This window comes from Rhinatrema bivittatum, chromosome 4 (assembly GCF_901001135.1).
Source record: "Rhinatrema bivittatum chromosome 4, aRhiBiv1.1, whole genome shotgun sequence".
Lineage (NCBI taxonomy): Eukaryota > Metazoa > Chordata > Amphibia > Gymnophiona > Rhinatrematidae > Rhinatrema > Rhinatrema bivittatum.
Genome location: NC_042618.1, coordinates 103,270,988 through 103,539,974, shown reverse-complemented (window position 1 = coordinate 103,539,974; position 268,987 = coordinate 103,270,988). Strand labels below are relative to the sequence as shown.

Below are 268,987 nucleotides of genomic sequence, written 5' to 3'. Positions count from 1 at the left end.
AGCTGTTAGCTCCCATCATCCCTCCTGCACACAAAGTGGTGTTCTTGAGTTCTTGGAGCCCTCTACCAGAATCTATTTATTCCTTTTTGGAGCAGACGTAACATTCTGGGTCATGCTTCTTTGCTATGCAGTTATGATTATTTTCTATGGGAGGAAATGTGTCAATTTTAGGGGGGGGGGGGGGGGGTGTTTCCCTTCCAAGACAAATGGAAGCCAAGCTATGCTGCCATCTTTCATTCTCCTCTTTTTTGCAGTGCTGTTTTTTGTTTGTGGTGCATTGTTTTGGAACTGTCTTTTGTAATATGAATGTAATGATGTTATTACCCACCTAGAATCATAAGCAGTGCAAGCTACATATTTTTTAAATAAATACAAATATTGTATTCATTCATGTGACAGCAGGAGAAAGCTCTAAGAAGGGACCATTTCAAAGCTCTCTCACTACTTTTAAAGTGAGTACCATTTTTTTTCACACTGCACACTGTAGCCCCTATCTTGTCAGGCTATTGAGTGGATTGAGCCTTGTATCAACTACGTCAGTGCAAGCAGTCATGTTATAGACCATGCCAAGCGTGTCTGTGTGTCATTCAGTGCCAGATTGTCACCTTTTTTTTGTGCTAGATTTCACCTCCAGTTAAGAGGAGCCAGCGGGCTCTAAATCCTATTGCCCTGACTTTTAAGAGTTTTGGAGAAGACGCTGATGTAGACCTTCCTACAGGGCAATGTTCTGTGCTAAATGGAAATTCGTCATCTGAAAACATTTTGTTATGTGCTTTTGATTTGCAGATGAATCCAGGGTACCAGTGCTAGGTGTCTCAAAATATTCAGATACCCCCAAAAGCAATGGTGACTGTGCCTACCCACCCTTTTTTCTTAGGACCCCCCCCCCCCCCCCATTCATTACAACTGGTGTGTTCAACAAGTGCTGGAATTTCACCACCAGCAGAGGGTGATAGTTAAATTGGATCTCAAGATGGCAAGAAACCAATATTCAACAGAGATTTGAGCTTCTTAAGAAGAGGATTTACTGGTATGTGCCTCAGAACAACCAAGATAAATTTGCAGCCCCTTATGAACAAAGGAGAAAAGGACTGTGAAATGCACTTTATCCTTATTTTCTTGGCCTTTGATGTATTTAGAGCAACACCAAGAAACTGCCATGACTACTGATTACTGTAGGACAGCTTGGCTACAGCCATTTTCCTTCCACAAAGACATATAGAACAGGATTGCTATGGTGTTGTGTAAAGGAGAGAATAGATTCAGAAAGAAATTTGAAGGAAACCTTCAGTGCTGCCAAGCATAGGGTGATCATATAGCTCCAAATCCAAAAGAGGAAAGCTCAGCTAGTCTTGGTTGCACCCCACTGCAAGCACAGAAATGTACTGTGCCCTATAGAACTATTCACTCTCTTGTACATTTCTCACAGTCTGCTGTCTAAAATATGCAAATCAGAATGCATTAAAGTAGGAGTTTGTTTCACTGATCTACTCAACATACTCCTCACTTTCCTCATGAAAGAACAATTAAATAAATATTCCAAAGGTAGTTAAGATTCCAAAGGTAGTTAAGATTACAAAAACGTCTTCACACCTTTCTCATAGCAAACTTAAATTAGCTACAGTTCAAAAAATTGCCTCAGCAAGGTCCATAGCCTGCTAAATAGAACCCACCTGTGTCCAATCACAGGAGTTGAGCTGACTGAATACTCTCGGAGGAAGACTCAAGCTATTTTTTGTTATATGAAGTGATTTTGAAGCAAAGGTCAAACTATGCCTAACAAGGAACTGCAAAATAATATCCTTAACAGAGATATAGATTGGGGGGGGGGGGGGGGGGGGGGGGGGGGGAAGGCTTTAATAAAATTTCAACTGTGTCTGAATATCCTTTGGGGCACTCAGGCCATCTGCTACTAGTAGCACTGGGTTAAGGAAACTGTTGCAGTCACTGTGAAGACTAAAGTTACTTTAAAAAGAACTACAGTGGTCCCTGGCTGAGACTGGGTGAAATGCTTATTTGTAATACTTTTATTCTGCATATAACAAAAAGTTTGTGTTAGGCAAATTCATATAAAACAACATATACAATATAAAATGAACAAAACAAAACCTTGCATCACATTAACAAGGCAGAAATACAATAATCAACATCCATCAGAAAAGCCTCAAATTAAACAGCCTTAAGTTTCTTTCTAATAAGAACATAATCAATAGCCATTCAAAGATTCACAAACATGGCCTAGATGGGAGGGTGGCAAGAAGGAATGCCACTGCTGCAGAGCAGCCATATGATGCACCACATAGCATTTGCAAAGAAACATTTAGGGGACAGTGCACACATGTAGGAGAAATTTGTGTTCAGAAGAGAGCAAAGAACTTTTTGGTCCCAATGCTAAGCACTATGGTTGGTGGAAAACAACCACCCCATTAATCTGCTAACATCATCCCTACAGGAAAGCATGCTGGTGGCAGTAGCATTTTGTGGCAGTTATGCTTTGAATCAGGGGGGCGGGGAGGGTTTATCAAGATGGAGGGAAAAAATGATGGTGCAAAATGGAGGCAGATCCTGGAGGAAAACCTGGAACTGGAAGGAGGTTCGCCTTTCAGCAGGACAATGATCCTGAGCACAAAGCAAAAGCAAGTGGAGTGGCTCATCAAGAAAGTGAATGTCAGAGTGGCCCAGTCAAAACCCAGACCTGAATCCAATGGAAAATCTGTGGCAAGATGAAGTCTACAGCCCACAGACGATTCCCTGCCAACTTGAAAGAGCTTAAGCGCTTCTCCCAGGAAGATGATGCAATTTTTGCACAATCCTGCCATGCAAAGTTGGAAGACACAATTTAAGAGTTATCCATTTGGATAAATTAGAAGTACTGGAAAATCAAATCAGAATAACTTAAGGTTATTAAATTTTCCTAAAACAGTTTTGGCCACACCGCTGGATGTTTAAAAGTTATCTGATTAATATTCTAAAGTATACAAAAGAAACTATACCTGCTATATCTAGGTTATATTATATTCCTCAAAATTTGGGACCAGAAAATCAAAATGAAGGTCAAGATATTCAATCTGAAAACTTAAATTTATCAGAATTTTTTGAAAAGTCCTTTGAAACTAATATAACATCAAGAGCTACTTTGATTGTTCAATTTCCTTTTATGGTAGAAAGAAATACTGTATTGAGAACATATTTTCGCTTTCAAAATGTGAAGTTTTATGGTCATAATGTTAAGATCTTTCCAGACATAGTCCGTGAAACACAACTCAGGAGGAAGTCATTTTTGCAGATGAGAGGTGAAATTGTTCAAAGGGGTGCCAAATTCATATTGAGATACCCATGTCGATGTATTATTGTCAATCAGGATGTTAAATATGTCTTTGACCAACCGGAACAATTAAGATCATATCTTGATAACCAATCCTAGTAATCTTCATTGAACTGGTATTATAGGAAATAGTTGGGTGTTTTGACATAAATTTGGGAAAAAAATTTCTCTTACTGAGGATCTGCTCTTTTACATTTATTTTTTCCTCCAATTATCTCATTTTCTTATGACTATCATGGTTAAGATAAATACAGTGTGTTTTTTCTTTTTTATTTTTTTTTCTCTCCTTAAATATGTATGGAATGTATCTTACAGTATGGAAAACTTAATAAATATATAAAAGGGGAAAAAAAAAAAAAGTTATCTTAATCCAGGATCATTAAACCACTTTTCACACTCTGCCATCTCCATTCCATCTTACTTATGTAGAAATTCCCCTTGGAAGCATAGCTACTACACCTTGCAAGAGATATAAAGGGGCTCTAAGTCATTTACTGCCACTCGGTCAAAACAGAGTTGGGTTTCTTATCCAGACCACAGTGGACTTCCTTGTTGGGGGAAGGCTGAGGACTCTGGTAACTGGTTGGCCCCGGGTGATCTTAGATAGCTGGAATCTAGGGAAGGATACAGGTGGCTCCTTTCCCCCTCCCAAAAAAAGTGTGAAGACTTTAAGCTTATTCAAACCTATGTTTGGAAATATCCTCCCTCTCAAAAGGAAAAATGGGAGAGGTTTTACTTCAGGTACATCCTGATCCTCAAGAACATTGAAGGATTTCGATCTGAGGAACCTGGAACTCTGCCTGAAGAAAGAAACTTTCAGTAGGGATTCACTAAGCTCAAGGAAACCCTCACCCACACAGAGAAACTTCTTAAGCATGGGCAATAATTCCAGATTCACTGTAATGGGAAGTCGGGATAATGATGCATCGATGATTTAAATAAACGCAAGATATGTAGTAGTTTAAAAAAATAACTTTTTAAATTACATTGAAAAAAAACAAAGTATAAATATGAAACAGAATGAGGGCTTCTAAAAGGCTGGGATTATGGAAGTAACCTAGGCATGTTACAGATATGAATGCCCTACACTTAAAAAGTCTGTGGATCTCTATGGAAAACTGTCAAAAAGCGTTAAGATTAGGGTTTTGAATACTGAGACATTCCAAACAGTGTTTTTCTATGTACAGTCGAGTTAGGGGAAATACCTGCTTTTATTTCAGTTATTTGTGTCCAGGCTTTAGAGCATTAAAATCCCCAGGTACAAAGTAAAGCATCCAACTGTCTTTGCAAAGCCTTTATTCCTTTTCATCATTTCCAGCAGTGCACAGGGAAAAGTCATTACTACAGGTGCAGCCCAAAGAGCACAGAGGAGAAGTTTTAAGTTGAACACTGACAGAGGCGGTACTGGCTACTGTTTATACTCCGTTCTGGATCTCATCAGAGGTAAGAGTCCAATGAAAAGCCATGACGGTGCCAGAGGATGAGTCAAAGTACAACCTCATCAGGGCGCTAGGAAAGATCAGTGAATATTTAACCTGACCTTGGGGTTCATCCTGAACTGCAGTGGAACAGTAACGCTAGGGAGGATGGATCCGTACTTGACATTTGTTTACAAATGGGACACTGGCAGAGATAAAAATGGAACAAATGCTCTAGAAATAATACTTGCTACCTCATCCAGGTCAAGCCTGACAGGTCGATCCAGGTCTGGCTTTGCATCTGTGGATATGTTGTCCTGCCTTTCCTCAAGAAATTGGAGCTACAAATCCATAAATGTAATGGGGCAAATCCCAGACCTGGATCAGCCTGAGTTGTCCTGCATCAGGTGGCAACCCTAAAGGTTGCAGGTTGGATTTGTATGGTAATAGTGGGATAAGTATGACAATATTTCACCTAAGGCTTCCAGTAAATATTGTGCCTTGCACATTCATTATTGGATGAGCAATCCATTCGATAACTGCTTCTGTGGGACAAAAATACTATGCCACCAAAAGCCTTTCCCACTTTCTACAGCTTAGCATTTCATTACAATTAACACATTTGCCCAGCTCCCCACTGTTTCTTGTTTTAACAGGCCATAGGCTGTGCCATTGTAGTGCTGCAGGTCCCTAATGGTGCAGTAAAACCAATTCTTATACTGATCATCCCCTGTCCAGTCACTCCTCTGTCGCTGGCTGTAAACTGGAACAGAAAAAGGGAACACCCACAGCATGGAAGTCCGTCTGCAATCCGGGGATACAGCAGAAGCTGCAAAATCAGCTGTGTCCTGGTGGGGGAGCAGTCAGGTTGGAAAATCCTCTACTCTTTGTGAAGGCACCAAACCAGAGTCTGTCCAACCCCGGTCATGGTAAGCACCCGATACCCCAGCACCTCCAGTTTGTCCAGCACGCAGCGTGGTGGTTCATTAACGCAGTACTCGGAACTGAGGCCAAAACAAGAGAAAGACAAAAGTGAGTTTAAGGCTACAAATATTTAAAAAAAAAAGCATAAACACCTTAACATATGGCAGCAACAACATTTTTAATAGCCTCTGGCTCACTCTCTTGCTGGAAACATTTGCATCAATATTTATAATTATACAGAGTACATGGAAAGGGGGGGAAGGGCAGAGCAGTCTAATGACTTCATGGTCAAGGTTTTATTTAAAAATGTAAGACTGAAGTTTGGATACTGGCTCAGGCTTCTCCGGTGTGGTGTCCTCATGAAGCAGCACTGGAGAGGAGGAAGGACTGTGTGACGAGTCAAATACCACTCCTGCAACTCCTGTTTTTAATTGACAATACACAGAATTTACAGTACAAGAACCAAACATACTGGAGAAGCAGAAGAAAAGTCTGCGAATACCTGGCAGTTGTGTACCGCTTTGCTAAAATAAAATTTAGATAAAAAAGTTCCAATTTTAGAAAAATAAATGAGGTTGCAGTTGAATTGCCCTCCATCTCTTCCTTTTACACCTCAGACCATTAAGTGGGCATTTTGTAAGTAGCTCCTAGTTGGTGGCAAACAAAGGAGAACAGAAATGTCACCGGTCCTACTACAGATCCCTGAGGCGCTCCACTGTTTACCTTTCTCCACTGTGAAAACAGACCATTTACTCCTACTCTCCGTTTCCTGTCTTGTAACCAGCTTGCAATCCACAGAAGGTTATAGTCTCCTATCCCATGGTGCTGCCAGGCAAATCCTCCTGGGTGGAGACTAATCTGCACTTTCCCCAGGATGAGGCCTGTGCTCTAGCAGAGTGAGCCCTCAACCTTTCTGGCAGCTGCCTCCCATTTCCAGTGTAAGTCAAGGTGATCACCTCCCTAATCCACCGAGCAATCGATGCTTTAGATGCCGCTTCTCCTTTCCCATGGCCACTGAAAAGGATGAACAGCTGATCTGATCTCTAGAAGGCATTTCTGATCTTCAAATAATGCAGTAGTATCCCAAGCACATCCAGGAAATGTAAATCTCTCTTCACTCCAACAAACGAAACAAGGGAAGCAAGATAGCTTAGATCAGATGGAAATCCTAAACCACCTTTAGCAGAAAAGGACCACATGGCTGCTAGGAATACCACTTTCAGCATCAGATCCTTGAGAGATGCTGCCTTCGGTGGCTCAAAGGGGGCAGCTTTCATGGATGTTAGTACCCAGTTTAGATCCCACAATGGAATCAATGGACAGATTGAGAGCCGCACATGCTTCACCCACCTGAAGAAATGAACCACATCTGGGTGTGAGCCCAAAGAACGGCTTCTGACCTGCCTCCTCTAGCAGGTCAGGGCTCATCCTCAGTGAGCTCACGACTAATCCCTTGTTTAAGCCTTCCTGCAGAAAGCCAGGATTGATGAGATCTGTGATCTAAAAAGGGAAGAACCCTTAATTTCATCACCAAATACTCTCCAGACTCCATGACATGCTAGGGACATGGATCATCCTCTTGTCTTAAATGAAGTCTAAGTCACTGCCTCAGCATAACCTCACTTGTGCATCCTTGCCCTCTTAATAGCCAGGCCAGAAGACAAGATGGGGATGGGTCTTCCATCTCTACTCACCCTTGATGAAGTCGACCTTTGTCCAGAAAGAACCTGAGTGGCTCTTCCTTCTGGAGTCTGACCAAGTCTGCATATCACGCTGACCTGGCCCAACCTGCTGCCACTAGGACAACCCCACTGGAGTGATCCAAACTCCTTTGCAGTACTTGCCCTGCCAGAGATCATGGAGGGGAACACATACAACATATCGTCCCGTGGCCACAGCTGACCCAGCGCATCCAGCCCTCCCGCCTTTGACTGAAAATCCTTCTGGACTTGGTATTCTGGCACGCGATCATGACGTCCCAGTGAGGGATCTCATGGCAATGGACTTGGAAGCTGGGGATTTGCAACCTATCATTTTCAGTTTTTATTTTATTTTCCTGGAAATGTTTCAGTGTGTTATAACAAACAAAAATAGGAGAAATTCAGTGGGGGGAAAAAAAAGGAGTCATTTTCTTATTTTTCTTCAGTTTTGTTCACTATAACAAACACTGAAATTCCTGGTGAGAAATAAACTGAACACAAAAAGTCCCTACCTATCATTTAAAACAACTGCAATACCAGAAGCCTGGAGGGTGGCCAACGTGAATGCAATTTTTAAAAACTGCTCCAGGGCTGACCCAGGAAACTTTATAGACCGGTGAGCCTAATGTTGATGCTGGGTAAAATGTTAGAAGCCATTCTTAAAAACAAAATTACTGACCCAGTGGTGTAGCAAGGATCTCTGGTGCCTGGGGGCCAATACTTTTGTGTCGCCTCCCTCATGGCCCCCCCCCCCCCCCATCTTCCTTGCAGAAATGCTTCTGGTCACAAAAACAGCAGACATTTCAAACACTACCCCTCTTCTCGCCTTCTACCTGCGTGTGGCTGAAAAAATAGAGAGAGGCCCCTGGGCACCCCAAACAGCCCAGCAGCCAGGGGCTTTCATGCCCCCGCCCCTCCCACCTACACATCGATAGACATGGCTTAATGGGGTTATAGTCCAACATGGTTTTTGCAAAGGGACTTCTTGCCTTACCAATGTACTACATTTTTTTAAGAAGGTGTAAATAAGGTGAGTGGTATTTGGATTTTCAGAAGGCATCTGACAAAGTCCCTCATGAGAGGCTCCTCAGGAAATTGGAAGGTCAAGGGATTGGAGGCAGTGCCCTATTGTGGATTGGTGACAGGATAAGAGACAGGAACAGAGGGTAGGAGGAAATGGTCAGTATTCCAAATGGAGAAAGGTCGTTAGTGGAGTGCCCCAGGGATCTGCACCGGAACCTGTGCTATTTAGCATATTCATAAATGATCTGAAGAAAAAAGAACAACAAATGAGATGACCAAGTTTATAGAAGATCCAAAATTGTTTTAAGTCATGCATCAGATTGTGAGGAACTGCAGAAGAACTTTATGAGACTAGAAGACTGGGCATCAAAATGGCAAATGTAGTTTAATGTGCATAAGTGCAAAGTAATGCACATAGCGAAAAATCATCCCAAACACAGGTTCATGATACTAGGTTCCATGTTAGGAGTCTCCACCCAGGAAAAGGACCTCGGAGTCCTTGTTCACAATATCTTGAACTCTTTGGGTCAGTGTGCGGTGGCAGTCAAAAAGGCAAATAGAACGTTAGGAATTATCTGTATAAATAAATCCTGGTGCGATCGCACCTAGAGTATTATGGGCAGTTCTGGCCACCTCCATTTCAAAAACGACATAGCAAACATAGAAAAGGTTCAGAGAAGAGTGTAAAAAATGTTACAAGGGGATGGAAAAGCTCCATTATGGAGAAAGACTAAACAGATAAGGGCTCTTTAGCTTGGAAAAGACAAAAGAAGGAATATGACTGAGATTTATTAAATCAAAAGTGGGGTGGAATGGGTAAATAGGGAATGGTTAATCACCCTTTCAAGTAACACTAGCACTAGGAGACACACCATGAAAATAGCAACTGGCAGATTTAAAACAAATCATAGGAAGTATTTTTTTTTTACTCATTGAATTACAAAGCTGCTTAGTCATGGGGGAATTTTGTGCTACTGTGGTGTGCATAATTCCCCCTCCTGCTGAGCTGCACAGAAATTACATTTTATGTATTTATTTATTTAAACAGTTTTATATATCGTTGCACGGACAGGTCCATCTCAATGGTTCACAATTAATCATAGTAAAAACAGAAGGAAAAGTATATGCACAGATTTTGGCAAAGATCAAGCAGGCCCCAGCATGCCTTGAGTGGAGGCCGTCCTGCTTGCAGTGAAGGAGCAGGCCCCAGTATGTCACGAGCGGAGGCTACCCTGCTTGCAGTGAAGATAGAACAGGCCCCAGTGAAAGTGTATGTGTGTGAGACTGCAAGTCTGAGGGATGAGAGAGAGAGAGAGAGAGAGCATGTGTTAGGATGCATGGGTGTAGGTCCCAGAGAGAGGAAGCCTATGTGAGGAGATTATGAAGGCATGTGTATGTGTGTGAGAGATTGGGAGTTGGTGTGTGTGAAAAAGGGATTGAGTCTATATATGAGGGGGCTTGTTTGTTTGTGAGGGAGCCTGTGGGAGGGTGTGTATGTATGAAAGAGAGAGGGAGCCTATGAGTAGGGGGGGATGTGAGCAAGAGAAGGAACCAGTGTGCAGGGGTGTGTGAAAGAGAGACATAGGTAACCTGTATGAGGATGTATGCATGAAAGAGAAAGGGAGCCTGTATATGTGTGTGAGAGATTGAGAGAGGGAGCCTGTATGAAGGGATGTGTATGTGCACGAGAGAGGGAGAGAGAGAGGGAGCCTGTGTGAGGGGCAATACTGAGAGAAGGGTCAAACTCTGGGAGTGGAGGTAGAGTGGAAGGGTTTGAGCCTAGAGGAGGAGGGGAGAGAGAGTGGCAGGTGGAAGAGTTGGGGCCTGAGAGGGCAAAGTGAAAGGAGACTGGCTAGGGGAGTAGGGAGAGAGGGTGGAAAAGACACTTACAGTGAACTTCTAGGGAAATTCTGCTGAAAAAAAAAAAACAAACAAAAAAAAAACTCTGCAATTTTTTTTCTATATTACATTTTAAAGTAATTACTTAAAGACTGTTATGAATATTATGTTATTTTGACCAATATAAAGTTTGCAGAATTTTAAGTTTTTGTGCACAGAATTCCCCCAGAAGTAAAAGCTCTGGAATCTGTTGTCAGATGATGTGGTCAAAGCAACAAACATAGTTGGAGTTCAAAAGAGGATTAGACAAGTTCCTGAAGGCAAATCCATAAACAGTTATAGCCAGATAGATTTGGGAAAGCCAGCGCTTATCCCAGGGAGTGAGATACAAGAAATAGATCAACTATTGGGATTTTGCTGGGTACTTGTGCTCTGGACGGGCCTTTATTGGAGACAGGATGCTGGACTCCAAAGTCCTTAGTCGTATTGAGGGTCCATTTTCTCAGCCCGCACTGACAGCCACCTCTCCTGTGCGCCTGATGCTGAGGAGGCGCTAGAGATGCACAATTTTCCCTAGAGCCTCCTTTTTACCTCGATCCCTCATTTAAATAACGCACTGCACGCCCAGGAGAGGTGGCTGGGCGTGCGTTAGGAGAGCAGGTGCTCATAATTGAGCACACATTTTTGATTTACACGAGCCGATATTGCATTGGCCTGGCTGTTGGGAAAAGCTGATCAATGCCACAGACCCCGTGCCTTCTGTGTACTGCAGTGAACTCCCTAGCCCATCAGGCTTGCATCTGAAGTGTCCATGATGCCCTTAGGAGGCTCCAGATAGATTCCCTTCTGCAGATTGGTATTGGCCAGCCACCAGCGTAGCGCCTCCTGGCTTTTTCTTGGCACTTGGAGGATTGATTCACAGTCCTGTGGCCCTGAAGAGACCACCGGAACAGGAGAGTTCTCTGCAGAGAAAGACTGTGGGCTATCAGCCAGGGTACAAGATCTATGGCTGCTGCCACTGAGCCCAATATCTGAAGATATGACCTCGCCCCGTGTGACCTAAAAGCCAACAGATCCTTCACCTGTCTCTGTGGCTTGCAGATTCTCTTGGGCATCATGAACATTCTCCCTGCTCTGGAATTGAAATAAGCTCCCAGATATACTAGGGACTGAGATGGCTTTTGGACTGGTTCACTACCCAGCCCACGGACTCCAGCACCTACAGGACCCTGTGAGTGGACTGTTGACTCTCTCAAATGGACCTGGCCCTGATCGGCCAATCGTCCAGATAAGAGTGTATGAATTCACCTTCTCTGCAGAAAGCCACAAATCTTTACCAAAATAATGATAGCAGTTGTAGCCTTGCTCCTTGAAGCCCCCTCTAAACTTGTCTTCCAGGAATCTCTGGGGCTTGGACTCTGCCAAATACTTCACCAGTTTCTCTAACTCTTTCCCAAACAAAAAAGGTTCTAATGAGATCGTGCCGCATATCTGCCATGAAGGCTGTCCCCGACTCCAGCCTGGCCACCTCTCTAAAACGAGGAGTTGCTTCTCCTCCACCACCGCTTGCTACTGCTGAAGCCACCAGATAAGGGCTCTGGCCATATAACCTTCACAGATTGTTGCCCGCAGGGAAAGCCCAGCTATGACAAATGACCTTTTTAAGAGAGAGACTCAATCTTATGATCCCGTGGAGCCCTTCAGCACCAAGCCCCCCTCCATAGTTGTCCTATGAGTAAGTGCAAATACAGGGGCATGTGGAAGAGATGATCCTTTTCCACTTGCTGAATCAGGTAAAGCAAATTCATTGCCTTCCTGCTTCTTAAAGATGAGACTGGGGTCTCCTACTCTACTGTGATCAAATCCTAAATGACTGAGTACAATGGAAAAAACTTTAGAGGACTTCTTGATCTCCGTTAGAATTGGATCCCCTTGCACAATTGATTCTCCTGCCTGATTCTCTGACAGCTTCAAAGCTTGAGTCACCTTATCAATGAGAGTCTCCTTGCTAAACAGCCTTATCACAGAATGCACTTCCTTCGCTGAGGTCAGTCTCTTCTACAGGCTCCTGGGAGTCTTTCCCCACTTTTCAAGGTCAAAGACAGGTCCGGGGAAAGATTCCCTCTCCAGCTGTAAGCAAAGCTTCTCTGGGTCAGGATCCTGACCCAGAGAAGGGAACTCAGGGTGCCCATGCCAGGTATTACAGGCTTCTGAGCATCAGCCCTGGAAGCTGCAGATGAAGGTGGTGTGCAGGCCATGGCTCCCCTGTCAGAGGCAGGCCCATCCAAGTACCATGCCACTGCTACCACTCAGAGCTCTGCCAGCCTCAGCCAACCCTCTGCGCTTCTCCAGTGCATCCCCCCCCCCCCCTACCCAACTGGAGGCCTAATATCTCACAGGCTAAATGCTGCATCTGTGCTCCTGCCGGCTTCTCTGCCCCATCGTACTGACTGCTACGGCGGCAGTAAAGTCAGAGAATATTTCTTTATTCAGAACACAGCAGCTCAGAAAATACAGCTAAGCCTTGCTTAGCTGCTTGACTTTGCAAGCCTTCTCCGGCAAGTTGCCATATTTTCTGAGCTGCTTTGACCGCCTGGATTATTCTTTCAGATGTGTAATGCTTCCTGTTAATTGTTGCCTATAGGTTGCCCCCTTGAGACAGCATTTCCACGAAAACATGGCCCATGTCGGGGCTGGGACTTTTCCTCCCTTTGTTATCATCTGGCTACCTCTACTGATGTAAACGCTCCTCTTAAAAGCTGAAGAACCTACGCAGCCTTTTGAATAAAGAAATATTCTCTGACTTTACTGTATTTTGGTGAACAATTCCTTTACCTGCGACTCCTCTGCTGTGACCTTCGTTTGTATTCAGTGCGCAACCAGCTCCTATTGCTTTTTGCTCAATGTTTATTATAAACCAAGAAAAACAGGAGAAAATCACTGGAGAAGAAAAAGGAGTCTTCCCCCCCCCCCCCCCAATTGATTTTCTGCTGTTTGGTTGGTTTATAATACAGACTGATGTTTAGCCTTGGCAAAGGCTCCTTTTAGTTTGTGTCTCATTTCCTCGTTTTATCATAGTTCCCTATTTAAATTATATGCTACTACTCTAATTTTATTTAATGTCTTTCCTCCAGGAATTAAGTTGAAATTTGACCACATTGTGATTCCTATTGCTAAGCGGCTCCACCATATTAACCCCTTGCACTAGGTCCTGTGTTCCACATTGGGCTAAATCTAAAGCAGCTCCCAGTCTGTAAAGAGCCATTGCACAGGGCTCCTCCAGTCTGCAGATAGCACTGTGAGCCCTCCCAACTCGCTGCTCCTCACTTCCCCCAGTGGGAACGATGGGGTCATGTGGGAGAAGGGTGAAAGGCTCAGGAAATATTTCTTTTCAAAAAGGGTAGTGGATGCATGGAACAGCCTCCCCATAGAGGTGGTGGAGACAAGGACAGTATCTGAATACAAGAAGACATGGGATAAGTAGAAGATCTCAGAGAGTGGTAGGGATCAGAAAGCTGAGAAGTTAGGCCATAATGCTCTTTTTCTGCCATTGTCTCTTTTTTTAGTTTAGTTTGGGGAACTTGAGGTCCCTCGTTATTATTGTGTTGCCAGTTTAATTTGGTAAGCATTTCAGTACGTTTCTTCATCTTACCCAGGTGGAATAAAGCCATTGCTCTACTTTTACTTATCACAAATGGAATTTCTGTTCCTAAGGATTCCACAGTACATTTGGTTTCTTGTAGGACTTTCGTACTAATTTCAAAGCTCTTTAGCTCAATAGATATAGGGCAGCTCTTCCTGATTAAGTTTAGTCCTCTCATCATGAATCATTTATGTGTTTTTGTATCAGGAGTCTGTTCTAGTATAGGCCCCTTGTTAAAAAAAAAAAAAAAAAAATAGGATATACAATACCTTTTGTTAGTACAGCATGTCTTATCACACATGGGTGTCTGAAAAACCGCTACATCTAATGAACGATCATGCAGAGGTCAGAAAACTTATGCAGGAAAACTTATATTTTCTCATACATCCAATGATCAACACATTTATAAAATCTAAAAACAAGTAATGACATAAGAAAGTCATATCTTCTGCCTGCTGCTCTCTATATTGCACCATGGCCAATAGTTGGCCAATGGGTGCCCCTCTACTGAGCTAGCTGGAAGGTTTTTGCCACAGTGTATAGGATAATGAAAATCTGGGAGCTGCTAAGAAGACTCTTAGAGGAAATTGATCAAGTTCCCATTGGATCTGCCACACCTTGTAGACCTCTAAAATCCTTGCTCAGAGCCTCCTTTATCATTTCATTGACAAAAGAAATCAAAAGAATAGATACCAGTCAATGAACTTTCTTGGGAGCAGCACCTGCCCTCTGGATCTCTCTCTCCCCCAGAAGAGATCTTCCAAAAGGAAGGACTATTCCCATCTCAGGAAGCAAGCAAAAGCTTGGCTTTTCCATCAGACCTTTTACTATTTTAAACCCACAACTACCTCCACCCTGGAAAGCAGACAAAAACTGGCTTTCTTCCATGCCTTCAAATGGCCGACAAACTGTGCAACAACCATGTCTGAGCACCTTAAACTGACTACTATAAACTGCCGGGCACTTGCTGCTATAACCTCTTGTCTTGCTGCAATTTTTTTCCATGCCAGGCTTAGTCCTTACTGTCCAGCGTTTCAGACTGTTTATACCTACCAACTCTAGTGACTGTGATGAGGCTTTCTAATATGTTGCACCTTGCGCCTTGGGTGAATTCCTTATTCAAAAAGGTGGGAAAACTGGGCTGAAGCCCAATGTTTAGAGGCTCTGAGGGGGGGGTGGGGGAGGTTAAGCATTTACAAATGAAGGCTCATGGTGGCAGATGTCAGCTCTCCTCCCGATTGGAGCTGGAAGTTGTAGAAATCCATGCAGGTCTGAAAAGATTAACTGAAATTATAAGTGAACTATTCAAAGGAACAGGGGGGAAACTGCCCAGTGAAACATATTTACAGTAACAATGTTACTGTAAATATTCATTAAGTTATTTATCTTATCCCCATACAATTCTTTTTTACTCCCCAATGTTCCTCTTTTTTCTCTCTCCCAGTTATTCTACCCTTGGTTTTTTGTAACTGCTTCCCCTTTGCACCAGTTTAGTTCTACTGTTCTATGCACCCCTTGTTTCTATGTAAACCAGCATGATGTGACTTGTTCATGAATGCCGGTATATAAAAAACCTAAATAAAAATAAAAATAAAACAATTAACACAACTGTGCAGGCAAACTCTCTCTGCAATACGTATGCATTAATTTTAGAAGCTGGGACAATCAGTTTTAAAATAGTACACAGTTTTGTAATTCTAAAGAGATTTCAGAGAGATTGGAGCGTTTTAGGATTGTATAAGAGGTCCAAGCAACTGATTTCATTATAGACCTCTACACAATGGAAGAGATATCAGAGTTCCTTTATAACCATTAGTGAGATGACTCAACTGTTGTAATGCACTCGGTAATTTAATACAGGGGTTCTCAAACCAATCTAGCCTTTCAGGTTTTCAGGATAGTCACAATGAATATGTATGAGATAGATTTGCATACAGTGCAGGCACATCTATCTCATACATATTCATTGTGGATATCCTAAAAACCTGATTGGGATAAAGTGGCTGAATGCAGACTGACTCAATATTCAAATTTCTTTTATGAAAATAAGAATCAAATGTTGGAGTTATTAACCACATTTGAGGAAATTGTCTAGTTTTGTTGAAAAAAAACATTAAGGACATCTCACATCATGGCAAATATACTGTAGTGTTCTCTTGCACTATAATTTTCAATAGCATTATAATACCGTACAATATAGTTAGTTGTATGGTACCATTGCTTATAACAGAAGTTGTATATGGTTTTTTTTTAAGTTATAAAGATTGAAAGCAGTGCAAATTGTGAGAAATGCATGTTAAAAAACAACAACAAAACACCACAATACACAGATACCTTTAGAATCTCCACTCTGGTACAATACTTATTGTATTGTTTAGCCAGTCCAGCAATTCTGTGCGCTAAAAAAACCCAAAAACTTCTTGCTTTAAAATTCTGCATATATGTTGCTATATCATTTGCAGTGGAAAAGTTCCTCTGTGGGGATTACTTTTTTTAATCAGTACTGAATATATCTTAAACTACATTATAAAGCTATAAAGGGTTTGCTTATATTTTAAGCTCTGTGCTTCCCTGTAATTGAATTATACACCTATTTGGGTCCAGTCTGTTTCACTTCACATTCACTTCTACTACCCTCGCCCAAACAGCCCATCAGGTATCCTATAATTTAATGAATTCTTGTAAGACTGATGATCATTCACAAAAAGCAAGCCTTCCTGAGTATCATCTCCTAGGCAGGCTAGGAGAGGATGAAACTCTTGTGTACAGTGCCACAAACACAAATGGGAAGAGAGTAAAAAGAATAAGCCTCAGAATACTTACAAATTATTTCCCAGAACTTGTCTCTTCGAGGCTCCCAGGTGAGCCATCAATATTGGGTCAGAAAGCTCATCCCCCACCACTGTGGGCCCAGTCTCCTGAATAAGGACATTTGCAAGTTACAACAACAGAAGCTCTATCTTACCTTATATCTCCTAGTCCCTATTACTGACTTTCACAAAACTTTCTAGCCCTCAAATGACCTGCTGCAAGAGTTCACATTGCAACGTTTGTTGAAACTTTGCTTTCTCACTAGGGTTGCCTTGAAGAGGCAACCCTAGTGAGAAACCCTACTGCTGGAGCTTCTACTGGCACAATATGATGTTTCCAACAGCAGTAAAGCACCCACTTCAAGGGAAACAAGGGGTTCTCACAAATACACAGGATCTAAGACTAAGGCTAATTTGCATAGATGGCTACTCTAAAAACCAGAACTGTTTGCAGCCCTCAGGAACTGAAGTTGAGTATCCCTGAGCTAAATCATTCTCTGTAACTAGAATCTACAAAATGTATTGTTTGGGTGAACAATAAGCAGCCTAGAATTTTGTGAGGTGGGTACTCCTTGCAGAGCCAATACTATAGGTGGGTAGGATGGAGGCAAGCCGCACACTATCTGACCCCTTCCATATACACCCCCTACTCCTGGACATGCACTCCCCAGACTGGTCAACAGCAGCCAGTCTGCTCCAATGTGGCAGTGGCCACGGGACCTTCATAGCTAGCGTTGATGGGTAAGTGCCACAGGGGAAGAGGGGGCACCAATGGCAACCCTTACTTGGGGTGCCTTGTTCCTCTCTATGAATAAGTTTTAAGCAACAAGCTAGGAGCACAGTTTATTATTCAATTGAATCCAGCATACTACTACAGTTATTCCCTCCCCTACCTACCTGGTAACATTTAGGGTCTAGAAACTCGCATGCTGCTGCTGGGCTGGGCCTGCTGAAGAAGAGGTGCTAAGAGAGGACAATCCAATATCACTCTTCTAGTAATGCTTCCTAGTAAGTTGAGACCAGCAACAACTACAGCAAAATTATTTCCTGCCCTCATTATGGGAGGTTGCTAAACTGTGTCTAGTGCATATATAAAAAGGAGGCTGATTACAAAAAACAGAGAAAGCCAAACTAGGTGGCTCTGAAAGTCCTCCTCTGATCCAGATGGCTATAGCTGCAGAGATGACAGGATCATCAGGGCAAGGTATGCAACTGACATGCCAATTATTTCATCGAAAGCTGAGACGCTTCAGATTTGATTGCCTCATATTCAAGACTTTCTGAAATTTTACTGGACCAATGTCAGTAAATACCCACAATCGGGCCTTGCTGCAGGCGATTACGGTGGAATGTAGAACTTTATGTTGGTCAGAGAATGGCTCCTGCATGTAGAAACAGCAATGATATGGGAGGCAATTCAAAAACAAAAATCACCTCTCTAAAATATGTTCAATTTTGAGCAGGATGCCACCTAACCTTGTAGGGACACTAATTCCATCTTATAATAACGTATAATGGTTTTTCTTGAAATTCAGCTATATTCAGACACCAGGTTTTGAAAATTCGCTTATTGAGAGATAGAGACCTGCCCTTGGAGATGGAGATGTCTCTGGACTCCATCCAGGCCTGGGAGAAGGAGGACAAAAGACAGAGGAGCCAATGTAATAAGACCCGCGGCAAAACAGGCGCTAGTTATGAGTGCAGGTTTTGATCACCGTGCGCGGCTGAAGATGCTGCTTCCACGGGATGTAAAAAAACAAATTATGCAAATGATTTGTGCTCAGAAATCCTCGCACATATGGAGAAATGTGCGTACCTAAGCACAGTAAGGGCCTATGTAATAAGCGACCGCATCCGCGCTCAAAACCCATGCTGATAATCCACGCATAAAAGCGAGCGAGCGAACGGGTCTCCCTATTAAGTGAAAGTATGACCCTAGAAAGTATTTGTAATATTTCAAATAATTGTGCTGCAGTAAACATGGCAAATAATTTCATGGATGCTAATTCACACTGGCATAGCAGCAAGATTGGTGCGCAACTGAGCACCTATCTGGATGCCTGGGTGCCGACACAGGCACTCAGCCAGGAGCAAATATGGATGCTCTGGCACCCAGAAAGATTCCTAGCAAATGTTGCTGCTCAGGCGGTGAGCTAGGCGCCTAGTTGGTCGCAAATCTATATGATCGAACGCCCAGAAAGGCGCCTAGCTAATTACCAATCTTGCTGCTCAGGCACTGAGCTGGTTGCAAATCTGGCCACTCAGTCACCCAGAAAAGCATTTTGCTAAGCTGGCCACTCGGACACCAAGATAGGTACTCACCTAGGTGGTTTTCAAGATGCTCGGACACTGACAAAGACGCCCCCACCCCGAGTCAGCGCTGACACTTAACTTGTGCCCTGACCATGGCGATAAAAAACCAGCATTAAAAAACCCGCACTCAGCTCCCTGAATTGTCTACGATTAGCTAATCGCCTCCTTTGCATGCCGTTAGCGTGCTTTCGCGCAGGAAAAACTGCGGGTCTGTAAGCGCATTCATACACGCTTTTTTTCCCCGTGCACAAAATCCTTATTACATCCCCGTACAGGACTCTGCATGGGAAAACGCACATACAGGCGCACACAAACCCACGGCAGCTTCAGCGCGGCTTATTACATCGGCCCCCAGTGAGCTTGTGTGTGGGAAAGGAAATGGAAAAGGAGAATGGAGTGGAAGGGACTGTAACATGAAGAAGAGTGAGAGGGCTGCCCCAGGATGGGGTAGGCAGGGCACCTGAAGAACTAAACAATCACCTAGAGCAGCATTTCCCAGCTGGGTGTGCGGTGCCTGGACAAGTCTTCAGTTTCTTTCCCCTGCAACAGCTGGCCTGCAGGATATCCTCCCACCAGCAGAGGGAGCCAGAAAGCAGCAGTTATCTGCTGCTGCTTCTGTTTTGCCCTCTGCTGGCTCTCCTCCCCTGCAGTTGAAATGGCACGGGGAGGGGGGGGGGGGGCCCCTGTAGATTCACAAGTCCTGCTGGCCCCATGCAGTTCCGATTACAGAGGGAAACAGGCATAGAAGAAAGAAGCAGCACCGTGTGCTAGTGCTGCTAGAAGAGACAGCTGAATTTGCAAGGAAGATGGGGGTGTTGGGGGGGAGAGGGGGGAGAGGGGGGAGAGGGAAAGTACTGATGCCAAGGAGGGGAGAGGGTAGGAGAGAAGTTGAAGGAGATTATACTGGGGAGGGGTGAAAGGAAAAGTGATGAAAAGGTGATGATACCAGAGGTGATGGAAGGGAGAGGAAGGGGAAGAGAAGGTGATGTTGCCAAGGGTGGTGGAGAGAAGATAAGGGTTGCAGCGGAATGAAGAGAGAGGGAAGAGAGGGGAAAAGCTGGCGATGATTTGAGTGGGTGGGAAATGGGGGGAAGGGATGAGAAAAGGTGATGATGCGGGGGGGGGGGGGGGGCAGGGAAGAGTGAAGGGAAGGTGATGATGCCAGGGGTTGGGGAGGGAGAGGAATAAAAGAGAATGATGATACCAGGGAGGTGGGGGGATAGGGAAGGTGTTGGTGTGCCATGATGAAGTGAGCCCAATGCCAGGTGTGCCACGACACAACAAAGATTGGGAACTACTGAGTTAGAGCACCAAAAATTGGAGGGCAGCAAAAAAAAAAAAAAAAAAAAAAAAACCACCCAAAAAAGCTGCCATAGGAAGGAGCAGCAGAAGAGCAGGCGGGTCGAGCCCCGCGTGGAGAGGGAGGGGGGAAATGCTGATGCAGGTGAAGAGGAGGAGGTGGACTACAGCCAGGCTGGCTCCAGCAAAGAAAGCCTCTCTCTCTCTTCCACCCAACCCTTCTGTGCGGTCCTCCAGCTGACAGGGGCATGAAGAGGAGCCTGGAATAGCCTATTAGCAGAGATGGAGAGGCCAGCACTTGTAATGGAATCTGGACACGCTCGGGTAAGATATGGAAGGCAGTGGTAGAACAGGGCTGTGAGGATGAGTAAACCTAGTGGTACAATAGGTCGGGGATAGATGGATTGATAGCAGCAGGCCATAACCCCCAAAAAATGACTGGCTCAGTACCAGCAGGTTGGTGGTGGCCATATACTGTCCAGAAAGATGATATGAAGAAAACAAAGAGAGACAGATAATAAGAAAATATGAGCTAGCAATATCACAGTTTATGGGATATCCAGCTGGTATCACAGGCTACAGATCCCCAGATACCAACTGGGTTGTGCCATCAGACTTCTAGTGGCCAGTTATCGTCTTGCAAGAGCACAGAGTCCTAGGTGGCAGAATATTTGAACAGGCGCCTTGTTGGTTTTGTGGCTGCTTGGCTTGTCACATGGCTTGGAGGGGAGATGCCATGTGTTGGATTGGGAACTTGTATGCTCAACTGCCAGGGAACCAAAGAGAAAGACAACAAAAACTGATATGGATAAAGAGCAAATATCCTACAAGTGATCAAGCTTCAGTGGCTGGTTGCTAGGATATACATTATCTTTAGTAATGTGGTTCGGAATAACTGCAGACTGGATGAAGCAGCTGGTTTTCTCCAGTCTTCTGTGTTTCTAAGATGTTGCAATCAGTATTACATTCTTTTTTTCATGTAAAGTAAATCTGTTTTAACAAATGTAGAATGATTTTCTGTACTAATGCACAATATTAATTTGCACAAGTTCAGCAGGGACAAGGCAAAAGGTTTGCTTAGGGCACCTGATTCCTAGCCCCTGGGCTGATGCAAAGGTGAGTAGTGCACTCACTATTGACTTCTCCCAGCCCTCCCCCACAACAAAAATCGTGGGGGGAGAGTACACGGTAAGTGCATTTCATCCCCACAAAGTAAATCCTAGAGGAATTTTAGACTCCCTCTTCAGAATGTTCCTATGAGCATATAGTGCTAAACACCCAGATGTTAAACTAACTATGTTCAGTTACTTTTATTGTATTTACAGAATTTATACAATATTATAGAGCCCAAGTACTGGAAAGAAACCTACAGAGACATCACAAAAGGAGGGAGAGGCAGGTCAACTCCTGCAATACTTCCTTGCTCTGTCCTATGATAGCTAAACCCACAAGACAACCTAAGAAAGAACGATTTAACATAATATAAAGAAACAAGTCTTAAAACAAAAGCATAATATATACACACAAACCATCCAGCATGCATATGTATAGTAGGTATTATCCAGGGACTCTACATATACATAAAAGTAATATTACTAGATAGAAGTCTATATCAGAACTTGACAAATCCTGGGCACCAGGTCACCATGTCACTTAGAAATTCTGCCATGGTACCTTTTTTTTTTTTTTAAACTCTGAATGTCCTTCCTCATTGTCATTGCCACAACTCCCTAGAGCAGCTGTTCCTTTCTGGTCTGGCACTGCATGGCTCTTAGTGAGTTTGAGCTACACAGGGTCCAACGCCTGTGCTACTCTAATGAGATCAGCATAGGAGAAGGAGTTCCAGCAATTTCAGCTCTGCAGTGCCTGACCTGATGTTCTGGTGTGGCGGCAGCAGCCATCAAGGTAAGGGGAGGGATAACTGGCTCAGCAACCTTTTGGAGCTGGCTCCTAGATGCAAAGAAAATGTCACAACTTGTCACAAATGGGCTGTCAAACAAATAAATGCAAAAAATGTGCACCATGTCCAGCGAATGAGCACAACCACATGCCCAATCAAGCTAGCTAATGAGCCATCTTGCAAATACATGAATAAGAAAAACAAAATGCATGCACATGTACAATCCAGTGAATGTGAATACACAAATATACAATCATACAAAATCTAAATACAAATACTCCACACAAGGTATACAATAAATTCTGACTGGCTTGTATGTATGTATGTATTTAATACATACATACATACAAGCAGTGACAATATTTTATGTAATGAATGGTGAGCAAGAGAGAGTATGTATGTATGTGGGTGTAGGTGTGTGTATACACACACAGTTAGTAAAATTATTATACAGCATGGTGTATATTATAGTATGCATGGATGCAGCATTGAATGCATGAATGGTGAGCAAGAGAGTATGTATGTATGTATGTATGTGTGTGTGTATATACCTAGACACACACACAGTAAACAGTAAAAATATTATACAGCATGGTGTATATTATAGTATGTACGGATGCAGCATTGAATGGCATGGCTGTAAATAAACATGGCATGTAAATAAACATGGCTGTAAATAAACATGTATTCAGAGAGGTTAGTATATTCACTGAGTGTATGCATCCATGCAGTGGATGAATAGAAATAAAAGTTAATATTTAAGTGGACTAACAAGCAGTGACACTATTTTATGTAATGGATGGTGAGCAAGAGAGAGTATGTATGTATGTGGGTGTGTGGGAATAGTATGTATGTATGTATAAATACACAAAGAGATGGCAAGCCAGTCAGAATTTATCGTATACCTTGAGTGGAATATTTGTTATTAGATTTTGCATTATTGTATATTTGTGTGTGTGTGTGTGTGTATGTGTATATATATATATATATATATACACATACATACACACATGCACACACACACATACATACATACATACACACACACACAGGACTCAGAAATTGTTTTCTCTGATATGCATAGAGGAACACCCATTTCTCTATCCAATTAGAATCTTTGTATTTCCACATTTGGCTCATTTGTCAATTTGTTATTTTAAATCGAGACTGTACTCATGGATAGCCCATTCCATGCTTGTGCTATCCTGTACCTAATCTCTCTGCCTGTAAACCTATAAAGAGTATTCAGTAAACGCACAAAATAAAAATTACCAAGGCGACTTGCACAGAAAAATGAGACACCAGTCACAGACAGCATCTAGGGCACCTACTATATACCATATGCACAATCACTTCACAACAAGGCGGAGGGGAAAAAACCCTAAACTCACCATGCGGATCTGTGTGCTAATAAGGAGGTAGGGCATGCTGCTCTCAGCCGTAAGGATCGGTAACAAAAATTCAGGAGCAGAAGCTCGAACAGTCCACTATGCTACTAATACAAACCAACCCCTGAGCTTTCCGTTCCGATCAAACATGTGATGTCCTGATACCGTGGGGAACGCCCTCTCTGGGTAGCCAATCGGGGACTCACATGCCGATGATGCTAACGCTATGAGCCGCAAGGCAACGAAATGATTCGTACCCCGGTTGATGTTATGAACAGTCACTGCCCACGCGACCTGCTCTATCCGCAACGGGCAGGAACTTCTGGGGGGCGGGGCTTAGACCGCCACAGTTCTCTCTCTCATTCCGGCCTTTGGGAATCAGCAGGTAGCACAGGCTGCCTTCAGTTCCCACCTCCCACAGCTAATTGATTGGACTCTACTCAGGAGAACCAATCACAAATAGGAGGCGGGAGATAGACGCCATGTGCTCACTTTACTGCACACAGAATGGGAGGGGGAAGCTAGCTGAGAGAGGAAGAAAGCAGTGGGGAAGAGAGGAGGGAGTACAACAGGAAAAGTGAGTGAAGAAGGGAAGGAAGCAGGGTAGACAACCGGCTCCAGATTTTCAGGACAGGTTGAACCAGTCTTGGTTGTACTCCCCTGCAGGCAGGTATTTATAGTCTTGATTTCCTGAGGGAATGCAATAGGTAAATCAGAATAAGTCCCAGCGTGCAATGGGGTAAAACCAGGACTGAATCAACCTGTCTGGCTGGCAACCCTAGAGGGAACACATAAGAAAGTGTTGAAGAGAGGAGGGGAGAGTTGAAGAGAGAGAAGGAAAGGGGATAAGGATGAGAAGAGGGGAGGGGAGGGGAGGGGAGAGAAAGAAGCAAAGTGGATAATTTGGAAGAGAGGGGAGGAGTGGCAGAGCAGAGAGGAGAAAAGCAGGAGAAAGGGCCTCTTCTTCTATTAGGCAAACGTCGTACCCTAAAGCCAGAGCTGTAGCATGCCTATGGCCATTGCCATAGGTGCCGCTACCAAAAAGGCACCATAGCACCGCCATGAGAGGTCTCAGTAAGTGGAAAAGCAGTGCGGCCCGCAGGCCTCGATGATTCTGCCGGAGCCATGCTGCTTTTCGACTCATAGGCATTGGAATTGGGGTGCAGCCAGAAACAGAAGAAGCCTCATTGGTAGTAGTGGGACAACGCATGATTTCCTGAATGCTGCTCACTCCCGCAGGGTACTAGCTCGATCCCCTCATTCACCTCCCAGTCGGGCCGATACAGTAAAGTCCGCGGGAGAGTGAGCAAACGCCCGCTCTTCTGGCGCACGCAGAGGCCACTCTCCTGTGTGCGCGATTCACTATGCAAATTAGGCCCGGCGGTAAAAACAGGCAAAAGGAAGCGCTAGGGACACTAGCGCGTCATTAGCGTCTCCTTTTGGACCGGAGCGGCGGCTGTCAGCGGGTTTGACAGCTGACGCTCAATTTTGTCGGCATCAGTTCTCGAGCCCGCTGACAGCCATGGGTTCAGAAACCGGATGCCGGCAAAACTGAGCGTCTGGTTTTCGACCCGCAAGCCGCGGGCCATCTTCAAAATTTATTTTTTTTTTTAATACTTTTGGTAACTTTCGGGACCTCCGACTTAATATCGCCATGATATTAAGTTGGAGGGTGCACAGAAAAGCAGTTTTTACTGCTTTTCTGTGCACTTTCCTGATGTTCGAAGAAATTAGCGCCTACCTTTGGGTAGGAGCTAATTGGGTAGGCGCTAATTTTTGAAAGCAAAATATGTGGCTTGGCTGCACATTTTGTTTTCTGAATCGCGCAGGAATACCTAATAGGGCCATCAACATGCATTTGCATGTTGCTGGCGCTATCAGGTTTAGGGGGTTGGACGCGCGTTTTCGACCTCTTACTGAATAAGGGGTAATGCTAGCGCGTCGAAAACGCGCGTCCAATAGAGGGTTAACTGCGCTCCATCGGAGCGCACTGTACTGTATCGGCCCATGTGAATGGAAGGATCGAGGCCTTGCAGCGCGGGCTGCTTCCTCCATCTGATGATGTCATTCAGGCACCGGCAGACAAGAGGGAGGAAGCAGCCCGCGCTGCAAGGCTGCGATCCTTCCATTCTTCAGGAGCAAGAAAATGAATGAGGGGCTCATAGTACCCCGCGGGGCTCAGCAGCATTAAGGAAATCATGCACCTGCCTCCTGCAGTGAGTGAGGGGTGGGAGGGGGAGTAGGGTGGCTGGGGAGCACGACTGCTGGGAAGTGGAGTCTGGGAGGGGAGGGCCTGTTGAACAAGACTGCTGGGGAGAGGGGTTTCTGGGATGGGAGATGCATCTGGAAAGCAAGACTAATGAGGAGTGGAAGGTCTGGGTGGGGAGAGGAGGCTGGGGATTAAGATTCCTGGGGAGTGGGGTGTCTTGGAGAGGAGAGGGGACCAAGAGTGCTGGGTAGTGGGGGGAAAGGGAGCAAAACTGTGTGGGAGCATGTGTGTGGAAGAGTGAGAGAGCATGTGTGTATGTGTGTGAGAGAGAGAGCATGTGTGTGAGAGTGAGAGAAAGCATACATGTGTCTATTCATGTGGGAGAGAGAGAGAGAGCATGTGTGTGGGAGATTGACCGCACTTCCTCTCTGCCTGCTAATCCATGACAATTTTAGGGTTTCTGGAAATCAAAAGTTCTCAGATATGGATAACTGGCAATTTTTAAAAATCCTTATTAGTTCTAATTATTGGGTGTTATTCGATGTGTTATTTTAAATATTTTATTGATGTTTGGAAAATATGTGAGTTTTTAATTATTGAATGCTATTCTATTCATTAGTTTTGAATTATTCTTTTTATTGGAATGGTTTTACTAAGAAATGTTTTATGAGAAATGGTAATGCTTCTGGTTTTTCACTGTTGCAGTTCATATAGAATTTGGCATGTTGCGGTTTCCAGTTCAGTTTTTGTCTGTACATTTCTGTTTATATTTTATGGTCTGTTTATTCTGTATTTGAGAGTCTCTCTGTGTTTTGCATGTGTGACTGAGTAAGGTATTCCAATAGTGTGTAGTTTGTATGTAGAGATCTATAGCAGCTTGGCTTGCTCTGTTTTCCTAATAGGGGGTGTATTGGTGTTTTAGGCCTGGTGTAATATTTGCAGTGTTAACTTTCTTAGACAGAGTTGTTGCTGTTTGAGTGCTGGCAGTTAGTGTTCCTTTGATACAGAAAGTTTATTGCATTGTAATTCTGTTTTTTTGGGGCTGCCCATGCCCAAGATGTATTAAGTAGGCCTAATATCATATGAGTTCCAAGTATCTCTTGCTTTTTTGCAGGGTTTTCTGGTTGGCATCACAGCAGTGCATGTAAATATAATATACATATTGTGATATTTTTAACCTCAGAAGACTATGCTTTGAATGTCCCTTTTCATGTAAAATCTGTTATTATAAATGCATCATTTTTAATCATGTGTGAGGAGGGTGTGATGAGGTGGGGGTACAGGCTGTAAGGTTTTCCTAGGGTGCCTAATACCCTTGCATTGGCCATGGGCATTACTATACAAACATTTTCCAACTCATGGTGTTATGTGTTGTGTAATAGATGAGAGCGCAGTTTTTCACTTGGCCATAGGTGCCACATTGCCTGGCTACGGCTCTGCTTAGAGCAGTGGTTCTCAACCCAGTCCTCCGGACACATCTAGCCAGTCAGGTATTCCTGATATCTACAATAACTATACGTGAGATTAGGTTTTCATATCTCATGCATATTCGTTGTAGATGGGTGTTTCCTGAAGACCAGGTTGAGAACCAAATTTTGGAGGTGGCAAAATGCAGCCAGTACAAGGCCCAGAAGGGTACATAAGTACATAGGATTTGCCATACTGGGTCAGACCAAAGGTCCACCAAGCCCAACATTCTGTTTCCAACAATGCCCAGTCCAGGTCACAAGTACCTGGCAGGATCCCAAGAGGTAGATAGATTCCATGCTGCTTATCACAGGATAAGTGGATTTCTGCAACTCCTCCTTAATAATGGTTTATGGATTTTTCCTCCAGGAGCTTGTCCAAATTTTTTTTAAACACAGCTACACAAGCTTTCACCACATCCTCTGGCAACAAATTCCAGAGCTTATTTATGCACTGAGTAAAAAAATATTCTCTCTGACTAGTTTTAAATGTATCACTTAGTAACTTCTTTGCGTGTTCCCTAGTCTTTGTACTCTTTGAAAGAGTAAACAACCGATTTGTGTTTACCTGTTCCACTCCACACATTATCTTATAGACCTCTGTCATATCTCCCCTCAGCTATCTCTTCTCCAGGCTGAAGAGTCCTAACCTCTTTAGCCTTTCCTCATAGGGGAATCATTCCATCCCCTTTATCTTTTTGGTTGCCCTTCTCTGTACCTTTTCTAATTCTGCTTTATCTTTCTTGAGATGTGACCAGAACTGCACACATTACTCAAGGTGAGGTCACTCCATGGAGCGATACAGAGGCATTATGATATTCTCTGTTTTATTCTTCATTCCTTACCTAATCATTCCTAGCATTCTATTTGCTTTCTTGGCTGCTGCTGTACCCTGAGCAGAAGATTTCAACATATCAACGATGACGCCTAGATCCTTTTCCTGAGTAGTGACTCCTAATGTGGAATCTTGCATTGTGTAGCCATAATTTAGGTTACTCTTTCCTAAGTGCATCAATTTGCACTTGTCCACATTAAATTTAATTTGCCATTTGCATGCCCAGTCTCCCAGTCTCACAAGCCAGAGACAACGATCCTAGTGGCATCGTGCTGCAGCAAAGCCCGCTGGTCCCATGGTAAGTGCAGCTGCGAGTGGCAAACGTAACAAAAGGCACCCGTCCACTTTAGCATTTATAGCAATTTCTCTGCTGGGATGCCCTATGGGACATATATCCTTGGTGTGAAAGGATATTACATCACCTTGAGTGCAGGGGACCTGTTCTCTTAGAATATTTCAAAGATATATCATTCCGAACCGTGTACAATTGAGCCACTATTGGCTTTCCCTCCATCATCTATTTTAAAAGCTGCTCTATTTCCTTTTTAAAGGCTTGTGCCAGCAGCTTGGTTCCACTCTGGTTAAGGTGGAGCTCTTCCTTTCGGAAAAGATCCCCCCATCCCACTTTCCCCAAAATTATGCCCAATTCCTAACAACCGAAAATCCTCTTCCGTGCACTATCATCTCATCCATGCATTGACCCTTATTTTCTTTGCTCCCTTTTGATACAAGGGACATATTTTCTTAAGAGGCATCAACAAATACCTGTAAAGTATGCCTGCCTATCATGCATCCTATAAACTAATTTTAGATCTCGCTCTACTGAAATGTAGGGGGTGAGTGGGGGGGAAATGATGTTTGTCTGCTAGGTACACATAAAGACTACTTGGGAGGGGGGAAATTCTTGCAAGCTATACTGAAAAACAGTGACATATATATAATATCTGCTTGCTCATGCTTATTGCTGGTGTAACTGTCATCTTGTTTTTATTATTTGAGGATGTTATACTGTTATAAAGCTGTTAAGAGTACCGACTGGCTGACAGAGGTACTGGATCTGTTTGTCACCTTCTTGCGTTTGTTGATAAATGAAAACCTAATAAAAATGATAAATCTAAAACAAATGAAGATTTAATAAATCCTTCTCTCCATACTTGGGAAGTTTTGATTTCCAGCTGCCCTGAGATTGGATTAGTGGGGGCGAAAAGGGGAAGGCACAAACACAGCCCCCACCCCTCTCACACACACAAACAGACAAAGCCACTCTCTCACACACACACTTACACAAAGCCTCTCTCGCACATGCACACACAAACACAAAGCCTCTTTCTCTCTTTAGCACACACACACACGCACGCACGCACCTCTCTCACACATATATAAAGGCTCTCTCTCCCTCTACAATCACACACAAAGCCTCTCACACACACCCACCCATACCCTCCCTCTCACACAAAGCCTCTCTTATATACAAATACACACAAAGCCTCTCTCTTGCTCTACATTCACACAGTCTCCCTCTTTCTCTCACACAAACAGCCTCTCTCTCATACACATACACAAAGCTTCTCTTTTTCACACACATACACAAAGCTTTCTCTTTCAAACACACAAAACTCACACATACACACAAAGCTCCTTTCTCTTTCACACATACAAAACTTCTCTCACACACATACAAAGACTCTCTCTTTCACACAACAATGTCTCTCACACACATACCCACAAAACTTCTTTCTCACACTCACACTAAGCTTCTCTCAACACATACAAAGCCTGTCTCATACACACTCAGATTCACACACACACATAAAGCCTCTTTTTCACACATACATACACACAAAGCCTCTCTCTCACAACCTCTCTCTCACACATATAAAGCGTTTCTATCTTACACACACATACACATATGTACAAAGCCTCTTTCACATATAAACTCAAAAAGCCTCTCTCAAACACACATATACATAAAGCCTCTCTCTCACACACACCCAAACAAAAATCCTCCTGCTTTCTCTCTCACACACATACACAAAGCCTGTCTCACACACACACACACAAAACCTCTCTTTCACATGCACACTCAAAAAGCCTCTCTTAAACACAGACACATGCAAAGATTCTCTTACACACACCCACAAAGCCTCTCTCGCATGCACACCCACAAACAAATCCCAAATCCTCTCTCTTTTTCACACACACACAAAGCCTCTCTCTTTCACACATATACAAAGCCTCTCTCACACACACACACACGCGCATAAAGCCTCATTCTCTTTCACATATATGCTGTATCATTTGGCAAGCCACTTGATGGTCCTGTGACCCGCCGCACTCAGTTCCGACACCTCTCTAATACCGTGGTAAGGATGTCACCAACTTGCCTTGTCCTTGGGTCCCCTTAGATAGGTGCATATGGTGAGTATTTGTTGTGACTGTCACTTCCCGACGGCTTCACTCCGCCTACCTTTCTTTTTCTGCGGCGACTCCTGCTCCATGTGGACGTCTGGCTGCCGCGGCGTCTGCCTGCCGTCCTCTCCAGCGTCCCCAGACTGGCTTGGGCGCTGCCTCCCGCCATGCTCTTCAGGTACCTTAGGGCGCGCGCGCCGCACGGCCCTCATTCTTATTTCCTCATTGGCGCGTTCCTCAGGGGTGTCTCCCTGTGATGACGTCACGCTGCCCGGATATTTAAGCCTACACTTTATTGCTAGCCATTGAGTTAGCAAGGGTGTTCTTATGGCTGGGATTCGCTCTCCATACCCAGCTACTCTGCCTTCCAACTTCCATTGGACTCTTTCTGCTAACGGGGTACCTGCTCCTCGGGGGCTTCTTTACTTCAGGTCGCTATCCGGTAACCAGTATTCGCTCTTCGAGGGCCCATGTTCCCTGACTCGCTGCCTGCACCTATCTCCTCTTCTACTTGGAAGAATTCGCTACAGACACCATCAGTGAGTACTACTACCATCTACTCCTCAGAGCTGTCTCCCTGGAACCAGGTACTCGCTCCTTGAGGGCCTGCCCCCGTTCCAGCGCCAGTGCCATCTCCTACTTGGAACCGCTGTGTGAGTACTTTGCCTACGAGTCTCTCTACCTCCAGGGATCTGGTACTCGCTCCTCGAGGGCCAGCTCTCCCTATCTCGGGGCTTCTTCATATTTGGGACTCTGTGAATGTTCTATTGTACTCACTTTCTCAGTTCTCTCCACGACAGCACTGCTACTGGAGGAACCGCTGTTCCAGCACCCTGGGGAATAATAGCCCAGCCGGGCTACATCTTCTACTCACTACTGCCACCTCTGGTGGCTTCTCAAACTGTCTAAAGAACTATCTGTGTTTGTGAGTCCAGAGCTGAGCCTGACCTGTGGCCCCTCACGGGACTTCCCCCCGTGGGCGTGGTCAGCTGCCACAGTGTCCAAGGGTCCACCCAAACCTCACCAACTATAACAGTACTGGAGAATAAGGATCCCACAGCAGGAAACAGCAGTGGCACCAACGGATGGCATTTGGGCTGGGAATTTCAACTCCAGCTGAACTTCTAGCCAGCGTCTCAGCGACAGGTCCTCCTGCCCCTGCAATGCATGTTCTTTTGCTGTCTCTGTGCTTGCCTTGCTTCCTTGTTATTTTGCCGTGCCTTCCTACTATTGCCCTGCCCTACCTTGCTTGTCTGTTCCTGCCTTGTCTGGGTTCCCTTTCCTTATCTGTCTGCTTGTCTCTGCCTGACTTCTGGACTTGACCCTGGCCTTGGACCCCACCTACGCTTATGGACTGCTTTCTGCCCTGACCAAAGCTTGGACCTCAACACTGTGTGATCTCTGCCTGCCCTGACCTTGGCCTGATCCTTGACATCTCTTGCTGACTGTACGTCCTGACCTTGGCTCAATACTCGACTTTGTCTGACCACTCCTTACAGGACTCCCACCTAAGCCCTGCCAGCCTCTGGTACCCAAGGGCTAAATCTGCAGGGAACGAGTCTGGTCTAGATGAAGCTCCTGACCCAATTCTTGTAAGAGTGAGTCCACCTGCTGTTGGTGTGGGCCTAGTGGGTTTGCCTACTAGGCTGAGTCAACCACACCACAGTCCACGGGTTCACATCCGTGACACACACACACACACAAAGTCTCTTTCACACAATCATAGCCTCTCTGTCTTACACACATATACACACAAAGCCTCTTGCTTTTATTTATTTATTTATTTATTTAGGTAATCACAAAGTAAGAGAGTACAAGCTCCCTACTCATCACATCTCATCACAGGGGCCTCTCACACATACACACACATGCCGTGTGTGTGTGTGTGTATGTGTGAGAGGCCCCTGTTAAAATGTACGCCGTGCACTTTGAAAAGGATTGTTTGCTGTTAAGATGGTGGACGCTGTTATGCTTTCATTATTGAGAAATTCTCTCGGTGCCTGCTAAGCTGTTTGTGAGGCACACATAAAGTGGATTGTATGATAAGTGGAATGATTAGAATATACCAGGAATTGCTGAAGATGTATTTGAGGTGGTGATATAACCGAGAAGGTGTGCAACGGTGCCGGTGATTGAAATTGGAGGAAGTGTATTTTAGGTGCAATAATCTGGAGGGTGGAAGGCCGGTGGGTCTCGTCGTCTCCGGATGAAGTGGGAGTGATTTGTCCCCTGAGGAAGCTGCGGCGAAAAGGGGATCCCTGTTGGGACGTTGTGAACTGCTCCCATGGAAAGAATACATTTAGGATTTAAGAATTTGTGCTAAGCACTTTAAGTGAAATATGTATGGTGCATCTATTAAAAGGGAATAGATGGGGTTTTAATGGGTGGGGAGTGTATGTGGATGAGTGAATGTAGTGGGTATATGTGTTTTAGATGTTAATATACTGCTGCTAAATAAGTGTGTATATTTATGTACATTGGGTTGCACATGTTTTTGAATTATTGTAAACATCAGTGGATGTAATTAATAAAATAAAAAATTGATGTGTATGTATTATGTTAAGCACTGCTGATAAATGGTAATATTGATAACAAAATTGTTATGAGATTATAGTAAATTGTGAATGTTAATGCTATAAAAATGAACTCATAGGGTTCCCTATGTATGTTGTGATTTATTTATTTAGGAACTTTTATATACCGGTATTAGTGGGGACATCATTCCGGTTTACATTTGAACAAAAGACTTGAAAATACATTTTAACAGGGGAGAAGAACTTGGAGGGGGTAAACCAGAAGCAGTGAGGAAGAAAAGATTAAGATATAAACACGAGCTTTTACACACAAACTCACAATTTCTCTTTCACACATATATAAAGTCATTTTCACACACGCACACACACAAAGCTGCGAATGTTGCATCATCTAATACCTTTCTTAAAGGAAGCAGATCTTAAAACAGAACTGCATTCAGTTGTGACTTTGTCACTTGACTACTGTAACACATGGCATTTAGGCATTGCTCAGATGCTATGAGCTCTTCAACTCATGCAGAATGCTGCGACGAGGTTAGTTACTGGAATGCTCTTGAGGAATCGTATCACTCCTGCCTTGATGAGCCTACACTGGCTCCCGATAGCTGGGAAGATTAATTTTAAGATTCTTACATTGGTGTATAAGCGCAACAATGGAATAGCACCAGCTACAGTCCATTCATTCAAGACCCACAACTCTGGAATGCATTACCAAGAGAGGCTAAAGAGGAATGTTCTTATATGAAATTCAGGAAACAATTGAAGGCCTTCCTTTTCCAGCAAGCATTCTGTTTAATTGTCAGGCTACAAGGCGAGTATTCTAAAGCGTATGGTTAATTAATTGATAAACAATGAGGAGAGAGGTCAGTCTTTATTGTGCTGTGCTATTTACTTGTAATGTACTTTTATTATTTTTATTTTGTTTTTTAAATCTATTTTAACCTGTATGTTATTAATATTTATTAATTTGTATTATTATCTATTGATTATTAATGTTCCAATTGTAAACCGCTAAGAAACTATGATTGGTGGTATAAAAATCTTTTAAATAAATAAATAAATACACAAAGCCTCTCTCTTTCACACACACACACAAAGTCTCTCTCTCTCTCACACACACATACACAAAGCTTCTCTCACTCATATACACGAAGCCTCTCATACTCCCATACAAAACTTCTCTTTCTCTCTCTTTCTCACACACAAAGCCTCTCTCTCTCTCTCTCTCTCTCTGACACACAAATCCTCTATCTCTCTCACTCACACACACACACAAACACAAAGTCTTTTTCTGGGTGACGGGAAAGAAGAGGGTTCTGGGGTCCTGGGAGGCGAGGGAGAGCTTTGGGATTATGGGAGCACTGGGGTCAGGGGGGAGGAGAGCACTGGAGTTGGGGAGAGTTCCAGGTCAGGCCTTAGAAAGGAGGTGAGAGATAGAAAGTGAGAATGTGTGTGGGTGTGAGTTGGGGGAGGAGAGAAAATGTGTCTCCTCCCAGCTAATCTATGCAACCTCCTTTGCCTATATGACCTCAGTACCCCTTGCTCCCTCAGCCCCAAATGAAAGTCAAACTATGCCCATAATTGACTTTAAAATTCTATGCATCAGCTGCTAGGTGCATCCATTCTCTGCCCTGCTACAGGTGCAGTGATAATGGCTTGTTCACCCCCTTCAATAGAATGGAGGAACTGAACCAGAGATATCTACTGTTCCTGCACATGAGGGATGTGCCCAGAAGTTAAAAAGCAGGATTTTCATGCCAGTTTACTGGTAAACTGCATTTCTGTAACCAGGATTCAGCAAGGAAGACTCAACTGGCTCCACTCCAAGGCAGCCCAATGAAACGACAGCAATATTATCCCTGAATGAATCAGAAAAGGTTGTAACTATTGAGCCATGTTCCTCAGCCCATAAACTCGGACAAAGTTATCCTAACTTGGAAATGTTTCTCATTTAAATGGAAAGATTTACAATGAAGCAATATCTTATTTTTCTGGGACTAACTAGCATAGAAAAATGTAACTGAAGAATTTTTATTTCTTGGATGAATTCTTAATTTTCAAGGCAGTTTTTAAATTTATCATCAGTATAACAAATGCTTTGCTTTGGCCTTTCTGGTGTTTGAACTAATATCGCTTGCCAAAAGAAGCACTAGGTTTTGACTGATTGTGCAAGAGTCATTAGACTTCTTCTAAAGCTTACAATAAAACATTTTAAATGTTTTCTGGTGTGTATATTATATATGTATAGATCTATATCTGCCCATACACACAGATACAGACTAGCAGAAACAGCCATTCTCGGGGCTGACCTTAGGGAGTGCATCCCCACCCCCCGAACTATTTATTTTATTTTAACATTTTTCTATACCGATAGCCGTTTACACATCGTACCGGTTTACATGAAACATAATGGAAGGCCACAAAAGGGACATATCCTTTACATAGAACATAGAACAGTGAAACAGATAAACATCAAATGGTAGCGTTTGGTTAAACAATTAAACGAGGATAATAAATATATAATCAGCATTTTACATAAGTTAGACGAGTGTATTTACATAGGAAATAATCAGCAGTTTATGTAAAATTAGAAGAGAGTATTCACAAAGCAAATGATTAGCAGGGGGTTCATAGGGAGAGTGGTAATTTGATGAACGATTTAAGACAAAGGTATAAGTACTGGAAAAGGACAGAAAAATCATGGGTGAACAGCTGTAAACAAGTCAGACAGGGGCATTTGAGTAGGAGTTGAGAGTGTACAGGTGAAAGTCTATTGAGATAGCCAAGGCGTTAAGGAATTTAGGTGAAGGCCTGTTGAAACAGCCAGGTTTTTAGTTTCTTTTTGAACTTGGGTGGTTGAAAGCAGTGAGGAGAGGAGATCCTCCTCCCTCACCCCGAGAGATAGAAGAGAGGAGGGCCCTGCTGATAGCTGCAGTACCTGTTAGCTCACTAACAGGCTGATGAAATACCGTGCGCACAGGCTAGCGCACAGTTTGGTGTGCATCCAAAACCCCTTTATTTATTTATTTATTTATTTATAGATTTTTCTATACCGGGGTACGTAAATAACATCACCTCGGTTTACATACAAACAGTAATTCAGCATTGCGCTTTACAATATAACATGGTAACTTGAATACAATACAGTATATAACTTTGTATTAATAGAATATAAGCAATATATGAGAGATTGTGGAAGTTAGGAAGAGTAGTTGAGGATTCAGATTATTGATAGTAGGCTTTTTTAAATAGCCAGGTTTTAAGGTTTTGTTTAAATTTTTTGTGACAGAGTTCCTGGCGTAATTCAGAGGGCATGGTGTTCCATATTGTTGATCCAGCAATGATGAAAGATCGTTCTTTTCTATTAACGCTTCCAAAACTCGCCTCCAAACCAGCACATAACTGATAGCGCTCATCACGTGCAAACTGCCATGCTGATGAGGCTAATAGTTCATGTAAAAAATAAATGTGTGCCCGATGTGCACATTTTTATCCGCAAAAAATTAACACCAGCCCCGGAGCTGGTGTTAAGTCTTGAGAAGCCCCAAAAGTTAATAGAAAAGCAGAAAATACTGCTCTTCTGTAGTTCCTTTGACTTAATATCGTTGTGATACCAAAAAAAGGAGTAACCTGAAAACAAAAAGTCGTCAACAGAAACGGATGCGCAGTTAATGAGTTATTCTAACCCGTGCACAGCCACTTCTCCTGGGCGCCTGATGCCATGGACGCGCTAGGGACGCACAATTTATCCCTAGCACATCATTTTAGCATGGTGGCTCGTTTGCCTATTGCATCGAGTGCCCAGGAGAGGCGACTGTGTGCACGATAAAAAAGAAATGCACGTGCAAGTTGAGACTGTATTAGCCTGTAAAAGGGATGTCAGGAGTAGTTATAGAGATTCAATGGCTCCCCTCAGAAAAGGACATCTCCACCCCCACCACCCTTCCACATCCCTTCGTGCTACCTTTAAAGACTTCCTGGGACCTTTCCCTCATCTCCCTCCCTTCTCTAGGGTCCGGTCCGGTCAGCAGAGGAGCAGGGCCAGGGTCTGCTCGGGTATTCCATGGGAGAGCCACCGCTGCCCGATGCTCCGATCCAGACCAGCACTTGGGCTCTGATCTCAGCACCTCGCAACAACAAGAGACTCCAGTGGTGGCTCTCAAATGTGTAGGAGCTGCTGCCTGAGAACCCATGTAATCCTGCATGTCTCCTCTTCCTAACCACATCATGCGCCCTGGAGTGTGGTCATTTAATGGACAGCAGGCAGCCCCGCTTTGTGCAACGCTCAGACTTCGCATACCACCCCCTCTTCTTCCTGCTCCTGAGCCTCTTCCTTCGAGTCCTTCCAGCCTCTCTCTTCTGCCCCAAGCTGGGAGCAGCAGCAAGGAAGAAGCTCTGGCCGAGCTCGTGTGGCAGCCAAGGTAGCTGAGCCAGCTGCCCTCACCACACTGACCTCTCCCTTCTGCACTTGCATATAGATGGGTGATGGGCTCATATACGTCTCTGCCCCCCTTCTCTGTTTTAAAATTTGGAAGAAAATCTGGTAAGGCTTTCAGTGCTTCCCTAGCTCTCCTTTTGGCTATGTAAGTAGTCTTCAAGTCTGCCCTGCCTGCTTGGTGGAGGCTGGTGTGCCACACAACATTTTTGTTAATGCACGTTTGCCTTGGGCTTGACAAGGTTGGGAAGCACTGGACTAAGCACAAGTGCATTCAGGCCAATACAGCATGAAAGTACTTTAGAGCATTGGTCCTTACAGGTGAGAAAGTAAGTCACTTTGTTAAGTCTCGCCTTTTTGCTGCCAGCAAACGTACCAATTAGTGCCAAATGATGATGCCGATATTAAAAGTGATGTAACACCTATTAACTAGCAACTAGGCAGGCTACCAACTAATTTCTCAAAGGTCACCAAACAGCATTCAGATAGGTCATTACTGATCTAAACTTAGCTGGATTTTGAAATGGAAACAAGCTTAAGAGGCAATCAAATTAAAGCAGCAGAATGCAGGATGTGCCAAAGAAAAGACTAAATCAGATGTCACATAAGTTATAAAAAAAAAAAAAAATAGCAAATTGCTTACCTGTAACAGGTGGTCTCTGGGGACAGCAGAACACCAGCCCTCACAAATGGGAGGACTTCAGCCACTTGTCCTCAGAGAAAGAAACATATTTTTGAGTAATCTTGTTTTCAACATTACAAGACCTCCTTTCGCTACTTGGACAGTTAGCCTGGTAGCAGTTGTGTTTTTGTCTATTGTTTGATGCTATGCATGTTTTTATTGTATACCCGTACAATAAAAACATGCCATTTTTTCAAAATCTTTATTTCAACATTTTTTTGTAAACACATCAAATCTAGTTACTTTCAGGCTGGCAAAAATCTGGGGGGTAGCAGCCTGGCTAAAGATTTACTGCCTTCCAGCTGTGCTGAATTTCAGCCAGCAGAGAATAATAGCTCTCTGCTTCCTGATCCAGCCCCCTCCCTTCCCAGGCAGCATGCATGCAGGTCACAAAATGGGAAGGGGGAGAGCCAAGAGCACAGAGAGCAAAGGGGGACCATTTTGGTAAGATTAAAAGGGTTGAATGGGGATCATTGGGGGTGAGAAGAGAGGCTGAAGAATGAGAGTGGATCAGATGGGGGGGGGGGAAGGGGCAGTGTTTGTGTGTGTGAGAAAGACGGGATTAGTGCTGGTATGTGTGCATCAGATTGAGGGGTTATAAGGGGGAGCAGGACCCGAGCACAGTAGGGATACCTACCTCCTCTCCTTCTCCCACTCTCACCCACTGCAATTCAGGATCTATCTTCCTTGATCTCAGATTCTATCCCACAGATCTTGGAACCCACCCCCCAAAAGTCCTACTCTTTCCCTCTTTCTCAGTCCCAGAACCTCCAACCCTCTCCCTCTTTTCATCCCATCTCAGATTCCTGATTTCCCCCTTTCCTCTATCCCTTTCCTTCCTCCATCCTCAGTCCTCTTTCTTTATACTCCTCCCTCCTATCCAGTCCTCTCTCCTTCTCACACTCCTCCCCATCCCTAGCTCTCTTTCCTTCTCATATGCCTTCCTCCTATCCTCAGTCCTTTCACCTTCTCATCACCCCATTCCTAATCCTCCTTTCCTCTCCCCATCCCTGGTCCTCTCATCCTCCCCTTCTCTTTTGCCCATCCCTGAGATCTCATCCCTGTACCGATTCTTTAATTCCCTTTTCCTCCCCCAATTAAAAAAAAAAATTATACAGACACAAGCAAGGTTGGAAAATTACTTAAGTTTTATAATATAAAAGATGGAAACGTCTGCCAATGTGCTTCAGATTTTTCCAGGTTTTGCCACAGAATCTAAGCTTGAGCTGCTGCAGCAGCAAATTGTGGGACTGTACCTTACACCTCCTGCTCCTTATTGTCTGATCTTACCTGGGAGCTGGGGAGGGGAAAGAGGGGGCAGAACAGCAGCAACAGTGGCAAAGGGTGGCAAACTCCTAAATCCGTCTCCGGTTACTTTCAGAGGAATACGTCAGAAATCCTAGTTGGTAACAGGATATATACCGGATTAGCACCTAGGGTTTTAAATAGTGCACTTTACAACCACTTTAAAATAAAATAATTAAAGAAATCCTCCCCTCCCCTTATAACTGAGTAGGCTCCTAAACCTGAATTCTCTCTGGCTAAATTCATATCCTTCTCTGAGATTCGCTCACAGATATAAAATTCCATGTGAATGAGAGTGCCACTTTGTCCTCCAAAGCTAGAACGTAAAACAAATAAACCAAAACTTATAAATAAGCCGGGGTTATGTTAAATTGCCTGTGATGATAATCTTAAAACAAGAAACCAAAGAGAGAGAAAGGAATGAAAAGAAAAAACAAAGCCTTCATTTCACAACGTGGTCTGGGATTTTGCTTCATTTTCAGATCCTGGTTCTTCCAAAGACCCTAAGTGTGCCTGTACTGTAGTAGCGTGCAAGTGAGCTATGAAACCTAGCCAGTATATCTCAGAGGTGCAATTCATCACAGAAAACAACGTATTACCATTTGGCATTAGCTCCCATAAATCTACTTTGAGTGGATGTGAGACAAAGAACCACAGCTCCAACAGAAACACAGCCCAACATGGGTTATTTGTTTTGGGTTGTTTCACCTCATTCCTTTCTAAGAGGGACAAATGTTATTTGGCTTTCTCTTTGCCGTCTCTCCCACCACCATCAACCCCACACAATAACACAAGGACAAGTGGCATAGGATTCCACATTTGTTTTTCTTTCCTTACAGCAGCTTTTTCTAATTATTTTCCCTCCTCTGTTGTTTCCAAAGATCTCTGAGGGTTAGAAGGTTACTGATTAGCTATAGTACAATATCCGTGATTTCATTCAGTACCTTAAAGGGAGGGCTCCCCAAATTGTAATTTCCCCAGATATGGTCTGTAGAGAATCCAGTGAATGTGAAATTATAGGTCTAATTTTGTATGCTTTCTTATTTCTGTAATTTGATTTAAAATTCTATTTGGTACCAATTTCTTTCATCTCCCATTGTTTCTGTGGCCCCATGCTATTTTCATGCAGGTCGTTACAGTACAGTGCACTCCGGCGGAGCACACTGTTAACCCGTGTTTGGACGCGCGTTTTTGACGCGCTAGCTTTACGCCTTATTCAGTAATAGTGCACCGAAAACGTGCGTCTACCCCCCGAAACTAATAGCGCCCGCAACATGCAAATGCATGTTGATGGCCCTATTAGTTATTCCCGCGCGATTCACTAAGTAAAATGTGCAGCCAAGCCATACATTTTATTTTCAGAAATTAGCGCCTACCCAAAGGTAGGCGTTAATTTCTGCCGGCACCGGGAAAGTGTACAGAAAAGCAGTAAAAACTGCTTTTTTGTACACCCTCTGACTTACTATCATGGCGATATTAAGTCGGAGGTCTCAAAATAAAAAATAATTAAAAATTTAAAAAAAGAATGTAGAATCGGCCCGTGGCTTGAAAACCGGACGCTCAATTTTGCCGGCGTCCGGTTTCTGAACCCATGGCTATCAGCAGGTTTGAGAACTGATGCCGGCAAAATTGAGCGTCGGCTGTCAAACTCGCTGACAGCCGCCGCTCCTGTCAAAAAAGAGGCGCTAGGGACGCGCTAGTATCCCTAGAACCTCTTTTTACCACGGGCCCCCATTTAAATACTGACTTGCGCGCACAGGAGAGTGGCCTGTGTGCGTGCCGGGAGAGCGGGCACTCGTCCGCTCTCCCGCGACTTTTACTGAATCGGCCTGATGGTATTTTGGTGTGGACTGTAACCTCCTGAAAATTAACCTGGCAGGACTAAGTTACACTGTATTTTCCATGTCAAGCCTCTTTCTTTTCATAAAGGCTCTGCCTGCTGAAATTACAGCTACTTACTTTGGTGCAATGAATTTACAAGTCCTAATGCAAGCATCATCATTTTCTTTTGGTTATTTGTTATAATCACAGCCAAGTCTTTCCTAATTGGTGATCCTTCAATTTGAAGATGATTTCAAGCATGGTCTGTTGATTGGTGCTGAAGTGGACTGGGACTCTTTGTCGCAGTTTGTATACAACGAATATTATTGACTGGATAAAAACAAACTACAGTTAAAAATCTGAAAAGCACAAAAAAAGGAAAGAAAAGCACAACCACATCCTGATGTGATTTTATTTTTTTCTGTACTTTTTGGATTTTTAACCACAGTTTGCAAAGAATATTACTGCCTGGATAAAAACAATGTGGAAGGTTGATTTGTTGTATAAATATTTTTCCATCTGGTTATATTGCACCTGTTTATATTTTACGGAAGTATTTCAAAGTTCAGTGATATCTTCAGCTTTGGCAGAAATCTAATAAAAGTAAGTTTAAAAAAAAAAAAAAAAAAAAAGGAAACCAGGAGAAGAAGCAGACAGAATTAACAACTGAGTATGGGCCACATGTATGCGAAGACAACAGTTTGCTTTTATTGCTTTCATACAGATTATTGCATCTGACGCACTTCAAGATGATACAAAGCAAGATGTGCCAAATTTAGGATAAAATTATATTGATAAAGCTTCCAATAAAAATCAGACTATGGCACAGTCTCCAGATTTCATCTTTAATATCCGTAGAAATATGAATTCATCCTCATGCTGCTTAAGCTTTCCCTATTCTTTTGTGGACATCAATAAGATTGCAAGTGATACTGTCCCAAGATATGCAAAATCTATTATTTCCATTCCAGTTAATATTTTTTCAAGCAAAACCTCACAATTACTTTTACTAAAATGCTGTATGTTATCGCTGCAATATACCAAGCAAAGAAAAGTTACAGTAGCAGTAATGTACAACCTAGTAGGGATATGCAAAGGCCAAACTTTCATTTTGGTTTGTTCATTTGTTTCATAGGACACCTCCATTCATTAGTTTCAAACAACAACAAAAAAAATCTAGTTTGTTTTATTTCTTCATTTGTTTGCCATTATAGTCAATGGGGGAAGCAATGCAACCTATTTTGGGCTCCCAGGTTGGGATTTTATAATCATTTCTAATGAAACTGATGGCTAAACATCATCAAATGGGTGAAGGCATGTCAATGTATGAAGACATATCAATGTGGCACCAATGTGTTATGTTTATTATTGTAATTACAACATGTTATGATATCTCAAAACCTCTTTGTTAAAAATTTATTCACTTTGTAAACCGTTATGATGGCTTCCCGAATAATGGTATATAAAACTCTATAAATAAATAAATAAATAAATAAAAGTGGCAGGAAAAGCCCAAGGCTGTATGAAAGGGGCAAGTGGCATAATGTAGCATGTATAACTCAAGGCAACATGAATGGGGAACAAAGCACCAAGAGAGGCAAAATCACACACACACACACATCCCCAAGGCAGTGATGAAATTAAGTGAAAGTGGCATGAAGATCCCAAAGCATCATGAGAGGCACAAATCAGCCACCTAGTGTAGCAAGAATACCCCAAGGCTCCAAATGAAGGGCAAAGGGCACCAACCAAATTGGTAGAAAGCCCTAGGCAGGGAGAAGCCAGAGGAAATCCCTGGAAAGGGTCTGATGCCACTTCCATATGGTGTCATTAGGTAAAGGAGCTGGCTGTTTAGGCTTGGAGTTGGTCTTCACGTGAGGCTAAGATGCTACTGACTAGAGGCTCCAAATGCTCTTTAGCCACTAGCTGTTTAATATCCTGTGATTCAGGGAATCCGGGACATGGCTGCACGTTTGATTTTTGGTCTTTCATGTAGAATGAGTGTGACACCAGTATTAAGGCGCCTTCATTGGTTACCTATTGAAGCGAGGGCAGATTTCAAGTTAATGACTCTGATATTTAATGCAATAAATGGGGGGAGAGGGGGGTGCAGGGTATCTACAAGAAAAGATCAGATGTTTTGTCCCTACGTGTAATTTGCACTCTAAATCGGCGGCGTTAGTGTTGGTTCCATCTAGACAGGATATCTGTAAAGTGTCTAATAGGAAAAGGATGTTCTCAGTTAGCAGTCCCGAGTTGTGGAACTCGGCACCTTTGGAAGTGAGGGCAGAACAGAACTATCTCAGCTTCAGAAAAAAGGTAAAGGCCTGGCTTTTTCCATCATAGCTTGAGCAGATTTTATGTTGTGAGTGGTACAGACAGATTTGGGAGTTTTTAATGTTTGCCCAGTGAACATGTCTTTGGTTTTGTGGTTCCCTGTCTAGTCCCATCCAGTCCCTAGCATCCATTCCCTTTCCCAGTTCCTGCTCAATATCTTGCCCCAGCCTTATCTAATTCCTGTTCCTATCCAGTATCCAGCCTTGCTTGTGTCTCTCCCAGGCAGTGCTCACTGCCTTGCCTTGTTTCTAAGCGCAGCCCTAGTCCTTGTTCGTGTCCAGCTCCAGTCCAACCTTGCTCCAGCCTCTCTGTCCTCAGTACCAAGCCTTGCCTCGTCCAGCTCCAGTACCAAGCTTTGATTGTCCTACCTTGTTCCAGTTGCCCAGGACTTACCATGATACACTGCTACCACAGTAAAGACCTACTGGCCCCCAGAACCCAAGGACTCAACCAGAAAAGGAGTGGGAAAGCTATGCAGAAGACAGGCCCATGTCATGTCTTGCCATCCTGTACTACTCCTGGGGTAGTATACCCTGCATCCAGCCCAGAACCCTGTAACACATAGGGGCAGATTTTCAAAGGGATACACGCGTACCCCCCAAAAACTTGCCCCAAGCTCCCCCTGCGCATGCCGAGCCTATGTTGAATAGGCTCGGCAGCGAGCGCAAGCCCCGGGACGCTCGTAAGTCCCGGGGTTTTCCTGGGGGGGCATGTCGGGGGCCGTGTCATGGCTGGCGCGACATTGGGGGGCTTTCCAGGGGTGGGGCTGCAGGCATGGTTCCGCGTGGGGGCGTGGCCAAGGCCTCCGAAACGACTCCCGAGCCAGGGAATCACGCCCCGGCAGCCGGCCGGCACAGGTGTAACTTTTATAATAAAGGTGTGTGTGTGTGGGGGGGGGAGGGGGTGTTTAGATAGGGGAAGGGAGGGGAAGGTGGGGGGAGGCAGAAAGAAAGTTCCCTCCGAGGCCGCTCCGAAATCGGAGCGGCCTCAGAGGGAATGGAGGCAGGCTGTGCAGCTCGGTGCGCGCAGGCTGCCGATTTTGCACAGCCTTGCGTGTGCCGACCCCAGATTTTAAAAGATATACGCGGCTACGCGCTTATCTATTAAAATCCGGTGTACTCTTGTTTGCGCCAGGTGCGCGTACTTTTTAAAAATCTGCCCCATAGTCTTCAATGGGCAACATAAATGATGAGACATATTTTTTGTTTCAGTTGTGGGACCCCTCAATTTGTTTCGAGGGACCACAAATTAAACAAATATGGACTCATTTATCATGTTTTTCCCATTTATTTCAAACAAATACACATCCTTATAACCTAGTACATTATCTGTCTCCCTTTACCAATAACATAACATTCAGGCGTGAAATGTTTCCGTTAAAGAGTTTAGTACATGAAAAATTCAACTTCTTTAAACTTCACTTTCCAACCAACTAATTTAATAAATGGCTATGAGGTTTTTTTAGACAGTAAGATTTGTCATATAAGAACTAATTCATCTTAATAAAGGCTTACCTGGAAATGAGTGGAGTGATGGGAATCTACTTTGATAGAGATGTACTATTGTTGCTTCATTCAACATTAGTGATTGTTATGTGTATAATTATAGTGATCTGTCACTTCTAATGAAGCATTTTTAAATTATTTAAAAAAAGAACTGTTCTTAGTCCATTATTTTCCATAATAAATCTTATATTTATAGCTTTTTGATAGGTAGAGATTTTGAGATGTAATTAACTCACTTTGATCAGAATGCCTTTTGTGGAGATCCCAAAAACTCTCCCTGCTTCTAGCCTTTCTTTTCTTCTGCAGCTTAAGAACTCTAAAAACAATACTGTGACAGCAATATTGAAGAGCACATCTGGTTACTAAAAATGTAAAAAAACATATAGCCTTCAAAAAATATTCAGGGCCCGATTCTCTAAGCTTCCCCCCTGGTTGCAAGCAAAGACCCTTGGGCTGAAGTGGAGTTGGCCCTGCAGGTCCCAACCATCAGCAGGCAGACTCAAACGAGGCAGAGGACCAACTGGAGCTTCACCTTTACCAGCTCACATTCCCCTCGGGTTGAGCCTTTGGGTACCAGGGCCTGTAGTTCTTAGGTGAGGGCCTCTGTTTGTGACAAGATCTATGGACGCAGCAGGGTTGGAACAGGAGAAAGCAAGGTGTATCCGATGGCAGGCTATGGTCAAAGGCAGGCAGAGGTTGGGCAGGTCCAAGAGTCATGCAGAGGTCAATATCAAGTATGCATCCGAAAGGACCAGGAGGGATGCATAGGCTGACCAGGCAGGCGAGGTGCACACTGAAGAAGTAATGACAAGAGCTGATGAGCAGACAAGATCCATGGAAGCTGGAGGCAAAGACAGAAGATACAGGACACCGGGCTGAAGATACAGGATGCTGACTGGACCTGGGATCGAAGACAAGATGGAACTAGAGAGACAGGAATGCAGATACTGAAAGCTCGCACCACTGGAAGCAGGTAGACCTGTTGTTGAGGCAAGGACTAAGGCAGGTGAGGGCCTTGTGACTCACAGGTATTTTCTCGCCATGGTCCCTTTAAATCTTTGAGAGATGTGTGTGCGTGCACTTAGGGAGGCCTATGAGAAGAGAATGCTAAAGTGGTAGCATTTCACCACATTCACAGAAGCAGGCCTTGGTGGGGGCAGCGGCAGCGGTTTTCTCTGGCTCAGGGCTGGAGGTAAGAGCAATGGTCCCCGGAAGCAGTCTATGGCCTGCCGATTGCAACACCCCCATAATCAGAGAATGGGAGAAAAGCCTTAGTGAATCAGACCCTAAATGACAAGCAAATCTGGCTAACAGAACATATTCAAAATATTTTATATGCCTTCTATGCACACTAGCAACTGAAATTTGATAATCTCATCTTCTGGTACTTGTTTACTTGCTGAGACTGTTAGAAAGTAGATCAGTGCTTCTCAACCTTTTTTATTTTGTGGCACACTTCAAGTTTGCTCAATCCTTGTGGCACACCAAACCATATTTTGTACAGTTCTCACGTCTCCCCCCGGCAGGAGAAGAGTAACACATTTTACCTGTGTAACACATTCTGCCGGCTTCAATCTGACATCTGAGCATGCAAAACCAGCCGATCCTGTGAGATTACAGGGCCCTACCCATTCAAACATCAGACTGAAGCTGGCAGAAGAGGTGCACATAGGTGGGAAGGAGGGAGATGGGGAAAGATTACCAGAGTTCAGGTGGGGAATTTGGGACACTTGTTCCCCATAAGCAAGCAGTTCATTTTGATGAGAGGGAGAAAGTCTGGTGGACTGTCCCCATGGAAAATTGTAGTAACCTACTCTCAAAATATACCTAAAAGCACATTCTTTAAGTTTTGCTACTATAAAATATATTTAGTCCCAATATGATAGCTTCCATGCTGGTGGCTTATGTCCTACATACAACAGGATTAATTATACACCAGAAAATCAAAATTAGTCAAGATTCAACTCTTCCCAATATGTAAATTCTATGTGGAAGACATGTCCAGATCAAAGACTTTGATCTGTATCCTAGTATGTTTTATATTTATACATTAATATTCTTTATCAGGCAAAGTTTCCACACTCTGATATTTCAGTCCTCCTGTTCTGGCTGATTGTATCTCTTTTTTCCCTCAATCTCAGGTCTATTCTATATTCCTCACTTTCTCTAGTGTCCTCTTCCCTCTTCTTTGTCTCTTTTCATGAAAAGATATTTTGATGCTTTCTCTTCCATTGATGGTCTTCTTTCCTCATCCTTTTTCTCTTGCCCACTCTCTATTCCTCATTCCCTTTCTTCTCCATTATCTCCTACAATTCCCCTACCCCCAAATCCATGATCCTTTCTCATCCCCTTGCTCTCTCTCTATTCCTGAGTCTTTTCTCCATCTCTATGTTCCCAGTATCTGGTCCTCTTTCGTGCTCCATCACCCTGTCTCTTTATTCAGGGTCCTTTCTCTTTTCTTCCTCTCCCTCAGTCCCTGATCTCTCTCTTTCCCTTGTTCCCCCTCCTGGTTTTCCTCTCATCCCTCCCTCCCCTGGTATGGCCCAGCTTTTCCTTCCAATCAGTATCCTGTGCATCTTCCATTAAGCATTCACCCCTTATCACAAATCATTATCAGCTGGCTGCACCTCTGAGTGTCACTCTGCTCTGCTGTCATCTGAGCCCCAAGTCCCCACAGCACAGACATCTAAGGCCTGTGGCAGTGACTCTCCAAATAAATAGAAAAGAGTCATGCATGCCAAAAACCAGGTTGAGCACTGAGGCATAGGAAGAACTCTCCCACGACACAAGAGATTGAGAAGCTCTGCTGAAGATGATGAAGCAAAGACCTTACCATGAAAAATGTGAATCAAAATCCAAGTCGGAGTTCACCCATTATGCTGAAAGTGGAAAAGGTATGATCGATAATGGGTTTGTCACAATCAACAATTAAAAATGCAGAGGCTGTTAGTGAGAAAATGGTACATGCCGCACAGTTTTGAGGAGACTGTCTTCACAGTGGACATGGCACCAAACTCTGCCATCCAAAATATGGTATCTGCACATTCCTTCATAAAATTTATAAAAGCTGAACTGGAGAAGTCTTTGCAGGAAAAAATTAGAGTATTTGTAGATGAAAGATATGATTGGTGGAAAGTGATTTCTGAAGTCTCCTCGTATCCCAAAGAAAGTAAGTTAAGATGTCCCTATGTCAATGTGCCTTCACCAGCTGTTGCTGGAAACTTCTAGAATGGTGGAAAGCCTTTTGAAAGAAAATCACAACTTTGTGCAAAACTGAAAGCCTCATAGCACATTTTAATCTTATTGGGCATGCCAAGCAAATTATGAGACCATAGATAATTCATGTGCGACTAAATGTTGCTCCCTATAAGTCTGGCATGTGGATATTGCCCATTAAAAGACATGCCCTACTATAATCCACTTTCTTTCAGCCAGAGACAAGCAATAAAGTTAACATTAGTGTTTATTGTCAGAGGGATTTTATGAAAAAAATTCTTTCAGAAAATTGGACACTTTTAGCTTTGTCTAATTATTTAACTTTATTAAACCAAATATATTCAATGTTATTCATTAGACTGTAATAACATTTTGCAGATTACTTGATAATAATCGTATATGTTTTCAATTATTTGATTTTTATTTTTGCTACATTTTATTACTCTAAGATTTGAAACAATTACATTTGTAGAAATCTGTTTTAATGTTTCCTGATGTCAGACCAAAGTAACGTTTTAGTCCTCACCTGTGAATCCCGTCACTGCCAATGCTACTCTTTGAACTGCACAAGGTCAGTATTTGGCTCTTCCCTCACATCTGCTCAGTTGACTTTTTCATCTGGAAATGTGGTACATGCTAATGATCTACATTCATTTTGTGATGGCCTGGATACAATGCAGCAGATGTTCCACAGTTTTACTCCCATGCCAAAATTGCTCCAGCTTTTATCAATGAAAATATCCCAGTATTTTCAATGGGAAACCCGTTATAACATAGAAACCAGGGCTTAATTTGGGGAGGAACAGCCCAGAACACAGTTCCAGCACTTTGTTTTCAGGCTTAAGAGGCAGAGCAGCAGGCGTGTTCTTTTCCAGCCCCTTCCCTCCAGGCAGCCTGCAGGGAAGAGGAGAAGAAGGGGTGAGCCTGAAGCACACAGAGAACAGCCACTCCGCTCCCTAATCCAGCCCCTCCCCCTCTTGCTCCCCGCAACCCTTCCACTCCTCCTCCTCCTGTATTGCAGGGAACAGAAGAGGGAAAGGATAATATTGAAGCAGACACTACAAAGAACAGATACAAAAAAAAGGTAGCAGAACGCCATTCTGGGTTGCTCTGCTAGAAATTAAACCCTTGGTAATGGACACAAAAAAGGGATGAATTAGCACAGATTTGGAACTTGGAGCAGTAGTGCCAATTGTCAAAGCTTCAGCTCTGCTCACAAGAGGTGTATATCAATTCTAACTCCCCTGAGGAAACAAAACATAGCCAGTAGTTGCATGAATTGTTTATAGCCCCCGACCCAGCCCTTGGAGGAAGAAGAGAAGAACAGGGAGTGTTGGAACTGCTTGCCCTGAGACAAGAGCAACGTTAACACTATGGGAGCAGCCCTTCACTTGCTGGAGTCCTGGACTCCTGCTTTCTTCACAAAAAATAATTTATTATTTATACAACAAAATCAGAACGATCTGCTTACCTCATCAGCCTTAAAAAAAAATAAAAATTCACAGTAGTCAAACATAAGCAGTTCTGGCCAATTCTCTGCTTGCTTCTCCTGTCCAGGGCCTCCTTGTCCCCATCTGGGCCTGCTCTCTTATTCCCCTGCTAAGGGACATACCCTGGGACCAAGATTACCTTCTGGGCTATGCACTAAGGTAGACTGGGTCAGATAACTGCAGCCGCTCTTCTAAGGCATTCTAAGGGTCTCTCTTACATATTCCTTCACAGGAAGCGCATACTTTTGATTTTTGTGCAATTCCCAAGCATAATTTAGGAGACTGTGAGGGACAACAGCCAAGTTAAAAAAAAAAAAAAAAGACGCTGGGTAAACACCTGTCAGTTCCACTGCTTCTGCCATTCCTATTTGTATTGGCTTCCTGCTTATCACACTGTCATCCAGACCTGCTGCTGGTGACCACACTGGTGCGGGTGAAAGGGCCAAGAAAGTGAAGGGATTGGAAGAGAAGGAGAGTGGGTGATTGAAGGTGTGTGTGTGTGTGTGTGGGGGGGGGGGGGGGGGGTGGAGGGAAAGAGTGAGTGAAGGGATTGGAGAGGCTGTGGGTTATGTGGAGAAGGGGGGAAACAACGAGTTAGGGGATCAAAAGTGCCATGGGGTATGAAGTGATCAGATGGGGTGGAGAAAGGACTGGGTGTGGTGGGGGAAGGAGACAGAAGAGCATGAGTGAAGAGAACATGTGGCATTGCTCCCTTCCTTCCACCCCCAAGAAGGCAAAGAGCAGACCATGCTTTTGAATTACAGGCCCCTTACTGCTGGCCAAGGAGACTGAGGCCAGTGAACACCAGTCTGCTCCTCCTTCCACCCCCCTAAGGCAGTGATGAGCCAGCTGATTCTGGCTTGAAGAGGAGGCTTGCACTCTACTGGCTAAGGAGGGAGTGGAGGAAAGTTGCTAGAGAGCAGGGTTTTGAGTATCATTAGGGACAGGGGGTTAGACTTAGTAGCTTAAAGACCACTGGAGGAGAGGGAGAGAAGGACCACTAGGGAACTTATGGGGGGCTGGCAATGGAGGATCAGGATCACCAGGACAGAGAGGAAGAAGGGGTTAGAAAGAGAAAGAGCCCCATTCTCTTTATCTGCCTTTTTATTTAGGTTTTTTATATACCGGCATTCATGATACAATCACATCATGCTGGTTTACAGTTGAACAGGGTGCAAAATAAACTTCAAACTAGACTATGGTGCGGAGAAAGCAGTTACAAATAACAAGGAAGATAGAACTGGGAGGGGAGAGAAATAAAAGGACAGGATAGTGTCAGCTAAAGATAATTGTGCATCGTTGAGGCTAAAGTGCCTGTGTGGTATAGGTAGGAGAGAGAGATTAATTAGGGTCCGGGAATGCTTGCTTAAACAGCTTTGTCTTCCTTACTCCAGTGATCCTGCATCTCCAATCCCCAGCAGTCTTTCACCTACCAATGCTCATTGAGCATGTTATGAGGGTGAAGACGTGGTTGGGTATGCATGTGTATGTTAGAGAGTTCACACCTGGCTCTGCCCATCTCAATCCTCCTCCACAGTTCCTCTTCCTTTTTGTCTACAAATTAAGCCCCAATAGAAACAGAGAAAACGTTAGCAGAGAAAGACCACTTGGTCTGTCCATTTGTTCCCACCTACTGTGCTATCCCAGGTCTTACTTAATCTGTGATCATCTTCCTCCTTTTGTCTCTATGGGGGTTTTTTTTGTGTCTATCCCATGCATGCTTGAATACTTCTATTGTTTTAGCTTATGTAACCTCTGCTGGAAGTCTGTTCTGGATGTCCACCACCATCTTAGTGGAAAAGCATTTTTTTTTTTTACTTTTTAACAAAACAAGTGAAACACACAAGAATACCACCAGAACATGTACAGAATATGGCAGAGTTCTCATACAACAGAGCATCAAACAATTACCAAAGATCACATACACAGTATAATACAAAGTAACTGCTCCCCTAAATTGGGCCTTAAAGCATAGAAATGCAAATCTATCTGTTTCTGTATTCCCAAAATTTCCCTCAGATATGCTGGTATTTTGTTCAACTTCTCGCACAGTGAATACATGATTTTCCCTATTAGCGCTATATCAGTTAATTGTGATTGCTACTGCGTAATGTTTGGTGCAGTTTTCCATATCAATGATTATGGCTGCATGCAAACACTGGATAATAAGAATTTTATCTTCAGCTGAAATAGTGTCCTTCCAGTATCCCAGCAGTCCTAGACAGGGGCTTAATATCAGCTTAATCTCTCTTTCTATGCCCCCCCCCTCCAAAAGGAAACAACCAGAGGACAGGACCATCACATATGAAAATATATGCTGCTGTGACCGCATCCATACTAACATAATGGAGAGGCAGATCTAGAGAAGACAGCATGTGCTGGCTGCCAGATTTCATCCCAGTCCATGACATCTAGCATTCTGCAAGTCTTCATTCCATTTCTGTATCAGGGAATGTGTTCTATCTGGGAGACAGTCCAAATCTATTATATAATTATGAAGACAAGAAATGGCTTTCCTCTTACAGCGAGATCACTTAAGAACCATTGTAAAGGGCTTGGGTTACGAGGACCCCATCCTTTATCCTTCAATTTCTCTAGAGCTGTTTTCATTTGCAAATATATAGAATGGGGTGCTATTTACATAAGAGTCATAAACCCCCAGCCTGCCAACTCGACACATCAGGGAAGAAGGAACAGCCAGAGAGCTTTGGAGTTTTAGCCAAAAGCAAAAATGGTAAAAAAAAAAATCTGTGTGATTGGAAGCCCCAAATGCTTACACCAAACTTGAACTATGTGGGCTAATATGGGGCAGCTTTGCAGAATGTGCCTAGCAGTTGTGGATAGTATAGGTAAAGTCAAAAACAAAAAGGAAGCTCACTCCAACTGGAGCTATTCACAAGAAGATTCGGAAAAGTATTTTCTCACATTCCTTTCAAGTTTCCCTTCTTCATGTGATAACCCATTTTTCCAGACCTTTTTGTTCTATGAAAAATGCTTCCTTCTGGCATTTTTCTGAAGCCTGCCAAATGTAGTGCTATATAAAATGTTTAGTAGTAGTGGTAGATATTGGAGAAATTACTTACCTGATAATTTTGTTTTCCTTAGTGTAGACAGCTGGACTCAGGACCAGTGGGTTTATGTTTCCCTGCCAGCAGATGGAGACTGAGCAAGCTGACGTCACAGTATATATAATCCTGCAGTGATGCCAGCCTGCCAGTAATCTCTTCAAAAGCAACTGTGGGCAGACTAGCAAAAAATGATTAAAAACAGATAACCAGAACTGTATTCAACCAACCATAAACACTGACAGGGGCGGATTGGCCTATCGGGGGATCAGGCTTCCCCTGGTGGGCCGGTCTAGCTGGTCACGTGGTTTCGACCGCATGGCTCTTCCTCAGCCCAGTCTCAGCGCCTCCCAGCCAGCCCCCGCGGGAGAGGAAGCCGGCGGGGGCCGAAGAAATGAAGATGGGAGCCTTCCAGCCAGCCCCCATGGGAGACCAAGCTGGCGGGGGCCGAATAAATTAAAATAGAGGCCGGTGGCGGCAGCCGAAGAAAAGAAGATGGGCGCCTCCCAGCCAGCCTCAAGCGGGGGCTGGCTGGGCGGCGCCCATCTTCATTTTTTCGGCCCCCGCCGGCCTCGATTTTAATTTCTTTGGCCCCAGCTACCAGACCAAGGCACACCCCTAAGGGACCACAGAAATCGCCTCAGGAATTCTCTACTGGGAGAGGGACCTTTAGGTATAAATAAATATAAATTATTTTCCTTTCTTTAGAATTTCAAATTTCTCCTTTCAAAAAGCTCAAAGCAATCCCCATAGGGAGATGCACATCCCCCCATCTGCTGGAGATGGAGAATACTGGCAGGCTGGGGTCACTGCAGGGTTATATATACTGTGATGTCAGTTTGCTCTGTCTCCATCTGCTGGCAGGGGAGCATAAACCCACTGGTCCTGAGTCCATCTGTCTACACACTAGGAAATTTAATGTTTATCATAGCTCTCTTCCCCCTTCTTTCTTCTAGAATACATCTGCAGCTCCTTCAATCTCTCTGGGTGTGGTTTAGAACACAGTGCATGCATCATTTTGATGGCCTTTCTAGGAATTGCTTTTATTTTGTAAATTTTGTTGTAGATATGGTCTACAGAATTGAATACAGTACTCAATGTGGGTTCTTATTTAACAGTTTTATATACCGACCTTCATAGTAAATAACCATATCGGTTCTTGCCAGAGATGTGTAGAAAGGTAAACGCTAGATTAATTTTTGCATTGCACCAAACCCTTCATACATCTGCATCCTACGTCTATTGCTAAACAAGATTTTTCATTGGGATGTTTTTTTGGGTTGAGTTCTCAAAAGGGTAAGATGACCCACTCAGAGTAAATTACATATTCAAGACTGCTACAGACTATGCTTTGATTTGAAAATTAATGTCAAATCTTAGTTCAGAAGTTATGGCCTGGTTTAAGTCCTACCTCTCTCAGCGTAGACAACAAGTGCATGCAAAAGAAAAATCTGCATGGTTTCCTATTGTCACCAGTATGCCTCAAGGCTCGGCCCTCTCTTCTGCAATGTTCAATATTTACCTCACTCTCCTTTGTTGTTTATTATCTAATCTGGGAATACATTATAGGCTTTACGTGGATGATGTACAATTTTTTTCCCACTTAAATCAATATGGGATCTCACTACTCAATTTGCATCACTATGTCTATCTTCTATCCGTGCCTGGTTAAGACAGAACAGATTGTCCCTTAATGTGGACAAAACAGAGATCTTAATACTTTCACATCATCAGATTGATAACATCCCTTTACACCTCTTTTCTGATGGTGTTAATATCAAAATCTCAGACCAGGTAGGGAATCTCTGTGTCACTCTTGATCCCACCCTCTCCATGAGATTGCTCATCAAATTCTTTCATGAAACTTTGCATCTTATGCTATCTTCATCCCTTTCTTAATTCTGAAGACTTTCGAACAGTGCTTCAGTTATTGATCTTCTCTAACACGGATTACTGTAACACTCTTTACATTGATCTTCCTGCATGTGTTTTAAAGTCACCACAGATTATTCAAAATGCTGCTGCATGTCTCCTTACAACACAAAAATGAGAGAACATATCACGCCGGTGTTGCTATTCCTCCACTGGCTCCCTATCCACTGGAGGATATGCCATAAACTTGCTGTCACTATCCACACCTTATTAAATAATGTCAAATCACCTTGGATCCTCTCTGTACTAAATATACATACTTTCTCGCATACACTCCCTCAAAATTTACTAGATGTTCCTTCTCCTAAGTTTGCTTAAATGAAACATGCGTAAAGGAAACATGAGACCATGGATTGTCCATTGCTAGTCCGGTCCTTTGGAACTCTATCACTCACAATCAGGAATATCAGTGAACCAAAAATATTCAAGTGGACACTGGAAACATTTTTATTCAGCAAGCATTTAAGATTATAGATTAGACTCTTCAGTTTTCCATCTGTTAGAAGTATATAAACATTTGAGGCTTTCTACTTGTGATATCTTTTTTCACTTAGGTATCATTGATTGTTTGTCTGTTATGTTATTTTTATAATTTTTATACTGTGATTGTGTAGGTGGCCTTGTAATCCACCCCAAACATTCTGGAAGGCACAGGATATCAATAATTTTAAATAAATAAATGAAATAAATTGGTAAGAATGCTTAAAGTTGTTTGTTTTGTATCCCTAATTACAAGTATCAAAATTTAAAAAAAAAATGTAACCTGAACAATTAACCTGTACTGTGATGTGGTACTTGTGCATGTACAGTCTGATGGGAGAATAAACAGTGGAAGCAGAGAATAGTTTATAGAGCACTACATAGTCTTCTGTCATACTACATTTAGAAGTGTACTGGTTCTGAAAATGGTTTGTACCAATATTTCTTTTTCTCCTCTGGTTTCTTTTTCTGTTTATTTTCAGCACATATTTGATGCTTTATTTAGAACAAACAAACTTACGATTTGCAACTGACTTAAGCAAAAAGGGATAGAGTTTAATGTTCTTAAGAGTAATGCAAATTTTCACTGTCCACAGCTCTGTTTTCTTGTGATTAGCTTTATGATGAGTAATTAATCAATGGGGGAAGAAATATATCATAACAAAATGTAGAAAGCACATTTGTGGTCTCAAAGGTTATATATACTGCAGCTTGGGAACAGGATGGCTCAATGGAAAGGTCACAGCATTGCAAAGCTATTTACCTGGAGGACACCAGCTCAAATTCTGTTGCTCAAGACATGGAGAGAGAAAGAGAGGGGCATGCATTGTAGCATCTTTCGATTCTTCTTAAGCTGGTCCAATAAAAGTATCACAATTTACAAATAATCCAAAAGATAAAAGATATGTTTACAAAACAGTGTGGTAACACAGATTATAATATTCATGGCTACCTCATGATTTCTATTATAATTGCAACAGAACTGTTTTAAAACATCTGTTTGTTTGATCATCATGTTGGTCTAATTTTTTTGAAGAGATAAATCACATATATAACAAAAAATAATACAGTTTAACTTCAACAGAAACACAGTTTCACAAGAACAAATGCTCCATACACGGCCTTGAATTCTAAATGCAATTATAGAGTATGTTTGCATCATGTTACTATACCACTTTTCCAAACAAGGTTTAGTCAAAACAGTGTAGAAAAGATACAAATCATAAAAATAAAATAACATAATTAATAACATATTTAATATCCCCACATAAGATTTTCATTCATTTTTAAGCCCAGAAAAAGCCATGCTTCCAGAAGATCGAGTGTTTTTTAAATTTAAATTTCAGAGTTAACCCCAATAGATGTTAATTTCCATTCTATCCATCCATCAGAAGATGCCTTCATTTCTCAGCTTCTAGTCCTAATCTTCCTAGTCCCCTCACCATTTCCTTAGTACTCCAGTGCTTGGTCAGATCAGTAAGTTGTTTATTGTGCTGGAGACTCAGAGCCAACACTGGGAGGGGGGGCAACCAGGACAACTGCTCAGGGCCCTAATGCAATAGGGGGAATCCCGTAGACCCACTGCTGCCAGCTTGGAGCTGAAGGAAGCAGGAGTCTCTCTCCAGGGCCTGATTGAGGAATGGCACCGGCCCCAGGGTGAGAGAGTTCTTTGGGTGGTGGCAGCAGTGGGTGCAGCTGGAGAGAGTCAGCACAGGAGATAGAAGAGAGGGAGGAGGGGAGGCTTCTGAGCCAATGTGCTTACACAGGTCTCAACTAGGGCTGCCAATGTTTTAAAAGCAAAAAGCTGATAACCTGCCCCTTCAGCCTCTAAAACCAACAATTACCCTCCCCTAGTCGTCCCTCCCTCCAAGGTCTTTCTTCAAAGCTGGTACAAGGTTTTTTAGTGCCCTAAGCAAATTTTTGCCTTGCAACTCCCCCCATTACATTTTGCAAATTACTATTGTGCACTAGTATGAATTCTGCATTTACACTAACAGATTGACTTTACATATAGGAGAATAGGATACCAATTGTAACAATAGAAGTCTGCAGAAAAAGAACAACTGCCTCATCCAGTCTGTGCAGTTATTCCAGTAACCACTGCTAAAGGTATATCCAGTGCCCATCGTGACAAATATTCACGACTCTGTGGCAAGTGTTAAATACATTTTGTGGTAGATTGTTTTTTAATTTGTGGCAAATGTGCATAATTTTGTATAGGTTTGCACATTAATGCAATAAAATTCTTTTCTGACATTTCTGTGTCCAATTTATTTGGTTCTTTTTTTTTTTTTTTGGGGGGGGTGGGAGCTGAACTTAATGATGATAATGAGAAGGGAGAGGGGGTAGAGAAAAGGAGAATCTGGAGGATGGGAAGAGGAGAGATCTTGGAGAAGAATATGGAGCAGGAATCTCAGGGAGGAGCGGTAGAAAGATAGAGGATGGAAGGGGACAGAGGTGCAGATGTATGTGAGGATCAGAGGATCAGGGAATCAGGGATCAAAGGAAAGGAAATGAGAGGAGGAGAGGTAAGGGGACTCAAGGAGGGGGGAGGAGAAAGAGGGAACCCAGGATCAGGAGAGAAGATTCCCACATCCCTCCTCTCAACACTGATCCCTCATTTCACAACCCTATTTTCCTCATTCACAGCCCCTCCAATGTCCTTGCTCTCTGTACCCCCCCTCCTCTAATCTCCTCACAGCTTCTCTGACCTCCTCACTCATTCTCTTGCTCCCCAGTCCCTCCACTCAATTTTCATCCTTCCCCTACACCCCCTCTTGATCCCCTCACTCAATCTTGCCGCATCCCCTTGTTCCCCAAGTCTCTTGTTCACTCTCTCCCCTCCCACTCTCCCTCTGATCCTCTCATCCACTCTTGCCTCCCAGCCCCATTTCCTTACACCTGCCCCATCCCCCTCATTCACTCTCCCTCCTCACCCGGGTCCACTTCTGATCCCCCTCACTCTTTCCCCCTTACCACTCCAACCCCTCAATCTTGCTCCATCCCATTCATTCTCCTTCCTCCGATTCACTCCTACCCCCACCACCCATCCCCTTCCCTCGTCCCCCACTCCTTTACTCTATTCAGCCTAATCCCTCAGCCTTTCTATTCAAACCCTTTGCAAGTACTCCTCACTCCCTCCCCCTATTGATCAGTGGCAGAAAGAAGAGGAGAGCAGCAGCAGGAGCACATTGGACTGCATCCTCTTCTGTGCCTAAGCCCTACCGCAGCTTTCAACCTCGCTCAATGTGATTGAAAGCTGAAGTCAGGGCTGGTTGAAGAGAAGGATGCAGCCTGACGAGCTGCCACTGCTCGCCTCCTCTTCCTGCAGCCCAGGGAAGGGAAGGAGTTACACCATGCAGGAAGACAGCCTCCTCTCCACAACACGGTGTTTTTGGTCTGCATTTAATAGCCCCGTCTCCCACAGCAATTCTGCAGAGCCCAGCAAAATCCGTGGGAAGAGGTGGATTTTGTACTCCTTCCCGTGGCTGTGATATTGCAGAAGATCAGGGACTCTTGCTACAACACAGCCACAGAAGCTTGACTACTAGTAGGATAATGCTCTTTATCCACATTGATTTTTGTTGTTTCTCCGTCTCTGGTTCCCTGGCAGATGAACATGCAAGCTCTCACACCCAATCCAATATCCAACAGCACTGCACTCTCCCCTTATCTTCAAGACATGTATCAATCCAAGCAGCCACTAAAACAAGTGGGGCTATTGCCCAAATATTCTACTACCTAGGTCCCCATGGCTTTGCTGCATAGTAACTGGCCACTACCAACCTGCTAGCACTGATCCATTTGGTTTCTGGGGAGTTATAGCCTGTTGATACCAGCCTGACTATCCCATTACTTGTGATGTGGCTAGCTCATGTTTTCTTTATCTACCCCACGATGTCTCCAGATTATCTTTCTAGACAGTTCCTGACCACCACCAACCTGTTGTGGTTCTCTGAAAATAAGAATGCTTAAAGCCACTAGTGTAGAGAAAAGTTTTGGGTTTTTTTTTAATTAAATGCCATAAAAGAATTTATATCTTAGATATTAAATAATAAAGTATCTTATGGAGAGGCAGGCACCAGCATAAACTGCCTCTCAAATGATTTTACTGATAAAGCATTATTTCCAACTCCTAAACTAGATAACATAATTGTCAAAATTTCTCTGTGTCTTTCTATTAGAAACAAATAATCTGAATGGCCATATGGTAATTTAATTCTCATCTCACATGTAAATGTTTTTTGGGTTTGTTTTTTTTTAATTTGCTAACATTAGCAACCTTGTGTTTGTTCTAAAAATATTAGATGGAATGTCAATTGGCCTCGTCCTGTGCTATTTCTAGATATGTTTCTATAATCCTAGATGAAATGTAAACTGACCTCATCTCTGTTTTTAAATAGAATATCAATTAACCTCATATCAGTTCAAAATGTTCTACAACCTTGTGGCTCAGCATCTTTACCTAGCTTATGGCATCCGACTGTCTATAAAAACAACTATAAGGTTGTAACACAAATGTCATGTTACAATGTTGTACTTGTCAGCAATTATAAAGGCTGCTTATGAAATTAAAAACTTAGGCGAACAGGAATAATGACTTCTTGGCAACATGTCAAAAAGTGTTTCACTGAGACTAAGGGTCTATAAGCACCCACATCAATTCCCCCTTTTTGTCATTTTTATCATGACATATCATAATAATTTATATCTAAAATTCCACTAGGAAATATTATAATTAAAAATTATATGCAGTCTTATAATTCTGATTAGTTCTCTTAGAAAAAGGAGGCAGGAACTGGCCAATTGCTTTGTTCATTGTATTAAGGCAAATGTTTGTGAGAAGTGGATGGATTTCTGGAACTTAACCTTTTCTGAGGGCTACTATTGGTCAGAACAAATACAAGGTAGTAATGATATTTTAGCTAAGTAAATCCAAACTAAACTTTTCTTATGCATTACCATGCCACCACTCACTGTCATTACACTTATACATACCCTAACATACCTTACAATAAGTCCATATGCAATCAGACAAACAAACTCTTCATGAAAGGAGAGCTCTTTCAGTCCTTATTTTGGTTGTCCATAAACCATAACTAGGAGTGGATTGGCCTATGGCAGCTTTGGGCATACTCTGGTGAGCCAGTCATCCAATCACGAGGGTCGGTGTATGTTGGTCACTGAGGCTCTATGCTTGCAGAGCTGCTGCGACCAACACCATCCCTGCATAGCTGGAGCTTCCCCCGAGGTTCTCTGTGGTCTGCTGTGGAGATGACAGCTGTGGCAGTATTGCTGGCTCCCCACTCTCCTCCCCAAGCAGCACCACAACAGTATGGGCAGGCTTCCGGCTCTTCTCCCCAAGCAGCAACGTATCAGTATTGTCCTGTTCCCCTACGCACCTCCCCAAGCAGCACTGCAGCAGCATGGGCTGGCTCCCCGCATACCTCCCCAAGCAGCAGCCCGGCACCCTTCCCCCTGAAGCACTGCAGCAGCAGGAAGCATTCTTGTGGCTTCCTCTCCTCTCTCTGCCTCTATCGCCTCCTATGCTAGTGGGATGCAACTAGATTTCCCATGCTGTTGCCTCACTGCTGGTTGAAGACCTGCTGGCCCTAGCAAAAAATAATGATCCTTCTCCCCCCCAGCATCAGAGCCTTTCAGTCCTCCTCTTCCCACATCCTGGGGCACCTCCCAGATTATCAGCAAGGAGCCCTACTTGCTTTCCTGCAAACCCAGTGTGAGTAAAACAGCTTGTTTAAAAATATATCTTCAGATGCCAAGGGGGTGAAAAGTGAGAGAGAATGCTAGTGAATCTGTGTGCATGTATGTATTTGAGAGAGAGAAAGAGAAAGTGTGTGTGTGTGAGCGAGCATGCATATATGCGAGTGTGGGAGAAAGATTTGAGCTAGCAGGCATGTGTGAGTGAGCGTTCATGTGTGAGAGAGAATGTTTATGCGTGGGAGCGTGACAGAGAGCACGTGTGTGATTGAGAATGAGCACATGAGAGACAGGGGAAAGTTTGTGTGTATCCTCTCCCTCCCAACCCCTAACTAATCCACAACAATCTCATAAGTGGCACCTCCATTTGTGTGTGTGAGTGTGTATGTGTGAGAGGGATTGTGTGTGTATGAGAGAGCAATGGTGTTAGTGAGAGAGAGGAGGGTCCTATGTAAGGGTATGTGTGTGTGAATGAGACAAGGAAGCTAAGTGTAAGAGAGGGGGGGGGGGGGCCTGTCTGAGTGAATGAGATGGGGGTTGAAGCCGGGGCCTGGGCCAAGGCAGAAGGTTTGCAATACTCTTGCAAAGGCCCTGGGTAGGGGCAAAGCAGAAGGGGGATTCTTTCCTGATCTGGAAGCTGGTTTTCTGTCCTGCCAGCCTCTTGCCTCCCTTAATGAAAGCAGGTCAGCTGACAACCCTAGTCCCATCCCTCACATGGCTTTCTTTTAAAGCAGGAAACCTGTGTAGGAGGAAGATGCAGGGCCAATGCTGCCAGACTGTTATTGTAAACCAGAATAAGGCCTCCTGCTGCCTGGAAGCCACTATTGCTGCCACTGTACTGCTCCTGCACACTCGCTTTCTCATCTTCTACCATCTCAGGAAGAAAGCAAAGCCAAATCATGGTCACTACTCCATATGAACCAATATGCTATGGAGCAGTCACTATAAACTGGACCAAGCCAACGTCACTGAGCTGTGAAGGTGCAGAATAGAGGAACCAAAGGTTTTTTTTATTTTAGATTTAATAACTCACCTTTCCAAATCCGAGCTCCAGGTGTGTTACAATCAATACACTAGGTATTTCCCTTCTCCAGAAGGATTACAATCTAAAGGGAGACATTACTAAGCTTGCATTAACTGTTTACCATGCAGTAAATGGCCTAACATAGTGATAATGCCTGGTATTTGAAATACCATATGTTATTCTGTCCTCTGCACTGCAAGTATGGTAACAAGCTGATTTGCATTCAAAGGCATGCTAATCAGCCCATTACTAGTTAAAAATATGTAAATCAAATAACAGCGGCTTACCTCAAAAATCACAAGCCATGTTATTTGATTCAAAGTTAGCTGCTTTTCCCTGGAGCTTTGGTTGCTGAAGCACATCCCGAAGCTCCTGGGACAGTGCCTTAAAGAAGTTCAAAGATTCCTGAGGTCTCCGGTGACACCTTGTTCTCCCATCCTTTGAAGTGGTTAAAATCAAAAAATAAAATTATCACTAAGGAAAGTAGTGATGCAAATCCCACCCCAAAGACCCTTTCCTTTTATCTAAAATTCCCATTCCCCCTGGACCATATGAAAGTTATCCTGGTAGTACAGTGGAGGCCAGAGCAACCTCTAGGCTCTGGATCTGTTGTGTTCATTTTCCAAAATGGAATTGGCCAGCAGATATCTTACCTTTGCCCTTCATAATACAAACAAAAAACACACTTTGAAATATTTGCATGCTAATGCCAGAAGTCAAAAAAGTAAGATAGGAGAATTTGAGTGTATAGCAGTGAATGCCAGACTTAACTGGTATCTCAGAGACGTGGGGGAAAGAGGATAACCAATGGGATAGTGCTATATCAGGGAACAAATTATACCTCAATGACAGAGAGGAGCATTTTGGTGGCAGGGTGGTGCTTTATGTCTGGGATGGCATAGAGTTCAATAGGATAAAGTTCCTGCAAGAGACAATACACAATCGAATCTTTATGAAAAGAAATCCCTTGTGTGTTGGGGAAGACTATAGTGGGGGAAGACTATAGTGATAGGAGTATACTACTGTCCACCTGGTCAAAATGGTAAGACAGACAGTGAAATGCTAAGAGAAATTAGGGAAGCTAACCAAATTGGTAGTGCAGTAATAATGGGAGATTTCAATTACCCCAATATTGACTGGGTAAGTGAAACACCAACAACCACAGTCAGACATTCTTAATTCACCAACAACCACAGTCAAACATTCTTTGAACATTGTAAATAATTGCTCTTTCCGTTAAATTCCTCTAGCCTTTCCTTCTTCTCCCAGTTTTGAACATCCCTGTTTTATTGTAACTTCAGAGTTTCTCTTCACATGTTACAGTTTTAGTTTATTTGCATTTTACACCCCCTGTTAAATGTAAACCAGCATGATGTGATCCTTATCTTGAATGCCAGTATAGAAAAACACGAAATAAATAAACAAACAAACAAACAAACATCAGGGCATGCTAGAGAGAGAAAGTTCCTGGGTGGAATAAAATGACAGTTTTATGGAGCAACTGTTTCAGGAACCAATGAGAGAGGGAGCAATTTTTGATCTAATTCTCAGTAGAGCACAGGATTTGGTGAGAGAGGTAACAGTGGTGGGGCCACTTGGCAATAATGATCAAAATATGATCAAATCTGAATTAATGACTGGAAGGGGGACAGTAAGTAAATCCATGGCTCTAGCACTAAACTTTCAAAAGGGAAATTGATAAAATGAGAAAAACTGAAAAAAAAACCTGAAAGGTGCAGCTACAAAGGTAAAAAGTGTGCAACAGGCTTGGACGTTGCTAAAAAAATACCATCCTAGAAGCACAGTCCAGATGTATTCCACACATTAAGAAAGGTGGAAGGACGGCAAAACGATTACCAGCATGGTTAAAAGGTGAGGTGAAAGAGGCTATTTTTGCCAAAAGATCTTCATTCAAAAATTGGAAGAACCATCCATCAGAAGAAAATAGTAAAAAGCATAAGGATTGGCAAGTTAAATGTAAGACATTCATAACACAGGCTAAGAGAGAATTTGAAAAGAAGTTGGCCATAGAGGCAAAAACTCACAATAAAAACTTTCTAAAATATATCCCAAGCAGAAAGCCTGTGAGGGAGTCTGTTGGACCGTTGGGATGATCAAGGGGTTAAAGGGGCCCTTAAAGAAGATATGGCCATTGTGGAAAGATTAAACAATTTCTTTGCCTCGGTGTTTACTGAAGAGGATGTTGGAGAGATAGCAGTTCCGGAGAAGGTTTTCATGGGTGATGACTCAGATCAACAGAACTAAATCATGGTGAACCTGGAAGATGTGGTAGGCCTAATTGACAAACTAAAGAGTAGTAAAATCCCCTGGACTGGATGGTATATACCCCAGGGATCTGAAAGAACTGAAAAATTAAATTTCAGACCAATTTCAATTAATTTGTAACCTATCATTAAAATCATCTGATGTACCTGAAGAATGGAAGATGGCCAATGTAACCCCTATATTTAAAAAGGGATCCGGGGTGATCCAGGAAACTATAGACCAGTGAGCCTGACTTCAATGCCGGGGTAAATCATGGAAACTGTTATAAAGAATAAAATCACAGAACATTTACATAGACATGATTTGTTGGGACACAGCCAACATGGAATTACCCAAGGGAAGTCTTGCCTCACAAATCTCCTACATTTTTTTGAAGGGGGTGAGTAAAGATGTGGACAAAGGTGAACCGATAGATGTGGTGTATTTGGATTTTCAGAAGGCATTTGACAAAGTCCTTGCATGAGAGGCTTCTAAGACAACTAAAAAGTCATGTGATAGGAGGCGATGTCCTTTTGTGGATTGTAAACTGGTTAAAAGACAGGAAACAGAGTAGGATTAAATGGTCTGTTTTCACAGTGGATAAAGGTAAACAGTGATCTGGAAAGGGGTACGATGAGTGAGGTGATCAAATCTGCGGATGACACAAAATTATGCAGAGTAGTTAAATCTCAAACAGATTAAGATGAATTGCAGGAGGACCTTGCGAGACTGGAAGAGTGAGCTTCCAAATGGCAGATGAAATTTAACATGGACAAGTGCAAAGTGATGCATATAGGGAAAAATAATCCATGCTGTAGTTACACAATGTTAGGTTCTATTTTAGGTGTTACCACCTAGGAAAGAGATCTAGGCGTCATAGTGGATAATACATTGAAATCATCGGCTCAGTGTGCTGTGGTGATGAAAAAAGCAAACAGAATGTTAGGAATTATTAGAAAGGGAATGGTAAATAAACGGAGGATGTCATAATGCCTCTGTATCGCTCCATGGTGAGGCTGCACCTTGAATACTGTGTGCAATTCTGGTCACCGCATCTCAAAAAGGATATAGCTGGATTGGAGAAAGTGCAGAGAAGGGCGACCAAAATGATAACGGGCATGGAACAGCTGCCCTATAAGGAAAGGCTAAAGAAGTTAAGGCTGTTCAGTTTGGAGAAGAGACAACTGAGGGAGGATATGATAGAAGTCTACACAATCATGGAAGGACTTGAACAAGTTAATGTAAACCTGTTATTTACTCTCTCAGAGAATAAAAGGATCAGGGGCCACTCCATGATGTTAGCAAGTAGCTCATTTAAAACAAATCAAAGAAAATTCTCTCTCACTCAACACATACTTAAGCTCTGGAGTTCATTGCCAGAGGATGTGGTTACTGCAGTTAGTATAACTGGGTGTAAAAAAAGGTTTGGATAAGTCCATAGAGGAAAAAATCCATAAAATACTATTACGGTAATTAATAAGCAATAGTAGCTTGTGATTTATCTGTTTGGGTACTTGTGACTTGGATTTGCCATGTTGGCAACAGGATACTGGGCTTGATGGACCCTTGGTCTGACCTAGTATGGCATCTCTTATGTTCTAACTTGATATGTAGGCCCCTAAATTTGTACCTGAAGCAACAGAAGATTAATATCACAAGGAGTGTCAGCAGAATTTGAACTCTGGCTTCCCTATTTCCCAACCCGTTGCTCCAACAACTAGTCTACTCCTCCTCACCTAATATGCTTTTGCCTAGTATTCAGCTAATGTGCTTGAAACAAAAACTATTACAAGCTATTACTACTCCTTATCATTTCTATAGCACTGCTCAAGATACACAGAGCCATAACTTTAACATAGAGGATATTTGTTGTTGTGTAGAACTAAAAAGCAAATGTTGACACAAAATGTGATCATTAACCATGAATATGAATACTAATTTTGGAAACCATTGTGATCTTCTTTTGGAACAACGGTAAATAAATAAATAAATACTAATAATGATCTTCTGTGCTTGTCCCCTGCTTTCCTGTACTATTATTGTTTTTATATCTATCACATCCACTGGGAGGTTGTTCCATGTATCCACCGCCTTTTCTGTGAAGAAATATTTTCTGATGTTACTCCTAAGTCTACATTGTTGGAGCCTTAAGAACATGCCATACTGGGTCAGACCAAGGGTCCATCAAGCCCAGCATCCTGTTTCCAACAGTGGCCAATCCAGGCCATAAGAACCTGGCAAGTACCCAAAAACTAAGTCTATTCCATGTTACCGTTGCTAGTAATAGCAGTGGCTATTTTCTAAGTCGACTTAATTAATAGCAGGTAATGGACTTCTCCTCCAAGAATCTATCCAATCCTTTTTTAAACATACCTATACTAACTGAACTAACCACGTCCTCTGGCAACAAATTCCAGAGTTTAATTGTGCGTTGAGTGAAGAAGAACTTTCTCCGATTAGTTTTAAATGTGCCACATGCTAACTTCATGGAGTGCCCCCTAGTCTTTCTACTATCCGAAAGAGTAAATAACCGAGTCACATCTACTCGTTCAAGACCTCTCATGATCTTAAAGACCTCTATCATATCCCCCCTCAGCCATCTCTTCTCCAAGCTGAAAAGTCCTAACCTCTTTAGTTTTTCCTCATAGGGGAGCTTTTCCATCCCCTTTATCATTTTAGTCACCCTTCTCTGTACCTTCTCCATCGCAATTATATCTTTTTTGAGATGCGGTGGCCAGAATTGTACAGCAATATAGAGGCATTATAACATTTTCCGTTTTACTCACCATTCCCTTCCTAATAATTCCCAACATTCTGTTTGCTTTTTTGACTGCCGCAGCACACTGAACCGACGATTTCAATGTGTTATCCACTATGACGCCTAGATCTCTTTCTTGGGTGGTAGCACCTAATATGGAACCTAACATTCAGGTCAATACAGTAAAGTGCGGCCGCGGTTACCCCATTTCTAACCCGCCTTTTACTCACAATTTGGCCGCATTAGCCCAATCCGCGATCCATTATCCCCTTCAACCCATTCTTACCGCCTCTTTACATCAACAAGTAACCCTTTCCACCCGCGGCATGTATATGAGATGTAAACGATCGGATTAGCTATTCCCCCATTCAGTAACGCGTGCCCCGACTATCGCCTTTTTAACCTGCAGTTTAGCCGCACGTTTAACCTGCTAACTTACCGCCTACCCTTACCCCTGCGTTAGAGGCAGGGGTAAGGGTAGGCAGCAAACTTTCCCTCAGCCAGCGGCGAAAGCAGCCTCCAACAGCCTTGAGCGCCCAAATTGCACAGGCGTATACAGGCGTGCATTCATTCGCCGCCGGCAGGGGCTGTTGGAGGCCACTTTCGCCGCCGGCTCCCTCCGGCTCGATGAACGCGCGCCCGCCGGCTCCCGCCTCCCTCGCACGCCCGCCAGTAAGTTTACTTTTATTACTCTTTTTTCACTTTTGTTTTAACTTTTGCCCTGCGCCTTGCTTCGGGAGGGAGGGAGAGAGGACCATCCACTTCCTGGTACATGTCATTTCAAATGTCATTTGAAATGACATTTGAAATGACAGGTACCAGCGCACCCAGGATACTGTATAGGCACTGTATAAAGCGCCTATACAGTAAAATGGGTTGCGCGGGCCTAACGCGTCACGGACGCTTCTTAGACGCGGCTTGCATTTGCAAGCTATTTAAATACAGTATCGAGCGGTAGGCGAGCCGGACTGTGCTTGCGGCAAACTCGGGTGCGCCCGGCACTAACGCAGCTCTTCCTACCGCTCCTTTCTGTGTCGGCCCGATTGTGTAGCTATAGCATGGGTTATTTTTCCCTATATGCATCACCTTGCACTTATCCACATTAAATTTCATCTGCCATTTTGATGCCCAATTTTCCAGTCTCACAAGGTTTTCCTGCAATTTATCACAATCTGCTTGTGATTTAACTACTCTGAACAATTTTGTATCATCTGCAAATTTGATTACCTCACTCATCGTATTTCTTTCCAGATCATTTATAAATATATTGAAAAGTAAGGGTCCCAATACAGATCCCTGAGGCACTCCACTGCCCACTCCCTTCCACTGAGAAAATTGTCCATTTAATCCTACTCTCTGTTTCCTGTCTTTTAGCCAGTCTGTAATCCACGAAAGGCCATCGCCACCTATACCATGACATTTTACTTTTCTTAGAAGCCTCTCATGAGGAACTTTATCAAACGCCTTCTAAAAATCTAAGTACACTACATCTACGGGTTCACCTTTATCCACATGTTTATTAACTCTTTCAAAAAAGTGAAGCAGATTTGTGAGGCAAGACTTGCCTTGGGTAAAGCCATGCTGACTTTGTTCCATTAAACCATGTCTCTCTATATGTTCTATGATTTTGATGCTTAGAACAGTTTCCACTATTTTTCCTGGCACTGAAGTCAGGCTAACTGGTCTGTAGTTTCCCGGATCGCCCCTGGAGCCCTTTTTAAATATTGGGGTTACATTAGCCACCCTCCAGTCTTCAGGTACAATGGATGATTTCAATGTACCTTCAGAACCCTGGGGTGTTATATCATGATTCTCAAACTTTTTTACTTCTAGAAAGGTTTGCTTTTTCTAGCCCATTGGTAAAATTAGTGTTTTGTAAAACTTTTTAGGCCTCTGATTAAATTGTGGACTGAAGTCTATGTAAGTGACACAAAACAAATATATCCAACACATATTGAATATAGATAGGGTCCTTCATTTTCACTTTTTATTTTATTTTTCATTGGAATTTATCAGTGTTTATTATAGCAAGCAGAAAGAGAAGAAAATCAATAGAATCTTTTATTTTTCATTTGTTTTCTTCCATTTTTGTTCGTTATAATAAATATTGATAAATTCCCAGTAAAAATAAAATTTAACTGATCATATAGGTCACTAAATGCAGAGTGGCATGCACACTGTATTGCATAATTGCAGAGGAGGGTCAGATGCTACAAGCTGGACGTTTCCCCAACATTTTAGCCCTTCCTCTTTTTTTCTGGACAGTACCCCCCCAAAAGCTGTAAAGTCCAGAAAAAACCCGGACAGTTGGCAGCTCAGCAATCACAACATGGCCGGCTACTCGTACTTACGGAGGCGGGAGGTCTAGCGGTTGTGGTTCTCGTTTTGTGGGACCGTTGTTTCCTATGTCTTGTTTCCGCCGGGGAGAAAGTGAGTTACAACGAAGACGTGATAGTTGGGAGAACCGCAGCCTACTCGGTTGCTAGAGAAACGCGCTTACGACCGCTTCATCCTTCCCTCACTTTCAGTTTTGCAGCCCAACAGCCGTGAGCAGCGGCGCTTTAAGCGACAGCGCTCGCGCGAAAGGCCATTCCCCTGCCGTGTTAGACGGGAGCCGGCGGCTGCCTGCTGAGCTGTGCGGCCTTGGAAGAGACGGCGTCGCTGGCCCCTGCGTCAGTGACCGAGTAATAGACGAGCACGTGGGGGCCGCGCGAGTGCAGGTTGCTGACTGCGGCCCAGGGCGGCGCGAGACCGAGGGGTCCGTCGCCGCCGCGGCCAGGTCGGAGGAGCGCGAGCTGGGACAGCGTCGTGGGACGCTGAGCAGAAAGGACGAGTGGCGGTGGCATTCCAAGGACGACGCAGACGAGGAGCGGCCGCCCCGGCTGAGGGCATTCTCCTGAGATGCCGTAAGAGATTCGCGGCCTGTCTTGGAGCGCGCATGGTTTTTTTGGTTTTTTTTATTATTGTTATTGAGAGGGAGGGGATGCACGGCTCAAATCTGATTTTTTTGCCCCCAAGGACACGAAGCGAAACAAGGGCTCAGTGTACTCCTGCTTGCTACAATTGGTCTTCACCCATCATTTTATCTTAGTAACTAACGTACGGCTAAGCGTTTGGAATAGTATTCTGTTTTTAGCTTCTCAGGCATTCAACCTTTTGTCTCTAATAAGTTGCTTTGACACTGCTGAATCATAGTGACTTGGGTTATTTGTAAATTTTCAGGCTGATGCAATAAAGTGCGTCCAGCCCAGCACACAGGTTTACACGCGGTTGGAAGTGCGTGTTGGACGCGCTAGGATAGCACCCGATGCAATAAGAGGATTAGCGGTCGAAAATGCATGCCCAAACAACTGCTTAACTGATAACGCTCATCACATACGTGAGGCTATTAGCTATTATACCCTGATGCAAAAAATTTCCCACTGCCTAATGCACATTTGTTAACGAGGCAAACTTAACACCAGCCCTGGAGCTGACAAGTTATTCCGCGAGTCAAGGGCTCATGGCAACAGCAGGTTTACAAGCAGATATCAAATAAAAAACCAGGTTCCTCCCCATCCTGCTATTTTGACATTGCTTCCCATAACCTTATTAACAGCCTCGCTCCCATTCCCCACTACTGTGGCAGTATAATGTGCGACTAAGCTCTGTACACCTTCCACCTCATAAATAGCACAAATGCCTATTAGCAGACAGACAAACAGCATTGTTTCTTCCATAAGTCTGCTTTCCATTAACTCACGCCTGTCCATGATAAGTGTTCTTCCAGGTTTCAATCACCATCCCTGCCCATATAGATTGCTTAATTCAGACATGAACATTTTCAGATCAAGCTGTCCCCGTGTTCTGGTGCCAAAAAAAAGTATCTCTGTTGCTGCTGCATTTCTCCAGAGCAGAAACCAGAATTTCAGAAGGGAGCCAATGTAATTGTGGGAGCACAGCCACATCTCCTGGGCGCCCGATGCATTTGAGTGCTAGGGACGCACAAATCTTCCCTGGTGTGCCCTTTTTTTTAACACAACAGCTCATTTAAATATTGCATCGGGTGCCCAGGAGACGTGGCTGTGTGCACGTTAAAAAAAAACAGGTGCCCAGTCCAGACCTGGATTAGCACTTGACCCTAAAATCTAGATATGTCATCACACCCAGTAATATGTTTTCTTAAAAAAAAAATTGTCCAGTTTAGTTTTAATTAATCTTATCTACATTTCATTCTGTACTGTTGTACGTGATTCACCTGGAAGATTGGAAAGCTGTCTGTAAGGTTGAGTGAGCTATGGATATGGTTTGTTCAGTTAGCCATGGCATGCAAGGCAGACAGCCCTGCATCTCAGACTTTGACCACATATGATAGAAGGTGCTGCAGAAAGTGGTGTTGATGGAGTACCCAATTTTCTCATCCAGTTCTCAGTTGATTACCTGGAAATTATAGTTAGAGGCACTGTGGTGCTGAGGATGTCATCTTTCCTATGAGAAGCAGAACCCAAAATGGTGCACTTTCTCGTGACTGCAGTGAGTGGAGGCAGAGAATTTGCTGTGGCCTTCTAGCACTTATACCGCTCTTTTATAAAATTTTGAGAGGTCAGTATTCAAAAGAGTTTGTCCTGCTAAGTTCAGGACGTAGCCAGACAAAAGAGTTTAAATATGTCCTGCTGACTACTAAATAATTTGCTAGCTAAAACTTAGCTGGATAAAAGAGTTTGTATGATGGCATTCAGGGAGCAGGGCATCTATTTAGCTAAATCTGGTTGAGAGGAAACAGGCCTAAAGTTTTTTGGGTAACAATAATGATTCATTTTTTACACATTTTTTATTTATATTGCACTTTTTTGTAACACTTCAAAACAGAATATATTCAGGTACTGTAAGTCAGAGGCGTACTGGGGGGGGGGGGGGAGCGGCAAGGGGGCATTCCGCCCTGAGTGACATCAAGGGGGGGGGGTGCCAATGACGCCAGCAGGAAGGTTTTGTGGCGGTGCGGAGCAGTGACATGCTGGCGGGGTTTCCGCTCCCCGCCAGCAAAAGCAAGGTCCTGTGGAAGAGGCCAGCGGTGCTGCTGTCGTTTCCTGGAGCCAAGTGGCAGAAGAAGAGGCCCAGCAGTGCAGCCTGTGTCTCCCGGAGCCGGAGGTAGAAGAAGATGCCCAGCGGTGCCGCTGTCGTGTCCTGGAGCCAAGCGGCAGAAGAAGAGGCCCAGCGGTGCCGCTGTCGTGTCCTGGAGCCAAGCGGCAGAAGACGAGGCCCAGCAGTGCAGCCTGCGTCTCCCGGAGCCAGAGGTGGAAGAAGAGGCCCAGCGGTGCCGCTGTCGTGTCCTGGAGCCAAGCGGCAGAAGAAGAGGCCCAGCAGTGCCGCTGTCGTGTCCTGGAGCCAAGCGGCAGAAGAAGAGGCCCAGCGGTGCCGCTGTCGTGTCCTGGAGCCAAGCGGCAGAAGAAGAGGCCCAGCGGTGCCGCTGTCGTGTCCTGGAGCCAAGCGGCAGAAGAAGAGGCCCAGCGGTGCCGCTGTCGTGTCCTGGAGCCAAGCGGCAGAAGAAGAGGCCCAGCGGTGCCGCTGTCGTGTCCTGGAGCCAAGCGGCAGAAGAAGAGGCCCAGCGGTGCCGCTGTCGTGTCCTGGAGCCAAGCGGCAGAAGAAGAGGCCCAGCGGTGCCGCTGTCGTGTCCTGGAGCCAAGCGGCAGAAGAAGAGGCCCAGCGGTGCCGCTGTCGTGTCCTGGAGCCAAGCGGCAGAAGACGAGGCCCAGCGGTGCAGCCTGCGTCTCCCGGAGCCAGAGGTGGAAGAAGAGGCCCAGCGGTGCCGCTGACGTGTCCTGGAGCCAAGCGGCAGAAGAAGAGGCCCAGCGGTGCCGCTGTCGTGTCCTGGAGCCAAGCGGCAGAAGACGAGGCCCAGCAGTGCAGCCTGCGTCTCCCGGAGCCAGAGGTGGAAGAAGAGGCCCTGCTGTGCAGCCAGCGACCGAAGAAGCGAGACACTGGCCCTGTGAGAGTAATTGCCAGTGTATGAGAGGGAGGGGTGTGTGTGTGTGTGTTCGTGTACATATGAGGGTCATAATTAGCTAGTTGGTATGTTCTATTATGCTATTTTAGAATATCTGCCAAGTCTTTGCTACTGTACCAAATGGCTGTATTATACCTATTTGCATTGATATATGTGCATTGACTCTGGTTTCCCTGTGTTTTCCCCTTATAGAGCAAACCATAGTTCATACATCACTAAACCTTTGGGACATTTTGAAAATCATATTCATATCAGAGGTTATTCTGCTGTAGCTAAGCATCATAGTCACTTAAGTTGCTCTGTGCAACTCTGCATTGTCTGCAGTTGCATGCTGTGAACATTAGCATTTCATTAGTAAGCTTGGACTATCATAAGTAAATATTGTATGCTGGTGGGTCACACCTCTTTTTTTACTTTTCATATTTACAATTTTCCTCATGATAATTACTGACAACCCAGCTGTTAGTAAACTATACTTAAGCAAAATGGTTAATGCAACACTTGGCAGCATATAGTGCATGAAGCATGTTATGGTAGAATTATGTACCTTTCATCTCTTTCTACATCATCCCAAAGGAATTTAAAGAACTGTCACTCTACCAAGGTGATTTTATTATAAGGTAAAGGAGTGAGGCTGACACACTTACAGGATCAATCACATACTGTGGAGGATGGGACTCCAGTTTACTTAATAAACAGTACACCTCCATATACTGTACTAGCAAGGTTTTAACTCAGTCTTTTTTGTTCTACTTATAAGCACAGATTCCCTCCCTACCATTCCCCCCCCCCCCCCACACACACACAAATGACAAGAGGTGATATTGCCTCTTATTGGTCCTTCCATCTGTGTACAATAATTCTTCAGAAGAGTAATTCTACTGTTTGATATGGGCACGAGTGAAATAACAAGTAACAAATATTTTGTTTGTATCTCTGTGTGTGTACCCCCAGTTCACGACAATCTCAGGGTGACAGGTATGGAGAGTGGGGGATTTTTAAAATCTTTAGTTTTAATTACTGCGTGGTATTTGATGTCTACTGTTTTGAAGTATTTTATTGATGTTTAGGAAATTTTTAAAAATTTGTACAAGAGCTTCTAATTATTGAATATTATTATATTCATCAGCTGTTTTGAAATGTATATTTTTAATATGGTTTTACTATAATGATTGATTTTGTATTTCTTGATTGTATTATTTTGAGGAATAGCGATTTTCTGCTTCTCCATTGTTGCACTGCATACAGAATCTGGCTTGTGATTTCCAGTTCAGTTTTTGTCTGCATGTGTGCATGTGAGAGAGAGATATGGAGGAAGCGTGTGTGTGTTAGCATGTGAAGAGACGCAGAGGAAGCATGTATGTATGTGTGAGAGAGATGGGAGGCATGTCTGTGTGTAAGAGGAAGCGTTTTGTGTGTGTGTGTATTAGCGTGTGTGAGAATCACAGAGGAAGTGTGTGTGTGTGTGTGTGTGTGTGTGCGTGCGTGCGTGCCCCCAGTCTACAACAATCTTAGGATGACAAATATTGAGAGTGGGAGATTTTTAATATCCTGATTAATTTTAATCATTGGATGTTATTTGATTGTGTCTGCTGTTTTGAAATATTTTATCAATGTTTAGAAATTTTAAAATTATATATTGGGGGGGGGGGGGGGTGGGTGCCAAAGAAGTATCCGCCCTGGGTGCCAAATACTTTAGGAACGCATCTGCTATATTTCCCTATCCTGGAGTGAAGGAGTAGCCTAATGGTTAGAGCAGTGGCCTATGAACCAGGTAAGCCAGGGTTCAAATCCTGCTGCCACTCCTTGTGACCTTGGGCAAGTCACTTCACCCTCCATTGCTTCAGGCACAAACAGATTGTGAGCCCTCTGAGGACAAATACCTACAGTACCTGGAAGTAATTAGCTTTCAAGTGCCTGGAAAAGCAGAATATAAATAAAATAATCCCTCAGAAGGCTTACAAACTGTTTGTATCTGAGGCAATGTAGGGTGAAGTGACTTGCCCAAGGTCACAAGGAACAAAACAATTTTTTAAAACCTTTTGGGCCAGGAGGCTCTTTCTCCCACCCTGAAAAATTACTAAAAATGTTAGACATAGTGCCTGATTCCCTGCCCCCTCCCACCAAGGACAAAAAGTTGCTAAAATTGAAAGTCCTCTGGGTACGCATACCTGGATAACTTCAAACTTAACTGGTTATATTCAATATAGCTGGTTAGGTTTAAATGTTATCTGTTATATGTAACTGGATAACTTTAACTGAATATATTTAGCTTGAGACCCTGCTGAATATCCTCCTAATAATTAGTGCAGAGCTTTCCTGATACTTTCATTCTGCTGACAGTCATTGGCAGTACCCTTTATATAAATGTTACTATGAGTTAATGTGCATAATATAAAATAATTGTGCTAGAATTCAGTAGTAGTTATTTTGCAATATTTGTTTAACTTGTTGCGCAAGTATTAGAGATATCAGTAGAATACGGTTTGGCAAGTTAATGAATATGTTATTGTTGACCATTTTGATCTTTTCTTTTCTTAGAAAAGAATTGGGTTGGTACTGTGCTGGATATATCTGCATGATGTCTGATATGTTGCTGCAGAAATATATTGGGCAATGAAATGGGAATGTCATCGGAACTTTTTTTTCTTTTGGGCAGGATTTTTTTAGATTTGGAATATGTCCCAAGTCACTATCTTGTTTTGGTATAGTTTTAATTCCTGCACTTACCTAGATCAGTCCAGACAAGTGGGTTATGCATCCCTACCAGCAGATGGAGGCAGAGAACAAAAACTTTGAGGCACTGCTACATAAACGAGAGTGCCACCTGCAGTCCCTCAGTATTTCTCTGTCTCCAGCAGATGGTAGAGGTGCAAACCTGCAGTCCTGACTGATCTGGAGTTTGGAGATTTGGTTCTGCTCCCTGAGGTGCCAGGTTCCTTCGTGGGCCATCCCTCGGGTTGAGTCGGGCAAACTGGGGGTTGGATACCCCCAACTGTTGCAGCCCGCTAGCTCCAGGGCCCCTGATAGCCAGGGGACTGGCTCCCTCTTGTGCCTCGAGATTCTCTCCTGTCCGCTTTTGGCTCTCTCTCTCTTTTGGGGTTCTTGTTCTTTTTTCTGTTAAGTTAATCTTTGTTTAAAAAAAAAAAAAAAAAAAAGTAAAAGAGTCAGAGAGCTCTGAGAGATTCCAGCCAGGAGAATTGGCAGGTTGTTCCGTTTTTACGAGGAGTGGGTCAAGATCACCTGGGATTAGTGGGTTCTGGAGGTGGTAAGAGATAGCTACACCTTAGAATTTTCTTGGCCGCTCAGGGACACCTTTCTGGGGTCCCACTGCTCTTCTGGAAACAAACGAGAAGCTGTGGCGGGAACTCTGCAAAGGTTGAGAAGCTTGGAGGCAGTAGTTTCGGTGCCGCTGAGTGAGCAGAGGCAGGGAAGGTACGCCATCTATTTTGTGGTTCCAAAAAAGGAGGGTACCTTCCGTCCCATCTTGGATCTGCAAAAGCTGAATGTGAGCTTATGGGTGCTGCACTTTTGGATGGAGACGCTGAGCACGGTATTTGCTGCGGTCCGCAAAGGAGAGTTTCTGGTGTCTTTGGATCTCACTGAGGCTTATCCGCATATTCCCATTCGAAAGGACCATCAGATGTTCCTGTGGTTCAAGGTGTTGGGTCAGCATTTCCAGTTTCGGGCTCTTCCCTTTGGGATGGAAACAGCTCCTCGTACCTTCACAAAGGTGATGATGGTGGTAGCAGCAGCCTTAAGGAGACAAGGGATTTTGGTCCACCCATACTTGGACGATTGGCTCATCCAGGTGAAGACTGAAGAGGAGTGTGCTTGTTCGGTGTAGTGAGTGATGAATATCCTAAGCTCTTTGGGATGGGTTATCAATGTGGCAAAGAGCCACCTGATTCCATCGCAATCTCTGGAGTACCTAGGAGTCTGCTTTGATACCCTGAGGGGCAGGGTATTTCTGTCAGCAGACAGGTTGTCGAAGTTGCAGGAGCAAGTATGCCGGCTTCTATGCCTCTCAGTTCCCAGGGTCTGGGATTACTTACAGGTTCTGGGTTCCATGGCCTCGACGTTGGATCTGGTTCCGTGGGCCTTTGCTCACATTCGTCTGCTGCAGAGGACGTTGTCGTGGTGGGATCCAGTGTCTGAGCAGTATTTTAACCTGTTGCCTCTTCTGAAGGAATCCAGGTCCAGTCTGGCATGGTGGCTGATGAGGTAGAGGAGTGGACCTCGAAGTTCTGGATTGGGTGGTGGTGACCATGGACACCAGTCTCAAGGGCTGGGGAGCAGTGTGCCTGAGTTTGGCCCAGGGTCTCTGGTCAGTGTTGGAGAAGGCCTGGTCCATCAGTTATCTGGAGAAGAGAGCGGTGTGGAGGGCCCTAGAAGTGTTTCTGACCCTGGGCCAGGGTCAAATGGTTCGAGTATTTTCAGGCAATGTGACAACGGTGGCGTACATCAACTGCCAAGGAGGAACAAAGAGTCATGCGGTGGCTCGGGAAGCTCAGCTACTGTTTGTGTGGGTGGAGCGTCACCTTGAGGGAATTGCGGCCTCCCATGTAGAAGGAGTAGAAAACGTGCATGCGGTTATCCTAAGCTGACAACAGCTGGATCCCGGGGAGTGGGAGCTGTCCCCAGAAGCCTGGAATCACATTTGTGCCAGATGGAGTGTTCCTCAGCTGGATCTCATGGTGACATGAGCCAATGCAAGGACAAGATTCTTCAGTCACAGAAGGCAAGTTGGTGCGGTAGGACTAGATGCTCTAGTGTGCCCGTGGCCGACTGGGATCCTTTTGTATGTGTTTCCTCTGTGGCCGCTTATAGAGGGAGTACTAAGGTGCATAGAAGCACATCCAGGATTAGTGGTTCTGGTGGCACTGGAGTGGCTGCGTTGTCCGTGGTTTGTGGACCTGGTGCATATTGTGGTGGACGGACCTCTATGGCTGGTTCATCTGCAGGGTTTGCTGTGGCAAGGTCCCATATTTTTGGATTGGGAGGATCACTTTTATCTCGCAAATTGGCTTTTGAGAGGCAGTGATTGTGCATGAAGGGATATTCGGAGCCAATTATTTCTCTCTTCTCTAGGCTAGACACCCTTCTACTTCCATGGCTTATATCAGGGTTTGGAAGGTTTTTGAATCCTAGTGTGTTCAGCAGCGGCTGGATCTTCTGGTAGTGTCGGTTCCACGTATTTTGTCCTTTCTGCAGCAGGGCTTGTCCAAGGGTTTGACTAATAGTTCCTTTCGGGTTCAGGTTTCTGCCTTTGGTTGTCTCAGGGGCAAGGTGCGGGTCAAGCCATTGGCCTCTCATCCAGATGTCATCCGTTTTCTCAAGGGGGTAAAACATAAGAACATGCCATACTGGGTCAGACCAAGGGTCCATCAAGCCCAGTATCCTGTTTCCAACAGTGGCCAATCTAGGCTATAAGTACCTGGCAAGTAACCAAAAACCAAGTATATCCCATGCTACTGATACTAGTAATAGAGGTGGCTATTTTCTAAGTCAACTTGATTAATAGGTAATGAACTTCTCCACCAAGAACTTCTCCAAACCTTTTTTAAACCCAGCTACACTAACTGCACTAACCACATCCTATGGCAACAAACTCCAGAGTTTAATTGTGCGTTGAATGAAAAAGAACTTTCTCCAATTAGTTTTAAATGTGCCACATGCTAACTTCATGGAATGCCCCCTAGTCCTTCTATTATCCCATATTTACCCATTCTAGACCTCTCATGATTTTAAACACCTCTATCATATCCCCCCTCAGCCGTCTCTTTTCCAAGCTGAAAAGTCCTAACCTCTTTAGTGTTTCCTCATATGGGAGCTGTTCCATTCCCTTTATCATTTTGGTTGCCCTTCTCTGTACCTTCTCCAGTGCAGCTATTTCTTTTTTGAGATGGGGCGACCAGAATTGTACACAGTATTCAAGGTGCGGTCTCACCATGGAGCGATACAGAGGCATTATGTCATTTTCCGTTTTATTCACCATTCCCTTTCTAATAATTCCCAACATTCTGTTTGCTTTTTTGACTATCGCAGCACACTGAACTGATGATTTCAATGTGCTATCCACTATGACACCTAGATCTCTTTCTGGGGTGGTAGCTCCAAATATGGAGCCTAACATTGTGTAACTATAGCTTGGGTTATTTTTCCCTATATGCATCACCTTGCACTTAACCACATTAAATTTCATCTGCCAGTTTTAATGCCCAATTTTCCAGTCTCACAAAGTCTTCCTGCAATTTATCACAATCTGCTTGTGATTTAGCTACTCTGAACAATTTGTATCATCTGCAAATTTGATTACCTCACTCGTCGTATTTCTTTCCAGATCATGTATAAATATATTGAAAAGTATGAGTCCCAATACAGATCCCTGAAGCACTCCACTGCCCACTCCCTTCCACTGAGAAAATTGTCCATTTAATCCTACTCTGTTTCCTGTCTTTCAGCCAGTTTGTAATCCACGAAAGGACATCGCCACCTATCCCATGACTTTTTACTTTTCCTAGAAGCCTCTCTCATGAGGTCCCAAAAAGCAATACGGTAGACGGTCTATTGTTTCACCTGTGATCTCTGTAATAAATACTTTCTAAGAAAACTGAGACGACTGGTCTATGCCTTTTACTGGCCTCCTGGCTCTTATAGACCGTCTACCGTATTGCTTTTTGGGACCTGATCTGTGGTATTACAGGAACGAAAATTAGTAGGTATGAACCAATTTTCCTTTAGTAGGCTGGTGTAATGCATGGCCAACACTTATAAAAACTGACTGTATTTCATTAAGAGTGAAAAATGAAGGAAAGAGTGCAATAAATGGAAGAACTAACCAGGCTTTCTTTGTTTTACAGGTGAATAAACTGAAGTCTGGTTACTGGTAGAACTGACCTGTGTAATGAACTCTTTGAGCGGTTAAAGCTGCGTAAATGTTATAATATCTAGGTAACCTCCTCTTGACAAGTGAAACCTTGGTAGGTTTGCCATATGTCTGAAAAATTTTTTTACACTTAAAATTAGGGCTGAATATGGTATAGCACTGTCTCAGTCCATTGGTCTGGTGGCATGATAATGTTCATAAAAAAACAACCAATTGGACACAGACTTGAGGAGGAGGAAGTAGGGCATGGGCTTAGCACTTACCAAATTGTTGATAACTTCAGTCTGATAAGGATGAGGTAATTTTCAATAGAAAAGAGTTGCATGGTTTTCCCTTTCTTCCTTGTTTAGATATTGTTATGGCTGCAGACATAGTAACATAGTAATGTTGGTAGATAAAGACCAAATGGTTCATCAAGTCTGCTCAACAGTTTGCTTATGATAGTAACTGCCATTCCGTGCAGGTTACTCCCATGCATTCTTTTAAGGGTATAAACTGCCATTCTGTGCAGGCTGCCCCCAGCGGAAAAGTAACATCATCCCTTTCTTCAATCATTAACTGTTCTCGCCTTCACCACCCACTGTGGGAGGGCATTTCAGGCATCCATCACTCTTCGTGAAGAAAAATGTCTTGACTGGTGGGATAGATGTTCCGTGCAGGCTAATAGCCACTCGGAGGACAAATTTCAAAGCATTTCAACTCTACCCATGGGCTTTTTAAAAATTACCCATGAATTATGCAAGTAAAATTATGCATGTAAGTTCACTACATGCACACTTTTACCTTGCAGTATGGGGAGGCCAGGGGCGGCTCAAGGCAATCTGCCACCCGAGGCAAGGGACGAGATGGCACCCCCCTCGTCCCTCCTCCCTTCAGCTGCTGCCGGCCTGGCCTCTGGCAGCGGCCTGCAGCAGTGACCCTCCTCTTTCTGCCGCCACCAGCTTGGGTCTTCAGAGGCAGGCAGGGTGAGGTGGACACCCCAATGGCGTTCTGAGAGGGGGCATTTTTTTTGCTGCCTCAAAATTCTGCCACCTGAAGCGGCCGCCTCACCCTGCCTCATTATAGAACGACTCCAGTGAGGGGGCATTCCTGGAGGTGAGGTTTGAAACTGGGTGTGTACTTTTTGAATTTAAGCACATGCATATTTTTTGTTGGAAAAAGTACCCACACAGAATAGCAGGTGTAAATCTGTGCAGGTACTTTTTTCCTTGGGCAATTTTCAAAGTGAAAATATGTGCATGCTTTCACTTTGAAAATTAGTGTAAAGTTTGTTGATAAAAAGTGTGTGTATGTGTATATATATGTATATATATATGTGTGTGTGTAAAAGAAGCTTTCAAAACAGTTATTTTCACACAGTTTAATAATAGGATTTCCAATGAATTATTTATCCAGAAAAGTTTTTATATTATCACTATAATGGATTAAAGAAGCACTAAATATTAAAAACTTGACCACCGTACATCATTTTTTAAAGTTTCAAGCTTCCAAAAATGTTGCATAAAATATCAAGAGGGCAATTTTAAGACTGGCTGCGTATCTGCAAATTCTGCTCTGTGTGTGTGTAAAACATATATAATTTATTTATTTTATATATATTAGAAGCCAATTACAATTCACATTATCAGTGCTCCTACAATAAATGCATATAGCAACATCCAAGAAAAGGAGACACCCTCAGTATATAAACTAACAAAAATTCACCATTTAAAAATGAACTTTCCAAAATCTGACTAATCAGCAAATGGTCTGCTAACATTTTTGAGCAGAAAACCAACATATTGTCTTTTAAGCATTTCTGGCAGAAACACTTAAGTGACCCAGTGATGAGTTTCCTTTACCCCCACGTTACAAAACAATTTTTTAATTTTAAGCAAATCTTCTTTTAAAATGGCTCAAAAATCACATTATTGGTATTGTCCTCTCTGTCCTGACATGTTGTCTGCCATATTTATTTTATTTATTTATTTATTTATTAGTGGTTTTTCTTGACCGACCTTCATCAGAGATATGCCGGTTTACATGTAACAGAGGGAAAACAAAGAAGGAAGAGAGCAGTTACAAAAAACAGGGTAAAGAAGAACTGGGAGGTGCAAAAGAGGGTGCACGTAGGAAAGAGAGCATTAGGCATGAAGGCGATATATGCAAACTTATATACACAATATGTGTCCCAAAATTTAAGTTGGGATGAAAGAGTGCAAATATCCAGTGGCGGGTACAGTGTTATGGACAGGTTAGATAAACTATAAATTTCACAAAATTCGGTTGCCGTGTGGCAGCACAGGATGTACAGACAATGCTTTACATACAAGAGAATATATCCAGGGTTGATAAAGGGGGAGAGGGCTGGGAGGATCTCTATGGAAAGAAGGTAAGGTAGATAGACGGAGATAGATTGACAGGTTATTGAATAAAGGATTTAAGGGTAGGCTTGTCTAAAGAGCCATGTTTTGAGTTTTGATTTGAATTTATGTGCGCACTGCTCTAGTCTGAGTTCAGGTGGCATGGCGTTCCAGGCACAGGGGCCGGCGATGGAAAAGGCACGCTCTTTTGTGGATTTGAGGTGAATATGTTTCGGAGAGAGAGTGTGGAGAGTACCCTTGTAAGAGGATCTGGTGGGTCTGGTTGAGGTGTGGAGAAGAATTGTGTCTTTCATCCAGTGCATGTTTTGGTTGTGGAGGGTTTTGTGTATTATTGTGAATGTCTTGTAAGTTATGCGCTGTTGAATAGGGAGCCCAGTGCAGATCTTTGAGTATAGGGGTGATGTGATGTCACATTTATCATAACGTGCTGCATAGGAGATACCAATATGCTTTACAAATTCTGATCCCCATATGCAAGCAAAAATTATTTTTTCTTTAAATATCTCTCGAATGATGAGCAAGTCCCCATGTTGCAGTATAATATTCTAGACTTCTTGACATCACTACAATCCAGGGAAAACACAAATCACCCTCGTCAATGGTTTCTTAAATTTTGGTATCAGCAGCAACTCCCTATTAGCAAACAGGGCTCTTTTACAAGGATTACATATATTATTTTACTTTGATAACCCCTCTGAAGGAACCATTCTTTCATATGAACAACCTGACTTCTAAATTCTGTAACACTGGAACATAACTATCAAAGTTGTAAAAATTGTCCTATTGGGATATTTTCCCTTAAATGACATGGATGATGACTAAAAAAAATGTAAAAGTGTGTTCCTGGCGGTAGGTTTGTGAAAAATGCTTGTTAATATTTTGCCATTATTTATATATACTACCAAGTCCAAAAATGAAATCTGCTCTAAATGGCTGTGCATGGTAAACTGAAGATTTCCATCTCGCATATTAAGCTATGTCTAAAAAGTTTGGAGAAGTTCCCACGATGCTGTCCAGATGAGAAATGCATTATCAATAAAACATACCCATAATTTAATGTGCTGCTAATAACTGGATTTGTATACCAGTAATTCCTCAAACTTTGATGCATATAAACAAGCCACAGAGGGGGCTATCATGGCTTCGATTGCTGTCTGCTTAATTTGTGCATAAAACTGGCCATTAATTGAGAAATAATTCTTCATGAGAGAGCAGTCTTCGCTGAATCTCCTATGAATCTTTGATGTTCCTCTGTTAATCCAGCCAAATATAAGGAGTTAGCAATAATCTGTAGAGCTGATTCCTGAGGAATGTTGGTGTATAAGACTGTGATGTCTGCTGTAACCAGAAATCATAAAGACTCACAAGGTTTAATAATTTAAATAAAATGTCGAATCCTGAATGTGTAAAGTCTGTAGAGATACTAAAGGGGCAAAAAGGTATCCACATATTGTGATAATGGTTCTAACAATGATCCAATCCCTGACCCAATGGGGCTTTTTTCTGGTGGTTTCTCTAAACTTTTATGTATCTTCGGTACTAAATAAAAAAAAGTTGTATTAGGATATTGTACAAACAAAAAATCATACTGCTTAGATGTAATATCCCTTCTGCTAAACCCCAATCCATACTTACGGTACTTGATGTCATCTTGACACTCGTATATGGTGTCTTGTGTGAGAGGTCTATAAAATCCAGATGATTGCAGTTGATGTAACGCTTCCCTATTGTATTGTTCCACATCAAGAATCACTGCGCCCCCACCTTTTTCAGTTAGATGTACCTCTATGGATCTATCCTGTTTTAATGCCTCACATGCCCTCCTTTGATCCTTTGTGAGATTCATGCTATATGCGGGGTTCACTATTTCCATCCAAATTAAATCTCGCACAACTAATTTTTCAAATGCTGCAAACATAGGGTCTGTAGAACCTGATGGAGAACATTTTTTTTTTTTTTTTTTTTAATTTTCTTTAGAACATTTTAATTTATTACAAAAGCAAATTTGTATAGTAGAAGAGGTTGGTTGTGAAATGTAATGATAATTTTAATCAATTACCGTAATACATCTATATAATTGCATCTGGATAAAAAAGGATTATAACCATACCTTAGAACAAAAAAAGTCCTTGCAATTCTATTTCAGAGAAGGGATATGAAGACAAGTTGAAAGCTGTGCATGCATTTATCATTGTGAATGAGTGACTTTTTTCACTATTTATTTATTTATTTATTTAACATTTTTTATATACCGAGGTTCTGGTAACAATGTTACTAATCACTTCGGTTTACATATAACTTTGGGATGACATAACACGTGTGTCTTACAGAGAACAAGGAAACGAAAACTGGGAAATAATTAAAATTACATAACACATTATGAGAAACAACATTTAAAATTACTGAAATCTAACATAGCGATTAGGATAAGTCATGTAACAAGTGGCAAGAGGAAATTGTATTTGTTTCTGGGATTATTAAGTAGTGGGACACAAAATGCGTTGACCAAGGTGGGAGAGTGATAGTGAAGTCCAACTCAGGCGTAGGCTTGGGTGAAAAGCCAGGTCTTGAGTCTTTTTTGAAGTTAATTGGGCATTGTTCGAGCCTAAGGTCTGAAGGGAGAGAATTCCATAGGTTAGGGCCCGCTGTGGAGAAGGCTCTTTTGTTTAAGGATATTTTGAACGAAGGGGCTTTTAGCGAGCCTTTTTGTGCAGATCTCAATGGACGGGATGATGAATGTAGCTGCAATGGGATCCTGAGATCGAGGTGTGAGGTTTTGTAGATAGATTTGTGGATGGTTGCAAGAGATTTGTAGAGGATTCTATATTTTATAGGAAGCCAATGGAGATTCTTTAAAATTGGAGTGATGTGGTCCCTTTTTTTTGCTTTAGTTAGGATCCTAGCAGTGGCATTTTGTAGCATTTGTAGAGGTTTTATGGAGCTAGCTAGGAGACCAAGTAAAAGAGAATTGCAGTAATCAATTTTTGAGAATATGATTGCTTGCAAAACTGATCTGAAATCATGGGGGTGGAGTAAGGGTCTAAGTCTTTTCAAGACTTGGAGTTTGAAGAAGCATTCTTTCACGGTGTTGCTAATAAAGCTTTTGAGATTCAGTTGGTTGTCCGTGATAACTCCTAGGTTTCTGACCAGAGGAGATAGAGAGGGGGTTGCCACTGGATGAGAGTTAGCGAGCTGGTAGTTGCCATCTTGGGTGATGAGGAGGAATTCAGTTTTGTTGGCATTGAGAATTAGGCAGAGGTTGGATATGGAAATGAAGCATGAATTCCAAAAATGAAGGGTTTCTTGCAGTGATTTGGTTATTGGAATGAGAATTTGGACATCGTCTGCATATAGGTAGTGGGTTAGATTCAACTTAGATAGTAGGTTACAGAGAGGGAGCAAGTAAATGTTGAATAAGGTCGGAGATAAGGAGGATCCTTGAGGGATGCCTAGAGTTGAGCTGATAGGCTGGGACTCATTGTAGTTGATCTTGACTTTATAAAACCTATCTTGTAAGAAGGATTTAAACCAGTTGAAAGCGGTGTTTTTGATTCCAATCTCTGCTAGTCGGTTTAGGAGGATCCCATGGTTTACAGTGTCAAATGCCGCTGATAGATCGATGAGTATAAGAAGGCACAGTTGTTTTTTCTCTAGGTTGAAAAGGATGTTGTCGGTTAGAGAAATTAAAAGGGATTCAGTGCTTCGGGATTTACGGAAGCCAAATTGCGTTGTGGCGAGAATGTTGTTGTCTAAGAATTCGCTGAGTTGATGATTTACAATTCTTTCAAGGATTTTAGCTATGAAAGGGAGATTTGCTATTGGCCGAAAGTTAGCTAGGTTTTCCGGAGATAGATTTGGTTTTATTAGAAGAGGTTTCAGGATGGCGAGTTTGAGTATGGTTGGCACTAGGCCCTGAATAAGTGAAGCATTAATGATTTGAGCGATTGGCTTAGCAATAACTTTGGCGCTTGCTATGAGAAGATTCGCAGGAATTGAATCAAGAGGGTGGGAAGCAGGTTTAAGTTTCTTTAGTATGTTTTCAATCTCTAGCGAGGATGCTGGTTCGAAGGCTTCCAGGCTTGAGGCGTGTGATGGGGTTGCTGCTGAGAGCAGGTGTTGGGGGGAAGGATTTTTATGATCCCAAAGAGGGATCAGGAGGTTGGATATTTTTTCTTTGAAAAAGAGTATATCTTGTCTCTCTGGTTGAGACCAGGATTCTTGCCATTTCTCTTTCCTTGCAAGTGTTTTTTGAGAGGGTGAGAATCCCAAAAAACGATAATCATCCCCATCAAATTGTTCAAAAGACCACTCTCTCATAAACTCAAAAGTTATTGACTTGGGAGCTTTACTAGCACCATGAGTTACACCATAATCATCTGAAGAATTGCTTAAATAATCAAATGCATATGTCTGTTACAGTTCATCCATGGATAAACATACAGTTTGAATAATCAAATTTCATCCCTTCTAAATTTATTGACCTTTGAGTTTCTTATTACAAAATTTATCTAAATCAGATTGAAACTGTGATAGTTTTTTGGAAAAATTATCAGGTGATAACCATTGTTTTCAAATTGTCCATACGTTTTGAATATTCTTCTGCATGTCTTTCATCACAGACTTAGATGTTTCACTCATCAGTATCATGAGGTCATGTGAACACTTGCTGAGTATAGTGATCCAGTAACCATTAAACTGTTCATTATCTGTCTGAATATAAAAATAGGTTCTTTATAAATGCGAAGACTCAATGGAATTCTTTTAACTCGACAATATTCATTTAAGGCCTGATTTCAGAAAATATTTACATGCTTAAAAAAGGGTTTTGCACATGTAAATTCACTTTACTTATATAAGTGGACTTTTGAAAATTGCTACAATATATGCTATTGAATCGTCCATAGGATTTACTCGCATAAAGTGCACTATACGTGGGTAAATGATTTTTGAAAATTGCTACAATAGTAGATACATTTATATGTGTAAATCATTTTCAGAATTACCCCCTTTGTATGGCAGAGTACAGTTCAGCTCAGATGAATCATTTCTGATCCCACATTAAAGTTTTCCAATTCATATTCGTGCTTATTTCAGAAATATCTGATTCAAACAAATGCAAACCTGACAATAGTGCAGAAGCTGCTTGTTCGGTGCAACTGAAAATTGATCAGTAAAAAGTGATAACCATAGGCAAGAATATAATAGTAGCCGATTACAATTCACATTCAGTGCTTCTACAAAGGGACAGTAAATTGCAAACCGGCACGCGTGCACGCATTTGCGTATATATGTCAGCCCGTGCCCAGATAAGCAGCCATTTTATAACATATGCACACGTTAAAAAAAAAAAATGCCGGGCCGCACGTCCATATGTGCCAAATTTTAAGTAGGAGCGTGCAAATCCTGCTTGTACCATATAAGTTGGGGGATTTTAAGTAATGCGAACCTCTCAGATCTGCCTAGTTTTCTTTACATTTTAACTTATACGGCATCCATAGTAGAAGTAAAGTTACGAAGCAGGGGGCCTCTGTGCACACCGGGTCACGTGAATATTTATGCGTTCATCTTAGGTTCAAGTCCTGAAATACTCTTGCCCCTCCTAGATCATGCTCATGTCCTACCCCTTTATGAAAGCTTTCAAGATGTGTACTGCGGGAGATATGCGAGTATCTCAGTGGCATTTAAAATCTGCTCTGTGTTTGTGAGCCCGACTTTTTCGCACATCCCCTAATTAATGTGCACGTCGGACTTTTCAAATTCACCGCTAAATGCATTTTCCTATAGTATAGACAGATGGACTCAGGACCAGTGGGCTTATGCTCTCCTGCCAGCAGATGGAGATGGAGCAAGCTGACATCACAGTATATATAGCTCTGCAATGACCCCAGCCTGCCTGTATTCTCCGTCTCCAGTAGGTGCCCTCTACCCCCTCAGCCAGAGACCGTCTCTGACTTAGCCGATAAGTGCTGAGCTCAGGTAAGGTTTAAAAAAAAAGAAAAAGGAGAAAGTTATACCCTGAATCAGAGACACAGGAGTTTTAGGACTTCCTCCGCTCTCCGTTCTCGCCACGCCGTGCCAATGTTCATTCCCGCTCCCGTAGGGGTTGGGGAACTGAGTAGCCTGGTGGGTTGAGCAGCCCCCAGTGGGCTAGGCTCCGCCCTTAGGCTTTTTTCTTGCATGCTGCGTGGTGGACTGCAGCGGCCATTTTCGTGCACTCTTGTGTGTTCTGCACTCTATAGGCAGTCGGTGTGCGCAGTGTGTTAGCTCTGTGCACGCATTGTGCACTCTGTTTTTGGGTGTGCTTTTAATGCACTCAAACTTTATGCATTTAACTTGGTAAACAGGTTGCCCGTGCACCTTTCCGCGCTTTCTTCTAGGCGTTTAATTTTTGGGCGCATTTCATTTTTGAGCGCAAGCCATTCTGAGGCACGTTTATTGCAGCCATGGCACTGCTAAGCAAGAAGCCTAAGCATCTTCCTATTTGTGTTGCCTGACATATTAGTGCTTCTCAGCCTGACTTGGCTTCTAGCCTGTGTCAGCACTGCTCAGACGCTCAGGGAGAGTTGCCTTCCTCAGATTTTGCTAAGCCTGGCTCTTCCCATTCTGATGATGGGTTGGTCACAGCCTTGACTGGGGGGATGCCAGATCTTGGTTCTCCCTTGACTGGCTCCTCTGCTGGCGAGGGCAGTTCTGTGGGACCAGCTCCATTTCCTTCTGGGCTTGATCTGGACCCGGCTGCTTTTTTTTGGGTGGAATATTTTCAAGGCTTACAAGCCTTTCTTTAGGCGTAGTCCTCTGCATCCCCCATTTCTCTCCGGTCGAACCCTTACCCAGTGGCTCTTCCCTCTTCCAGTCCTATGCTTAAGCGCTGGGGCTTGCTTCGGCTCCCTGTGGGTGTTCCCAATAGGAATCTGGATGGCCCTGATGATGAGGGTGATCCTGTTTCCCTAGAAGATGGGGAAGTTCCTCCAGGGCTGGAACCGTATTGAACCATGTTGCAGTTCTTTCATAGAGATGAACTGCTGGTCCTGATTTCACAGACCTTGAAACAGCTGGGTGTCCCTGGTTTGGATGCTATGTCAGAGCCGAGGAAGAATCCCATTTTGGTTTCCTTATGTAAAGCCTCTTGTTTTTTCCCTGTGATAGATGCCATTCAGGAATTGAATGATCTGGAATGGGATGCCCCAGAGGCAAATTTTAAAAGGGTCTGACATTGAAAGGCCTGTACCCCCGGAGCCGGCTATGAGAGAGCATTTGCGTTTTCCAAAAGTAGATGCTCTGGTATGTGCCGTTTTTCTAAGTGGATGACTATACCCATAGAGGGAGGAGTAGCCTTGAAGGATGTATGATAGAAGGATTGAGGCTATTCTTAAGCAAGCCTTTGAGGCAGGGGCGCTGAATTTACAGCTTGCCTCCTGTTGCGCCCTAGTGGTGAGATCTTGTCTGCTTCTCTCTCAGGAGGCTGATGAGTCTGGAGGGAATTCCATAGCGATTATGGAGCCTGCTGCTGCCATTTTAGCAGATGCAGGTTGTGATTGTCCAGGCGTCAACTCTGGTTGTGAAATTGGTCAGCTGATGCAGATTCCAAAGCTAGTCTTAACAAGATGCCCTTTAAAGGCTTGCTTTTGTTTGGGAGCAAGTTAGAGAACCTGGCCAGTAAGTGGGACAAGTCTCCAGTGCCTCAGTTGCCTGAAAATAAGAAACAGTTACAATGCCCCTTTGGTATGAGGGGTCGTTTCCAGGGTTCCAGGTATTTTCATCCCTACAGAAGGACGACCTTTCAGTGGACTCGGCCTTTCGATATGTCTCTGTTCTTTTGTCCCCAACAGCCCAAGAGAGGAGCGGGCTCAGGTGATGGTCCTTCCAGAGCTTCCCAACGAAGGTCTGCCAACCCACCTTCCAGAACAGGAAATAGGGGACATCTCTCTCTCTCTCTTTTATCAGAGGTGGGTCAAGATCACGTCTGACTAGTGGGTGCTGGAGGTGATATGTGAAGAGTATGCTCTGGAATTTCGCAATATTCCGCGGGACATGTTCATGGTGTCCCCATGCCACTCCCCACAAAAGAAGGAGGTAGTGGAGTTCATGCTTCAAAGGCTCCTTAGACTGAGGGCTATGGTTCTGGTGCCCAAGTGTCAAGAAAGTATGGGGTGATAATCCATTTATTTTTTTGTGCCCAAGAAGGAGGGCTTCTTTCGTCCCATCCTGGATCTCAAGAAGGTCAACCATCACTTGAAGGTGACTCATTTTCAAATGGAAGGAAACTTTACACTCTGTGATAATAGCGGTGCAGTTGGGGGAATTTCTGACCTCCTTGGTCCTGTCAGAGGCTTACCTTGCGTATTCCCATCTGATTGGAACACCAACGCTTTCTACGCTTTGTGGTGTTTGGGCGCCATTATCAGTTTTAGGCACTGTCTTTTGGTCTAGCCACCGTTCCCAGAAAACTTTACAATATTATGGTGGTAGTAGCAGTGGTCTTGCAAAAAGAAGGTATCCTGGTGCACTCGGACTACTGACTAATTCGAGCCAAGTCTCAAGAAGAGAGCCGCCTGATGATATACAAGGTGATATCCTTATTGCAAGAGCTTGGTTGGGTGGTGAACCTGATGAAGAGCAATCTTCGACCATTCCAGTCGTCGGAGTATCTGGGGGTCCGGTTCAACAAGGGACAGGACAGAGTTTTCTTACCGGAAGTTTGAATCCAGATATTGATGTCTCAATTGAATTAGTTGATGAACACCATATGCCTGATGGTATGGTCCTACCTATAGGTACTCAGCTTGATGGACTCTGGAAGTGCGTCCTCTTCAGCGCTTTCTGCTATCTTGTTGGAACCCGCAGTCTCAGGATTATGCGGTTTGGCTCCACTTGCCAATGGAAATCAGCTTCCACCTCCAGTGGTGGTTGCAGGAGTATCACCTGAGAAAGGGAGTTCCCTTGTCCTCTCTGGCCTGTTTAGTACTCACAATAGATGAGTCTCCATGGTTTGGGGGCTCACTGTCTGGAGATAATGGCCCAGGGGTGCTGGAATGCCAAAGAGTCCCAGTGGAATATCAATCGCCTGGTGTCCTGGGCGATATGGCTGGCAAGCTTGCAGTTCAGCCACAGGCTGCGGAATCAAGCGGTTCATGTGATGTTGGACAACGTGATGACAGTGGCCTATATCAATCGCCAGGGTGGAACCAAGAGCCAGCAAGTGTCACAGGAAATAGACCAGCTGATTGAATGGGCGGAAGATCATCTGCAGATGATCTCGGCTTCTCACTTTGCAGGAAAAGATAACATAAGAGCAGACTTTCTCAACAAGGAGAGTCTGGGCCCAGGAGAATGGATGTTGTCATCCGAGGCATTTCAGGTGATTGTGGATCGTTGGGGCTTCTGTTCCTAGACCTGCTGGCGACTTCTCGAAATACGAAGGTTCTTCTTTTCAACAGTCGTAGGAGAGATCCGTGCTCCCTGGGAATAGACTCTTTCCTACAGGTCTGGCTGGAAGACAGATTGCTTTATGCCTTTCCTCCTTGGTCCTTGCTAGGATGGATAATTTGCAAGATCAAAGACCACAGGGGGCTAGTACTCCTGGTGGTGCCGGACTCGCCCAGGCATCCGTGGTATGCGGATTTGCAATGACCCCTGGTGGAGGCCTCCCTTTGTCTTCCACTGCACATGGATCAGCTACAGCAGGGACTGGTTCTTCACGCGGATCCGATTCGATTCTGTCTTACGGTTTGGCTCTTGCGAGGGCTTGCCTGTTAAAGCATGGTTATTCCTCTGCAGTGATTGCCACTTTACTCCTCGCTCGCAAGTTCTCCACTTCCTTGGCTTATGTGCAGGTTTGGAGAGTTTTTGAGACCTGGGTTGAGTAGTGGGGTGTTCTTCCTCATTCAGTTAAAATCCCTCTCATTCTGGATATTTTGCAGGATGAATTGAATAAAGGCTTGGCCCTTAAGTCCTTGAAGGTTCAGGTTGTGGCTCTTGTCTGTTTCAGGGGCCTGGTGAATGGTGTTTCTTTGTCGTCTCATCCTGATGTGGTCCATTTTTAGAAGGGAGTGAAGCATCTTAAACCTCCCTTGAAGTTACCGGTTCCATTGTGGAGTCTTAATTTGGTGCTGGACGTTTTGGTGGGCCCTACATTCCAACCGCTGCATAGCCTTTCCTTACGGTTGTTAACCTTGAAAACCTTGTTCCTGGTGGCTATATGTTCTGCGCATTGGATTTCTGAGCAGCAGGCCTGGTCTTGCTGGGAGCCATTGTTTCGGGTGACTCTGGAGGCGTTGCGTACTGTTCCATCCTTCTTGCCCAAGGTAGTCTCGAACAATCATTTGAATCAGTCCATCTTCTTGCCATCCCTGGATAAAGTCAGGGATGTGGAGGAGTTTCTCCTTTTGTGCTCCTTGGATGTTAAGCATCTTGTGCTGTATCTGGAGGTCTCTTGAATCTTTTCGAAAAATGGGTCGCCTGTTTGTTCTCCATGTGCGAGTAAGCAGGGTGCTCTGGCTTCACAGGATAACATAGCTCATTGGATTAAGGAGGTGGTCACAGCCGCATATGTGGATGCTGGGAAGCCATTGCCCACTCAGGTTAGAGCTCATTCGACTAGGGCCTGTGAGGGAGTCAGTTGGACCATTAGATGATCGAGGGCTTAAAGGGGCACTTAGAGAAGATAAGGCCATCGCAGAAAGATTAAATGATTTCTTTGCTTCGGTGTTTACTGAAGAGGATGTTGGGGAGGAACCCGTAATGGAGAAGGTTTTCATGGGTAATGATTCAGATGGACTGAATCAAATCACGGTGAACCTAGAAGATGTGGTAGACCTGATTGACAAACTGAAGAGTAGTAAATCACCTGGAGCGGATGGTATACACCCCAGAGTTCTGAAGGAACTAAAAAATGAAATTTCAGACCTATTAGTAAAAATTTGTAATCTATCATTAAAATCATCCATTGTACCTGAAGATTGGAGGATAACAAATGTAAACCCAATATTTAAAAAGGGCTCCAGGGGCGATCCGGGAAACTACAGACCGGTTAGCCTGACTTCAGTGCCAGGAAAAATAGTGGAAAGTGTTCTAAACATCAAAATCACAGAACATATAGAAAGACATGGTTTAATGGAACAAAGTCAGCATGGCTTTACCCAAGGCAAGTCTTGCCTCACAAATCTGCTTCCCTTTTTTGAAGGAGTTAATAAACATGTGGATAAAGGTGAACCGGTAGATGTAGTATACTTGGATTTTCAGAAGGAGTTTGACAAAGTTCCTCACGAGAGGCTTCTAGGAAAAGTAAAATGTCATGGGATAGGTGGCGATGTCCTTTCGTGGATTGCAAACTGGCTAAAAGACAGGAAACAGAGAGTAGGATTAAATGGACAATTTTCTCAGTGGAAGGGAGTGGATAGTGGAGTGCCTCAGGGAACTGTATTGGGACCCTTACTTTCAATATATTTATAAATGATCTGGAAAGAAATACGACGAGTGAGATAATCAAATTTGCAGATGACACAAAATTGTTCAGAGTAGTTAAATCACAAGCAGATTGTGATAAATTGCAGGAAGACCTTGTGAGACTGGAAAATTGGGCATCCAAATGGCAGATGAAATTTAATGTGGATAAGTGCAAGGTGATGCATATAAGGAAAAATAACCCATGCTATAATTACACAATGTTGGGTTCCATATTAGGTGCTACCACCCAAGAAAGAGATCTAGGCGTCATAGTGGATAACACATTGAAATCGTCGGTTCAGTTGGCTGCGGCAGTCAAAAAAGCAAACAGAATGTTGGGAGTTATTAGAAAGGGAATGGTGAATAAAACGGAAAATATCATAATGCCTCTGTATCGCTCCATGGCGAGACCACACCTTGAATACTGTGTACAATTTTGGTTGCCGCATCTTAAAAAAGATAATTGCGATGGAGAAGGTACAGAGAAGGGCTACCAAAATAAGAGGAATGGAACAGCTCCCCTATGAGGAAAGACTAAAGAGATTAGGACTTTTCAGCTTGGAGAAGAGACGGCTGAGGGGGGACATGATAGAGATGTTTAAAATCATGAGAGGTCTAGAACGGGTAGATGTGAATCGGTTATTTACTCTTTCGGATAGTAGAAAGACTAGGGGGCACTCCATGAAGTTAGCATGGGGCACATTTAAAACTAATTGGAGAAAGTTCTTTTTTACTCAACGCACAATTAAACTCTGGAATTTTTTGCCAGAGGATGTGGTTAGTGCAGTTAGTATAGCTGTGTTTAAAGAAGGATTGGATACGTTCTTGGAGGAGAAGTCCATTACCTGCTATTAAGTTCACTTAGAGCAGGGGTCAGGAACCTTTTTGGCTGAGAGAGCCATAAACGCCACATATTTTAAAATGTAATTCCATGAGAGCCATACAATATGTTTAAAACTAAATACAAGTAAATGTGTGCATTTTATGTAAGATCACACTTTTAAAGTACAATAAGTCTCTGAAAATATTACACCAGGCCTTAAGACACCAATACATCTCCTATTAGGAAAACGGACCAAGTCAGGCTGCTATGGAGTCCTACACAGAAACTACACGCTAGCAGAAAACCTCACCTGAATCACGTGCTGTCCCTCACCTAACATAGAATAAACAGACCAAAACGCATAACAAGAAGCATGCAGAAAAAAATGAATTGGAAACTGCAACAAGCCAGAGTCTCTGTATGCAGTGTAACAAAGGAAAAAAGAAACATCACCCATCCTTATAAAACAAATCAAGAAATATAAAATCATCAGCAGTAAAACTGTACTAACAAAAAGAACATATTTCGAAACAGCTGATGAGTGGAATATCCAATAATTAAAAACGCATATAAAACATTTCCAGATACCAACAAAATATTTCAAAATAGCAGACACAAAGACCCAGTAATGAAAAATAATAAGGATACAAAAATTTTTTTGCTCTGCATACCTGGGAACGTTTGATATCCAGGTGTCCTGAGATTGTTCTGAATTAGCAGGAGGCGGGGTGGTTTGCTTGGAACTTTCTCCTCTCTCAGTCACATACCAGCGCTCTCACTCACACTGGCTCTCAATGACACACCTATACACACATGCTCTCAGTACTCACATATACACATGTTTTTTCTCTCTCACTTATATAGGCTCTTAATTACACATTTACACACATGCTGTCTATCTTTTCACACTTACACACACACACACAGGCTTTCAATCACATAAATACATGCTGTCTTTTTCTCTCACACACAGACTCTCATTCACATGCTTACAAACATGTCCTCTTTCTCTCATTTACACACAGGCTCTCAATCACATACTCACATGCTCCCTCACCTAAATCAGCTCTCAATCACACACAGACACACATGGTCTCTCTCTCTCTCTCATTTAAACACTGGCTCTCAATCACATAAACCAGCTCTCAATCACACACAGACACACATGATCTCTCTCTTACTTATACACACAGGCTCTTAATCATACATACACATGATTTCTCTCACACACAAAGGATCTCAATCATACACACATACTCTTTCACACAAACAGGTTTTCAATCACAAACTTACACATACAGGTTCCCAATGGTAAACTTACATTCATGCTCTCTCTCTCTCTCACAGGCAGGCTCTCAATCACAGACATACTCTCTTTCACATGTACAGTCTCTCAATCATTCACATACATGCAATCTCTCTCACACACACACACACAGCCCCCCCCCCCCCCCCCCCCCCGCGGCCCGGAAGAGGAAGTGGAGAGTATCGGGTGCCTGCGCGGCAAGAAGAAGCCACGCTAGTGCGCTTGGCATCGGCCCGAAGAAAAGAAGACTGCAGCGCGGCTCGGAGGAAAATGAAGAGCTTCAACCGCGGCCGATGGGACTCCGCCTCCGCGAGGGCTGAAAATGAAGAGGTTAGCGTTGGGAGGAGGCTGCTGCTGCTGCGAGTTCCCGGGGTGGGGGTGGGGGAGAGAGAGAGTGAATGAGCGAGCAAACACACATGCTTGCTCGCTCATTCACTCTCTCTCCCCACCCCGGGAACTCGCGGCAGCAGCAGCAGCCTCCTCCCAACGCTAACCTCTTCATTTTCAGCCCTCGCGGAGGCGGAGTCCCATCGGCCGCGGTTGAAGCTCTTCATTTTCCTCCGAGCCGCGCTGCAGTCTTCTTTTCTTCGGGCTGATGCCGAGCGCACTAGCGTGGCCTCTTCTTGCCGCGCACGCACCCGATGCTCTCCACTTCCTCTTCCGGGCCGCGCGGGGGTAGGGGGTGGGAAGAAGAGAGCACGCCGGTGCCGCTGACTCCAACTGTCCTGCCGCGTTCCGCCCGGGCTGACAGCATTTTAAGCCCGGGCGGAGGAGGACCGGGGAGCAGCTGGGTCAGCGGGAAAGTGTGGCGACTGTCTGCGAGCCAGATGCAGCCGTCAAAAGAGCCATATCTGGCTCGCGAGCCATGGGTTCCCGACCCCTGACTTAGAGAATAGCCACTGCCATTAGCAATGGTAACATGGAATAGACTTAGTTTTTGGGTACTTGCCAGGTTCTTATAGCCTGGATTGGCCACTTTTGGAAACAGGATGCTGGGTCTTTGGTCTGACCCAGTATGGCATTTTCTTATGTTCTTATGCTCAGGCAGTATCATGGGCGTAGTTTAGTCTGTTGTTTCCCGTTGATATCTGCCTAGCTGCGATGTGGTCCTTCTTACACACTTTTTCCATGTTTTATCATCTGGATGTGCAGGCCTGGGAGGACGCAGCCTTTGCACGTGCGGTGTTGACTGGACCTCAGGCAGCCTCCCACCCTGTTGGGGAGTAGCTTTGGTACATCCCATTGATCCTGAGTGCACCTGTGTACATGCTAGGAAATGGAGAAATTGCTTACTTGATAATTTCCTTAGTGTAGACAGGACTCAGCTTCCCGCCCTCGGCTGCTGCATGAGTGTCAGTAGTCTTCCTGTGGTGCTCTGGGTCCCGAGGGATTACTGGTAAGTTTTCATCCAGTCCCTAGCTTGGGGTGCCTAGAATCTTACTTGAGTTCAGTGTTTATGGTTGGTTGAGCACAGTTCTGGTTACCTGTTTTTAATCCATGTTTTTTGCTTTTCTGCCCACATTTGCTTTTGAAGAGAATACTGGCAGGCTGGGTCATTGCAGGGCTATATATACTGTGACGTCAGCTTGCACTGTCTCCATCTGCTGGTGGGGGAGCGTAAACCCACTGGTCCTGAGTCCATCTGTCTATGCTAAGGAAAACAAAATTATCACTTAAGTAATTTCTCCAATAGTAACATCTAAGCAAAGGAGATACCCTTAATACATATACAAACAAAAATTCACCATTTAAAAATGAACTTGACAATTTCAATTTTATAGGATGAAAAACCAGCTCATCAGCAAATGGTCTAACATATCCGAGCAGAAAACCAACATTGGGCACTTTTGGATGTTTTTGCCAGCAATGATTAAAAGAACAACATGTTGGGTTTCTGCTCAGTCATGTTAGCAAACCATTTGCTGCTGATCTGTTTTTTTTTTTTGATCCTATAAAATTTAAATTGAAATATTAATTTTTAAATGGTGACTTTTTTTTTTTGGTCTAGATGTTGAGGGCGTCTCCTTTCCTTTGATGTTATGGTGTGTGTGTGTATGTATATGTGTATGCATATCTACTAGATAAATGAAGCTTGACCGACGTGCCGCAAATGCGCAGTAGAGAGCAACTCTACCGCGCATGCGCGGGCAGCACGTCGGTCAGAGCTTGCCTGTAACAAAAATGGCGCGGTAGCGGCGGCGAGGAGCAGTAGTGGCGGCGCGTGCGAGGGAGGGAGGGATGGAGCTCCCCCGGAGATCTTCCGTCTGCGCCATCCGAAGGGGTTGTGAATGAGCTGAGAGAGGGGGAGTGACTGAGGGGAGGGAGGAGGGAGTGACTGAGGGGAGGGAGGAGAGAGTGACTGAGGGGAGGAGAGAGTGAGGGGGAGGGAGGAGAGTGAGGTGGGAGGGAGGAGAGGGGGAGGGGGAAGAGTGGGGGGAGGGAGGGGGGAGGGGGAAGAGTGGGGGGAGGGAGATTAGAGGGGGAGGGAGAATGAGGGGTAAGGAAATGGACTGAAAAAAAATGTTAATGTAGCCCGTTGTTACGGGCTTAACGGCTAGTGTATATATATATATAGAGAGAGAGAAAGATACATGTAATATGGGATTAAAACTGAATGTATGCCCTGATATAGTTGATCATAGCTATACATGTGCAAGAAGTAGAAAACAGATATGAATAGTTAAACTTAATTTTGTGTAACTCTGGCTGCCTGTTATTTCTCTTGGGAACAGGAAACAGTTATGTCTAAGCTGGAGTTTATTGGCTTTGGAATGGCATTGGGAGCATCTATGGGAATTGGCCTACTTTATATGTTTTATTATCAACCTTGGAACCGAAAAGAGAAGAAAGGAACGCACAAAACTGAGAATGGACTCTGGACGAACAATTCTCTGGAACATCTTGAATGTATGCAGGTGCCTCAGAATCTGCCCCAGGGTAACACAAAGATCATATTCCCTCCTTTCTCTCCCCAGTTATTTCTCTTTGGCAGATATGAAAATAGATAAATTTTAAAAGAATGTTACATTTTATGTTGTGCAAAATTACACACAGTAAGCGGTAATACACAAGCCGTGTCAATAAAAAATGTTGCTAAATTATGCTTTCATTCTCCAGCCCTTTTGAGAACAGACAGGTTAGCAATAATTAAAAATTACACTCACTGCATGAAACAGTCATATCTTTTTCTACATGGGGCAATTGGTGGAACTGAGCTTGGCTCCTTTATGGAGTAAGGTTTGTTACCTTGATCAGATTTTATTATTACATGCATGTTAACCAAGCATAATCCCTGAAAGCAATTTCAGTTTAAACCGTTTGGATAATAACTCTCTTTTTTTTGTCCAATGCCTAATAGAGGCCTACTGCTGCCAGTAGCATAGTGTTTTCAGGGTTTTTTGAATGAAATTCTGAAAAATTCTGACTTCCCCAAAAACACTGGGCAGAGACAGTTCCAGGCAGCAGTGAGCCACTGCCTCATGCAGCAGGAATGATAGACAAAACCCCATTCCTTGTATGTACTCAGATCAGTCCAGACTCCTGGGTTTTGCCTCCCCTCTAGTAGGTGGAGACAGAGAAGTTTTAACAGATTCCATCCTATACCCCTGAGGTGCCACCTAGAGTCTGTCAGTATTTCTCTGTCTCCAGCAGATGGTGGAGGTGCAAAACCTTTAGTTTGGGTTTAGTGTTAGGTTTTTAGTTTGTTGGTATTTGTTCCTTTGGGAATCTTAAAAACACAAGGATTTAGTAAAAAAAAACCAAAACAAAGAGATAAGATATCTCTTTAAGCCTCCCAGGGGGTTGCTAGGTCCTGAAGGGACTATCCCCCCTGGTAACAGAGGGTTGGGAGCCCTGTAACTGCCTGTGGCTGAGAGTGATACCGGGGAGCCCGTTTCACTCACCCTCTGAAGATCTGCACACAGGAAAAAATAACACTGAGGTGATTTTATTTAATTTCTGAGCCAGCCTAGCTGACTCTTTCGGCCCTCCTTCCTTCCGATGGCGTTTTTGCGGACCTTTTCAGTTCCTACGAGCTCCTGTGGGTTTGACTTGGTCATGCTGGTTCTTTTTTCGGGCCCCAATCCTAATTTAGCTCGGGGATCATGCCGCATGGTGCGGCCTGTGGGCTGGAGTTTGTACCAGTTGCTTGTCGGGAGGGGAAGGCTCTTCGGGGAAGCCGATTCTGGCGAAATCGCTTCTGACTTCCACAAAAACACTGTGCAGAGATAGTTCCAGGCAGCAGGAATGATAGACAAAGTCCCATTAATAGTGGATGAATATTAATTTTTTGTTACATACATTTTTTGACGTGTTGTACAGTATAGAAAGAGTGTATCTTTGTTTTGAGTGTTTTTAACCACCCCACAGTGCTTCACTTAATGCCCAAGTTCAGTCTAGTATAATGAGGCAAAAACAACCTCGGGATCTCCTCCATACAGCAGTAGAAGGCAGGGCTTATTGTTGAAAACATGAGTGTTAGCCAAGCGAAATCCCTGTCAGCATGAGCTACATTAAACACAGACAGGGTTATAACATCAAATTGCATTAGGGCACTAATGCTTGCAATAAAAGTATGCAAATTTAACATTTTTTCCCAAGCGGGCAGAGTAAATTAAAATGAGGAGTGCTTAACAATCCGTGCAATAGTGTAATGCATATTATCACAGGTTTTAGCGCCGGAAGTAACTACACCTTTTTTCCTAGCATTATGCTTTGTGATATGCCCGAACCTGGATTTGTGCTAAAAATTGCAAATTCTGTTTCGCACAGGGGAGGGGGGAGAGAGAAAGAGAGCCTCTGGGGAGGCACACATATTAGTCAACTTTTTATACCATTGTAGGAGGGGCAACTAGGAACTCTAGGTGAGATTTGGGTGGTGGCCTAGCTTTTTTTTTTTTTTTTGGGGGGGGGGGGGCAGTTTTGCATGCACAGTCAGAGGTGCAAATAGCACAGTACACATCAGTGAAGATTTGATGTGATTTAGAGTGAGGAAAGGTACACAAAGATGAGATTTGTACATTGTACTCTTGACCTAGTTTGATGCACTCTCTACCTAGACTTTTTATTCAGGGTTTGTTTTCAAGCTCTGCCAATATTGCAGGATTCACTACAAAATTGAAGTACCTCCCTAAAGACTAAAATTGTATATCCAGTGTGTTGGCTTTGATATATAAATTTGTTACAGCCCTCTCACATACCACAATTATCCCATATGTATGAAACATACTTGACCTTTTTCAAAGTAGAGGGAGAAATATTTAAAGAATATCTAATTTGTAGCTCCCTTTCCCTAATACGAGGACATAGTATAGCAGAAGTTATGAGAATGTCAGAAGGATGAGGCTGAGTGATTGAACTTTTCATCCACAGTATGCAGTTGATTAGAAAGAATGCTTGAGACCAGTTAATTCTGGCTTGCTCAGTTTATTTTTTGTTAGACAGGTATGCCCTGTCTGTTGTAATATCTGTCAGGTCAATCCTATAAAGTGCGTCCACGGTTTCCCCGTTCCTAACCCGCTTTTCAACTCACTTTCCGGCCACGTAACCCTTCCTGCGATCCCCAATCCCCTTTAACCTACTCTTACCGCGTCCTTAAATCCCCGGGCAACCCCTTCCGCACGCGGCATGTATATTGCATGTAAACGATTGAATTAGCTATTCCCTGTACGTACCAGGATCAGTCCAGACTACTGGGTTATGCCTCCCCTCCAGCAGATGGAGTCAGAGAGAAAACTGAAAGCACCCCCTAGATATTCTGGTGTGCCACCTGCCATCCTTAAGTATTTCCTCTGACTCCAGCAGATTGAGAGACATAACCTGCAGTCCTGTCTATCCTGACAAAAAATCCTTTCAGGTGTCATTTATTAATTTATTACTTTATACTGTCTAGATCAACTAGTTTATTTCTTTCTTTCTCTAATTAGTTAAAAAAAAACCAAAAAAAACCAGTGTATTAGTTTATTGTTCTTTTCCCTGATTCAGCGCAGCGTTTGTTCCCTGCAGCGTGGAGGCAGGCTGTGAGAGCGTTGCTCTCATTTAGTTTCCTGGTGTTGTGTCCCTTTGGTCGGGGGGAAAGTCTACCAGTGGTCCGGTCACCCTCCCCCATCTATCTGTGCTTTATTCCAGGTTTTCAATCCTGAAGAGGGCTTTTGTTTATTTGTAAAAAAAAAAAAAAAAAAAAGAAATAATAATAAGAGTTAAAGATTGAGGACCCATAAGTCCTGTTGGGAACAGGCTGTTGTCCGTTTGCAGCCCTAGCCTGCCGCGCTGACCAGGGACTCCGGAGGGGGTGAGGGTTCTTCACCCGGCGATTTTGCAAGTCGCGGCGACAGCTACTATTTTGGCGCGTATTTTGCTGCTCCCAGCCCAGCTACTTACTTTTGGCGCGTTTTCTGCCTGCAGCCCCAGGATGCCGCGGTCTTCAGCCTGCACGGCCTGTGGCAGGGCGGGGGCGCGACTCTCCAGGGAGGGTCTCTGCTCCCACTGCATTCCCGGGGGCGAGGGACCCTCCCGGGGGCCGAGCGCAGCCCGCAACACGGCTTCTCGTCCTTCCTTGGAGCGATTAGGGAGGCTGGCAGCTGCGCGGTCCTTAGCCCCGCCCCCCACTGTTAGGGAGCCGGCGGCCATTTTGACCACGCGGCAGCCTACTGATTCGGCATCGGAGGAGGAGGATTTTTCTCATAACTCTCCTCCTGTCTTGAGCCCGTGCAGTGGATCGGAATTGGAGGCTCCTCGAGTCCCTCCCCCTCGGGACCAGCCCGCGGGGGGGCTCCAACAAAAGGAAAGTACCTTTTTCTTCTAAATTTGTCCTGTTAATGCATCAGGCATTTTTGGACGCAGAGGCAGGTTGGGAGCCGGATGAACCCCCTCCCACTAAGGTCCCCAGAGTTTCTCCTGAGCAGGGCCGGTCTGGGTCTCGGGACAAAGCGGGGTGTTCGGATGCAGCCAGAATTTATTCACTAGGGGGAAAGGGGGGTCCGGGCGCTCCGGATCTCACCCAGGGGTCTCCGGATGGCACAGGGTCTCCGGATGGCACAGGGACAGAGGTCTCTGACGCTCAGGGAGCGCTCGAAGGCGATGACCCCCAGATTCTGCGCCTGTTTGGTAAAGACGAACTTAACTTTTTGATCCTTCATGTTTTGAAGGAGTTAGAGATCCCAGCGCCGCAGCAGGACACTGACACTTCCACAGGGGACATAGCTATGGCAGGTCTAAGGGCCCCCCCACAGACTTTTCCCTTACATGCCAAGGTCTTACAGATCGTATCCAAGGAGTGGGAGGTGCCGGAAGCATCCCTGCGCGTAAGCAGGGCAATGAATAAGTTGTATCCCCTGCCTGCGGATTCTTTGGATATCTTTAAGGTCCCTTCCATGGATTCGGCAGTGACTGCTGTGGTTAAGCATACTACCATTCCCGTCACAGGAGGGGTAGCCTTGAAAGATCTCCAAGACCGAAAGTTAGAGGTCCTGTTAAAGCGCATATTTGAGATAGCGGCCTTAGGGGTCCGAGCAGCGGCATGTAGCAGTATGGTTCAGCGCGCTACTCTCCGCTGGGTTCAACAATTGCTTACCACGCAGGAGCTCCCACCAGCCGAGGCTGAGCAGGCCAACCGTGTGGAAGCGGGGGTTGCTTACACGGCGGATGCTTTGTATGATTTGTTGAGAACCTCGGCCCGCACGATGTCATCGGCGGTTGCTGCTCGGCGTTTGCTGTGGCTTAGGCGTTGGTCGGCGGATGCCTCGTCTAAATCGCGCCTCGCCTCTTTTCCCTTCAAGGGAAAGTTGTTGTTTGGGGAGGAGCTGGATCAGCTCTTCAAAGACTTGGGGGGAGAACAAAGTGTATAAGTTACCGGAGGACAAGCCCCATTCATTTCGTTCTTTTGGGAATGTACGGTCCCGTTTTCGGGGCCAACGCCGGTTTCGTATGGGAAGGGGGGCTCCTTTCCCGCAGAAACAGCAGGTTCCCAGGTCTCAGCCTTGGTCTCCTTCCTTTCGAGGCAGGCGACCACAGCGTCTGGGATCCTCGCAGAACTTGCCCGCCGGCAAGCCTTCGCAATGAAGGCGTGCAGGCCCATTCCTCCCTCCCCCGCATCGGAGGCCGGTTGTCCCTGTTTTGGGAGGAATGGGTCAAGGTCACGTCGGATCAGTGGGTCCTCGACGTCATTCGTTACGGCTACGAGTTGGAGTTTGCTTGGCCCCTCTGGGATCTTTTTATGATCTCTCCCTGCGGTCCTCAGGAGAAGAGGCAGGTTATCGCCCACACTGTGCACAGGTTACGGACTCTGGGAGCAATATTGCTGGTTCCTCCGGAGGAGACCAGAACAGGCAGGTATTCCATTTACTTCGTGGTCCCAAAGAAGGAAGGTACGTTTCGCCCAATTTTGGATTTGAAAAGAGTGAACAACGCCTTGCGAGTTCCCCGATTTCGGATGGAGACGCTAAGATCTGTTATTGCGGCCGTCCACAAGGGAGAATTTTTGGCTTCTTTGGATCTGGCCGAGGCGTATCTTCATATCGGGATCAGGGAACATCACCAGAGGTACCTCAGATTCACAGTATTGGGGGAGCACTTCCAGTTTTGCGCCCTTCCGTTCGGGCTAGCCACGGCCCCGAGGGTATTTACCAAAGTTCTAGTAGTAGTCGCAGCCTATCTGCGACGCCAAGGAATTCTGGTGCATCCCTATTTGGACGATTGGCTCATGCGGGCGAAGTCAGAAGAGGCGTGCCGGCGAGCAGTCCAGTCGGTTGTACAGCAACTTCAATCGCTAGGTTGGGTAGTCAACTTTGCGAAGAGCCAGTTCCCCTTTAACCTACTCTTACCGCGTCCTTAAATCCCCGGGCAACCCCTTCCGCACGCGGCATGTATATTGCATGTAAACGATTGAATTAGCTATTCCCTACCATCCAGTACCGCGCGCCCCGACTATCGCTTTTTTACCCTGCTGTTTTGCCGCGCATTTAACCTGCTAACTTACCGCCTACCCTTACCCTTGTGTTAAAGGCGGGTAAGGGTAGGCGGCAAACTTTCCCCCAGCCTCCGCTCACCTGCCCTGGCTGCGTCCATGGGTGCTGGTCTCCGGGGCAGCCCCAGTCCTCTCCCCTCCTCCCGAAGCAACAAAAGCGAAAAAAATCGAAAAAAAAAAGTTGCAAGAGAGAGAGGGGAGAGAGGACGGGCAATCCTACGCTCGGGACTGCCAATCCCCTCTCCCCTCCTCCCGAGGCAAGGCGCGAAAAGCAGCCTTGCTCCGGGAGGAGGGGAGAGGGGACTGGCAGTGTAAAGCGACGGAGCAACTTACTTTTTTTGCAGCCCTCCTCCGGAGACGGACATCGGCGAGGACGACCGCGGCTCCCTGCCTCCAGCTGCCCGCGAAGATAGACGCCTGCACAAGCGAAAGCGGCCCCTGTTCGTGCAGTTGGGCCGCTCAAGACGTGATGTCACGACATTTGGCGTCACGGCATGTGACTCACGCCTTGAGCGGCCCAATTGCACGAACAGGGGCCGCTTTCGCCCGTGCAGGCATCCATCTTTGTGGGCAGCTGCGGTTGTCCTCGCCGATGTCCGTCTCCGGAGGGGGGGCTGCAAAAAAAGTAAGTCGCTTCGTCGCTTTACACTGCCAGTCCTCTCCCCTCCTCCCGGAGCAAGGCTGCTTTTCGCGCCTTGCCTCGAGAGGAGGGGAGAGGGGATTGGCAGTTCCGAGCATAGGATTGCCCGTCCTCTCTCCCCTCTCTCTCGTGCAACTTTTTTTTTCGCTTTTTTTTTCGCTTTTGTTGCTTCGGGAGGAGGGGAGAGAGGGCTGACAATCCCGAGCGTCGGAGAACTGTCCACTTCCTGGTACCTGTCATTTCAAATGTCATTTGAAATGACAGATACCAGCGTGTCCGTGGAGCGTTAGGCCCGCGCACCCAGGTTACTGTATAGGCGCTGTATAGCACTCTATACAGTAAAACGGGTTGCGCGGGCCTAACTCTTCACGGACGCTTCTTAGACGCAGCTTGCATTAGCAAGCTATTTACATACAGGATCGAGCGGTAGGTGAGCTGCACTGTGCGTGCGGCAACCGTGGGTGCGCCGGGCACTAATGCAGCTCTTCCTACCGCTCGTTACTGGATTGACCTGTGTGTAAATAATCCTTAGAGCCTATCATATGGAAGTAACCCATTGGAGAGACACAATTAGTTTGAATTAATAAAGATGTTACACCAGTAACAAGGTATGGTAAGGCAGATTTCCTAGCGTGTAGCAGATGGACTCAGAACAAGTGGGTATAGTGTGCTCATGCTAGCAGTTGGAGACGGATCTGACGTCAGCACGGGTACATATACCCCCACAGGAAGTAAAGCAACTTAGTAATTTCCGTCTCCAAAGCAGTTTGGAGCGCCTGCACGCTCGCTGAGCGTGTTTTCCAATACTACTTTCTACTTTCTAAATTTCTAAGAAGATACCAGAAGACGAGCCCCGCACTCCTGCGGTGATACCCTCAGGTCCCTCCCCCAGTTGAGTTTCCCGAGGTGATTTCCGCGATCCCTCGGAGGTCTACGCCTCGGTCCGGTGGCCGAACCGTGGCAGGTTCTGGGACGGCACTTCCAATTCCGGGCTTTGCCCTTCGGGTTAGCCACGGCGCCGCGGACCTTCACCAAGGTGATCGTAGTGTAGCAGCTGCGCTCAGACAGGAAGGAATCCTGTCCATCCCTACCTAGACGATTGGCTGATCAGGGCGAAATAACGAGAGGATAGCCATCGGGCAACCAACAGAGTGATCTTCCTTCTGGAAAGCTTGGGATGGGTAGTCAACCTAAACAAGAGTTTCCTACAGCCTTCCCAATCACTGGAATACCTGGGAGTCCGGTTCGACACCAGGCAGACAAAGTCAGCCTAACCACCAAGAGAAGGTTAAAGCTCCAGACGCGTCTACGTTCCTTGATGGGAGCCAGCCGGCCCATAGCTTGGGATTACCTGCAGGTTCTTGGTTTCATGGCATCCACCCTGGAAGTGGTACCATGGGCAAGGGCTCATATGAGACTGTTACAACACTCCCTCCTCTCTCGTTGGAGCCCACGTTTACAGAACTACACCGTGCATCTACCTCTACCCGCCAGAGTGCGGACCCAGCTACGGTGGTGGTTGCAGTCCGACCACACGAGCAGGGGATCGAAGATGTCCTCCCCCACGTGGACTCTGCTCACCACAGATGCCAGCCTGAGCGGATGGGGAGCACACTGCGAAGAGCTCACCGCCCAAGAGCGGTGGAACAGAGAAGAGTCGGGGTGGAACATCAACCGTCTAGAGGCACGGGCAGTCCGGATAGCCTGCCTGCGATTTGCTCACAGACTGCGGAACAGAGCAGTCAGAGTGATGTCCGACAATGCCACCACATCAACCGACAGGGCGGAACCACATCAACCACATCAACCACATCAACCGACAGGGCGGAACCAGAAGCCAACAGGTGTCCCTAGAGATAGCCCCGCTGATGGCTTGGGTAGAGGCGAATCTCCAGGACATCTCTGCCGTCCACATTGCCGGAAGGGACAACACCACGGCAGACTTCCTCAGCAGGGAAAGCCTAAATCCGGGAGAATGGCAGCTGTCCCCCACAGCCTTCCAGATGATTGTGGATCAGTGAGGGACTCCGGACATGGACCTACTAGCGGACAGGTCCAATGCTCAAGTACCCAGATACTTCAGCCGCAAGCGAGATCCGTTCTCGCAAGGGATCGACGCCCTGGTTCAACCATGGCCTCCAGGGACCCTGCTATACGCCTTTCCGCCGTGGCCCCTGCTGGGCGCCCTTATACACAAGATTCAGAGGCACAGGGGCCTAGTTCTTCTAGTGGCACCAGACTGGCCAAGAAGACCCTGGTACGCGGACATGAGAAGACTACTGACAGGGGAGCCCCTTCCCCTGCCTCCTCTCAGGGACCTGCTACGTCAAGGTCCCATCCTCCACGAGGATCCGGCTCAATTCTCTCTTACGGTCTGGCCATTGAGAGGGCTAGACTGAAGAAAAGAGGTTACTCGGAGCCTATGATAGATACACTCCTCCGAGCGCGCAGGTTTTCCACATCCCTCACCTACATAAGGATCTGGAGAGTATTTGAAGCCTGGTGCGACACTCATGGCACCAATCCACATGCGACCACAATCCCTATTGTTCTGGATTTCCTGCAGGATGGGCTTCAGAAGGGTCTCTCCCTAAGCTCCATCAAGGTTCAGGTGGCTGCGCTGCCTTGCTACAGTCCCAGGAGGGATGGCAAGACCATTGCCACGCACCCAGATGTTTCCCGCTTCCTGAAAGGAGTCAAGCACATTCGTCCGCCACTGAAGTGGCCAGTGCCCCTGTGGAACCTCAACATAGTTTTGGATTTCCTCGCGGGATCCACCTTCAGACCCCTCCGGGGCCTGTCTCTCCGTTCACTAACTTTGAAGATGGTGTTCTTGCTGGCAGTGTGTTCAGAACGCCGCATCTCAGAGCTACAAGCACTGTCCTGCCGTGATCCCTTTCTCAGGCTCACTCCAGAGGCTATCCATCTTCGCACGGTTCCCTCCTTCTTACCTAAAGTAGTCTCACAATTTCACCTCAACCAAACCATATCCTTGCCAACCACGGCGGGTTTGAAGAAGTCGGAAGAAGGGCGTTTGCTACGCCATCTCGACATCGGCAGATTGCTGCCCAGATACCTGGAAATGACAAGCGGTAAGAAAGATGGACCATCTGTTCGTCCTTCACAGCGGGAAGAAACAAGGGAAAGCGGCCTCACGACCCACCATCGCCCGCTGGATCAAAGAAGTTATCAGAGCGGCCTACGTAGAGTCCGGGAAGTCACCACCTCTGCAGGTCAAGGCTCATTCCACCAGAGCGCAGGCGGCCTCTTGGGCAGAATCTAGGATGCTGTCGCCCGCGGAGATATGTAAGGCGGCAACGTGGTCCTCTCTCCATACCTTCTCCAGATTATACCGTCTGGACATCCAGGCCAGGGAGGACACAGCATTTGCGAGGGCAGTCCTACGCGGTCCTCAGGCAGCCTCCCACCCAGTTCGGGAGTAGCTTTTGTACATCCCACTTGTTCTGAGTCCATCTGCTACACGCTAGGAAATGTTGAGATTACTTATCTGATAATCTCCTTTTCCTTAGTGTATGCAGATGGACTCACCATCCCGCCCGGCTGCCTATATACATGGGTTTCACCACTTCAAGGTAAGGCATGTCATTTCTTACACGAGAGCGTCCACTCTACCAGGTGTCGACGCCTTCCGGTTGGGAACGCTGGCGGTCTCCAGCTACTTTCAATCGGTCAGGGGAATCCTGTTTCATTAATTACTTGATCGGTCAGTACACATATATCCATAACAGCTTTTGCAAGGAAGATTACTAAGTTGCTTCACTTCCTGTGGGGGTATATGTACCCGTGCTGACATCAGATCCGTCTCCAACTGCTAGCACGAGTACACTATACCCACTTGTTCTGAGTCCGTCTGCATACACTAAGGAAAAGGAGATTATCAGGTAAGTAATCTCAACATTGTAACTATGGGAACTTGTTAATGTTCATTTTGTAAAGATTTTACTATATGTCTGGTTAGCTCAGAATCAAAGCTACCAGGTCATATCTGTATTTCTTAGCATTCAGACAGGTTAATCCACACCAGTGGGTTATGCACCTCTACCAGCAGATAGAGATGGAGCAAAGCTGACATCACGATATATATATATATATATATATATATATATGGTTTATGGTTTATTTGGTTTTCTATACCATCGCAATAATATATAGTAAAAGAATGATGACAGCTATAATATATAAAGAAGTAAAACATTAGCAATAGTTAATCTAAAATATTGTGTACTAAAGTTGTATAAATATCAAAGGCAATAACAATCGAGGGAGCACCGCTAAATATCATAACTATGAAATGAACAAAAACAAATGCAAAAGGTTGATAACTGCTTATCTGGTACAGTCGGCTTATACAATACCGTCAGCTTATACAATATTGTCAGCTTTTCCAATACTGTTTTTGTAGGCTTGTCGGAATAGCCAAGTTTTGAGTAGTTTTTTGAAGAGTTTTGTGTCGTTTTGAAACCTTATGTTTTCTGGAAGTGAGTTCCATAAGTATGGTCCGGCTATTGATGTCAGTCTTTCTCTGACTGTTTTGAGGTTTGCTGAGGAGATTGGGGGAATTGCGAGTAGGGCTTTGTTTGCTGATCTTGTGTTTCATTGGGGATGATGCTTTTGGAATAAAGTATTTAGGCATTTGGGTTCAATGTTATGTATGGTTTTGTGGATTATTGTGAGTATTTTGTGTTCAATGCGTAACCAGTGCAGATCTTTTAATAATGGGGTGATGTGTTCTGATCTTTTGTGTCCACTGAGAATTCTGGCTGTGGCGTTCTGAAGAATTTGGAGGGGTTATTTTGGGGAGTCCTAAGAGTAGTGAGTTGCAGTAGTCAGAGCATGAGAAAATTAGTGATTGCAGTATTGTTCTGAATTCTGGTTGGTTTAGAAGTGGTCTTAGTTGTTTAAGCATTGCGAGTTTATAGAAGCCCTCTTTGGCTTTCAAGGCGATGTTTAACTTGAAGTTCAGTTCAGGGTCGAGCCATATACCTAGGTCTTTCACTTTTCTCGGAGTTTGATCATTGTGTTGCCCGTTAGACTTGTGTTCATGGGAGGGTTTGAGCTTTTTCTTTCGAGCAGAATGTATTCGGTCTTGTCGATGTTTAGGCATAGTTTCATTTGATTTAAGGTATTTTTTATGTTGGTAAAATATGTGGCTGAAAGGTTGATGGCATTCTCTATTGTGCTTGTTGTGGGGACGATAAGTTGGATGTCGTCCGCGTACATGTAATAGGTGATGCCGAGATTTGATAGTAGTTGGCATAGCTGTAGGATATAAATGTTGAACAGGGTGGCAGAGCGGATCCCTGTGGCACTCCGGTTTCAAGAGGGATTGATTCTGAGAGGGAGTTGTTGATGGCTACTTGGAATGATCTGTTTTGAAGGAAAGAGGAGAACCATGCTAGTGTATTTCTTGTTTTGCCTATTTCGGTTAGACATTGAATTGGGATTTTATGGTCGACCGTGTGAAATGCAGCAGATAGATCTAGTAAGATGAGAATGTATTTTTGGCCGTTGTTGAACCCTTTTAGAACAGTGTTTGTTAGGTTGATGAGTAGTGTTTCGGTGCTGTGTCGCCTTCAGAAACCATGTGTGGAATATAGGATGTTGTTTAGTTCCAGATGTTCATCTAGTTGTTTCAGTACATCCTTTTCTGTTAGTTTTGCAAGTAAGGGTAAGTTAGATATGGGTCGGTAATTATTTAGGTCATTGGGGTCAAGGTTCACTTTTTTTAGGATGGGCTTAATTGTTGCCTTTTTGAGAGAGTCTGGTAGATCTGCATCTTCAAGGGATTTGTTGATGATTGATGTAATTGTTGGAGATATGACTTGTGATATCTCTTTTAGAGTACTGGTGGGAATTGTATCAAGTTCATGACTTGCTGGGTTTATTGTTCTAATGAGGTTTTCACTCCGTGGATGATATGGGATCGAAGGATGACCATGGTGATAAGTTAGTGTGGTTAGCTGTATATTTTGGTTTGTGGTTTTGATTAAGTTCTCAGATATTTTACTGATTTTGTTTTTGAAGAAATTTGCAAGTTCATTGCTTAGGTTTTTGTTTGTGTTAGAGTTTGTGTTGATTTTTTCTGCGCTGACATCAGCCTGCCAGTATTCTCTGTCTCCAGCAGATGGTGGACATGCATCTCCCTACTGGACATTGGTTTAAAAAAAAAGAGAAAAGAAGGACATTAATTCACCCCACTCTCCTGTAGTAATACCTTATGGTCCCTCTCTCAGTTGAGTTTTCCTGAGGTGATATCTGAGGATCTGTCCCTCAGTAGAGTGACTCAGTCCGGTAGCTGGTTTTCCGATGTGGACTTAGCTGTAGAGAGAAAAACAGCTGAGAGACTAGCGGGGCAGGAAGCAGAGCATGGCGGTGAAGGCCTTTGCCCTCTCCTTCTGCAGCCAGAGACACACTATACTTGGCCGGGACGGGCTGAGCTCAGGTAAAGAGTAACTGTATAAAAAAAAATTTTTAAGAAGAAGGGGAGATAATTTTAGGGATTACCTTCCCTTTCTGGTCTTCAAGACTTGGCATGCCGATCTGACATCCATTCCCGCCTCCGGGGGAGCTTGGGGAGTTGTGGCAGCTTGGTGGGCTGAGCATCCTCTTGGCTTGGCCCTACTCTCAGGCTTTGCTCAGTTACTGCATGGTAGACTGCGGTGGCGTTTGTGCCCTTTTCTATGTGCAAATCTGCCATGAAACAGTGTCTGATGTAGGTTCGCGCTTGCGCTCAGGTGGGTGCCTATGTTTTGGGCGTCCATAGTGTGCACTTATTAGACAAAGCTTGTATTTAGGCGCCCTGTCCAGGCTTACTTTTACGGGTGTGCAGTTTGGCACACAATTGTCAAACGCCTTTGGGAGTGTGCTGCTAGTAGGTGTTTATCCATGGTGCTGGTAGCAAAGAAGCTGAAGCGCCTTTCCCTTTGTGCTGCTTGCCATATTAGGGCATCTCAGCCTGGGATCCCCTCTAACTTGTGTCAGCACTGCTTGGAGGTTCAGGGAGAGTTGTCTCTGACTGATTTTGCTAAGCCTGGCTTTTCCCAGCATGATACGGGAATGGGACCAGAAGGGGACCAGTCAGAGGTTTCACCTGGTTTTGGGGGCTCCTCTAACTGGTTCATCAGCAGGGGAAGGCAACTCAATGGGCACAGGGCAGACTCTCCCTGGTTTTGCTATGGTTCCTTCTGCCTTTTCTTGGGTAGAAGTTTTTCAAAGGCTGCAGTCTTTTTTTCATGCACAGTCAGCGGGGCTGGCCAAACCAAAAAGTTGAAGATCACAGACTATGGATTACAGCACGCCTGGTGCCCACTGGTAAGCGTCAGAGTACATCTAGACCTGCCTCGGGTCACACTGCTAGGGATCCAGATGGCATGGATGATGAAATCGATCCTTACTCCCTGGAGGGTGGGGAAATTCCTCCAGGGTTGGAGTCGTATAGAACAGTGCTGTGTTTATTTCATAGAGATGAGTTGCTGGTTCTGATCTCCCAGACACTGAAGATGATGGGTGTGCCGGGTGCTGATTCCATGTCTGAGTCAAAGAAAGATCCCATTTTAGTTTCTTTGCATAAAGCATCATGTTTCTTTCCCATTATAGAGGCTATTCAAGAATTGATTCATTTTGAACAGGGCACCCAGGAAGCTAATTTTAAAGGGGGACAAGCCTTGGAAGTGCTGTACTCCCTGGATCTGGCAGTGAGAGAGCAGTTTCGCTTTCCAAAAATGGATGCACTGGTGTGTGCCGTCACCAAGTGGAAGACTATCCCTATAGAAGGAAGAGCGACATTGAAGGATGCACAGGATAGGAGAATAGAGGCTATCCTTAAGCAGGCCTTTGAGGCGGTGGCAATGAAAATGCAGATAGCCTCTTGCTGCTTTCTGGTGGCTCGCACTTGCTTCCATCTCAGGAAGTCGATGAGTCTGGTTTGAGTTTTAGGACAGTGATAAAACTGGCAGCTGCCTTTTTGGCAGATGCGGGCTGTGATCTGGTCTGCACTTTTGCCAGAGTGGTAGTTTTGGTGATAGCAGCCAGATGTCAGCTATGGTTGAGGAATTAGTTGGTTGATACAATTTCAAAGTCTAATCTTACGAAATGGTCCTGTTTGGGAATGAGTTAGAAAAAATGTCCAATAAGTGGAGTGAGTCCCAGGTTTCTCAGTTACCAGAGGATAAAATGTATACGCCACTCTTGTTCAGCATGAAAGTTCGTGCTAAGGGTTTCAATCATTTTTGACCCTGCAGAGGAGCAGCTTCTCAAAGGGATCAACCTTTGGGTAGATCTCAGTCCTTTTGTCCCAGGCAGCCCAGATGGGGAGGGGGGGGGATGGGCTTGGGCAGCAATGCCCCCCAACCCCCTCAAAGAAGGTGTGCTGACCCACCCCGGGAACAGGAGATAGGGGGTCGCCTGTCTCTCTATCAGTGGTGGGTCAAGATCATGTCAGACCAGTGGATTCTGGAGGTGATAAGAGATGACTATGCTCTGGAGTTTCTCAGCGTTCCTCAGGATATTTTCATGGTGTCTCCCTGCAGCTATCCACAGAAGAGATAGGCAGTGGAATGAACGTCGTCAAGGCTCCTGAGCCTGTGGGCCGTGATCCCATTACCCATGTCACAAGAAAATATGCCCAATATTCCATTTATTTCATTGTACCCAAGAAGGAGAGTTCCTTTTGCCCCATCCTGGATCTCAAGAGAGTCAACCGTCATTTGCGAATGACTCATTTCTGCATGGAAACTTTGCGCTTAGTGGGAGTTTCTTATGTCTCTGGATTTGTCAGAGGTGTATCTGCATATTCCCTTTTGGCTGGAGCATCAATGTTTTCAGGATTTCACTGTTTTGGGTGATATTATCAGTTTCATGCGCTACCCTTCTGTTTGGGCACTGCATCCAGAACCACCTTCAAGTTCATGGTGGTGGTAACAGTAGTGTTGAGAGAGGATGGCATTCTGGATTGGTCAATTCAGACCAAAAGCATGGAAGAGAGTCTTCAGGCCTTGCTCAAGGTGATCTCCTTGTTACAGGAACTAGGTTGGGTGGTGAACTTGGCCTAGAGCACTTTATAGCCATTTCAGACACTGGAGTATCTCAGTGTTCATTTCAACATGAAGCATTGCAGGGTGTTCCTGCTGGAGATCTGTATTCAGAAACTGATGGTGAAGTGCGACTATTGACAGAAACAATATGCCCGACTGTATGGTCTTACCTACAGGTGCTTGGGTTGATGGGAGCCACCCTAGAGGTAGTTCTGTGGGCAAGGGCGTATATGCATCCTCTTCAGTGCACACTGCAAGTTGGAGTCCTGTTTATTTATTTATTTTATTTATTTAAAAACCTTTCTATACCGTCATTATGTTAGATAACCATCATAACGGTTTACAAAAAGGCACGAATAGCAGTATGAGTTAATTCGTATAGTTAATATTACATAGGTGTGCCATTATTGGACTGTAACATTTGTTTTAATAAAGAAAAATTCTAAGTTGAGTTTAGTTGAAATGTAGGTTGGAAAGCTTATGCACTGTTCATATGTAATTAGAATTCACTAAAATGTGCTTGTAAAAAGTAGTTAAAAACTAGTTTCTTTGTGCTTACTTTGCATTTGTTTCTTTTTCTTCATTCTCCTTGTAAAAAGCTTGTTTAAAAAGCCATGTTTTTAGACTTACTTTGAATAGTTTCAGACTTCTTTGCAGTCTTATTTCGAGTGGCATTGAGTTCTGCAGTGCTGGACCAGCCAGAGATAGTGCTCTTTCCCTTACTTGGGTGAGACGTGCTGATTTCATGGATGGAATAGTCAATAGCTCCTTATTAGCTGATCTTAGATTTCTGGGAGGTTCGTGTACCCTGAGTGCTACGTTTAGCCAGTCTGCCTTTTCATCGTGGATTAGTTTATGAATAATGCACAATACTTTATATTGTATTCTTTGAGCTACTGGGAGCCAGTGTAGTTCAGCCAGTGTTCCTGAAATGTGGTCTCTTTTCTTTATTCCTGTTAATACTCTGGCAGCTGAATTCTGTAGTAATTGTAGTGGTCTAATGGTTACCTGTGGTAATCCTAGTAGCAGGGAGTTACAAAAATCAGTGCTGGCGAAAATCATTGCTTGTAGAACTGTACGGAAATTTGTTAGGGTTAGAAGAGGTTTCAATCTTCTGAGTACCATTAATTTGGCGTAACCTTCCCTTACTTTCAAAGACATGTGTTTTAGGTTTAGTTCAGGATCAATAATTACGCCCAGATTTCGTACTTTCACCGCTAAATCCACAGTTTGATTGATTGTTTTTTATCGTTATTGGTGATTGTATGGGGTGTATGTTTTTTCGTTCAATGTGTAAGAATTTGGTTTTTTCAATGTTTATGACTAGTTCCATTTGGTTAAGTAACTATTTGATTATGCCTATTTATTTATTTATTTATTTATTTATTTAAAAGTTTTTTATATACCGCGCATGGGATCACTTACGTGTCCGTCTAAGCGGTTTACAAGTTTACATACACAATAAAACAAAATTTACATGCATAGTATAAAACAAAATTTACATACATAGTAAAACAAAATAATACTTGATAATAGCGGTATCAAGAGGGTATGAGGGGGTTCAAGGTCTTAATTTAGGTGCAGGTACTGTAGTTGTATGCATCATTAAATAAAAAGGTTTTAATCATCTTTTTGAAATCATTTCGATTGGATGTCATCCGGATATGGTCTGGTATGGAGTTCCACAGGGTTCCATAGGTACATATTGGCCAACTTTAATGTTTCTTCAATTGTGTTGTCAATAGGTAGCAGTAGTTGAATGTCATCTGCATATATGTAGTGCAGTAGAGAATCTTCAGAGTGTCCAGGAACATGGGCCCTCAAGGAGCTGCTCAACGCCCTCACTCCGCCCTCTTTACCTCTGTGGCGACTCCCTCCGGGTCTGATGGGCGGCTGGCTGCCGCGGCGTCTCCATGCCGTCTCCCTCCGGCATCCCCAGACCAGCTCGACGTTGCAGGTCCGCCATGTTGCCTGATGACCTAGGGCACGCGCACGCGTTCTGATTGAAGTACCAGCAAGGGCGCGAACCTCAGGGGCATCCCCCTGAGATGACGTCATCCGCTTCCAATATTTAAAGGTCTCTAATTCACTATCTAACTGAGCTAGCAAGCAGAGGATTTGGATACAGATTCGGCTACGTTTCCTCCAAGCTACTCTGCCTTCTCGGACTTACCAGAGGTACCCGCTCCTCGGGGGCCTCGCTCTTTTCTTTACTTTCAGATTACAGATAGGAACCGGTACTCGCTCCTCGAGGGCCCATGTTCCTGGACACTCTGAAGATTCTCTACTGCCTGGAAGCTATCGCTGCTACAAACAATTGTGAGTTACCATCGCTCTCTCAGAGCTTTCCCTGTGACCAGGTACTCGCTCCTCGAGGGTCTAAACCTTTCCAGCTCCTGAGCTTCCTTGAGACCTTATGTGAGTTTTGTCATCTAGTTCTGTTCATGAACCTTGTCTACTCTACCTACTCACTTTCTACAGTTTCTCAACAGCTCAGCCATCCTGGATTGCGGTTCTAGTGCCTGAGGGACTACTGCCCTGCCGGGCATATCAGTTCACTACTGCCACCTCTGGTGGCTTCCAAAACCTGTTTAATAAAAGAAATGTATGTCTGTCTCCATACTCAAGCCTAGCCGGTGGTCCCTCTCGGGATATCCTCGCGGGGGCGTGGTCATCTGCCACCGGCCCAGGGATTCACCACTACTATCTCAGATTCATAACAGATTGCTAACTACCAGCTCTAACCCAGAGCTTTCCCAACAGATTGCTATCTCCTCACGGAGTATCCTAACAGAAGCGGAATATAACTGAATCTGAAACACTACAAGATAGCTGACTCCTCTTTCTTAGGAGCCATTCATTCAGATTGCTCCTCCCATCTACACCCAGCTTTCTCACCAGATTTATTACAGATTAACTCCTCCCTCTTCAGGAGCTCGCAGTCTCACAGATTTATTACAGATTGCTAATTCCAGTGGATCCGGCTTAAATATGGGATGTTGTTAACCTCATGGATCCGGCACATCTCTCTGCATTGCAGGCTATACTAAGCCTGGCCCAATGCATCTCAGAGCAGCAAGAAACTTTGGAGAAACTTACTGCAGCATTTCATCAGCTACACACACAGAAGATACAAGGCACAGCTTCTAACCAAGAAGGTCTGTTACAGGAGGTAACTTTAAAGACTGCTGTACCACTGGTGGCTCCTATCCTTTTTTCCGGAGAAATCCAGAAGACCCGGGGCTTTCTGCACCAGTGCTGCATGCACTTCACCTTACAGCCAATTTTATTTCCTACAGCTCTTTCGAAGACCACCTACATCCTATCATACTTGGATGGGAGAGCGCTGTCGTGGGCTTCTACCTTGTGGGAATGCAAGGACCCTATTTTGCAGGACATAGAAGGATTTATGGACTTGTTTAAATCTGTCTTTGATGACCCTGCTCATAATTCTGTTGCCGAGTTTGCTTCGGTGGACTTGAAGCAAGGCAACAGATCATTGACTGAATTCGCCATAGAATTCAAGACTCTTGCAGTGGAACTTAGCTGGGACCCCAACTGTCTCAAGACTCTCTTCTGCAGAGGCCTGGATACCCGCTTAAAGGACGAGCTGGCCGCTCGCCAGACACCTGACTCACTGGACGAATTAATAGCCTTGGCCACTCCGATTGATCACTGGCTCCGAGACAAGGTGAAGGAACTCCGGCCTAAGGTGTTACTTGGGTTGAAACAGGCTAGTACTACCACTGCACCTCGGATGGTTCCAGTATCTTCTGCTATTGATAAAGATGAACCGTTGCAACTTGGTCGTGGACACTTGACCTCCAAGGAGAGAAGATTTCGGAAGAAATGCGGCCTGTGCATGTACTGTGCTCAGTCCGGCCATGACGTCTCTACATGCCCCATTCGTCTGGGAAATGGACGGGCCTAAGTCCCGCTGGAGGACTGTTCTTGGGCCATACTGCATTCTCTCCTGCGCTCTCTCTTTCAGTCTTCGTGAGCTGCGAACCAGCTATGGTTCAGACTCCTGCCCTGATGGACTCAGGGGCAGGAGGCAACTTCATTCTCAAACGTCAGGTGGAAGACCTGAGGAGTCCCTTCGTCAAATTAGAAGATCCATTATTGCATCACAACTTGAAGTGGGTTAGGCGGTCCTTTACATCGCCACTTCTCCTGAAGATCTTCGTGACGTCCACGGCAGTTCAACTTATTGCTGCTGATATTCATAGCGCCTTCTATGTTCACCTTGGCTCAAAGGCATTCAACTTTAACTGTCTTCACGGATCACAAGAACTTGTGTATCTCCGCCTCGCACACCGATCTGGAGATCGAAACACCAGAACACATTATAGATCCGAAGTAGATACAACACCACAGCACATTATAGATCCGAAGAAGATACAACATCTATCCGTATTCACGGATTACAAACTTAGAGATATCTGTCACCTTCCATCCATTCGGAGGATGTGTCTGATGAGCCACAGCACATAGTTGATCCGAAGAAGATATCTCTGGCTACCAGCTAGTCTCTTCCGCTGGTGATACCACCATCTAGAAGTGGATTTTGGACGTACCCCAACATCGTCACTTCCGCTGAAGCCTCAGTGACTTCCATAGCAGCTACTTGTTACTGCTGAATTCTACTTCATCGCTCATCCAACAACTTCTACTGGAGAATCATCTTTAGAAGTGGGTTTTGGACGTATTTTACATCACCACTTCCACTGAAACCTTCAGTGACATCCACAGCAGCTCAATCCATTGCTGCTGATATCATCAATAATACTCTGCAAGATTCTTCCAAATCTAAAGATCCATCTGTCATCATTGCAGAAGACGAATTAGAAATTAAGATCAAAGAGATTCTGGATGTTCGTAACAGAGGCAAGACTTTTGAATACCTTCTGATTTGGGAAGGCTTCGGCCCAGACTTAATCTCTTGGGAGCCTCAGACCAATATTTTGGATAAAGAGATGCTTCATCAGTTCCACCTCCCGCATCCTTTCAAACCGTAGCCTGGTACCCGAAGAGGAGATCGCCCTTTGAAGGGGGGTACTGTTGTGCCTGTCGCTGTTCGATGCCGTCGCTCCGCCTCTTTACCTCTGTGGTGACTCCCTCCGGGTCTGATGGACGACTGGCTGCCTCAGCGTCTCCATGCAGTCTCCCTCCGGCATCTCCATGCAGTCTCCCGGCGTCTCCATGCCGTCTCCCTCCTGCGTCCCCGGACCGGCTCGACGTTGCAGATCCGCCATGTTGCTTGATCACCTAAGGCAGGCGCGCAGGCGCGTTCTGATTGAAGTACCAGCAAAGGCGTGAACCTCAGGGGCTTCCCCCTGAGATGACGTCATCCGCTTCCAATATTTAAAGGTCTCTAATTCACTATCTAACTGAGTTAGCAAGGAGAGGATTCGGATATGGATTCGGCTACGTTTCCTCCAAGCTACTCTGCCTCCTCGGACTTACCAGAGGTACCCGCTCCTCGGGGGCCTCGCTCTTTTCTTTACTTTCAGATTACAGATAGGAACCGGTACTCGCTCCTCGAGGGCCCATGTTCCTGGACACTCTGAAGATTCTCTACTGCCTGGAAGCGATCGCTGCTACAAACAATTGTGAGTTACCATCGCTCTCTCAGAGCTTTCCCTGTGACCAGGTACTCGCTCCTCGAGGGCCTAAACCGTTCCAGCTCCTGAGCTTCCTTGAGACCTTATGTGAGTTTTGTCATCTAGTTCTGTTCATGAACCTTGTCTACTCTACCTACTCACTTTCTACAGTTTCTCAACAGCTCAGCCATCCTGGATCGCGGTTCCAGTGCCTGAGGGACTACAGCCCTGCCGGGCATATCAGCTCACTACTGCCACTTCTGGTGGTTTCCAAAACCTGTTTAATAAAAGAACTAATGTGTGCTGTCTCCATACTCAAGCCTAGCCGATGGTTCCTCTCGGGATATTCTCACGGGGGCGTGGTCATCTGCCATCGGCCCAGGGATTCACCACTACTATCTCAGATTCATAACAGATTGCTAGCTACCAGCTCTAACCCAGAGCTTTCCCAACAGATTGCTATCTCCTCACAGAGAACCCTAACAGAAGCGGAATATAACTGAATCTGAGACACTACAAGATAGCTGACTCCTCCTTCTTAGGAGCCATTCATTCAGATTGCTCCTCCCATCCATGCCCAGCTTTCTCACCAGATTTATTACAGATTGTTAACTCCTCCCTGTTCAGGAGCTCGCAGTCTGACACCAGATTTATTACAAGTCCACAGTCTCAGAATTGCTCGATTATGGCTTCAGTTACAGGTGGAGATCAACATCTAACTGCTGTGGTGGTTGAAAGCTGATCATCTAAGGAAGGGCATTCCCTTACAAACACCGGTTTGGCTAATACACACAGCGGATGCGAGCCTCCAGGGTTGAGGGTCTCACTGTCAGGAGCTGACAGCGTAGGGGAGCTGGAGTACAGAAGAGTCTCTCTGGAGCATCAATTGGCTGGAAGCCTGTGCCGTTTGGTTGGCATGTCTGAGATTCTTCAACTGCTTGCAGAGTCGAGCGGTCCAAATAATGTGAGACAATGCGATAATGGTGGCGTGCATCAATCGCCAGGGAGGACCTAAGAGCCAGCAAGTGTTGCAGGAAATAGCCCAAATCATGGAATGGGCAGAAGTGTATCTTCAGGAGATCTCAGCCTCACACATTGCAGGAAAAGACAATGTAAGAGATAACTTTCTCAGTAGACAGAGTTTGGATCCAGGAGAATGGGACTTGTCAAACGAAGCATTCCAGCTCATAATGAGCTGCTGGGGCCACCCTTTTCAAGACTTGCTGGCGACATCACACAATGCGAAGGTTCCTTGCTTCTTCAGTCACAAGAGAGATCTGAAGTCTTTGGGCATCAATGCCCTCATGCAGGAGTGGCCTGAAGGCAAGCTTCTATATGCCTTTCCCCCGTGACCCATATTGGGCAGAATGATCTGGAGGATCGAGAGACACAATGGGGCTGGTGCTTCTGGTGGCATCAGATTGACCCAGGAGGCTGTGTATGCATATCTGTGAAAGCTCCTGGTGGACTCTCCTCTCTGACTACCGGTCCACAGGGATCTGCTACTGGAGGAATCTATTATTCCAGAAGATCAGACTCAATTTTGTCTTACGGTATGGCCCTTGAGAAGGCTCGGTTGTTGAAGCATGGATATTCCACTGCTGTGATTGCCACCTTGCTCCGAGCGTGAAAGTTCTCCACTTTCTTAGCCTATGTTTGAGTTTGGTGAGTGTTTTAAGCTTGGTGTGAACGAGAGGTTCATCCTCGTTTGGTTAAGATCCTGCTCATTTTGTACTTTTTACTGGATGGGTTGATTAAGGGCTTGGCCCTTAATTCCTTGAAGGTACAGGTGGGTGGCGCTTGTCTGTTTCTGGGGCCAGGTGAATGGTGGACCCTTGTCTGCCCGTCTGGATGTGGCTTGGTTCTTGAAGGGAGTAAAGTATCTTCGTCCTCCTTTACAGTTGCCGGTGCCCTTGTGGAGTCTTAATCTGGATCTGGAATTTCTGGCAGGTCCCACTTTTCAACCTCTGCATAGCCTCTCCTTGAGGTTACTTACCTTGAAGATGGTGATTCTCGTGGCACTTTGTTCTGTGTGCAGTTTCTGAACTTCAGGCTCTGTCGTGCCAGGAACCATTCCTTCGAGTGACTCTGGGGGTGGTCCAGCTGCAAACATTTCCGTCCGTCCTTGCCGAAGGTGGTCTTGGATTTTCACTTGAATCAATCGATTTCCCTGCCGACATTGGATGGGGGAGAGATATGGATGAATATTGTCTGCTACAGACCTTGGATGTCAAGCGGCATATTATGAGGTATTTGGAGGTTTCTAAACCCCTCAGGAAGACGGACCGGCTGTTTATACTCCACAGTGGCAGTAAACAGGGTGAGTCGGCGTCGTGGGCTACAATAGCTCACTGGATTAAGGAGGTAATCACAGCAGAGTATGTGGATGCTGAGCAGCCGTTGCCTAGTCAGGTTAGGGCTCATTCCGCTAGAGCTCAGGCAGTGTCATGGGTGGAGATTAGATTGTTGTCTCCCGTCGAGATCTGCCAAGCTGCAACATGGTCCTCCTTACACACCTTTTCCAGGCATTACTGCCTGGATGTGCAGGTCCGGGAGGACGCAGCCTTCGCACATGCGGTGTTGATCGGACCACGAGCAGCCTCACGCCCTATTTGGGAGTAGCTTTGTTATATCCCACTGGTGTGGTTTAACCTGTCTGAATGCTAAGAGAGAAGAAATTACTACTAACCTGGTAATTTCCTTTTCTTTAATGAAGACAGGTTAATCCATTTTCCTGTCCTTGGCTGCCGGGTGGTGGTACTGTTGTCCTCCTGAGTTGCTGCGCTTCTGGGAATTATTGGTAAGTGTCAGATCCACTCCCTAGATTAGTACATCAGAGCTCAGTATTTTCTTGACAAATGAGTGCTTGAATGATTGTCTGTTAATAGTTATGATCATGTACTGCTTAGTTGTCCACAATTGGCTTTTGGAGAGAATATTGGCAGGCTGATCTCAGTGCAGGGATATATATACCATAACGTCAGCTTTGTTCAGTCTCCATCTGCTGGTAGAGGTGCTAACCCACTTGTGTGGATTAAACTGTTTTCATTAAAGAAAAGAAAATTATCAGGTAACTAGTAATTTCTTCTTTTTGAGTTGTTGTAAATCAATAATAATAAACAGATTTAAACATGAAGTGCATAGTATCCCTTTTAAATTCAAGGGAAAGCAGTATATTTATTAAACTCAGACTCATAAATATGTATTGCTGTAGTCTTCCTTTGTTTTACTTTTCTCTCATGCTGCTTTTTCTTCATTAGTTTCTTGTACAAGAATTAGGTCAAATGAAGCCGTTGGCAGCATTATATGTGCTTCAGCTTCATCGGATGGTCAGGATCTGGAGATACTGAATAATCTGGAGTGCGTGAAGGACAGCATCACTGACCTGAAACGAGAAGTGGAGGGCCTGCGGACCAACCTTCAAGGACTAGCAGCCGAAATAGTTAGCGAAGTCAAGTAAGCAACACATTTTATCTTTTTGTATTATTAGACTCTTCACGGCTTTAGCAATATAAGTAGATAGTGGCAGCCCCTGCCTGTGACAGCACTAGGCAAGTCTGGTACCATAGCTGGCATTTACAAGCAGCCCTCGGCGAGATGTGTTAATAAGAGATTATGTTAAAACTTTTAGAAACTTTTTTCTTTTTATGATGAATAGTCTAGAATTTTAGACAAACTCATATTTTAAGGACGTTAGCTAGAAGCGAAGTGGACCCTTGCTGCTGTGGTGAGGTTGATGCAGCCTTTGGGACGAGCCCAGTAGGTCCTTACCGACAGCTAATGGAGGTTCTCTTGCAGGAGACTGGTCTAGGGCTTTACCTTTACCTAGCCTCTTTCCCAGCAAATTGAGCCTTTCCCTGTACGTACCAGGATCAGTCCAGACCGCGGGTTATGTCCCCCTTCCAGCAGATGGAGTCAGAGCAAAAACTGAGAGGGTGGTCCCTCATGACTGGTGCGCGCCCTCTGTAAATCTTCAGTATTTCTCTGACTCCAGCAGATTCGGTTTGCACCTTAGGTTCTCCCATTTTCTTTCTGTGAGAATAGTCTTTGTTGATTTATTTCCCCTGTTTTCTTGTTAACACTTTTTACTTGGATCTTATTTTAAAAAAAAAAAAAAAGGCAAAGGCTTTTCATTGTAGCTTTGCTCTACTTTCTATGGGCTGTCCTGCTGCAGGCTTGCAGGCAGAGCTTTCATTCAGTGGCAGACATGTCATCTTTTGTATTTATTGCTGTATTGTTTTGGGGGTAAGTTTGTTAACTTTCCTTTCACAGGGCTGTGATTTGCTGCCTTTAGGGATGAAGTTGGTGGTCCAACCTCTCCCCCTCGATATCGACCCGCTGCCCGGAGATGTCGTATCCTCAGGGCAGCCCCTAAGCTTCAGAGACGCGACATCCCTCTGGCTTGAAAAAAAACAAACAAAAAAAGTGGAACGGGTCATTAAAGTTCGCTCCTGCTATCGAAGGTTTTCGGAGGTCTGGGTTCCAAGCCCTTCTTTACTTGCCTCCATGCCATGGATGACGCGATGCAGCGCCTGCAGGGAGCCCGGATTGTGGCTCTCCCGGGAAAGCCTGTGTGCTCGGTGCGTCCCCGGTGGGGAGGGCACCTCAAGCCCTATAGGGCGGTCTGTTTCGCGTGCAAATGCGCGCCAGGCTCTGAGGAGGTCAGCCCCGTTCCCGTCCAATGCAGGAACGGCTGCCATCTTGGTTCCACTACTTGCTGCTCCAGCACTGCCTCACGGGGATTCAGAGCCAGACGGACCTCATTCTCCTCCAGTTCTCTTTCCGGCGCACCTTCCCGATGCAGAGCCGCCCTCAGAGGACCCTACGGCCCCCCCCCTCGGCCATTCCTCCCTGCAACCTTTTTCCACAAAATTTATTCTGCTGATGTATGGGGCTTATTTGGCAAGGCTCAGCCAGCATCAGGATGCGGTTTTGGCTCCCTCTCCTCCTAAAATGGTCAGTCTGGGGGAACTCCTGGACGTGGCAGGGGTTGCCTCGGGAATCGGTATCATCACGGCCCGGTACAGCACCAGTATTTCTGGCCCTGCCGTTCCAGTGGCCCTTTCGGGATCCTCTAGGGTTCAGCTGGTTGCCTATCCAACCGGTCCTGACCCTCCACCCCCGACGGACCCTGCACTGGACCCTGATCTAGATGACCCGACGCCCTCAGCACAAGTCGAAGGGGATGTTCCTCAGGTTCTTTGCCTTTTCCAGAGCGATGAGATGGTTCCGCTTATCACACATGTCCTGGCTGGATTATATATTGAGGACCCCCAGGAAGTTCCTGCCACCAGCACTGCACCGAAGAGAGGGGGTCCCGTCCTACCAGGGCTCAAGCCACCTTCGAAGACTTTCCTTTTCATCCTATGCTCCTCCAATTGCTGTCCAGGGGGTGGGAGACTCTCTGGAGGCCTCTCTGCGGGTTGGCAGAGTGATGGACAGACTGTATCCACTCCCCGAGGAGTCCCTGGAACTACTTCAGGTACTGAAGGTGGATGCATCGGTATCCACAGTCATGGCTAGGACACCTATGCCTGTGACTGGAGGAGAAGCCCTTCAGGGGTTTGCAGGACTGCAAACTTGAGGTGTATTTGAAGAGAGTGTTTGAGGCGTCCGCCTTGGGAGTTCGGGCTGCTGTTGGTAGCTCCCTGATGCAACAACTACTCGGGACTCAGGACCTGCCTCCAGGGGAGGCACAACAGGCGGAAAGGCTAGAAGCCGTCATAGTATGTGGCGCGGATGCTCTGTATGATCTTCTCCGGGTGCTGGCCAGATCTATGGTTTCCGTAGGATCCTGGTCCCTCGACTTTCTGGAAGCTCATTTCGACATCAAAGTAGGCACAGGCTCTCTTCGTCTGAAGCAGGCCCAATCGCTCCTTGCTCAGGTTCAGCGTTTCGGGACCTCCGACTTCCCACAGCATGGGACTATCTCCAGTTGCTAGGTTCCATGGCCTCCACGACAGATGTTGTGCCTTGGGCCTTTGTCCACATGCGTCCCTTACAAAGAGCATTACTCTCCCGTTGGAAGCTGGTATCTCAGGAATTTCAGGCTCCTCTGCCGATACCGCCCCTACCCAAGGACAGCCTGACCTGGTGGCTCGACCTGGATCATTTGCTTCGAGGAGTAGAGCTCGAGGTTCCACAATGGTTACTTGTTACAATAGATGCCAGCCTTGTTACAATAGATGCCAGCCTTACCGGCTGGGGCCAGTGTGCGGTCAGCACTCGACACAGGGTCAGTGGACACCAGGACAGGCAACTTGGCCAATACACCGTCTAAGGACAAGAGCGGTCCATCTTGCGCTGCAGCATTTTCTGCCCCTAGCACAAGGCCGAGCAGTCCGGATCCTCTTTGACAACGCCACGACTGTGGCGTACATCAATCGTCAGGGGGGAACAAGAAGTCTCCATGTGACTCGGGAGACTAACAAGCTGATGCCGTGGGCGGAACTCCACCTGTCTCATCTGGTGGCGTCTCACATTGCAGGGTGGACAATGTTCAGGCGGCTTTTTTAAGTCGCCAGCGCTTAGATCCTGGAGAATGGGAACTGTCCCAGGAGGCAGTGGCACTACTCGTCACGCGATAAGGGACTCCCCATCTGATGGGAACTGATGGGAACGCAAAGGCTCCGTGCCTTTTCAGCCGCAGAAGGGAGCACGAAGCAGAAGGCGTCGATGCCCTAGCCCTCCTGTGGCCAAGGAACATCCTATGTTCCATGTTCCCGCCTTGGTCCCAGGTGGGAAGAGTGCTCCAAAGAATAGAGGGTCACCAGGGGCCCGTGATGCCCGTGGTTCCGAAGTGGCCTCGTCCGCCATGGTTCGCAGACTTAGTCAACCTAGCGGTGGCTGGCCCGCTGCGCCTGGGGCATATCTGTCGAATCTCCTACGGCAAGGACCAGTATTTTTCGACCAGGTAGATTGCTTCTGTCTAGCGGCCTGGCTTTTGGAATGGTGCCGTCTGAGGAGACGAGGGTATCCAACGGCGGTTATCGCCACTCTTCTCAAGGCTAGGAAGCCTTCCACCTCCAGGTCCTATGTCCCAGCTTGGAAAGTTTTTGAGGCTTGCTGCCAGTCCTTATGTCTCTCTCCAAGCCGTGCGACCATAGCCCAGATCTTGTCATTCTTACAGTGAGGGCTGGAGAGGGGATTAGCCTACACTTTTCTCAGAGTTCAGGTGGCAGACATAGGTGCTCTAGTTCATCATTGGGATGGCCTTCCTCTTGTGACACACCCAGATGTGGTCCGGTTCTTGAAGGGAGTAAAGCATGTGAAACACCGATTCGCAATTTATGCCCCTCAGGGAGTTTTGATTTTGATCCTTTGTATTCTTGGCAGGCCGCTCTTTGAACCGCTGTAGAGCGCTACCCTCAAGGACCTGACTTTTAAGACAGTTTCCTTGGTTGCCATCTGTTCCACTCGCAGAATCTCGGAGCTGCAGGCCTTGTCATGTAGAGAGCCTTATCTCCGCTCTACGGATCCTGGAGTATCCTTTGGTATCGTACCATCTTTCCTTCCAACGGTGGTCTCGTCTTGTCATCTGAATCAGTTGGTGGAACTGTCATCATTCCAGGATGAGGATTCCAAGGAGCTCAGGTGCCTAGATGTCAAGCAAGTCCTCCTTCGATATCTGGAGGTTACTAAAGGCTTCTGCTTATCAGATCATCTTTTTGTCTTCTGGAGTGGTCCCAAGAAGGGGAACTAGGCTTCAAAGACCACCATTGCCCGATGGATGAAGGAAGCAATCTTTACCGCGTACATTGGCGCGGGGCGTTAGCACCCAGACGGTATTAACGCTCATTCTCTCCGAGCTCAAGCCGCTTCCTGGGCAGAAAGCCGAGCGGTCTCTTCACAGGAATTTTGCACACTTTTTTGCACACTTTTGCGCATCCCTATCGCTTGTATCTGCAATCAACTACCTTGGGTTCTTTTGGGGCTCAGGTCATTCGAGCTGGGACATCAGTGGCCCACCCTATTTAAGGGAAGCTTTGGTACATCCCACGGTCTGGACTGATCCTGGTATGTACAGGGAAAAGAAAATTATTTCCTTACCTGCTAATTTTCGTTCATGTAGTACCATGGATCAGTCCAGATGCCCACCCTAAGGATTTGGGGGTTTTTTCTTTGGGTTACTCCTTCATCTAGACTGTGTATTCATTTCAGGACCTGTTTGGGACTGACTGAGAGTTCACATTGCAAGTTTGCCTATTCAGATTTACAGTTTGATGTTCAATTTAGTTGATATTCATTTTTGTATTGATCCATCCAAGGGGTTTTTCTTTGTTGCTTGGATATTCTTAATACTGAAGGCTTACAGAGGGCGCACCAGTCATGAGGGACCGCCCTCTCAGTTTTTGCTCTGACTCCATCTGCTGGAAGGGGGACATAACCCACGATCTGGACTGGTCCATGGTACTACAGGAATGAAAATTAGCAGGTAAGGAAATAATTTTCTTTTGGGTACCGGGGACTGGCAGGACTTAGGCAAGAGTCTCTCAGAGAACGGGGTAGGCGGTAGTCCAGGGCCAGGTAAGGGTCAGAGACAGGCAGCAAGCAAACAAGGTCAATGTCCAGGCCAAGGGGTCAGTGGAAGGCAGCAATACAGAGTAATCTGTGTCCAAGCAAGGGATCAGTTCCAGTAGTCAATCCAAAGAGAAGACGAGGATAAGGCAGGACAGGCTGGAAGGGCGAGGCAAGGCTGGACAGGGCAAGACAGGCTGGAAGGACGAAAAGCAATAAGCACTGCACTAGGTAGGACCTGTTGGTGAGGCAAGGTAGGGATGTCTCCTGCTCCCTTTTTATAGGGCTGAAGATGCCGTCATCTCTGGGTGTCATGGCATTTTCCTGTCATGGGCCCTTTAAATATAGAAGTGTCAGGTGTATGCCTAGGCAGGAGCTGGAGGCGCCGGTTCCAGCAGCATCCTGCTGCGAATGCGAAGGTTGGCAGTGTATGCTGCGAAGGAGGGTGCTGGTGCCATCGGGATAAGTGCAGCAGCTTGTGGGGGCTTTCCACAAGCCTCCAAATGTAATAGTATCTCCACTCTTAAGCTCCTTCCTCAATGTCCTGTGCTTTGACTTCTGGGGAAAGCGACAATAAAATTCTTTAAGCAACAGGAGAGCTAGAAGGTTGGTTGCAGGCTTCCAAGCATCTCCTCATGTCTATAATATTTCCATGCTATGAGATACTCTTGCTTGTTTCGACGACTGTAGACATCCAGGATTTCTTGTATCTCATAACTGGTATTCTCTTCAGAGATGGTTTCTGTTTGTTGAGGTGGTTGCCGAGAAGGCCAGGAGAGAACTAGTGGTTTCAGGAGAGGCACATGGAAGACATTATGTAGGTGGTAGCTTGATCCGATAAATCACAGTGTCTGCTTGTTGCAGCATAGGGAAGGGACCAATGAATCAAGTTGCCAGTCTGACAGAGGGTATTCGGAGATTCAAATTCTGTGTATTTAACCATACCAAGTCGCCTGGGTTGAATTGTGGTGTGGGCCTGCACTTGTCCGCCTGCTTCTTAGAAAGGGGTGCTACCTGGATAAACAATTGATCGATCCTTTGCCAGGTATCTTGGAGCTCCTGAGAGATGAGATGGGCTTCTGGACAGGTTACCGCCCAAGGGAGAGGAAGCAGCACCTAGGGATGTTTGCCGTAAACCGCTTTGAAAAGAGTGGATCCGGTGGAAATGCTTATGTGGTTGTTATAAGAGAACTTGGCCCAGGGAAGAAGAAGAGCCCAATCATCTTGCATGTCATTTGACATACGATCTGAGGAAAGTCTTAAGGACTTGATTAGTCCACTGTTTATCTGTTTCCTTGGGGGTGGTAAGCTGTAGTAACGTCCAGCACAATACCACATTTCTTGCATAGCCCCCTCCAGTATCTGGCTATGAACTGGATTCCTTAATCTGAGAGAATATGAGAGGGTAGTCTGTTGTGGGAATCTCAGTTTAGTGGATCCTTGGGCCGACCTGCTGGGGAATAGGAAGAGATGGACGATGTCTCTGATGAACAGCTGGCCGGGAGGCAGATGTTCAGGCGGGACGTAGATGCTCTTTACCCTGGAAGCTGGTGCTCCCCCAGGAGGAGTCCGTAGGAGCCCAACTGCTGGGACTTAGGTGGCTTCACCCTTGGAAGCCGAAGCGCCCCCCCCCCCCCCCGGGAGGAGCCCGTAGGGGCCCGGCCGCTGGGACTTAGGCAGGTTGTGGATCAGGACAGGTAACTGGAACCAGACTAGGACAGTAGCGATACTGTAACTGGGTACGGGTTCTGGAACCAGGCAGGAACTGTAGCAGGACTCAGGTACTGGAACCAGGCAGGAACTGTAGCAGGACTCGGGAACTGGAACCAGGCAGGAACTGTAGCAGGACTCGGGAACTGGAACCAGGCAGGAACTGTAGCAGGACTCGGGTACTGGAACCAGGCAGGAACTGTAGCAGGACTCGGGTACTGGAACCAGGCAGGAACTGTAGCAGGACTCGGGTACTGGAACCAGGCAAGAACTGTAGCAGGCAGGCAGGAACCAAGCAGGCACTGTAGCTGGCAGGCAGGAACCAAGCAGGTACTGCAGCAAGCAGGCAGGAACCAAGCAGGTACTGTAGCAGGAACGGAGCGACGTAGCCAACCAGGTCACTCCAGGGTGCAACGCAACAGGAAACCAGAATGCTAACCCGTTGCAAGGCAAAGGCTGGATGGCCGCGGCCGGCTTATCAAGGCTGCGGCATCTGACGTCAGGAATCGGGTGGAGTCAGTACTGGCGGGAAACGGGCTACAAAGGCGCCCAAGTGGCATGCGCACGCCTAGGAACAGGACGTCCACCAGAACCTTCATGGCGGAGTTGCCCCAGCGGGGAAGCCACCAAACAGGCCGCAAGCCAGGACTCCGGAGGCGGGAACAAGTCCGGGAATCAAGAGGTAAGGGCCTGGCCACGGTACTCGCGGCCAGGACCGCAACATAGTCTGTGTAGATGAAAGACGAATTGTATGATTAGACAGGCCAATACTGGAGCAGAAGGCAAGCCCAGAAGAGGGTTGAAATGTTCCATCTTGGAGAATCTATCCACTACGGTTCATATTGTGGTGGAGACCTGAGAGAGAGGGAGGTCCGTAATGAAATCAATGGACAAGTGGGTCCAGGGTTCCTCGGAGGTTGGCAATGGCTGTAACAGCCCCTAAGGTCAGGCTTGAGCAGTCTTGTGTTGCGCACAAGCAGGGCAGGATGCCACGTATCTTTTTACTTGGGGCTACCAGTAGTGACGCAGGAAAATTTAAGAGTGCAGGTGATTCCTGTGTCTCCTGCTAAGTGTGATTCATGATCATATTTCAACACGTATCTTCCATCTGGAAGGAACTTGAGAAGGCATCGACTCATTGGTTCTTAGCTACTGGTCAGTAGCATCGCTCAAAGTCAAACTGATTGAAGAAATGCGACCATCTCCTTTAATAACGGAAGACATAAAGGAAACTCCTCGACACGTCGTCAATCCTGCAAGAATCATTCTTGCTTCTGTTACTTCTGTCCTTGTTGGGAAAGCAGTCATCCCTAAGAGGCTTTGGGAAAGAGTGTTAAAATGGGTGCATGACTCTCGCATGGCAGGACATCCCGGAGTATCCTGAATCCTCAACCTCCTTCAACGCAAATACTGGTGGTCTCAATTAAAGAGAGACACAAAAACTATGTGGCTTCCTGTCTACTTGTGTGCAGAAAAATCCTGTTTGTGCCCAACTCTGGGGATTGTTAAAGCCATCACCAGCCCCCAAGGAACCCTGGACCCACATTTCCACAGACTTCATTGTGGATCTCCCTCTCTCATACAGCTCCAATACGATTTGGGTCAGAGTAGATAGATTCTCTAAAATGACACATTTTTTACATAAGAACATAAGAAATTGCCATACTGGGTAAGACCAAGGGTCCATTCGCCCAGCATCCTGTTTCCAACAGTAGCCAAACCAGGCTACAAGAACCTGGCAAGTACCCAAAAATTAAGAAGATCCCATGCTATTGATGCTAATAGTAGCAGCGGCCATTCCCTAAGACAACTTGATTAATAGCAGTTAATGGACTTCTCCTCCAAGAACTTATCCAAACCGTTTTTAAACCCAGCTACACTAACTGCACTAACCACATCCTCAGGCAACAAATTCCAGAGTTTAATTGTACGTTGAGTGAAAAATAATTTTCTCCGATTAGTTTTAAATGTGCTACTTGCTAACTTCATGGAGTGCCCCCTGGTCCTTCTATTATCCGAAAGTGTAAATAACCGATTTTAAAGACCTATATCATATCCCCCCCTCAGCCGTTTTTTCTCCAAGCTGAACAGCCCTATCCTCATAGGGAAGCTGTTCCATCCCCTTTATCATTTTGGTCGCCCTTCTCTGTACCTTCTCCAGTGCAACTACATCTCTCTGGGCTGCCCTCTGCTCCTGAGCTGTTTTGTCTATTCATCCAACATGTTCAGACTACTTGGCCTTCCATCTTAATTTTGACTGACTGGGTGTCCAATTCACAGCCCACTACTGGAGGGCTCTCTGCTGAAAGTTTTGACATCACCTTAGACTTCACCATAGCCTACCATCCTCAGGGCAATGAGCAGGCTGAGAGACTCAACCAGGTTTTCAAAACCTTCCTTCAAATGTACATCAACAAAAGGAAAGATGATTGGGCCACTCTGCAACCAAAGGCGGAATTTACATATAACAACCATGTGAGTAGCACCACTGATTCCTCTCTGTTCCAGATGGACTATGTAAAACATCATAAATACAAAAGGAATCCGCCAATATATTTAATCAAAAATCGCTCATCCACACGCAGGATCGATTTTGGCTCTTTGTTTTTTGTTCTATGTAAAACATCCCCAGGTGCCAGTGCCACTGCCTCTGCCTCTTATCATGGACTGCCCCGCAGCCCGCCTAAGCAAATGAAGAACTCTAAGACCTTTGGATCCAGACAAAAAAATAATTTCTCAAGCCACTACCCAGGCCAAGAAATATGCAGACACCCGACATTGGCCAGCACCTCAATTCACAACGGGTGATCTTGTGTGGTTAAGTACCCAACATTTGTGTTTATGTGTCCCTTTGCTCTGTCTGGCACCTCACTTCATAGGCCCATTTCCCGTTCTTCAGCAGCTGGGCTGGTGATATATTCACTTAAACTGCCCACTACCTTGCAGATCAACAGTGTGTTCCCGTATACCTACTGAAACCCTTAGTGCACTCCTGGTCTTCTTCTTCCCGGGGCTTTCCCTAGGCACCTGAGCATGGAAATCCCTTTGGCTGGCACCAGAAGATGACATCACATTGCTGGGTATTTAAATCCCAGCTGTGCATCAGACCAACTCCTCATCAACAGGTCATCTGCCTTCCACAGTGGTGAGTTGCTGTTCCATGTTCCTGATCCTGCGTCTCCAAGCCTTGCCTGCCTAACTCAGCTGTCCAAGCCCAGCCTGCCTTGTCCTCCCTGTCCTGATGTCGCGTTTTCTCATTGTCTCCCATGTTTGTCCTTGGACTGAGTATCAGAGCTGACCATAGCCTGGACCTCTTTCATTCTCGCCTGCCTCTGACCACAGCCTGGACCATGACCATCCTTGTCTGCTGCCTGCCCCTGCCCCTAGCCATGACATGACTTCTCATCTTACTACTCTTTCTGAGATTCACGACTAAGTTTTGCTGGCCCTCGGAACCCAAGGGCTCAATCTAAGGGGAAAAGGGTTGGTATAGGTGAAGCCCTAGACCAGTCTCTTATCAACCTAGTCCCACAAACTGTAGAGGAGGACCTACAGGGCCTTTCCTGTAGGTTGAGTCAACCTCCCCATTGTAACAAGGGTACATGATTCTTACAGATGCAAGTGTACCACCTCCTGCAGTGAGCCACAGTCTGTCACTGCAATGGCTGATCAAGATGTGGGGCTAGGAGGAGATTTTATAAATTTTTGGGAAAAACAGTGGACAAATATCTGTGAAGGTTCATGGCACCAGTAGTTCAGTGGTAGCCAGTTCTGATGAAGCTGAAAGCTCAAAATTGCTTGAGGAAACTGCCAGATATAATTAAAAAAAAGTTATAATATTTATGGTGACTGATTACTGACCTTGGGCCACTTGCATTAGGAGACCAATTTCTACACATCTTCTTAAACAGTGCAAAAAATAGATTGGAGTGTTAAGTGAACTGCTGTCCTGTGCTACAGAGGCTAGATCTGGTGATCCCAGCCAGTTGGGTTTTCAGGGTATGCCACTTATCTCTTACGTATACATTCTAGATATGATAGAAGTCTACAAAATCATGAAAGGACTTGAACAAGTTAATGTAAATCAGTTATTTACTCTCTCAGATAATAGAAGGACCAGGGGGTGCTCATTGAAGTTAGCAAGTAGCTCGTTTAAAACAAATCAAAGAAAATTCTTTTTCCCTCAGCACATAATTAAGCTCTAGAATTCATTGCCAGAGAATGAAGTTACAACAGTTATTGTAACTGGATTTATAAAAGGTTTGGATGAGTTCCTAGAGGATAAATCCATAAACTGCTATGACGGTAATTAATAAGCAATAGTAGCTTGAGATGTATCTAATGTTTAGGTACTTGCCAGGTACTTGTGACTTGGATTGGCCACTGTTGAAAACAGGGTACTGGGCTTGATGGACCCTTGGTCTGACCCAGTATGGTAAATTTTATGTTCTTAATGTTCTTAATTGTACTATGAAAAGTATTTTATGCCTGCAAAAACAGCAGAGAAAAATTTAAAACAAATCGGCCCACCGTAACTTTGATCTATACTATATAACTTGGTGTCAGCAAACCAGATGGTGTTGGATATAAAAATCCTGAGCCTGGTCTTCTCTATCATCCACCTCATATATCCTAATCTTTTTATGTTTCGTTTTTTCAAAAATATGTATTGAAAAATTGAAAAGTCAATGAAAACAAATCACCAATACCTATGGTAATAAAGTCACACAGATTTCAAACAAAGAGTGTCCCCTGACATCATGTGATGTTTCGTTGTTCACTGCTTCAGGGGGAAACAACCACTTATCTGATATGTGTACTATATCTGAACCGAAATGTCATAAACCTTAGGTTGCTGAGATTAGCAACCATGAGTTTCCGTTGCATTTTAGTTGCCAGAAAACATTTGCATGTGTTCAACAATAAACCTTGGGTTTATGAGACCGCAGTTCGAAGAAAGCCCACATACTCAGGTTAGTGGTTATTTTCTTCTGAAGCAGTGAAGAATGAAATGTCAGCTCATGTCGGGGACATTGTTTATTTGAGATCTGTGTCACTTTGTCGCTATGAGTGTTAGTGATTTGTTTTCATTGACTTTTCCATTTTTTTAATGCATATTTTTGAAATAACGAAACAAGATTAGGGCATACAAGGTGGATGAAAGTGAGTGCTTTCATTGCTTTACAAATATTCGTGTGTTCTTTGAGCAGAGTTACATTGCCTCGTATAATCTGGGCAGAAATCCACTGCAGAGTTTATAAAATACTAAAATAAATCTCTGCATGGCCACTTGTGCAAGCAAATTTAGTACGGCAGATAGCTTTGAACGTTATCTTCTTAGGTTCTTATAGTTGGAACAGTGATGTATATATTGTTTATATTTACATATAATGTAAAGTTTTTGGGGAATTTAGGACTTGGCTTGGGAGTAGAGAGAAGGAAAGCAAGGATTTATTTTCTGTTCTAGCAGTTTTAGATGCTCTTTATTTGATCTGTGTTCAGGTGCCACCTGGAAGAGAGCCAGAAAGTACCTCGTCGAAAGAGATACCTGTTGAGCAGAGAACGCAGTGAGTCTACAGGATCCAGCTCTATCTATTTTTCAGCCAACACAGGCTTCATTCAGACAGATGTTGAAAGCGAGGGAGGGTAAGTGGAACTATTCTAAAGAACAAAGTTGTAGAATATATAGAAACGCTTGGTTTAATGGGGGGGGGACAGCCAACTTGGATTTACCCAATGGAAATATTGCCTCACCAATCCGCTTTTTTTTTTTTTTTTTTTTTAAGAGAGTTGTTAAATGTGGATAATGGTGAGCTGGTGGATATAGTGTATTTAGATTTTTAGAAGGCATTTGACAAAGCTCCTCGGGAGATACTCTTGAGAACATTAAAAAGTCATGGGCTAGGAGGCAATGTTCTATTGTGGATTGCAAACTGGTTAAAAGGTAGGAAACAGAGAGAGTAGGACTAAATGATTAGATTCCAAGTTGTTAAAACACAAATGGATTGTGAAAAATTGCAAGAGGACTTTGGGAGACTGGGCATCCAAATGGCAGATGAAATTTAATGTAGACAAGTGCAAAATGATGCACATAGGGAGAAGTAATCCAAACTGGAGTTATACAAATTTGAGTTCCCTGTATGTACCAGGATCAGTCCAGACTGCTGGGTTATGCCTCCCTTCCAGCAGATGGAGTCAGAGAAAAGCTGAAAAGCACCCCCTAGATAACCTGGTGTGCCACCTGCAATCCCTCAGTATTTCTCTGACTCCAGCAGACTGAGAGAGCATAACCTGCGGTCCTGATCATCTCTAAATTGGGAGGGTTCTTCTTACAGGTTTGGTTTAAACTCAAGGGAGAATCCTCTGACTAGATCAATTCTTAGGGATATAAAAAAAAAAAATTAAATAGAATAATTAAGAAGGACACAGACAGGCAAGGCAGGGCATTGCCCTACAGTCATTTCCCAGAGAAAGATTTTGTCCCGTAACCCAGTGAGCTATAAGGGGGAGGATTTACCGGTGGGCCAGTCACTCTCCCCCTCCTGCAGAGAAGTAGCATCCCTCTGAGGCAGAGCTTTTCCAGAGAAGTGTATAATTCCTCTGATGGTCCAGTGTCCTGGTGGCTCAGGGAGGTTGTTCCTTTGAGTTTGGAAGGCTTATTAAAGTTAGTAAAAAAAAAAAGAATTAAGATGATTTTTTTTTAGATAGACAGTGTTTTTATTTCTGTTATTTCAATACAAACCTTTTGCGGCCCTCGCCTGTCTTGATCTCCCGGGCCTCCGGAAGGGGTGGCTTGTCACCCGAATGATTTCGCCTGCTTTTACTATGCCATGGGGAGCTGTTTGCACTGCGTGTGGAGAGCCGGGGTACCGGCTCTCCCACGAAGGCCTCTGCTCCCGGTGTATCCCCAGGGTCGAGGGGCCTTCGCAGCGGCCGATTTCGGGCAGGGGCTCAGCCCTGCCGTGCCCGAGGGGACACCGAAGCAAGCAGCCTGCTCGGAGGCAGAGGCCCGGCATGCTCCCGATCGGCACGGGGGCGGCGGCGGCCATCTTGCCTCCTTCAGAACCCGATGTAGATTCAGTAGGGGAGGGAGAGGAGCTTCCTCCTCTTTCCCCACCGGCACTCAGCCCTCAAAGACCACGCGATTTTCAACTGGACTCTGGTCCACCCCCGCTTCTATCGACTTGGGGGGGGGGCCCTTAAAGAGACATCACCCGTTTTCCTCTCAGTTTGTATTGCTTCTGCATAAGGCTTATGTAGAAGCTGAAGCTGACTGGGAAAGCCAGTCTCCTGCCCAAGCCAAGTGTTTTAAGGCCTCAGCAGACCAGGAGAGGCCTGGACAGAGGGTACTCAACACGGTCCAGGGGGATGGACCTTCCATTCCTGTCCCACCTGCGGATCCCATGACTCAGGACCCCTCCACTCATGATGTGGGTGATGATGTGGGCAGTGCCGATCCGGTGGAGGGGGATGATCCGCAGATACTCAGTTTGTTCCGCAAGGAGGAGCTGGACCTGTTGATTTCCCATGTGCTTCAGGAACTTGAGATCCCAGTTCCACAGGTGATACCAGATGCTTCGCCGGGAGACTCAGTGTTATCAGGGCTTTGCGCTCCGCCGCAAATGTTTCCTTTCCATCCAAAGCTTTTCCAGCTCGTGTCATGGGAATGGGATACCCTGGAAGCCACCTTGCGAGTCAGCAGATCCATGGAAAAGCTTTATCCACTCCCTAATGAGTCTTTGGATCTTCTTAAGATCCCTAAAGTGGATTTGGATTCGGCAGTCACGGCCATTGCCAAGGATACTACCATTCCTGTGACAGGAGGCACAGCGCTCAAGGACCTCCAGGATAGGAAGCTGGAAGTTTTGCTTAAACGGATTTTCGAAGTATCAGCGTTGGGAGTGCGGGCCGCGGTTTGCAGCAGCATGATGCAGAGGGCTACCCTCCACTGGGTCCAACAAATGCTTACAGCCCAGGACCTTCCTCCGGAGGAAGCTGAGCAGGTGAACCGCATGGAATTTGCGGTGGCCTATACGGCAGATGCCTTGTATGATCTCCTCCGCACCTCTGCCCGCATTATGGCTTCAGCGGTTTCCGCAAGATGACTACTATGGCTACGTAACTGGTCAGCGGATGCCTCCTCTAAGTCACAACTGGGTTCCTTTCCGGGGCAAGCTTTTATTCGGAGACGAGCTAGAGCAGCTGGTTCGCTCATTGGGAGAGAACAAAGTTTACAAGCTGCCGGAGGACAAGCCCAGATCATTTCGTTCACCCGGCGCATTTTGGGGCCGCTTTTAAGGACAACGCCGTTTCCGCTCAGGTAGTGGCTCTTCCTCCTATGTCCCTTGGCAGACGCCCACAAGGTCTCAAGCATGGGCGCATTCCTTTCGTGGCAGGCGGCCCCAGCGCTCTGGAACCTCTCATGCCTTCGCCAACAACAAAGCGTCCCAATGAAGGGGCGCCGGCCCATCCCTCAGTTCTGGAGATCGGGGGGCGACTCTTCCATTTTCGAGAGGAATGGGCCAAGATAACCTCAGACCAGTGGGTTCTAGACATTATAAATCACGGCTATGCTTTGGATTTTGCACGACCCCTTCGCGATCTGTTTCTAGTATCTCCCAGCGGGTCTCGGGTGAAGCAGCAAGTGGTTCTCCAAACACTGTCTCTATTGCAGGCTCTGGGAGCCATTGTTCTGGTTCCCGCAGCCGAGCGTCGGACCGGTCGCTACTTCATCGTTCCCAAGAAGGAGGGCTCATTCCGCCCGATATTGGATTTGAAGCATGTCAACAGGGCGTTGCCAATACCTCGCTTTCAAATGGAGACATTGAGATCCATCATTGTGGCTGTCCACAAAGGCGAGTTTTTGGCTTCTTTGGATCTAACAGAGGCTTATCTCCACATAGGGATTCAGGAATATCATCAGAGATTTCTACAGTTCATGATCATGGGACGCCATTACCAGTTTTCTGCCCTACCCTTCAGGTTGGCGACGGCTCCGAGGGTTTTCACCAAGGTGATGGTGGTGGTAGCTGCGAGCCTTCGGAGAGAAGGTATATTGGTACATCCCTACTTGGACGACTGGCTCATCCGAGCGAAGTCGAAGGTGCTATGCAAGAATGCAGTACAGTCAATTTTGAGTCGTCTGAGTTCCCTCGGCTGGGTTGTCAACTATACCAAGAGCCAACTGGCTCCGTCCCAGGTGTTGGAATTTCTGGGAGCACGGTTCGACACTGGTATGGGCAAGGTTTCCCTGCCACTGGTGAGATTGGATCGGCTAATGTCTCAGGTTCGGTGCCTGTTAGCTCTTCCCTTACCCGTGGTGTGGGACTGTTTGCAGGTTTTTGGTTTTATGGCATCTACCCTGGAGTTGGTCCCTTGGGCTTTTGCTCATATGTGGCCTTTGCAGAGGGCACTACTTTCTCGTTGGGACCCCAAGTCGGCAGAGTTCCAGCTGCCGTTACCGCTCCTCGAACCGGCCAGGTCCAGTCTGGATTGGTGGTTGATTCCGGATCACTTGCTTCGAGGAGTGGACCTGGAGCCCCCTCAATGGAGAATCGTGATGACGGATGCCAGCCTGACAGGTTGGGGTGCAGTCTGTCAGTCACGGTCAGCACAGGGTTTTTGGACACTGCAACAGACCAAGTGGTTCATCAATCACTTGGAGACCAGGGCGGTTTGCTTGGCGCTGCGCCAATTTCTTCCACTGGTTCACCACCGGGCGTTACGGGTCCTATGCGACCACCGTGGCTTACATAAACCTGACAAGGGGGCACAAAAAGTCGGCTAGTAGCCTCCGAAGCGGACATGTCGATGGACTGGGTGGAATGCCATCTGTCTCGCATAGCGGCATCCCACGTAGCCGAGGTCGACAACGTACAGGCGGACTTCCTGGAGAATGGGAACTATCAAACGAGGCACTGCGACTCATCACCAGCCGGTGGGGGACACCACCCCCCCCCCTTCCCCTGGTTAGACTTGATGGCAACTCATTTGAATGCGAAAGCATCTCGTTTCTTCGGTCGCAGAAGGGAGCACGGCTCGGAAGGAGTGGACGCTCTGGTTCTTCCTTGGCCTCCACACATTCTCCTTTACGTGTTTCCTCCATGGCCGCTGGTGGGGAAGGCTTTGCGCCGGATCGAATCCCACCGGGGGCAGGCTGTTCTGGTGGCCTCGGAGTGGCCAAGAAGGCCATGGTTCGCAGATTTGATCAACCTGGCGGTGGACGGCCCCCTACGCCTCTGTCATCTACCACACCTCCTCCGGCAGGGCACGGTATTTTTTTATCATGTCTAGCGGCTTGGCTTATGAGAGGAGGCAATTGAGAAAGAAGGGATACTCTGAGGCGGTTATTACTACCCTCCTCCATGCTCATAAAACCTCTACTTCTGTTACCTACGTTAGGGTATGGAAGGTGCTTGATTTGTGGTGCCATGGGTTGAGTATGTCCCCGCGGCAGGCCGCCATTAGTCACATTCTTGCCTTCTTGCAGGACGGCCTGAAGAAGGGTTTGGCATACAGCTCGCTGTGAGTACAGGTAGCAGCCCTGGGCTGTTTTCGAGGTAAGGTTGACGGTACTTCCATCGCTCTTCACCCGGACATGGCCAGGTTCTTGAAGGGTGTCAAACACCTAAAGCCACCGGTGCACTCAATCTGTCCGTCTTGGAGTTTAAATTTGGTTCTTCGTGGCCTGTGTAGTCCTCCTTTTGAACCTCTGAAGCAAGCTACGCTAAAGGATTTAACACTTAAGACAGTGTTTCTCATGGCTATCTGTTCAGCTAGAAGGATCTCGTAACTTCAAGCGTTGTCCTGTAGGGAGCCTTTCCTGCGCATCGCTGACTCGGGGGTTTCCCTTCGGACCGTGCCTTCCTTCTTGCCTAAGGTGGTATCGGTCTTCCATGTCAACCAGTCGATTGAATTGCCGGCATTCTCAGATATGGATAGGAATGTTCATCAGGCTCAGGATCTCAAGAGGTTGGATGTTCGCATAGTCCTCTTGCGCTACTTGGAAGTAACTAATCCTTTCCGATTGTCCGACCATCTTTCTGTCTTGTGGAGTGGTCCCAAGTAAGGGACTAAGGCTTCTATTGCCCGCTGGTTGAAAGACACTATTGCTTCAACATACATATGTCACGGGCGTCCAGTACCAGATGGACTTAAGGCGTATTCTCTTAGGTTGCAAGCGGCATCCTGGGCGGAGAGTGAATGTGTCTCGCCCCAAGAGATTTGCCGGGCAACTACTTGGAAATCTTTGCACACGTTTGCCAGGCATTACCGCTTGGACGTGCGGGATCTGAAGATGAATTCTTTTGGCAGCAGTGTGCTTCGAGTGGGGATCTCCAGGTCCCACCCCCTTTAGGGCAGCTTGGGCATACCAGCAGTCTGGACTGATCCTGGTACGTACAGGGAAAGGAAAATTAGTTCTTACCTGTTAATTTTCGTTCCTGTAGTACCAAGGATCAGTCCAGATGCCCACCCAGAGGCCGGAGAGTCCCGCTCATCTGCTTGTATTGTTTCTTTTTGCAGCTTTTTTTTTCAAAATATGTCTTCAGACACGACATAGTTCTTTTTGTCAAACGTTTATAATTATTTCAGAGGTTACTGTTTGACTTGATCTAGTCATTGGTTGTTTACATATGTTACATTCCTTCTGCTTTGATATTGATTATACTGAGGGGATCGCAGGTGGCACACCAGGTTATATGGGAGGTGCCTTTCAGCTTTTCTCTGACTCCATCTGCTGGAAGGGAGGCATAACCCAGCAGTCTGGACTGATCCTTGGTACTACAGGAACGAAAATTAACAGGTAAGAACTAATTTTCCTTTCCATATTGGGCATTACCACCCAGGAAAAAGGTCTGAGCGTCATTGTGTTCAATACTGTGACATTCTCAGCTTAATGTACAGTGGTCAAAAAAGCAAATAGAATATTAGGAATTAGTAGGACAGGAATGGAGAATAAAATAGAGGATGTCATAATGCCTCTGTATGGCTCTATGGTGAGTCCGCACCTGGATTACTACGTACAATTCTGGTTGCCACGTGTCAAAGATAAATAAAGTTGAACTGGAAAAGGTACAGAGAAGGGTGCCCAAAATGATAAAGGGGATGGAACAGCTCCCCTATGAAGGCTAAAGAGGTTAGAGCTCTTTAGCTTGGAAAAGAGATGGCTGAGGGGACATGATGGAGGTCTATAAAATCATGAGTTGAGTAGAACGGGTAAATGCCAATCCGTTATTTACTCTTTAAAAAAATACAAAGACTAGGAGACACACCATGAAGTTACTAAGAAACACATTTAAAATAAATGGGAGAAAATATTTTTTCATTCAACTCACAAACCCTGGAATTCATTGCTGGAGGATGTGGAAAATGCAGTTAGCATACCTGGGTTTAAAAAGGTTTGGACAAATTCTTGGAGGAAAGATTCTATAGACTGTTTTTAACAAGATAGACTTAGGGAAATCCACCTGCTTATCCCTGGGTGTTAACAGCATGGGATCTATCTGCTATTTGGGATCCTGCCTGGATTAGCCACTATTGAAAATAGGATTCTAGGCTTGATGAACCTTTGGTCTGACCCAGTATGAAAGTGCTTATGTTCCTGTTCATACCCCAGATCAGTCCAGACAAGTGGATTTTGCATCCCTACCAGCAGATGGAGGCAGAGATCAAAATCTTTGAGGCACTGCTACATAACTCAGAGTGCCACCTGTAGTCCCTCAGTATTTCCTTGTCTCCAGTATCTAGATGGTAGAGGTTCAAACCTGCAGTCTGAGTAAAATAATAAAGAAGACAAAGAAAAGGACAAGGTCAATTAAAGGCTCCCTGAGGTGTTAGGCAGATTTGTGGACTATCCCTCAGGTGAAACAGGGTGAGCAAGGGGGGGGGGCGTGGGGTTGCTAATCCCTGGACTGGCTCTGCCCACATCTTCCAGGGGACCTGAGAGCCAGGAGTCCTGGCTCCCTCTCCTCCCCAAAGGATTTCTCTCTCTGTTTGATGGCCAGGAGCAGGAAAGTATTATGTTTCTCTTCTTGTAGGGTAAAACTGCTGAGGCTCCTTTTAAAAAAAATAAATAAAAATTGAGAACAGCTAGTTCCCTGTACGTACCCGGATCAGTCCAGACCATGGGTTGAGCCTCCTGTCCAGCAGATGGAGACAGACCAAAACTGAAAGGGTATTCTATATGAGGACAGAGCCTACCCTGTAGCCCTTCAGTATTTGTCTGTCTCCAGAAGGTGGAACAGCTCACCCTGTGGTTCTCTGTTGTCTTCTTCTTGTCCCTTTTGGGGATTTTTTTCTTTCTGTGTTTCTATCATTGTTTGGATCAAGCAAGTATTTACGCTTTATTAATTAAAAAAGAAAAAGTTTTGGTTGTGTGAACTCTGTGGATCCTCTCTACAGGAGATGGTCCCTGTCTCCTCGCTCTTGCGGGGGCCTAGGGGGGCACCCTTGTTTTATATAGCCTAGGCTCCTTATTCCCTGGTGGTTCTTGGCTGTAGGGGTGGAAATTGGTGCCAGTCACTCCCTCTGTTCAGCCTCTCTCTCTCTCCCTATACTTGTCTCCCTTCACTGGGATGCTTTGACTCTGAAGCTGCTGACAGGGCCATTTTTTTCCCTTGTCTGGGGTTAAAAAAAAAAAAAAAAGTATTATAAGGCAGGATCAGAAGGAAAGCTCCTCTGTCTTACCTGTTCAATTTTGCAGCCTTAGAGAGAGAGTTAGGAGCGTGCACAGTTCATTCTGTGCCTCTGCTCCTTCAGCCCTGGCAGCCCAGCTGATTTCAATTGCTGCCCCTCCTCCACCTTGGGGCCATGCCACGATCTCCTCTGTGCCTAGTTTGTGGTGATTCCTCTGTCCGTCTCTCTCTGGAGGGACTTTGTTCTTGATGTTTACCGGGGGGGGGGGGGGAAGGTTCCTCTGAGTCCCCGATGCCCTCAGGACCCTGAGCCAGGCCTCCCTAACACTTAGCCGTGCCGTTCCCGGGCCGTCAAACCGTGGGAACGGCGGACATTTTAGGTTTTTCTCCTTCTTCTTTCTCGGAGCAGCCTGAAGCTCCGGACCCGATTTTTTTTTTTTTTTTCGGAGCCCCCCCACCCCCCGATTTGAGCCCAGAGCACTCTCCTCTTGCAGGTCCTGACCCCCGAACTCCCCCCCCCCCCCCCGCGGAGGCGCTAGACCCCGTTTTAAACTGATTTTGTGCTTTTACTGCACAAATCCTATTTAGCAAGTTTGCAAGAGGAAGCGGACCCCCCCTTGCTCCCCCTCCAGCTAAGGTCCCTCGGCTCCCTGTTCCTCCCTCCCCTGCGGCTCCGGATGGGCAGGGGGCAATCCGGGTTCGTGTGGTTCCATGGGCTCCTCCCCCACCATCCGGGTGGGGGAGGGGCCCCCGGGTTCTCGGTCTCTTCCGCAGGGAGGAATTGGAGCCTCTTCTCCCCTTCATCTCCCAGGAATTGGGGATTTACTGTCCCCCGGTGGACGTGTTTTCGACAGCGATGTCAGCTTCCTCGGACCCGGTCCTGGCGGGGCTTAGGGCCCTGCTGTGCTCCTTTCCCTTCCACCCTATGCACAAACTAATGCTCCTCAGGGAATGGCAGGCCCCCGAGGCGGGTCTTCGGGTCAGGAGGGCCATGGAAAAGCTTTATCCCTTCCCGGAGGAGTGTTTAGAGTTATTGAAAATGCCTAAGGTGGACTCTTCTGTGACGGCGGTCACTAAACATACCACCATCCTGGTGGTGGGGGCTACGGCCTTGAGGGATGTCCAAGATCGTAAGCTGGAATTCCATCTCAAGCGCATTTTTGAGATCCTGGCCTTGGGTGTTCGGGCGTCGACCTGCAGCAGTTTATGCAGCAGGCAAGCCTTAGGTGGGTCCAACAATTACTCAGCACCCAAAACCTCCCGTCTGCAGAGGCAGAGCAGGCTGACAGGTTAGAAGGCGCTATAGCTTATGGGGAGGATGCCCTATACGACTTGTTCTGGGTGCAGGCGAAGGCGATGGTTTCGGTGGTCTCGGCCAGACGGCTCCTCTGGCTCTGACACTGGGCGGCTGATTCGTCTTACAAGGCACAGCTGGGAACTCTCCCTTTTAAAGATAAGTTGATTTTTGGCAAGGATCTGGAGCAGCTTATTAAATCCTTGGGGGAAAACAAAGTTCATAAGTTGCCTGAGGACCGCCCGAAACAGGCTAGATCCTTCTTCCCTACTCGTACCCGCTTCCGGGGCCAATGCCGATATCATCCAAGAGCAAGGGGCGCCTTCTCTAGGGGAAATTCCTCTAGGACTCAGTCTTGGCTCCAGTCCTTTTGAGGCCGTCAGCCTTTCCAAGATGCCGCTCCCCACCGTCCCGTGCCCAAGCCCACCTCCCAATGAGAATCCGCCGGTCCATCCCTCTGTTCCCAACTTAGGTGGTCGTTTGTCTTTGTTCGTGGAGGAATGGGCCAAAATCACATCTGACCAGTGGGTCCTCGAAACAATAGACAAAGGCTACGCCTTAGAGTTTGCTCGCGACATCCCAGACCTGTACATGGTCTCTCCATGCGGCCACCGGAAGCAGGCTGCTGTGACTCAGACTCTTACCAGACTCCAGAGGCTAGGGGCCATCCTCCCGGTCCTGGTGGCGGAACTCGGCGCCGGCCAATATTCTATCTACTTCGTAGTCCCGAAGAAGGACGACTACTTCCGTCCCATCCTGGATCTCAAGAGGGTCAACCGGGCCCTCAAGGTGCCCCATTTCCGGATGGAAACCCTTCGGGCAGTGATAGAGGCGGTCCATCCCGGGGAATTTTTGGCCTCACTGGATCTGACGGAGGCCTACCTGCACATACCAATCCGTCCTGAACATCAGAGATTTCTCCGGTTCCACATCTTGGGCCAACACTTCCAGTTCCGGGCCCTGCCCTTCGGTCTTGCCACGGCACGTGGCAGCAGCCCTTCGGAAGGATGGTGTTCTGGTCCACCCGTACTTGGACGATTGGCTAATCCGGGCCAAGTCGGAGTCCCTATGCTGCCAGGCGTTGGACCGCGTACTTGCTCTTCTCTCGTCCCTGGGATGGATCGTCAGTTTTTTCAAGAGCAATCTCCACCCGACCCAGGTCTTGGAGTTCCTGGGGGCTCTCTTTGATACCCGCGTCGGCAAGGTTTTTCTGCTGGACTCGAGAGCTTTCAAACTGATGGATCAGGTTCAGAGCTTCCTCTCCATGCCTCTCCCCATGGCGTGGGATTATCTGCAGGTCCTGGGGACCATGGCTTCCACGATCGACTTGGTCCCCTGGGCGTTTGCACTTATGCGTCCTTTACAGAAAGCTTTGCTGACCCGTTGGCAGCCGGTATCGGAACAGTTTCCAGATGCAGCTCCCACTTTACGACTCTACTATCAGCGAATTACAGTGGTGGCTTTCTCTCAAGCACCTCCTCTGTGGAATGTCCCTTCGGAACCCGCAGTGGATGGTAGTCATGTCGGATGCCATCCTTTCCGGTTGGGGAGCAGTTTGCCAGTCTCAGACCATGCAGGGGCACTGATCCCCAACCCAGTCTTGCTAGCACATCAACCGCCTGGAGACTCGGGCGGTTCATCTAGCACTCAAGGCATTTCTCCCACTAATTTGGCGACGGGTGGTCCGGGTGCTCTCAGACAACTCTACCACCGTGGCGTACATCAATCGCCAGGGGGGCACCAGGAGTCGACTGGTGGCCCTCGAAGCAAGTTGGCTTCTCGCGTGGGCGGACAACCTGGACTGCCTCGCGGCTTCTCACAGAGCGGACAACGAGAATATTCAAGCCGACTTCTTGAGTCGTCAGCGTCTGGATCCAGGCAAGTGGGAGTTATCTGACGACGCCATGGCCCTAATCATCAACAGGTGGGGTCCCCCGCACCTGGACTTGATGGCAACTCTGAACAATGCCAAGGCTCCTCTGTTCTTCAGCCGCTGGCGGGAACACTGCTCGGAAGGGGTAGATGCTCTAGCCCTTCCGTGGCCGCGCGACGTTCTTCTGTACGTATTTCCTCCTTGGCCCCTCATAGGGAAAGTGCTCAGATGGATAGAGCTTCGCAGCGGTCCAGTCATTCTCGTAGCTCCCACGTGGCCCTGCAGACCGTGGTTCGCAGACCTAGTCAACCTAGCGTCGGATGGTCCCCTTCGCTTCGGCCATCTTCAATACCTTCTCCGCCAAGGTCCCATATTTTTCAACCAGGCGGATCGCTTTTGTCTTGCGGCTTGGCTTTTGTACGACGAAGGCTAAGGCAGAGGGGATATTTATTTATTTTTTTTATTTATTTAGCGTTTTTTATATACCGAGGTATAGCAGAGTTGCCTTCACTCCGGTTTACATTATAACAACCAGTTACGTTGAAATTTGACAGATTACATTAAACAGACTGAGAAACTGAGGACGTCATCTCCACTATTTTGCGGGCTCACAAAACTTCTACTAACCTCGCCTATGTCTGGGTCTGGAAGGTTTTCGAGCTGGTCTGCGAGGAAGCGGGCGTTACGGCACGTTCGGCTCCAGTCTCACTAGTCCTCTCCTTCCTCCAGCGGGGCCTCTCTAAGGGTCTCTCCTTTGCCTCGCTCAGTGTACAGGTGTCTGCCCTCTGTTCTCTCTTGGGAAGCCTCGAAGGCAACGTGGTTGTGTCTCATCCGGATATTGCCCGTTTTCTCAAAGGGGTCAAATATTTGAAGCCGCCGTTGCGTCCCACTTATCCCTCGTGGAGTTTGAATCTGGTCCTTCGGGCTGTCTGTCAGGCTCCTTTTGAGCCCCTTCGCCGTTCCACCCTTAAGGATTTGACATTCAAGACGGTATTTCTGGTTTCTATTTGCTCCGCCAGACAGGTGTCTGAGATCCAAGCGTTGTCTTGTCGCGAGCCCTTCTTACGTTTTTTGGACTCCGGGGTCTCTCTTAAGACTGTCCTGTCATTCTTACCGAAGGTTGGTCTTCTTTTCATGTCAATCAGTCGGTGGAGCTCCCTGCGTTCTCTCCTATGGACATTGCGAGCCCTGGCGGGGATGATCTCTGCCGTCTGGATGTGAAATGCGTTATCTTGAGGTGACTAATGACTTTCGAGTATTGGATCATCTCTTTGTCTTATGGAGTGGCCCCAACCGGGGCAAACAGGCCTCTAAGACTACGATATCTCGCTGGTTGAAGGAAGCGATCTCGTCGGCTTACATCTGTCAGGAACGTCCGGTCCCGTTCTCAGGCAGCTTCCTGGGCGGAGAGCCAGTCAGTTTCCCTGCAGGAGATATGCAGGGTAGCTACTTGGAAGTCTCTGCATACTTTTGCTCGACATTATCGCCTTGATGTTCAGACGCCAGTTTTTGGTTCCTTTGGGCGACAGGTACTTCGAGCGGGACTGTCAAGGTCCCACCCTGTCTAGGGAAGCTTTGGTACATCCCATGGTCTGGACTGATCTGGGTACGTATAGGGAAAGGAAAATTAGTTCTTATCTGTTAATTTTCGTTCCTGTAGTACCACGGATCAGTCCAGACGCCCTTCCCTTTCTTGTCTTCCGTTCCGCTCGAAGAGACTTATACTACTCATCCAATGCTGTATCCTACATTGTTCTATTCTATGTGTTCCTTAATAGGAGGCACTGGAAGCATCTATGTGATGATTGTGGGCATTTCTGCAAGAGTGTCCATGCACAGAGTTTATACGCTGTTTTCTTTTGTTTACAATTCTCAGAGTTCTCTTGTTGTTTGCTCAAGTTCTTCTGTTATTTGCTTGTTCCATTGTGTTTATCTTCTGCTTTGACAATGGTTATACTGAAGGGCTACAGGGTAGGCTCTGTCCTCATATAGGATACCCTTTCAGTTTTGGTCTGTCTCCATCTGCTGGACAGGAGGCTCAACCCATGGTCTGGACTGATCCGTGATACTACAGGAACGAAAATTAACAGGTAAGAACAGATTTTCCTTTATTGGCCGATCGGGTGTGGGGTTGAGTGCCTGCAGGCAGCGACCGCAGTGGAGAGAAGTCTGAGTGTGACTGCTGCGCCGGGGGATCCAGGGCATTTGGCAGCAAGAACCCGGACCGTTTTGTGGTCAGCGAAGCAGCTGGCTGGGCGAATGTGCGCAAATTGTAAGCCTTTAATGGTGCCAGCGTCTCAGCATGGGAGCGCATGTTGGGCCTATGGCTCATGGCGCTTCTGATTTTATTAAGTCATGCTCTGCAAGACCTGTGCCTTGGGGGGGGGGGGGTGAAGGGACCTCTGGAGAGGCAACAGAATGCTGGAGAGTCATGCGCTCGGCAGGGCCTATATCGGATGTCCCCGGGGGGGGGCCTGAGAATTCAGTGACTGCTGCTGCAGCACATGAGAGAAGGTCAGCTATGGCTGCAGGGTCCGGACACTCCCCTCTGCCGCTTTTCCCGATGGTTCCCTCTTCAGTGGGGAATTTTGAGTGTGGGGGCAGCCATGGAGGGAGGGAAGGATTGAAACAGGGAGTCCAGCCATGGGGGGAGGGAGGGAAGGATTCATACAGCAGGGACATTCCCTGTACGTACCCGGATCAGTCCAGACTCCTGGCTTTTGCCTCCCCTCCAGCAGATGGAGACAGAGAAGTTTTGACTGAGCTGCCCTATATCTTGAGGTGCCACCTGCAGTCTGTCAGTATTTCTCTGTCTCCAGCAGATGGTGGAGATGCAAAATCCTGCAGTCTGCGTTACAAAAAAAAAAGGGAAAAAAAAAAAGAAAAAAGATTCAGCATTAGAACATTTTTATTCTTCGCCTCCCGGGGGTTTGGCAGGTCCTGGTGAGACCATCCCCCTTGGTATTCGAGGCAGGTGAGTAGAGGGTCGGGGACCTTGTGAGCTCAGCCACCAGGGCGATACCGGGGGTCCCGGCGCACTCACCTTGGGGCACATCTGGGGAGGCTTTGGTGTCTGCTTCGCCTTATACAAAGTTAAAAAATAAAAAACCTGAATGGGACCTCGGAACACAGTAGACCTTACAGCACTTAGTGGGAAGTTCTTTCTTGCGGTCTGGTCAGGTAGGCGCTGCGGTAGCCTCCGCTCCGACTCTCTCCCCTCCCCACCCCTGGTGGTGTGGTGCTCTCATTTGAGTTTTTATATGATGGCCCCAATTTCCCAATACCTCATGGATCGGCCTGTTCCGAGTGTGGGAAGTCTCGCTTGCGCCTCTTGCGCGCCGGCCTATGTTCCCGGTGCCTCCCCGGAGGGGGAGGGCACCTCCAGGAAAGTGAGGGGAGGGAGGGAAGGATTCATACAGCAGGGACATTCTCTTACGAGTCACTTTATTCTGCTTTTAAAAAATAAAAGCAATTTTTTAAAAGTTATCTGTTGGTTTCTTTGTGTGGTTTCACCATTTCATAAGCCCCCTAGGTTTTAGCCTTGACATATCTAAGGGTGACAGATAAATCTTGATTTTGGGGCCCAAAAAATACCCTCAACTTATACATGAGATCGACTTATACATATGTCTACATGGTAATTGTTCAATCAAGCTCTTCCCTGCTTAGTCTGTTAGAAAGATACATTTCTTCCTACTGTTAGACAATGCACAGATATTATTTAGTTCTTTTCATTATTGTTACCTTTTGATTTCGATTGTAATCGGCTTTGACATCATCCCTGGCAAAAAGCAAAATATCAAATGTAAAAAAATAAATCTGTAGAAGTTTAATGCATCTTTGTGGATGCCCCATTTCCATAAGGAGACTCTCCGTTCTGTTATTGCTGCAATCCGGAAAGGAGAATATCTGGCTTGTCTGGATCTTACCGAGGCCTATATGTACATTCCTGTTCAGGAGGACCACCCGCGGTTTCTCAGGTTTGTGACAGATGGATTAAAGAGGTGATTGCATCAGCATACATTTCAATAGGGTTAGAAGTGCCTGTAGAGATGTCAGGGCTCATTCTGCTAGGGTGCAAATGGCTTCTTGGGCCAAGTGTCAGTTGATTTCCTTGTAGGAGATTTGTAAGGCAGCAACTAGGACTTCCTTGCATACTTTTGCCAAACATTACAGATTAGATATTCAAGCTTCAGAAATGGCTGAGTTTAGGGTGGGCATTTTGTAAGCAGGTCTTTCAGAATCCTACTCAGTTTAGGGAGGCTTGGATAGATCCCAGCTATCTGGACTGTCTGGGGACGATAAGGAAGGAAAGATTGGTTCTTACCCGTCAGTTTTCTTTCCTTGAGTCCACCAGACCAGACCAGAATCCCGCCCTGGGTTCTGAAGATCGCTTGTCCATGTGTGTATATATATATATTTGAGAATATTCTTGGTTCTTCCTGGTAATGTTCCCTCTCAGTAGAGGGGTTTTCATGTTCACAGACAGTGGTGTTACCCCTGTTCGAAGTATGGGGAGTTGATTTTAGCTTTGTACAGATTCTGAGAGTCTGCAGGTGGTACAGTAACTTAAATACCAACAGTACAATAAAGTTTTTCTTATCTGTCTCTATCTGCTGGTAGAAGAGAAAAACACATCCGTCTGGACTGGTCTGGTGGACTCAAAAAAAGAATATTGGCAGGTAAGAACCAATTTTTCCATAGGTTGGAAAGCATAAAAACAAGAAACATTTAGAATTGCAGAGCATTTTTTAAAACAGAAGATGCTGATTCAGCTTAGAAATCTTAACTCATTTGTTGCAGAGAAGAGAGCAACAACTTATGTAAAAGTCCATATTAAAAGAACATTTTTTCAAATAAATTGAGCCATAAAATGCATAAATTATACACATCAGCTCCTAGATTAAATAACACAGATTTTGGATTGTGTTCACTGTTTTGAAGGTATACCACAGCATACGCAGAATCCGATTATGATCGGGAGAGCTATAAAGAGAGCGAGGAAGAGGATGAGGTCAGCTCAGAGACAGTAAAGCCTGCACGGAGGGATTCTTTGGATCTTGTCAATGAGGATGAAGGAACTTTAGCCTTTGACCTGGTAGCAGAAGAGGAATTTGCATGCCTGATGAAGAAGGCAGATCAGTTGCATGAGGGGGGGAAAAAGGAAAAGAAGGTTGGATTCCAGCTGATGCTTAGCAATAAATTGCCGGTAAAGCTTATTTATTATTTTTATTTTACTATATATTTCTAGTGAAATCTCTAAATAGATCTTATTTACAGGCTCATTCTCTGTAAAGCTGCATTCAGGTTGTCATCTTGGCACCAGGAACAACTCTTCCTCCTTTCACCTCCCACTCAACCAATGTTTAGTTTAATTTAATTTTTTTCTAAATTGAATATTTCAGATGTGCGTTTTTCTTTTGCTTTGTTGCACAAAAATATGTGTTCCAGTTTATATTTTCTGAATTGCCCAGTGTAGTTTGTTTGTCCTTTCATCCTAAGTGGTTTATTCTGCCAGACGAGAATTACTGAAGTGAATCTTTGATACCCTCCAGCCCTTCAAAGGAAAGGGTAGTGATCCGGTGGAACCTTTCTAGAACAGCCATATTCCTTTCAAAAGAAGTATTTAGTTTTAGGCGCCACTCTTCTGCTAACAAATTTGGTTATATTTGTGTGGTAGGAACGTGGTGTCAGAATAAATGCATTCCATGTTGATGATGACAGTGTGTGTTGGAGTGGTGGGTTGGGCTGGTGAAACTGGCTGGTTTTAATGGGGCCACCTGCCGGTGTCCTGTGCCTTTTAACTTACTGGGAGTATATAAAGAATTACTGAGATAGTGACGGGATAGTAATTCCATATAACTTGTATTCCACTAATACAAATTTATGTTCTCAGTGGATTACAATTTAGACCATGAGCAGAATGAAAGAGCCAACAATAACAACATCAAGACAAAAGCATAACAGAAAAATTGAGTAAAGTAAGAAATCTTGTCTGAGCAGCCGGCTGATGTTCTGATGATGTGTGACTTTTCTGCAGTATGGTGACAGGCAGGATTTCCTTTGGCGGCTTGCTCGTGCCTACAGCGACATGTACGAAATTTCTGAGCATGCTGAGGAGAAGAAGTCTTACGCTTTAGAAGGTAAGACAGGGGAAAGATTTGCAGTCATCTTAGCTTGCGCTTAGGCCCACTGGAACTGTGCAGGAACAATTAAACTGAGCAGTTCTCTAACTTTGCTCCATTTTTTATTTTTTTGCCAAAAATCATTGCCCTCTGAAATCTGTTCTGTAATATCTGTGAAGTGAGCTGATATCTGAGTCTGTTTTCCAGTGGATAGATGTTGGCATCACAAAAATCTGTAACTATGATTTGACATTAATTAGCACCGTTGCTGGTAGTTTTAGAAAAGAAACCAAAGATTTGCAAGCATAGGATCTGTTCAAAAATGCTCAAAAGCTCACCAATAGGAATTTCAATTTTTATTTGCCAACCTTTTTTATTTAATAGATATGGGGTCAATTTTCAAAAAGTTGCTGAGCAGCAAAGATAACCAGTTATCTTTAAGTGAATGTTCAGCCCAACCTAACCAACTATGTTTTTGGCCAAACATTTTTTCTAATTCTAGGTGGTCAGCATTTGTCTAGGTTTGTTTGGTTTTTTTTTAAATAATTTTTATTAATTTTTGTAACAGCAAAGCAAAACACATGGTACATATTTGTTCCTGATGTTCACCATATGTCAGTGTACAATAAAAGATCAAACTAGAATATAAAATTCCCCATCCCACCCCTCCAATCATCCCAAGCCAAAGGCAGAGTAAACCCAGGGAAGGTAAGAACTTCCTTTAACCAAAAATTATTAAGGAATGCACTAAGAGCTTTGTGTGGCAAGGACAGAATGTATGGCATCCAGATGTTTAACCAGCTAAACTTAGTCTATTAGTGCTGAAAATCAGAAACAACTGGCTAAGTTGTAAAGTAGCCTTTGCAACAAAACCCATGGAGCAGCCCATTTTTTAACTTGGCTATATGTATGTACCTTGTGCATTTAGCCAGTTAATTTGAACCAGGCGGAAGGGGCATTTGTAACCAGCTAAATCCTGAAGCTGGATGGTTCAGTCTTTTAAAAGTGGACCCCTGTGTACCTAAGGGGTAAGGGGAGGAACTCTCCTGTCTGAACAGTAAAGTACAGTTTTATAGCTATGATTTTAGTTCATGATAGCAGATGGAGAATTTGAAACTAGCCTTGAATATTTTATTATTTTTATTCATTAGTCTACCATGTCTATTTAATATTTATGCTGGTACCGGAGACTGCAGTATGATGTAGGTCATTGTGTACAAGATACCCTTAATTAAGGATTGTTGCTCAAACTTTCTCCCCGTCCCTCCAAATTGGGGCAGTGGTTGCTTTGTCGTACTCTCGATCTTGTGTGCAGTTTGTGTTTTCTTCTCCTTCCTCTCTATCTTCCTTTCTCTAGCACATCTGCTACTCATTACTTTTGCACCGAAACAGTTTACATCTCTTCTTCTTTGAGGTTCTGTTTGTTTTAACTTCTTGTAGGGTCCTGTCTAATTGATCTTCTGACTACTGTATGTGCGTTTTGTATCCCTTCAGCATCAGTTTGCCTTTCTCCTTGGTTTTTCCTCTTCTCCCCGGTCATCGATCAATATTCCATTATATGTAATTCATATAGGGGTAGATTTCCAAAACCTACGCACGTGCGCTACCCGGCGCGCGCCCATGTTATAAAATGCTGGCTCGGCGTGTGCAGGGGGGGGGTGTCTACTTTTGCAATTATGTGCGGCGACGCATCGGGGCCTTCCCCTGTTCCCTCCCAATCCGCTGCAATTAAAGAGCGGACTGGGAGGGAACTTCCCAACCCCCTAGCCTAACCTCCCTTCCCCTCCCCCTATCCTGCCCTCCCCCTATCCCTATCCTAACTACACCAAATTTTTGTTACTTTACCTTTTGCTCCTGCCGTGGAGCCAGGAGCAAGTTGCGCGTGCCAGCACAGCGGCAAATGGTCGTTGTGCCAGGTGCCTCTAGCCCCGCCCTGCCCCCCAGACCACCCCTTTTTCAAGCCCCGGGGCTTAAACGCGTGGCCGGGCTGTTTGAAAATTTGGCCCGGCGTGCACAAGTCCCGGGATTTCTGTGCACCGGTGTTTGAAAATCTACCCCATAGGTAGCCAGTCTGCTCTTAGTATTTAGAGTTAGAGAGGCCAGGCAGATCTTGAGTTTTCTGTCCTGCAGTTCCTGTCACTTATATAAACTTGTTTCAGAGGTTTGTTTTGCTGACTAAGAGGTGAATTTTGAGTCCTACATTGGAAATGTGCATGAAAGAATACTATTGTTCCTCTTAGCATAGATTAAATGACAGGCTAAAGATCACCCTTTCCTGTACTCAAAAGACTTTGTAACATGCATCAGGTTCTTTTGACCCTGTTTCCAACAGTGAATGCAAAATTTTATATTTGCCCATCACTCTACATATCTCTGTTACATAATTTTTCATGAAGCTGAATCTGGCCTTATTGATATTAATGTCACATAAGAACATAAGACTTCCCATACTGGGTCAGACCAAGGATCCATCAAGCTCAGTATCCTGTTGCCAACAGTGGCCAATCTAGGTCACAAGTACCTGGCAGGATCCCAAGGAGTAGACAGATGCCAAGCTGCTTATCCCAAGAATAAGCAGTGGATATCTGCAACTCCATCTTAATAATGTTTTATGGACTTTGCCTCCAGGAACTTGTCCAAACCGTTTTTAAATGCAGCTACACTTAATAGTTTTCACCACATCCTCTGGCAACAAATTCCAGAATTATGCGCTGAGTAAAAAAAAATATTTTCTCTTATTACTTTTAAATGTATTACTTAGTAACTTCATTATGTGTCCCTTAGCCTTTGTACTTTTTGAAAGAGTAAACAACTGATTGTTTATTTGTTCCATTCCACTCATTATCTTATAGACCTCTATCATATCTCCCCTCAGCCACCTCTTCTCCAAGCTGAAGAGTCCTAACCTCTTTATCCTTTCTTCATAGGGCAATTGTTATATCCCCTTTATCATTTTGGGTCACCCTTCTCTGTACCTTTTCTAATTCTGCTATATCTTTTTTGAGATGTGGTGACCAGCACTGCACACATTATTCAAGATGAGGTCACACCATGGAGTGATACAGAGGCATTATGATATTCTCTGTTTTATTCTCCATTCCTTTCCTTATAATCCTTAGTGTTCTATTTGCTTTCATAAGAACAACATAAGAAATTGCCACACTGGGTCAGACCAAGGGTCCATCAAGCCCAGTATCCTGTTTCTAATAGTGGCCAATCCAGGCTAAAAGTACCCGGCAATTACCCAAAAACTGTCTAAAATCCTATCTAGGTGACGCGTGAGGTCCGCCACCTTCGCACCAGGTAGGCATGTTACCAGGTGATCCTCACGCCCACCATCCACCCGGCTGTCTTTGTTCCTAATAATCGAATCGCCAACTATGACAACCGAACTAACCTTTCCTTCCTGGGCAGTAGGCCTTGGGGAGACATCCTTGGTGCTAAAGGACAATGAACCACCTGGAGAGCAGGTCCTTACTACAGGATCCTTTCCTGCTGCACCAGGTTGATTCTCTCCAATCATGAGTCCTACTCCAAGGCAGCGCCGGGGCTACCAGTCTGAAGTTGAGACTTGGCTACTATGTCCCTGAAGGTCTTATCTACATACCTCTCTGTCTGCCTCCAATTTAGGATCGGCCTGGGAGGGAACTTCCCTACCCCCCGGCTGCTGCTGCTGCACACTGAGCAGAAGATTTCAACTTATTATCAATTATGACACCTAGATCCTTTTCCTGAATGGTGACTCCTAATGTGGAACCTTGCATTGTGTAGCCATAATTTGGATTTCTTGACCCTAAGTGCATCACTTTGCACTTGTGCATATTAAATTTCATTTGCATGTCCAATCTCCCTGTTTTGTAAGGTCCTCTTGAAATTTCTCACAGCCCTCTTATGATTTAACAACTGTGAATAATTTTATGTCATTGGCATATTTGATCACCTCACTACTTGTGCCCCTTTCCAGGTCATTTATAAATATATTAAAAAGCAGTGGTCCCAGATCCCTGGGGCACTCCACTAGTCACCTTTCTCCATTGGGAAAATTTACCATTGAGCCCTACTCTGTTTTCAATCTTTTAACCAGTTGGCACTCCACAATAAGATGCTGCCCCCATCCCATGACATTTTAATTTCCTAAGAAGTCTCTCATGAGGAACTTTATCAAATGCTTTCTGGAAATCCAGATAGACTATATCAACTGGCTCACCTTTATTCACATGTTTATTTACGCCCTCAAAAAAAATGTAGTAAATTTGTGAAGTAAGACTTCTCTTGGCTAAATCCATGTTGGCTTTGTTCCATTAAACTATGCCTATCTATGTTTTCAGCAGTTTTTTTTTCTTTGATAGTTTCTACCATTTTGCCTGGCATGACGTCAGACTTACTGGACTGTAATTTCCTGGATCACTCTTTGATCACTTTTTAAAAATTGATGTTACATTGGCAACCCTCCAGTCTTCAAGTCCCATAGATGATATTAATGATACTTTACAAATTTCCAATAGCAGGTCCACAATTTCATTTCTCAGTTCTTTCAGCACTCTGGGATGTATACCATCTGGTCCTGGTGATTTGCTACTCTTTAGTTTGTCAGTTTGCCCTAGTACATCTTTGAGGTTCACTAAGATTTGTTTCATTTCCTCTGAATCATCACCTTTGAATATAATTTCTGGCATGGGTATCTCTCTTACATCTTCCTCTGTGAATATGGACGCAAAGAAGTCATTTAGTCTCTTAGCTATCATTTTGTCATCCCTAAGTGCCCCTTTTACCCCTTGATCATCTAATGGTCCATCTGACTCCTTCACAGGCTTTTTACCTTGAATGTACCTGAAAAAAGTTTTTATTATGAGTTTTTGCTTCCATGGCAAGCTTCTTTTCAAATTCTTTCTTTGCCTTCCTTATCAATGCTTTGCATCTAACTTGCTAGTTTTTCTACTGTTTTCTGTTTTCTTTATTCAGATCCTTTTTCCATTTCTTGAAAGATGTTCTTTTAGCTATTTTAGCCTCTCTCAGCTCTCCTTTTAACCATGCCTTTAGTCGTTTAGACTCCCTTCCACATTTTCTAATGCATAGAATAAAATACATCAGGTCTAGGCTTTCAGAATGGTATTTTGAAATAAATGCATGCCTGGTCTAAACTCTTAACCTTTGCAGTTAATGTTTTCAGATTTTTCCTAACCATGTTCCTCATTTTATCATAGTCACATTTTTGAAAGTTAAATGCTTTCGCAGTAGATTTCTTTAGTGCCCGCCCTCCCTCCAGTTAAGTCAGATTTGATAATGTTGTGATCACTATTGCCAAGTGGCTCCAACACTGTTACCTTTCGCACCAAACCCTGTGTTCCATAAGGCCTAGGTCTAAAATAGTTTCTCTTCTTGTTGGTTCTTGTACCAGCTGCTCCGTGAAACAGTCATTTATTTCATTTAGGAACTTTACTTCTCTAGAATGTCCTGATGTGACATTCACCCGATAAATACTGGGATAATTGAAGTCCTTCATTATTATTAGTTTCCCTAATTTCTTTTACCATTTCATTATTTGTTTGTTCATTCCCCTTTTTACCTGGAATTTCTATTCATAAGGCTTCAACATTGCATTTTGTTTCCTGCAGAATTTTTATCCTGTTTGACTCAATGCCTTCTTTCACATATAGTGCCAGCCCTCCACCAATTTCATCCATCCTATCATTATAATATAAGTTGTGCCCTGGTATCACAGTGTCCCTTTGGTTATCCTCCTTCCATCAAGTCTCTGAGATGCCAATTATATCTGCCTCTTCATAGAGTTCTATTCATTCGTACAATCCCATCTTATTTTTTTAGGTTTCTAGCATTTGTATACAGACATTTCAAAGTATGGTTTTTGTTTGTTTTAACTTGCTCATCAGTTGACAGGCGTAATTCATAACCTTTTGCTCTTTACTTAGACACTTGGTCCCCTTTGGCATTTATTGCAACCTCTGTGATAGGATGCCCTAGCTTCCCTGTTCTCTTAATATCCTTCAAAGATTCATCATTCCGAACCATGTGCTTCTGAGCGGCTGTCTGCTTTCTTCCATCATCTAGTTTAAAAGCTGCTCTATCTCCTTTTTAAAGGTTAGTGCCAGCAGCCTGGTTCCACTCTGGTTAAGGTGGAGCCCATCCTTTTGTTATAGGCCCCCCCTTTCCCAAAATGATAGCCAGTTCCTAACAAACCTAAAACCCCTCTTCCCTTCACTATCATCTCATCCATGCATTGAGACTCTGGAGCTCTGCCTGCCTCTGGGGTCCTGTACGTGGAACGGGGAGCACTTCTGAGAATGCTACCATGAAGGTTCTGGATTTCAGCTTTCTACTTAACACTCTAAATTTGGCTTCCAGCTCCCCCCAACACTATGTAAAATCCTATCTATGTGATGTGTAAAGAAAGTCACATTTGTACCAGCCAGGCAAGTTACCAAGCAATACTTACGTCCACTAGCCACTGGCTATCAACTTTTCTAATAATCAAATCACCAACTACAATGGCTATCCTAACCCTTCCCTCCTCGGCACGTGCTCCTGGAGACCTATCCTTTGTGCGAGAAGATACTCCTCCACCTTGAGTGCAGGCCCTACAGGTTTGCTTCCTGCCTTATCAAGGTGATGTTCTCCTTCCAGGTGACCTTTCTCCACTAAAGCAGCACAGGGGCTGCCAGATTGGAGGTGGGACTTCTCTATGTTCCTGAAGGTCTCCTCTATATACCTCTCGGTCTTCCTTAGCTTCTCCAGGTCTGCCACTGTAGCCTCCAGAGATCAGAATCATTCTGTAAGTGATAGGAGCTCTTTGCAAACATACAATGTCTCACCAACTGGGAAATAATCATACATGTGGCACACAGTGCAATAGTCCCTCTCACTGCTGGACTACTTTCTACATCTTAATGTAGTTGATTTATTGAGTTTAGCTTTACAACGCTACTCCCTTATAAATTTTATCTAAAATTCTTTTAGTCTATTGATTTATTTAGTATTTTTCTGATAGTGACCCATGAAACATTACAGTTAATCAAGATATTAATTACCCACCTTATTAACTTTCATTTTGAATTAAATTCCTTCTGTTTAAAATCTATAGTAAACTTATAGTAAGGAATCTTAAGCTGGGTCTAAAGGGCCTGAAGCCTGGATTTGCTTACAGTGACCTCTGGAGTCCTCTCCCAGGGGCTGCTGGATGGAATATGCAGATGAGCCTTCCTGTCCTCTTCTGCTGCAAGTATACAGTTTCCCTTAATATATAATTCCAAAATGGTGCACATACCAGTTTATAATAACGTCACACACAGAAATGTTGCTGTGATACTAAGTTCAATCAAGACGTTCTTTGCTTGAAGAGTGAGCATGAGGTGAGCAGTGATTTTAAAGCGTTGATCAAGAGTAATGTAGAGTTCTAGTCTTGGAGAAGTATTGGTCTTGGAGAAGACTTTAAAAGACCAGCAAAAATGGTGTGGAACTTTAGCTTTTGAGCCCACGTTAGCCTCTTGCTCAGATGACATCTGAGATCGTGAAAGCTCATGTATTTTTTGTTGTTGTTGTTGGTCCTTTAGAAGGTATTGCAAGCTACAAAGACTCTTGATAAAGAATGAAAATTATCATTGCTTGCAAAGGCAATGTTCATAGCCCCCACGGTAGAGGACCATTGTACAACAGTGATATTTGGTGGTAGGGAGCTATGGTCTGGGGCTGAGGACTGCTGCTGTGATGAATGGATTGTAGAGGGCAAGAGGACATAACAGGGCAAATAAGACCCTGGTAGTCATGAATGAATGAATGAATGAACAGTGGTAGCTTGGCTTTGTATCTTCCCCTGCTTTCCCAAATGGCAGTGAGCAGGGTTGGGGTAGCTTATGTCTGGACTGGAATCTGAGGTGTGATATAAAAAGAGCTAGATAAAAAAAAAACCAACCAAACAACAATGGAAGATGTTTCAAAAATTTGTCTTTTCTGTAGTTCGGAAAGTGCTGCTTATGTGGTGTAGTGTTCAGGTGTGGTGGGCAGCAGTTTGCAGATGTCTACAAGGTATTCCTGAGCTATAGCTCCATCTCTGTGTTGTAGGGGTGGCCCTGCCCCCCTGCCTCTGGAGAGTATGTTCTGAGTACTGGAGGAATTCGTACTCTGGTTATAAGACAGGTGACTATTATGTCTCTGCAGGGAAGGAAGAGGCAGAGGCTGCACTTCAGAAGTACGATCAAACTGCGGAGAGTCACCAGTGGTATGTATCATACTCGCCCTCGCAGAATATATGTGTGGAACGTAGAAGCATAAAATCAGACTGCAGGTCCTGTTTAAGGTGCTGGGTTGCAAACTTCATCCTTTTTTTTTTTTTTTTCCTCCCGTCCCACCTCCCTTAAATGTACGCTGTACAAATTCAGATTTTCCCAGCAGGCTTCTTTTGTTTTCCTTTCTTTTCCATGAGCTGGCTGGAATAACTTACTGTTTAGTAGACAGCACTGCCTAATTGTACTGATAAACTTGCTTCAGCTCGAGCCAGCCCAGCTTTTGAAGGACTTTGGCAGCACTGAGGCAAGGGCTTATGAGTAGCTCTTGGGGCAGAAGATAGCTTGGCTAAAGAGTTTCCTTCTTTGGTCCAGAGACCTGGTTTGTGTCCGTCTGCCGCTATTATTTCATCTGTGTCCTTCATGCTTGCCAGAGTGTCCCCTGGCGCTTACTGGGTTTATACTTTTATTTAGTTCAGGGAGATATGGGAAAGGATTTCATGTACAATTTTAACCTTTTAGACTTGAAATAAGTTTGGGTGAAGAATTCCCACTCAGTAATATAGCCTTTCCTTTTCTTCCTTTGTTTCCTGAATAAGGAAAACAATTTTAAGAAGAATTTGCCAGATTTAAATATGGAAGCCAGTGTATTAGTTAGATTTTTCCTTCAGTTTGTAGCTGTATATCTCAGGGTAAATATTGAGCCGCTGAAGTTAGCCAAATCAATTATTGGAGTGGAGGAGTAGGCTAGTGGTTAGAGCAGTGGGCTATGAACCAGGAGACCAGGGTTCGAGTCCCACTGTCGCTCCTTGTGACCTTGGGCAAGTCACTTTACCCTCTGTTGTCTCAGGTACAAACTTAGATTATAAGCCCTCTGGGGATAGGGAAATACCTACAGTACCTGAATGTAATCCACTTTGAAAAAAGTGCGAAAAGTGGAATATTAAAAAAAAATAAAAAATCCGGCTAACTTAACTGGGATATTCAGTTAGCCAGATAAGTATATCCGGCTAACTTTGGTCACGCTGAAGGGCTGAAGGGCAGCCCTTCAGCGTGACCAAAGTTAGCCGGATAGGTTAACTGACCAAGTCCGCTCCTCCCCAGAACACCTCCCACGGAAACCCCCCAGATAAGTCTTTTAATATCTCAGTTTAGCCATTTAGACAGATTATTTTTGAATATAGACAACCTCATGTCTGTGCAGTCTATTGTTAGTGCTTAAAACTTAAAGTTCAACTGTGTAGCTTGTCCAGTTTTACCCAGAAAAAAAAAGGTCATTTACCACTGAATGGTTAAAGTTCTTTTTATCACTTAATCTTCAGGAATGGACATTTGTGATGTCAGTGTTTGTGACAGCATTTCATGTTTATTGCCTTTTGTCTTGTATTATTTCTGATATTTGATTAAACTAGAAGTTCAGCTTTGATTGCTGGCATGATTGGAATGTTTTGAGTTCCTGCTGCATAGCCAAGGTGCTGGTCCATTGCCCAAGGTTCATAGGCACGTTTCATCAGATCCTCTTTTCGGTTTGCTGAATATAGATGTGAATTTTTTATTCTGCTGGGGGTAGAAAAGAGGACTGAGAGAACGGAGGAAAGCTGAGGAGGGAAAGGAGATGGGAAGAGAATAAAGAAAAAAAGGGGAGGGGGAGGGATGGGGGGAGAGAAAATCAGAATGAGATTCCGGGAGATAAAAGGGAGAGGTCCCAGGATGGGAGGTAGAGAAGGGGAAAATGGATGGGGGAGGGGGATGCTTGGAGGAAGGGGTGTGGTGAAGTTGCAAGAGAGGAATGAAAGGAGGTGATGGGGTTGAGGGGGGCAAACTGCAGGAGGAATCAAATAGGATAGGAAAGAAAAGAATATTAGAGGAGGTGGAGGCAAGCAAGAGAGAAAGCACCTTTAGGAGAGAAAAAGACAGGCTGTAGTGACTCAAGACATGAGAGGAGGGCAGACTGTGAAGAAAGAGGAGAAAGAAAGCAATGAAAAGTTTAATTAAAAAAAAAAAAAAAAAAAAAAAAGTAAAACCTGAAATGAAAAAAGTGCAAGAAAAGAAAAAAATTCTAAAATATCCAGACAGACCAGAAAGGATGGAATACCATTTAATTTTTATAATGTAAAATAACTTTATGTATGAATACAAATTTTATGCAAATGTGCCACAGAATTAAAAAAAACAAAACAAAAAACTGTACCACAGAGTTTTTGAATTCTTGCCATAGAATTTACCCTTGAGCTGCCACAGGAAACTGGGTAGGCTGGGCTCACTAGGGCCTTATTCAGAAAGGTTTTACCTATTTTGTGCCTTTGGCAAGAATAAGAGCCATATTGATAGAATCAGTGAACAGATAAGTTATCCCAGTAAAGTTACCCAGATAACTTTTACTTATATATTCAACAGAATGCAGTTTATGTATTCTGCTTGATACACCTGGATAAAGTCCAAGTTATCTGGATAACGACCAGACTTACCCAAATGATGCTGACTAGCAGCGTTACCTAGATAAGTTAGCTCTGCCCAGGGATGCCCCCAGAATGCCTCCAACTTATCAGGGTAAGTTTTATCCAGCTAAAAACATACCCGGATAAATCAGCAGTAGTTCATGCAATAGCAAATTCAAATCCCGCAGTTTGAATATGGGACTAAGTCCTGAACTTAGTCAGGCAAGCTGTTTGAATATGGAGCTCTATATTTATTGAATAAGGCTCATAGTGCTATAAGGGGGGGGGGGGGTTTCACTCTTGTTTTTACTATTGTCCTACCCATTATAAGGCTCTTCCTAATGCATATGCTTCTGTGCCATTAACTGCCTTGCTTATCAAGTTTTTGTTTATCATTTTTTGTCACCTCAATTACCAGTTTTTCTATCCTTCTTTGAGCAAGCTATTCTCAAACTATAGTTAGAAATGATCACTTACTGTGACAGAAATGTAAATGTTTAAAAAATGATTGGGCCTGGTTCAGTCTGTCCGAACGCAAAACAAGTTCTACAAAATGTTAGAATATATATTACATTTGTAAGAACTCTGTTACAGGGAAGCAGCACATTCATTATTCTCCATGTTGCAATTGCATTAAGATGTGAAACAAAATAGTGTGGAATGTAGGATGGTAAGAATTTTGACTCATGACAGTCAGCAGAGCTTTCAAGAGTTCTGAACCTTTAATGAGTAAATTACAGTACTGTGACTTAGAGATAATCAGAACCAGGGATTGAAAACCTAGCAGAGTAGTTGAGTGGGGAGGTGGCAGACCCCCAAGTTATTTAATAGGCAGAAACAAATTTTGAGATGCTCCAAAATGTGAGGAATAATGATGCAGCTTGGGAAGGGATGAAGAGAGAGATGATCTGCATTCATAGACTAGAGAAATAGGGACATGCTTTTCTTCATAGGGGAACGCCGATGATTGCTCAGAAGCACATTATTCAGAGGGCAATATCTTCCAAGCATGCTAGCAAGACAGAGAAGTTAGACTATCCCAATAGAGAGGCTATGGTAAAACCTAAGGTCGCTGTATTGCAGTAAAGAGCGCACAGATATTCAGATTCCAAGCTGCTGTTACCATCTGTTAATAAGTAGTTTGTTAATACAAATAAAATTAGAAATACAAATAAAAAAAACATACTTTAAAATGTCTATGTAAATGCCAGAATTCTGAAAAACAAGATTTGACATTTAGAATGAATGATTATATGAGGTTATAGACATAATAGGCATCTAAAAGATGGGTAAGTTGTTTTTTGTTTTTTTTTTAATTTAAAAATATACAACAAATCGGAAGCCGATCCAAGATTGCTGTGTAGCAGTAAAGAAAAGGTGGAGATTGGTATATATATAAAAGAGATTTTTATTGAAACTTGCCCAAGTTTCAATAAAGATCTTTTATATACACCGATCTCTAGTTTTTTTTATTAATACAACACGGCAGATCACATTGGTAAGAGGTGTGGCACTGTATGTAAAGGATGGCATAGAGTGAAGCAGGATAAAAGTCTTGCAAGAAACAAAATATACTGTGGATTCCTTATGAATAGAAATTCCTTGTGCAATGGGTAAGAGTATAGTACTCAGTAATATGCACCAAGATGAAAATATACACTGCCTTTCTAATTTATGCTGGCATTTCACAAATAAAATTGGCAGTACAATAATGGGAGATGTTGTTGGTGTCTCATCAGCTCATATTAGAGAGGTTATGTTTCTAGATACCATAAATGATTGCTTCATGGAACAGCTGGTCCTAGAACAGACGAGAGGGGCAGTCACTTTTTAGATCTAGTCCTCAGTAGTGAGAGGTTACTGTGGTGGAGCTGCTTAGCAATACTGATCATAATGCAACCAAATTTGACTTAATCGCTGGAAGGAGGACATTTAAATAAATCTACTGCAGTAGCATATAACTTTAAAAAGGGAGACCTTGATAGAATGAGGAAATTAGAAAATAACTAAAAGGAGCAGTTGCAAGGGTTAAGAGTTGAATGAGTCATGGACATGGTGAGGTCCATATTCAATTAAAACATTTAGACAGATAACATAATAGTTATCCATCTAAATGACTTATCTGGCTATATTCAGCTCTTATCTGGCTAAATTCTACCTGGGTAACTAGTTACTCTGCTAGAATTTAGCTGTATTAAAAAAGGGGCATTTCAGGGGCTTTCCGGGGAAGGGTTGAGTTCTCTGGCAACGCTATCCAAATATCTGGTATATGCGGCTAGGTTAGCCGGATAACTTTTAGGCCTGCTTCACAGCAGCCCTCCTTCCCTCCAATAAAAATACTTAAAATGCCCCTCCTGTGCCTCTCCCCAGTCATACCCTCCCCTACCGTGGCTGATACACTTCCACCTACTCATTACCTCCAAGGATAATCCCTCTTCTCTGTACCAGAATTGCTGCTGTCTGTGATCCCGGCTGCTTGCTGCATAACTTTGGTCTATTTCCTACATAACTTTTCCAGCATTACATAGGTGATAACACTGGAAGCATACTTTTACACTAAACAACTTGTTGGGATCGTGGAAGAGGGGAACGGGGTGGGCATCAGGCCAGGAGACACATGACTTTTTTTTTTCCAAAGATGTACTACTTCTCCGGATATCTCTGAAGATATCCAGGTAAGTAACGAGTTATCTGGCTACAGAAGGCCACAAACCTTGAGATCTAACCGGCCATATTCAATCAATAGCTGCTTTAGGGTTAAAGTTATCCGGCTACATGCAGCCGGATAACTTTAAACATGTATATTCAGCAAGATGTTTATCCTGCTAAATATACTGGACAAGTTATCCAGCTTAACTGTAGCCGGATAACTTGTTCTCTAAATGGCCTAATGAATACTGGTCTCAGTATTTTTAAATAATCTTGGAAGCCCATTTAAAATGTATTCCATGCATTTAAAAAAGGTCGAAGGAAGACCAGACGACTTTCAGCATGGTTTAATGGTAAGGTGAAAGAGGAAGTTAAAGCCAAACAGGCATCTTTCAAAAAATTGAAAACAGACATAAATACTGAATTAATTCTTTGCCTCAGTCTTTATTGAGGAGGATGTTGGGGACATACCAACACCAAAAACACTGAGCAACTAACACAAATTGGTGTGATAATGGAATATGTAATAGTTTAAATTGACAAACTGAAGAATAGCAAATCATTAGAACCAGATAAATTCTGAAAGAACTCAAACATGAAATTGCAGACATGTTTCTAGTAATCTGTAACCTATCATTTAAAACAGCTACAATTCCTCTAGACTGGAGGGTGACCAATGTAACAGCAATTTTTAAAAAGAGTTCCAGGTGTGATCTGAGAAACTATAGACTTGTGATCCTGATGTTGGTGCTGGGCAAAATGGTAGAAGCTATTCTTAAAAAAACAAAACAAACAAAAAAAACCAAAACATTTTTGGCCATATAGATAGACATGGCTTAATGGGGAAGAGTCAACATGGATTTAGCAAAGGGAAGTCTTGCCTTACAGATCTATTAGATTTTTTTGAAGGTATAATAAATATGTAGATAAAGGTGAGCCACTTGATGTGGTGTATTTGGATTTTCAGAAGGCTTTTGACAAAGTCCTCCGTGAAAGGAGACTCATGAAATTAAAAAGTCAGGGGATAGGAGGCAGTGTCCTATTGTGTATTGGTAACTGGTTAAAAGACAATGAACAGAGAGCAGGACTAAATGGTCTGTTTTCCAAATGGACAAATGTAATTAGTGGAGTATGATCTGGATCTGTACTGGGATCTGTGGTGTTTCATGTATAAATGCTCTGGAAAAGAGAACAAGAGAGAGGATCAAATTTCAGATGACAAAATTATTCACAGTTGTTAAAACAGCAGCAGATTGTAAGGAACTGCAAAAAGGACACTGATTATCCAAATGGCAATTGAAATTTAATGTGGAAGAGTAATGCAAATAGGGAAAAATAAATAATGCTGGGCTCTGTAATAGGAGCCACTGCCTAGGAAAAGCACCCTGGAATCCTCAGCTCTTGAGTATTGCTGCCATTAAAAAAAAAAAAAAAGCAGATATATTAGGAATGATCTGTAAAGGAATGGAGAATATCATATAGCCTCCGTAACAAGTCATGGTGCGACTGCACCTTGAGTATTGTGTACGGTTCTGGTCGCCCCATCTCATAAAAAAGACACAATGGATCTGGAAAAGTTGCAGAGGAAGGCAACACAAACGATAAGGGGGATGGTGACAGCTCTGCCATGAAGAAAGGTTTATGTAGATTTAGGGCTCTTTATCTTGGAAAAGAGATGGCTGAAAAGAGACGTGAAGATACAAGTTCATAAAATCACGAGTGGGATGAGTAGGTACATTTTAAGGTTGGTTATTTACTCTTTCAAGCAATACTAAAACAAGGGGACAGGCCATAAAACTAACAACCAGCAGGATCTAAAACAAATTGTAGAAAATTATTTTTCACTCTCTGAACAATCAAGCTGTACAATCTGTTGCCAGCAGATGTGGCCAAGGCAGCTAGCACAGCAGAGTTAAAAAGAAATGTGGACAAGTTCCTGGAGGAAAGTTCCCTAAAACATTGTTAGCCAGGTAAAACTAGGGAAAGTCATTGCTTTCCCTAGGACTGAGTAACACTGTTGGAGACAGGAGGTTGGGTTCGATGGGCCTGCTCGATGGGCCTTGGTCTGACATAGCATATCTTGTGTTTTGGGTTCGAAATGTGTGCTTTATTTTGAGTGTATTGTACTGTTAATTGGTCCTCTGTTAGGAAAGATTAGACTAAAAATGTTTGTGTCTCTCCATGTGGTTATTAAATTGTAGTTTTATGGTGACCCTGTAAAAGGTGCATTGTTTCCCATTTTAGGCATTTGATATTCCAGTTAGGGAATAACTGCAGAAAAGGTCAAGAGTTCACATGCATATTTATAAGAGCCCTTCTTTGCCCACAGCTTTCTGGAAAGAGAGCAAGGGGATTATAATTTTCACTTGATCATGTGCTCTCTAAGGCTGAGGCCTAAGGTCTTCAGTCTGCTGTTTCTTTCTCTTGAAGGATGAGCCTTGCCAAATTTACAGAGTAGCACATGTCCCTGTCCACAGCTCAATATACCATTTTAAATTCTGTTGTCTTCCTTTGCCTTGCTCTGTGACTTCAATGCCAGAGGCTAATCTCAGCCATGGGCTGCTTTTCTGACAGGCCTTTATTACAAGATTTAATATAACTGCAGCTGGCCACAAATTTTGCAAACAATTATTGTGTTATTAGTCAGTGAAGATTGCTGGAGTAAAATCAAATTCATGCATTCTTACACCCCCCTCAGCTCTTCAAAACAAAATCTTGGACTTCCTCTACTTGCCTGGGGGATCGTGCAAGGCTGGTTGGTGTTTGGCTCTGAAAGGATAAGAATCCTAGGATTTCTCAATTTGAAATATCTTGCTTGTTCAAAACCACTTTTTTGTGGGGGAGGTGAGTGGAGGGAGGATGAAATATATTCTATGGTATGAATAATAAAGTTATGTCTACTTCTCCTCTTAGTCCCCATGTGCAATGTTTCACAGCGCTGTACCTGTCACCCTAGACACTTTCTCATCTTGTCTGCCAGGGATTTCAGTAGTAATGAAGAACATATTGGTTCTTGCCAACCACAGAAAAGAGACTCCGTGCTGAAAAATTAACATAGAATCCCATTCTGGGGCTAAGAGGAAGTTGATAGAAAAGTTTGTGTTAAATCCTAGCTGCTTACATTGCATTTCAGATTATTGTTAACATCACTTCTTGGGGATCCGGTACGGATCAGTTCACAGGATCTGTACCCAAGCCAAGAGAAGAGATTTTTGGGAATCATCTTAATGCTGTTTCCCAGAGTATATGAGTAAAGGATAAAGAACAGTGAAAGCATTGCAGTGTTCTCACAGCTATGCTACTGTTTGTTGTTGTTTTTTTTCTTTTTATTGCTGGATTTCTCCCCCCTTCCCTTTTTTAGATTGGTTATCTCTGGCTGAACCTCTACATTGAATTCTTCAGTGATGATCTTTGTCCAGCATGGTTTGCCCCTACAACTGCAATTGTTTTCTGGCTTTACTATCATGGCCTCCTCACCATGAGGAGGGCCATGATAGTAAAATTGATTGGGTAGAAGCAGTTCAGAGAAGGACTATTAAAATGGAACTGAGTTAGCAACACACATCCTAGAGAATTAGGACACTTAAAATATATTTTCTGGAGGAAAGAAATGAAGGATATGATAGAAACATTCAAATAGGCTTAAGTACAATACCATGTAATTTTTCAGAGATAAAAAGACAGAGGGTCATGATATGAAGTTGGAAGGAGGGGAAGCTCAAGAAATATAATGAAATGCTATTTTACTGAAAGGATGGTAGATGTCATATCCTATCAGCAGAGGCAAGGAGAATCATTACTGTGACAGAATGTTAGCATGGTTGGGACAGATTTAGAGAGCAGTGATAAGAACAGGATTGAGAGTTTGAACAAAAGACTTTGTGGGGGAGTGGGGAGCAGGAGTTGGTACAAATATGGTAATTTGAACATAGACATGCCATACTGGGTCAGACCAAGGGCCCATCAAGCCCAGTATTCTGTGTCTAAAAGTGGCCAATCAAGTCACATGTACCTGGCAAGTACCCAAACATTAAATGAATAGATCCCAAGCTACTAATCCTTATTGATTAATAATAGTTTATGAACTTCTGCTCTAGGAACTTATCCAAACCTTTTTTAAACCCAGTTACAATAACTGCCATAATCACATCCTCTGGCAATGAATTCCAGAGCTTAATTATGCATTGACTGAAAAAAATAATTTTCTTCGATTTGTTTTAAATGAGCTACTTGTTAGCTTCATGGAGTGCCTCCTAGTCCTTGTTTTATCCAAAAGAGTAAATAACCAATTCACATTTACTCGTTCAAGTCCTTTTATGATTTTGTAGACCTCTGTCATATACCCTCTTAGCTGTCTCTTCTCCAAGCTGAACAGCCCTAACCTTTTTAGCCTTTCCTCATAGGGGAGCTGTTCCATCCCCTTTATCATTTTGGTCGCCCTTCTCTGTACTTTCTCCAGTGCAGCTATATCTTTTTTGAGATGTGGCAACCTGAACTGCACACAGTATTCAAGATGCGGTCTCACTAAGTAGCAATACAAAGGCATTGTTACATCCACCATTTTATTCGCCATCCCCTTACTAATAATTCCTAACATTCTGTTTACTTTATTGACCGCCACAGCACACTGAGCCAACGATTTCAATGTGTTATCCACTATGACGCCTAGATCTCTTTCCTAAGTGATAACTCCTAATGTGGAACCTAACATTGTGTAACCACAGCAAGGATTATTTTTCCCTATATGCATCACCTTGCACTTGTCCATCTTAAATTTCATCTGCCATTTGGATGCCCAGTCTTCCAGTCTTACAATTTATCACAATCCGCTTTAACTACTCTGCATAATTTTGTGTCATCTGCAAATTTATGCACCTCACTCGTCGTATTCCTTTCCAGATCATTTATACATATATTATAGTACAGATCCCTGAGGCACTCCAATGTTTACCTTTATCCTCTGTGAAAACAGACCATTTAATCCTACACTCTGTTTCCTGTCTTTTAACCAATTTGCAGTCCACAAAAGGATATCAGCTCCTATCCCATGGCCTATTAGTTTTCTTAGAAGCCTCTCATGAGGGACTTCGTCAAACGCCTTCTGAAAATCCAAATACATTACATGTACAGGTTCACCCTTATTTACATGTTTATTCATCCCTTCATAAAAATGAAGGAGATTTGTGAGGCAAGACTTCCCTTGGGTAAATCCATGCTGGCTGTGTCCCATTAAGCCATGTCTATCTAAATGTTCTTTGATTTTATTCTTTATAACAGTTTCCACGATTTTTCCTGCCACTGAAGTCAGGCTCAGCAGTCTGTAGTTTCCCGGATCACCCCTGGAGCCCTTTTTAAATATCAAGTTTACATTGGCACCCTCCAGTCTTCAGGTATGATGGATGATTTTAATGTTATGTTTTACTAATAGGTCTGAAATTTCATTTTTTAGTTCTTTCAGAACCCTGAGGTGTATACCATCCAGTCCAGGCGTTTTACTACTCTTCAGTTTGTCAATATAGCCTGCTTACATCTTCCAGGTTCATCTGAATCATCACTCTTAAACTGTTTCTGGAGCAGGTATCTACCCAAGATCCTCTTCAGTAAACTCCAAAGCAAGGAATTTGTTTAGTCTTTCTGCAATGGCCCTATCTTCCCTAGTGCCCCTTTAACCCCTCGATCTTCTAATGGTCCAACTGACTTCCTTGCAGGCTTTCTGCTTCAGATATATTTTAGAAAGTTTTTATGAGTTTTTGCCTCTACAGCCAACTTCTTTTCAAATTATCTCTTAGCTTGTCTTATCTTTTCCAGATCAATTATAAATATGTTAAAAAGCACTGATACAAGTACAGATCCCTGGGTACTCCTTTAATTGCCTTCCTCCATTGAGAAAACTGACCAGTCTTATTTTCTGTTTCCTATCTTTTAGCCAGTTTGTAATACACAATAGTACATCATTGTCCCTTCCTATATAACCTTTTACTTTCCTGAGGAACCTCTCATGAGTGACTTTGTCAAATGCCTTTTGAAAATCTAGATACACTATATCTGCTGGCTCACGGCTGACTATTATCTGCATATTTATTAACTCCTTCATAAAAATGTAGCATATTGATGGGGCAAAATTTTCTTTGGGTAAAGCCATGTTGGCTGTGACCCATTAAACCATGTCTATCTATATGTTCTGTGATTTTATTCTTTAGAATAATTTCTACTATTTTTCCTGGTACAGATGCCAGTCTTACTGGTCTGTATTTTCCTCGATCGATTATGGAGCCCTTTATAAAGGTTGCGATTACATTGGCCACACTCCAATCTTCAGATACAATAGATTTTAATGATAGTTAATTAGAAATAGGTCTACAATTTCATTTTGAATTCTTTCATAATTCTGGGGTATAAACCATCTGGTCCATATAATTTGCTACTCTTTAGTTTGTCAGATTGCTGTATTACATCTTTCAGATTCACCTTGATTTGTTTAATTTCCACTAAATTGTCACCATTAAATACTGTTTCTGGCATGGGTATCTCCAGGAGAAGAAAATATATATCAGTAATTGTAAAAATCCCCTATATGGCTGACCTGGTACACTATCTTAACTTCTGGATATAAGGAATATGACCACCATCATTTGCACTGATCACACATAAATTGTGACCAGCAGTTGTTTTTTTTTAAAGAAATGTTATTTCAAAATAAAAAATCAATTTTTATGAAGATGTAAACTTAAATGGTTCCTCTTATACATGGACAAAGTGGGTGGTATAGTGGTCTTGAACACCACAGATTATAATAATGAAATATTGAGACAACTACAGGATTCCTGCTATTATGAATTCTTGCCTGCAGATCCAACTCCCTGTCTAGTTCAGCGAGTATCAAGGCTACTTGGAGAGGCATCCTCAGCTGGCTTCTTGACTACTAAAGAACAAACATTTTTAGCTATATCAAATCCTAGCACTCCTGTTCTATATGAAGTACCAAAGATCCATAAATCACTTAACTAACCACCAATGCTGTACGATAGTTGCAGCAAATAAATCTATCTTTGAAACACTTGCCATCTTTATAGATTTGTTTCTGCAACCAGTGGTCAAGTTATTGAAATCTTTTATTCAGGACATTTCCCAATTCTAAATAAGTTAAATCTTTTGCTTGGCTCTCCACTGACTCATTACTCATGTCTCTGGCTGTTGTATCGTGTTATAAAAATGTACCACAAGAGAATTCATTAACCCTAGTTAGAGATGAACTAGCACAACGTCCACAATCTTAATGAATACCCTCCAAATTTGTGATTGCTGTAGATGAGATTGTGTTGTATGAAACAGATTTTGTTCCAGGACATCATACGTCGTCAAAAACATTGCATCTCTGTGGGTTCTCCAGCAGCACCAGATATTGCAAACTTAAATATAGCAGCATTTGAGGAGCACACTTTCTACCTGCATCCGTAGTTTAAGCATGTGAGCCTGTGGAGTCATTTTATAGATGGCATCTTCTTTATATGGAATGTATCTGAAGAACAACTGATTACTTTCCATAGCTGGCTCACTACACAGAACAATGATCTATGCTTCACTATGCAGTATGACTGAAACACCATTTCTTTTTTAGTCATCCAAATTATCCATCAAGAGGATTCTATTAGAACCATGGTGTTTCACAAGGCCATTGAGCACAACAATTTGTTTTGCTTTGAAAGTTTTATCCGAGACCCTTTAAAAGTAGACTTGCAGTTGATCAGTTTTTTAGAATTAGAAGACTGTGTTTGTATTCATTGGATTTTTTCAAGTGTTCTAAAGACCTTAAACAAAGATTTTATAATCATAGATTTCCCAAAAACATAGTTAAACAGGCTTTTCTGCGAGCCAAATTCTCTGATTGAATGCTTTATTACAATACAAGTCGAAGTCTTTGATTGATGAAGTGACGTGGTACTTTGCTATTCTAATCTTTCACATAAATTTTCTCCCTCATCAAACAGCATTGGAGAATTTTATCCCTTCACTTGTGTTTTCATACCCCTCCTCGAATTACCTTCAAATGGGGAATTACCATCAAAGAGAAAGTTGTCAAGGCACTTCTTTCTCCTAGAAAGATCGACATAGAATCTGTTGCGTGTCCTGTCTGCAGCAGGCCCGCAACCGGGCCTACTCACCTCCGGCGCCCAGCTCCTGGTCCAGGCCTGTCCTCCCTCGTGGCTGTGGGCAGCCGCCTATGCTCCCGAGCCTTCGTTGCCTCCTCGGCCGTTCCTGGCTCCACCCTGGACCTCCCCAGCTCCCGGCGGGTCTCCCCAAGTGTCCTGCAGGGAGACTCCGCCGTCCAGCGTCCTGCTGCCCTCTAGGCGCGCATGCGCCTTGCCGTCTTTTAAAGGTGCCGCGGTGGGAAACTAACCCGCGGCCCCGGATGATGTCGTTACCAGGCCCTGCTACTTAAGGCAGGGCCCGCCACTAGTTCCTCACCTTGGCAACAGGTCTCCACGCTTGTCGTGTGCTTGTTGCTTGTTCCCGCCTTCATTCCTGGTTCCTGTTCCTGACTTGTTCCTGGACCCTTCCTAGCCTTGCTTGGACTGATCTCTGGCTTGACCCTTGCTAAGTCTGGACCACGCTCAGGACTGACCTCTGGCTTTGACCCTTGCTACGTTTGGACCACGCTCAGGACTGACCTCCGACTTTGACACTTGCTACATCTGGACCACGCTCAGAACTGACCCCTGGCTTTGACCTTTGCTACATTTTGGACTACGCTTTGGACTGACCCCCCCCAGCTTTGACCCTCGCTCTGTTGACCTCCATATCTCACCTAATTCAGCTGCCTGCCCTGATGCCATTACGCCTTTTGGTATCTTCCTGGACTTGGCCCTCTCAGGCTCCGGCCAACTACTACCCGGGCGTCACCCTTTCTTGTTCCTGGCCCTCCTTGGTGCTTGGGTCTCTGGATCCCTGCCTCGTCCGAACCTGTTTCGGTCTTCCTAATACCTCTGCTGATCCCTGGCTACCTACCACTTCTTCAACTGGGAGTCGTCTGACGGAGGCCTGCCTAGGACCAGCCAGCCCCCACACCCAAGGGCTCAACCTGCGGGGAACGTGGGCTGGTATTGGCGAAGCTCCAGTCGGCCTCAGTCTCCCAGCCAGCTCTGCTGGCTGGGAGACGGGTGGGGACCCGTAGGGCTTTCCCTGCGGATAGCGTTAGCCCCACCTCGAGCTAAGGGTCCACCTCCAACGCAACAGAATCTGCCTTCAGTCAAACTAAGTGTCACAGATGTGAAATGTGTTTGACAATAGTCCACCTCATCAACAACTATACATCATTCTAATATAGACCATCATAATAGGCATCATCAGTAGAGTATGGTTAAACACTTCAATTATCTTCAGCCTTATATTTAATCATAGTTCTTTAAAAGTATCCCACTATTGTTTCTTCTTTTTTGTTATGCACGTAAAAATATATCAAATGAACATTTAAGCAAGGGCCCTGCAGCATTACTTCACTTCAGCAGTGGGTCTCCTGCTTTGCAGTATGTGATGCTTAGATGTTCCTAGTTTCTGTTCTCCTATGTTCCTGAATCTAGCCTTGCCTTGCTCAGCCTTGCTTTATCCTATTCTTTGTCCAGTGTCTTCAGTGTGTCTTTCTCCACTCAGATCTTGACCTCTTGCTTGGATGTGACCTCGATTGCCTGCCACCTGGACCCGATTCCTTGCCTGGACCTGACCACGATTGTCTGCCACCTGGACCTGAACACTCTTGCTAGCCTGCTGCCCTGACCTTGACCTGTCTCTGACTCTGTTAGTCTTCTGCCTGCCCTGACCCCGGTGTGCTTTTCAAATCTAGTTCTCTTCACCACCCTAAGGACCTGCCTAAGAACTGCTGGCCGCTAGAACCCAAAGGTTCAATCCGTGGGGGAAGTGACTGGTATAGGTGAAGCTCCAGACTGTCTCACTACAGGGCACAATCGCCAGCTGCTGGCATAGGCCTTGGGAGGTATGCCCTTATGGCTGTTTCAGTCATGCAGCCGCATAAAGGGCCCACACATCTGCTACCCTTTACAGATTGCTGAGGCCATGGGCTCGGTGGACTCGCTTACAGCTTCCGCCATCGCCAGCTTAGGACAACAGCTCCTGCAACTGCAGGATCAGATTAACACTATGGCTGGATATCTTCAGGTCGTTGTGGTCCAACCTGCTCCGGCTTCGGTTTTGGCACCCATCTTATTTATTTATTTATTTATTTTTAGATTTTTATATACCGGTGTTCCTATATGAAATAAAGATCACATCGGTTTACATTGAAACAGAACATGAAAATTGCCAAAAGGCATTACATAGAACAAGGTTATGAAACTTGGAACAGTGTACATAAGTTCAAAATTTAACAATAACGTTGTAACATTGATGACCAAAAGAGAAAGGAGAAAAAAAAAAAAAAAAAAAAGACTTAAACAATTAAGTTGACAGGTCTTATTGAGCATAAAAATTATAACGTATAAGTGAGAAAGTCTCAAGTGTCCTGCAGCAAGAGATTAGATACCGAAGTAGGTAGTGGTATGGAAAATGGGGGTTTGTGAAGAAGATATGTTCTTGCTGGTTGGAGGGGAAAAAATGATGATCATGGTCCTGGAAAAGCTTGGCTAAAGAGCCAGGTTTTAAGTTTTTTTTTGAATGAAGAGTGGCAGAACTCAAGCCGAATGTCTGGTGGGAGCGCATTCCATTGAATGGGGCCTGCTGTAGATATGGCACGTTTATGATGCGAGGATTTTGTTGAAGGTACATAGAGTGTACGGCTTGTTACTCCCATGTTCCACCTGCCTCAGCCTCCGAGGTACGATGGAGATCCACTAAAATGTTGAGGCTTCCTCAAACAATGCTGGATGCAATTTGAATTGTAGGCACCCTTGTTTCCAAGAGACCGAGTCAAAGTGACTTACAGTCTTTCTTCGTGGGCTGCACCGCACTGGCTTGGGCCTCACCTCTTGGGAGACTTGGTGCGTTTTGTGCAAGAATTTTGGCAAATATTCGATGAGTCTAGTTGCATGGTTTCCAAGACATTTGAAATCCTACAGTTTAGGCAAGGCTCTCGGTCTGTGAGAGAGTATTCAGTGCACTTCCACACCCTGGCTTCTGAACTTCAATGGGATAGTGACAGCCTGATTGCGACTCTCCAGGACTCTAGGGATGCATTAAATATACCTTGGAAGGCCTGATTAGCCTAGCCATACAACTAGACTTGAGGTTCCAGGAACAGGCCAAAGAGAGAGACTCAGCTCCCTGCCCTATTTGCCTTGCCCTGAATTTACAGCATTCTGTAGCCCCCCACTCTCCTCTGGAGCTGGGACCTGCACCCATGGAAACCATGCAAGTGGATTTTTTCAAGCTATCAGCAGAAGAGAAGCAAAGATGCCGTAATCTGAACCTGTGTTTATACTGTTTTGCATCTGGGCATCTCACAAGGTGCTGCCCAGACAAGCCAGGAAAACTCAAGGACCCTAGGCCTGGTGGGAGAGGCTACCCTTGCACCTCTCCACAATTGTTAGTACCAGAATGTCTATCCCTTGGGGATTTTTTGGCTGAGGGTCTTGCCTTTCTGGATACCGGCGCTTGGGGCAGCTTTATCCACGAGGCTGTGATCCAGCACTACCACATACCAACGGTTTCCTTGGACACTCACTCTCAATCTCCGTTTACAGAGAACTTTTGCTTGGACTCGACACAAGAGCCACAGTACCACTTCAAACAGGGATCCTGCATTGAGAGCAGATCAGCCTCTATATGTTGCCCAAGGCAGCAAATGTGGTTATCTTGGGACTGCCGTGGTTCATGCCACAGCAGCCCCACATCGATTGGACCACATTGGACCCAGGGAGGGTCCTAACTGTCATAAGCAATGCCTTGCCATAGTCTTCCCTATGGTGCCCATAGTTTGGACAGTTACCTCTAAATTTCCAGATCTGCCACTACAATATACTGAATTCACGGGTGTTTTCAGTAAACAGGCGGAGATCCTGCCGCCTCGTTGTTCCTACGATTGTGCCATAGACTTAGTCCCTGGCAATGTTCCACCCAGAGGCAGAGTATACCCACTATCTGCTCCTAAAACAGAGGCTATGTCCAAATATATTAGAGAATTTAGACAGAGGCTACATTCACCCTTCTTCCTCACCTGCAGGGGTTGGATTATTTTTGTAGGGAGGAAAGATGGGTTGTTACAACTCTGCATTGATTATCATAGCGGCGCCACTCACAGCCTTAACTAAAAAGGGCTAGGATACCAAGAACTGAACCATGGACGCTATCCAAGCGTTCAAGTGTCTCAAAGAGGAGTTCACCCTTGATCCGAACCTACGCCATTCAGATCCATCCTGGATCTTCTTCCTGGAGGTAGAGTATGAGAACATAAGAACATGCCATACTGGGTCAGACCAAGGGTCCATCAAGCCCAGCATCCTGTTTCCAGCAGTGGCCAATCCAGGCCATAAGAATCTGGCAAGTACCCAAAAACTAAGTCTATTCCATGTTACCGTTGCTAGTAATAGCAGTGGCTATTTTCTAAGTCAAATTAATTAATAGCAGGTAATGGATTTCTACTCCAAGAACTTATCCAATCCTTTTTTAAACACAACTATTCTAACTGCATTAACCACATCCTCTGGCAACAAATTCCAGAGTTTAATTGTGCTTTGAGTAAAAAAGAACTTTCTCCGATTAGTTTTAAATGTGCCACATGCTAACTTCATGGAGTGCCCCCTAGTCTTTCTATTATCCGAAAGAGTAAACAACCGATTCACATCTACCTGTTCTAGACCTCTCATGATTTTAAACACCACTATCATATCCTCCTCAGCCGTCTCTTCTCCAAGCTGAAAAGTCCTAACCTCTTTAGTCTTTCCTCATAGGGGAGCTGTTCCATTCCCCTTATCATTTTGGTAGCCCTTCTCTGTACCTTCTCCATCGCAATTATATCTTTTTTGAGATGCGGCGACCAGAATTGCACACAGTATTCAAGGTGTGGTCTCACCACGGAGCGATACAGAGGCATTATGACATTTTCCGTTTTATTCACCATTTCCTTTCTAATAATTCCCAACATTCTGTTTGCTTTTTTGACTGCCGCAGCACACTGAACTGACTGATTTCAATGTGTCATCCACTATGACTCTTAGATCTCTTTCCTGGGTTGTAGCACCTAATATGGAACCTAACATTGTGTAACTATAGCATGGGTTATTTTTCCCTATATGCATCAACTTGCACTTATCCACATTAAATTTTATCTGCCATTTTGATGCCCAATTTTCCAGTCTCTCACAAGGTCTTCCTGCAATTTATCACAATCTGCTTGTGATTTAACTACTCTGAACAATTTTGTATCATCTGCAAATTTGATTCTCACTTGTCGTATTTCTTTCCAGATCATTTATAAATATATTGAAAAGTAAGGGTCCCAAAACAGATCCCTGAGGCACTCCACTGCTCACTCCCTTCCACTGAGAAAATTGTCCATTTAATCCTACTCTCTGTTTCCTGTCTTTTAGCCAGTTTGCAATCCACGAAAGGACATCGCCACCTATCCCATGACTTTTTACTTTTCCTAGAAGCCTCTCATGAGGAACTTTGTCAAACGCCTTCTGAAAATCCAAGTATACTACATCTACCTGTTCACCTTTATCCACATGTTTATTAACTCCTTCAAAAAAGTGAAGCAGATTTGTGAGGCAAGACTTGCCCTGGGTAAAGCCATGCTGACTTTGTTCCATTAAACCATGTCTTTCTATATGTTCTGTGATTTTGATGTTTAGAACACTTTCCATTACACTGGGCAACAAATTTTCACAAAAGTCATGTTACAGAAATGAAATTAGTCAATTCTTATAAATTTCCATGTGCTAAACATGAATGTGACTGTGAAAATGCAAAATTGGCTCTAGTCTTTTTGTAATATGCAATAATATAATTACATCTTGAATTGTATGCCAAAAGTAGGAGACCTACGCTTAATACCGTTTGAAAAATGAAGTCATAGACTACGTTTTAGATTTCTTTGCTTGTCTCTTGTATACCTGTTCGGGAGCATCTCTGCGGAGTGTCCAGCAGTAGTCAGCCAGCATGAATATTTCAAATGCTCACCCTTTCTGACTGGGCTTCATATAGTACACTGCTGACGTCAGCTTACTCAGCAGCAGCATGGCAGTAGAACTGCATTGCATCAGAAAATGATGTAATAAACTCTGGATGATGTGTGCATGATGGTATTATGCAATATGATGCAATATTACATCATTCTAGGCTTATTTACAGTCCTACTGGATAAATTTACATGACTAAACATAGAAAGTGAACTATATTAAATATCTTCAAAACGAGAGCCAATAAAAACTTTTCATGGTCATATTCATGTTCAGCACATCAAGATACTACAGAGTAGGAACTTTTTAGGTCAGTAACACTTTCATTGTTGCCCAGTGTTATTTTTCCTGGCACTGAAGTCAGGCTAACCGGTCTGTAGTTTCCCGGATCGCCCCTGGAGCCCTTTTTGAGCATAGAGAGAGGAATAAACAGTAAGAAAAAAGAGGTGATAATCCCCTTATACAGGTCCTTGATGAGGCCTCACCTGGAATACTGCATTCAGTACTGGTACCCGTATCTCATAAAGGATAAAGGCAGTCCAAAGAAGAATGATCAAAATGGTGAGGGCTCATCATTGGAAGACTTATGAGGAAAGGCTGAAGGATCTGAATATGGAAGAGCGGAGGTGCAGGGGAGATATGATACAGATCTTGAGATACCTGAAAGGTTTTAATGATGCACAATTGTGAAACCTTTTCCATTGGAAAGAAATCAATAGAACTAGAGGTCATGAAAAGAAACTCCAGGGATCATGACTCAGAACCAATGTCGGGAAATATTTCTTCACGGAGATGGTGGTGAATGCCTGGAATGCCCTTTCAGAACAGGTGGTGAAAAGCCCTACACGGGGATGTAATAAGGGTTTTGTGCACAGGGAAAAAAGCACGTACAAACACACTTACAAACTCACAGTTTTTTCTGCGTGAATGCATGCTAACGGCATGCAAAGGAGGTGATTAACTAATCATTGGCAGGGAGCCACGCTGATGCTAGTGCAGGTTTTTTAATGTGGATTTTTTACCGCCATGGTCAGGGAACAAGTTAAGTGTCAGTGCTGACTTGGGGAACCTATGTTGGCATCCGAGCATCCTGAAAACCACCTAGCTGAGCGCCTATCTCGCTTTTCTGGGCGCCCAATCATATACATTCGCGACCTAGGTCAGCGCCTAGTAATATTTGCTAGGCGCCTTTCTGGGCACCAGAGCATCCATATTCACTGCTGGCTGAGTGCCAGTGTGAATTAGCATCCATGAAAATATTTGCCATGTTTTCTGTAGCACAGTTGTTTGAAATATTAAAAATACTTTCCAGGGTCATTCTTTCACTTAATAGGAAGACCCGTTTGCTCGCTCACTTTTATGCATGGAATTTTGGCGCAGGTTTTGAGTGCGGATGCGGTCCCTTATTACATTGGCCCTTACCGTGCTTAGATATGTGCAATTCTCCATATGTGCGTGAATTTCTGTGCGCAAATCATTTGCATAATTTGTTTTTTACATCCCATGGAAGCAGCATCTTCAGCTGCGCACGGTGATCAAAACCTGCGCTCATAAATGGTGCCTGGTTTGCCACAGGTCTTATTACATCGGCCCCATGGACTGCAAACTGGTTAAAAGACAGGAACAGAGAATAGGAATAAATGGGCAGTTTTCTCAGTGGAAAAAGGTAAACACTGGAGTGCTTCAGGGATCTGTTCTTGAACCAGTGCTTTTCAATATATTTATAAATGATCTAGAAAGGGATACAAGTGAGGAGATCAGATTTGCAGATGACACAAAATTATTCAGAATAGTTAAATCACAATCAGATTGTGATAAATTGCAGGAGGACATTCCAAGACTGGAAGATTGGGCATCCAAATGGCAGGTGAAATTTAATATTGACAAGTGCAAGGTGATGCATATAGGGAAAAATAACCCATGCTGTGGTTACACAATGTTAGGCTTCACATTAGGAGCTTTCACCCAGGAAAAAGATCTATGCTTCATAGTGGATTGAAATTGTCAGCTCAGTGTGCTACAGCGTTCAAACAAGGAAACAGAATGTTAGGAATTATTAGGAAGGGAATGGTGAATAAAACTGAGAATATCATAATATCTCTATCACTCCATTTTGAGACCGTACCTAAATTACTGTGTGCAGTTCTGATCACCGCATCTCAAAAAAGATATAGTTGCACTGGAGAAAGTACAGAGAGAATGATAAAGGGGATGGAATGGCTCCCCTAAGAGGAAAGGCTAAAGAGGTTAGGGCTGTTCAGCTTGGAGAAGAAATGGTGGGGGGATATGATAGAGGCTTATAAAATTGTGAGAGGACTAGAATGAGTAAATGTGAATCGATAATTTACTCTTTCAGATAATGGGAGGACTCTGAGGCACTCTACGAAGTTAGCAAGTAGCACATTTAAAACAAATCAGTGGAAATTCTTTTTCACTTAATGCACAATTAAGCTCTGGAATTTGTTGCTGGAGGATATAGTTAGGGTCGTTAGTGTAGCTGGATTCAAAAAGGTTTGGATAGACTCCTGGAGGAGAAGTTCATATACTTCTATTAATCAAGTTGCCTTAGGGCAGTAGTTCCTACACGTGTCGTGGGGGACCCCCATCAAATCAAGTTTTCAGATATCCATATTAATATGCATGAGAACATTTGCATACTGTGGAGGCTGTACATGCAAATTTATCTCGTACATATTCATTGTGGCTATCCTGAAAATCTGACTGGCCTGGGGTCCTCCAGGACAGGTTTGGGAACCTCTGACTCAGGGACTAGCCACTGCTCCTACTGGCATTAGTAACATGGGATCTATTTAATGTTTGTGTACTTGCCAGGAACTCAATTCTTGGATTGGCCACTATTGGAAACAGGATGCTGAGCTTGATGGACCCTCGGTCTGACCCAATATGGCAACTTATGTTCTTATGTTTTTAAATGTTCCTGAAAATTCATTTGCAGAGCACTATTGACATATCTTGGGCAAAAAGAGGGAGAATTTCAGCTTTTTCCAAGCTATCAAAATAGGAAGCATTAAAGATCCAGAGAATAGGTGTTCGTGGGTTTTGTTTTTTTCCATCCTTTATCTAATTGGACCTAGCCCAAATACGTGCTACCATTAATCACATAGAGGCTCCGACCTGCTGAGTGTTTTCAGACTTCGTAGTCAAGTACCAGGTTCTTGACATTGTGTAATCTGTTGTTATGACATTGTTGCTTTCTAGTCTTGCAATCTGTTGCCATCTTGCCCTGCTGTGGAAATGATTTTCTTGGTTCTATAGTCTGGTAGAAATACTTTCTGAAATGTATCCTCATGTCTGATTTTTGAAGGTAACATGCTGACTGAAGGTTCACAAATGGCTCCAGTTACGGGTCACTGTCTTGATATGCAGCATCCACTGTTAAAAAGAGGATTACCATGCTGTTCTTCCAAAACCCTCTGATATTTCACTGCTGTGCTCCCTCCTGGCTTTATTAATGTATCTGAAACACCATCTCCTGGTCCATTCCAGACTTACACTGCAGTGGGCACTGATGGTTTTCAGATTTTATCATGGTTTTGTGATATGGACAATCATGCAGTAAAAGCTATTTCATGATTCATGCTTTAACTGTACTGTAGTAGATTGTAAGCCCTTTGCCTTGAGCTACTAGTGAAAAACTGTGACCTGAATATAAATAAATGAATAACATTGTAGGTGAGAGCAAATAAGGACCAATTAGGACACCCATTTTGCCTGCTCTAGTTGAGTATTACTCCTGGGGAAATTCGCAAAAAAATTTAAAATTTTGCACACAAAAACTTACAATTCTGCAAACTTTATATTGGTCAAAATAATACAATTTACATGACAGTCTTTAAGTAATTAAATTTTAAATTAATACAGAAAAAATTATTACTTAAAGAATTTTAAATATTTTGAGCAGAATTTGCCTAGAAATTCGCTGTAAGAGTGTCCCTTCCACTTGCTCTCCCTACTCCCCTGACCACTTTGCCCTCTCAGGCCCCAACTCCTCCACCTGCCAGTATCTCGCCCCGTCACCTCTAGGTTCAACCCCTTCCACTCTATTGCCAGTCCCAGAGTTTGACCCCATTCTCAGTACTGCCCCTCACACAGGCTCCCTCTGTCCCTCCCTCTCTCACACACATGCTCCCTCTCTCTAGTACACATACACACACCCTCATACAGGCTCCCTGACTGTCTCGCACACACACAAACATCCCCTCATACCGGACCCTCTTTCTTGCATACACACCCACACAATCTCCCTTTCTCTCTCACACATACATCCTCACACAGGCTACCTATGTCTCTCTCTCGCGCACCCCTTCACACAGGCTCAGTCTCACACATACACAATCCCTTCACACAAGCTAGCACCCTCACATACACACGAACCCTTTTTCACACACATACACAGCGCTCACTGCTGTCTCTTTGGAACCCGCAGTCTCAGGTTTAGCTCCACTTGCCGATGGAAGTCTGCTTTCGCCTCCAGTGGTGGTTGCAGGAGGGTCATCTGAGAAATCGTGTTTCCATTTCTCAGATGATTGATACTCGCGACAGATGCAAGTCTTCAGAGCTCGGCAGACCACGTGGTATCTCCTGGGCCGGCCTGGGCAGTGAATCCCCGGGCTGGTCTTCATCGGGAATCTGCCGCTGCCCCAGGCAAATCTTACAGCCTTGCACACACATACACACTCCCACACCCTTTACAGGCATACACAAATTATGCATTTATAACAAATTTTACATGAAAAAGAACATTCAAAACTACAGTCTTCTGAGGCAATAAATCACAACATCATATTATATTTACATGCACTGCAGTGGTGCCAACCAGACAACTCTGCAAAAGGGATACTTGGATCTCCAGTGGAATTAGACTTTTTGTTTTTGTTTTTTTTTTATTTTTTATTTATCATCTTTTAACAATATACAAAACAAACTTTTGCATTGGAAATACAAAGAATACCATCTTAAGCAACTATCATGAAGTATATAACATAAAAGTAATTAACCCTCTTAACCCAGAGGGTTTTAAATTACATTTTCTACTTAAATTCCTCTATTACATAGGAAAACGTGGAGAGAAAAGAAATATTACAGAGGAGTATAATAAAGAAAAAAGAAATACACTTTAGCTCCTGTTTCCTTAACCAAACTAATTCTCCCTTTATAGTTCACTAGGTTGTCTTCTCCCATCCAAAAAGACCCGCAGTTGGTCCGGTAGAAAAAATATGTAAGTATTTCTGGCCAGCTTAATGATGCACTTGCTTGGGTAACGCAGCATAAAGCTGGCTCCTAGTGCTAGGGTCTCAGATCTCATCCGTAAGAAAGCTTTCCTACGCTGTTGCGTAGGCTTAGCTAGGTCAGGATACACACGTACAAGACCACCACAGTATAATTCATTTATATTTCTAAAATTCTTCATAATCTTTGAAACACTCATTTCATCAAAAAAACAAATAAAGAGTACAGCCCTATCCACAATTTCAATACTAGAATTTTCTAAGTATTCGGTTAGATTTTGAAAATCCAACCTTTGAACATTTGAAATAGCCGAGACAGGGTTGGTTCTTTTGGGTAAGAAGAATAATTTCTTTACAGCTGGAATTTCTTCTTGAGGTATCTTTAAAATCTCCATTGCATATTTCCTAAGAGTTAACAGGGGTATCTCCCCCATTACAATAGGAAAATTTAGTAATCTTATATTTAAATGCCTCATGAAGTTTTCTATTGATTCCAGTCTCCTCGACATATGTATCCTTTCAGATATCATAGTGGCACTTATACTGTGGAGATTTTTTATTTCCTCATTTGCTTTCTTAAATGAATCATCATATTCCACAAATTTCTGCTGGATGTCCCGCTCCTGTGTCACAACTCTAGCTGCAATCTCGTCCAACTTTAGGGCCTGATTGTCTAGTTTATCCGAGATTGTCTAGTTTATCCAACATCCTCACCATAAAGTCCCAGATTGTATCAAGGGTTACAACCGTTGGTTTGACAAATTGCAATGGAGGGGATCTCCTTACCCCAATTCCGGCAGACTTGCTGCTTTCTCCCGTTGGTGTGGGGATTTCAGTTGCTTCCTGCTCCTCTCCTCTTTGCGAAGCGGCCGCTTGGGTTCTCGACTCCCCTCCAGGCAAACCGGCAGCTTCTGGGCCACCCAGCCATACTCTCCGTATGATGTCATCAACATGAGCCTCTGTTCCTCCGTCGTCGGTGTGCAGCAAAGCTCCCAACGGCGTTCTCGGGGCTGGAGGGCTCAACGAAAGCTCCCCAGGGGAGTAAGGCTCTCCTCTCGCCTGCTCTCCAGTGTGGGTTGAAGCCCTCAAAACAGGTATGGAAGAGGCGAACTCAGAAATTAAACGTCCCGTAGCAATGTCGGGGTCTGGTGGATATACCCGGACTTTGCCTTTTCTTTTGCGGGGCATTTCTTTACCAGGAAAATTTGCCAAAGCTAATTCAGAAATCTCGAACCACGGAGCAAACAGAGTTACGACCTCTCAGGACGCCATCTTAGTTTCTCTCCCTCCTCGGAATTAGACTTTTTGTAATGCATTTTGGGTATGAGCTTAGCTCACCGAAAGCCATGAATAAACAGAATTACCACTACAATATAATAAACCTCCATACAAATCAACCCTAACAACCTTATCTATGAAAAGGCAACTTTGCACATATTACACCAGGCCCTAGAACACCAAAAAAACTCTTAAGAAACCAGGTTGCTATAGATCCCTATACAGAAATTACATGGCAGTAAATTACCTCACCTAAATACCTCTTCTGGGTCACAAATGCAGAACACAGACCCTCACCAAATACAGAGATCAGAAAGTATAAACAGAAACGTGTGAGAAGACCTGAACTGGAATCCACAACAAACCAGCCTCTAATTGCAGAGCAGCAATGGAAAAACAGAAACATTATCATTCTTTATAAAACATTAAATAATAAAATTAAGAAATATAAAACATCAATCATAATAGTAAAATCATATTCATTAAAAGAATAAATATTTCAAACCAGTTAGTGAATAGAATATCCAAAATTTCTCAAACACCAATAAAATATTTCAAAATATCCAATAATTAAAAAATGTTCTATTCTCCCCCACCAAAAAAATTCAATATTTCGAAAGAGCAGAATCATCAGATTACACCCAATCATTAGAACTAATAAGGATTAAAAAATAATTTGTCTCCCTACCTGTGATTTCCAGTCACAAATGTTATCTTCTCTCTCACAGACACGCACAATAACACATTCATTCTCTCACACACTCCCTCTCTAACATACACAGGCTCCGTCCCCCTCACAAATACATTATGTGTGCTTGCCTGTGAGAGTCTATATGTGATACTTGGGCTCTCACAGGCACACAAACATGTATATATACATACAAACATACACCCATGCACACAAATACAGGCTCTCACACACTTACATACATGGCCTCTTGTTGTCATCGGGCCATGGTGGGATGAGCTCCACCACAGACCTCCTGTCGTCATGGGGCCTTGGTGAAATGGGTTCTACAACAGCCCCATGGGCCTCTGTTGTCTTCGGGCCATAGTGGAATGAACTCTACCATGGCCTTCTGACCTTCCTGCTTCATCAGGGGGGAGGATTAGAAGCTGTGCATGCACAGACAACCAAAGACCCGGGCTTCTCATTTTCAGCTGCCAGCGCGTTGAGCACCTCTCCTTTGGCCTCCAGTGGGTTAGTCGCCGCCGGCGCCCTGTGTCCTTTCTTCAGCGCCCCCCCTAGGTGTGCCATCCCATGCAGCTGCACGGTATGCCCACCCAGTCACGCTGGGCCTGTCCTGCTCCTGACCCTTCCACACTGAACAGACATACTAAGTAATTTTGCTTTTTCCTCATCAGCCTCTATATATTTGTCCCCTTTGCCTGAGTGTTTTGCACTTCCTTCTATCACCTATCTTAAAAAAAAATAAAAAATCTTGTCCCCTGATTTACCATATTTGCTATTTTTTCTTTCATTTGATTATTTGCATTCCTGATTATTTTTCCCAGCTTCTCTTAGCTCTTCCAGATATTGTCACCTGTCTTCCTCTTTCTGTGATCTCTTGTAGTTTATGAATGCAAACCTTTTCTTCCTTGCCTTTTAAATTCTTTAGAAAACCACAGCAGCCTCTCTTTTCCTATTTTTCTTTATTTACTTTCGTAACAAAAAGTTTACTTGCTCACATATCTCCTTTTAGTTTTCTCCCTGCTCTTGTTTCCCTAGATTTTCCCATCCAGCTAACAACTTGTTGAGAATACTCCCTCATTTTTAACAGTGTTAATATTCCTGAAGTCTAGGACTTTCACCTTTCAATGAGTCTTCATCTCTTGCATTTTTGGCATTGAACCACACACCGCTGATCACTGGATCCCAGATAATCATCCACTACAAATCAGAAACACTGTCCCTGTTGAAAAGCACCAAATCCAGTAGTGCCCCTTTCTGTGTGGGTTTGGTTACCAGTTGATGGAACAGTTCTCCTTGCAGAGACTCCAGGATCTCCCTGCTTCTAGAAGGCACTGCAGCCAGGATGTCCCAATCAACATCTGGCACATTAGATTCCCTTGGTATTACTGATCTGAGGTCTGATGGGATCCTCCTACTGGTAGTATCTGAAACCAGAAACCTGGGAATTTTGTTGGATTCTCTATGAACCTTTAAGCCTCATTGGAGGAATGTAGTCAATATATGAATTTATAAGTTGAAAATATTGCGGCTACTTAGACATCTGTTATCAAAAGACCTCTTCAGTTGATATTACAGTCCATCTTATAGGGTCAGTTATGGCCTGTGCTTGGGATTGCCCAAAACCCATGTAAGAGCCATACAACGTTTTCAAAATTCTGTGGTAAGAATGCTTTTTAAGGTCTTTTGACCACGTTACCCCGATTTTAATTCATTCATATTGGCTGCCAGTAAAGTATTGCATGTCATTTAATTTATTGGTATTGCAGTTTAAAAGATAAAATACACTGGTACACACCAGTACGTATGCTGCACTCAGTAGAAAAATACCAGTTGGAGATCCCCTTGCTTTGCGTCCATCATTTGCAATCTACTTGTCTCTGAGCCTTTTCATATGCAGGTCCAGCCATATGGAATGCCCTTCCAGAAGGGCTAAGGGAAAAAAGTAACTTAAAATGATTTAACCTTTTTCTAAAAGCTTTTTATTTCACGCAAGTGTTTAAGTGACGAAATAGTTTTATTTTTTGTATTTTTGTGAAATTATTTTATTAATGTATTTTACATTGTACTGTTTTACGCTTTTACAATCATGATATTGTAATCTGCCCTGAACTAAATCTTGGAAATAGACGAATATATGCTTAAATAATAAACAGCAACATCAGCTCTCCTTCATAGCAATTTTGTAAATATCCTCGATTAAATCTCTATTCATTTCTTCTGCCATGCATGTCATTGTTTTAAATTCAATTTAGATCTTAGATTTAAGAACAATTTGTCATCTCATAAATGTATTGCAGTGCATACAATTTCAGGTTTAGCTGCACCAGCCAAAAAAATAAAGTATATTCACCAGCTGGTATATATTTTAGGAGTTGTAATGGATTTCCTCTTTCATATCTAAATTTATCTCTACCTATGTCTATCTTTTTGTATATCTTGTGGCGAGAAAAATATATCATTCCTTTTGGATAATAATCATTGCTTATCTGTCAATTTTCTCATTTGTGTTATGCTCTTACTTTCTTCCTATTTTAACAAACAACGTTAGAGATCAAGTTTGATTTTCTCTTCAGAGCAGTAAAAATTCATTTCCGGTATTTGAGGGTCAAATGTCAGAAACAGTATGGGTCCGAATATTTTTTCAGCTGCACTAGGCCATAAGAAAACATTTTTCCCTTTTGTTTGTAATTTATGTCACTATAAGCTGTCAGCTTGTGTTGAAATGGGATACTATTATTACAGAATAGTTCCCACTTTGAAGTAGGAGACAGCTAGACGGATGAAATGCTTATAGCTGTGAGAGAAGTCTGTACTTGGTTGGAAGGAATGGTTCTTGCTGAGCTGAAACAATACTTGCTTTCCCTTCTTCCTTAATGTATGACTGGCTGGAGGTGCATCCGTTTTCTCCTCAGGGAATTTCTAACAATACTCTGGGGAATATAAGCAGCTATGGAACCAATGGACCCACCAACAGCTATAAAAAAAAAAAAAAAAAGTTAACGACTGGTCTCACAGCCATCCAAGAATGGATTAAAAAAAAAAAACAAACAAACTCCAATTGAACCCAATAACACAGATTCTCTGGATACAAAATATGAACGGATTAATCGCTGATTTGAAAATTCCTTTTGGAAAATATGAGCTCCCCCGAAAACGCAAGTCAAAGCCTCAGAGAATAGCTGGACTTAGAACTAACCATTGTCCCACAAATTCAGGCAACATTAAAAGGCTGCCTCTTCCAATTACATAAACTGAAAATATGCTCTCTAATTGAGAAGGCAGACCTATTCACAGTAATCCATTCTATAGAAATATAAAGATTACACTACTGTAATGCAATTTACAAAGGACTATTAATAAAAAAGACCTTTACAAACTCCAGATAATGCAAAGTTATACAGCTGGAATGATAAGATGCAAACTGAATGATCATATAGCATACTACAAAAATACTGGCAACCAGTCTCCTATAGAACCAAAATCAAAACCCTGGCACTGATCTTCAAGGTGTTATGATCCTGCCCACAGCTAAGCCGCGAGCAGTCTCCTCTTCGCCGCCAGCCAGCCCCCGATGCTGTTTCTTCCGTGGCCTGGAGGCTGCCGCCAGCACCGCTGCAAAGCTGCAGCTTGGTCATCAGTATACACCTTTATGTCCCATTACTCTCTGGACAATCTTTACAAGAGTGGACAGTACATTCAGACAAGCAGTTTTGCATAGCTTGTTCAGCCGGTAGTCTATTCTCCACGGAGGGGGGAGGGCAACCCTTAGCTGGGGATTGCCCACATGTCATAACTAATTCAGCCCTGCTTGTCAATGGAGAAAGCAAGTTTGCTTATCGTAAACGGTGTTCATCATAGACAGCAGGATGAATTAGCTATGCTTAAATACCCACCTCCTTCTCTGGAGAGTAGACTACGTGGCTAGAGCTAGCTCCAAATAGACTGGAGGCAACATACACACGGGAATTCCCGCACGTGCTGAGTGGCGCAGAAGCTCTGTGAGTTTAGAGAGAAGGATCTGTTTGGTGCCACCGGATGACGTCACCCACGTGTCATGGCTAATTCATCTGGCTGTCTACGGGGAACACCGTTTATGGTAAGCAAATATCCTGTATGTCCTCCTCTCTCTGGTTTCGGTATTAAATGCCGGAACAGCAGAGAGCTCTACTAGTATTTAATATTGATTCACTTCACTGGCATTCTGATTGGTCCCTTCACTGAATTTGGGGAGGGGGGGGGGCTGCTGGCCTGCTACATAAATGTTTGTTGGGGAGATCGGGGGAGGGAGCAGGGCTACTCATCCACTACATAAACGTTTATTGGAAGAATAAGGAGGGAGCAGGATCGCTCCTCTGCTACATAAATGTTTATGGGGGGATCGGGAGGAAATGGGGCCCTTCACAGCAACAGTTTTTTCTTGCGTGGAAGGGCTTGGGGGCTGCTGGATGTTTATTTTGTTAGTTAAGCCAATATTTGAGTTACCTGTAACTTTAGCCATGTATATTCACTGAGAGATTTGTCCTGCTGAATATTTGGCTATAGTTATCCGAGTAACTTTATCCGGATATCTTTGCTGCTGGCTGGCTTACTGAATATTGATATCTAAGTGATGTTCATGTTCTAAATAGAATCCTAATGATATCCTTTTATGATATGAACCCTGGAATAACACTTAGGACCTAATACACTAAAGCCGCTTCTGTAAGCTTCGTGGACCCTTGGGCCGATCGGAACCAGAAGATGGGATACCTTAGAGAGGTTGTGACACCGGTTCCAACCGGGAGGCGGCGGAAGCAGGCTCGCGGACAGCTGAGAGGAAGACACGAAGGGCCCTATGCGACCAAGGGCCAGGAGAAGAGGCTGACCTGGTGGAAGAGGATCTTCGCCCTGGAAGCCGGTACTCCCCCGAGAGGAGCTCGTAAGAGTCCGGCCGCTGGGACTTAGGAGATTCACCCTGGAAGCCGGTGTCCCCCCGGGAGGAGCCCGTAGGAACCCGGCCGCTGGGACTTAGGAGATCTCTACCGACGGAGTCGTTGCTCACCAGGCCAGGGTCGGGTGCCGGAGAATCGCTGTCGCCCTGTCCGAGTCAAGAGCCAGAGGATCGTCGTCAGCCTGTCCGAGTCAAGAGCCAGAGGATCCTCGTCAGCCTGTCCGAGTCAAGAGCCAGAGGAGTACCGTAAGCCAAACCGGGTCGAGAGCCAGAAAATCACCGAAGCCAAACTGAAGTCAGGAGCCAGGAAGAACCACAAGCCAATCCGAAGTCGAAAACCAGAAGAACAAACGATGAGCAGGAACTCAGCAACTGGGAGCAGGGCGAACCTGGGAACCTCGTTGCAAGGCCCTGAGGAGAGGGACTGCAGGGCTTAAGTAGCCCAGTCGCGTCTGACGTCACTGGAGGGAGGAGGCATGTTCCCCGCGCCTAGCCCTTTAAATCCCGGGCCGAGACGCGCGCGCGTGCCCCTAGGGGGCGGAGCCAGCCGCGGCAAGACGCTGGCTGCTCCGGCGGCGCGGCAGCAGCATAGAGGGAGCGGAGGCAGGCCCGGGCGCCGCGTGGGGACGCCGGAAGCACGGCGGTACGGGCCCTCGGAGGTCCGGGGAGGGCTGGGACAGAGCGGAGCCCTGCACAGGTGAGCGGAGCGGCCGGGGCCGAGCCGGAGCCGCAACAGCTTCCTCATTCTGAGGGCAGTTTTGAAACTCCATGTGACTACAAGCCAATTTTTCAAGGAAGATTCCCCCGCAGACCATCCATTTTTAAAATCCGTCAGCTGGCCAAAACAGTGGAGATTCTTTACCCCATGCGCTTTACAGGGGTAAAGTATTCACTTGGATTTCAAAATGAAATCCCTCTGTGTGTACTTTACAGTCTCTGCCCCACTGGTTTCACTTTTTTTTTGCCATGGGTAAAAGTATGTGGCAGCATGAGGTCTTTATTCAGACACAGTCCAGAAGGCAAAGTTACCTGGATAAACCTAATGGCCGAACTTTGGAAGAATATTCCGCAGTGCGACCACACTAATGAATATAGCCGGTTCTCTTAGTTAGCCGGCTAACTTTAGGACAGCTCTTTGACTCAACCAGACTTAGCCAGCGAAGTCATCCGGCTAACTCTGAATATCGGAATTATCCAGCTAACTCAGCTCTTCCCAGTTATGCCCCTGGACCATCCCTAACTTATCCAGCTAAATTCTAGCCGCTTATCCTTCCAGCTGGCTAGAACTTAGCTGGAAGGCTGAATATAGCCAGGTAAGCCAATTAGATGGATAACTATTACTTTATCTGTCTAAATGGCTTTTGAATATGGACCTCCACATGTACTTTTACACAGGGTGCGGGGAAGTGGGGAGACTTTTTCCATGGGTAAACACTATTCTCCTTTGAAAACTGCTCCCTCTCTCTATATGGAAGAATGCTTAGCAAATCGAGCTTTTATTGTAAAGATGTAGCTCTCCGTTTAGTGAAGTTTGTGTGTTAATTACTGATTCATATAGGGATGCCATCTACAATTAACCAATCGAATGTAGACGGAATCTCTTACAAATTCAAGAGATGTAGCACTGAAATAGATATATATGCTAAAGACTCGGAGTTTATACATTTCGTAGATGTCACAGCTGTTCATAAAATGGAAAATTGCAAGAGATTTTAATTTTTAAGTTCTTTTCTTTTTTGTACTTATCCTATTAAAAAACAAAACATTTTGTTAGAAATAGTGCAGTCTTGTCTCATCTGTGGTCTGTGGAAATCCATTGCACTCTAACATAGTTTGACAATGCACATTAACTTCCTCCATCTCATTTTAATTCTTTCATTTAATTGGAAACAGATTTTTTTTTTCATTCAAGCTTTAATTTTATTGATTGAAAAAGCCAAGCTGCTTGTTGCACAGACTCTGCTAGCTAAGGAACATGAAGAAGGTTGTTTATGTTGGCTTATTCTTGCTAACCACTACTTGAAGGTGCTTGGTCTCCTTTTAGACTTGTTTCTCATTCTGTTAACCTGAAGGACCTGGACTCTGCAAGAATGCTACACTTAGGAAAGTCAACAGCTTAAGAGCTTGTGTGGGGAGAGGAAACTTGCAATCTCCTCCTGCTATCTGTAACATCAGAGGCTTAGCAACCTGGTGAACCTATTATTGAGTTGAGGTCTACATAGGAATCTGTGGATTGGTGCAAAGAGCTTAATGAGTAATACTGATTATTAATTAGATCTGTAAACTATACCTTTGTTTTATAGTTTAGAAATTGTGTAATGTATTGACAGTTTATTATGTTTGGTATCCGGAGGGGTTGAGAAGCCAGAGGAATGGGAATATATTGAGTTACATAAGAACATAAGATATGCCATACTGGATCAGACCAAGGGTCCATCAAGCCCAGTATTCTGTTTCCAATAGTGGCCAATCAAAGTCACAAGTACTTGGCAAGTTCCCAAATATTAGATAGATCACAAGCTACTATTGCTTATTAATTACCGACATAGCAGTTTATGGATTTATCCTCTAGGAACTTATCCAAACCTTTTTTAAACCCAGTTACACTAACTGCTGTAACCACATCCTCTGGCAAGGAATTCCAGAGCTTAGCTATGCGCTGAGTGAAAAAGAATTTTTTTGATTTGTTTTAAATGAGCTATTTGCTAATTTCATGGAATACCCCCGGTCCTTCTATTATCTGAGAGTAAATAACTGATTTACATTAACTTGTTCAAGTCCTTTCATGATTTTGTAGACTTCTATAATATCTCCCCTCAGTCCTCTCTTCTCTAAACTGAACAGCCCTAACTTCTTTAGCCTTTCCTCATAGGGCAGCCGTTCAATGCCCCTCATTTTGGTCGCTCTTCTCTGCACTTTCTTCAGTGCAGCTATATCCTTTTTGAGATGCGGTGTCCAGAACTGCACACAGTATTCAAGGTGCGGACTCACCATTGGAGCGATACAGTTTTCTGCCTCATCTCTTTTTTTTTTTTTTTTTTTTCGTATGACTGAGTTTTTCCTTGGCCATAGGGACTGGTCTTTTCAAAACCACAGGTTTTGAAAATTACCCACCTTATTTGTGGGTAAAAGTATGCATATAGCGCCTCTAGGTGTGTACTTTTACCCATAGTGGCAAGAGGTATTCCCAGAGGTAGTGAGGAGGAAGGGTTTGCAACCATGCTCAAGATTTTCCATTTTCAAAATTATGTTTATATTTTCACTTTGAAAATTAGGGCAAAGTCTGCAAGTAAATTGCACTTATTCAGACAGTCTTAAAATTATCCCTTTAGATGGTAACTTTTAAACAGCCGCGCGGGTGCACATGTATGCGTGTATGTTATGAAACTGGCAGTACGTGCGTACATGTGCACGCAATTTTATATGGAAGCGTGCATGTGTGCGCAGATGCTACCTCTACCGTGAAAGTGGTTGGATTTTACCAACACAAATACCCATTTCCCCGGTTCGTTTTCAGTTCGCACTGGTAAAGGATAGGACTTCTAACCCCCTAGTTAGATAAACCTACCTTTTACTCAAATGCCCCAACCCTTCAAATCCTGCTGACTGGCCCTGATTTTTTTCTTATTTGACAACTTATACGCCATCAATAGCCGAAGTAAAGTTACACGATAGTGGACCCTGGCGTACAAGTGTGCGTGTAAATACTTACATGCAGACTTCATGTTACAGACCTGGACCACCCATGTCCCGCTCAGACCCTGCCACGCCCCACCCATTTTTTTGCCTTTTCGATTTGTGCATGTACGGGGAGATCTGTGCATACTTGGGTGCTTCTTAAAATCCATGTGGTGCACGCCGGCCTAAGACACGAGCATATCTCCTGGCTTTGGCGCGTGTACAGCTTTTAAATTTCACCTTTTACTGTTTAATGGTGCTGGTGTTAGTTTCTGTAGAGTTTAAAAACTAAATGAATAGTGTTCCTCACTAAGTGACAGTGGAAATGAGGGGAGAGGTGTCTAGCATGCTATAAGAGGAAAATTGTGTTTCTTGTAAACAAGGCAGAAAAACTTCTGAACTGTATACTGAATTGTTTTTCACACTGAACAAGTTACGCTTCTTCATAGTTTCTGGCAGAATCTAGTAGGATCTATGCCAGTCCTTTGTTCTGGCTTTCTTTCTTGTTATGAATTGGTTTGGGGAAAAGGGGCTATCCCTGTAAGCCAAAGCAAGTGCTGGAACTTTCCCTTCTCTTCAGGACTGTCAGTAATATTGAATGCTTAGTAACTGAGGATTGGCGATCTTTGCAGAGAAAGCTGAGACTTCATCTCTTGTAGCCCCATTTGCCTCCAGTATCTGATGCATAATGTCATAGTGCAGAAACAAATGCCATGATAGCCATTCCAGCAGAAGCTGCTTGCGTGTTTCTCTGATATTTTTATGACCAAATTAGGATCTTGTTTTGGATAAAAGGTGTTGAATAAATTCAAATTATTGTTCTGTGTGTTGGCTTGATTGAATATGTAGACCTCAGTATCTTAATATTTAAGTTCCTAGTGTCTGTAGTAAGATTCACAACCCAGGGCACCAGTGCTAGGATTCATATTTTTTTTCCCTCCTCTAGGGACATAAGATTGACATATCCATCCCAGAACACTTTTGTTACAATTGAGGCAGTCTGGCGTGCAGAATTCTGGTAGTTATATTGGTACTGGGGAGAGCTGGATTCTTTATAGATTGCTAAGGATAAAAATAATCCAAAGATTATGTAGCACATGAATTTTGAAGGCCTCTTAGATCCTGTCTCCATATGGCTTCTGCAATCTGAGTGCAATATAATCTGAACAGTGCATACTAATCCTGGGATTTCCTCTTTCAGGATCTCACGAACGAGTCCTAGGAAGTTTTTCTTTATTTCTTGTCTGCATGTTCATAGCCATGGCAAGAGGGATGTTGTGACTTACAATATCTAATTCTTCTATGTTGTAGGTATGCCATTCTTTGTGGTCAATTATCAGATTTTGAGAGTATTCAGAAGCGTATTCAGATCGGATACGTGTTTAAGGTGAGTGGAAAGAGATGAAAATGGACTCCTCCGGGAGGTTAAATTATGAGATTTGGGAAATAGGGCAGACTTAAAATGCCATGATTGTGAACTAATGTCAGTGCTGCTAGCATTTGCACCTCTCTTTTTTCAGAGTGGCATATTCCCTGTTTGAACTGCTATTCTGTCTAGAACACAAATCCCAGAAATACCTTTTGGAACAGCAGATCCAGGTGGTTAGTGATGATGCCCTCTCTTCTGTAGATTTGGTTTAACCTTGACATTTGTTTTGGGCTAACTCACCATTGGTGTGGTTAGCCAGAAATCCATTTTTGTGGTGAGGTCACATGCCTACTGCAGGAATTCTACTTTGTGGTTTTTCTCTACTGAAACTCATGAAGATAAAAACAGTATAGCACTTTTCTGCACGAAAGGTAGTGCGAGCAAAAAAAAAAAAAATGGTATGGGAAAGGCCTGGAACAAGCACAGCAAAGTGATGGGAAAGTCTTGTGACCAAGTAAGGCCACACACCCACACCTCAAAGGTGAAATCTTCAACCAAAGTCATACTTCTCCTGGAATGGGAAGCAATAAAAAGGTGCATGGGACTTAGGTCCTTAGGAGCTGGATGTAAAGGCATAATGAGAGGCGGGAGGGGAGAAACGCATGTAGTACAGGAAACCAAGAAACTATATTTAATCCTGACAGAGAAAAATTGTAATGATTTATACGTGTTGGAGACAGGCTTATTTCGGTATGATTTTAAAAACTGTGTGCTTTCTTTAGGAACACATTGATAAAGCAATTTCTCTAAAACCAGATGATGCCAAGTCTTACCACCTTTTGGGCAGGTGGTGCTACCAAGTAAGAGCTCTATCATCCTTTTATTCATGCTTGCTCCATCTGACCATATTGCAGTGCATTCTGGGTTCAGTCCAAAACTGTAGAAGCTAATCTGTCCTATTTGTAGAGCAGTGGTTCTCAACCTTTTTTCTATCAGGACACACCTGAGAGATGACGCTCACATGTGTGACACACTGAACACATGACCATCATGGGACTGAATATAAACATATATTCTGCATCCACAGGAATCTCCCGCTTCCTAACAATGAGTGCAGAGCAGAACTAAGACATTTTCCTATACAACTCACCATACAAAAAACTATTCTGATTCTGGTGTCATCTTAATAACAGCATCACAAACTCCCTCTACCACCAAGTGCCTTGTAAAACAATACAAAATCTGGAAAAAAAAAAACAAACAAACCCTATTCTGTACATGTTTATCAAACCTTCCATACCGAAGTAACACTAACTCCCGAGAAATGAAACAGCAATAGTCCTACCCATGAAAAGGCAGCAGTTCACCACCAGTCCAATATCATATTGACAAATGACAACAAATAAGACTGATACAAATCCCTGCATGCTAGTAAATCACCTCAGTCACACACATACAGAATACAGATAGACCTACCTTCACCTAATATAGAATAAAATACCACAAATGCGGAAACAAAAACTGGAATGGAAACCCCAAGAAGACCACCTGCATGCAGTGTAAAACCGGAGAACTAGAAACAGAAATATATTTCCTCCTACATTAAGCAAAGTTCAAAGATAGAAGAAATGCATATTCTCAAAACTGGCTTATTATGGCTCTTCCTTCCCCTCACTCCCCTCCATGCTCTCATATCTCCCAGCTACTCCATCGTCCCTTCACATGCTCATATCCCTGTCCAACATTTCCAACACCCCCCACCCCTGCATCCTCTCCCCTGCTCAACTCTCCCTGCCCTTCCCTCTCCCCTTCCCTACCCAGCATACCTCTGACCACCTCCTTCCCACCCTTTCCTGGTTAGCATCCCCTGATCCCTCCCCTCTCCAGCAGGCCCCACTCTTCCATCTCTCCTCCCAGCCCCAGCCCCCTCCTTCCTCTACCTCTCCCTACCCAGTAACCCCAACCTCCTTTCCCCCCACCCCTTCCTACCCAGCAGACTCCTGACTCACTACCTTCCAAGGCCTTCCTGACCAGCAAATTTACCCCTCTTCCTGGCTCCCAACCAGCATAAAAGCCTTCAGTCCAATCCAGAGATTCCCTCCCACTTTACCAGCAGCAGATAAGGGCAAGAAGCATTGAGAAGAGGAAGAAGATGAGGCAGCAGCAGCGGAAGTCGGCAGTGGATCTATAGAGCATGCACCTCCCTCTCTCATGTTCCTGCTTTCATGTCCGGAGTGAAGAGAGCATCAGCAGCCTCGCTGCCAGGCAGAGGAAGATAAAGTTGGTATCCGGCCGGAGTTGGTGCTATCTCGCTCTGATTTGGGTGAAAGAGAAGGGAATAACCTCCCACTTGGCCAGGACGAGGAGAAGGCAGCAAGAGCAGTTTCCTGTCATACCCAATAAAGGAGAAATCAGCCAACTCCTGCCCAGACTGATGAGGAAAGAGCAGCCTTCTGCTGGCTCTGCGACTCACCTGAGACCTCGTGACATACTAGTGTAGCCCGACACACATGTTGAGAACCACTGTTATAGAGTATTCTGCAGATCTGTTAGTGTCTCAGAGAGGAAGGCGGGGGAAGAGGAGGAATGTGACTATATGGTTCTTCTGTCGCTGAACTGGTATAAACAATGTGTTTGACTGCAGCAACTGAATGTTCGCAGTTGGAGGCCCAACTTCATTAAGGGGCGGATTTTAAAAGGAGCGCGAATAGGCCTACTTTTGTTTGCGCTCAGGCGCAAACAAAAGTACGCTGGATTTTAGTAGATACGCGCGGAGCCGCGCGTATCTACTAAAAAACCTGGATCGGTGCGCGCAAGGCTATGGATTTTGTATAGCCGGCGCGCGCCGAGCCGCACAGCCTACCCCCATTCCCTCCGAGGCCGCTCCGAAATCGGAGCGGCCTCGGAGGGAATCCTCTAACACCCTCCCCTCACCTTCCCCTCCCTTCCTCTACCTAACCCACCCGCCCGGCCCTGTCTATACCCCCCCTCTTACCTTTGTTGGGGGATTTACGCCTCCCAGAGGGAGGCGTAAATCCCCGCGCGCCAGCGGGCCTCCTGCGCACCGGGCCGCAACCTGGGGGCGGGTACGGAGGGCGCGGCCACGCCCCCGGACCGCCCCGGGCCATAGCCACGCCCCGTACCCGCCCCCAAAACGCTGCCGACACGCCCCGAAAACGCCGCGACAACCGGGACCGCCCCCGACACGCCCCCCTCAGAGAACCCCGGGACTTACGCAAGTCCCGGGGCTCTGCGCGCGCCGGTAGGCCTATGTAAAATAGGCTTACCGGTGCGCAGGGCCCTGCTCGCCTAAATCCGCCCAAAACCGGGCGGATTTAGGCGAGCAGGGCTCTGAAAATCCGCCCCTAAGGTTTCAAACTTAATTACTAGCTAGTTTTTTCTCTTATTTTGGGAAGAGAAAGTAGAATGGTGTTCACTAGAAATTATTTTAAGTACTCTAAAATGTTGATCTCCCACTTGAATATCCTTTATTCTGGATCCTGCACAGTTTTATTTGCTACACATATGCCTGTGCATGCCATACGTCAGAGCTTCTCAATCTTTTTTATATCAGGGGCACACTTTCAAGTTTGCTTGATCCTCGTGGCGCACAGAACCACATTTTACACTGTCATACACATTCATACCTGCTGATCACTGGTCATGTGACTTTGAAAATGCCAGGAAATTACTTTTAACTAAATTGAACAGCACTACCTTCCCTCCCAAAGGGCAACCCAAACAGCGCTCTTTTTCTCTCCAACCTCAACCTTCCTCAAGATCCAATCCCAATCAACTTCTCCCCAATGCCCAGTGTTCCCTTTGGCTTTGCTCATGTGCAAAAAGTTTGCACATGAGCAAAAGTTTTTGGTTACATTCTGTGTGAGCATTACTTTTGTTGATGCAAAAAGCCTATCAATTTTATGCTCACAGCAACCCAGTCCTTAAAGGGGAACATTGGCTAAGTCAATCCCTTGCTTAAAATAATTGCATAATATCTACTAACAGCAGTGAAAATAAAATGTATATGAAAAAATATTTTCAGCAATAACATTGAAAACTGCTTTCTGCATATTGGTGAAATTAATAAAGAGCAAACTTTTGTTTAAATAGAAAAGAAGAAGGGATGACCATAATGCCCTGAAAGCCAGTGATAAGTGCCATCATTTTCACAAAAGAATTAGTTACACATGATAGACCATCATCAAAACAAAACAGAAAGGACATAAAGCATAAATAGAAATGTGCCAACAAAAACTGAACTGGAAACCACAAGCATGACTGGGCAACAATGGAATAACAGAACATCATCATTCCTCACAAAACATCAAGCAATAAAATCAAGACATAAAACATTTACAATATTAAAATCATTCTAATAAAAATAATAAATGTTAAAACAGCAAACATCCAATAATAAAAAAAAAACTTGTTAGAAATTTCCCAAAATACCAATAAAATATTTCAAAACAGTAGAAACATTAAATACCACCCAATAATTAAAATAAAAAGGATTTTTAAAACTCCTGCTCTCCATACCTGGAATCTTTTGATTTCCAATCACCTTAAGATTGTTGTAGACTTGGGGAGGGAAGGCCGCAGAAATTGTATCTTCTTTCTCTCTTTCATGTACACAATAACACATTCATTCTCTCACATACTCCCTCTCTCATATATATGCCTATTCTCTCTCAAACACTCCCTCTCTCTCACATATACATGCTTTCTCTCCCTCAGATACATTACGTGTGTGCCTGTGAGAACTTGTATGTTACATATAGGTTTCATAAGCACGCATGCTCACACAAGCACACTAACACAGGCTCTCTCATAGGCACACACACAAGCAAACTTCCAAACTCTCTCTCTCACAGGCATATACACAAGCAGGTTCCCAGTCTCTCTTTTTCTCTTTTACAGGCACATTACACACTGGCGCTCACATGGCAGGCTCCCTATCTTTCTCTCTCTCTCTCTCTCACACACACACACACACACACACACACAAACAGTTCCCAATCTCTCTCTCTCTCTTAGTCGCACACACAAGCAGGTTCCCAGTCTCTTTTTTTCTCTAGCAGGCACAGGCACACACATACACCCATGCTGTCACACAAGCAGGCTCCCAGTCTCTTTTTCTCTCTAGCAGGCACACACACACCCATGCTGTCACACAAGCAGGTTCCCAATCTCTCTCACTCTCTCATAGGTGCACATACACGCAGATCCCAATCTTTCTTTCTCTCACAGACACACTCACAAATATGCTGCTAATGTTTCTCATACAATTGTGCTTCTGCACATTTTTCAGCCCCACAAGCTTGGGCTCAGCAGCAGCCTTAAGCAGGAGATCTTTTTTTTTCCCCACTTTCACCCAGCTGGCCTGGGCTCTGACAGCGGCCTGCAGCGAGGTCTCTCTCTCTCCCTTTTTTTCTTTATACTTCAGCGGTGGCTCGATCCAGGTCTCTCATCTTTCACTTGCCCCACCACAGCTATTCACGCCCATGGGAAAAGTTTTGCACAAATCTTAGAGGGAGCATTGCTTGCTAACAACGAGGCTGTGTTGCACGTGCAGAGTGCCTATCGGCAGGCAGGCTACTGTGGTGGCAGGAAGACAATGGCTGGTGAATTATCACAAGCTGGTAGGTACTTGTGGAGGATCAAAATTTAAAGGCTGCAGTACAACATTACCGTGTGAGAAAGGAGGGGGGAAGGGAGACCACCATGGCACAGTAGAGATCTTGCTGTGCTGCGGCACAGTGGTTGAGAAGCTCTTCCATAAGTGATATACACGTTAGGACAGAGCAGAACTGGAACAGCAGACCGGTAAGATTTGATCATGGTGATTTTAGCAGGTTTGGGGGTTGCTTCTATGCACGGATTTGGGTAAAATTTGGTAGGAAAGATTCTTATTAAGACTGTTTTACCAGATTTACATTTACAGTTATTCTATCTTACATACATTCTTTGCATAAATCATAAAGTATAATTATTCATTCCCAGGCGAATTAAGTGCTTGATGCTAGAAAACCAGACAGTGGTAAAGGAGAAAAATGACAAAAACGGCATTGCTAATAGAAATGTCAGTACTAAGTGACTATTTGTGATCACCGTCCACCCTCCAACACACATACTACACACGAGCCTCTAACAAATGGGGGGCAGAGTAGGATATTTTCCCCCTACCCTTCACCATACAAAAAAATTCTGGTGTCATCTAAGCAGAAACAAATTTCCTACACTATCAAGCACATTGTGAAATAATACAGAATTCTGGGGGGAAAAAAACACTCAGCATATTTTGTATACTGCTGCCATACTATAGCAGTAGTAACTCACAAGAGTCCAAAAGCAACAACTCTACCTGTGATTAGGCAGCACTGCAAATATTGCACTGGCCCTTAGAACACCAACATAACTCTTGTTGGGAAAAGACAATGAACAGGACTGCTACAGATCCCTACACAGAAACTATATACTAGCAGAATACCTCACCTTAGTCACACATGCAAAATGACTCTCAACAAATACAAAATAGGTGATCACAATTTAAAAATAGAAATATGTAGACAAAAACTAGAATTATAACCTCAAGAAGCCAGATTCTCCATGCAGTGCAACACTGGAGCCCTAGAAACAGACATGCATTTCCTCCTACACTAAGCTGAGCCTAGCCATTGTTCTTGTGGGGAGTGTGGACTGTTATGTAACATAACACCCCTCAAAAGAAAAGCAACAATCTCTGCAGCACTCACATAAAAATATTTCAGAACAGCTAATGACTAGAGCATCTAATAATTAAAACCTCTTAAAAATGTTTATAAATTTCCCAAAACACACATTTTTCAAAACAGCTGACACATCAGATAACATCCAGTAATGAAACTATATATCTGGGATTTTGTTTTATTTCCAGTCACCCTTAGATTGTCATGGATTGGAAGAAGGGGCCCCACAAACTTTATCCTCCCTCACTCTCTCACACATATTCCCCTTTCTCTCACACACACATGCTCACACCCAGCCCCTTTCTCACACACAGGCTCTCATACATACCCCCTTCTCTCTTTCACACATACACACACAATCTGTTTAACACACACAACCTTTCTCCCTCACAAACAAACAGGCTCTCTGACACTCAACACATGTACACACACAGGCTCTCTGGCTCTCATACATACATGCACACACACACACAGGCTCTCTGGCCCTCATGCACCTATTCTCCACCAATTATTCTGCTTCTGAGCCCCCATAAGTCTTATTCCCCAGCCCCCTCACCCCTTCTAGACCCCCTCCCCCAATTCTCCTAGCACTCTTGCTCCCCAGCCCTCTCTCAGACCCCAGACCCCTCTCCTCTTCCAGACCCCACTATTCACCAGCAGTCTTGCTCCTCAGCCCCCTGTCACCTCCCTGACCCTGCACTCTCCAGAAGTCTTGTTCTCCTATCCCCAGCAGTCTTGTTCCACCTTCCATACCTTCTCACTGAGTCACTACACATGCTCCCCCACAATCCTCTAACTCTCTACAGATGGACAGCGCATTATTTCCTTAGATTGGAAATAATGCGCTGTCCATCCCCTTACTCACCCTCCATGCTTCTAAATAGAGGATCGTGGCCTTGCAGTATGGGCTACGTCTTCCTCCTCGGCTGTCGGCACCTGATGACATTATTCAGACTGGCAGCCAGAAAGGAGGAAGCAGCTCCAGGCACTGCAAGGCCACAATCACTATATTCTTTAGAAGCAGGTAGGGCAAGTGAGGGGATTGCAGCAGCACTGAGGGGGTAGAGAGCAGCAGAAAGGAAATAATGCGCCATCCCTCTGCCTCCAATGAGGCTTCTCCCATTGTCTGCAGAAATTGTGGGGGGGGGCCATGGCCCCTGGCCCCTGGCCCCTGGGTTTCTCCCCAGTTCCGACACCTATGAAACCTGCACTGCAAATGTATTCAGAACTTGTAGGCCAGCAACACTGACTTCTTGCATTGCAAAACCAGTACAGCCAGTCCATTAGTTTTGAAAATCTTCATAGTGCCAGGCAGCAATAACATTCTTCAGCAGTGACAGTCTCTGCCTCTTTCTCCTTTTCAGAAAGCAGCTGATTTATCATAGGCTTCAGGACACATTTTCAAAATTGTTTTGCTAATATTTCTTATCAGGTTGCTAACCTTGGATGGCTGGAGAGAAAAACAGCTTCTGCCTTGTATGAAACACCCCCTACGGCTACTATCCATGATGCATTGCAAAACTTTCTAAAGGTATGTAACGTTATGGTTAAGAAGATAATTTAAACCATCTACTCATAACAATATTGTATTTTTGTTTTCCTTTTATGACTGCATTAACGCACATACCTGCATGATGCTGTGGGATAGTATCACTTCTGAATCTGTTGAGTACTCCCTGCATTAGGCATGCCAGCGCCCTACTACAAACCAGCTGGCTGACAACCTTATCTAAGAAAAGCCTCTGTTATGTACACATGCAAGCATGAATGGAAACTTTCTGGGTTCATAATTGCTGGAACGGAGAAGAAGAAACATCAGCCAGGCATGTCTAAGCCAGTGGATGCTCGTGTGCAAGGGGCTTGGGAGGAAGAGTGCAGCGATTCAGTGATTCAAAAGGTGACGGCATCAGTTGTTGGGACGTTTAAAGCTGATTTTGGAAAGTTACATGACCAAATGAGTGCCCTAAATGCAACAATTTCAGATGTGGGAAAGCGGATCGAAGTAGTCCAGCAAATCTCGACCGGCCAATTTGAAAAATAAAGTGCAAACGTTAGAAAAGAAGGCAGCAGAAACGGGGACAGCAAAGTTGACAACTTAGAAAATAGATCCTGACGGAATAACTTGCGGCTGGTTTGGATCATGGATGCAGAGTTGGTGCGCATCCTGGAAACATAGCTGCCAGTAGAATTAAATTTTCCAGACTTGTAAGGCCAACAAACTTTTGAAAGGGCCCACAGACTGGGAGTGAGATCTTCTAACAGAAGTAAGGCCCTGTGTTGTCATTGCATGGTTTTTTTAAATTATGCACACAAAGTATGCAGAGAAGAAAGTTTTGCTGTTTCAAGACCTCTCCAAAGCCTCTCAACAGCGCAAAGAATTTTCTTTCATTTGTTCTGATCTCTTTAATCAGAAAATTAAGTTTAGTTTGCAATTTTCAGCGGTGCTGAAAATTTGGCATGAGGGTCAAGTTCATACTTTTGGTAATGCTGGGGAGGCAACAGTATTATGACAATCATTGCAATTTAAAACGTGGCTGCTTTTGAACTGCTACTATAAGTGCTGACCTATAAGTGGCCTTTGAGTTTTGCCAAGCGATGTGTTCCATCACCTAGCTATTTTAGTTTTGAAACTATGACTACTGGACCACAGCTTGATTTTTCATGGTCCGGGAATTTGAGGATTCTGATTTTGTTTTAGTCCTGAACATTTCCTTTGCACTGATGTTTTTATCTGGGGGTGGCACCCACATGCCATGAGCATGGACCTGCACTCCTGAGAAGGATTTGTTATGAGGTTGTATGTTGGGTTAGAATGTGTGTTGCTCAGGATGTTGCTATTTGGTTTGGGGTTTGTTCAGGGTTATGGGAATGGGTGAGTGGGAGGTTAATGAGGTATGCAGAATGAGAGAATATTGCTATATGGAGATTTCCTCAGCGTTCGAGCAGGTCAGTCCCCACGAGTGGGTTATGCACCTCTGCCAGCAGATGGAGATGGAGCAAAGGCTGACATCACAGCCATATAGTCCCACCCCGACATCAGCCTGCCAATATTTTCCATCTCCAGCAGATGGTGGACATGCATTTCCCTTTGGGGGATTGCCTGTGAGTGAAAAAAAAAAAGTTGGAAAGGAGATGTCTATATAGCACTGCTTGCCTCCTGAGGTGATACTGTGCGGACCCTCTCTCAGTAGAGTGCCTTAAGTGCGGTATCCTTGAGTAGCGTGGATCTAAATTCAAATTAGTGGTTGCAGGCCGAGAGAGACTGGTGAAGGCTTTATCCCTTTCCCCCCATAGCCGGGACCCATTCTTGCTCTCAGCCAGGGAGGACTGAGCTCAGATAAAAAAATTTTTTGCTTAAAAAAAACAACGAAAAGGAAGAAAGCAGGAGTAAGGGTCTGTTTCCTCAGCATTCAGCTGTCCCGCTCATGTCTCTAGGGAGTTCTGTGAGGTGAGAAGATAGTGCAGGCACGGTGGGTTGAGCAGCCATTTGGCTAGGCCCTGCTCTCAGGCTTCTCCCATTTTGGTGCATGGTAGGCCGCAAGGTTCTTTTGCACATTTTTTGCTGCAGGCTGTCTGCACATGCCTGTGTATCCATGTGTGCATCTGTCCTTGCCTGTGTGTCCAATTTGGGCGTTCTTACTTCTGGACACACATCTTGTGCATCCAGCTGAAGTATCTAGTGTTGGTACTGGGCGTCCAGTTTGGGCATCCAATTAGACAAGCGGCCTGGGTGCATGTGCTTGGAAGCACTTTTTTTGTGCGCCCATTTTGGGTGCGGCCTATGCATACAGGTAATCTAGGCGCAAGCCTTTATCGGTTTGCATGCTTACAGCCATGATGCCCGTGGCAAAGAAGCCTAAGCGCCTATCTATTTGTGCTGTATGCCACATCAGGGCCCTTCAACCAGAGCTTTAATCCTGTGTCAGTGCTGCTTGGATGCTCGGGAGATTTACCTCCTGATTTTGCCAGCAATGGTCCATCTACACGTTCTGAGGGGAGTGGGACCAAGGGAAAGATGGCAGGGGTGTCCCCTCCCTTGATTGATCAATGGGCCAAGTCCTCGGGGGACACAAGCTCTCAGGACGTCAGGTTCAGGCCTATGGGACCTGGAATGGACCTGTCCTCCTTTCCCTAGGTAGAATTCTTCCAGGGATTGCAGACATTTCTACAGGGCTGGTCTTCTGAATCTGCAGTACATACTAAGGTAGTTCCATGCGCCTCGAGTGGTCCTTTGCCTGTCTCCACGGTCAAGCGAAGTGCGGTCTGACGAAGCTCGAATGCATGTGGATCATGATGATACCAATTATGATGGGGTGGCTTTCCTAGTGAGGAAAGGGACATTCCCCCAGATTTGGTGCCATGTAGAACTCTTCTCCATTTCTTTCATAGAGATGAGTTACCGGGCTTAATCTCTCAATCCTTGAAGACCCTCGGAGTGCCTGGTTCTGACTTCTTGGGTTTACAGAAAGAGCATCCTATTTTGGTCATCCTGTACAAGGCTTCTTGTTTCTTTCTCCTTCTGCATGCAGTCCAGGAGTTGATTGATCTGGAATGGAGTATGCCAGAGGCGCCTTTTAAAGGGGGGCGCGTCTTGGCAGGTTTATATCTCTTGGATCCACAGGCAAGAGAGCAGTTGCATTTCCCTAGAGTGAATGCCTTGGTGTACTCTGTCACAAAACTTACCACTATCCCAGTAGAAGAAGGTGCAGCACCGAAGGATGCTCAGGATAGGAGGATTGAGGCTATCCTAAAGCAAACCTTTGAGGCAGTGACAATGAACTTGTAAATTGCTTCTTGTTGTGCCTTGGCAGCTCTGGCTACCTTGCTTCTTTGTCAAGAATTGGTGGCGCCAAGTTCGATCTTGGACCTATGGTAGAAATGGAGGCCATCTTCTTAGCTGATGCAGGCTGTGACTTGGTTCACACAGCCGCCAGTGGCACATTTAAAACTAATCTGAGAAAGTTCTTTTTTACTCAACGCACAATTAAACTCTGGAATTTGTTACCAGAGGATGTGGTTAGTACAGTTAGTATAGCTGTGTTTAAAAAAGGATTGGATAAGTTCTTGGAGAAGTCCATTACCTGCTATTAATTAAGTTGACTTAGAAAATAGCCACTGCTATTACTAGGCAACGGTAACATGGAATAGACTTAGTTTTTGGGTACTTGCCAGGTTCTTATGGCCTGGATTGGCCACTGTTGGAAACAGGATGCTGGGCTTGATGGACCCTTGGTCTGACCCAGTATGGCATGTTCTTATGTTCTAATGCTTCAGTTATTGCAGCCAGGTGGCAGCTGTGGCCACGCAACTAGTCCACGAAAACTATTTCAAAGTCCAATCTTACCAAGCTCTCTTCAAAGGCTCACTTTTGTTTCACAGTAACATAGTAATGATGGCAGAAAAAGACCAAAATGGACCATCTAGTCTGCCCAGTAAGCTTCCCAAGGTAGTAACTGCCACCCCATGCAGGTTACCCACATGTTTCTCTTAAGGGTAGTAACTATCGCTCCTTGCCGGATTAGCTTTTTTTTTTATTCCCATCCTCTAGCCTTTTAGGGATCCACAGTGTTTATCCCATGCCCCTTTGAAATCCTTCACAGTTTTAGTCTTCACTACTTCCTCCGGAAGGGCATTCCAGGCATCCACCACCCTCTCAGTGAAGAAATATTTCCTGACATTGGTTCTAAGTCTTCCTCCCTGGAGTTTCAAATCGTGACCTCTAGTTATACTAAATTGTTTCCAATGGAAAAGGTTTGTTGACGACCATGGATCATTAAAACCTTTCAAGTATCTGAAGGTCTGTATCATATCACCCCTGCTCCTCCTCTCCTCCAGTGTATACATATTCAGGTTCTTCAACCTCTCCTCATAAGTCATTCGATGGAGACCACCCACCATTTTGGTCGCCCTTCTCTGAACTGCCTCCATCCTGTCTCTGTCTCCTTTGAGATATGGTCTCCAGAACTGAACACAGTACTCCATGTGAGGCCTCACCAGGAACCTGTACAAGGGGATTATCACTTCCCTTTCCTTACAAGATATTCCTCTCTCTATGCAGCCCAGCATTCTTCTGGCTTTGGCTATCACCATGTCACACTACTTCATCGACTTCAGGTTGTTAAACACTATCACCCCAAGGTCTCTCCTGCTCCATGCACATCAGCCCTTCACCCCCCAACGCATATAGTTCTTTTGGATTACCACGCCCCAGATGCATGACTCTGCATTTCTTGGCATTGAATCCCAGCTGCCATATGTTCGACCACTCTTCTAGCTTCCTTAAATCCCATCTCATTCTCTGTACGCCTTCCACTCTGTTGTATTTCTTTATATCATCCACAAATAGACAAACTTTACCTACTAACCCTTTCGCAATGTCACTCACGAAGATATTGAACAGAACTGGTCCCAACACCAATCCTTGTGGCACTCCACTTAACACCATTCTCTCTTCAGAGTTGGTTCCATTTACCATCACCCTTTGTCTTCTATCCATCAACCAGTTTGTAATCCACGCCAACACCTTGGCACTGACTCCCAAGCTTCTCATTTTGTTGATGAGTCTTCTGTGTGGGACCGTATCAAAAGCTTTACTAAAATCCAAGTAAATTACATCGAGTGCTCTTCCCTGATCCAGTTCTCTAGTCACCCCATCAAAGAAATCAACTAGATTCGTCTGACAGGATCTTCCCCTGGTGAATCCATGCTGCTTCTGATCGAGCAACCCACCGGATTGTAGATAGTTCACTATCCTTTCTTTCAGCAGAGTCTCCATTAATTTTCCCATCACCGAGGTGATGCTAACCAGCCTGTAGCTTCCAGCCTCTTCTCTGCTCCCACTCTTGTGAAGCCGGGACCACCACCACTCTTCTCCAGTCACTAGGCACTACACTCTTTTCCAAAGATCTATTGAACAGGTCACACAGTGGGACCCACCAGCACATCTCTGAGTTCCCTCAGTATTCTGGGGTGAACCTCATCAGGCCCCATGGCTTTGTCCATTTTCAGTTTTTTAGCTCTTCCCATACATTCTCTTCCGTAAATGGAGTTTCGTCTACTCCACCCCCTTCTACAGTCTTGATAACAAGTGACTGTCCTTCTCCAGGGTCTTCTTTTGTGAACACTGAACAGAAGTATTTGTTTAATATTTCTGCTAATTCATCATCTCTCTCCACCCACTGATCCTTATCCCCTTTCAATTTCACTTTACCACTATGTACCTTTCTCTGATATAGCTGAAAAATGTTTTGTCACCTCGCTTTATCTCCTTGGAAATCCTTTCCTCTGCCTGACTTTTTGCTTTCTTGATTACTTTTTTCATCTCCCTCAGTTTCACCAAGTAATCCTCCCTGTGTTCCACTTTTTGGGATTCTTTATATTTCTTAAAAGCTGCTTTTTTTTTTTTTTGCTTTTATTACATCAGCCACCTCCTTTGTGAACCAGATTAGATTCTTATTTCTCCTACTTTTGTTTACTTTTCTAACATACAAATTTGTTGCTTTTGTAATTGCACCTTTTAGTTTGGCCCACTGTTGATCGACCTCTCCCATTTTCTCCCAGTCTTCAAGTTCTGCCTCCAGATATTTCCCCATTTCGACAGTCTGTTTTTTTTTTAAGTTCAAAACTCGAGTCTTTGTGACACTTCTCCGGATCCTATTTGCAGTGGAAAAAATGGCAAGTAAATGGGGAGAGACCTAGGTCCCTCAATTGCCAGAGGATGAGAAACCCGTTGCCTGGTTTTTTCAAGCAAGTAGCCACCCTTGAGACTACTGGTGTGTTTGGCTTTATAGGGGAAGTTATTCCCAGAGGCTCCATCCCTTCCGCAGATCTCAGTCCTTTCGCCCCTGAGGACCTCGAAAGGATGCAAGTTCCAGAGGTGGAGCCCCTTGGTCTTCCCATTGAAGGTTTGCAGGCTTACTACTTGGATGTTAGGGCTAGGGAGGATACTGCATTTGCGTGGGTGGTATTGACTTGGACCACTGGCAGCCTCCTGCCCTTTTTGACCTGCCCGAATGCTGAAGAAGGAAAAACTACTACTTACTGGATAATTTCCTTTCCTCTAGTTAAGGGCAGGTCAATCCCTGACCTACCCTCAGCTGCTGATGTTTTAATTTGTGGTTAGCCTTTCTTCAGGCGAGCTATGCAGAATATGATTCCTGCTGTTCTTTGAAAACTGATAAGTGGCTTCTCTAGCCCTTAGTTTGCGAAATACGTTCCTTCTTTTGGTTGAGCTCAGTGACCCTGTTGGTTGAGAACCATGAATGGTTGGCTGTTGATAATAATGTTCACATATAATCAGTTGTGTCCACAATTTGGCTTTTCCAGAGAATATTTGCGGGTGATGTGGGGGTAGGACTATATGGCTGTGATATAACCTTTTGCTCCATCTCCATCTGCTGGCAAAGATACATGGGATGAAGTCCTAGATTTCAGAATTCTTGTTTCATGAAGTTAATGGGACCAGAATAGAGCCCTCGATCATATTTGACCATGCCCCTGTGAGTTGTATGATAGAAATGGAGATTCCTTTAGTTTAGAAGGAGCCAGATTATGGACACTGGCTTTGTGGCTACATATGGATCCTGACTTTCAGTGTTCTTTTAAAGAGAAGTGGGAGCAATATGCAGCTTTAAATTCTCAACAAATAGCTCAGCTGATTCTTTTCTTGGAGGCAGAAAAGCTGGTTGTAAGGGGGAAATTATAAGTTATGTGTGTTGGGGGAAAAAAAGAAAATGGGGCAAAGACATTTTATTTAGGCGTTTTATATATACTGTCGTTCCAAAGGAAGATCACAATGGTTTACAAAATCAGCATTAAAATTCTGTTAGAAGATGGCTGCCCTTAAAAAAAAAAAATTGTCTCAGTGTAATTCTGAAACTCTTGGAAAAGAATTTCTTCATAAGGGTTTGCTTAATGATTTATTGCATTGTGGAGCACAGCTTTCAGTGCAATCCCTGCGATATAAATTCTGTTTACATGGTAATAAGCCAGGGAAGCTTCTCGCATGATTGGTTAAAGTTGACTCTGGTTCCAAATTTATTTCCACTATTAAAGATGCCAAAGGAGCTTTGGTTTATTCTGTTAAAGATATTTGTGCTGTTTTCCAAGCATACTATGCCGACTTATTCTATGGAGGATGAGCATGATTTGCTTAGGAAGCAATTCTTGAGTAAATTATCTTTGCCTCAACTTACTGAGACACATGTGCATAGATTGAATGCACTCTTTACAGCTCAGGAAGTGCTGTGTGTAATTTCACTTCCTTCTTTGAAATCCCCTGAGCCAGATGGATTAAACTCAGTTTTTTTATAGGTTGATTTCTTTTCAAGTGACCAACCATTATGTGATCTTTCTGGAGTAATAATAGACCAAACGTTGATGCCTAGAACTTTGCAGGAAGCAGTAATTTCCTTAATACATAAGGTAGGTTGGGGTTTACAGGACCTGGCTTCCTATAGGCCATTATTCTTCTTAAATCAAGACTTATGTTAAAATGTTGGCAAATAGACTTTAGCCCATTCTGCCTTTGTTGGTGGGAAAGTCTCAAACTAGGCTTTGTTGAGTGAGCATTGCTCAAGTGTTAATGTGCATAAGTTGTTGGCTGCAATGAGAAGTGCATGTAAGTAGGAAGGAGATGGTTCAAGATCCTTTGTGGGTAGACCTTGATGCAAAAAAGGCCTTTGATAGGGTCTCTTGGTCTTGTCTTTTTCATGCTTTGGAATGTATGGGGTTCTTTGGGAGCATACTGGATTATGTTTGTGTTTTATATGCTAATCCTGCAGCTAATTCTACAGGGCTGGTCTTCTGAATCTAAGGTATTTCCATGCGCTCCGAGTGGTCCTCTGCCTGTTTGTCAGAGGCCTTTTCTTTGTATTGGGGAACTAGGCAGGGATAGCTTTGGTAAAAATGGTGCTGTTTCCTATGTTGTTATATGCGCTTTTAATGCTTCCTATAGTCTTGAAGATGAAGGATCTTATGGTATTGTTTGCAATGTGCAAAGAACTGTAGGTTGAATTTGAAGCATTTGTTTCCTGCTGTGAATGGTGGCTTAAACCTCCCTAACTTCAAATCGTACAGCATGGTTTTGTTGTTGTGCCCACTGATGGATAGGTTGTGTGGCACTTCACGGTTTGTGGGCCATTTCATTTCTTATTTTAGTGGCAGCTTTGAAATTTTTGTGCAGGCGCATGCAGGTCTCTGCTGCTGTTTCTCCCTTGTTGCCTTTTTGTGGGAATCCTGTTTTTCCATCTGCTTCATTGCATTCTGGTTATAGGAAACTAGCAGACAGTAGTATACTCTTGGGGATCTTATGATCCCTGCTACCACTTCAGTGATCTCTTTTGAAGACTGTGTGTGTAAGATTTTTTTTATATACCTGCAAATTAGACATTACATTGGCTCAACTTTTGTGCCTTCCACTATGACCTGTGCTTCTGCTAAATTTGATTTTTTCTTAAACTTGTCAGACCAAAGCAAATGTATAAAGGGATTGCATATGCTGCACACTTCTCTGGTGTTAATAGGGCTTTTTGATGGGTGGAACAGGAATTGCAATTTGCATCTTTCCCACAAAGAAATGGCTGTGTACATTAAGACCATCAAGCAGGTTACTTAAAATGGTGATCTGCATGAGTTGTAGCCTAGAATTCTCCATAGAATAATTATTCCACCCACAAAAGCAAAACTGATGAAGTTAACTGCATCTGATGCTTTTTTTAAAATGTAATGACCAGGGCACACTGATTTATTGATTATGCATGTGCCCCATTATACGGTATTTGAGTAAGTTAATTGGTAAAAAGCAGTAATTCTTCTATCCTGATTATAGGAGTCCACATGTTCTCGTGGACAGATATCTCAGTTCTTGATGATGGAAAAGTGTATTCTTTTCAATTGGATGAAGGATGTACCCCTTCTTTTTCGGACTGAAATCATCGAATGGTGGACATAGTCCCGATGTAATATGGTACAGTTCTTTTGCAGCCAGCGAAGCAATATGTTGTCTTGCACCAAATTTGGAAGTCCTTTATTGCCCAATTACCAGATGATCAGCAGAGGAAGTTGCTTCTTCAGAAACCTAAGGCTTAGAGAGAGGGCATCACTCTGTCACTTTTGGAAGTTTATAGTATTATTTTGATGACATGGTTATGATTGGCTGATGGGTTTAGCTGTGTTTTAAAGTAAAAATTAAAATAAAAAAATAAAATAAATGGCTACGCTTGTATTGTTACCTTTGTGTATGTTAACTGTGGTATTTGCCAATAAAAATGTTATCCCTTAACAAAGGGCCAGTTTTTTAATAAATAGATGCTGTTTATAAAACCATATGCTTTTATAGTACATTAACTGCATAGTTCCTATACAAGTGTTTTTCTTAAGAACATATGTGAAAATCTTCCTTCAAGTGATTTTGCTTCTAAAAAAAACAGTCCAGCTATGTTGAGGTAAATATATCTCATTCGCTTGTCTGAAATGTGTATGTCTGAACTTATTCCTGAAATTCTAAAGTCTGCATACATTGAGCGATGAGAAACAGCTGCTTGTGTGGGTTTTTTTTTGTTGTACGATGTAACAGATTTTAGGTTTGTCTCTTAAATATTGCTGTATCTGAAATTCTCATTTGTTTTTCTTTTTTTTTTTTTTTGCTTTTTTTCTGAGCAGGCAGAGCAGCTAAGCCCAGGATTTTCCTTGGCAACAAGAGAGTATCTTGCCAAGGTAACTGATCATTGCTTTTTCATTGCTGACACTTTACGTTTCGCTAAGCATGAGCAATAGATATGGACAGAGCAAGGCAAAAGCAAGGCTGGTGCAATGGTTTAAGGCATCTTAAGCGAACCTTCAGTATTATGCCTCCGCCTCCATTCCCCGCCCCCTCCTGAGATTTTGATAACTAAACCCAACAATCATGATCACCCCAGCAGCAGCCGTATCCAAAATGGGGTGCGATTTTCAAACAGTCTGTGCAAAGCTGTGCAGGTGGTTTAAGCACATCTGCTTTACTCTGACTTTCAAAGGTTAACTATGGATACGTTCCCTTTGAAAATTTGTGTATAGTTCATGTGTTAAATTCCCGCGTACTTTTCACCTGTTCTTTGGTGCAGTGGCCAATGGGGGGTGGGGGAGGGGAAGAGTGTGTGTACTTTTGAAAATATCGTGCACTCTTTTCCTCTCTTAACATAAACGCATCCAAAGGAACACCTCTTTTAAATGCAGGTAAAAATACACCTGCTGTGAACCCCCTGTGTACTTTTAGCCGCATATGGGGAGGGCAGTTTTCATTCAAGTCAGTTTATCTTGGTTATATCACCTTTTACTCCAGGAAAATAGTTTTTTTGAAAACTGCCCTTCCCCACCACACCCCCCATGTTTTTAAGGATTCAACCAAGAATGAAAACAAGCAAAATCCCCTTGATTACATCTTTTTTTTTTTTTTTCTGGATTGTATTTAATTTCTAAGTGAAGGAAAGCGTTTTTGTTTTTTGATAGCTCCTTCTCCTTAGCTATTTCTGCCAGTCTGGATCTGAGTAAACTGGAGTGCTGTGATCAGAAGGGTGTACTGGTATCATCCTGATACTTTGTGTGCAAGTTCAGAATACGCAGCTGAATAGTTGGTGAAGGGCAGGCTGGATGGACTTTTTCTGCTATCACGTTTCTATGTTTTGGGAAAGCAGAGGATTAATTTTTTTTTTTATTATTATTATTTAAAAGAGGGTGACGGTATAATAGAAAATGCACAAATGTTCAAACAAACATCAAGTAGAAGAAATATCTTTGGATCAAAATCTAGGGAGGCCTACAAATAAGACCAAGCAAAAGTGAGGATGCAGAGGGATGAAGAGGGAAAGTTGACATTTTTAAGGAAGTTAGGTTATACTGCTGATTAAAAATAAATATTAACCAGATGGCACCTTCTTAGCTTTTGGTACAATGGTACATAAGAGTGAGCAGAAAAGCTCTCATGCACTCTCCATAAGGAAACCCTTAGATAGTTATTTGGGCTGCATAGTATAAAAAAAAGTTGCTGTTTGTTCCAGAGAGATGGTCCAAAAAATACTTTATAAAAAAAATGAAAATGGTGAGACAATAGCAATGAAGTCCATAAGTGAAACAAGGGTTCCTCTGAATATAAGCGGATAAAGTTACCCAGATACCTTTTACCTTGGTGGTTTTCGGACAGGTATTTTTCCAACCAGGCTTACCTGGCTGATTTTGTCTGGGTGGCAGTGAATATCAGTGCTGCTCGGACCATGTGAAATCGAACCCTGGGAGCACCCTCAGCACCACCTCTTTCTACTCAGGTAAATTTTGTGCAGGGAACAAGCTGCCAGTACAAAATGCAGCACAGAGATTTGTGGGGAGAGCAAATAATCAAATATAGGGGGTTTGTCTGGGTAACTCCAAATGTTACCCAGACAAACCCTTTGAATATTGACCTCACAGTCAGTGATGGCAGAAAAAGACCCAATTGACCCAATTCTTTCACTTTGGGTAGAGGAACATATAGATTCCCATACTCCACCAAACATCTGCTGCCCACCTTCCATGTCTTTTTTTTTTTTTTTACCTGAACTATTAACCCCTTTCCTACCACTGCCCTCCATATCAGTCCCAAAGTATGCCCAGAACCTGAAGGTACTGGCCTGCCCCTTCTCCGCTGATTCACTGTGGCTGCTGCTCTTGCCTATCCTTGTTAGTGGTGCTCATTGCTGCCTGGCCTTTGCGTCCTTGGGGTTGCCGTGTGCTATATGCTTCCTTAGTTACTGAATTATTATCTCATTCTTTCTTTGCTTTTAGTGCTACAGAGATCTAGGGAATAAAACTGCAGCTGTTAAGTGGTTGAATTTGGCTTCAAAGCTGCCTGTCATATCAAATGAGGTATCAATCTCTGCTTCTTTTCTTTTCATTGTTATTCCAGTAAAATAATTAAAATTGGTAAATTTTGTTTTAAGTAACCAGCAGATACCAATAGTTGCATCTTGTGTATTCCCTGAGCTGAGATGTAAATTGCTGAGCTAATAAAAAAGAATTTTCGTTCAGCTTTTATTGTTTTGTTTTCCGATTCTGCAGTTCCCTCCTGCCTCGTAATCAGAGCTGGTCTCTCCTGGGGCCACAGTGCCATGAGCTTTCATTTGCAACTTCCTGAGGGGTTTCCCTAGTTTTTTGTTTCTTTTTTTTAACCCTCCCTTAGCTGTCTTCTAGTCCAGCCACCATATCACATTCCTATGGTCAGGAGCCACATGCTGCAGCTCCCTCCAGTATCCCACTACATTTTCAGCCTGAGTTTGGCCACTAGGCATCCTATCCCCAGGTGCTGAGAACACTTCCTCCACAGCATACTCAGTCGGCCTGAGGGGCAGAAGCCAGGTTCGGGACTTAAAGTCAGCTCATTCTCCAGAGAGTGTGCAGCCCTGTCACTGAACCATTGAACCTGCCCTTTATAGGTGGCTTGATAAGAGCAGTCACGTAGCGTTTATTTTCTGTGAACTACTAACATTTAGATTCCAGAAACATGTCATGACAGATTGTTCATATTATATTCATAAGGGGTAAGTACTTTTAAATTGATAGAGATAATTATGAGAGAATGTGCTCTTCTTAACTCCCCACAACAGTCCTATAAATGCTGTATGCTAAGTGCGCTTTATTTCTGTTGTATGCTCTCTGACTGGTGTTTCTGAGGTGAAACAGATGTAAGTTGATTCCTGGCAGTTATGTTAGCAGTGGGAGAAACTGATTACAGGATGGTTTAAAGGCTGCACTGTTTAAATACTCCTCTGGGTTCTAGGCAAAGTCAATACAACTTGATTAAAAATAAGACTGGAGTAATGCACAGTCTGTAAAATAACATGACTAAGTTAAATGAGACAGATGTACTGCTGAATTTAAAGTATGCTGACTGTTACAATTTTGCAGGAAAAAGTACACATTTTTCTTGTGCCATAATTTGATTGTTGGTATCTATTAGGGTTGCTATCAACACATCTAGTTGTTGCCTTTCCCCAGTAAAAGTCTAACTCCCAGGACCTTAGTGTTATGTGTGGCACCTGTGTTCATGGACTTCTCATATCATCAGACTTAGTTTTTAGGTACTTGCCAGGTTCTTATGGCCTGGATTGGCCACTGTTGGAAATAGGATGCTGGGCTTGATGGACCCTTGGTCTGACCCAGTATGGCATGTTCTTATGTTCTTATTTGGGTTTTTTCTTGTATATTCCTATAAAGCAGGGGTGGCCAACTCCGGAGCCATAAACAGGGCTGGCTAGTAAAAAAAAAAAAAAAAAATGCAGGCTATCAGGAAAGCTTGGGAAAGAGATCCAGAAAGTAAATGAGTTCAGAATAGGAGGAAGACTCCAATTCCCATAAGACACAGGGGCTCTGGAAGGGGAGGAACTTGTATAATTCTGACTGCTGTACTGCTGAGCTTGGCCTTACTAAGTTTGTGCCAGCACATGTCAAATATGTGCTGTGCTGTTTGCTGTAAGGAAAGCAGCTAATTACAACTACGGGAAATGAGCCTAAGTCAGTGAGGAGTGAAGGCCATAGGAAAGGCTCACATACAAAATATGTGTGGTCTGTGTGGAGATCAACTACAAAGGAAAGTGTAGACATTGATAGGAGATGATCGATGTCTTCCTACAAGCTGTGGGAAGATAGTACAGAAGGAGAACAACATTTGGACAGGAAAGAAATAGAATGAATGTTTGGGAGCAGGTGGTCTAGGGAAAAGAAGCCAGACTAGAATGATGTATTTAGAAATGATCAATACTTGGCAAAGGTAACTAGAAAAAAACCCGTATATAAGCCTTGTAAGATTGTGACATAGGCAAGGATGAGCTTAAGTGCTTCTGATAAATTTGCAGAGTCTACGCTTATCCTTCCCAGACACTTCTATTATAATTGTCAATCATTTATTTACTATAATAAACATTTTACTAAATTTCTAAAATATCTCTGAGTCTTGTGTCTGGTATATGGGAAGGGCTAAAAACCATACAAACTGCTCAGGCCTTTCATCATTGAGGAGAAGGGGGAACCCAGGGGTGTGTTGAGAGAAGCTTGAGCATTTCCAGAAGGAGGGATGAGGCAGGAAAAGGAAGTAGTTCTGTTAGAACTAGCAGAAGAGACAGAGGGAGATGGCTTTGGAGGTGAGGAACAGCCAAACCGATGCGTGTGGGAGACTTGGGGTGGAAACCTCTCCAGGAAGAGGTCACTCCAAGGAGCCTTGCGGGAACACTGCCATGGGTGGATGTAGCCACAGCCAGAGAGGAAAAAGGGAAGGCAAACCTCAGCTGCAGGCTATGATGGGAGGTGGCAGTATTTGTATTTTTGTATTTATTAAAATTTATTGATCGCTTAACACAAAGTAGGCCTAAGCGATTCACAATAAAACAAACATAAAATTATTAACAAAACGTAAAAAGGTCCAGCCACCATCAGCACAAATTAACCCTAGGCCTGCTGCAGCAGGAAGTTCTTCCGTTGGAGTCAGAATTTTTTTTAAAACTGTCCTGAAGACGGAGATCATGTGGCAGTGAGCTCCATAAAGTAGTAGGGCTTGGTCTCTTTAAAACTAGGCCCATAGAGCCCAAACCAACCACAGGCTGTGGAGGAAATGATGGCAGAAAGACTGCTTACTGTTTGAGGAAAGAATGGCTCTGTCATACAAGAAACTCACGTTTGATTAAGATTTAAGGGTGGGAGCTACCAGTATGGCTTGAGACTATGCCTTTTTTTTTTTTTTAAGGCCAGCTCACCAATCAGATTAGGAAGATCTAAATACATAGCTGTTGCAACCTCGGGAAGGAACAGGGTAAACCTGTAGAATAAAGACCCAACTGGAATTGCAGTCTCCTACTTTCCTGGAGAGCAGAAGACAGAGTGAAAAGGTATCCAGAGCTACTGAAAGGAGGAGGTGCAATTCGGGAGCATGACTTTGCAAAAACTCCCGGAAGGAAATGGAAGCATCTCCAGTTATTAATGTAGAAGGCCCTCCACTGCTTTGACATGACATGTTACCAGAGTTTCTGCCCCCTCTCTTCAGTAGGGGGGAGTAATTTTAATCTTTTTCATGCAGTTTGTTTTTTTTTTGGTTCCTGTGAAGGTTTATCTCAGGCAATTCAGGCGTCTTTTACTGGCCAAGGCTGATAGCCTTGCCATTTTGCCAGCTAGCCCCAGTGAGCTAGAGTCCTGAGCCTGGATCTTATGAAAAGTAGGGGTATAGTGTTACCCACGTCAAAGGGCATGATACTTGGGGCATATCAGGTTGGGGCTCACAGCTTGTGCCCTTGGAGCTTAGTGAACTGTGGCTTCAGAACACAGGTGGATAAACTACAAATGTGGTCTGTGGGAGCTTTTAATCTGGTCTGCAGATGGCATAGCCAGAAGTTGCTGCAGTGGCCCCTCTCTCCTGCTTGTCAGACTCATTGGCACTCTTTTTCCAAACTGGGCCGCCAATGTGGCCCTCAGGCTAAAATGTTTACCCACCCTGGTTTCAGAATGTGCTTCTCTGCTCTCGGTTATCATACCACTCTTTTTATCTTATATTGTATTTATTTAGTTTGATTTGGGTTTTTTCTTGTATATTCCTATAAAGCAGGGGTGGCCAATGCCAGCCCTCGAGAGCCATAAACAATGCAGGCTAACAGGAAAAGTAAACTTTAACAAAATTGATTTAGTATTTTATGCATCACTTTTCCTTAATTATTTCTTCCAGATCACCTCATCTCATTTCTGGTTTTCCCTTCCATCTTTCATTCTAATGTCCAGTTCTGCTACTAATACTACTATATTACTAACAGTTATTTATATTTATATATATTTATTTATATATATTAATACAGGGACATATGATATTCATCATTTTATTCCCCATTCCTTACCTAATAATTCCTAACATTGTTTGCTTTTTTGACTTCACCACACACTGAACAGAGGATTTCAGATTATTGTTCACTATGACTCCCAGGTTCTTTTCCTGGGCAGTAAGTACAATGAGGGTTACTTTTCTCCATGTGCATCACTTTCAGACTCTCCAATCTGCAGTTTCACTGATCACCCCTGGAGCCGTTTTTATTTTTTTTTTAGATCAGGGTTACATTGGCCACCCACCAATCTTCAGGCATGATAGACGATCCCAACAATAGATTACAAATTATCAGTAACAGATCTGCAGTTTCATTTTTTAGTTCTTTCAGAACTCTGGGATGTATACAGTCTGGTCCAGGCGATTTGCTACTCTTTAGTTTGTCAATCTACTTTATTACAGCTTCCTGCATCACTGTGATTTATATCAACTCTTCTGAATTATCACCAATGAATACAGTTTTGGGCACAGGTATCTTTCCAACATCCTCTTCAGTAAACATTGAAGCAATTCATTCAGTCTTTCTGCGATGGCCTTATCTTTCCTAAATGCCCCTTTAATCCCTCGATCATCTAACAGTCCATCTGAATCCCTCATAGGCTTCCTGCTTTGGATATATTTTAAAAAGTTTTTATTATGAGTTTTTGCCTCTAAGACCAGCTTCCTTTCAAATTATCTTTTAGCCTGCCTTATCAGTGTTCAACATCTAACTTGCCAATGGTTATGCTTTTTCATATTTTCTTCAGATGGATCCTTTTTCTAATTTTTTAAAGAAGTTCTTTTTCACCTTACCTTTTAACTATGCTGGCAATTGTTTGGCCTTCCTTCCACTCTTTATAATGCATGGAATACATCTGGTCTGAGCTTCAAGATGGTATTTTTAAACAACCACACCTGATGTAAACTCATAACCTTTGTAGCTGCACATTTTATTTTTTTTCCCATTTTCCTCATTTTATCAGTCTCCCTTTTGAAAGTTTAATGCTAGAGCTGTAGATATACTTAATATCCTCTCGGTCATTAAATCAAATTTGCTCACATGTTAACTGTAGATGAGCGGCCCCACTACCATTACCTCTTGCACTAAATATGCATTCCACTAAGAATTAGATCTAAAATGGCTCCCCCTCTTGTCAATTCCAGGACCAACTGCTTTATGTAGCAGTCATTTATTTTCATCTAGAAGCTTTTCCTCCCTAGCATGTCCTAATGTGACATTTATCCAGTCAATATTGGAGTAATTGAAATCTCCCATTATTACTGTTCTTCCCAGTTTGTTAGCTTCCCTAATCTCTGTTAGCATTTCATTGTCTGTCTATTCATTTTGACCAGGTGGACAGAATATACCCCCACCGTTATACTCTTCCCATCACACATGGAATTTCCACCTATAAGGATTCTGTTGTTCATTTAGTCTCCTGCAGGATCGTTATCCTGTTGGACTGTATGCAGTTTCTAACATAAAGCACACCCCCCAACCAAGTTGATCCACCCTATCATCTACCTTATAAATGGGCCATGACCGACGGCCCGCAAATGCGCAGTAGAGCACAGCTCTACTGCGCATGTGCGGGCAAGGACGTCGGTCTTAGCCAGCGTAAAAAAAAAAAACATGGCGGCGTCGGGTGGCAGTGGCGATGGCAGCGTCGGGTGGCAGCGGCGATGGCGGCGTCGGGTGGCGGCGGCGGCGTTGGGCGGTGGCGGCAGCGACGGCAGCGAACGATGACGAGGAGCAGCGGCGGCCAGTAGCGAGGGAGGGAGGAGAGAGAGAGAGGGAGGGAGGGAGTGGGAGGGACTGAGTGAGGGGGAGGGAGGGATTGAGTGAGGGGGAGGGACTGAGTGGGAGGGAGGGACTGAGGGAGGGGGAGGGACTGAGTGAGAGGGAGGGAGGGGGAGGGACTGAGTGGGAGGGAGGGAGGGACAGTGAGTGGGAGGGAGGGAGGGACTGGGGGAGGGAGGGGGAGGGACTGAGTGGGAGGGAGGGACTGGGGGAGGGAGGGGGAGGGACTGAGAGGGGGGAGGGAGGGGTGGGGAAGAGTGAGGGGAGAGGGAGAATGACGGAGAGGTGAGAGACAGGGATGTGAGTAAGTGGAAAGGTAAGAATTTGTGGAGCAGAGAAAAAGGGAGTGGAGGAGGGCTGAGGGAGAGGGGATGGGATTGAGACAGGGTGGGGAGTGACTGAGGGAAGGGGAGGGAGGTGAGAGTGAGGGGAAGGAGGCAGTGGGAGACAGAGAGTGAGTAAGACTGAGGGGAAGGGGGAATGAGGAAGAAAAAGTGTAGGAGGGTGCTGTTTTCGAAAATGGACCGAAAACAAAAATGTAATGTAGCCCGTTGTGACGGGCTTAACGGCTTGTTATGATATAATTTGTGCTCTGGTATAGCACTGTCCCATTGGTTATCCTCTTTCCACCAGATCTCTGAGATACCAATTATGTCTGCCTCTTCATTCAATGCTCTACATTCTACTTTTTAGACTTCTGGCATTAGCATACAGAATTCAAAAGTATTTTTTTGTTGTTGGTATTAACAATCTGCTTATCACTTGACGGGTATTTTGGAATCTTTTAGCTCAGATAGATTTTTACTTAAAGGCACATAGGCTACTATTGCTTTTATGGGATGCCCTAACTCCTTGTTGTTTTAGTATCCTTTGAAGATACCTCCCTATGAACCATGTGCTGTTGAGTGACTGTGAGCCTTCCTCCATGATCTAGTTTAAAGCTGCTCTATTTCTTTTTTTTCTTTTAAGATTAGCATCAGCAGTTTAGTTCCACCCTGGTTAAGATGGAGCCCATCTTTTAAAAATAAGCTCCCCCTTCCCAAAGTGTTGCCCAGTTCCTAACAAAACTAAAGCCCCTGCACCATCATCTCATCCACACATTGAGACTCCGAAGCTCTGTCTGCCTCTGCATCTTGCGTGTGGAACAGGGAGCATTTCAGAGAATGCTACCCTGGAGTTTTTGGATTTCAGCATTCTACCTAAGAGCCTAAATTTTGACTTCCAGAACCTCCCTTCCACACTTTCCTATGTTGTAGGTGCACACTTGTATCACGATAGCCTGCTCCACCCCAGCACTGTCTAAAATCTTACCTAGGTTAAACATAAGGTCCAACACCTTTGCACAAGACAGGCAAATTACCAAGTGATCCTAACATCCACTAGCCACCCAGCTATCTTCATTCCTAATAATAGAATCACTAATTATGATGGCTGACTTAATCGTTCCCTCCTGGACACTAGCCCTAGGAGACTCATCCTTGATACAAAAGGATAAATCATCTTCTGGAGAGCAGATCCTTGCTACAGGATCACTTCCTTCTATATCAGGGTAATGCTCTCCAACAGGTGACCTTTATCCTCAAGAGCAGTATAAGGGCTGCCTGACTGGAACTGGGATTTGGCTACTGTGTCCCAGAAGGTCTCCTCTATATATATATCTGCCTCAGCTCCTCCAGAGATCGAACTCGTTCTCTGAAAGCCTGAAGCTCTTTGCACCGGTGCACACTTATCAACTATCAGCAACTAGCAGATAATCACGCATGTGGCACTTGGTGCAAAAGATTGGAGGACACCCCCCCCCCTCCTCCTCGATGCTAGATTGCTGTCATAATCTTAATATTGTTGAGTTTCTAGTTAATTTAGGTTTTTATGGAATTGAGATGCATAAATCAGTCCTTTAAATGTATGTGATCTATTTAATGTTAATTTGGTAATGACCTGCAAGAGGACAGTGAATCTAATTGATAAGAGCTAGGTCACACCCTTATTTAGATAAATGCTTGTGCACCATCTTGGATCTTCTACCACAGGTTGGCCCCTACACTCTTTCCAAGGGTTCACATTCTTATACTGGCCCAGGAGGATCCCACCTACAGAGTTCGTTCTCTCTATGAGGTTTAAGGTGGACCAGGCCTGGTCCCATACAGGTTGAAGAAGAGTAGTAGGGCCACTCCTTTATAGCATCTTTCTAGCTTTTGCCAATGATTGATCCACCTTTTGGCCACCTTAAGATGATCAGATATAATCATCCCCAGATCCTGTTCTTCTTTCATGCTTAGAAGAATTTCACCTCCAATACTGTATCTCTTTATTAGGTTTTTTTCTTCCTAAATGCATTACCCTGCATTTTTTTTAGCTGCCAAACTATAGATCATTCCTCAAGCTTTGCTAGATCCCTTTTCATGTTTCCCATACCTTACTAGCTGTTTACCCAGTTGCAGATTTTGGTATCATCAGCAAAAAGACAAACCTTTCCAGAAAATCCTTCTGCTATGTCACTCACAAAACTATTGAAAAGAACTGATCCAAGAATCAACCTGTCAGGCACACTGCGAACAAGGGTGAACTCCATTTACCACCACCCTTTGTTACTTCCTAGCCATTCTAGGACCCATACCAAGGGAGTTTTAAATTTATTTATAAGTCAGCTATGTGGAATTGTCAAAGACCTTAGTGAAATCCAAGATCATGACATCTAGCACTCTCCCTTGATCCAACTATCAGGTCACCCAATCAAAGAAATTAATCATATTTGTCTGACATGATCTACCTCTGGTAAAACCATATAGCCTTGGATCTTGCAATCCTTCCTTTTTCTGTGTTATCGTGTAGTTTATGAACACTAACCTTTTCTCCCTTAACTTTTCAGTTACTTCTTTAGAAAACCATAGCAGCCTCTTTTTCCTCTTTCTTTTCCTAACAAAAAGGTTAGTTGCTCCTATAATCTCTCCTTTTAATTTTGCCCACTGTTCTTCTGCTTCTCCTAGATTTTTCATCTAGCTAACGACTCCCTGAGGTACTGCCCCATTTTAACAGTTAGTTTTCCTGAATTGAACCTTCATCTCCTGTACTCTAATACTGAACCACACCCTCCCAGATGATTGTTCACTACAGCATGAGAGTTACTGTTGCCATTAGTAAGCACCGGTCCAGTATTGCCCCCTCCCATGTGGGTTCCGTTACCAGTTGAAAGAATAATTCTTCTTGCAGAGAATCCAGGATCCCCGTGCTTCTAGAAGACACCACAGCCAGGATGTCCCTATCACCATCCAGCATATTGAAATCCCCTAGCAATAATACATCCCCTTTCATAGCAATTTTGTGAATATCCTCTGCGAAATCTGTCTGTGAACAGGTCTGTCTATTACACTAATATAAATAGATGTTCCATTCCCTCTTTCCAGACTAACCCATGGTGCTCATCCTTACCTGGTACTTTAATATTAATTTTTATATATAGTGCCATGCCTCCTCCCTTCCTTCCTACTTGGTCTTTCCTGAATAAATTGTAACCGGGTTTAACTATATCCCAGTCATGGTTTCCCATGTATTATGTCTCTGTGACGGCCACTACATCAAATCAGCTTCTTCCATGACTGCCTCTAGATCTGGGACTTTATTTCTCATATTTTGAGATTAGTGTACGTACTTTTCCAGATGTTGGCCTTTTTTCCTATTTCTATACACTTATTGTTTACTTACCTAAGGATTTTGTTCATGCATCTCAGATTATCCTAGTTTAAAGCCCTCAGTTGGTTTGCCAATCTATATTAGAAGAGGCTGCACCCCTTCTTCAACAGGTGGGTCCTATCTCTGCTCAGAAGTCTTTAAAACTTCATCCCATAGTCCAAGAAGTCAAAATGCTCTCATCAACACCATCTACGTAGCCATTTATTTTTTTTCCAGAATGTGAGCTTCCCTCCCTGAACCTTTAGACTTGACTGGGAGAATGGAGGAGATACCATCTGTGCACCTATCTGCTTTATTCTCTCTTCCAGAGCCATAAAGTCACTTTTTTAAAATATCTCTTTATTTAAACACAAAGAAAAAAAATAACTATACATAACAGCCAAAGCAGTCTCCGGCAGAAAACCATCCATATACAGCAATGAACACAGATCAGTACAAAATCAATGTCCCCCAAACCTACATTAAAGACCATGTACGGTCCTCCATCTCCAGTAGATTTTCCAAATAAGGTCATGTTTCACAGATTGGTTCTTAAGAGTATAAGACGTGTTCCATAACTGCAATGTCAGCTAATACCTTCCCCTAATGCAGTGGTTCTCAACCTTTCTAATGCCGTGACCCCGCAATACAGTTCCTCATGTTGCGGTGACCCCTCACCCCGCCCTCGCCCCGTGAGGGTGGGGTGAGGGCGGGGCTTTGGTCATATGGGGGCGGGGTTATGGATGGGGTTGGATTTTAGTGCACACTTATCATTTAATTATGACATTTATAATGTGAATGTAACTCAACTCACCATAGGTTCTCACATGCATGGCACACTGACCCATGATCGTCACGGGGCTAGATGTAAAAGTACAGTTTGTATCCACAGGAACCCCCCTGACCCACAATAATGGATGTAAAGCAGAATTATGACATTCCCCATACAACTCACCCTACAAAAAAGATATTCTGGTTCTAGTGACATCTCAGTAACAGCAACTCAAACTCCTTCTATTTCCAGGCTCAATAGCCCTACTTATGAAAAGACAGCAGTTTACCACCAATGCATGTCCTCTGAGAAAACACAACAAATAAGACCGATACAAACGCTTACATGCTAGCAAAATATCTCATCTCGGTAACAGACACAGAACCGACCTAACATACTCCCAGGATCTGTAGTAATGCACATAAACTAATCCACACACAGTTACACCTGTATTATGGAATACACTCAAACAGGAGCAACCCTATCTATGAAAAGGCAACACTACAAATATTAAATCAGGTCCTAAAAACCAATACACCTCTTATTAGGAAAACAGAACTAGCAAGCAGCTATAGATCCCCACACAGAAATAATTGTAAAACTATACTAATAAGCATAATAAATGTTTCAAAACAGCTATGAACATCCAACAATTAAAAACTCATAAAACTATTAAACATTCTCCAAACACCAATAAAATATTTCAAAAAAGCAGACATCACACAATTAAAATGGCAGTCAAGAAAAATAAACTTAAAAAGCCACCTTTACTTACCCCCTCCAGCAGCTCTCCTACTCCCCTTTCCTACAGGCCGTGGCACTCACCAGAAGCAGCAGTAGAAGCTAAGCTCTATACTTATGGTCCTCTTCCTTAGTGCCCATGTCTCTCACACACACACACCAAACCAGTCATGCCCCCATGACCAGTTTCTATCTCTCACACACCAATCATCTCCCAAACAGTCTTTGGCACACACACACCAGTCACCTTCCTGAACAGTTTCTCTCATGCCACACACACACACACACACACACACAGGCTTCCCACTCCCGTGTTCTACTTACATATACAGGCTTCTCACTCTCATAATCACTTTCTCACACACACACACACCAGTCACCTTCCTGAACAGTTTCTCTCATGCCATACACACACACACACACAGGCTTCCCACTCCCGTGTTCTACTTACATATATGGGCTTCTCACTCTCATAATCACTTTCTCTGTCTCTCTCTCTCTCTCACACACACTCACTCACTCACCAGTCTCTCACTCCCATGCTTGTTCTCTCCACATGCACAGGCTTCTCATTCCCATAATCACTTTCTCTCTGTTACACACACACCAGTCTCTCTCATTTCCATGCTCACTCTCCACGTGCACAGGCTTCTCATTCCCTGAATCACATTCTCTCATATTCACACACACACACCAGTCTTTTTCTCTCACACACACCATCACCTTACCAAGCAGTCTCTCTCTCTCATGCATGCACACTCACCCAGGTTTCTCACTCCCACAACACCAGGCTTCTTACGCTCATGCTTTCTCACATACCTCACTTCCATGCTTTTTCTCTCTCTCACACACACACATCAGTCACCTCCCTGACTAATGTCTCACACTCTCACATACACATCAGTCATCTCCCTGAGCAATCACTTTCATTGTCTCTCACATACACACACACACATCAGCTCTCTGACCAGTCAATCACACACAGGCTGGCTGGCTGCTTCTCTCTCTTTCTCTCACTCACTTCCTCTTCTCCCCCGAGCACAAATGGGAGCTGCAGCAGCCTCCGCTGGCCAAGAAAGAAGAATCCCATCGGCCGCGGGAGGCTCATGCTGCTGTCTCCTTTCTCCATTACCGGCTGCTTCTATTGCTCGGGGACCGATGCTGCAGCCGCTGCTGCTACTTTTTCGCGCGGCGCGGCTCTCTCTCCTTCCCGCGCACCGCGATTCACTTCCTGTTCCGGGTCACGGGAGGGGGGGCAGGCGCAGGAAGAAGAAAAGGCCAAGCCGCGGGTGCAGAGCTTCTTCTAGTGCCGCTGCCGTTCCCGCTGGGCTTGAACGTGCTGACAGCCCGGCGGCAACGGCAGCGGGAGAGACCGGGAGCGCGCGACACACCTGCTGGTGCTTGGCGGCGCTGCGGACCGGCAAAAAACTCCCACGGCCCGGTCCCGGTCCGCGGACCGGTGGTTGGGGACCCCTGCTTTAGGTGACCCCTGTGTTTTGGGCGTTCGACCCCCGCCGGGGTCGCGACCCACAGGTTGAGAACCGCTGCCCTAATGTGACATCAAGGATACTGTTTTCCAATAATAGGCAATAATTATTCTAGCAGCATATCAATGTGGCTATCCATATGGTCCTCCAATCATCTCATCTAGGGATAGAGATAGGTCACTATTCCATTTATCAATAATAATTTGTCTACTACTTGGATCATATATTCCATCTTGTAGATATCTAGGTATGGTCTAGATATCAATTTAGCATGAAATTTAGGCTTGGTCAAGATAGATTCCAAACCTGTATAGGGTTGTAAAGAGCTTGTCTCACCCCGTGATCTAACTATATGCTTTCTCAGTTGTAAATAAATATATTGGGTATGTCCCAATATCCCAAATTCAATGCATAAATCGTGAAAAGACGTAAAAAGAGAACCTTTCCATATTTGTTCCAAGAAACACAACCCTTTCTGATTCCAGTCTATCAATTAACATTGTAGCCTTCGATAAAGCTGGATTGCCCCTTAATGGAGAATATGCCAAATCCTCAAAATATGGGAAATAATTGGATTAATATGTCCAGTCTGGGAATACAATGGAGATATGGGAGACATGGTCAATAACACTGTGAGTTCTATGTGATCCACAGATACATGTTCCAAGAGAACCCAACTGGGAGGGTTAAGAGAGGTAAACCACCCCTTAATTCCAAATAATCTGGCTGAGAAGTAATATAAATATATATCAGTTATGTTCAACCCACCACAATCCATAAGGTCACTTTTGATCACTTTTAATACAATTTGTCTAGTACCTAGCAATATCATTTGTGCCAACATGGATGAGGAGCATCAGACAGATGTCTGTAGGCTTGAGGATTTTTATCGATCTCGCTGTAATGTCTTAGATTTTGGCACCTGGTAGATAGCACAGCTGCCAGACAACATGTCTGGTCGGCAAATGGACGCCTCCATGCCTCTTAGTAGTGAGTCACTAACCAACACCATCCTCCGCCTCCTAGGTGCAGTGGTTGTTGAGCCCGCAGCTTTGGGGTTTGCAAATTTCAGTTCCTCCTCATCCTGGGATGGTTTTTTCTCCACTTCTAGGATTGCAAACTGGTTGTTCAGCTCAAGGGAAATTAGAGTCATGGTGTAGGGTCTCTAGTAGCTATAATAATATGGGTCCAGCTGTCATCTTGTTGTCCAATTTTGCCTTTCCTTCTGCTTGAGTTTTCCATCTTTGACACCTCAGTAAGCATTTCATCAATGTGGTCCTCATTCTCCCAGATGCTTCAAGTCTTGCCACCTCCTCTCTGAGTTATGCCACCTGTTTCCCGAGGGAGTCAATCTGTAGACATCTTTCACACTAAATTGGTTCCTTATTGTGGACCAGGACATCTGTCTGGTCAGCAATAGAAGTAGTAACAGTGATACATTGTTTCCTGGCCATCCTTCAGATGGAGATTCTGGTACCTGTTGAAAGAAATGAGAAAGTCCTGGTAAAGTCCTTGCCTTTTTCGCAACTGTCCTGCAAGTAGAATTAGGTAGGCTGTGGAATTTAACTTCCACCTCTACACTCAATCCCTGCTTGTGGTCCTGTTTGCTTGCTTTTTCCGTCAATAAGCAGGCTGAAATTGACTTTACATGTGGGTGACGTCATCCGGTGGCACCGAACAGTCTCATTTCTCCAAGCTAGTAGAGCTGTGAGCTGAGCTGAGCATGTGCAGGAATTCCCATGCAGGTGTTGCTTTGTGAGTCTCCTCAGTCTTTTTTTGTCCGAGCACGGCACAGATGTGATTTCTGTCTATCCTATGTTTTTTCTATAAAAATCATTAAAAAAATGCCTTCATTCAATATTTTTTTACTTCATTTCTTCTTCTTAAGTTGCCTTGCTGCCTTTGCAGCCCAACAAAAGCATTTATCAATCTTACTTATAAATAAATAACTTCTTAACAAGAGTGTGGCCTTCTCTTCCACCATGTCTGGGTGGAAGAAGAAATCAACTATGATGAGTGGTTTAAATAATTGTACCTGTGGAAAGATTGTCCTTCACTGATGGTTACTAATTATGTTATCAATGCCTCGGGCCAGATCATGACCTGAAGAACTGCTATGCCTGCAGATGGATGCTGCTGCACTTATAGTAATGATGGCAGAAAAAAGACCAAATGGTCCATCCCGTCTGCACAGCAGGTTCTTATAGTAATAACTATCGCTCTATGCAGGTACTTCATGTTTCTGTTAAGGATAGCTTTCCCCCCAAGCTTTATGATAATGATTAGTAATATTTTCTATCAAAACCAAATAACAAAATTACTGCTAGCAACATTTTTACAGGGTGAGCAGCCTTCTTGATAATTCAAACAATGCTTCTTGAACGTGCTTTGCTTATGGACTTGGCCGTAGAAGCAGTCCTGTGCTTTATCCCTAATATCTGCATATTAGTACCAAGGACTGCAAATCACAAACTCTGTGAAGGCTCATCAAATGAGAACTATCTATTGAAGATATCTGCAGAGCTGCAACTTGGTCTTCCATTCATACCTTTGTCACTCTACAGTCTTGATAGCATTTCAAAGACTGGCAGTAAATTTGGACAAATGGTGCAGAGTCTGGTGTCATTAGTAGTCCATTCTCCGTCAGGTTGCTTACTAAGTAAACATTCCGCTGCAACCCTCAGCTTGGGACTCCCCAAATGTAATGGATAGTTCAGCCTGCTTATTGGTGGAAAAAGCAAGTGTGCTTTCCTTAAATGGTGTTTTCTGTACATAGGATGAGTTAGCCATGGAATACCTACCCGCCTCCCTGGAGAGTAGACTACATAGCTAGATTAGCTCTGATATGGACTGAGTAGGCTCACAAGTAGAGCTCGAAGCTCTAGTATCTTGGAGAGATGAAGCCGTTCAGTACCGCCGATTGACGTCACTCACATGTAATGGCTAATTCACACTACTATCTACAGAAAACACTGTTCACGGAAAGCAAACTTGCTTACTTGATGCTTGGCAGTATAAAGTATCCTATCTTATTTTTTCAAACTACAAAGTATATTTATAAATCTATGAGGAATATAGTTTTGTGATGTTCCCTTTGTAGATTCTTGTTGCTAAGGGTGTAAAAGTAAATCAGAGCAGCTAGAAATTATTACTACCAAGATCAAATATGATCCTAGCAATCAAGCTCAGAAGAAATGTACTTAATTTATTCTTTTTGCAGAAGATACAAAATAACTAGATCACTTACTATCCATTTCCTTCCTGGTACCAAGCAGTACTTTTCTCCAACTGATTTTTAGAAATGTATCCTATTTTAAGATCTTAATCTGTGTACCTTGGACCTCTAATAGACCTATTTCTTATAATTTTGCAATTATTTGTGTAATAAATGCAGTTCTTCACAATTTTTCAAAACTCTTTTTTAGTTTATAAAATTTGGTTTTGTATTTATTAAGGGTGTATTCTATTAAAAAAATCCTGTAGCTTTAGTTGCTAAAGATCAGACCAACTAAAAATAAGCAACCTGATGTATTTACTATGGTATTACTAATTAAGCTGCCCCTGAACTTAAGTGTTTTGATTTTACAAATGACTAAATTTATCTAAATTACTTGTTACTCTGCCAACCAGTATCAAGTTTTATTCTTTGTAGTCCATCCCCCGAATTAGTGGGTTAGTCTATCAAGCTAGAATGGAAGATGGGGATGGGCGTACCCTTCCCTTTCCTTCTCTTCTATTTTAAACCTAGGCATTAATAATATCCAACAAATGAAAAAGCAATTCAGAATATCCCTTTTTTTTTTTAATAAAAAGAACAAAAGCAATTAAGAAAAAATATCCCCTTCAAAATAAGGTCTCTGCAGTTGAAATCAAGCCAGAAAAATTACGTTTTTTAGTTCATCTCCTCCAATAATGGAAATAAACTAAGAGGGTGCTATCAAGAGCTAGAGGGTGTATGCCTACTACATATGCTAGGAGTACGAAAGATGGATACTGAACTTACAAAAAGTGTCACCCTTTTCAAGTTGCTTTGCATTTATGGAATCTTTTATGGCTTTTTTTATTTGTTTTGTTTTTGTTGGGTTTTTTTTAACTTTTCATCTTTTTGGTTGCAATTTTATTTTTTTTCTTAAAGCAAGTTTGTAATGATGCTCTATACTGACTGTCCCCTGAAGACAGTATGGGAAATCTAAACTTTCAGCAGCTGAGGGCAGTTAGAACCAAAATATGGAAGGGAGAAAAGAAGGTAGGAAAAGGTGTGAAAACATTTACTAATAAAGTAGAAAATAAACTGTATATAGAACATGGATTATTTCAATGTGTTGGTTACCTGCTATAGAGAATAACAGTGTTCTTCGCTTTCTGTCTTAGGATGCAGAATGCCAGAAGGAGTTGGAGGAAATGCTGATTGAACTTGCCGAATAAGAAAATTTCAATTGACTGTTCTTTCTAAGATCTTTTAATGATGGGTCCTGTGAGAGGTCAAGTTTCAGTGCATAGATCTTACAATGCTAAAGATTCAGGAAGCCAAGTATAAGGAATCTGGAGCAACAGCTGAAAATTCCAAGTGGTCATCCCAGCATTTTCCAGGATGGCGAGTCTGGGGGGAACTAGAACTGGGTAGCACCTGAAGCACAAGTACCTTATCACTCACTCCACAGCTTAAGACTCCTTCAATAGTAGTCTGCCATATTTGTTTCGTTTTAACACAAGCACACATCTGTCTCATCTCCTCTCCACTTCTTACCTCTTTGAATTTTCAAATTTGTTTTATAAGCAACATTGTAAACCTTGCAAACGTTGCAGGTTTTCTACAAGTAAGAGGTGTGAAATGAATACTTCATCTCCAGAGCTACTGTCAACTGTGCACTTTTTGAAGGGAGGGTCCCAGCGGCACACCGAAAGTGCAGCAGAGTAGTTTGGTCTGCTGCTTTTCCTCTTGTCTCTAACTTAGGCGCCGCTGTAATTTAAGAACAGTCCTCTGGGCTGCTGATTTTCTTTACAACTACTGACACAAGCAGGATGCCTTGGACAGTTTCTGTCTCTACATTGGGGCATGATTTCTCAGCCCATAACACACTGGAGAAGATTCTGACCCAGGCACCCATGCTTCATTACTTGGGGGCCAATAGATTCTTGGAAAATATTTAAAAAAAAAAAGTTATAGAAGTTTATAGAAGTTTTTTAAAATGCTTCTTGGGCCATCTTTGTGAAGGATAAAGCCCCATTTCTACTGTTCTAATGGAAAACGTGCTTTTAAAATCAGAGCCGTAATGAGATTTTTTTTTTTTTTTTTTTTTTAATAAGCAAGCACCTTAAAATATTAGCTGTCCGGTTCCAATGAAAATAAAGAGTAGGTAATGACTGCTTAGAGGTCAGTGTTCAGTAAGCTAGCAAGCAGCAAAATATCCAGGGAGAGTTACTTATGTAATGTTTCCCAGGTATTTAGCAAGACTTACACTCAAAAATATGCTACGAAATATACTCAGCTGAAGTTACGCGCATAACTTTATTCTGATCGGACTTGTGCACGTAACTTTAGCCAGAGAGCTCTCGATGTGTACATTCATTGGCTAAAACGTAACCACACCCCTAGGAATGCCTCAATTGATTCCCCTTTTTGTCCGGATAATTTCTATGTGCACAACACTTGTACCACCAACAGCTGTAAATTTTTAACACACTGCTTTTGTTCACATAACTTGAAAACTTACCGTACTTGCACATAGGCTTTTAAATATTGACCTCTTGGTAACTAAATGTCTCCTGATTGTATCATAACTGACCAGGTCACACAGAGAGAGTTACTGCCCAGAGTACTCCATTTCTGCCTTTTGATTCATGAATGGATAATTTGAATGTGACTTTGATTAATATTATTATGATGTATGAAATTATGGAATATGATGTGACAATTGGAATGTGAGATTAGATGTGATAAATGAATGAAGAAACATTTAACATCAGACTATGTGTTTTGCCACTATATATGTGACTGAAGAGTTTTCATGTGACAATTTTTAGACTATTGAAGAGTATAATTTATTCAGACAGATTGCCCTGCACACACATTCACTACAGATCTTTCTGAAAGTAGTTTGCTTACCGACCCTTTTGCCATGGGGAAGATGTCATAAGCTCTCTTTTCCTGGCAGTTTTCTAAGTCATTCAGAACCAGGGTTGGGATCCTGATGCCATGAGCCCTCATTCCCAACTGTTTGGCAATATTTCTTATATTTTATATTTTAGGGTACTCTCCAAAGTACTGAGTCTGATCATTGCAGCGATTGTCCTAGGCCAGGGAACAAACACCCAGTGCTTTTTCCAGAACCCTAAATCTGGCCATTTTTTAGTCACTTTTGAGTGATTATCATGATGCCCCCCCTCCCCTCCCCGCCCTCCAGGGGTTCCACAGCATCTCCAGTCCCATCCGAACCAGAGAGTGAAAGACTCATCTCAGGGATCGAACCAGGGACCACCTGCTTGGCAGTGCATATCACGGCCACCGAGCCAGCCTGTTTATTTCTGGAAAACACATCAGAGGCAGACCTGATGGGGATCTTGTGAACTCTGAACTAGTCAAGGTGTCAGGATGCTGGATTCTTTCATTGCTTGGGACTGGTGGAAATAGAATCTCTTAGCTTTGAAGTAAATTGGGTTAGGAACGTGCTGCTGAAGCCAGCATTCTGAGGGTGAATGGATTATATTAGGATCATAAGAGGCTTTCTGAGAGAAATGTTAAAAAAAATATGGTAGTTTTTGAGGGTAATTTTCAAACGGCTCTCATAGCAGTAAAATCTGCATGTACGTTGTACGTGCAGAATTTACCAAGTATTTTCCAAAGCATACTTACATGGATAAGCTCATGTTGAAAATTTGCAGGTAATTGGCCAGAAATGCATTCCTTTTCCTCTTCAGAGGGTATGATTTGTGTGCACACATTTACACACACACTTTTTGAAATAAAATAAAAAATTTGTGATTAAGTGCTGTCTCCAATACCCTGGAAAACCTCTGCTCAGGTTGAAAAAAAATACACACAAAACCAGGGTAACAGCTGCTTATGTGCATGAAACAAACCATGTTTTATGCATTAAATGGCTTTGAAAATTACCCTTTAAAATCATATGTATAAGTACAGTTGTAGATGGAATTCTTTTCGGTATGGGAGAGGTAATTTGTAAACGGGAATGTAGAGTGAAAGCTTTCACACATGAAAGTCAATGCCAAGGAACGGATGTGTGAAGATGTGGTATGCAGTGTTCTAATGCTATTTCCCGTGCTGTATTCAGCCTTCTGTTCTTATTAATTTGTCTGTATCTGACTTTTCTATACAGGGCTTGTTTTGTGGGTCCCTCCCGACACAATTTTACTGGCAAAACGTGGCCATGTTGGGGGGACTGTACAGTAAACAAATATTGAAAATAAATCTGTTTGCAAAATTGAAACCTCTGCATATGAATGATACCTTCTCGTCAATGAACAGATTGAACTATCTTCACACGTCCATTCCTTGGCAGAGGTAATATATATGCAGACATGCACGTTCTCGCTAAATTCTGCTTGGTAGTTTTCCCTTTTATTAAATTCAGATGTATTCTTATATTCTTTGCACCTGGACAGGGTTTGTTGCTGCTGGCTGATTGCTTATCAACAGTTCCACATCTGGAATTAATCTGCTTTGTGAGAAATAGTAATATAGTAGGTGACAGCAGATAAAGACTAATTGGTCCATCCAGTCTGCCCAGATGTTATAGTCCAAACTGCTAAGGATGTTTTCCAGCTGCCAGCCATAGAAGATTGAGTTCTTCTTGGAGATTGCTTCTTGCCTAAGTCAGTTTTTATTATCTATTAGTTTGCTGCTATCCAGCCCTCATTCTTACTCCTAAACTTTGTAATAATCTAAATAGCTACCAAAACTAGTGAGGTGGTTGCCCATACATCTGGTTTCTTAGGCCCTCTGACCCTGCTGGGGTGGTACTGGCCACAAGCATTGACCTTCATGGTTTCTGAAGAGTTTCAGCCTGTTGGTATCAATCCAGCTGGCCTATGAGAGGGCTGATGATTGCAAGCTTGGTAAATATGAGCAGCCTTAATGGCTTTGTGATTGGGCAAAAAATGGAGCTCCTGCTACTGCATCCAAGGATATCTCCTCCTTTGTGGTGAAGAGTGTTTGGGCCATGGTGGACAGTAAGCTGTAGCAGTAGCCCAGGGCACTCCCTAAAAACAGGCCATAGTGGACAGTGAACTGATAAAGATTTTACCATTGTTGCCAGTACTGTGGGTCAGGACATTCCCTGCTGCTGGGCCATGCTGGACATGAGTTGCTGTAGTCCAAGGTGCACCCTGCTACCGGGCCATGATGAAGACAGGGAGCCGCCATCATGGAGATAGAGGGAGGCAAGAAAAGAAAGAATCTGAAGGAAATGGGAAGGGGAGAAAGAAGAAGCTGGAGGCAGGAAGAGAAGCAGAAGAGGTTGAAGCGAGGAGGAAGAAGGGAAAGAAAACGAAGGTAAAAGGAGAAGATGCTGGAAGGAGAAAAGGATAAAAAAAAACCAAAGCCAGTGTGGGAGCAGCGTGTGCTTTCGGTAGCACTGCAGGGATCAGAGTTTTTGAGAAAGGTGACAGTGGTAGCATGTGTGTGTTGTGTGGTAAGAGATGATGACCACTGCACAGGAGCCCTGGCAGCTCATTCTAGTAAAACGTAAGCTGTTGCTTGAGGAAAAATTTTGTTGGCCAGTCAGTGACCTACTTGAAAATCAACCAGGGATCAATGCTTTTATATGTATTGGGAATAAGCATTCTCGAGGATGGAGTTACAGCTGTGCATATGCTTTCATGCTTTTTTAAAGTATTCGTATAAATTACCATACACAAGTTATGCCCTGCTTGGAGCAGGAGTAACTTTGTGCATGGACACTTATGTGCATTCCTTACCAATTAAGGAAAGATTTTCAAAGTAAACTTGTGTGCATAAGTTCGCTTTCAAAATCCGCAATAAAATCTGCATGTATATTTACTGCTTTGCAGGTAGTTAAGAAAAGCAGAGTTGCTTACCTGTAATAGGTGTTCTCCTAGGACAGCAGGATGTTAGTCCTCATACATGAGCGTCATCACTGGATGGAGCCCGGCACGGAAAACTTATGTCAAAGTTTCTAGAACTTTGCCTATGTACACTGAGTATGCCCAGCATTCCCTACACAACGCATCAACATGGAGTCCCTCTTCAGTCTCGTAACAGAATTATGATAAAAAATAAAATAATAAACCGTAAGAGAAACCCAACTCCGTTGAGTGGCGGGTGGGTTTCGTGAGAACTAACATCCTGCTGTCCATGGAGAACACCTGTTACAGGTAAGCAACTCTGCTTTCTCCTAGAACAAGCAGGATGGTAGTCCTCACACATGGGTGAATCTGTAGCAACAGATTGCTCCCCAACACCAAATGGGACCAACAAGCACCAACCAGGTGCCAACGGGCACAACAGCAACAATGCTGTTGGTAACAGAGAGGGAGATAGCCTGTACCCAAACAATGGGCCCTAGGCAGGGAGAGTTGGGTTCTATACCTCGAAGAGATTCCAGAGGACAGACTGGCAGAACCTACTGTCACGTAGGCCATCCCTAACCAGACAGTAGTGTGATGTGACTGTGTGGAGGGAACTCCACGTCGCAGTCTTGCAGATCTCCATGGGAACTGCTTGCAAGTGGGCCACCGATGTTGCCATGACTCTGACAGAATAAGCCTTGACATGACCCCCAAGATGTAGTCCTGCCTGGGCATAACAGAAGGAGATGCAATCTGCTAGCCAATTGGATAGTGTCTGTTTGGCAACAGCAACTCCCAATCTATTTCTATCAAGAGTAATGAAAAGTTGGATGGGACTGTCTGTGGGCTTCTGTCCTCTCCAGGTAGAAGGCTAAGGCTCTCTTGCAAGCCAAGTGTGCAGTGCTCATTCGCTTTGGTGCGAATGGGGCTTGGGAAAGAATGTTAGCAGGACAATTGACTGGTTAAGATGGAAGTCTGTCACCAACTTAAGCAAGAACTTAAGTTGGTCTTGCCCCCATGACCAACTTAAGTCACTAGGACCTGGAGCTTGCTGACTCTGTGCGCTGAAGTGACTGCCACAAAAAATATGACCTTCCAGGTCAGGTAATTCAGGTCATAGGTGCGCAGCAGCTCAAAAGGAGATTTCATCATCTAAGCTAATACCACGTTGCGGTCCCAAGACACAGCGGGAGGCCTCAGGGGAGGCTTCAACTGAATTAGGCCCTGAATGAAGCGTACAATTATAGGCTGTACGGAGATAGGAGTACCATCTACACCTTGGTGGTATGCTCCAATTGCACTTAGATGAACTCTAACGGAGTTGTTTTTTAGGCCAGTCTCTGATAGGTGCAGAAGGTAGTTAAGCAGTTTTTGTGTGGGGCAGAAGAAAGGATCTAGAGCATTCTGCTCACACCACACGGAAAACCTCCTCCACTTCAAGCCGTAGAACTTTCTAGTGGAAGGCTTTCGAGAAGCTATGAGAAGCCGAAACACATCTTTGGAAATATCCAGCAGCTACAGAATCAGCCTCTCAACATCCAGGCTGTGAGTGACAGGGCCTGGAGGTTGGCATGCTGAAGCCTGACCTGATCCTGCATGATGAGATCTGGGGAAGTCCCCAAACTGATCGGTTTCAGGAGGGACACAACTCCCAGAGGAGTGGAAATCAAACCTGTCTTGGCCAATGAGGGGCTATGAGGATCATAGACCCTCGGTCCTATCGGAGCTTCAGGAGAGTCTTCGTTACTAGAGGAAGCGGAAGATATGCGTACAGAAGATCCTTGCCCCAGTGACCAGCAAAGGCATCTGAAGCTGGTTCGCCATCTGACCTGTACATAGAGCAGAACTGAGTCACCTTCCTGTTGCAGGGGGATGCAAACAAGTCCATGTCTGGGTTCCCCCAGAGGCAAAAGAGCCAATTTGCCACCCTTTAGTCCAGTGACTACTCATGGGGCCTGAAGGTTCAACTCAGTCTGTCCGCTATCACGTTCAATGTTCCGGCCAGATACATGGCCCAGAGCTCCATCCCGAGGGACAGAGCCCAGGACCAGATCTGGACCACTTCCTGACACAGGAAGTATGACCCTGTGCCTCCCTGCTTGTTGACATACCACATTACTATTTGGTTGTCTGTCTGGATCAGGACAACTTTGTTGGACAGCCGATCTCTGAAAGCCCATAGAGAGTGTACCTGGTCGCCCATAGCTCCAGGAAGTTGACTTGACATTGTGCTTCCTGGGTGCAAAGCCCATTCATATGAGCACCCCACCCCAGGGTGGATGCATCCTTGGTAAGGATGTCCTCAACCTGGAAGAGATTGACAGGGGCCAGTCCCAGTGCCCCTATCCACCAGTAGCATCAACGGAGCAGATGGCCCCTCCAATGTCGATGGCTCGGTGTCCATCGGTATGGCTCCACAGTCCTTCGGCATTGATGCCACCAATGTCGATGGCTTGCACTTTCTCATAAGAATATAAGATATGCCATATGAGTCAGACTAAGGGTCCGTCAAGCCCAGAATCCTGTTTCCAACAGTGACCAATCCAAGTCACAAGTACCTGGCACGTACCCAAACATTTGATAGATACCAAGCTACTATGGTTTATTAATTACCGTGATAGCAGTTTATGGATTTATCCTCTAGGAACATAGCCAAACCTTTTTTTAACCTGCTGTAACCACATTATCTGGCAATGAATTCCAGAACTTAACTAGGCACTGAGTGAAAAAGAATTTTCTTCGATTTTTTTTAAATGAGCTACTTGCTAACTTCATGGAGTGCCCCCTGGTCCTTCTATTATCTGAGAGAGTAAATAACTGATTTACATTAACTTATTCAAGTCCTTTCATGATTTTGTAGACTTCTATCATATCCCCCCTCAGTCGTTGCTTCTCCAAACTGAACAGCCCTAACTTCTTTAGCCTTTCCTCATAGGGCAGCCGTTCCATGCCCCTTATCATTTTGGTCGCCCTTCTCTGCACTTTCTCCAGTGCAGCTATATCCTTTTTGAGATGCGGTAACCAGAACTGCACACAGAATTCAAGGTGTAGTCTCAACATGGAGTGATACAGAGGCATTCTCCATCTTCTCGAGGCGAGTGCGACGTCCCTTCAGGTTCATTTAGTCGCTCAAGCTGCACCCTCAAACGTTGTACGATTCTCCCAGGCAGAGGATAAACACATCGTGTGGGTCTGTGATGGACATAGTCCTCGGGCACTGACGGCACCGAGAAAAACGTGACAAGGCCATGATGATACGAACTGAAGGGGTGAAAAACGACAACAGAGACGGGGCGATTGATGATGGCAAGCACCAAGGCATCACCACCACGAGGGAATGGAAATGAAAAATAAACTTATCAAGTCACTGAAAAACCTGACTAGAATACAGGGAAACCGAGAGGGACCCGCACGTGGGGGAAAAAAACGATCAGTGGAAAGTTTTCCAAATCCGTTTTTTAAAACAACTAACAAGAGCTCAGTAACCGTGAGGCAAAAACGCCGCAGAAAAAACGAGACTGAAGAGGGACCCCGCATGGTGTAGGGTATGCTGGACATGCTCAATGTACCCAGTCAAAGTTCTAGAAACTTTGACATAAGTTTTCCATGCCGAGCTCCATCCTATGATGTCACCCATGTGTGAGGACTACCATCCTACATGTCCACCTTCTCTGTATTTAGTGGAATATCATTTTATTCTTTAGTATTTTATTTTAGAGGCACAGCAATTACTTTGAATGAATCTGGTTGAACACTTAGGGGTAGATTTTCAAAGGGTTGCGCATGTAAGATACTCGCGCAACCCCCAAAAACCTACCCCCTGCCTCCTCTTGCGCGCGCCGAGCCTATCTTGCATAGGCTCGGCGGTCCGGGGGCGGGGCCGTGGGTGGACATGCCGCCCCTGGACATGCTGCAGTCCAGGGGCATGTCCGAGGGTGTAGCTGCGGTCCGGGGGCGTGGCTGAGTGCCCCGACACAGCGGCCTGTGTCGAGGCCTGGCCAGCCTGCACGCGCAAGTTACGCCTGCCTTGGGCAGGCGCAACTTTCTCAACAAAGGTTGGGGGGGATTTAGTGAGGGCTTGGGGGATGGGTTAGGGAGGGAACGGAGGCAGGCTGCTCGGCTCGGCACACCCCCCTGCGCACGCCGACCCTGGATTTTATAACGTGCGCAGCAGTGCGCGCATGTTATAAAATCGGGCGTAGATTTGTTCGCGCCGGGTTGCGTGAACAAATTTACGTCCGCGCATATGTTTTAAAATCTGCCCCTTAGAATTGTGAGAAACGGAGAGTGCCCCTGAAGAGAGATTACCTTAAATCCTGTTTATATTTTCAGTTCTGCAAGCAAACTATGCAATTCACTGTAAAAGATGCATATCTTCTGACTTGGCTGCATCTACTGCCCAGCAGCAAATCTTCAAATAAAGAAGGGCAGTATTAACAAGTTAGGGCAATTTCTCTTGTGATTTTGCCACTGTGAAATTGCTGCTTGATGGTGAAGTCAGGGCATATGAATTTCAGAGATGACCAAAACGTCTTTGGTTCATTTTCAGGAAAAGAGAGAAAAGGAATAATATACAAGTTCTGCTTTGGTGCAGGAAAGTTTAAAATTCTGATTTCCTGACTCTTCCACATTTTCATAATGCTTTTCCATCCTACAGCATGATTTTTGTTTTATTTTTCATTGAATTTTTGTTTTTCTTGGAAGCTTCCTGCTATGTGCATATGTTCACACTGCAGGAGGTCTGTCCTTCCTGAAACTGTGAATTAACAGTTAAGGACAGTGTTTCTCAAACCGGTCCTTGATAACCTCAAGGCCAGTCTGATTTTCAGGATATCCACAGTGAATATACAGAAGATATTCATTGTGGATATCCTGAAAACCAGACTGGCTAAGGAAACATTAGGGGGTGCATCTTAAAAGTCTGGCGCATGCCAAAGCCAGGAGATACGCCAGTATGTGCGGCCGATGCATGCCGCAAGGATTTTAAAAGGCACCCATGCACGTGCGTATCTCTAGATACGCGCACAAGGGAGAAAGCCCAAGAAAGGGGTAGGACATGGGCATTCCAGGACTTTTAGCACTTTTAGCACAATTCTGGTCGCCGCATCTCAAAAAAGATATAATTGCGATGGAGAAGGTACAGAGAAGGGCTACCAAAATGATAAGGGGAATGGAACAACTCCCCTATGAGGAAAGACTAAAGAGATTAGGACTTTTCAGCTTGGAGAAGAGACGACTGAGGGGGGATATGATAGAGGTGTTTAAAATCATGAGAGGTCTAGAACGGGTAGATGTGAATCGGTTATTTACTCTTTCAGATAGTAGAAGGACTAGGGGACACTCCATGAAGTTAGCATGGGGCACATTTAAAACTAATCGGAGAAAGTTCTTTTTTACTCAACGCACAATTAAACTCTGGAATTTGTTGCCAGAGAATGTGGTTCGGGCAGGTAGTATAGCTGTGTTTAAAAAAGGATTGGATAAGTTCTTGGAGGAGAAGTCCATTACCTGCTATTAGGTTCACTTAGAGAATAGCCACTGCCATTAGCAATGGTTACATGGAATAGACTTAGTTTTTGGGTACTTGCCAGGTTCTTATGGCCTGGATTGGCCACTGTTGGAAACAGGATGCTGGGCTTGATGGACCCTTGGTCTGACCCAGTATGGCATTTTCTTATGTTCTTATGTTCTTATTCATCAGCGCACACGCCAGGGTCCTCTACCACGTAACTTTGCTTCTGCCATGGATAGTGTGTAAGTAATAAAAAAAAAAAAAAGTAGGCTAGTCAGCGGGGTTTTAAGGGTGGTACTGACTGACTAAAATGGTGGCTATTTAACTAGGGGGTTAGGAAGTCCTATCCTTTCCCTGGGCGAACTGGGAATGAACTGTGGAATCCAGTAATTACGTTGGCACACGTGTCTACTAAAATCCCCCCACTTACACAGTAGACACAGCATTTGCACACGTCCAAATAAAATTGTACATACATGTACGTGTGTACAGCCTATTTTATACCAGGTGCATTTATACATGCATATGTTATAAAATGGCCGCATCCTTTGGTGTGAGCTGGCACACACGCGTCCTATCCACCAGTAGCATCGACGGAGCAGATGGCCCCTCCAATGTCGCCCGCACAGCTCTTTAAAAGTTACCGTCTAGTTCAGGAGATGAAAATCTCCTCTTCAGCTATAAGGTTAGTGCTTCCAGCATCAACGCAAAGAAATTTGTCAAAGTAAACCTACAAATGTTGTTCCACTCTTGTGGTCCTAATTATTATGTGCTGAGAGTGAATTATCTTGTTGCATGAGAGATGGCATCTCATATAATTTTGCAGAGAGCTGTGAAAGAATGGTTTTGAATGCCCAGACAATTTAATATTATAACACTGGACATTGTATTTAACTTATAAAACACCGGCAAAGTTCATAGTAATAAGTGCTTAATATGTGTGCATGGTTTGGTTGCATTTTTTATTGGAATGAAAAAGTTAAGATGGGAAAACAAGCTCCACGGGTTTTGGTGTAATAGGTGAACATAAATGCCATGCTGGGTCAGACCAAGGTCCATCAAGCCCAGCATCCTGTCTCAGACAGTGGCAATTCCAGATCATAGGTACCTGGCAGATCCTAAAAAGTAGATTTGGTTTTTGTTCTCTAGCAGGGATAGCAATATTCTGTTCTACCTGGCTAATAATGTTTTATGGACTTTTCTTCCAGGAATTTATTCAAACCTCTTCTAAACCCTGCCATGCTAGTGGCTTTGACCATGTCTTCTGCCAACAGATTCCTCAGTTTGATTATGTGCTCAGTGGAAAAAGTACTTCATATTATTTGTTTTAAATCTGCTGGGGGTTAGTAGCATGGAATGCCCCCTTGTGTATTATTTGAAAAGGTAAAAAGTCCTTTATTTACGCATTCCATTTCGTACTTAATTCTATAAACTTCTGTCAGGTCCCTTCTCAGCTGTCTCTTTCCAAGGTGAAGAGCCCTAACTCATGTAGCCTCTCATTATAGGAGAACTATTCCATCCCTTTTTATCATTTTTGTCACCCTCTTCTGATCTTTTCTGGTTCCGCTATGTCTTTTTTTGAGGTGGGATGACCAGAATTGCTCTCAATACTATGGCTCAGAGCAGAAGCAGTATTATAATTTCCATTTTATTTTCCATTCCTTTTTTAGATCTTTTCTAACATTCTATTTGCTTTTTTTTTTTTTTTTACACTGCTGCACAATGAGTTGAGGATTTCAATGTGTTGTCCACAAGAATTCCAAGATTCTTTTCCTGGGTGGTGACTCCTAATTCAGAACCCAACTATGCATACCTGTAGCTGGGATTATTTTTCCCTATGTGCATCACTGTGCACTTTTCCACATTAAATTTCCACTGCCGTTCAGTTGCCCAGTCTCCTAGTCTCAGAAAATCCTTCTGCAGTTCCTTGCAATCCGCTGCTGTTTTAACAGCTGTGAATAATTTTGTGTCATCTGCAGACTTGATCACCTTGCTTGTCATTCCCTTGTCCATATCATTTATGACTATGTTAAAACAGCATAGGTCCCAGTACCGATTCCTGTGGCATTCCATTAATAACCTTTCTACATTTGAAAATTGACCATTTAGTCCTACTCAGTTTCCTGTCTTTTAAGCAGTTAACAATCCATATAGAACACTGCCTCCTATCCCATAAACTCTAATTTCCTGAGGAGTCTTTATCAAAAGTCTTCTGAAAATCTGCATACACTGTATCAAACCGCTCTCCTTTATCTGTATGTTTACTTATACCTTCAAATAAATTTAATAGATTTCTAAGGCAAGACTTCCCTTAGCAAAAACCATGTTAAAACTTCCTCATTAAGCCATGTTTGTCTGCATGGCAAGTAATTTTTGTTTTGAAGAATAGCTTCTACCGTTTTGCCAAGCACCAACTTTCCCAGAGCACCTGCCAGTCTTCAAGTATTGTGGCTGCTTTAAATGATAGGTTACAGATTAGTAGTAATAGGTTTGCAATTTCATGTTTGAGTTCTTTCAGGACCTTGGAGTGGATACCATCCAGTCCTGGTGATTTTATTACTCTTTAGTTTTGCCATTTTGATCTATTACATCCTCCATTGTCACAGAGATCTCTTTTAGTTACTCAGAATCATCACCATCAAAGAATATTTCTGGGGTGGGTATGTTCCCAACATCCTCCTCAGTAAAGAGTGAGGCAGAGAATTCAGTTTGTGCTATTTCCCTGTCTTCCCTGCTCATCTAGCAGCCCAGCTGACTCCATCAAAGGTGTTTTACTTTGAATGTACTTGAAAAAAATGTTTTTTTTTCACTCTGAGGCAAGCTGCCTCTCATATTCTTTCTTGGCCTGTTGTATTGCTGTTTCACTTTCAGCTTGCCACTACTTATGCTCTTGCCTGTTTTCTTCATTTGGGTCTGCTTTCCTTTGTCCTTCAACTGCCTCTTTCACTTCACCGTTATATTATGCTGGCAGTCATTTGGTCTTCCTTTTACATTTTTTTGATGCATGGGATATATATATATATATATGCCCGGGCTTCCAAAATTGTTTAAAAATATCATATCCACAACTCATTTGCAACCACTCCTTTTAATTTTTTTCTAATTTTTTCATTCTATCAGAATCTCCATTTTTAACATTATATGCTACTCAGGGCCAGTGCGACCGGGCGTGTATACCGTGCATTTGCATTGGGAGGGGGGGTGGCCAGCAGCAGCAGGAGAGGCTGCAGGGCCACCGGCAGAATTCAACCCGCTGGCAGCTGAAGGGAGGAGTCCGCCACCGGTGCAGCTCCACCCACAAGCGGCTAAAGAAGGAGCCACCGGTGGAGCTCAACCCCCTGGTGGCTGAAGAAGGAGCTAATGGCCGCCAGAAGAGCTCAACCCACTGGCGGCTGAAGAAGGAGCAGCTGGTGGAACTCAACCCGCAGGTGGCTGAAGAAGAGGCCGCCGCTGGCTGAAGAAGAGACCCATGTTTTTGTATGAGCACCTGCACACAGCTTCTGTTCCTCCCTCAAGCAGGAAGGCTGTTGGGCTGTGGTGGAGCTCATCTCACCATGGCCCAATGACAATAGGAGACCCTGTATGTATATGTGTGTGTCTGTGAGAGCATGTGGGTATGTTTCTGTGTGAGAACATCTATGTGTGCTTGTGTGTGTCTTTGAGAATGTTTGTGAGCCTGTGAGAGCCTATGTGTCTCATATAGGCTCTCACAAGCACACTCACACAAACACACACATACATAATGTATTTGTGAGGGAGAAAGAGCCTGTATATGTGAGAGAGAGAATGTGTGAAAGAATAAATGTGTTATTGTGGGTGTATGTGAGAGGGAAGATAAAATTTGTACAGCCCTACCTCCCCCAATCCACGATGATCTCAGAGTGACTGGAAATCAAAATATCCCAGGTATTGAGAGCAGGAGATTTTTAAATTCTTATTTTAATTATTGGGTGTAATTTGATGTTTCTGCTCTTTTGAAATATTTAAGTTTTGGGAGGGGAATAGTACATGTTTTAATTATTGGATATTTTATTCATCAGATGTTTAAAAATATTTTATTGGTGTTTGGGATATTTTGGATACTCTTATTTATTAACTAGTTTGAAATATTTATTTTTTTACAAATATATTATACTATTATGATGTTTTATATTTCTTGATTTTATTATTTAATGTTTTATGAAGAATGGTAAAGTTCCTGTTTTCAATTACTCAAAAAATAGTCCAACACCAATGCATATGATGCAGTGACCAAATACAGAAAAAATGTGTGCATGCCAGTTTTCGATATCTTATTTATGAAAAAGGACCATCATACCACCCTGCAGTATTTGAACTTAACTTTGGTTTAGTACTAATACCTGGCCAGGGTCACTTATAATCATCAGACCTAAGATGGTAAGTGTCCATATGAAAAAAATGTTTAGTAAGTTTTAGAAATGCTTATCACACTTATCTAGAACGGAGCAATCCAAGAAAACCCAATGCAAAGGAACCCAAGTGTATACATCCTTTAAACAGTCCAACAAGAAAACGCCCGACATGACATCATGTTTCACAGTAAACTGCTTCAGGGGCTCCCAATGTAAATACTTTATCAATATCTGGAATAACGGTCACACCTTTTCTGTAAATACAAGATATAAAAATGTTTTTTGAGAGGCCACTTCACAAAAAGGACAATGTTCATGTTACAAATAAAAACACTCACTGAACACCGGGACATCTCAAATGTGTCAGTTCGTTATTCTGGCGCATGTGTTTGAAATGTTTTATACGTACACCTATGGTAAACATCATTCATGCAGAAGTGACATAATTGTCAATCTTACCACTAACATACGGAGAAACGTCTACAAGATACATTTTTTTAAAAACCCTCATTCAAGTTCCTTAAGACCTTGCAGAGTAACTGTTTGGAGGCGATATATCCATCTCTGTTCAGATTGAGCAAGTTTTTAAAATCTCCACCCTTTCCAAAGTGCCGAGATCTTATCCAGGATAGTCCATTTAATGTCTTCAAATTCATAGTGAAAATGTTGGAAATGGGCAACCAAGGGACCTTCCATCTTACCTTTTCCATAAATAAGATATTGAAAACTGGCATGCACATGTTTTTTCTAATGTTTCTGTTTTTCCATTGTTGCTCTGCATGTAGAGGCTGATTTTTTATGGGTTACAGTTCAGTTCTCAGCACATTTCTGTTGATACTTTCTGATCTCTTCATTCTGTATTTGGTGAGATTCTGACTGTGTTCTGCATATGTGACAGAGGTGAGGGGTGGGGGCGTGTCAGTTTTTAAAAATATAGTTTGCAGGAGGGAGCTGGGCTTTATTTGATGGGCCAGGACAGAGACTAAATGAATCGTGGGGGGAGGGGAGCAGCACAGTAACTGTTTGCACAGGACAGCAAAAAACCTAGCACCAGCCCTGATGCTGCTGCAGTAGTTTTACTCCGTGTCCTCCGTCCGATAATTGTGAAGTTTGATTGCATTATGATTGCTATTGCTAATCAACCCCAGCACTACAATGACCCCTTGCACCAGGTCAGACAATCCACCAATGATTAGATCTAAAGTAGATGTCCCTTTCTTCAGTTCTAGGACCAACTGCTCATGACATAGTGATTTACAGCATCTAGAAACTTAACCTTTCTAGGGTGTCTAGAAACTTAACCTAGGGTGTCTAGAAACTTAACCTTTCTAGGGTGTCCCTTTGAGATCCAATCAATACTGGGATAATTGAAATTTCTGATTGGTTGCCAAATTTATTTGCCTTTTCAATTTCTGCTAGCATTTCAGTCTTTCTTCTTGGTCAGATGGATGGTATGCGACCAACTACTATACTCTTACTTATTATACATGGAATTTCTATTTTGTTTCCTGCAGAATTTTTGTCCTGCTTGACTATATGCAATCTTTTACATATAGTGCCACCCCTCCATCAATTTGATCTTTGTCTTAACACATTGATATAATTTATACCATGGTATCCATGTCGCATTGCTTATCCTTCCACCATGTCCCTGAGATGCATGTAAACTGTATATAATTGCAGTTCATAATCATTTCCTTGAATGAGAGCATACTGTGCACACCGAGTGAGGGCATAGAATGTTCTACCAATGCAGTGACCTCTTTATGTTATATGAATGCCCTCTGATGCTTAGTATTCTGTCTCAGTATAAATAAGAAGTGTTATCTGCCTTGAGAAGGTAGCTTTCTCCAAGGACAAGCAGTATGAATCACCCCCACACAACTAGGTGATGTCATCCAACAGAACCAATGTGGATGATCTCCCAGATAATTCTGGAAAGGCTGGAATTCCTGTCCACAAATCAGATCATAAAGCCCCTTCTGTCCTTTATTATCTATGGTAACAGATGTTTTATTTCCCATGTGATTCATTCAGTGAGAAATTTTTGCAATTCAGCCTCCTCTGTGTCATCTTCTGCTCTTCTTCACAGAAAACCTTTAGTTGGTATTTTTCATCACTTTCTTATTTTTCCAATGCTACGTTGACACAGTCACTTGGTCCTGAGGTAATATTGCATTATTTTCTTAACAAGGCTTTTATCATGCCCTCAGATTGGTCCCCATTTTTCCAACAAGATTTTGAATTGTGTTGTGTTATTTGTTTTTCTTACAATAACGAAAAAACTAACTCCTTAAAGTGTTGCCCTTGTTGCAGTTCCAAGATGTACATAATTAATCATCATTACATCTGCATACAATGTCCTTGGTTATAGAATTGCTGAAAGATGTCACTCAGGGCCATCAAGCTCCGAATACTCGAGGTTGCAGGATATATTCTCTATTAAGAAAAAGGCCTGTACATCTACATTAGAACTGAAGACGTCAACCCAGGAGCTGCACCATCTTCTAGCGAAACTTTGGCACTGAGGGAGCCTCACTTCACCTTGGTTCTGAAATGGAAATGCTAACACTCAAAAAGAGTTCCTTGGAATTAAGCTTGGACCCTAGTAGATATGGCACTGAACACCAAGTGAAGGCAGAGCCATAACTTTGCTTATGGACAATGAGGGCCCCCCATCCATAGGTGCTACTGTTCTAGTGGTGCATAAATCTGCACCACTCTGCAAGCCCAAAAATTGTCGGGCCAAGATAGGGAAAGAGAGGGGAGCCCTGGATATCACACCTCTATAGGAGCATCATCAGGCTGCTATTCTGCCCCTAAGTTTGATGTTACCCAGAGAGCCAAAAATACTGCTGGCCCTTCCCCACCCCGATCCAGTGTATACAGTACCAAAGAATCTGTGGCAGCCACTGCCAGGGTCAAAACCGCTCGTTAGCTACTGGTGCTTTCCCTCTCCATGGCCCAGCACAAGCCAGAAAAGCAGAGCTGTGCCTTTTTCTCTCTCCCTCATGGTTCATTGCCTAAGAAGCTGTTTGAACCATGCTGGGCTCCCTACAAATATAAGGCGCACCAGATGGTTCAAACACCTTCTTAGACTGTGAACTATGAAGGAGAACGTAAGAAATTGCCATACTTGGTCAGACCAAGGGTCCATCAAGTCCAGCATCCTGTTTCCAACAGTGGCCAATCCAGGCCATAAGAACCTGGCAAGTACCCAAACACTAAGAAGATCCCATGTTACTGATGCCAGTAGTAGCAGAGGCCATTCCCTAAATCAACTTGATTAATAGCAGTTAATGGACTTCTTTTCCAAGAACTTATCCAAACCTTTTTTAAACCCAGCTACACTAACTGCACTAACCACGTCCTCTGGCAACAAATTCCAGAGCTTAATTATGCAATGAGTGAAAGAATTTTCTCCGATTAGTTTTAAATGTGCACTTTCTAACTTCATGGAGTGCCCCCTAGTCCTATTATCTGAAAGTGTAAATAACTGATTTACATCTACCCATTCTAGACCTCTCGTGATTTTAAAGACCTCTATCATATTCCCCTCTCAGCCATCTCTTCTCCAAGCTGAATAGCCTCTTTAGCCTTTCCTCATAGGGGAGCTGATCCCTCTCCTTTATCATTTTGGTTGCCCTTCTCTGTACATTCTCCAGTGCAACTATATATTTTGTGAGAACTGTACACAGTACTCAAGGTGCGGTACCTGACATTTTCCATTTTATTCACCATTCCCTTCCTAATAATTCCTAACATTCTGTTTGCTCTTTTGACTGCCGCAGCACACTGAGCTAACGATTTCAATGTGTTATCCACTATGATGCCTAGATCTTTTTCCTGAGTGGTAGCTCCTAATATGGAACCCAACATCGTGTAACTACAGCATGGGTTATTTTTCCCTATATGATACACCTTGCACTTGTCCACATTAAATTTCATCTGCCATTTGGATGCCCAATCTTCCAGTCTTGCAAGATCCTCCTGCAATTTATCACAACCCGCTTGTGATCCAGGAAAGGTGCTGGCTCTGTACTTATGCCCTGTGCTGGGCCTTGGCGAGGGAGGGAGAGCAGAGACTGAGAAGGGAGGGTAACAGCAGGATCTCGGGTATTTGGAGGCTGAATGGGGATTGAGGGTTGGAATGGGGAAGAGAAGCAGTAGGAGGGAAACAGAGTGAGATTGGTAGTGGTTGGATTTGTGGAGATTGCAGCAGTTGGGGGATGGGGTTAGAGTAGTGACTGGAGGGTTGGGTGAGTGAGGACTGAAATTGGGAATGGGAACTGGAGGGTTTAGTGTGAGCAGCAGCTGGGGAATGTGTGGATGGAGATGGGGATTCTGTGGGGAGTGAAGCACTATGAGGAAAGGCTGAAGAGGTTAGGGCTGTTCAGCTTGGAGAAGAGACGGCTGAGGGGGGATACGATAGAGGTCTTTAAGATCATGAGAGATCTTGAACGAGTAGATGTGAATCGGTTATTTACACTTTCGAATAATAGAAGGACTAGGGGGCATTCCATGAAGTTAGCAAGTAACACATTTAAGACTAATCGGAGAAAATTCTTTTTCACTCAACGCACAATAAAGCTCTGGAATTTGTTGCCAGAGGATGTGGTTAGTGCAGTTAGTGTAGCTGGGTTCAAAAAAGGTTTGGATAAGTTCTTGGAGGAGAAGTCCATTAACGGCTATTAATCAAATTTACTTAGGGAATAGCCACTGCTATTAATTGCATCAGTAGCATGGAATCTTCTTAGTGTTTGGATAATTGCTAGGTTCTTGTGGCCTGGTTTGGCCTCTGTTGGAAACAGGATGCTGGGCTTGATGGACTCTTGGTCTGACCCAGCATGGCAATTTCTTATGTTCTTAAGGCATTGAAGGAAAGAGTGGGGACTGAGATTGAATTTGCAAGGACTGGGAGATTGGAGGTGGGTATATAGGGATAGCAACAATTGGGGTTGGCGATGATGGGAATGAGTGAATGGAGAGACAGGTGCGAGTCTGGAGGATGAGAACCTGGGAGCTCGAATTGTGAGTGAGGATGTATGGGATAGAGAGCTAATAATGTGAGTGAGGGTTAGCAATGGGAATATGAGCTGGGGGCTGAAAGATCTGGAGTATTGGTGATGATAAAGGATGGAAATTGGGGGCTGGGGGAAAGAGATCAATGGGAAACTGGGTAAGGGATAAGAAAAAAGGGACTGGAGCCAGAGGAATAACAGAAGACGTGTGAACCTGTGAAGGGGATGAGAAGCAGGAAAAATTAAATGAAGTTGGGGAGGAGGTGATGGACAGAAACTGAAAACGGGAAAGAGGAGGTCGGGAGGGGAGAAAGGGGAAGATGGGAAGTGGGTGAGTATGGGAGATAGCTGGTGGGTAGGTGAGAGATGAAAAAAAAAGGGGATTTGGGACTGGGAATGGAGATAAGAGGTAGAGATGCCCCTGCAGTAGGATGAGGAGTTGTGAGAAAAGGTGCAAGATAAGATGCGTAGGAATGGCAAGGAGGAAAAGTTAAAGAAATAGGGATAGGAGAGCTTGAAAAGGGATGGTTGGGATAAGTGAAAGCAGATGATTGAGAGACAATCAGTTTGGGGATGTGAGAAATGAGAAAACCAGAAAGTTGGCAGCAACTGGGGCTAAAGACAAGGAATCAGATAGCTGGAGATCAGTGAAGGAGAATTGGAGACCTAAGAGAGGATAATGGAGAGTATAGAGGGAGAGGGAGGGGTGAAATCTAGCTATGAGTGAATAGAAAGGCAGAAAAATGAGATGGAAGGGAAAGATTAATTTCAGATATAGAAAATGTAAAGGAGATCCTGGAAAAGGAGTGTGAAGAAGAGGAAGCTACTGAAGGCAGGAAAAAAAACCCAAGACCAGTACAATTAGAAAAATAAAATGTACAATCATCAAAGGTAGAAAACATTTTATTTTACATTTAGTGATTTCAATATGTCAGCTTTGGGAATATGCATCTCTGAGATTTTTGTATTTTGCACAATACAGGAGGAAGTACATTTCTGTTTCTCTTTTTCCATTGTTCTACTGCGTACATAGTCTGACTTCAGAGTTTCTATATCTAATCTGTGGTCCCTTATTCTGTATTAGGTGAGAGTCTGTGTGTTCTCCAAGTAAGTAGTTTATGTTGGGATCTGTAGCAATCTGACTTGTTCTATTTTCCCAGTAGGTGGTGTATTGGTGTTCTAAGGCCTGGTGTAATATTTGCATTGTTGCTTTTTAATAGCAGGTTTGTTGTTAGAATCCTGGGAGTTATGTTTTGTATGGCAGGTTTGCTATAAATAGATTCAGAATGTTTTTGTATAGTTTGTGTTATTTCCAGATTGCTGGGTAGAGGAGAGTTTGTGTTGCTGTTACTGAGATGACACCAGATTTGTATATTATCTTCATTGCAATTCACCTGTGAATGTGTTATTGTATATTTTTGCTGTGGTACATGTTTTATAGATCAATAAAAAGGTTTAAAAATTAATGGGTGGTGTATCTGAATTCCATATTGATATAAATTAGTGTATTTCTGTTGTGTAAAGTTTCTAAAATAGTAAAGATGTAGATGGGACAGTGGTATCTTTTTTTTCTTTTTTAATTTAGGGTGGGATTTATCATGTTATATATATATGTTGTGTACAGGGTGAGGGTGCACTTTTTCACTTGGCAATAGATGCCAGATTGCCTGGTTACAGTTGTAAATGAAGGCATCCGTCTCAGCACTGTTACCTTTCTGCACAAAGATCCAAGGGCAGAGAGACTGTGTCTTTGGCTATCTACCTTCCCAAGTAGCTACATCAGAAAGCATGCTCATCTTCCCTTCAGGAGGCTGTCTAGTTGATTTGCCTTTGGTACTTCCTCTCTATTTACTCAAGAAGGCTTGTCTCTCTCCTTCCAGTGTTGTCAGCAGTTTTCAAGAGGGAGTTGAAAATTAGGATCCTCGAGGCTCTCTCTCAGCGCCATATGCAGGTGAAGATGGCAATGAGCATTTTGGCTCAAAGTAAGGTGCTGATTGAACTGGTCTTCAAGACCTGTGTACCTGGCACTGAGCAGACTGACATTGACCTGACGTTGATGCACTCTAAACAGAGCTGAAGCTGAACATCTTCAGAGAGAGAAGTCTCCTCACTCGTACAGCATTGTGAAGTCCCTGGCACCAAAGTAATCAGAAACACCTGCTGAGGCTATGAATTTAGGATCAGTGCTTTCAAACTTGAGTTCCAACCTTAATTTCAGAGACTGGATCTGAAGAAGAGCATACTTCTGACATCCCTTTGGATCTATTCCCTTCTTGGATAAGGGAATAGGTCATTGCCTGAGGAGCTTTACAAAGAATGGCTGAGACATTCCATTTAATTTAGAGGTCAAAAGTGAGCCAAGGGCACTATTAGTAGACTTTCTCATATTCCTCAGTGTCCCTAAGGTGTTAATGGTAGTGCCCATCCACCAACTTTTACAAGATATGCAGAAAATGATGTGGGATAACTTGAGACTCTGTACTTGCTATTGAAAAGAAAGTGGACATTAAATATCATGTCCAACTATGTCCAGCTACCACACCAGTCTGTTGTGGTTGAATTTGCATGGAAAGGGAGAAAGATGTCAAAGGCTCATTCTTTGGTGTCCCTGAGGCATAATTCCCAGACCTTGGACTTTAAGGGAAAAAGTTCTTTCAGAACACTATGCTTTAGCTCTTGCATAGCATTCTATCAGATCTTCTAGGCTGAGTTCATGAATTCTGTTCTGAAAGGGGCATTGAAGTCTGAGTTTCTTTCAAGAAGAATTTGTTCATTTGCTGAACAACTGAATTGAAGATGGAATGCATCTGGTTCACTTGATGTATAATACTTTCAAGACAGGATCAAGTGCCTCTGCCATGACTCTTGGTGCCTTCAGGTTCTTATTGGCCTTAAGGAAGATTGGAGACTTTCAGACAACATGCCCTGCTGTAGAGTAAATCAGTTCAGAGATTAAGTCAAAAAAGCAATGGATCAGATAAGACTACTGTACTATGCTTCAGACACTCTTTGATCTATCCTCTACCACAATAGGATATCAGAGTGAACCAATGAGGAGATAGTTTTATCCTCGAAAAATATGTTATTCTTCGTCCACTTTTCCTCAGGAGCAGCTGATTGTACTTGCTAAATTTCAAGAATGTTTATACACATATTAGGGCTGATGTATTAAATCCATGCAAAAATGGAAGTAAAATTTTAGCACTGATTTTACTTACTGCACGAGTTAAAAACACGCAACTTTCCACAATTTAGTAAATTAATGGTATGCAAATAAGCCCAGAGAAAAAAATCCATGGTAAGTCCAAAAGTGCGCAAAAAAAATAAAATTAAGACAGAAATACTGAAAACCATGGTAAAAAACTGCATTAAGTTCGAAAATTGCTATAGTGATCTCTTATTGGTAGATAGAAGTGACCTAGGCAGGCCTGTGCTGTAATTGGTGGTGCACAGATGTTCATCAATTTTCTTGGACACTGCTACTTTCAGGGAAATACAAGTCAGCTGCTTCTAGGGCCATTTTGTCAGTGCTGGATTGTGTTAAGTGAGCTCTGGCTTAGGCATTGGAGGTTTTCTTGGTGAAAAAGTGGAGGTGGTTCTTGATTGGTGCTTTGGGATTGCTGATTGATGTCTTTTTGTGCTGCTTGTGTTTGCTTTCCTTACTCCTGGGGGAATTCCTCTCCTATGCAGAATTTTCATATTCTGCACAAAGTTTGGATAGCAGCTCGGCAGCTGCAAGCAGAGCCCATCCTGCTCGCAGTCAAGGAGAAGAGAGGCCTGGCAGGCCAAGAGCAGAACCCAGGCAGGCAGGCCACAAGCGGAGCCCATCCCACTCACTGCCGAAGACACAAACGAGAAGTCTGGGATAGCTGCAAGTGGAACCCATCTCCCCCTGCAGATGAAGAAGATGGAAAGACCCAAAATGACAGCCCAAGAGAGGAAGTGTACCTGTGAGGGTGATCTGTGAGAAAGAGAAAGAGTGTGTATATAAGAGATTGGGAGCCTTTGTGCATGAGTGAGGGTGTATATGAGAGAGGGATTGTGTGTGTCTGTGAGAGAGTGTAGATGCATGTTTGTGTGTATGAGGGAGCCTGGATGTAAGTGTGTGTATGTGTGAGAGAGAAGGGAGCCTATGTGAAGGGCTGTATGAGAGAGGGGTCAAACTCTGGGAGTGGAGGGCAGTGGGTTGGAGATAGTTGAGCATGGGGGGGGGGAGGAGAGATAGTAGAGAGCAGAGGAGTTGGGGCTTGAGAGGGTAGAGGGAAAGGAGTCTGGCTGGGGAATAGGGAGAGAGGATGGAAGAGACTATTCAAGTGTACTTCTAGGGGAATTCTCAAAGTATTTAAAACTCTGCATCTTTGAGTAATAACTTTACTGTATTACATTTTAAATTAATTGTGATGCATATTGTTATTTTCACCAATATAAAGTATGCAGAATTTTAAATGTTTGTGCGTAGACTTCCCTCAGGAGTACTTTATTTATTTTATTTAGCACTTTTATATACCGATATTCCGGTAACAGAGTTACCAATCAAGTCGGTTTACATTACAACATTAACCATGACATGAGAATATCTTACAATAAACAGGTTCATCGAACTTGGATACAACGAAATGGGTTTAACAGCGTAAATACTTGATGTTTCCCATCATTTTTGTCTTTTTTGTTTATGTTCTTAGTGAATCTGTAGAGTGGATCTGATTGTTGCTCTGTGATTGTCTATCTTTGGTATTGTCAACTTTTGTGTTCAGGTTCCTGAAAGAGTGGAGTCTGTGTTCGTGGCTGTGGAGGGAATGAAGCATGACAGGAGGATGTGAGTGATGTGTACCTGGCAGATGAGTGTTGACAGGATAGGAAGAGTGTGGAGCTTGGATCAGTGAAGCATTGCCAGGGAGGAGAGATGGGGCTGGAGAAGAGTGGCATGCATGAGGAGGAGTTGTGGGGGCAGAGAGGGAGCAAGGGTTGGTCGGGAAGAGTGGGAGCTGGCAGGTGGGCAGACAGAGGAGCAGGTAGAGGGGGGGGGGGAAAGGTGAGTGGAGGTGTCAGAAGGGGGTGAGGAGAAGTGACGATCAGACTGGAACCAGTAGCCAACAGCTGAGGAGAAGCAGCATCAACATGATTTGTGCTTCACTGAGAAAGAGAAGGACCTAGTGCGGTGGATCTTTGAGAAGCACAATGCACTGTTTGGTCCAAAGACATCCTCAAAGATCATGAGGATGTCAGGGATGACCAGAATTATGGATCAGCTGAAGCATCGGTGGCGGGACACCAGGACGGCTGTCAAGACAAAGCTGGCACTGATTGAGAGGTCCAAGCACCAGACGTGAGGAGGCCCACCATGCGATGTACAGCTGACTCTGGTGGAGGAGCTGGTCCAGGGGACTCTTCAGCTGGATTCTGTTGGTGTTCAAACTGGCACTGATGCAGATAATGTGGCCACTGTGACAGAAACAGATGAGTATGATGGGGAATGTATCTCTGGAAAGCTTGGGGTTTTTTCTCCAGGTGCTCATCAGCCAATGGAGGCAGAGGGGCTTGCCAAAGTGGCTGCAACAGAAGAGAACAGCCAGCATTTGTTATGGTTTCAAGGTGTTGGAGTGGATTCTTGGGTACTGCTGAGATGGCCACTCCCACGGGGAGGAGCCCCGTGAGGAACCGCAGTACTAGACTAGACTCTATACACCCAGACACAGAGAATTCGTGTTTATTATACAGCTTGGTGGTACTGCCCAGGGGTGGAAGCAGTGAGGTAACCCAGTAGAGTAGTCCAGGGGTCCTCGGCAGAGGAGACCCGTCCCATGCTCCAATAGATGGTAAGCTGTGCTGAGTAGAAGAGAGAGTCCCGGATGTAGACTCGCAGCGCTGAAGCTGGAGGTGAGAGAAGCTGACAAGATAAGTTTACTCACTGAATAGATAGCTGTATATGATGAAGATCCTGGCAGGCAGAAGTAGTTGGTTTGCAGGCACAAAGGCAGGGAGAGCAAGCCCTTGAGGAGCGAGTACCCGGTATCCAAGATAGGCACCTGAAAGAAAGCATAGGGCCCCCGAGGAACGGGTATCCAGGTTAGAGGTGAATGGCCGCGGAGGGCAAAGAGAACTTCCAGCAGCATCAAGGAAGCGGCAGAGAAGCTTAGACTGGAGGCATTCTAATCCTTGCTAACTCAGTTTCTTAGCAAACGAAGGGCAGGCTAAATACCCGGATGGCGTGACATCACTTGGAGGGGCCGCCTCCGAGGTTCTCGCCATGGTGTGGATAAAGACGTGGGTGGCATGTGCACGCGCACCCTAGGAGGCCCTCAGGAGAAACATGGCGAACTTCTTCGCCATAGCCGTTCCAGGGACGCCGGAGAGAACGGCATGATGATGCAGCAGCAGCCATCTTCCCAATCTTGTGGAGAGAGAAGGAAGAAAGGTGAGGCACAGAGATCGAAGCCGTCTGAGACCAACGGACACAACAGCATTTCAGGTGATACAACCCCAAGATCCATTTCCCATGGGGCAGCAGCTAGCAAGCGAGATGCTGGCATCCGAAACACAAGACAGATAATCTGGCTCTTCTTGAGCCAGACACTCCCTTGACAGACATCCAGGATGTACCATATACAGGTACCAATGCAGGTGGCAGTTTTCCAAGTGCTACTATGGGTGGTGGGGTTCCAGATGCCAACACTGTCCCACCAACAGAAGCACCACTCACCACCATAAACACATTGGTAGACCAGCTTGCAGCAGACCTGATTGTGAGGCAGGAACCAGTTGAGGTCAGTGTGTCAGCAGGATGGATGGCTAGAATGCATGTGGAAAGAAATGCAACTGCTTCGTAGAGAGGCCAGACCATCTGAGAGGGAGTGCACTGCTGCAGTTAATGTGTTGTTGGATTAGGATAGAGCTTCATCTGATGACATTGTCGGTGTCCTACAAAGCCTTGACTTGATTGTATGGGATCTGATCAGCACAATTAACCATGCGCTTGGGCTCATGTTCCACTAGAAGGCAAACTCATCCTCTACCTTGGAAACCATGGAATGCAGCAGCCCCCCACGCCGTACACAGAGAGACAGAGGCAGAGCTGGAAGCTATGGACAGAGACTATATCCAATCAAAACATCAAATTAGCATTCATTATTAACTAAGATTTTAAATATCATGCTGTGGCAATTTAAACACAAATTTCTTTTCATATAAAGGACCATCCAAACACCCTTGCCAAGATACTTGGAAATTTTTCACCTTATGGCCAAATTGGGTACATTTTAATCATTGGTCCATTTTAGTCCTTTTTGTTAGTTTTTTATATTCCACATAAAAATAAAGAGAGTGAAGCACTTCCCTGTATTTCTGGGAGATGTCTATATCATTATTGGGAAATTGATGTGCCCAACGTGATATAACGTTTCGTCAATGTTGCATCAGGGGTCAAGTTGCCAAGATCTATCAAATAGCATAAATGCAGCATTTCCAGTTTTCTGAAAAAACACAAAACACATTTTCCCATTTCAAAGGAAATACAGTTACTACATGGTAATTAAAAGCATCTTAAAATAATACAAATCCCACTATGTAAAAATACCATCTAATTCAGATGTCAGCAAACTACTTTCTCATTGTCGACACCATTTATTTTGACATTAGTCAGGAGCCTCCACTGCCAATATGGCTATTACGTAACCTCCACTGCCAATGTGGCTGTCCACAATCGGTCATTCCACCATGTCACTGATGATAAATCTTTCTTCATGATTAGTCTCAACTTTACGTCACTTTTATACTTTGCCTTGACAGCTAGCTGTCTCTCTGCTGATAATATTTCCTATATTTGATTATAGTTGAAACGTGTTCCTGATTAAATCCATTATAACACTATCAAAAGCTTCACTATTAATAGCTCTTGGTATTCACAGAATGAGATGCCATTCTATTTCTGCATTTAGTATATTCGGCTGGACAGTGTTCATCCTAAAAATCCACTCTTGTTCCTTCATATCCACCAGGAAAGTACCCAATATGCTGAACTATCAATGAGTCTCCTATTCCTGACTCTTTCTGGACCTGACCTGACCCCTCACTGGACCACCAATGATTCTCTCTGGACCTGTCCCGACCCCATGTTGGACCACCGATGGCTTTCTGTCAGTTCCCAAGGGGCTGAGAAATGAGGCTTCATCTGTGATCGATTGCTGGTATATAGCTGTTGCGACCGTCAGTCTTCGACAGCTTCACCCCGCCTACCTCTCACTACTTGCGGCTCCTCCCGCTCACCTCGGACTACTGGCTGCCGCGGAGTCTGTTTGCCGTCCTCTCCGGCGTCCCCGGACTGGCTTTAGTGCTGCCTCCTGCCATGCTCCTCCAAGGTACCTTAGGGCACGCGCGCTTGCGCTTGCGCATGCTGCCCTCATCTTTATTTCCACGTTGGCACGAACCTCAAGGGCGTCCCCCTGATATGACATCACGCTGCCTGGATATTTAAGCTTACAGTATTTGCTAGCTCATTGAGTTAGCAACGGTAACCCTACAGATAGGATTCGCTCTCCGTACTGAAGCTGCTCTGCCACTCCAGCGCTATCTGGAACTCTTACACCCTTCGGGGTTGCTAACAGGGTACCCGCTCCTCGGGGGCCTCTTCTGCTTCTTTCAGGTGCTATCGGGAAACCGGTACTCGCTCCTCGAGGGCCCATGTTCCCTGAGTCGCTGCCTGTATCTTCAAACCTTTCTACTTGGAAGACTTCACTTACAGTTTTCATCTGTGAGTACAACTACCATCTACTCCACAGTACTGCTTCACTGGAACCAGGTACTCGCTCCTCGAGGGCCTGCCTTCTGTTCCGGTGCCAGTCCTCTCGTCTAGTGGAATCTCTGTTACTGCTATGTGAGTACAATTCAATTGAGTCTCTCTGCTCTAAGGGATCAGGTACTCGCTCCTCGAGGGCCTGCTCTCCCTGTCTCGGAGCTTCTCCTAATTCTACCTGGGACTCTGAATGCTTCTCATTGTGTACTCGTATCTCTCAGTCTCTTTCCACTACAGCACTGCCTAGCAGAGGACTCACTGTTCCAGCGTTCTGTGGGAGACCTGCCCAGCCGGCTCAACATCCACTACTCACTACTGCCACCTCTGGTGGCTTCCAAAACTGTTTAATAAAAGATTCAAATCTGTGTTTGTGTGTCCAGAGTCTAGCCTGACACTGTGATCCCTCACGGGACTGCCCCCCCCCCGTGGGCGTGGTCAGCTGCCACAGTGTCCAAGGATCCACCCAAACCTCAATAACCTTAACAATAGCTGTCCATCAAGTTTCCTGAATGCCACCTCACTCCATCCCCACTTCCACTCTCACCCCTGCGATATACATCTGGCGCCAGTTTCGGAGCTGGACCCCACTCTGGACCACCAATAACTATCCCAGACCGGCAGCCCATGCGACATAGCCAGGCTGGCTGCAGCAGTAACGATGACAGTCCATGAGGGAGTTCACAGCTTTGCTGCTTTACTACCAATGACTCATCAAGGATACCTTGTGGCAGCTAATCTTAATTGTTAGATGCCATACAGGACCACCAATGTGCAAAGAACAACCTGAACTTCAAATGTCTTCTGACAATGGCAAACCGGAGTTGTGGCATTGGTACTCTAGGTGCCTGGTTACAACTGAATGTCAACCATGGTGTAGTCTGCCCAGTAACACTGTTTTCTTAGAGCTGCATGGTGGGAGAGGCTCTATTTTCCAGTGGTGTGATTCTGGTTAATCCCCATGGTGACTTGATGGGACCCTCACTCCTTGGCTGTGAGCACGTGAGTGGTAAATACCTGCAAGGATTTTTCTCTGTATGTTTAATCTCTTAAGGTCACTGTGATGCTGCTGGTAAATGCTTTTAGTTCAAACATTTTTTTTTTTCTGTCTTTCACCTTTCCCTTCAGTTTCCTCATTTCCGATACTGAGAACAGTGCTTCCGCTCTTGAGCTTGCTGAATCTGAGCTTGGTAAGTAGTACTTGGATTTGTCTTGCTTGGCCCATCTGTGCTAGGCCGAGGAATGCTAAACATGCTGACAATTCTACTTTTTATTGCAGGTTTCGAGGGTACCAGTACTCCAACTTTCATCTCACATTTATTTTCCCATTTTTGCAGGTCTGCACATTGTGGCTGGCCTAGGAGAAAGTGGTTCCACTCCTGCTCTTCCTTCTAATGCTGATACTTCAGCCACTCCGATGCCTTACTTCGGCCGTCACTTACTCCACCACCAATGCTATTCTCCTCTTCTCCTAGGAGTATTTTCAGACCATCATTTCTATACACTGTTCTTGCTGGTTCCATAATGGGTGCTCGATGTCAATCTTTAGGTTCCTAATTTGCGTTTCTCACTTTTTTTTAGGTGGGTACATTGTCAGCACTCATTGCTGCTGTTTGCGGAAATGGTTCCAATCCTGCACTTCCTACTGACACTGATGCTTTTTTCCATTTGGATGCCTCATTCCTGCACCCACTTACCATGCCACGGATGCTGTTCTCCTCTCCTACTGCTGTCGCCGGGCACAGCATGGGTGGATGTATTGTTGGTACTCATCGCTGCTGTTTTGCTGAAACAGTGGCTCAGCTCCAACTCTTTCTTTATAAAAACAAAGGACTTGCCATACTGGGTCAGATCAAAGGTCCATCAAGCCCAGTATCCTGTTTCCAATAATGTCCAATCCAGGTCACAAGTACCTGGCAAGATACCAATTCCAAGCTGCTTATCCTAAGAATAAGCAATAGGTTTCTTCAACCCTACCTTAATAATGGTTATTGGACTTCTCCTTCAGGAACTTGCCTAAACCTTTTTTATATGCAGTTACACTAACAGCTTTCACCACATCCTCTGGCAATGAATTCCAGACCTTAATTATGCATTGAGTAAAAGAAATTGTTCTCTTATTAGTTTTAAATGTATTACCTAGTAACTTCATTGTGTGTCCCCTAGTCTTTGTAATTTTCAAAAAAGTAAACAACTGATTAACTTTTACTCATTCCATTCCACTCATTATTTTATAGACCTCAATCATATCTCCCCTCAACCACGTATCCAGCCGGTTTGAATAAGGAAGTAGACTGGTCAGTATACATGTAGTGAGGGATCCGATTGGTTCAAAGGTTAAGCCAGCGATTTAATTGGTGTAAATTCAAGGCAAAGCGGGCTGTTCAAAAGCAGTATTTCCGGAAGAAAAACTTTGAGCGAGAAAACGCCGTTTTGTTTTTGTGCTGCAGGGAAGAGCCAGGAGCGGTCGAATAAATGAGTGAGTCTCGTTTTGCTATGATGCCAGATAAAATTGTAATGTAAAATGAAATAACTTGAGGGGGAGAGTACCATTAAGTGCGTTCTGTTTTTTATTGTTAGGAAGAATCCCCTGAAGCAGGTGATATAAGCCGCCGAAACATTGCAATGTTGGGAGGTTGGAGAGTTTTTAATTGCTACAAAAACAAACAAAATGAGTTAATATCTATAAGCACATTGGGATCTGGAGTCACGAGAGGAGGTGACGGTTTCTTCACGGAACATTTTTCAAGATAAGTGAATTAATATGCAATTTAAAAAAAACAAACAAAAATGATTCGTCATTGGGAACTAGTAAATGAGGTTAAAAGAAAGTGCTGTTCCATCATGAAATTGGTTGCAGCCCTTTGAGGGCAAGAGCCAAAAGGACTGAGCACAGAATATTCTGATACTAATTCCCTGGGTTAAAAAGGTAAAACTTAATATAAAGTGAGTAGCATGTTATTCCTCATTAGTTTGATTATGGGTATATCTCTTACATCTTCCTCAGTGAATACTGAAACAAAGAATTCAATTAGTCTTTCTGCTATGACTTTGTCATTCCTAAGGGGGAATGCTTCATCTGCTTTGCTAGGCTGTCAGCGTGCATCTTGAAATGTTTCTCAAGAATATGGACTTATTGATGAAATTTATGGACTTTTCACTGCAAATTGTTTATGCAACCTTGCACTTTATGTAATATCTTTGATGCTCAATAAACAGTCTTAAATTTTTCTTTCTGTTGTGGTTGTTTTCTAGTTGGAAATAGGTCATGGGCTTGTCATCTTTTGGCCTGAGATTTATAGGCTGGCCTGGAAACCTCAGGCCCGAAGGTAACAGGCCCGTGATAAGACTAACACCGACAAAAGTCAAGAATAGTTTGTCATGCAAATATTATTTTACTTTAAAACATTTAAACAAGTACATTTAACAAAGCAGTTACATGGGAACAATGTCTATTTCTTCTGGCATTCATCTTCCTGGTGGTGCACCATGATTTGAGAATAAAAATGGAGTTAAAACACAATTTTTTCCATACAACTCAACCCGCTCCTATCAACTCACACTCTCCATGTGTAAAAATAGTCCTCTGTGACCTTGCGATGGAGCTCCTTCCCACTTGCTGTACTGTCTCCATCTGCAGTTGGTACACATTTATTTGGCTCAGTCCCCAGGTCTGCATCCATATCGTAATGTATGCCATGCTATAAGGCGATATTGTGGAATATACGGCACACTACGATAATATTGGCAACTTTCTCAGGTGTATGCTGTAGAGCACCTTCAAAGTGGTCAAGGAGGATGGAAACAGCTTTTCAAAATGCCAGTGAATGTTCTATGACTGCCCTGGTGCTCATGTGTACCTTATTATAGCAGGTTGCCGCGCTGTGCATGGCACAGACAGATGTAGCCATAACCAGCATCTCCTGTAAAGAAATAACATTAATTGAAAATACAAGAATCCATTAACTTGCTGTGTGCTAACCATGCCATAACATCCAATAGCAAAAAAGGGCTGAGCTAAAAAGGGGATATGTGGTGCCAAAATATGTGCTATCGAATTGTTGACGAGAGCTTACATGTATAGCAGGATAGTATACACTTTGCCACTGTGCACCAGAAAGTGCGTGCTATTCCGCTTCTGGTACCACCAACTCCAGAGAGAGTATATTTTGACTATAAAGCAGAATAGTACTCACCTTTGGTAACATAATTAAAAAGTGTGTGCTATTCCACTTCCAGTTTACAGACAGAGGGCTTACATTTTGACTGTAGGGCGGGATAGAATGCATTTTTAGCACCATGCACCAGAAAGTATGTGTTATTCCACTTTCAGTATCCACCTCAGAAAGCTTACAAGTATAGCAGGATAGTGTGCACTATGGCGCTGTGCACCAGAAAGTGCATGCTATTCTACTTCCGGTACCCATTCGAGAGAGCTTACATTTTGGCTGTATAGCGGGGTAATACGCACTCTTGATACCATGCACCAGAAAGTCTATGCTATTCCGCTTTCGGTACCCACTTCAGAAAGCTTACATTTTTTTACTTTTTAGTTTATGCTTTGGTTTGACTTCTGTTTCAAACTTACTTAGCAGCCAGCCTTCGTTATATTTCCCTTCCATGAAATTTTGAGCCAGCACCAATTGAACAAGGATGAAAGAGTCATGACAGCATCCAGAAAACTAGGAGGCAACACTAAGGGCCAGATTTTAGTACCTACACGCGGGCGTAGATTTGTGCGTGCAACCTGGCGCATACAAATCTACGCCCAATTTTATAACATGCGTGTGCATGTTATAAAATCCGGGGTCGGCGCACGCAAGGGGATGCACACTTGTGCATTTTGCGCACGCCGAGCCCTAGGGAAGCCCCGATGAAATCGGAGCGGTCTCGGAGGGAACTTTCCTTCCACCCTCCTTCCATTCCCTTCCCCTACCTAAACCCCCCCCCCCCACCTTTATTTTGGGTGTTGCACCTGCCTCTGGGCAGGTGTAGGTTGCGCGTGCAGGCGCACAATCCCCCTGCACAGGCGCTGTGCCGGACACCTTGGTCCCACCCCTGACCCCACCCCTTTCACAAAGCCCCAGGACATACGCGCATCCCGGGGCTTGCGTGCAACACCGGGCATAACCCCCCCCCCCCCCCCCTACGCGCGTAAATCCAGCTTTTAAAATCTGCCCCAAGGATCTTCATTTGCACATTGCACACAACTTGTACATTCAGGGAGTGGAAATGCTTTCTGTTATGGTATCCCATTTCTCTCCTGAATAGG

General features: G+C 44.2%; 2 protein-coding genes and 1 long non-coding RNA gene across 6 annotated transcripts; 1 reads left to right on the top strand and 2 right to left on the bottom strand.

Moving 5' to 3' along the window:
• Window positions 1-2,009: 2,009 nt before the first annotated feature.
• On the bottom strand, window positions 2,010-23,813 carry GCHFR (GTP cyclohydrolase I feedback regulator). Its single transcript, XM_029598576.1, has 3 exons — window positions 23,586-23,813; window positions 16,696-16,790; window positions 2,010-5,747 (listed from the first exon to the last, which is right to left on the bottom strand). The coding sequence occupies exons 1-3, from the start codon at window positions 23,619-23,621 to the stop codon at window positions 5,624-5,626; spliced, it is 255 nt and encodes an 84-aa protein (XP_029454436.1). The 5' UTR covers window positions 23,622-23,813; the 3' UTR covers window positions 2,010-5,623.
• Window positions 23,814-48,734: 24,921 nt separating this feature from the next.
• On the bottom strand, window positions 48,735-69,553 carry LOC115090019. The gene is made up of 4 exons (XR_003856288.1): window positions 69,420-69,553; window positions 62,055-62,127; window positions 56,067-56,156; window positions 48,735-49,230 (listed from the first exon to the last, which is right to left on the bottom strand). It is a non-coding gene; the product is annotated as an uncharacterized LOC115090019 (long non-coding RNA).
• Window positions 69,368-236,942, top strand: RMDN3 (regulator of microtubule dynamics 3). Of its 4 annotated transcripts, none has more exons than XM_029598573.1 (14): window positions 69,368-69,498; window positions 79,915-80,034; window positions 98,610-98,814; window positions 123,396-123,591; window positions 135,865-136,008; window positions 152,108-152,372; window positions 153,204-153,306; window positions 161,461-161,521; window positions 197,879-197,954; window positions 198,719-198,796; window positions 206,097-206,195; window positions 216,326-216,379; window positions 218,459-218,539; window positions 235,348-236,942. In XM_029598573.1, the coding sequence occupies exons 3-14, from the start codon at window positions 98,619-98,621 to the stop codon at window positions 235,399-235,401; spliced, it is 1,407 nt and encodes a 468-aa protein (XP_029454433.1). In that variant the 5' UTR covers window positions 69,368-69,498; window positions 79,915-80,034; window positions 98,610-98,618; the 3' UTR covers window positions 235,402-236,942. The 4 variants fall into 4 exon arrangements, with proteins under 4 accessions (XP_029454433.1, XP_029454435.1, XP_029454434.1 ...); XM_029598575.1 differs by having other exon boundaries at window positions 69,491-69,974; window positions 98,610-98,784; XM_029598572.1 differs by having other exon boundaries at window positions 69,498-69,974.
• The last annotated feature ends 32,045 nt before the right edge of the window (window positions 236,943-268,987 follow it).

What these genes read in the sequence shown, in the direction of transcription:
- RMDN3 (XM_029598573.1), top strand. Translation starts at nt 98,619, where the DNA reads ATGTCTAAGCTGGAGTTTATTGGCTTTGGAATGGCATTGGGAGCATCT. An exon ending in GCCTCAGAATCTGCCCCAGG is followed by an intron (nt 98,815 to 123,395) that starts GTAACACAAAGA and finishes TTTCTTCATTAG; the next exon opens with TTTCTTGTACAAGAATTAGG. An exon ending in GATGTTGAAAGCGAGGGAGG is followed by an intron (nt 136,009 to 152,107) that starts GTAAGTGGAACT and finishes ACTGTTTTGAAG; the next exon opens with GTATACCACAGCATACGCAG.
- GCHFR (XM_029598576.1), bottom strand. Translation starts at nt 23,621, where the DNA reads ATGCCCTACCTCCTTATTAGCACACAGATCCGCATG. An exon ending in TTAGCACACAGATCCGCATG is followed by an intron (nt 16,791 to 23,585) that starts GTGAGTTTAGGG and finishes GTCCTTATTCAG; the next exon opens with GAGACTGGGCCCACAGTGGT. An exon ending in CAAGTTCTGGGAAATAATTT is followed by an intron (nt 5,748 to 16,695) that starts GTAAGTATTCTG and finishes TTTTGGCCTCAG; the next exon opens with TTCCGAGTACTGCGTTAATG.